General features: G+C 47.5%; 9 protein-coding genes, 2 long non-coding RNA genes and 1 other non-coding gene across 31 annotated transcripts in view; 5 read left to right on the top strand and 7 right to left on the bottom strand.

Annotated features, from left to right (window-relative positions):
• Cnnm2 (cyclin and CBS domain divalent metal cation transport mediator 2) overlaps nucleotides 1-2135 on the bottom strand; it is a 122233-nt gene extending 120098 nt beyond the window's left edge. Inside the window, exon 1 of one of the 3 annotated variants that reach the window (XR_015620071.1) lies at nucleotides 1-2135. This exon is cut by the window's left edge and continues 431 nt beyond it. Coding sequence is in view for 2 of the 3 variants with exons in the window: in XM_087551034.1 (XP_087407160.1) it covers nucleotides 391-2011 (1621 nt within the window). In the remaining variant the exon portion in view is untranslated. 3 annotated transcript variants of the gene reach the window in all.
• Nucleotides 1361-7874, top strand: LOC134484091 (uncharacterized). The gene is made up of 2 exons (XR_015653495.1): nucleotides 1361-1441; nucleotides 7625-7874. It is a non-coding gene; the product is annotated as an uncharacterized LOC134484091 (long non-coding RNA).
• Nucleotides 7875-18147: 10273 nt separating this feature from the next.
• On the bottom strand, nucleotides 18148-49973 carry As3mt (arsenite methyltransferase). 4 transcript variants are annotated; one of them, NM_080890.2, is given in 11 exon segments: nucleotides 18148-18716; nucleotides 32172-32288; nucleotides 38352-38494; nucleotides 38786-38917; nucleotides 42750-42831; nucleotides 45671-45740; nucleotides 47745-47881; nucleotides 48331-48481; nucleotides 49242-49369; nucleotides 49655-49695; nucleotides 49905-49967. In NM_080890.2, coding segments are annotated over 11 exon segments (1110 nt in total). In that variant the 5' UTR covers nucleotides 49906-49967; the 3' UTR covers nucleotides 18148-18608.
• A 3672-nt stretch (nucleotides 49974-53645) lies between these two features.
• Borcs7 (BLOC-1 related complex subunit 7) lies at nucleotides 53646-81230 on the bottom strand. 3 transcript variants are annotated; one of them, XR_015620068.1, is made up of 6 exons: nucleotides 81049-81203; nucleotides 70897-70959; nucleotides 70609-70652; nucleotides 69864-69884; nucleotides 66862-69233; nucleotides 53646-54108 (listed from the first exon to the last, which is right to left on the bottom strand). XR_015620068.1 is itself a non-coding variant. In NM_001134509.1 (5 exon segments), coding segments are annotated over 5 exon segments (321 nt in total). In that variant the 5' UTR covers nucleotides 81190-81230; the 3' UTR covers nucleotides 67401-69181.
• On the bottom strand, nucleotides 58605-64060 carry LOC134484081 (uncharacterized). Of its 5 annotated transcripts, XM_087609791.1 has the most exons (5): nucleotides 63948-64060; nucleotides 62579-62762; nucleotides 60747-61811; nucleotides 59954-60218; nucleotides 58605-59608 (listed from the first exon to the last, which is right to left on the bottom strand). In XM_087609791.1, the coding sequence occupies exons 3-5, from the start codon at nucleotides 61234-61236 to the stop codon at nucleotides 59434-59436; spliced, it is 930 nt and encodes a 309-aa protein (XP_087465917.1). In that variant the 5' UTR covers nucleotides 61237-61811; nucleotides 62579-62762; nucleotides 63948-64060; the 3' UTR covers nucleotides 58605-59433. The 5 variants fall into 5 exon arrangements, 4 of the variants coding, with proteins under 4 accessions (XP_087465917.1, XP_087465915.1, XP_087465918.1 ...); XM_087609789.1 differs by having other exon boundaries at nucleotides 58605-60218; XR_015653494.1 differs by lacking the exons at nucleotides 62579-62762; nucleotides 63948-64060 and having other exon boundaries at nucleotides 59954-60560; nucleotides 60747-61505.
• Nucleotides 81231-102408: 21178 nt separating the features above from the next.
• Cyp17a1 (cytochrome P450, family 17, subfamily a, polypeptide 1) lies at nucleotides 102409-110114 on the top strand. 3 transcript variants are annotated; one of them, XM_087627068.1, is made up of 9 exons: nucleotides 102409-102520; nucleotides 103806-104423; nucleotides 106009-106144; nucleotides 106300-106529; nucleotides 107398-107484; nucleotides 107809-108024; nucleotides 108333-108502; nucleotides 109147-109250; nucleotides 109653-110094. In XM_087627068.1, the coding sequence occupies exons 2-9, from the start codon at nucleotides 104127-104129 to the stop codon at nucleotides 109934-109936; spliced, it is 1524 nt and encodes a 507-aa protein (XP_087483194.1). In that variant the 5' UTR covers nucleotides 102409-102520; nucleotides 103806-104126; the 3' UTR covers nucleotides 109937-110094. The 3 variants fall into 3 exon arrangements, with proteins under 3 accessions (XP_087483194.1, NP_036885.2, XP_087483233.1); NM_012753.3 differs by having other exon boundaries at nucleotides 102425-102520; nucleotides 103999-104423; nucleotides 109653-110114; XM_087627107.1 differs by lacking the exon at nucleotides 102409-102520 and adding an exon at nucleotides 102777-103007 and having other exon boundaries at nucleotides 103999-104423.
• Nucleotides 110115-116945: 6831 nt separating this feature from the next.
• On the bottom strand, nucleotides 116946-173163 carry Wbp1l (WW domain binding protein 1-like). Of its 5 annotated transcripts, XM_087564570.1 has the most exons (5): nucleotides 151592-151810; nucleotides 150659-150866; nucleotides 130143-130357; nucleotides 122128-122289; nucleotides 116948-120289 (listed from the first exon to the last, which is right to left on the bottom strand). In XM_087564570.1, the coding sequence occupies exons 3-5, from the start codon at nucleotides 130264-130266 to the stop codon at nucleotides 119547-119549; spliced, it is 1029 nt and encodes a 342-aa protein (XP_087420696.1). In that variant the 5' UTR covers nucleotides 130267-130357; nucleotides 150659-150866; nucleotides 151592-151810; the 3' UTR covers nucleotides 116948-119546. The 5 variants fall into 5 exon arrangements, with proteins under 5 accessions (NP_001120956.1, NP_001300837.1, XP_087420696.1 ...); NM_001127484.1 differs by lacking the exons at nucleotides 150659-150866; nucleotides 151592-151810 and adding an exon at nucleotides 172976-173163 and having other exon boundaries at nucleotides 116946-120289; nucleotides 130255-130357; NM_001313908.1 differs by lacking the exon at nucleotides 150659-150866 and having other exon boundaries at nucleotides 116946-120289; nucleotides 151592-151912.
• LOC147997142 (uncharacterized) lies at nucleotides 145639-153435 on the top strand. Its single transcript, XR_015653491.1, has 2 exons — nucleotides 145639-146093; nucleotides 146766-153435. It is a non-coding gene; the product is annotated as an uncharacterized LOC147997142 (long non-coding RNA).
• Nucleotides 173164-176199: 3036 nt separating the features above from the next.
• On the bottom strand, nucleotides 176200-198186 carry Sfxn2 (sideroflexin 2). 2 transcript variants are annotated; one of them, NM_001428504.1, is given in 12 exon segments: nucleotides 176200-178242; nucleotides 180338-180385; nucleotides 181072-181121; nucleotides 181413-181462; nucleotides 182005-182071; nucleotides 182771-182831; nucleotides 185080-185165; nucleotides 185392-185467; nucleotides 187438-187536; nucleotides 189863-190033; nucleotides 190169-190353; nucleotides 198065-198186. In NM_001428504.1, coding segments are annotated over 11 exon segments (969 nt in total). In that variant the 5' UTR covers nucleotides 190330-190353; nucleotides 198065-198186; the 3' UTR covers nucleotides 176200-178142.
• A 303-nt stretch (nucleotides 198187-198489) lies between these two features.
• On the top strand, nucleotides 198490-246466 carry Arl3 (ARF like GTPase 3). Of its 2 annotated transcripts, none has more exons than NM_022700.2 (6): nucleotides 198490-198500; nucleotides 208736-208879; nucleotides 216692-216808; nucleotides 234024-234074; nucleotides 236098-236283; nucleotides 246197-246466. In NM_022700.2, the coding sequence occupies exons 1-6, from the start codon at nucleotides 198498-198500 to the stop codon at nucleotides 246242-246244; spliced, it is 549 nt and encodes a 182-aa protein (NP_073191.1). In that variant the 5' UTR covers nucleotides 198490-198497; the 3' UTR covers nucleotides 246245-246466. The 2 variants fall into 2 exon arrangements, with proteins under 2 accessions (NP_073191.1, XP_087443246.1); XM_087587120.1 differs by lacking the exon at nucleotides 198490-198500 and adding an exon at nucleotides 198578-199071.
• Nucleotides 215601-215675, top strand: Trnah-aug3 (transfer RNA histidine (anticodon AUG) 3). Its single transcript has one exon. It is a non-coding gene; the product is annotated as a tRNA-His (tRNA).
• Nucleotides 230438-233174, bottom strand: LOC148007920 (uncharacterized). Its single transcript, XM_087609739.1, has 2 exons — nucleotides 232757-233174; nucleotides 230438-232707 (listed from the first exon to the last, which is right to left on the bottom strand). The coding sequence occupies exons 1-2, from the start codon at nucleotides 232782-232784 to the stop codon at nucleotides 230780-230782; spliced, it is 1956 nt and encodes a 651-aa protein (XP_087465865.1). The 5' UTR covers nucleotides 232785-233174; the 3' UTR covers nucleotides 230438-230779.
• Nucleotides 246467-252447: the final 5981 nt, after the last annotated feature.

Raw genomic sequence — 252447 nt, 5'->3', positions numbered from 1 at the left:
ATATTTTCCAAACGTCTGTGATCAGATGTAACCCAAGGGCATCTAGGGAGCCCATCTGTACATTCACCTACCTATTCAGGACCCAGACAATGAATGAAGCAGATCCCTCAAGAGGCCCCTAGAGGGTCAAGTTTCAAGCACTGAAATTACAAAGCCTGTTTTTGGATGATGTGAAAAAGCAATGACAGTCTTGGGCTTTTAAACCTAGAAGTGCTCACTAGTTCAATCCGTCCCCAAGTCCATGCCATCCTTTCAACTTTGCAATTAAGGAAGGGAGAAATTCCGGTCAACTCTCCTTGGGGGGTTGGTCTGGGGGTAGAGGACTCAAGGAGGGAAGAGGATGGAGACAGAAAGAGCAAAGCCAATTAAAAAATTAGCAAAATTGCCCACCTTTCTTAAATTCTTCCAGCATAGCGTCCAACTTGGTGTCATTGAAAACAAAGTGCAAAGGGTGGTTGTAAAATTTGGTGATGGTTTTCAAGGGAGTACAGTCATCTGGATCCACGAAGGCCAAGTCTTTGACAAAGAGCAGGTCCACGATGTTGGACCGTTCTCCCTCGAACACTGGGATTCGAGTGTAGCCACTCTCCATGATCTCAGACATGGTGTTGAAGTCCAGGATAGCCTCGCCGGTGATCATGAAGCAGTCCCTGAGGGGAGTCATCACGTCCTCCACCGTCTTGGTGCGGAGCTCCAGCGCCCCTTGGATGATGTTCAGCTCCTCCTTAACGAGGTCGTTGTAGGGGTCAGTAACCCGGAGCATCTCTAGCAGTTTTTCCCGGTTATAGACAGTGCCTATCTCCTGGCCCAGGACGCAGTCCAGCAGTTTGCTAACCGGGTAAGAAGCGGGGAAGGTCATCATCATGAAAAACTTGGTGAGGAAGATGGTGTTGGCCCCTACCGCCAGGCCGTGTCGGGAGCAAATGGCTTGGGGCACGATTTCTCCGAAGATGACGATGCCAATGGTGGAGACCACCACCGCCACAAGGCCTGAGCCCGCAATGTCGTCGAGCAGGATGGTGAGCGTGGTGTTGACTAGTACGTTTCCCAGCAGCAGCGAGCACAGCAGGTAGTTGCCCTGCCTGCGCACCGGCTCGATGCGCTTGGCATAATTCTTCTCTTTCTCCGTGCCGCAGTTTTGCACGATGCGCAGCTCCATCGGGTCCAGAGCCATGAGCCCCAGGTTGAGGCCGCTGAACATGCCGGACAGGCACAGCAGCAGCGAGATGAAGATCACTTGCAGCCAGAAGGGCAGCAAGAACTTCTTCTCCTCGCCCACTATCATCTTGGTGTCCTCACCGTCGTGGTAAATCCAGGTGGTCTCGGCCCAGGGAGGAGGCGGGAGTCCAGCCACCCCCGCGCCACCCTTGCCCCCGACGGTGCCACTCGCAGACCCGGAGCCGCCGGCGCCCAATGCGGGCGTGGAGAGAGACGTGCACAGGTAATAAGACTTGCTCTTCTCCATCTTGCGCAGCGGTTTGATCTCGATCTCAATGATGCCCGATGTGCGGCGATTGAGAATGATGTGGGGCAAGATGATGATGTCTGAGGTGCGGATGCCGCAGCGCTGGGGGCCACTGTCCGGCTCCGGAGGCGCGGGGCCCCCCAGCCCACGCTCGCCGGGTGTGTGCCGGCGCCGCTCGTGCTCAGTGAAGGCGATGCGGGACCATGTCTCGTTGTTGATGTTCTGCCCGTACACCCGCAGCTTGACCCGGGTCCGCTCGCTCACCCGCAGAGCACCCCCTTCCATGAACGACACGTCGTTCGTATCCTCCAGCCGCAGTCCGATGATCACAGTCTCCTCGTTCTCGCCGGCCGCTGTGCAGCCGCCCGCGCTGCAGCAGCAGCTCAGCAGTAGCAGCGGCAGCAGCCGGCCCGCAGCTGCCTGCAGGACCCCCCGGCCGCGGGCACTGAGGCTGCGGCGCGCCGCCATCTTCCAAGTGGGCAGTGCGGCGGCTGCCTGCCCGCCCGCCATCTTTACTTCGGGTTCACAAGCTCCACAGCCAATCATAGGGTGGCTGCTCCAGCTGAGGCTTCATCCTTCCCACCCGGCGGCGCGAGCGCAGGCACCGGCGCCCGAGCGGGACTGCAACCGCGCGTTCGCGCCCAGCCCTCAGCTGTCCTTCTCTCTGAATGACACTGATTCGGACTGAGCCAGCTGAGGAACCCCCGGGCTCGAGGGAGGAGGGAGGGGAGGGAGGGGCGTGCTAGCCTCTCCCGCGAGAGGCAGGTCTGCCAACCAATCAAGAGCGGGTGCCCGCCTTCCCAGCCAGGGGGCTGGAATGGGGGCGTGGTCGCAGTCGGCGTGCCGCACCAATGGCACGGGAGGTGGGCGGGGAGAAGAGGGCCACTGTCCTCCTCAGCATGCCAAGTTTCCAACTGAAAGGCGCGTGACTCTTGTGTATGCGAGGGGAGGGGGCGTGGCCATCCCAGACGCAAGAGCCAGTCAAAGATGAGCACTGTAGGGATGGGGGCGTGGTCTTCCTCCAGGCAACCAATGAAAAGGAGCGGTCCGCGGGTGCGGCGCTCCCTGTGGGGTCTCTGTAGTAGATCCTCGCGCGCGGGCTTGGCAGCCCTGCAATACTGCCCTGAGGCGCGAGGCCTGAAGTCCTTGCTGCAGGGCCTTGCGGGCTCCACAGGGCTCCGTGTCAGCGCAGAAAGGGCTGAGCCCTCCTTCCCTGGGAGCACCAGAGCCGACTGGAGACAACTTACGGTGCACACAGCCTAAAACCAAATAGGGATACTAGTCAAGCCCCCAGCCCACTACTCCTGCATGCAACTCCTCTGGAGATTCGCGGTGACAGGGTGGCCCTAGCAACGCTGAGGACTTTCTGCGATCTCCGCGCCTCTGAGCACCCTCAACTGCTCACGATCATGTGGCGCCACCTGCCGGCCCTCACGGGCGACCTTTGATGTTTGCTAGCTCTCAGCAAACCCCTCAAAGTGTGTGTGGTCAGCTTCCCAAACTTTGTAATCACAGGAATTCTCCTGTAGTCGTGCTATAATCACAGAATGAGATGGGTCCTGTTTTTGGTTTGGTTTGGTTTGGTTTGGTTTAACGTGCACCCTGGCAATTTTGGGAAACAGGAAGGGGAGAGCTTCCTAAGAAGGCCCCTGAAAGCTTCCTCTGAAATGCACTGGCCAAATGCTGTTAGCTCCAGAGAAGATAGATTCTGGAGCACAGATTGCCAAGACTCTCAAATCTTCAGAGTAGATGCGGTAGCACAGCAGCTCCCAAATTGAACTTTCTGCCTCACAACTGAAGCGCGTTTTAAAAAAAAAAAATGTTTTCCTGGTCTTACTTTGTATTCCGTAATCACAATAGCCTTCCTCTTTGTCAATACCCTAAGTATTTTTTATAATTTCCAGGATGAGTAATTCCTGGGCTCAGTTCAGTGCTGTTCTTGCCATTCTCTCCTCTTTTATGCCTGTCCTCGTCCCTTCCCCCTGACCTTCTGGCTAGTGACTTACCAAACCAGGACCCGTAGCTCTCTTATTTGAGCCCTCCCCATAATCCTCATCTCCCTCTGACAAGGTTCTGTTAGCTCTGTCCCAACCAGAGTCTGTCATGTTCTCAGTCACTGCCAGGGGATCTTCCTGGGGTCTTTGCTGTTCCTGTGTGACTCAGCTTCTCCCAGATGCCAACATAGCCCTGTTTAAAGGCTTTGCTCAAAGCCCATTAGACTCCATCTCTCTCTCTCTCTTATTTTTCTTCCAAGCAAAGATCATTTACTAATATCATGTGTCAATTACTCATGTGGTTGATATCCACCCTCTCTCAAGAGTTGTTGTGCACTGTTAGTTCTATCACCTCAGCCTAGAACAACTACAGATACTCAAAATCATCATATAAAAAGTGCCAAAGAAAGAAAGGAGCTTTTGCTTTGACTATTTTAAGTAAATGGTCAACTCTAGTCCTAGCCCTCTGGTTTCTGGTGAGTTTTGTTTGTTTGTTTGTTTGTTTGTTTGTTTGTGGGGGTTTTCTTTTGCATTTTGGGAAAAATACTTTAAGTGAAGAAAATGGGATTCTTAGGCCTCTTATGCATTTACAAGAATGGTAATTACAGTTTATAAGTTGAGGTCTTTAGATGTCTGACAAAGATTCAGGACAGACCCAGTGCTTCTAAGCCAGCTGACTGAAAATGTGAGGACGAGGGTGTTCCAGGCTAAGAGGGAGACAGTTGGTGGTTCTCAAATCTCAAAGGCACCGTTTGGAATGGGAGTGCAGAGACAGGAAGAAGAACTTGCCAGACCTACAGACATTTCCTGTGCAGAGAAAGCAACGGTCAGGAAAGTGCGGTCTGAGCCATCTAGAAGCAGGCTAGAAGTTCAAGACTTAAGCAAAACAGAGCAGTACCTCCCGGCAGACACCAAAAAATAAGCCAGGCTTAGATTCACACAGGGTTGCTGAGCAATCTTTAACCCCTGTGGTGGATATGGGATGCTACTCTGCACGAATATTCAAGACACACAAAGCTGCCCAGACACCTGAGGCAAGCCGTTCTTCCTTCCATTAGAGTCATCCTTCAGTCTCAGAGGCTTTGAAGGTCAAAGGCTTACTCTTTCCTTAGAGAGAAGCTGCTGGTGCCCGTTTGCAGTGAGTAGCAGCTTCTGGGGCTTCGCAACCTACCTTCCAGGGAGAGAAGGTGGTGATGTTTGTAGGAAGCCTTTTCTGGAATTTTGGGCAGGGGAAGGGGAATAGCACCACAAAACCCTAATTTCTGACCATATTTCAATCCATAAAAGACTGCAGAGGGGCCAAGGTTCTAAAGGGGTAGCCACCGGTGTCTCACCCTCAATGTTTTCTCCTCGCCTGAACTTGAATGAGTCACTCAAGCTAAGCTAAAACCCCCTGCAAATATCCTCCACTAAACTTCCCCTCCCAGAATCCCTCCTTCCCTAGAAAATAAGGGAGAAGAATGACAGCTCAGTTTTCTTCCATCCAGAAGGAAAACCTCCAAATCTGCTGGTTCGGGAATTAATTCTGTAGCCAGACCCAACTGTGTCTCCAAGGACGATGCTCTGGGTTTTCTAAAAGACTGCAAGAAAAATGCAAGTGTTTCTCTATATACATTCTGTTAACACAAGGTCTGATTAGTAGAGAAGGTTTTAGTTCTGAGATTCCCTCTGAATGGGATTTGGGGGTATGGGATGGAACCCAGGGCCGTGAGCATATGCTCTGCCACTGAGTCCGTTCCAGGCAAGAGTGACATCTGAATGCCAACAGAACACAGTCTTCAGAGGAAAACCAGGAACTAAAAACAAGGGAGTTACACGAACTCACCCTTGAATCCACTCTGATGGCCCAGAGGGATTTCTCAGAAGCAATACTGTGCACTTGCTTTAAGTAATAGAACCCTTTTAGACTAAATGAAAAATTTTCACCGCAGTTCATAAAAGCAGTTAAGAGAAAGCCTGAGGCTTGCTTATTTTCCCCAGGAGGCCTTGCAGGCTTCTGTTAGGACTTCTGCATTCCCTTCCCTTTTCTAGATATTTTCTGGACATGGTTAATGAAAAGAAAAGGGAAAACGTGGCCTTTTGACGGTTGGGAAAAAAGGTTTCTTGCCAGGGGTTACTCTGGTGCTGTTATGCATTCAGTGATAACTACTAGCCCCCAAGACCTGGTTACCACCAATGAGCAGACCCTCATACATGCCAAGTAATGCTATGTAAACCTTGCCCCCACCCCCAGCTTAAAGTTATTGGTTAAATAAAAATGGCTACAGCCAATTACTGGGGAGAATAGAGGTAGGTGGGGTTTCAGTTACTGGGCTGGGGGTCAAAGGTAGGGACCACAGTGAGAATGAGGAGGAAGAGGGAAAAAGACAGAGAGAGCAGGAGGCCTCCATTAGATGTTATGAACCAGGAACACATGGCTGGGTGAAATGTCCTCTGTGGATGGACTGATGGAGCAGAAATAACCCAGGTGAGACTCAAACGGCTGGCTTGGAGAACACAGCTGGGAATTGACAGTCTAGAAAAACAGAGTAGGGTAATCCCTAGTAATTGTGCTAACGCTGATTTTTAAAATCCATAGGGCCTGCCTTGATTATTGGGGGGGGGGGCTGATCAGGTCATGTTAATAAGAGTTAGTATTTAATAAAAGTTACTAAATAACATTTTAAATTTTAAAATACCATTTACAGTTTCTCTTTGAAAAAAGTCTGGGGGTTGGGGATTTGGCTCAGTGGTAGAGCGCTTGCCTAACAAGCGCAAGGCCCTGGGTTCGGTCCCCAGCTCCGAAAAAAAAGAAAAGAAAAAGAAAAAAGTCTGAATTCTTCGCAACTAGCTTTTGTTGAAATCTAGTCTTCAGCTACCCAACAGGAAGTGAGTGTATGAGAAGCCACCCTAATGACGCCTAAAAATACCCCATTGCCTCGTCTTGCTCTGCCTTCTTCCTCCTGGCCACTGCTCACTCTGGTCTCTGAGCCCCAGAGTAAGGCCAGGCAGATGATCAGTCCCCACATCTTTTAAAATTACATTCCCAGGGGCTGGGGGTGTAGCTCAATTGGCAGTGTTCTTCTATTCTCTATGAATCTCTAGGTTTGGTTCTCAGCACCCCATAGAACCAGGCTTGGCCATACTCACGTCTAATCCTAACACTTGAAAGAGAGGCAGAAGCATCAGGAGTCCACAGTCATCTTTGGTTTTATAGCGAGTTCAGGGCCAGCCTGGACTACACCAAGACTCCCTGGACTCCCCAACCTCCATTTGGTGGGGTGAGGACAGAGCAGTTAAGATTGGGATGGACAGAAGAAAAATTAGACCGGGGCCTAAATGTTTGAGTCTGAAGCCTCCCATGAGAGTCATTCCTGTGTGCCTCAGATACCTGAGCTGGGACCTGTGTTTTCTCTCACGCTAGCTTAGCCTACTCCCACAGCCTTCGGTTCACCTCTTCTGAGGGTGAAGGTAAAATACACCTTCAGTCCACCTCTCTCCCCAGGCACTCACAAAATGCAAGCATAGACTTCCTCTCTTTCCAGTTTCTCTAAGGCACTGTTTATTTTAACTATTATTAAACTTAAGGGTTATCTCCTCCTCCTCCTCCTCCTCTTCCTCCTCCTCCTCCTCTTCCTCCTCCTCCTCCTCCTCTTCTTCTTCATCTTCTTCTTCTTCTTTTTCTTTTTCTTTTTCTTCTTCTTCTTCTTCTCCTCCTCCTCCTCCTCCTCCCCCCCGTTCTTTTTCGTCTTCTTCTTTTCTTCCTCCTCTTCCTCTTCTTTCTTCTCCTCTTCTTCCTTCTCTTCTTCCTTCTCTTCTTCCTCCTCTCTCCCTCATTAATTGCTTCCTTACATTGCTTTTAATATAATTTTTCTCTGTGTGTATCTGTGTGTGAGCCTTGGAATCCACTTTCTAATGAGTTTGGGGTCAGATGACAGCCTCTGGTGTCAGCTCTTACCTTTCTTTGAAGATCTCTTAGGTTCCAGTTTTTTTCCACTGTAGACGTCAGGCTAGTGTTCGTTTCTGGGGATTCTTCTGGCTTCCCCTTCTTTCTCATCATAGAAACACTGGGATGGCAGACGTGTGTTACTGTGTCACACCTGCCTAGCAAGCATTTTACCCACTAAGCATCTCCCTAGCCTTACATTTTATTGTCTCACTTATGTATTTATTTATTTATTTATAGGAGACCTGGGACCCAGTATTTCAGACCCAGGCTGCCTTTGAACCTGCTATGAGACTGAGGATGCCTTGACTTGCCGATCCTGTCATCCTCGTCTTCTGAGTGCTGCAATTCAAGGCAAGCACAACCAAGGCTGTGCTGCTAGAGATCAGATCCAGGGCTTCCTGTAAACTAAGCAAGCATTCTACCAGCTGAGCTACATTCCCCAGCCCTTGCTTCTTTAAATTTTAAATAAAAAAGGTTATGTTTCTTACCCCATTTCTTCTTTTTCATTTGTTTACAGACCTATTGGTCTGTGTATATTGTTTCTCTAGTGCATTCTAAACACAGCTCTAGGCACTGGGGAGCTACAATATGGAATCCTCAGTTGCCCCAAGATACACATCTATAATCCTAGCACTCAGGAGGCCGAGGAGGAAGATCCCAAGTTTAAGTTTGGGGCCATACTGGGCTATACAGTGAAATTCAACCAAATCCAACCCCACCTCCTCCTGAAAAACAAACAAACAAAAAACTTGCTGGTAAGAAAGCTAGCCACAAACACTACACAGCAAAGGATAGAACGCCTGAAAGGATACCCAGCTACCCAGGAGTCTGAGGCTGGAGAATCCAGACATCAGTGGCAATTTAGACACTTGTTTAAAAATTCGAGACCTTGTTTAAAAAACCAAAGAAGATACAGATAAACAAAGGCAAGCTGGAGAAACAGCTCAGTGGTTAAGAGCACTGGATGCTCTCCCAAAGCATCCCAAATCCAGTTGCCAGAATCCACACAGGGAGCTCACAACTACCTATAACTCCAGCTCCTTTTCCTGCCACCATAGGCACACATTCACACAGACACAGAGACACAAATAAAAATTCTAATTGTTTTAAAAACTGAGGAAAACATGGTAGTCTTCAGGTTGCTCCTGGAACAATGAGGGTTTTAGGTTGGGTATAGTGGAGTTCTCTATTCATCTCAGCACCTGTGAGGTGAGGCAGAAGGTTCACAAATTCAAGATCATTCTGAGCTACATAAGGAGACTCTATCATGAAAGGAAGAAAGAAAGAAAGGAAGAAAGAAAGAAAGGAAGGAAGGAAGGAAGGAAGGAAGGAAGGAAGGAAGGAAGGAAGGAAGGAAGAGGGAACAAAGCTAAGTAGTTGGACAAGATCATTCCCTCAGTAAAATGCTTGGCCTGCAAGCAGTGGGACACATGACAAATCTCTCTCTCTCTCTTTTTTTTTTTTTTTGGTTCTTTTTTTTTTTTTTCGGAGCTGGGGACCGAACCCAGGGCCTTGCGCTTCCTAGGCAAGCGCTCTACCACTGAGCTAAATCCCCAACCCCACATGCCAAATCTCTTAAGTACTCTCTTCCACACATACAGCATACACACATACACACAGTACTCACACACATACAGTACTCTCTTCTACACATACAGTACTCTTGCACATACATACAGTACTCTCACACATACAATACTCTTATACACGTGCACATATAGTACTCTCACATAAACATATAATACTCTCTCACACACACACATATAGTACTCTCTCAGACACATATAGTACTCACTCTCACACACATACATACAATACTCTATCACACACACAGTGCTCTCTCTCACATGCACACACATACAGTACTCTCACAATACATACAATACTTTCTCACACACATACAGTACTCCACATACTGTACTCTCACACACATGCACATACAGTACTCTCACATAAACATATAGTACTCTCTTACACACACATATATAAAATACTCTCTCACACACATACATTACTCTTATACACACACAGTACTCACCCACACATACACATATATACTCTTATATAAATATACAGTACTTTCTCACACATAGGCAGACACACACATTCACACACACTCGCATGCACATATACAAAGAGGTTTTGGATATGTAACAGAAGAGCTCTTCCAAGAAAGCCACACTTACTTGTGCTCCCTTAACTAAATGTGGTGAGCTGGCTTCACCAACAAGACTTACCTTTGTACTGTCCTGGAGGTTTGAAATCCTAGAGCAAGGTCTAGTGGGGCAGGTTTCTGATGAGGCTTACTTCTTGGCTTGCAAACAGACAGTCCTCACACATCTGTCCTGTGAAGCTTGCTTCGAGGAAGCCAGCTCTCCGGCACCCTCTCTTACAAGGACATTAATCACTGAATCAGGATCCAACCTTTCCCCATAACTTCTTCTAACCTTAATTTACTTCATTAGAAATTCTCCCCCTCCCTTTTTCCTTTCTCCCTCCCTTCTCCCCTCCCCCTCTTCCTCTCTTCTCCCTTCTCCCCTCCCCCTCTTCCTCTCTTCTTCCTTTTCCTCCTCCTCCTCTTCCTCCTTGGCCAGCCCTCCTCTTCCTCTTCTTTTTTAGTTTGGTGGGTTTTGAGACAGAGTCATACTATTTGACCCAAGCTAGTTTCAAGTCTCAATCCTCCTGCCTCAGCCACCCAAGTGCTGGGATTACAGGCATGTGCCACCATATCTGGTTAGTGTCCACTTTCAAATATAGCCGTACTAAAAGATATGACTAGAGAGAAGTGGTGTGAATATTAATACCTAACAAAGAGACAGAGAAAAGGATGAAATCCACAATAACCAGTGGGAAACCAGGAACAAGGCTAGAGAGACAACACTGAACAGCGTGTGCTCAGAAAGCCGGTGCCGTAGTCCATGACAAGGACCAGCAGGGATCTTGGGAATTGTTGAGACTGGTCTATAATGGGCTGAATACTAAGTTTCAGAGCTTATGTTTTACTGTATAAGGAGTCTGAGAAGTTCTAAGTGAAAGAACTGACATATTGGAAGATTAGTCCAGCAGTTACCAAGATGGTGGCATTAAGACCCCACTGATTTATTTAGGGAACTCCATCTTGTTTGTTTCCTGTGCGTGTGTGCATCTGATTACATATTGTATGGGAGTATGCACACATGAATAGCAGATATGTATGCCCTTAAAGGCCAGAGGCCAGCACTGGGTGTCTTCCTCTCTCACACTCCACTGAACCTAAAGTTCACTAACTCAGCAAGGCGGCTGACCAATGAACTCCAGGGGTCCACCACAAGGATTGCAGAGCTCAAGTGGATAGTTCTGGGGATTCGAACTTAGGTCCTCATGCTTGCAGGCAACAACTTTACTGACTCACCATACATCTGCCTGGTCCAAATTTGAGGAACTCGGGCCACTGAGCAGAAAACACCTTCGCGGTTTACAAAGCACTTTCTCATATACCATCCTGTGTCACTTAAGGCTGTGGATACATTCTGTGTATAGTAATGTGTCACAGGTAATTTTGTCACTTTGCAAATATCAAGTGCACTCACAGACCTAGGTAGTGAAGTTTGGTGACCCCATGTGGCCTTTTGTGGTCCACTGAAGATGTGTCAGTCCACCAGACTCACCCAGCATACTGTCTTCCAGTGGACTTCTTTTTAATGAATAAAAGAAGGAGATTTTATAATAACAACAAAAAGTATAGTAAAAAGGCATGGTGACACTCAAGAAGCTGATGCAGGAGGATGGTAAGTGGTAGGCCAGCCTAGGTGTCTTAGTTAGGGTTTCACTGCTGTGAACAGACACCATGACCAAGACAACTCTTTATAAAAGACAACATTTAATTGGGGCTGGCTTACAGATTCAGAGGTTCAGTCCATTATCATCAAGGGGGGAGCATGGCAGCATCCAGGCAGGCATGGTGCAGGAGGAGCTGAGAGTTCTACATCTTCATCCAAAGGCTGCTAGTGGAAGACTGACTTCCAGGTGGCTAGGGTGAGGGTCTTAAGCCCTCCAATGACACGCCTACTCCAACGAGGCCACACCTCCAAATAGTGCCACTCCCTGGGCCAAGCATATTCAAACCATGACACTAGGTAACAAAGCAAGAGCCTTCTTCAAACATATACAGATGGAAGACCAATGGGAGCCAGGACCAGAGCTATTATTCTCTCTATCAGACATCAGATACCATATGGGATTGTGTGCCCTCTGCTCATACGTGAGTGGCAGAGGGTAGGTTTGTTTATTCCAGTGGCATCACAAAGATGTAGATGGTATGTTGTCCTATGACATTTGACTGTCACTGTCACCTGTCACCAAGTGTCATCTGCCACCAAGCAGTGGGAATTTTTCAGCTCCACATTATCTTTTTTAGTGTGTGTGTGTGTGTGTGTGTGTGTGTGTGTGTGTGTGTGTGTGTACATGCCCTCAGGGGTTAGAGGCATTTGATTCCCAGGAAATGGAGTTACAAACATTTGTGAGCCACCTAATGTGGGTGCTAGGAACTGAACCCTGATCCTCTGGAGAAGAAGCACCTGTTCTTCAGCGCTGAGCCATCTCTCCAGCCTGTCTCTATTATAATCTTAGGGGCACCGTCGTATGTCTAATACATCCTTGGTTACACTGTCACTTTGGTGTTCAAAACTTTATCACTTTAACTGTCCCTCACAGTTGTGATATGCCACACCTCCAGTCACTGATGGGGCAGGAACAAAGATCACATGCCACAGGAGTCCCCAAAAGACTTGAGGGGACACCACATCTTCCATTCAGGAAGTCCATACTGGGATCACAAGCTACTACCCCCAAGTCTGAGTGGGAATTAGAAATTTTAGACCAAGCATTCAGTTTCCCGGGTTGGCCTAGACTCCTGATCATAGGTCAGACTTCCTGATATATTTCATTTAAGCTTCTAGAACTGTCTAAGCAGAGGCATCATACCCTAATCCCTACACTAGAGGCTGAGGCAGGAAGAACTTCTCATAGAGCAAGAACCTATCTTGAGAGATAAAATAGGGGCTGGAGACATGGCTCAGGGGTTTAGAGCACTTGCTGCTCTTGCAGAGGTTACAGGTCCAGTTCCCGGCACTCTCATGGTGGTTCATGACCATCTGTAATTCTAGTCCCTCTTGTGGCCTCCACAGACACCAGGCACATACATGCTGACAAGAACATTCATACATGTAAAAAATTTCAGATGTAGGGCTGGGGATTTAGCTCAGTGGTAGAGCGCTTACCTAGGAAGCGCAAGGCCCTGGGTTCGGTCCCCAGCTCTGAAAAAAAGAACCAAAAAAAAAAATTTTCAGATGTTTAAAAACCTCCCAAAACAGGACTTTTTGGAAGGAAAAGATATTATTAATCATTACTCCAGTTTAAAGCTTAAAGCAGAACAGTTCCAGACAAAGGCAAACAGTATGTTCACATAATAATTGTGGACAGGGATATGTAGTGTGCATGTGCATGTGTGTGTGTGTGTGTGTGTGTGTGTGTGTGTGTGTGTGTGTGCGCATCTGCATGCCTGGGGAGGGACAAAGGTCAACATTCTCAATCACTGAACCTGGAGCTCCTTGATTGGCTGGGCTGGCTGGCTGCAAGCCCCACCCACCCTTCTGTATCTCCACAGAGTGGGGAAGTGTGCCCCTGTTTATGTGGGGGATAGGGAGAGTGTTACAGGGCATACTGACATGCCTACCTTCATGGGGACTGGGCATGCAAACTCAGGTCCTCATGTTTGTATTACAAATGCTATACCGACTGGGCCACCTCCCTAGCCCTATCTTCTAGTCATGGAAAGAATTAGCACCACTGTTCCTGCCAACCAAAAAACCCTACACACACTTTCTACATCACACTCCCCTCCCCACCTCCACTCTAGCTGTAATCCTCGCTCTTACCTTGTCCTCTCCTACCCCACCCCTGCCACTCAAGCCCCCAGTCCCACCCCCAACCCTCAATGCAGACGATCAGGGCCCCTTGCGTGTCATTGGAACCAATAGCCCCAGCTCCTTTTACTTCTCAGACAAGGTCTCAGTCCAGTTGCCCGGGCTGGCTTTGAACTCGTGTTTTAGGTGCTCCTTGGACTTTCAACTCTCTTGCTCGGCCTCTCAAGTAACCAAGAACAGTAGCCCAAGCCACGAGGTCCAGCAGTTACTACACTGTTTAACTTAGGAAGGCCCTGGAGGAAGGCAAAGACAAAGCCTTCCATGCAATGGGTGAGGCACCAGGAGCCTTGGTTCTGGTCTTGGTGCCAAATCGGTGCTAAGCCTAGTCTGCAGTCCCAACATGCGGATCAGACGCACCTTTCGGCATCTTCTTCCATTAAATTTGAAAAGGCAGCACCGAGAAGGGGTGTAAGGGAGCTGTCCTCAGTAAAGACACAGCTTATTATGTGGCATGGTGGATCCATGCAGAATGAAGAACCTCCCTCTCTGCCACAAGAAAGCGGCATTTTTAAAGGGCCGCGCTGGCTTCGTGAGTTTCTGCTACATTATTTAAAAGGAAAAATAAAGACATCTCCTTCGTGGTGCTTCTGTAGGCACATCTGCTTGAAAGGAATATAATAAGGTTAATTGATAAAAAAAGAAAGCAAGGGCCGTTAATAAAAGATGAACGGGCAGGTCCAGAAGCCACACCAGGCGCCCTGTGCTGGCTGTGCAAACCTTCCATCCGCAGCACATGACATTTGAGGTGTTGCGTTCCAGAGGAAGCTCATTTAATATTCGCAAAGGAAGCTACATGGGAGAAGCTGGTTAATTCTAGGAACAGAGGCTGAACTGTGCAAGCCACTTCACCCAACACAGTTAAGCTCTGAGCTATATGCCAAATTACCATAAGCAGCCCCAGTCCTGTGGGTCCCTCCTGTGAGGCTCCCTGCCACGCTCCACAAGCCCGCTTGGCTGCTGCTTGTAATGAATTAAAGATATGTCACAGGTTATCCTAAGGATTGTATAATGCCAGCTTTGCATTGCAAATGAGCTCAGACTGAGAGCTAGGGAGATACCTCAATGAGAAGAATGCTTGCCCATAAGGGTGAAGCCTGAGCTGGATCCCCAGCACCTATATAAAGTAAGTTAATTATATGATGTACATATATATGCATGCATACATATATACATAATATTCATGTGCACAATATATATATTTCATAATATGCATAATATATATATAAGCCAGGCATGGTGGCATGGACTTGCAATCCCAGCACTGTGGTGGAGAAAGGCAGACAGATCCAGGAGCTCACTGGTTGGCCAGCCTAGCTTACTCAGCAAGCTCTAAACCAATAAGAGACCCTGTTTCAAAAGAACTAAGGTGGACAGTGCCTGAGGAACGACACCCAAAGTAGACACCTGACCAAAGTCAGAGTAGACCAAAGTAGACATACACAGAATTCATAAAAGAACCCTCTGTCCAACCCAAACTGTGGTAGGCAGTTGAAGATATCGATTCCTCACGGGAGGCAAGACATGTGGCCACCATGTTTCGAACTACACTGGGCTGTTTTGATCCTCTTGGCCTACTGGTTCATAATATTCCATTTTTGCAGCCAGTGACTAGGGCAACGCCTAGTACAAGAGGTTTATCAGGTTTTGTTTTTATTCAAGAGTATGTGTGTGGGCTGTTCACACACAATATGCATGCTGTGCCCGAGGAGACCAGAAGAGGGTGTCTGATCCCCCAGAACTGGAATTACAGGATTGGGAGCTGCCTAGGAAACCAATCTCTGGTTCTCCTCAAGGGCAGCAAGGGCCCAACCAGTGAGTCATCTCTGCGGCCCCCACGGTGGCCTTAATTACTGTGACAGAACAGTCAAGGAGCACAACCCCCATTTGAATGTGGCACTAGTGACAACCATGGTGGCTTTCTTGAGCCACCCAAGGCAAAGCAAGAGTCATGGGCAGAGGGAAGCTTTGGTGCTGCTCAGGACTGGGGTGGGGCCTCCTCTAGCTGGGTATCTCATCCATTCTGCTAGGCTGGATGGCCAGTGAGCTTCCCGGCTCTGCCTTTCTCTGCATCTCGGTCAGTGGGGTTAGCAACACATCCCTCTGTGCTCAGCTCAACATATGTGAGTCCTGGGGAGACAGACCTAGTCCTCATGCTTGCATGGCCCACACTTCACTGACCAGCTGAACTATCTCCCCATCAAGTATAATTCTTTTTTTTTTAAAGACACACCAGAAGAGGGCATCAGATCTCATTACAGATGGTTGTGAGCCACCATGTGGTTGCTGGGATTTGAACTCAGGACCTCTGGAAGAGAAGTCAATGCTCTTAACCACTGAGCCATCTCTCTAGTCCCCAAGCCTAATTCTTAAAATGTGTATTTTGTTGGAAAAAAAACCATATCAAATATGCTATTCTCAGAAAAAAGAATGTGGCTGGGTCGTGGTGGTGCACACCTCTGACCCCAGTACTTGAGAGGCAGAGGCAGGTGGGATCTCTGTGAGGCCCAGGCCAGCCTGGTCTACAGAGTGAGTTCCAGGACAGCCAAAGCTACACAGAGATACCCTGTCTTGAAAACAAAGCAAAACAAAAACCAAAGAACAGAAAAAGGATGTGAACTTCCAGCGTGATTTCTCCCTGAAGCACTAAGCATTCCGAATTACTGGGAGGAAGATGGCTCAGCGTGTAAGGCACTTGCTGCCCAAACATGAGGTTCTGGGTTCGAATCTCCAGTACTCGCATGAAACCTGGGCACAGCTCTCAAGTTTCTACAGCTCTAACACTAGTGGGTGGAAACCTGTAGCTGCTGGCCAGTCATCCTTGTCAAAACAGCAAGCTTTAGGCTCAGTGAGACACTGTCTTAAGGGGATAGAGCAGCAGAAAAGGACATCCTCCTTTGGCTTCGACAAGTACCCATGTGTATTGCATATGCACATGAGTAAACATACATACATACATGCATGCATGCATGCAAACATACATAATACATGCATACGCACATACATACACATACACATACAAACATACAAACATACATGCATACATACAAACATACATGCATACATACAAACATACATACATGCATATAAACACAAACATACATGCGTACATACAAACACGCATGCATGAATACATATATGCATACATACAAACACACATACATACATACATACATACATACATACATACCCTTTTTTCTTTTTTCTTTTTTTTTTTCGGAGCTGGGGACCGAACCCAGGGCCTTGCGCTTGCTAGGCAAGCGCTCTACCACTGAGCTAAATCCCCAACCCCACCACCCTTTTTTAATTAAGATGGTGGGCTGCAGAGACGCCTAAGCAGTTCAGAGTGCTTGCTGCTCTTGCAAAGGATCTGAGTTTGGTTCCCCACACCCACGTCAGGTGGCTCACAACCTCAGGAGCAGCTGCCCTTTTGGATGTCGCTAGCCTGCAACAAATACATTAATTTATATACAAATAAAGAAATGGCAGATGAGTCTAATCAACAGAGTGGTTGGCTCACCTTTCCTTTATCATGTCCCTCAGAAAGTGCTATCCTGTGCTCGGGGAGCCTGCAGCGTGCTCAACCAGGCCAGTCTCCCACTGCGGTGAGTTATAACTGGGCACATAAGCAACTCTACAGCCGGCAGCCTGAGAAGAATCAAGGTTCCTGGGACAAACAAGGAGGAACAAAACTGTCTGTCAAAGTCAGGGATGAGGACACTCAGAATTCTGGAATGTCCCGTTGGGGACCTATCTCTCTTTAAAAAGATGAGGGGCTGGGTATTTAGCTCAGTGGTAGAGCGCTTACCTAGGAAGCGCAAGGCCCTGGGTTCGGTCCCCAGCTCCGAAAAAAAGAACCAAAAAAAAAAAAAAAAAAAAAAAAAAAAGATGAATCTGCCCTTAGAATTCATCCCAGTGATCTATAGGCCTAAACATTCTCAAATTCCCAGTTGAAAACCTCTTGGGCCATTGCTAACCCTACCTCTTCCCCTACTGCCCAAGCTCTTTTTAACCAGGATCTCAGAACAATCAAGATTTTCTTATCAAGGGGCTGGGGATTTAGCTCAGTGGTAGAGCGCTTGCCTAGGAAGCACAAGGCCCTGGGTTCGGTCCCCAGCTCCGGAAAAAAAAAAAAAAAAGATTTTCTTATCAAGTCCTCCATTGTTCAAGGCTGTTCTTACTTGTCTTTGAGGCAGGGTCTCAGGTACCCCAGGCTGCCCTCAAACTCTCTGTGTAGCTAAGGAGAGAGATCCTCATGGCTCTACCTCCTGAGTGCTGGGACCTGAGGTGTGTGCTGCCCTCCTGGTTTCACCCGGTATTGGAGCACGAACCCAGAGCTTCCTACAGAGGAAACCAGGCAAGTTTTCTACCAGCTGAGCTGTGCCCCGTCCCTGGGCTTTAAGTCTGATCTATCAGCTCCTAATAAGGATCTGTGTCACTTCAACTTCTTATCATTGGTCCTGCCTTTAATCCTCAGAACTTCTTTAATATGGGACTAAGGAGGAAACCCAGCATTTCCCTATGAGTTTAATGAGAGCACCTTACAAGGGGAGAGAAATCTCTGTGTATCTCTTAGCTCTCCTTTTTCCAAAAACATCACTTAAGACAGATGACAGGGGCCCGGAGAGATGGCTCAGCGGTTAAGAGCACTGACTGCTCTTCCAGAGGTCCTGAGTTCAATTTCCGGCTGCCACATGGTGACTCACAGCCATCTGTAATGGGATCTGAGTCCCTCCTCTGGTGTGTCTGAAGACAGAGCACTCATAAAGACAGATTACAGACGTCCACTGTGGCATCAACTATCAGGATGAAGTCAAATTTATTTTTCATTTGTTTTCATTTTCATTCATTTACAGGGAAAAAAGTTTGAAGACAGCGACCTAAAGAGTACTCCTACCAAATTTGAGTTGGCAACCTTTTGTCATAGTCAGCATAAATTCAGTAAGTACTGTGCTTCCTGAATAACCACAGAGAAAAACCCAGAGGTGTCCTGTGGTAGGCCAGAAGGAAGATATTTGTAAACCTTAGACGTACAAGTTCTACTTCTGACCACTAGGTGGCGCCAGAACTCTGAAATAGTGAAATAGAAAAAGTTTGCTGTGAACCTTAAATTAACACCCTCTAAAAATCACTCTTTTTCTTAGCAGTGGCTTTGCCATCTTCCCATAGTCTGTGCTCTGGTGAAGAGCAGGCTCAGAAGACTTTGTGACTGCCCTTTAGCCACCCCCTCATGCTCGGTGGGCTCTACGCTGGCCCTAGGTCTAGCAGCTTTTCCTTTTGCCACAGCAGCCTCCAGTGCCTTCTGGTGCACATCTCGGCTTCATCTTGTCAGATTCCTCTGCAAGCTTGAATGGATCTCTGATTATAACCTGTCAAAAGACAAACCGGAGTGAAAGTACAGACGGGTTTGCATGTTTGATTTGGGCTGATTTACCAAGGAGGGAGATAAAATGTTACAGTGCTATCCAGCCCTCGGAGGAGCACTGATGCTCTAGGGTACAAATCACCTTTTAAGATAAATCTGCACACACACACACACACACACACACACACACACACACACACACACACACACCAGTGATGTAAAGGAGGCATAAGGATCTGGACTTTTGGTCATCTTTGACTGCAATGTGAGTTGGAGGCCAGCCTGGGCTACAAGCTAAGGAACAAAAGATGACCCTATGTTTTGGAAGCTCTAATTAGATTATCACTCTCCCAGGGTAACCTCTACTTTGTCCAAGAAATGGGGGGCACTAATTTCTGTTTGTTTTTGAGACAGGGTTCTATGTAGCCCAGGCTGGCCTCCAACTCAGTATGATACTAAGAGACCGTTGAGGGTGTGTGTGTGTGTGTGTGTGTGTGTGTGTGTGTGTGTGTGTGTGTGTGATCACCACCCCACGCACCCCAATTTATGTTGTGCTGGGGACTAAACCTGAGCACTTCGCATGCAGGTAAGAGCTTTACCGGCTGAACAAGACCTCTAGCCCCAAAGTGGCTTTTATTGTTGTTTTGAGAGAGTCTTAGACTGGGTTGGCCTGGAACTCGTGATGATCCTCCTGCCTCAGCTTCTTAAGTGCTGAAGCTACCATAGCCTGCTTTAAAGTCGTTTCTGCTGGACCAGGGGAGACGATTTCACCCAACTGATTCTGTTGTGAGCTTCTCATAAGCAAGTGCCTTTTACCTTTGGAACCAAAATCCTGAAACGCTAAAACGTCCTGTCCTGTGCCTTATCCTCCAGACATATGTGCATGAGGCAAGAGTGCTAAGTCCAGCTGTTGATGTCCAGATTAGAGATGGCCATCACCAGTACCTGACCTTAGAGCACAGAGTGCAATTGGCTCAGGAGAAACAGCTGCCCTCAGTTTTCCTCCTTTTATGGCTAAATGAGCTGCTTCTTACGGTGACACCAGCGGACCAGGGGCCAACTGGGGCCAAAGACAGGAAACCCAGGGCATGAACAAGTCACCTGACATCCTGCTGTCACCGATGGACATTCCAATAGGAGCCTGTCAGGTCACTGCATTCAAGAGACTGCAGGCTCGTTTGATGGAGGCTATGCTCTCGCTTGCCCTCGGTCCCTACCTTTCTTCTTTGTTGGAGATTTATTTATTTTTATTTCACATGTATGGGCGTTTTTCTTAAATGAATGTCTGGGTGCCACAGGTGTGCAGTGCCTCTGGAGGCCGGAAGAGGAGGCTGAATCCCCCAGAACCGGAGTTACAGATGGTTGTAAGCAGCCATGTGGGTGTCTCTCTGCAAGAGAGACAAGTGCTCTTAACCACTGAGCCAACTGTCCAGCCCATTTCCACCTTCCCAATGTCAAAAGGTCACCCTGGGCCTGGACTCCGGGTCAAGCAGGCTAGAACCTGTGTTCGATGCTGCCGTCACTCTAGGAGATGGCTCAGTGGGTGCTCACCACACAAGCATGAGGGCCTGAGTTCAGCTATCAGCATCTACATCAAAAGCCAGACATGACTGCACACTCCTGTGACCCCATCACTGGGGACGGTAGAGACCGGAGACTTCCTGGAGCTCGCTGGTCATCCAGTCGAGCTGAGACAGTGAGCTGTAAGTTCAGTGCCTGACCCTAGATAGATAATAGATAGATAGATAATAGATAGATAGATAGATAGATAGATAGATAGATAGATAGATAGACAGACAGACAGACAGACAGACAGACAGAGTTGGAGCTGTAGAACTGGCTCAGTGGTAAATAGCACTGGCTCCTCTTCCAGAGGACCAGGGTTCAATTCCCAGCACCCACATGAAAGCTCACAACTGTCTGCTACTTCAAGCAAGACCTGACAGACACCCTCACACACACACATACATGCAGGCAAAACACCAATGCACATAAAATAAAAAATTTAAAAATATATGGGATGGAGAGTGATAGAAGTAGACACTAGGCATTTACCTGTAGTCTCTGCATGTGCACCTGCGTGTGCGCACACATACACACATGCACACGCATACATACTCACATGCCAAATGTGCATTTCTAGTCCTGAAGGGCTAGGATGGGATGGAAGGGGAGGAGCCTAAACAAGCATTCTTCCCAGGGGTGCAGCGTGCTGCTTAGCCTGCCCACTCCAGAAGCAGGCGTGAGTTCTAATCCACTGTCCTGCAGTCTCCCTACACCTCAGCTTCTTCATCTATAGGTTGAGGGTCACAAAGGTCACTGTGAGGACCACACAGCATCTTTTTTTTTTTCTTTTTTCTTTTTTTCAGAGCTGGGGACCGAACCCAGGGCCTTGCGGTTGCTAGGCAAGCGCTCTACCACTGAGCTAAATCCCCAACCCCACACAGCATCTTAAACAGATGACTGCTCCATAAAACTCAGCGCTTCTAAACTATTCCACCTGTCGCTCAGGTCATGGCCCCCATAACTGCCACCATTGGCTGCAATGAGACATCCCTAGACATCCCTGCACCATCCCACTTGCATCACTACGGATGCTGCCATGTTTTAACAATGTAACTCGTTGACTGACTTGATTTGATACAGGGTGTTCTGTACTCCTGGCTGGCCTCCACATGTAACTGAGAACGGCCTTGGACTCCTATCCTCCGGCCTCCATCTCTCTCTCTCCTGCATGCCCTCACACCTGGCAATAATGTAACTCCTGTTGTAGCAAAACTTAGCAAAACTTGGCTTGGTCGGATTATAAAGAGGACAAAGAAGGCTAGAGGCCTAGCTCAATGGGAGTGTCCTTACCTTGTATGCACAACATGATGAGTTCAGTCTCCAGAAATGGGGGAGGGGGGAGATGGGGAAGGGGAGAAGGAAGAGGAGAAGGAGGAGAAAAGAGGAGGGGGAGGTGATGGTCTCAAGGCTTTCATCAGCCAATTTGGAGCAAACTGGCAACATCCACTATCCATGGAGGCAGCTGATGGAGGACAAACGCACACAATCACCCACGCTCTCTGAACACCGGGGTTTATCACCTTCCATATCTTCCATAAAACTGATACATGTCTGTGCCTCCAGAACTCGAGGCTGCATTTCTAGGTCACACAGCTGTTTCCTCCTGATGCTGAGCTGGCTGCCAACAGAACTGGAAGAACTACAACTTAAGAGATAGTGTGTCTCTACCCCTCTCTCAGCCTCTAACCTTACTTCGAGAGCGGGGAAACAAGATGCCAAGTGCGCCCTGCGTGCCGCTGGGTGGGTTAGGGGCGAAGAATGCGATAAGAAAGGATCCCAAGGTGTTATCTCACAGTTGAGTGGGATGCAGGTTAGAACACTGGCAAAAGAGGCCTGAGAGGGAAACTAAGGCTGCTGGTGGAGATCGGGGGCTCTTTGCCTATGAGCCTTGCTTTTTCCTTGACCTTATAGGAGTCAAGCATCCAGGGAGAGGCACAACATGTATCAGTGTGGGAGGGCTGCCCACTCCCTTGATACTGTAGAATCCATGGATCCTGCAGGCACTGCCATGGTGATGCTGATAAGTGAGAGCCTAGAACACGGCCGGTATGGCATCTCTCTGGTGGGGAATAACACTGAGAAAACGAGGAATTGTGCCAACTCATCAGGCCGTTAGGCAGCACCTATACAGCGCCCACCACAACCAAAGAAATCATTGTACTACAGAATGGATCACTGTGGGCATGAGAGAGGCGTGGCTGAATCAGGGGGAGCCTGACAGGACAAAAGCACCCTGAAATGCACGGAGGAAGCCCAGGATGCTGCAGGAGCCAAGCAGCCACAAACCACCTACGCCCAGTGTCTCAGGGACCCAGTGAAGACACGTTTGCAGACAGAACAGAAAACAGGCTGTCGAAAACCCCAGTCCTGGAGAACAAACAGCCTGGTTCTTGTTCTTCTCATCTGACAGGATGTTTCTGGGATGGCTGTTATTGCCAACTGGACACAGCCTGAAGACAGGGGGTGGTTTGTCACCAAGTCCGATAGGGAAGCAGGGCAAATCAAAGGGACAGAGATAAGAAATGGAGGTTGGGTTAAGATAACAAGGCAGCTCCTAAGAGACAGACACAAACTGCAGGAGCCTTGCCAGACTTTGAGAGGACTTTGAGCCTGAAGAAGAGGAAGGGCGTTTCCGAAGAGGGCTGCAAGTTCTATGATCTAGCATTAATGCCAAAGCAAGAAGGATCCCCAAGTACCTGGGACTACTAGGGGTGGGGCTGGAGATGCCTCAAAGCAAGGAACATAGAAGGTGAACCAAGCCTTGCGTGGAGCCGACTGTTTAATTAGTTCTCAAAGACAAACAAAACAAAAACCATTGCTCTGATGCATGGGTACCGAAAGTACAAATCTCTAAGGCAGCCCAGCCTGTCCTCTAGGGTTTGGGTCGCACTGAAGTTTATAGGGCACTGTCACCAGAGTAGTCAGTGATGTACTGACTTCTGAGAGGCTCCCCCATCCTGCAGGGTACTAAGGGGTGGTGGCTATTTTATTAGGAAAGGCATGCAGACTCCTGGGGGGGCGGGGGTTGGGTGGGGGATGGTATCAAGATTCAGGTAGCTAAGGAGATACTGAGAGGGGAAGCAAACGGGACCCTGTTCGCTCTTCTGCCCCTAGATGGAGAGCAGTAGATGACAGAGATGGCCTGCTGAGAGCAAAGGCCTCTTGTCCCACACTGCCTCCAACAAGGCCCACACGACTTGGAGAATGTTGGTGCATTATAGGGCGCTAAATACGGTAAGAACTAGTATCTATGCTGAGGCGCCTATATTGCCAGGGATCAGGGAAAGAGGCACCCCCCCCCCCTTGGCTCTGTGCTCTCTCTGTTCTCACAGCAATCCTGTGACACTAGACTGATGAGACCGTCCACCTTGCCTTTATTTAATTCTACCTGTCACAGAGCGGTGACTTAGGTCCCCATTCCAAACCGATATTATCTGCTCCCATTCTTGTAATAATAACCTGGGAAAAGAGGAAGCTTATAGTCTCAGAACACAGGACAATGACAGTGTTATCTCCTTCTAGATAGGAGGGGATAGGTCATCAACTCCAGCAAGATCCAAGGCCCCAGGCCACCCATGAGGTTCCTAGGAGTGGCCAAATCAGATAGGACCCATTTGTTTCCAGGCAGAGTATGAGATGAACCACAAGCCTCTTACATAGGAATCAACACACAGACATGCGTAGGGATAATCGAGGTGCAGACTCTAGGCACCCCCCTACCAGGTTTGCTAAAGCAACTAGACGTCACTCCGACAGACGGCATGAGCTGGACTCTCTCTGGCAAGAACAAGAGGCACCTGTCCTAAACTGTGGAGGGAGCTGAAACTGGACAGACTTCTTTAGACATCAGCACCACACCATGTACAATGCCACAGCACAAAAGTGGAGGGGAGACGGAGTCCTCACTGGTCACCGTGCAAAGCTCCCTACTAGAAAGCCCTAGGAGGGCCGACCCCCGCTGTTTCTAGGCAGCGGGAAGTATGGAGCCCAGTGACTTCCAGAGCTGCCTCCCCTCAGCTGGGTACAGTGTGGGATGGGGTTTAACTTACACCGGAAATGTGGGGTACGCAGTTGGGTCACGGTGAAACCGAAGCGTCTGCGCTGCGGCACAACCTGCCACAGACGTCACGTGACTTCTCCGACAGGAGAAAACCAGGGTGGCTGAGAGACAAAATTCTGGGTGCTATGTCTGCTAGCATGGGACGCCCATCAAGTGTACCGATGACTGGACACAGAGAACACAACATGGTGGATGGCACAGCATAGCGGTAAGCGAGGCAAGCACCCACTGGCTTCACCAAGTCCATCCTCTGAGGGAGACCGGCAAGGTCTTCAGAACCCGTGCCAGAATGATAGGACCCAGAGCATTAGCTTCCCAGGACATGCTGTGAGGGTAACACCCAAAAAACGTGGCAGCAGGCTTGGTGCAGAGAGAGCAGTTCATTAGAATAATGAGGCCCACCTGGCTAGGCCAAAGTCCCTGGAGAACGTGAGTAATTTAGACTACCTCTCGCTGCCATATCTGATCCTTGTGAGTGCTTGGGGGCTCAGAGTCCTGTTCCAGAGACCATCCACACCCAAGCTGTGCACATAGATTCCACAGAGTTGATACAGAGACAGGCCACCCTGCTATTCGTTCACAGCATGCATTAAATCCAAGAACCTGTAATCTCACACGTGGCCCAGTGAAGGCTGGAGGACGGCAAGTTCCAGATGGGATTGGGCTACATGGCAAGCCCCTGCTTCAAAAAGGAAAATGAAAAAGAATTCAAAATAAATAATAAATAAACGCAGAGACGGGGAACAATGCGGCAGCTTCCAGTGGCCTCTGCCACCTGGGGAACTGGCTACTTCTTGCTACAGTGTAAAATGTCTTCAGCTCTTCCAACTTGTCCATAGTAATCCCCCTAGACCATGAACTGTAGCCACTATTAGGAATCTCCATTACATTTTTTCTAAAGTCCACCTTTACCCAGCATCCCTTGTGTTACTTTCTATCTCTGACCTTCCTCTGCCACACTTGGTTGTTGGTGGCTTGATGTGTTACAGTTGTTATCATCTAGGGTGGTCGGCTGTTTTGTTTAACTATATTCTATATTGATAGAAATATAAGGGGTTTTTGTTTAATTATTCTATACTAATAAAAATTTAAAGGGGCTGGGGATTTAGCTCAGTGGTAGAGCGCTTACCTAGGAAGCGCAAGGCCCTGGGTTCGGTCCCCAGCTCCGAAAAAAAGAACCAAAAAAAAAAAAATTTAAGGTTTTTGTTTAATTATTATATATAATAAAGATTTAAGTATTTTTGTTATTTATTGATAATTTTTTCTTTATTGTATATTGATAGATTTAAGTTATTTTGTTACTTGACTAATATTTGACTATATTGTACATAAAACTATGATGGTTCTTATAATTCTTTCTATTATATATAGATTGTTAATGTTAGAGAAAAAGACAATTCTTAAACAGAAAGAGATATAAAATGAAGACTTAAGGGTTCTTTAGAAAATAGATGATGTTTTGCTGCGGCAAACATGTAAAGAAATGTTTTCCTAAAATAGATTCAGGTAAAAGACTTAGGCAAACTCATAAAAAACCATTTCACTAGAACAGACACAAGGGAGAAAATGCTCTGCTAAAGCAAACATATAAAAAGACACATGGTAAAAGATTCTTTGCTAACAACACACACGTATATTGGTCCACCTTACATTGCATAGTTGATCTACATTTGTTGGAACTCCATAGAGAAAAACACCAAAAAAAAAAAATTCTGATGATGTGCTACAGTTTTCCAACAAAAGATAGCAGGTCAGGACTATTAGAGCAGTACTGAGCACAGCATTGCAGGTCAGGGCCATTAGAGCAGTACTGAGCACAGCATTGCAGGTCAGGGCCATTAGAGCAGTACTGAGCACATCATTGCAGAAAAGGACTATTAGAGCAGTACTGAGCACAGCATTGCAGGAAAGGACCACTAGAGAAGTACTGAGCACAGCACTGCAGGTCAGGGCCATTAAAGCAGTACTGAGCACAGCACTGCAGGTAAAGGCCATTAGAGCAGTACTAAGCACAGCACTGCAGGTAAGGGCCATTAGAGCAGTACTAAGCACAGCACTGCAGGTAAGGACCATTAGAGCAGTACTGAGCACAGCATTGCAGGAAAGGACTATTAGAGCAGTACTGAGCACAGCATTGCAGGAAAGGACCATTAAAACAGTACTGAGCACAGCACTGCTGGTAAGGACCATTGAAGCAGTGCTGAGCAGGGCGCTGCAGAGCCAGCCCCAGGAATGCAGCAGCAACCTGCTTAATCTCTGAGAGAAACAGATACACTCTAGCTAGAATTCAGTCACTTAGGTCTTGCCCCTCTTTCTGGCCCAGGTTTGAGGCTCCAACCAGTATGGCTGCTGCCTAGAACTAGGCATCTGTCAGTAAGTCCGTCTGTACTGTGAGCAGACCTGGATCTGTCTGTGTCTCCCTCAGCACCTCGGACAGCCCTCAGACACGAGGACTGGGTGGTCTCACAGCCGGTCACTGATAAACTCAACTCTTTTAAAGTCTGTGAGGGGAAATTCTCCGAGGTTTACCTGCACATCCATGTATGCTCAGTGTGTAAACTACAGTTACGTACGAACAACAGAAAAGTGAAAATGTTTAGAGAAAGATCGTTTCTGAGACCAGAGTAAAAAAGGGCACCTAGAAGAACAATTATAAAATCCTGAAAAGAAAGCTGAGTGGCAGTGGCACACGCCTCTAATCCCAGCACTCGGGAGGCAGAGGCAGGTGGATGTGAATTCAAGGCCAGCCTGGTCTCCAAAACAAGTTTCAGGTTAGCCAAGCTTATACATAGAAACCCTGTCCTGAAAAAAGAAAAACAAACAAAAAGAAGAACCCTGAAGAGGGTGAGTGAGCCAAGACCTAGAGATTGTTCTCTAACCTCAAGGTGTACACATACAATAAATAAAAATGTAACAAAATACCACTGCTTTAAAAAATCAGAATGCGGGGGGGGGGGGGGGGGGGCTGGAGAGATGGCTCAGAGGTTAGAGCACTGACTGTTCTCCCAGAGGTCCTGAGTTCAATTCCCAGCAACCACATGGTGGCTCACAACCATCTGTAATGGGATCTGATGCCCTCTCCTGGTGCGTCTGAAAACAGCGACAGTGTACTCTTATGCATAAAATAAATAAATCTTTAAAAAAAAAAATCAGAATGCGGTCCAAGGCAGTTTTTTGAAACACCGGGGAAATGATGGTGAGATAATAAATGAAGTTAAACCACGACTAGGTGGTCTTTGGAACGAAACGTTACAGACTCTGTGGCATAAAAACTGGTACTCCTAAGCTGCTTCTACCAGAAAGTGGCTCGCCATGTCCTGGGCTCCTACAGGTTCACATGCCCAATACCGAAGTCCCTGAATGTTTTGAGGTTGGGCTTTTATACAGTTCTAGCTTGTCTCCCATAGATGGCGACACACATTTTCACGGGATGCTTTAAATTACCAGGCGGTGGGCTGGAATGAGAAGAGAGGAAGGAAGGGGCTACAGGAGAGAGTCAGTCAGTCTGCACACCATGGGACCTGGAGCTACAGAGCAACCCACATGTGCACACGCATAGACACGGATCAGACCACATGGCTGTTTCCTGGGCTTTGTTCCTGTTAGCCCTCCTCCCCCTAACCATTCGAAGCCAGCAATGGTGGTCTATGTCTGTAATCCTCAATATGGGAGATAGAGACAGGATGATCAGAAGATCATGCCAATCTGGGCAATATAAACTCTGCCTCAGAAGAACAAAAAGGTATGTGTCACACTACAGGAGTAGACGGTGCAGATCAAAACCCTACAACTCCCCCTTCTACACTCATGTTGGGTGGGTGGCTCACAACAATCTGTGACTCTATTCCAGGGGACCTGATGCCTTCTTCTGACCTCCTCGGGCACCAGGCACATAGGTGGCATCTGTCCATCCATATAGGCAAAGCACTCATATGCATAAAATAAAATAGGACAAAAGCTAACATTTAAAAACAAATGAAGGGTTGGGGATTTAGCTCAGTGGTAGAGCGCTTGCCTAGCAAGCGCAAGGCCCTGGGTTCAGTCCCCAGCTCCCAAAAAAAAGAATAAAAAAAAAAATCGTTCTTAGCACAACTGCCCACTGGTGCACAGGCTTTCGTAGTTTGCATTCCGAGGGCACATTTGTACCTCATATAATAAAAAGGAATCTGCATGGACGTGTTCTTGCTAGCTTAACAGCTACACCATGTTACTGGCTTGTTTGTTCATCCTCCACATGGCCCTGAGCAGACCATGATGATAAAGGGAGACACTGACTTAGACTTGGCCCAGATGTTCAGAGAACAAGGGGAGAGGGTAAGAGATGATTAAGGACAGAGGCACTGACGTCATAGATCCCAGGGACAAGGCTGGCCACCTGACAAGAGGGGCAAGAACACACTGGGAACTGATGGCCTTTGTCCTCCCAGTCTGCTAAAGCCTGCAGGCTGTAGGTAAGGGAAGGCAGTTTTTAGAGTATTGGTCCACGGCCATCTTGGATCACCTGCTTTCTGTATAGGCAGAGCTTAGAGATTACATTCTGTCCCTCTTGGCATGTGTGGTGACCAACAACAGGACTATTGTTCTGCGGTGACAGTACTAGGGATACAAAGTGGTGCAGCTACTGTGGAAGACAGGGTGGTTCTTCACAAGCTGGGGATATGGCCAAAAATGGTACCCTATGCCTTTTAATCTCAGGACGGGACAAGTGGAGCTCCGTGAGTTCAAGGCCAACCTGGTCTACATATTGACTTCCAGGCTGGCCAAGACTACACAGTGAGACCCTGTCTCAAAAGCAAATAATATCAAAGCCACCAAAAGTTAGAAATGCAAGAGAGAGAGAGAGAAAGAGAGAGAGATTCCATTCTTCAGTACAGATGCAAAATCTTTGAAAGCAGAAAAGTCAAATGAATATTTGCATATTTGTGTTCCTAATAGTACAGTTTATAATCTACAAGAAGCAGGACAACAGCCATCAAGTGTGGACAGATGAACCAATGCGGCCGTGCTCCAATAGGAGTGAGACAGCGGAGCATGCTCAGTGAAGCAGCTTTGAAAACACAGGGGAAAGGTCAGATACAAATGGCCATGTACATATAGATTTCATGTGAAATCTCCAAAAGAGGGGGAACTATGGAGTCCAGACAACCAGCCGCTGGTAAGAGCCAGTCAGTGGGGAAACTGGGAAACAGCTGCTCAATGGGGAGGAGTCTTGATGGCTGGACAACCGAAGGAGTCAATTATCAACCCTCTATTCTCACCCACCCTCCCCCGGACTTACCCAATCTGTCTCCGAGAGAGCTAGCTAGTCTCGGGGTAAAGCCCGGGTGATAAGAGACCCACCGTCTGTTGGAACTGCCCATTGCAGAGACTCAGACAAACTGAAGCAGAATGGTGATGATGAATCAGCCCCAGCCCTGACCCTTTATGCTAAAATTAGTTGTTTCTTTGTTTGTAAGCTTTATTTCTTTTTATTTTATGTGTGTGGGTGTTTTGCCTCAGACACAGGCCAGAATAGATTATCAAGTTTTAGATGATTGGTAGCTGCCATGAGGGTGCTGGGAATCAAACCCTGGAAGAGGGGCCAGTGTTCTTACCCACCAAGCCATCTCTCAATTGTTGTCCCCTAATTCCTAACATGTCAGTAATAACCTTTTGAGTTTTTGGAATATCTGTGAATTAACTGAAGGGATCTATAAGCCTTCTACAAACACACACACACACACACACACACACACACACACACACACACACACACCACACACACACACATATATGTGTATGTAAGTTTTCAAAACGGGGTTTGGGGATTTAGCTCAGTGGTAAAGTGCTTGCCTACCAAGCACAAGGCCCTGTGTTCAGTCTTCAACTCTGGGGGTGGGGAACAAAGAAAACAAGAATTACCAAAAGAAAGCTTTCAAAAGGGTCCCAAATATAAAACAGGTTAAGAGTTGCCACAAAAATGCCTTACATGCTGGACTCAGTATCACGCACTCATAATTCTAGTGACTGAGAATGAGTGGGGAGCAGTACTTGAATCCAGGAGTTCAAGACCCGTGTGGGCAATAAAACAAAACCTTGTCTCAAAACAAATCCTAACCCCAGGTGAACATTTTTTTTTAAAAAGATTTGTTTATTGTATGTATGTGAGTATACCAAAGCTGTCTTCAGACACACCAGAAGAGGGCATCAGATCTCATTACAGATGGTTGTGAGCCACCATGTGGTTGCTGGGAATTGAACTCAGGTCCTCTGGAAGAGCAGTCAGTGCTCTTAACCACTGAGCCATCTCTCCAGCCCCCAGGTGAACATTTTAAACCGACTACGTTTCCTTATGTTTCCACATGTTACCATAAGCTAAGATAAAAATACCAAAGCTAAGATAAAATTAATATCATTCTTATTACTTTAACATTTTTAAATGTAAAAAGGCTTTTTATTTATTATTTTATTTTATTTCTATGAGTGCTTTGTCTACACATATGTCTGCACCACATTTGTGCTTGGTCCCTTCAGAGGCTAGAAGAGGGCGTCCAATTCCCCTGGGATTGGAGTTAAGAGCTGCCATGTGGGTGCTGGGACTTGAACCTGTGTCCTCTGAAGCGCAGCTGTCACTGAGCCATCTGTCTAGCACTAAGAATGGTTTTTTTTTTTATTTTTTTTTTATTTATTATATATAAGTACACTGTAGCTGTCTTCAGATACACCAGAAGAGGGCATCGGATCTCTTTACAGATGGTTGTGAGCCACCATGTGGTTGCTGGGAATTGAACTCATGACCTCTGGAAGAGCAGTCGGGTGCTCTTAACCGCTGAGCCATCTCTCCAGCCCCTAAGAATGGGTTTTAACATTTCATTTACTTATCATTCATTTATTATGTATTTGTTTACTGTGTGTGTGTGTGTGTGTGCGCGCGCGCGTGTGCACGCGTGTGTGTGCGCGTGTGTGTGCGAGTGTGCGTGCGCGTGTGTGTATATGTGTGTGCGTGTGCGTGTGTGCGCGCGCGCGTGGGTTGGGATGCATGTCACAGTGCATGTGCAGAGGTTAGAGAGCAGCTGGGGAAGTTGGTTCTCTCTCTCCATCATATGGTGTTCAGGGATTAAACTCGGGTCTTCAACTTTGACAGCAAGCACCTTTACCTGCTGAGCCATTGTCCCCTCTGCATTTTAAGTTACACATTTAGAAATGTATAACTCATTGACATTTGGTTTCATTAATATTTTTAAAATCTTGGCTAATTTCACTATAAGATAGCTTAAACAGTCAAGAAATGTTGGGGCTGGAGAGATGGCTCAGTGGTTAAGAGCACTAACTCCTCTTCCAGAGGTCCTGAGTTCAATTCCCAGCAACCACATGGTGGCTCACAATCATCTGTGACGGGATCCGATGCCCTCTTCTGGTGAGTCTGGAGACAGCCACAGTGTACTCACATACATAAGATAAATACACAATTAAAAAAAAAAAAAAAAAAAAAAAAAGAAATGTTGGCTCTTGGAGTTAAGAGTCAGTTTTGCTCTTCCAGAGGATTTATGGGCTCAGTTCTCAGAACCCACATAGCAACTCTGTAAAACCAGTTCCCGGGCAGCTGGCTTCTGTGGGCACTGCAGAGAGTACACAGACATATATTTGGGGAAAACACCCATACACATAAAACAAAACTAAATCTTTAAATAAAAAGAATTTACAAAAGAAAATCAAATCATTTATCCACACAAATATTCTAGAAATGAGTTGTGGTAAATAGCCAACTGTGAAGAAAACTGTTGTCTTAGGAGGGCCTGTAGTTTGGTCTTTCAAGGGACCTGACTGAAGTAGGGAACTGAAAGTCCAACAAACCTTTGTTTGGGGAGCCAACAGGGAGGCCTCAACAGGTGTGAAGAGAAAATCGTGAGCAAACCGAGAGTTCCTCAAGATGGCTGCCGTCTCCTCATCCACTTCAACAGCTTCACCTTCCTAAGGGGAAGCAAAAGACGAGTATGAAAAGACGCCATCTTGGCCCTCTTTGTTGTTTTGGGGCTGGGGATGGGAAAGGTTGTATAATCTTGAGGTGTGAGTTCTCTCTTCCATGAATTCTGGGAATCAAACCCAGTTTGCCAGGCTTTCATAGGCAAGCACCCTCACCTGCTGAACCATCTTGCCAGACCAGCTCTTCAATCTTATTAGAAAGAAAATATCGTGAGCTGGGCAGTGGTGGAGCGTGCCCTTAGTCCCGGTGCTAAAAAGGACATGCTGGACCATCTCTGGTGGACGCGAGGAGTCCTGCTAGGCCAGGCTCTCCCTTGTTGGAAGGTCATCCATCTGTTTGTTCTGAGCCCAGGAGGCATTTGGTTTCTGGCTAGGGTTTGGTCTAATAATTTGTTGGGTGTCTTTTTGCCCTGACGCTCCTCCCGTATCTAATCTAATATAAACTGTTTAGAAGTATACATTACTTGGTAATCCAGCTAGTTAACTCCGGTATATTAATTAAGTTGCAGGAGCCAGCAGTTAAGGGTGGTTGTAAGACACAGTGTGGTGTTGGGAACCAAACTTAGGTCCTCTGCAGCAGCGACAGATGCTTTCAACCCCTGAGCCATCTCTCCAGACTCTCTGAATAAATCTCTAAATTTGGTTTATTTTTCACACTAACTTGAAGTTGTAGGTAATATTTTTTTTTCCTGTTTCTTATCTGAGAGCTTTTCTGTGATATCCTCCAACTCATAAAGATCCTCCTGCCTCTGCCTCCCAAGTACTGGGATTGAGGCATAGTCCACACAAAAGGAGCCTGCTTAAACTGGCATTTTAAATCATCTTAAAAAAAAAAAAGAAATAATATAACTGGTAACTTACAAAACTTATAAGATCTTATAATGAATAAAACATGTAATAAAAACTTGCAAAGCCTCTACAACTACATTTAAGTTAAAAGAAAATGTTGAAAACAAATGGTGAATTTGTTTAAAATTTTTCAGAGGTTGTTGCAAGACTAAAGATGGGGACTGAAGGGGTTGGGGATTTAGCTCAGTGGTAGAGCGCTTGCCTAGGAAGCGCAAGGCCCTGGGTTCGGTCCCCAGCTCCGAAAAAAAGAACCAAAAAAAAAAAAAAAAAAAAAAAGATGGGGACTGAAGTGATGGCTCAGCTGTCAGAAGAACGTGATGTTCTTCCTGGCGGTTCCCAGCCCCATAAGGTGGCTCAGAACTGTGTAAAACTCCAGTTCCAGAGGATCGAATGCCTTCTGCTCTCCTCAGGCACCAGGAACATATTTGGGGCACACATATGAAGGCAAAATACTCATAAACATAAAATAAAATACCATCACATAGATATATTCTAAGGAATCAATCGTCAACCTTCTAGTATCACCCACTGTCCCCTGGCTTTACCTATTCCTCCTCCTCTGAGAAAACAAAAGACTACATACAAAAAAAAAAAAAAAAAAAAAAAGGTCTGGCTAGTCTCGGGGTAAAGCCTGGGTGATAAGAGACCCACGGTCTGTTAGAACTGCCCATTGTAGAGACTCAGACACTAACTGAAGCAGAATGATCAGAATGATGGTGATGAATCAGTCCCAGCCCTGACCCTCTACGCTAAAATTAGTTGTTTCTTTGTCTTGCTGTGTTTGTAAGCTTTATTTCTTTTTATCTAGGCCAGAATAGATCGTCCGCTCGCTCCCCTGAAACTGGGTTTGTGGAGTTGTCACTTCCCATGTGGGTTCTGAGAACTGAGCCCATGAGTCCTCTGGAGGAGCAGAAATGATCTTAACCACTGAGCTATCTCTCCAATCCCAAGTGCCAACACGTCTTGAGTATTTAAGCTGTACTATGGTAAAGTTAGCCAGGATTTTTAAAATATCAATTAATAGTATTCATATTCTATTACAAAAAAGGAAATTATCATTGTGACTCCTATTAGGCCCTATCTCTCTTTCTATTTTACAAAGTAAGATCTGGCTCTGCCGACAGAGCCTAAAACTACTAATTTCTAGCAGGTTTGACCACTCATGTCTATCGCTGTCATTAGTATTTGCAACACAGAAAAGACAGTTTCTAAAAATTTAAAATACTATGTTATTATCCAATTTTTTTTCTCTGTAATGTAATTGTTCATTTATTTCTCCAAACTAAAATGTGGCATAATCCAAGATAATAAATCAAGTCAACACAGAAACATTAAGAGTCGTAATAACCTAGATATTAAAGACCAACCTTTCCTAAGATTAGAGCTAGCCATTCCACAGGAGGTTATAGATATTAGCTGAGCATTGTGGAGCATGCTAATTCCATCACGGAGGCAGAGACAGGGGGATCTCTGTGAGTTTGAGGCCAGCCTGGTCTGCAAAGTGATTTCCAGAACAGTCAGGGTTACAGAGAAACCCTGTCTCAAGAACTGTGATGCTTGGCCAACAGGGGGCACTGTGAAGACCCAGGAGGTTTTGCAGGAGGGGTGGGCGGAGCAAAGCCGCATCTGTGCGCCTGTGTTCCAGAGTCTGCAGGCCCGAATGACTGCACTGAAACACTGCAGAGAGCTAAAACGCTGCAGCCCATAGCCACCCTGTCTTGGCCTGTTTTTAGTCCCCTTGATTGACACCTGTTGACATCTTGGGACTGTGGAACTTTACAAAGTATTCTTGGCAGACCATCAGCTTCACCAATCCAAAAGACGAGGATGTCGTCACATAGCCTCAGAAACCTACAGCAGAGCATTCGCCCATTTTGCTATGACCCGCCTACCTGCGGCTCCCACGGATGTATTTGGCAAATATTTTGATTTATAGATGCCTTCCCTTTGTTACCTGTCCATGACGCAGTGTGATGTGATTTGAGGGAATCTGAATCACGTCCCCGGGGCTAGTGCCATCTTACTCCGTTCCAGAATAAACCAGCTCTTACCTCTTTGAAAGTGAGGACTACATTTTCGCATCAATAACATTCTAGTTCACCCAGAGCCAGAAAATGGGACTGGGTATTTGATTCCAAAGACTGACCTTTTCTACTTCGAAGAAATGAAGCCCTACTCTGTCTACTAAGAGTAGCATTAAATGCGAAGCCTCCTTAGTCATGTGACACTAACAATTGCAACACTGCTCCAATCCCAATCATCTCTCAGTATCATGTCTGAGCGAAGCTTTACCTACGTTCCTAGGTGTGATAACAGTATTGTGATTAGAAAAACATTAAATGCAATGAGATGCAGGCTGAAATATTTAAGGGGAAATATCGTGCTATCTATAAAATTGCATATATATGCCTATGTGTGTTATATGCATATTTACATTTTACAGTTTACACACACATATACACATACATATATGCATACAGATATACATATATAGTGTATCTTAGGCTATTTTGTCAGTACATGAACACCATAAATTGTACACCTAGGCTATGCAGTGTGTGTATATAGTATAACCCATTCCTCGATGGCTACAATAAACAAAACAACATAGATTAAGTCCAGCGAAAGATAAAGAAATAACACAACATACAGTTTTACAATAAGACACACACACACACACACACACACACACAAACATGAACACACACACATGCACACACACACACATGAACACACACACCACACACACATATACACATGAGCACATACACCACACACACACACATGAACACACACACCACGCACACACACACATGAACACACACATACCACACACACACATATGCACATGAGCACATACACCATACACACACACACACATATACACATGAACACACACACACAAGTAATAATATAAAAGAAGCTGGGCACTGGTGGCACATGCCTTTAATCCAGCATGACCTAGGAGACAGGGCATTTTCAACTCTATTATAACCCCTGACCCTGCCACTGTATATAGTCTTCTCTTGGCTGAAGTGTTATATGCTACATGACCATATATGTATACACGCATGTACACGTTTATACACAGATAAAGCAAACACAGCAAAATGTTCTCAGTTGCTTATTAGAATAGGTAATAGGTATTGAGAGCTATGTGAGTATTTATTGTACTTTTTTTAACCTTTCTGTAATCAGAAATATTTTTATAATACTGAGAAACATCTTTTCACTTAACAAATACACACAAGCAGGAAGTCATGCTGCTCCCACACATGGACCCTAGCTAGATCAGTTGTAGCTTTCTCAGCCCCTCCACCTCCTCACCATGAATCTCTACAGAGTGAGAGCTTCGAGCATTTGAGAAGTGTGTGAGTGTCCCACACACCAAGGAAAGTGGGAAAGATTGTGGTGGTGTGTGTGTGGTGTGTGTGGTGTGTGTGGTGTGTGTGTGTGTGTGTGTGTGTGTGTGTGTGTGTCTCTGTGTGTGTGTGAGTCTGTGTGTATGTCTGTGTGTGTGAGTCTGTGTGTGTCTGTGTGTGAGTCTGTGTGTGTGTGAGTCTGTGTGCGTGTGTGTGTCTGTATGTGTGCGTGTAAGTCTGTACGTGTGTGTGTGTTCATGTGTGTGTATGTTGTGTGAGTCTGTGTGTGTGTCTATGTGTGTGTGAGTCTGTGTGTGTGTCTATGTGTGTGTGAGTCTGTGTATGTGTGAGTCTGTGTGTGTGTGTGTGTGTGTGTGCGTGTGTGTTCATTCAAGTGCAATGATGTTAACTAATAATCTCAGCACTCGGGAGGCAAAGACAGACAGATTTTTCTGAGTTCAAGGGCAGCCTGATCTACATAGTAAGTTCTAGGCCAGCAAGAGCGATAGGGTAAGTGATGTATGTGTTTATAAAAAGATAAAGAGAGATGGATATGCTATATGGAGGTGTCCAAATGATAACAGTAAGACCCTGACTCAAGAGAGGTGGGGATGGGGGGGTTGGGATGGAATTATCCAAGGAGTTGATGGACCACAGGGTGAATGAAAAGAAAAGAGGCCACCACAAAAGCCCTAAAGGACAGTCATTCAGTGTCCCAAGAGAGCCAACCTACAAAAGCCAAATGCCTCCACGGAAGACAGTGACAAGAGCCAGTGGCATCAAACCCAAGTGTGCATTCTCACACCACTGGGAAGGAGAGCTGCACCCTGCCCTTGCCTGTGCACTGAAGATGAAGACCAGAGGAAATTCAGCTGATGGCCCAAAACACCTCAGAACACTGGATATGCAAGGTAAGAGTGGAAAGAAAGGAGAGGAAGGGTCAAGAAGGCTGGAGAACAGCCAGAGACAGCCTAGGGGGGTGGGGGGGAGCCAATAGACAATCAGAGCAGGAAGGCTCTCCCCAGGAGGCTCTTCAGGGAGTCTAGCATGCTTTCTGAAGGAATACACAGCTAATGGCTGGAACCACAAAAAGCCTGGACGCAGCAGGATTTTAAGTGACCCTGAGGGTCAGACAGCCATGCAGAATCTTGAAAGGTGGCCTTCCAGGATGTGGCCCAGAAGGAGTAAACATGTCAAAGTATCAGAGTAAACAAAAGCTGTGCATCTCAGGTAACGGACATTCTGCAAAGCCCTCGTGGAAGGAAAGACAACCCAGACAGCTAACGGAAGCCACAGGAATACAGAAGTGTGCCTCTGACTTTCTCTCCATTGCTGAGGGACTCTGAAGGTATTCCCGCCCCTCCAGCCCACCTGAAGCGTCTTACAGGGCTCACCACTGGGTGTCCGTTTAGATGGTTTGCTCTTACTAGGAATCCCAAACTCGAAGCGCTTATTACACCTAAAGTATTTTCAACTAATTTAATTAAAAGGGTGAGCTCGTTTCTATACCTTCGAATCACTGGGCAAGAGAAGACGGTATAAAAAAGTTTACTACTCTATTGTAAGTAAAACGAAAAAATACACAAACCACAAACAACATCAGAATAGTGAGAACCAGGTCAAGATCAAATTCAAGATCCAGGGAAGGCACTGGGGCTGAGGGGGGACACAGAAACAAGAGAAGAAAGAATGCTGCTGAGTCCTGGATACGGGCCCTGCTCAGTCCCAAAGCTGAAGATAGAACTGGGGGTCTTGCACATACTGGCAAGTGCTCTACCATTGGGCCATACTGCCAGCCCAGAGGGCAGCTTTTTTTTTTTTTTTTTTTTTTTTTTTTTACCTTGAATGTAAAATTTGCATCGAAAATTAGTTCCTTTTCGTGCCCCATGATTCCTCCATTGTAAACAACTTGGCATCTTCCGGCTGGCTCTGTCTTAGGGAGTTTGAAGAGGCGAAATGTGGCAGACACGAAGCGACAGTCACCTGGAAGCAGACACACACAGGGCTCCCTTGCAGCACCCAGCAGCACTCGACAGAGGAAGACAGAGCGGACTGTGAGCCATTCATTATCTCTCTGGGCACTGCAGTCCATTTCCTGATTGGCTTCCAGATACTTTATTCAATGCCACCCTGGGGAAGGGGCTGGAATTATTCAGGAGACAAGGTGGACACCGGGAGATGAACAGTTTCCCTGGATGAGACTCTCGGAGAAGCTAATCCCCCAGTTGAAACCATGCACACTGCGGTCACAGCACCTCTGCTGTGGTTTCTTACCAAGAACCCTTTCTAGTTCCTTGTTTCCAACCGTAATAATATTGGCAGTGACCAAACGTGGAGGGCAGAACCCAATCTTTTTGGCAATGACGGCGAGGTCCTTCCAGTACAGAGCGCCACCCAGGCATTCCCCTTAGGAGAGAAAAGGCCAGAGCAGTCACCATATAAAGCAGTCTGAGGGACACTTCCAGCCTGAACAGGTAACTAGGACACAGTGTTAAGATGTAGGACCTCATGCGCAAGGCCCTGGGTTCGGTCCCCAGCTCCAAAAATAAAGAAAAAGATGTAGGACCTCACTGGCCATGGCGGAGCACTTCACACAACTCACACCTGTCTGTACTGCCAGTGCTAGGTGGTCGGACACCCTTGTATGGCCGCCATAGGCTCCATGGCACACAGAGCTACATGCAGGCAAAATATTCATATGCATAAAATAAAAATTGTTCGGACTTAGGAAATACACTTTTTGTATTTTTAAACATCTTTTAATTATTTTGCTTATTCATTATCTTGCCTTTTCTTAAAAAGACGGACTCTCGCTATATAACCCTGGCTAGTCTGGAACTTTTTTTTTTTTTTCTTTTTTTCGGAGCTGGGGACTGAACCCAGGGCCTTGCGCTTGCTAGGCAGGCGCTCTACCACTGAGCTAAATCCCCAACCCCTTAGCCTGGAACTTTCTATGTCACACACATGCCACACACTTTGCAACCTTCCTAATTCGCAACCTTCCTAATGCTTCAATCCTTTGATAAAGCTCCTCACATCTGTGGTGACCCCCAAGGGTAAAATTATTTTTGTTGTTACTTCGTAACTGTGATTTTGCTACAGTGTTTTCTGATGGCCTCAGGTGACCCCTGTGAAGGGGGTCTTTCAACCCCCAGTGGGATCACAACCCACAGGTTGAGAACTACTGTTTTATGTAGACCGAGCCTTGGACTCGGAGATCTGCCTGACTCTGCTTCCCAAGTGCTGGGAGTAAAGGTGTGTGCCACCACACCTGGCTTGGCGGCTCGGGCTTTTATATGCTTGTTTGTTTTCTGTGCGTATGAGACTGTGCGTGCTACAGTGCATGAGGAAGTTAGATGACAACTTTCAGGAGTTTTCTCATTCTACCATGGGGACTCTGGGGATCAAACTCAGGTTGTCAGGCTTGGAAGCAAGTATCTTTTTTTTTAATATTTATTTACTATGTTATTATGTAGAAGTACACTGTAGCCGTCTTCAGACACACCAGAAGAGGGCATCAGATCTCATGACAGATGGTTGTGAGCCACCATGTGGTTGCTGGGATTTGAACTCAGGACCTCTGGAACAGCAATCAGTGCTCTTAACCGCTGAGCCATCTCTCCAGCCCCGGAAGCAAGTATCTTTACCCTTCTCTGCATATATATATATATATATATATATATATATATATATATATATATATATATATATATATACATATATATATATTTGTGTGTGTGTATAATACATTACCATTCTCTGTATATATAATATATTATGTATAATATATACATACTTCTCTGCATATATATATATATATATATCACGTATACATGTTCTTGGCTGAAGCACACATGGGATAATGCACATATGGAATAAGAGGTCAATCTTGTAGAGTCTGTTCCCTCCAGTCACTTTTATATGGGTTCTTGTAGAGGAAATTTATTCCAGCAGCATGGCTGCTTTGGCAAAGGATCATTTGCAAAGATCTAGGTCTGTGTGATCCAGCGAGAATGCACACATGCCACACACTTTTAATCTCTCTGGCTGGAATACAGAAATGCCCTTAGCACACACCTTTAAGGTAAAATTAGTTTGCAGAAGGAAGCAGCCAGGTCTGATATCTAATATCTAATTGATGGGCAAAATGATGAATCGGGGAAAGATCTGACAGAATGAGTCAGGGATAGGACATGCCCGACTCTCACGAGAACAGAGAGGATAGGGAGCAGGGGAGAGGAAGAGAGGGAGAAGAGGCATTTGTGCAGCAGAGGCAGCCGAAGCCAGAGAGTAAGAAGGAGCCAGAAGATTAGAACGAATTGCCAGAGTTAGCTTGAGGCCAAGCACAGCAATTCAGTGAGAAGTCAGGAGAAGCCAGATTGAATCAGTCAGCTTGCAGAGGAGTTTTGAGCCAGAAGAGCTGAGCTGAATCAATCAGCCAGAGTTGAGTAAAAATTAGAGCCTGTTCAGCAGTAAACCTCCAAGATGGCAATTACATTTGATGAATAAAACTTACTGATTCAGGTACTGGGGGTTGAACTCAGCTCGTCAGGCATGTAAGGCAAATGAATTACCTGTTGATGCCATCCCATAGGCCCTATTCTCCTGCTGTTTTGATTTGTTTTGTTTTGTTGTTGTTTTGAGACAAGGTTTCTCTCTGTAGCCCAGGCAGTCCTTCAACTTGCTTTGTAGACCAGGCTGGCCTTGAACTCACAAAGTTCCACTTGCCTCTGCCTCCCAAATGCTGGGATTAAAGGCGTGTGCCACCACACTTGTTCTATTTTCCTGCTTTTAACATTGCCCATTTATATTGTTGTTTAATGAGAAGGTTAACACTATTTGCTTTGAAAATAAGATTTACGTTTTTGAGACTATGTCTCACTGTGTAGCCCACACAAGCCTTGAATGAGCATTGGTCCTGTTGCTCCCATCTCCCAAGAGCTGAGATCACAGGCCGGCACCATTACTCACAGCTTAAATGTAAAAAGGTTTATTTACAGTCAGACGAATCATGAGCATGCATTCATCTCCTCCACTTCTAGAAACTCTTAATTGACAATAAAGGGATATTCTATCTCATTTATTCTTCGAAAAAGTCTTAAAAGTAGTCTGTGCTATTATTTTCATTGTACAGTTTAAAAAAAATAAATTAAATTGCCTAAGATCATATACCGTTTAAAAAGTTTATATATATATATATATGTATTGTGTGTGTGTGTTTGTGTGTGTGTGTACGTGTAGACACGTGTGCCACAGTGCACATGTACACATCAGAGAATAGGTCTATGGAATCTGTCCTCTCCTCCCACCTTTACATGAGTTCCAGGGATCAAACTCAGGTTGCCAGCCTGGGACCATGTGATGGTTTAAATATGCTTAGCCCAGGGAGCGGCACTATTAGTAGGTGTGGCCTTGTTGGGGTGGGTGTGTCACTGTGGGCGTGGGCTTTAAGACCCTCATCCTGGGGGCTGGAGAGATGGCTCAGTGGTTAAGAGCACCGACTGTTCTTCCAGAGGTCCTGAGTTCAAATCCCAGCAACCACATGGTGGCTCACAACCATCTGTAAAGAGATCCGATGCCCTCTTCTGGTGTGTCTGAAGACAGCTACAGTGTACTCGTATACAAAATAAATAAATAAATCTTAAAAAAAAAAAAAAAAAAAAAAGCACTGACTGCTCTTCCAGAGGCCCTGAGTTCAATTCCCAGTAACCACACGGTGGCTCACAACCATCTGTAATAGGATCTGATGCCCTCTTCTGGTGTGTCTGAAGACAGTGACAGTGTACTCATAGATAATAAATAAATCTTTAAAAAAAAAGATCCTCATCCTAGCTGCCTGGAAGCCAGTCTTCTCCTAGCAGCCTTCAGATGAAGATGTAGAACTCTCAGCTCCTCCTGCACCATGCCTGCCTGGACGCTGCCATGCTCCTGCCTTGATGATGATGGATGACCCTCTGATCCTGTAAACCAGCCCCAACTAGGTTTTGTCCTTTATAAGACTTGCCTTGGTCGTGGTGTCTGTTCACAGCAGTAAAACCCTAAATGACCACAAGTGCCTTTACCCACTCAGCCACCCCACCAGCCCTCATATTTTGCTTTCGAGTGGCAGGAAAAGAACAGAGCCTTCTGGCCTGGCATCGCTTGCTCTCCTATCCAAGTGGTCCCACCCCACCTTCCTTGCAGGGTGGAGTGCTGCGCTGGCTGACACTAACTGATAGGGATGAAACAGAACACATACCCCATAAAACCTTGTGTGACTTGATGTCTTCTGACACTTCAAGGCTAGCATAGACGTCACTGAAATAGAGCTCCCCGCCGTACTGAAAGAGAGCAGTGCACATCTGAGCAAGGTTAAAGATTACATTGGTCCTAGATAACAAAAACAAAACCAAAAAAAAACAAAACAAAAAAACAACCCCCCCCCAAAAATACAAAAACAAATAACGAACATAGGAGATCGGTTTCAAAATCCCAGTGTTTGAGCTGACACTGACCGAGCTGACCTTTGAGCAAACAACAGCTGCCTCCCTTGTTAAAACAAAACAGAGACAGACGTGTTTGTTTCTCCAGTGTCCTATCCAACATAAAAGTGTGCCCTATGATCCAGAAGGAAGAGAGTCAAAAGAACGTGGAGAGGGTGAAGAGAGGGTGAATGTCCTCTAAATGCATGGTCTGCGCTGAGGGGAATGCAGGGGTGAGGCTGGGGATAGATAGTTGGGTCAAGTGAGTATCTGCTGAGTTCCCGTTTCCAATATCCACAAAAGCCAGCATGGTTTGCATTCATAGCTCCGGCTCGGATGGGGCAGAGAGGTAAGTCCCCGGAGCTGATCAGCTGGCAATCCTACCTAATATGGTGAGTTGTAGGTTCAGTAAGGAACCATAACTCAAAATATAAAGTTGAGGGCTACAGAGCATGACACCTGACATCACCTTCTGATTGTGTACAATTGCACACCCGAGTGCACACAGACACACAGACACACACAGAGACACACACACACATACACACACACCACATTACCATCACCACCACCACCACCACACACAGGCCATGATGAAATTCATAAGCAAACCCTGGGCTGGAGAGATGGCTCAGAGATTACGAGCCCTTGCGGTTCTTGTAGACTCTAAGAATGTAGAGCAAAGCTTCCCATCCTTCCTAATGCTACAACCCTTTAAACAGTCCCTCGTGTTGTGACACTCAACCATAAAATCGTTTCATTGCTATTCCATAACTGTAATTTTGCTACTGATATGAATTGTAATATAAACAGTAGATCTGATATGTGGCTCAAAGCGAGAACCACTGGTGTATGGGAACCAAGCTGGTCTTCCACATCCACACTGTGTGGGTCCAGTTCTGATCTCTGTGGGCACCAGACACACGTGTGGTGCACATGCATGCATATACACAAAACATTTATGTAAAACATTGATGTAGAATAAAACAAGAAAATCTTTTTAAAAGGTTTTAAACAAGCAAGAACATAGGAGGGGAAAAAATGAGTATCTCTCCTAAATACATTCAGGTTGCCTAAATTTTTAGCCAGTCCAAGTGGAACACACCACTAGGTGCCCAGACAACTAACAGCAGATACCCATAGAATTAACAGTTTCATCCCTTGAAAATTATAGTAATAAAGCTAAGCACTAGTGGGGCCTCTTCTAATCCCAGGAGGCAGAGGCAAATGGATCTCTGTGATTTGAGGCCAGCCTGGTCTACAAATTGAGTTCCAGGACAGCCAGGGCTACAGAAAGAAACCCTGTTTCAGGGGATGGGGAGAAGAAAGACAGACAGACAGACAGACAGAGAGAAAGAGAGAAAGAAAGAAAATAAAATTACAGCGATGCACAGTGATATTATTACACATTAAAATTTTTTCTTTGTCCTTAACATCTAGGTCAAAGGAGTCAACAGGAATTGAAGGTGTTATTTATCTAATTTCCAAAGTGAGGAAGTCTGTGTTCTGCAGTGATGTTTAGCACCTGTCAGTTGATCTCAGTGAAGGTCATAAGCTGATCTATAAAATGGTATTCTAGCAAAGCTGTGATTACTCTTAGACAGATACCGTTACATTTTATTTTATTATTTTATGTGATCAAGTGTTTGCCTATATGTATGTCTTTTTTGCCCTGGTGCCCTTGGGAGCCAGAAGAGGGCATTAGAGCCCAGAACTGGAATAACAGATGGTTGTAAGCTACCAAGAAGGTGCTGGAATTTGAACCTGGGTGCTATGGGAGATCAGCCTGTGCTCTTAGCCACCGAGCTCCACCCCCAACCCTTTATAGATACTTCTATTTGAGCTATATGGTAGCTCCATAAGCCAAAAATCTCAGAAATCTTTTACAGTGCTAGAGTTTGAGCTTTATGTATGGGAAACCCATATCTACTACTGATCTATACCTACAGCCCTACAAATCCCAGAATTTTTTTTTTTCCTAGCACAAAGAGACAAATCCCTTTATCCACAGGAGGCTGTGAAGGTCCTGGAAATTCCCCCTTTAAAAAAGCATTCATATAAAAATTCCATGTTAGGTTTTCCAGAGATAAGATATCTTGGTATCGAGAAACAGTATCCATGAGATATAGGGTCTGTCCTAAGCAAGGTAATTTCATAGAAACCTTTCAGGGTGAGTCAGCAGGTTCTGGTGGTTTTGTAGGTATATTCTGAGAGTCCAGTCAAAATCAGGAGCAACAGGAAAGAAGGAAACTATTTTAACAGTCAATGACCTGTATATCCTGATCAAAAAATAAGCCTGTCTTGGGTCTTACTCTCACCCCACCTCATCCCAACCCCTGCCTTTTATGCAGTTTTTCTGTTTGTTTGTTTGTTTGTTTTTTGAAACAGCATCTTTCAAATCAGTCCATTTGAGATCAACTTTGAACTATCACGAGGCAAAGGTGATCCTCTACCATGACCAACTTAACTCTTTCTTTTCTTTTCTTTTTTTTTTTTTCTTTTTTTCGGGGCTGGGGATTGAACCCAGGGCCTTGCGCTTCCTAGGCAAGCGCTCTACCACTGAGCTAAATCCCCAGCCCCTAACTCTTTCTTAACTTGGTAGATAGATCAAGAATTTGAATTCTTAGCTCCAGAAGAGAGCACGAGCCTGTCAGCCCTCTCTGGGGTTTGATAGCCGTTTGTCTCCTCCCTTCCTCACCTTCAGGACTTGGTAGACCTCCCGAAGGACTTTTTGTTTGTCGGGAACAAGGTTGATCACACAATTGGATCTAAAAGAAACGTAAGAAGACAAAAAGAACACGTTAAATGGTTCACATCCTTTTAGTCCCCAAAGGAGCTTCCCCAGAATTTGCATTTGACGCTACGTGTGTGGCTGGCTCAAGGGTAAAAATGCTTCTTTAGGGTTCAATTCTCTGCATCAAAAGAAAAGAAGCCTAATACTGTCACCTGGGCACGATTTAACATTGACTCAGGATGACAAGAAACACGAGATACCATGATTTGCTATAAAAAAAAAAAAAAAAAACAAAAACAAAAAACCAGAAAAATGCAGGCATTGCACTGTGGTGGCTCATGCCTTCAATCAGAAAGCAATGGCAAGGAGATCTCTGGGTTCCAGGTCAGCCTGATGTACCTGGCAAGTTCCAGGCCAGCCAGAACTATACAATGAGACCCTGCCTGGAAATAAAGGGAAAAGAACACACCACATAAATGATGGTGGTCCCAAAAAATAAAGCCCTAGGGACGATTTTGGAATTTTGCTTTCTTTTAAAAAAAAAAACCACAAAAGTACCCCCGCTGGTCTCAGTTTGTTAAGTAGTCATGCACAAAGAAGAAACAACAGGAAATTAGATTTCTGGACAGCAAAGATCAAACTGGACCCAAGGAGCTCAACACCCCTAATCAGCAGGAGGTAGTCTAGCAATAACATGGCCCCCTTTCCCCTCTCTCTCTTTTTTCTCTCCTGTCCAGAGTTAGGGGATTGGAAAGGTGGAAACCGGTTGAAAAGGGTGGAAGAAAGAAGAACCCACAACATAGCCCAAGCCCAGATACATAACGCCTGCTATTGTCTCGTGGCACAGCAGCCAAAATAACTTGGTAGTAACCGAGTGTTTGTGTTGCTCCTGGAGTCAACGCCACACTGGCTGCCAGCTGTAGAAAACGAGCATTCGGCGACGCACAGCGCATCATAGGTACTGATAATGAACAGTAAAACTGTCCGCTAGAGCTGGGTGGTGGCAGCGCACACCTTTAAGTAACCAGGTCTTCCCGCCGCCCCCGCCGCCCCCGCCGCCCCCGCCGCCCCCGCCTGCTAGGCAAGAGCCCTACCACTGAGCTAAATCCCCAACCCCCTCACATCATTGTTTTATGGTGAACCCATTCTGCTTACTAGAAAAAGCACGGTAAAACTGTCCGCTAGAGCTGGGTGGTGGCAGCGCACACCTTTAGACCCAGCACTTGGGAGGCAGAGGGAGGCAAATCTCTATGAGTTCCTGTGGTCTTGTCTATATCCTGAGTTCGAGGGCAGCCAGGGCTACCCGAAGAAACGGTCTCCAAACCCAGAAAAAAAAAAAAATCTGCTAGGTTCTTTCAACAACAACCTCACACATCTTGAATGACTACATGACTACCACAAGTTCGGATATCATCACCTCCTGTGTCTAGATTCATCGGATGTTCCATCAGGCCCTGGTAGCCAGAGGTTGGCTATCTTGTGTGTATCACATGGCCTCAGTGTGTGGTAAGCTCTATCAACAAAGTCTAGGTAAACTCCTGTTGATGTTCATACAAGTAGGAAATCCTCCAGTACACATATCTTACCACGGGTCTCTGTAGTTTCAAAACTCACGATTACAGACAAGAGGTGAGTGTGTGACAGGAGCACATGCTGTGGTCTGGCTGGTTTGGGGAGCTCACTGGCTTTAGTTTGGCAGGCAAGCATGTTGACCCTGGAATGTGACGTTGTCTTCTACTAAACTCACACCAAGAAATGCTCAACTGAGTAACCAAAAAAAAAAAAAAAAAAAAAAAGACTCACAATATTTTAAGTTTACGCTTTTGTGTTGGGGTGTATCCATAACTATCCTTGGCCACGTGGTTGTGCCAGAGGCAAGACAAGCCTGACAATGTTGCTAGTAGACTACATTGACCTCATTACAGTTCCTTCCTTTATGAAGACAAGCTAAATTTAGTTTAATCCCCTAAAGTCAATTCATCAAAAAGTAGTAGCGTATAGGTGCTCGAAAGGAAACGGGCTTTACTCGTCACCCTACATAACGATATCATAGCTCTCCTTCTGGATCCCGGCCTCTGCCAACATCTCAATTTGGCCGTGAAGAAAAGTCACATTGGGTGTCTGGAAACCGAACTTTTCCATGTGGTACTCAAGATAGGCCTTAGCCACTTCCACCTAGAGAAAGAAAAATATGGGTGTGGTAATTGGCGTTTTAATTCTGAAAACTGTGCTGACGCTAGTGCCACGTGCTTTCCGGGCCCTGGGTTATTTTGGATAGGTATGCAAGATTCCCAAGGCACGTAAGATATGCAGGAGCCTGGGACAGAAGAAGCTCCCAACCATGTGATCTTGCTCGAGTCTTATCCAGTGACAAATCTTTCTGGACAGAGGATGGAGGAAGAAGAGAAAGTGCCACTCAGTTGTCACAAGCTCATCTACCAGGTTACACCTCTGACCAGGTTCTCTAGGACAGTCACTGATTGTCAATGTCCTCAACTTGTAGGTCACGGGAAGCAACAGAAACTCAGCTTCTCAAACTACCGTGAAGAAAAGCAGGAAGCGGTTTCAGGCCTCAAAGAATGACCTGCGGAAACCCCTCCTTTTCCTCCAAATCTTTGCCTTACCTGGACCTTAGTCATGTCTATCCCGGTGATGTGTCCCTTCTGGCCGACCAGCTGGCTAAGCACATAGCAATCTCTGCCACTCCCACTGCCCAGATCCAAAATCCGGCAGTTTTCCAGATGCTCAGGCACCACCAGACCGCAGCCATAATACCTGAGAGACAGAAACAACATCTTTTAAAAACAGAGGCTAGAAAACTCTCAAATACTAAATCTACACTTCCCTCCTTCCCCTTCTGCCTCAGCCTTCTATACTTCTGTCTTCTTTCTCTCAATAAACGGGGGCCATGCCTGCCCTAGCACCATTGCAAGTACGGTGCAAGGTAGCAAGACTTAAACCATCTAAACTATTGGTTGAATCGATACATCTAAGGCACTGACTGCTGAACAATTCAAACTCAGGAACTGAGGGAAAGTGTTCTGTAGCTTGAGAGGTAAAAACTACAGTTTGGAAAACCCTTTCCATGACTGACATTGACTGCCGCCAGGAGTAAGGGCCGTAGTGGATGGGGGAAGGTGGCTGCATGACACCAGTAGGACTTCAGTGAGGTGTTGGAGAGGCGAGGGGTAAGGTACCCTCTTTGATAACTGCTCTCTGGGTGGGCTGTACTGTGTCAGAGAATGGTAAGGTCAGAAGGAGCGGTGGCTGGTTAGAATGTGTGGGCCCATCTATTAGCAAATTTGAATGTCTATCAGGGCCCAGGGAACTTGAATGTCCCCTGCAATGGGCGGGGATGCAGAGCATCGTTGAGGGGTCCCCGGCGGAGGAGCGAGAAGTTCGGTGCCAAGCTTTGTGGGTATCACAGTAGTGAGGGCAAGCAGGATGACCAGCAGATTAGGGTTAAATACCCTAGTGACCACTATGGGGAAACTGGTAGCCTGAAGGCTTTGAGGGGACAGCACACACACTCTACCTGGAAATAACTTCTTCATGTACATTCTGCAGACTTTTCCGGATGTACTCAGGGACCCCCTTGGCTGGGGTGACACAAGCATTAGTCTGGAGGTCTGCAGATGTCTTCAGTACATTCCCATAGTAGTTCTGACTCAGCAGCGGGCCGCGGAAGTGAAGCCAGGAAGAAGAGGACTGACGTTACCGAGGGCTCCACCACACTCCTGATTACAGCTTAATTACAGCCCACTGGCCTTTGCTCAAGGCAAAACTCTAATCCCAGGTCCTGGCCTGCCCGGGGGGGGGGGGGGGGGGGGGCCGGCGGCGGCTAGTCTGGCCTGGCCTCTCCCAGTGCTCAGCGCCAGCAGAAGCTGCTTGCTGGCAGGACTTCTACAGGGCCAGCGAACCCACATAGCTATTCCCTAGGACCCTCACCTGAACGTCCTTGTGGATCTCTGCGTCTCGGGGAGCAGCCACTGACAAAAGGGAAAACAGAGGTTAAATGGGGTGACCCCACCGAGAACGACAGGGCTGAAGCCAAGATGGAGGGAGAGCAACACACAGGGCAGGACCGGCAGCCTGCTGGGCTACCCAGAGTTGGGGGTAGAGTGGGAAGCGCTGTGAGCCTGCGGGAAAGCAGAGGTCAGAGGGGACTGGCCAGAAGACAAAAGGGACAGGCACTCACTGACTCACGATCTCCACTTCCAGAACCAGGGATTCCCTCTAGCCGGCTCCGGAGAAGGTCGCCGAAGCCACGCCCCCTGGCCGACCTTCAACCCCACAACCCTGCAAGACCCTCCGGAAGCCGCCCAGCCCTATACCCCGCTAGGGCGTGTCACCTCGGTGGCCTTAAGTGTTTGCGTCCGGGAGAATGGTTTTTTTTTTTTTTTCTTTTTTCTTCTTTTTTCTTTTTTTCGGAGCTGGGGACCGAACCCAGGGCCTTGCGCTTGCTAGGCAAGTGCTCTACCACTGAGCTAAATCCCCAATCCCGGGAGAATGGTTTTATTAGTTAACATCTTCCTTTACTGACCCACTGAGTTTCATTTGTAAATTTTGTGTGTGCCTTAAGTGAATACCCACGTCTGTTTTTCTCCTGTGGAATGGGATCTTCTTTCCTCAGTCTGACTCATAAAGTTGTTCTTTGAGGTGTCACTTGCCAGTGCCATTCACCTTTCCTCAGCGCACAGCTCTGTGAATTCAGACAAACACACACACTGCAGCCACCAGGTGTTAATTCCACAGTCCAGGACACGGAGAGTTTACAGACAGAAGCTGGCAGAACATCCAGTTCCAGGCTGACCTGAGGGAGTTCAAAGTCAGCCAAGGTTTCACAGGGAAAGCCTATCTTGAAACAAACAAAACACCACCACCACCAAAAATCTCCCAAACCCCCCAAAGAAACAAAAATTATTTTTCCCACAATTATGTCTGTCTGTCTTTTTAAATTGTTTTGTGGGTGTATATGTGTGGAGACAGGTGACTTTCACAAGTTAATTCTGTCTTCCACCGTGGGTTCTGCGAATCCAGCATCAGGCTTGTGTGGTAAATGCTTTTGGCTTTTACGACTACCACCCTGCATTTCTTTGTGTGTCTTACTTGCTTTGTGGTTGAAATAAACATTGTCTCTCATCAAGATAAAGCTACCTTATCTTCGTCTAAATACAAGGATGTTAAATAGAAAAGTGAACTTTTATGAAATTATTGTTTTCAAGCCCATTGATCATCACAAAAAAAGTGCAAAAAAAAAAAAAAAGTGTTGAAATCCATTGGCGATTAAGAACACTGACTGCTCTCGCAGAGGTACTGAGTTCAATTCCCAGCTACCACACGGTGGCTCACAGCTATCTGAAATGGGATCCCGATGGCCTCTTCTGGTGTGTCTGAAGACAGCTACAGCATATATAAAAATACATAAGTATTTTTTAAAAAGGTTTCCAAATTTCCTGTTAATTATTATTTAAAGTTAATGAGGTGACAAAGAGCGCTCAGTGCGCAAAGGTGATTATCACCAAAGCTGAAGACTTGATTTCCATCCCTAAAATCCACGGGAAAGCGAACTCCTGCAGGCTGTCCTCTGATCTCCACGCGCAGACCACTGCATGAGCACATACATGCATAAATAAATGTAAAGTTTGCTTTTAAATGTTTAAAAACAAACCAGGGGCTTGAGTGATAGCTCAGTGGCTATCTGGCTGCTCTTCCAGAGCACTGGGTGTTAGCATTTTGTCTAGGCTCCGCCCCACAATTACCTGGCAACAGCCAGGTGTGCCAGACTCACTATAATAAGGGCTGCTTGGCACCTCCTACTATCTCTTACCTTCTTGCGCTCACACTGACCTCTATTCCCCTCCCCCCTCTCTCCACAGGCTCTCCTCCTCTCCCTTCCTTCCTCCCTCTCTCTGCCTTTCACTAAATAAACTCTGGTCCCTCAGGGGGAAGGGGTGCCTTAGCATGGGCCTGCAGAAGCACCCACTGCACCTCCACCAAACATATTCCTTCTCTCTCTTTATTTTTATAAAACACAACACCGGGGATCTGGCACCTTCACACAGGCACCCATGCAGGCAAAAGACCAACGCAGATAAAATAAATCATTTTTAAAATCACTGGCAATCCTTGTTGGAATATTTTAAAGATGGGGCATTTGGTTTTTTTTGGTTTACTTTTTAAATGATCATTTTTATCAGCAACACATACTTTTTAGACTCATAGAACAGCTCTCCAGAACACTTTTCAAAGCATTCTCCCCATAAAATGAGTCCTTTCAACCAAGCAGTTACTTTCTCCTTGTCCCGGGCAGAGGGCAGGCAGGGAGAGGATGCATCATTTCATCTTCACGGGTGCTGCTATCTTTAGCTGTGGTTTGTTCAGAAGAATCACTTGATAACCACATCCACACAAACGACAGTGAGCAAACCGCTATCAACTCTAGTGACAGCCACTCTGCCTCCATGGCGACTGCTACACTGAGCTGATTCTGAATGGGATGGTGACCAGCAATCATTCTGACTAGTTAGTACCAGCTTGTTTTATTTGGCTTTGGGATGCTTTCTAGTGTTCAAGATTGATCCTTGGGGATCTCCCTCTTCCTCTCGCTCTCCCTTCCCCTCCCCCTTCTTCTCCCTCTCACCCCCCACACACCTCCACAACTCCCCTCCTCATGCCCTAAATAAACTCTATACTACAAAAAAAAAAAAAAAAAAAAAAGATTGATCCTCGGGTCTCCTGTATGCTAGGGAGCCAGCACTAAGCCGCACACAAAGCTCCTGGTCTCATCTCTGCTGAAGGACAGGTTTTCTATTCGCGCTCTTCTATCAAACCGTATCTTAAACACTAGCAAAAGAATTTTTTTCGTCGTTCTTTTTGGTTTTTGAGAAGGGGGTTTCTCTTCAAAGCCCTGGCTGTCCTAGAACTCACTCTTTAGACTAGGCTAGCCTTGAACAGCACAGAGATCTGCCTTCCTCTACCTCCGGAGTGCTGGGATTAAAAGTATACATCACCACCACCCGACACAAAGTTATTTTTTTAAGGAGGTGGGAATTTAGCTCAGTGGTAGAGCGCTTACCTAGGAAGCGCAAGGCCCTGGGTTCGGACCCCAGCTCCGAAAAAAAGAACCAAAAAAAAAAAAAAAAAAAAAGGAGGTGGGAAAAGTTGAGAAAGGATCTTTATACTAAGCTGGTCTCAAACTCAAGATGTAGCCAAGGCTGACTTTAAAGTACAGGTCTTTCTGCCTCTACCTCCCAGGTGCTCGGATTACGGGTGCGCATGCGCACTGCCACTTCCTCTTTTTTCTTCTCTAACATTTAAAAAAAAAGATTATATACAGAAAATTTCCTGTTTTCTTCCCTTTTCTCCAAGGACGGTCTTAAAAACACTGACGTATTCTCGCCTAGAAAAGCACTGGGCTAGCAAGTGAGGGAACAGACCAGGAAGGCAGAGATTGGTTAAGCACACAACCATGTTTCAAAAAAGAGAGCTTGGGGTTGGGGATTTAGCTCAGTGGTAGAGCGCTTGCCTAGCAAGCGCAAGGCCCTGGGTTCCATCCCCAGCTCCGGAAAAAAAGAAAAAAAAAAAAAAAAAAAAAAGAGAGAGCTTTTGTCTGCTAAGAGGGCTCAGCAGGTAAGGGCCCTTCCAACCAAGGCTAATGAGCTGAGTTTGACCACCAGGACTGCATGGTGGCAGGAGAAAACTGATTTCCAGAAGTCATTCCTTCTCCAACCTCCACACGTGTGCCCCACCACCACACCACATACACAACAAAGAAATATAAGGGGGAAAAACTGAGATGTTTCACTATGTGGGCCTGGCTACTCTGATTTTTTTTTTTTTTTTTTTTTTTTTGTAATTGAAAGATCCCACACAAAGAGACCCTTACTCAAGTCTTGGGAAATCGCGGACCCCAGACACAGAGAGACCATTTTGGATGTAATAAGCAAAGGCGAGGTTTATTACGGAGACCTATTACAGAGATCTCCGGGCCGACACGTATCCCGCGCAGGAGACAGAGGTGTCGGCCCCGAAACTCAAAAGTCAGAGGGTTATATAGAGAAGGCTAGGGGGTTTTGGCGTGGTTACATACAATTGGCTCATTTAAACATAGCAGTGAGAACAAAGCAGAAAGAGTACGTGTTAGAAGTCAGGGGCTTATCAGGGTCTGGAGGATGGCCCTGAGTGAGCTGGGGGGAGATGTCTTTCTGTCAGACGTCCCATGAATCAGTCCCATTAACTCAGGCTGGTTCCTGCATTCCTTTTCTTTATGGCTTGTCAGTCCTGCCTGGACAGTGTTTCCTGTGCTCCTTTATCTTTATGGCCTGCTAGTCCTGGCTGTAGGGCTTAGCCCTGGGTCTGTGGCCTTTGGGGCTAACTCTTTTAATTTTATATTTCTAAACCTAGAATTTGTATAATTTTTTTTCATTCCCGTCTTCTCCTACTAAATAATTCTAATCTTAGAATTTTGATATCAAGTCTCATATTTGGTCTCACCAGTTGTCCTAACTGACTGGTACTGTTGTCTCAGAACCATCAACCGCACAGCACCCACTCGATTTTTAACAAAAGCAATTAACCTGTTTGTCACGCAGGGGCCAAAAACTAAAACCAAGAAAATTATTAATAATGGCCCAGCTGTAGCAGAGAGTAGGGTAGTCATCCAGGGAGATCTACTAAACTAGCTCTCGAACCATCTCTGATGTGTTTTTCTGTCTGTCTTTTGTCTAACCTTTTTCTAAGTTTATTTATGGAGTCTTTAATTACTCTTGAATGGTCTGTATAGAAACAACATTTTTCTTTCAGTATAGCACACAGACTCCTTCTTTAAGGAATATCAGGTCTAATCTTTTTCTATTTTGAAGGACTACCTCTGAGAGAGAGGTTAGGTATTCTTAGAGGTCAGATAAAAAGTCCTTTCCTCTTTTTATATCTGAGTCAATGGCAGTTCTGAATTTTTTATAAGCCTTGTATTGTAGGGCAACAGCAGATGTCCTTGTGTTGCCCTTGCAGCACCTAGATAGCCCTAGCCCTAAGTAATTCTCAACTCCTTTTTTTTTTGTGTGTGTCTTACTAAGTCTTTAGCATTAGGATTCTAATCTGGACACTATCAAAACCTATACACCAAGGTCATGACTAGCTTTTAGAACTTCTAAACTTATATAGATTGTGATCCCTGAGGCACAGTCCCAAGAAGTGTTAGGAGTATTAACATATGTAATGTTATATCATTTGTAATAGAAATCAAGCCTATCCCACACCTATCTTGATAGAACCCAGGACAAACATGACTGAATTTCCCTCTAGGTCCCAGCTTTCAGCCCTAACAGCTAGTACACGGCTGGTGAGGGCTGAGAATTGACGGCTGTCAGGGTGGTCAGCAGCACCAGGTACGGTCCTTTCCAGCGAGGCTCTGAGTGTCTGGGCTCAGTGTAGCTGCTTCCGACCTGGAACTGATGGGATGTCTCAGGGGTCTCCGGGGCATAGGCTGCTGTCAGCTGTGGGCAGATTTCTTTCTGTATCACCTGTAGGTCTTTTAGCCTGGCACACAAATCATTATTACTATGGCACTATGACATGTTGGTTCAGTAACATCATCTAATACAGTCAGGGGAGCTGAGGCCCCATATAAGATCTCAAAGGGGGTAAGGCTGAATCTGGAAGGGGTATTTCTTGCTCTGAAGAGAGCAAGAGGGAAGGAGTGTCACCCAGTCTGTGCCAGTCTCCATGGTCAATTTGTTCAGGATCTCTTTTAAAATTTTATTTATTTACTCTACCTGTCCTGAACTTTGAGGTCTGTAAATATAATGTAATTTCTAATCGACCTCTAAATACTTGGCCACACCCTGGCTTACCTTGGCAACGAAAGTAGGGCCGTTGTCTGACCAGATTACCTTGGGCATTCCAGACCTGGGGAAGATTTCTTTCAGTATCTTCTTGATGATTGTAGAGGCCGTCTCTCGTTTGGTGAGGAAAGCTTTTATCTATTCCTGAAAAAGTATCTACAAGCACTAGGAGATACTTGTGATTATATTTTTCTGGTTTTATCTCAGTGAAGTTCACTTCAACTTTTCGTTAAACTCTCTAGGTCTCTTTGTCCTGTTTGTTTGTTAAGCATTTGTTTACTAACGTATCTTATACTTTTTACTGTCTCTCTTGGCTAAAATCTTAAAGTCTATTATATATATTTTAACTATTTGGACAAACTTCTTATCTCTTAAATGAGTCTATTTCTTAATTTGGCAAAGTGAGTCTTTTGTTTGTTCTCTGGGGGGGGGGGGTACAGCTTTCTCCCCAAGTGTGCCATTGTCCTTTATCTTTTAAGCAATTTGGGCCTTTTCTAAGTGAGGTCATCCCTTAGTCTAATCCTAGTTCTCAGTGGCTGTCTCTTGCAGGCCTGTAACCAGGATAGGCTCCTGCATAGCCATTTCCCGAGCCACTTTATCTGCTTTGTCACTGCCCCATGTCACTGAATCTCTTCCCTCCTGTTTTCCTGAGCAATGAATAGTACTCACAGTTGTTGGCTTCATCAGGGCATCTAAGAGATGGCAAAGACATCTGTGGCGCTAATGTGCTGGGGGGGGGGTAGAGGTTCAGCCATCCCAGATGACATTGTGTTGTCCACCATGGCAGCACCCACTTATCTCTGACCTTTATTCATGAAGAGAACTGTTCCCGTCTGTGGACAAGGTCCTCGGCTTTCAGTAGGGGTCAATCAGCCAGTCGCACAGGTCTTTCCTCCACCCATGTGCTTCTGTCAGTGTTTGACACTCGTGCTGTGGTGGCTCCAGGTCCGGATTGGGCAGCAAGGTGACCAGATTGTCCCCAACCGGTGGAGAATCTAGTCCATGGCTGCTGACCAGTGGTCCCATCTTTTGGGACACTCTATCAGCCACTCTATCACAGTTTAAGTCCTGGATTGGGTGATAATTGTTAGTGCCCGGCTGGCAGGAGTGATGTGTTCCAAGCAGAAAAGCACTAAGCCATTCATCTCCCAGCATCAGTTACTGGTGTACTGAGACAGGTCTTAAGCTCCACATACACAGTCTATAGATATGTATACACATGGCCTCATCCAGCCATTTCAGCCCACGCAAGCCAATTTGGAGAGCAATTTTCTCATGAGCAAGGGATAGGGGCAGTCAGGGATGACCATGAATTAGTGGGTGGGTTACCCGGCCCACGCCAAGGTCCACTGTTCTTCGGGCAGTCCATAAGTATTGTTCGTTGCCAGTAGCTCCTTGCACTCAAGGTCTTTGGATATTGGCCCACTGGGGGGCATAGGAGCACAGAGCATTGGGTCCCTGTCCAGCACTCTAGGACCAAGAAGCTCTCCAGTGGCCCCTCTTGTTCTTTCTTGGGCAGTCCCTGACCCAGTGTCCTTTTTCTTTGTATTAGGCACACTGATCTTTAGCCAGGAATTCTCTTCTGTTGCCAGGTACTATCTTCCTAGGTTCCCTAACTACTGTGGCCAGTATATGTTCCTCTCTCGTCTTTTATCTCTCTTTAGCTCTCTAACTTCCTCTTCTTTTTGTCTCTTTTCTTCTCTAGTTTTCTGTTCTTTTTATCTCTTTCTTTTTTAACCTTATTTTCTCTGTAACTTATATTAACTCTCAGCAACTTAACCCTTTAAATTTCTGTAACATTCTCTTTATCCTTTTCTTATCTTAGCCAGATTGGTGGGGCATTTTTTAGCCCCTCAGAGACCCACCCTTGGAGCCTGGCGGCAGACCTGGCACTCCCTACCTTTAGGTGTTTTGAAGTCAACAGGCAGAAGTGAGGGCCTTCCATCCATCTCTGGAACACTTTTTCTGGCCTCTAGTAGGATTCTATCTTTCCTCGGTGGTAAAGAAGACCTGTAACAGTTACTAACAAGCATCTCAAATGGGATGGTGAGAAAACAAGGGAATCTTGAGAATAGAGGTCCACTGAAGAGGGCAAATAGCATTTAGTCACACAGCTAAGCCAGGAGGCTTTCTTGGGACAAAAAGACCTTGTGTCTGTGAAACAGAAAAGTGAGCAGAGGGGCAGTCTATCTGTTACCGGTTGTCTCTCTGGACTTAGATTTTCCCTTAAGGAGTACCTTCCTTTAGTGCCAGCTCAGTGGCTTTATCACTCAAGAGACCCATCCTCTAAATGACACTAGGCTTCCAGTAAGAACTAATAACAAAAGGATGGAGAGACGGTTAGAACCTGAGTGTTAGATACTAAGCAGCTGACAAAAGAATTGTAACCAGTTCACCTGGGGCTTTCAGGACCTCAGTAGCAGCCCTTTACCAAACTTTCTCAGTGGGCTAAAGGCCCATGGAAAAGAAAACATTAATCCTGACCTTGGCCACAGCCAAAGTCTGAATTCTAAATCTTGACTGGCAAAACAAAACAAAGTTCTTTACAGTTTGTTGTAGATTCTTTGAAACTATTTTAGGGGCTTCTCTGCCCCCCAACCTGGGACATTTCGACCACAGGGGCAGGAACTGGCTGCTGTGGGGATAAGATCAAAGGCATTCTCCATGCTAATGATGACCAGTGAGAAAAGTAATTTAATGCTGGAGACTGGCTCCTGTCTTGGAATAGGGCCAGCAGATAAGGCAGGCTCCTTAAAGAACTTCTAATGAGCACTCTCTTTCTGTGAGCAAGAGTTGAAGGTCTGGCCACTAAAAGCAGAAATTCTTTTCTTGTTCTTGTTTTCTTTAGAGTCCTCCCCCACCTCACTCTCAGCCTTTTTAGATCATTCTTCCTGTAGCATTTCTAACACAGCCTGTCCCTTTTTTATATCCTGTTGACAGCATTTCTGATCTTTTAGGCAGCTACGCACTAAGTGTTGAAAAGCTCTCAGGGAGAACTTTCCCTCGCGATGGAGATCCTCTAACTCCAAAGACCAGACCGAGACACCACAGGATGCAATCAGCAAGAGGATTTGGTTTATTGTCGGGATACACAGGCACAGGCACCTGCGGGCGCTTCAGTCACTCGGGGGACTGGCGCGCCCCACGGAACCAAGGATGGGCTTTTATAGGATTTTGGGGAGCAGAAGCAAGCATACAGAAGCAGATGCATGGTTACAGGGATATAATTGGTGGATTCTAATATGGCAAGGGTTTAGCCCGGGGGCAAGTTTCCTAGCTACCTTCCAGAAACATAACGGCTGACTCGGCCCCCCAAGGGTTCAGCCCGGGGGCAAGTTTCTTAGCTACCTTCTTGGAACATAACGACTGACTCGGCCCCCCACCAGGGTGTGGGACCTCTCCTGGGGCTTTTTTTCATTGTCAGGTGCTCAACCGAAGTCGTCCTGTTGCCAGGCCTTCAACCAAACATATCTTGCTTGGCAGCCGCTGTGTACTCAGTGTTCTAACCTTTCCCTGAACCAGTCATCTTAAGTACAGCCTTGCAAAATGGCGTTACTGCTGCTAAGCTAGGGTCTTTCATTCCCCCATTTTTTTGCTAACTTTGAGTGAAATCTTTCACTCGACTTGGTCAAGAAATTTCTGTCTGGTGGGGGCTTATTCCCCCACTGACTCTAGGCCACAAAAGGGCTAGGAGGAGCCACGTAGGAGTTTTAACTTTAAGGGGTTTGGAGTGCGCTGAACTCTCCATGTCTGGGGTGTAGTGTTGTGATTAGTCAATTCCTCAGACCGGACTGCCTTGACGTGTGGTGTGTGGATCTAAGCCGAGACTCCGTCTACCTTTAGGGCGGTCGGGGTAGTCAGGAGGACGGTGTAGGGTCCTTTTCACCGTGGCTCGAGATTCTTGGTCTGGTGTCTGTGCACCCACACGGTGTCTCCAATCTGGAACGGGTGTGGCACCACCGGATGCTCAAGCTTGTCCTGGTAGGCAGCGGCCAAAGGTCTCCAGACGTCTCTCTGCACAATCTGTAGGGCCTGTAAATGGGCCCTCAGAGAAGGGCTGTCAGCAAAATCAGCAATGTTTGAATCAAAGAAATGGACAAATGGGGGTGGTGTTCCATATATTATTTCAAAAGGAGTTAGACCATGGGGGCCCGGGGTATTCCGGGCCCGATATAGAACTAGGGGAAGGAGGGCCACCCAATCCTTTGAGCCAGTTGCAAGCGTAAGTTTGGATAAAGTCTCCTTAATTGTTCTATTCATGCGTTCTACCTGACCTGAACTCTGGGGTCTATAGGCACAATGTAATTTCCAATCAATCCCCAGCAATTTGGCCACCAACTGACTTACTTGGGAGACGAAAGCGGGCCCGTTGTCCGACCCCAACGCTTGAGGCATGTCATACCTGGGAAAGATTTCCTCAAGGAGCTTCTTGGTGACCATTTTTGTAGTCTCGTGCTTTGTGGGGAAGGCTTTGACCCATCCTGAGAAGGTGTCTATAAACACTAGGAGATACTTGTATCCATATATACCTGGTTTAATTTCAGTAAAATCAATTTCCCAATGGATGTCGGGACGGTGTCCCCTAGGATGAACTCCTTGTCCAATCATGGTCCTTCCCAGGTTAACCTGAGCGCACGCTTTGTAACTCTCAGTCACCTTTTGTATCGCTTTGTCCCAATTAAAAAAAAAGACACAGATTTATCTCTTCCCGATCTAGTAAGGTTTTCATCTTCTTAAACCCCAAATGGGTTAATTTATGTAAAAAGGAGATCAATTCAAAAGTCCTTTGTAGACCCACTGTTTTAGTTGAGGGTGGTAGATGGCCCCCATTTTTTCTAGGAGCTCTATGTCCTCATGGGCATAAACCCAACTGGTTTGTCCCACTGGTGGGGGCGTGGGTTGGTCTGGGCTATTTAAGGGCAAGATTTGTTTGTTCATGGCCGCTTCTCGCGCCGTGACATCGGCCAGCCGGTTTCTTCGTGCTTCTGGGTTGTGCCCTTTCTGGTGTCCTGGACAATGTATAATACTCAGTCTTTTGGGCAAGAATAGGGCTTCTAAGAGGGCCAGAATTTTAGCCTTATTTTTAATATCTTTACCCTCAGATGTGAGCAGCCCCCGCCTCCGATAGATCTCCCCGTGGATGTGTGCCATGGCAAAGGCATAACGGCTGTCTGTATATATATTTAGCCTCTTACCTTTTGCCATCTTGAGCGCCTGAGTCAAGGCGATGAGTTCAGCCCGTTGTGCGGAGGTACCAGCAGGCAGGGCTTTCGCCCAAATCACTTTGTCCTCCGTAGTGACCGCAGCTCCAGCCTTTTGCTCTCCCTCTGCCAAGAAGCTGTTGTCATCTGTGTACCATGTGTGGTCAGCATTCTGAAGAGGCTGGTCCGATAGGTCCGGCCTGGTTCTATGTACTTCTGTGAGGATTTGTAGGCAGTCATGCTGTTCTGCCTCCTCTGGTAGGGGAAGCAAGGTGGCAGGATTGAGGGCGACTACGGGTCCAAACTGAACCTGTTCTGCATCCAGTAACAAGGCTTGGTAGTGGGTCATGTGGGAATTAGAGAGCCAGCGGTCTGGGGGCTGCTTTACCAAGGCCTCCACTGTGTGGGGTGCTAGGATGGTGAGTGGCTGTCCCAAAGTCAATTTTCTAGCATCCTTGATCAGGACAGCAATAGCAGCCACCATCCTTAGGCACGGTGGCCAGCCGGAGGCCACAGGGTCCAATTTCTTAGACAGGTAGGCCACAGGGCGTTTCTAGGGTCCCAACCTTTGTGTTAGGACCCTTTAGCATACCCCTGTTTCTCATCGATGAACAGTTACTGAGCAAATTGTAAGGGTTTGGAACAGTCGGATGAATATCTTCTATCCTCTTGTTGACCTCTCTCAAGTCTTGTACTGGCCTATAATCTCTAGTGTCGGGTTTCTTAACAGGCAGAAGAGGCGTATTCCAAGGCAACCGGCAGGGGACTAGGATGCCTTGATCCAGAAGCCTCGTAATGTGAGGCCTTATACCTTGATAAGCTTCATGTGACAGGGGGTATTGTTTTATGGAGACTGGAGTTGTAATTAAGGGGGGCTGTTGGAGCGCCAACCCCATCCCACCAGTCTCTGTCCAAGCCAGTGTCCTGTCCAGGTTCATAGGGTTAGAACTTGAAGGGGAGTTCCGTGGGGGCCAGTTATTTGGGCCCCTCTTTCCTCAAAATGAATTTGTGCTTTTAGTTTGGTGAGCAGGTCACGGCCCAGCAGAGGGTACGGGCAGTCTGGAACATGTAAGAAGGAATGGGTCACCTTACCGGTAGCCAGCTGAGCCCGGCGGTCCGTAGTCCATCGGTATTGTTTCTCACCAGTAGCTCTTTGTACCCAGGCCGTCCGGTCCTGAAGCTCGGGTGAGGACTGAATGCTGGGCTCCTGTGTCTACCAGGAAAGTAACCGGCTGCCCCCCAACTTTAAGCGTTACCCTGGGCTCAGGGGGGGGCTCCTGGCCCTGACCTCCCTAATCTTTATCTAGAGCCAAGAGGGAGGTTCGTGGTCGAGGCTTTCGGGGTCCGCCAGGCTTCTTGGGGCACTCTCTGGCCCAGTGCCCTTTCTCTTTGTAATAGGCACATTGATCTTTATCCAGCTTCAGCCCCTTTCGAGCTCCCCCCTATCTCCCTTCTTTTCTTGGCCCTGAACTACGGCGGCCAAGATTCGACTCAATTCTCTCTCTTATTAAAAATCTTTTCAGCTTCTTTAAGTAAATTCTGTAATGTATAGCCCTGCAAATTTTCTAACCTCTGTAACTTAGTCCTGATATCTGGAGCAGCCTGCCAGATGAAGGACATAGAGACACTCATCATTTGTCCTGGGTCATCTGGGTCATAGGGAGTGTACATACGGTAGGCCTCCTTAAGTCTCTCTAGAAAGGCGGAGGGAGTTTCCCCTGCTTCCTGTAATACCTGTTTTACCTGAGCCAAATTAGTAGGGCGTCGTATAGCCCCTCGGAGACCCGCTAGAAGCAACTGGCGATAAAGGCGTAGGTGTCCCTTACCTTCAGCTGTATTAAAATCCCAGTTTGGTCTCTTAAGTGGGAATGCAGCATCAATTTTTTCAGGCAGCTGGGTGGGACGCCCATCATCTCCCAGAACATGCTTTCTGGCCTCTAGGAACACTCTTTGTTTTTTTTCTGAGGTTAAGAGGGCCTGTAAGAGCTGTTGGCAGTCATCCCAAGTAGGCTGGTGGGTAAGTAAAACAGATTCTATTAGGTCGGTGAGTGCCACCGGATCTTTGGAGAAAGAAGGGTTGTGTTGTTTCCAATTGTAAATGTCAGCTGCTGAAAACGGCCAGTATTGGGTCTGGCCACCGGTTCCCTGTCTAAGTGGGAAAGCCTGGGAGGTTGAATCTGGCATCACCTCGCGCTTATTGCGCAATCTCCCTGCGACAGGGGAGAAACCCTTATCAGACTGTGGCCCGGCAACTGATCTGGCCGGCGGCTCTGCCTCCTCCGTTTCAGCCGGGCCTGTCAGAGAGAAGATCTATGAGAGGGGAGTTTGGGTCTGCCGGGAGGACAGGTTTCTTAGAAGGCTCTGAATTCACAAAGGTAAAGAGAGGAAGACGTGGCCGGCGGACCGGGCGGGGCCGAGGGGACAGGCTGGGGGTTGAGGGGAGGCCAATTCGGGTCCATGAAGGGTTCCGCCCGGGGGGGGGGGTTAAGCCGAGACTCTCTCAAGTGATAATATAAGAAACCTGGTCAGGATGTCCGTGGACAACCCGATCTTTAACCTGTAAAATAATGATCTTATTAAATGTGCCATTCACTGGCCATCCTGCTCCGAAAGTGGGCCACTCGGATGTGTAGAGAGTCTGTCATTTTCCTTTTTTTTTTTTTTAACCTCGACGGACTGGTTGTGTGCCCGGTCGTGGACGTCTTTCTAATGATCAAGAGTGAGACTTAGGGGCGTTGTTAGGGACTGTCCCATGTTAGTTCTAAGGAAGATTAGAACACAGAGAAAACAAACAACACCAACAGTCAAACAAACAACAGACAGGCGTGCTGCACGGCTTTGGTACCAAACTGAAAGCAAAAGTCAGATGGAGGTGGCAAAGGTCCGGGGCCCTCTGAAAGCCAAAAATACAGACAGAGGTGCCGTTAGTCCGGATCTTTCTCCTCTCCCAGATTGGGCCCCGAAAAGTCGGGCCCCTAACACCCTTGGAACGTCTTCCAGGGCTGCGGGGCGAGAAGTCCGAGCTCGTCAGCTCCTTCTTCGTCCCGCCCAAATTCCAAACAACCTGGCTGAGCGCTCACAGAACAGACCTGGCTGAGCGCTCACAGAACAGACCCGGCTGAGCGCTCACAGAACAGACAGAATAAGGCAGAACGAGACAAAATCAGACAGACAGACAGACGCCGGCCGGCTTACCTCCCAGTGGGTGGTCAGTGGTCCCTGGGTGGAGGATCTCCTTTCCCGGCCAACGCACCAAATGAAAAGCTCTCAGGGAGAACTTTCCCTCGCGATGGAGATCCTCTAACTCCAAAGACCAGACCGAGACACCACAGGATGCAATCAGCAAGAGGATTTGGTTTATTGTCGGGATACACAGGCACAGGCACCTGCGGGCGCTTCAGTCACTCGGGGGACTGGCGCGCCCCACGGAACCAAGGATGGGCTTTTATAGGATTTTGGGGAGCAGAAGCAAGCATACAGAAGCAGATGCATGGTTACAGGGATATAATTGGTGGATTCTAATATGGCAAGGGTTTAGCCCGGGGGCAAGTTTCCTAGCTACCTTCCAGAAACATAACGGCTGACTCGGCCCCCCAAGGGTTCAGCCCGGGGGCAAGTTTCTTAGCTACCTTCTTGGAACATAACGACTGACTCGGCCCCCCACCAGGGTGTGGGACCTCTCCTGGGGCTTTTTTTCATTGTCAGGTGCTCAACCGAAGTCGTCCTGTTGCCAGGCCTTCAACCAAACATATCTTGCTTGGCAGCCGCTGTGTACTCAGTGTTCTAACCTTTCCCTGAACCAGTCATCTTAAGTACAGCCTTGCAAAATGGCGTTACTGCTGCTAAGCTAGGGTCTTTCAGTGTCATACCGGCTGAAACTCCGCCTTTAAGATTTCTTGTTCTCAAGCAAAATTTAAATCTTTTTTTAGCTTATCTCAGCTGTCCATCGTGAGATTCCCAGAGATCGAGAACCAAGGTGTAGTAATTCACTAAGAAATCTCTCTATAGTGTTTCTTTTTACCTTAAGCCTTTTCCTTTTAAACAGCTCCTGAAGAGCCAGAAAAATTGGGTGAGACTTGAGAAGTTCCCATGCTCGCTGCAGCAGCTCCGCAGCTAATTTCGCTCCCCCCTACTGTGTGTTGGGAGCACAAGCACAGATAAAACACTATGTTTTAAAAACTTAACGTTGGCTATCAACCAACACACCGCCACTAGAGCGGGGTCCATAAAATTAAGTTTCTTACTCACTATACTTGTTTCATACCGGAGGCCTAATCTGGGGAACTTTTTTATTTACGAGAGGTTTTGTCCTCAAGGTTTTTGTTAATGTCTGTTTACACAACTGTTAACAGCAGCTAGGCTGATCAAGGGGAGTAAAGGGAGGGGCCTCTCTCCTTGGGGAGGAGGCTCAAGAGAGAAAGACAAAACTCCCTGGCAGAAAACAATTTCTCTCAAGCAAATTATTTTTAACTTTTAACTTAAGCACCAAGAGGACCAAGTAAAACTCTATGACGAACAAAGCAAACAGTTTCATGATTTCAAACACAGTCGTCAGTCCAAGATTTCAAACACAGTCATCAATCCAAATTCAAACACAGTCGTCAGTCCAAAATTCAAAAACGAAACAAAAGCCAAAAAGACACTCGACAATACCACAGAAAACAAGCCAGACAAACAATATCAAGACAAAGCATCTTATAACCAACTTTCACAGATGCCTGGTACCTTCAGTACGTGGCCCAAACTGCAGCTTAACCTTAGCTGCTTTTGGGATGAGATGGACCATCTGATTCCACCTCCCAACAGGATTTCAGAGTGTCTTCTTGTCCTAACATCCGTACAATGGTCCACCATCAAAGACAAAGGGGTTATCACAGTCTGCCCCATGGCAAAGAAAAAGAACACCAAACACAGAAACAGAACACAGACAGCAGACACTAAGGAGCACTCTGTCTCCTTTGTTCCAGAAAACCACAGTCAGGTCCTCCTGACTGTCCACAGCCGGGCTCTCCCGACTGTTCTCCGCCCGTGGAACGTCTTCCAGGGGCTGCAGCCTTGCGGGCCCGGGGCGTCCCCCCTTCCGCAGCCAGGGGGTCCTCACGGACCACAAAGGCAGCTGTACTGAGTGGGGATACACATCCACTCTCCTACAGGGCAGGAATACACATCCACCCTCCTAGCACAGGGCAGGAATACACATCCACCCTCTTACCACAGGGCAGGAATACCCATCTGCCCTCTTAACACTGACCAGTACTAAGACACACATATATACACACACGGCGGAACCAAAACAGAGACAGACACAGACTGACAAATGCGGCGCCGCTCACACAGAAACACTCAGACAAACATCCAACTCACCTCCAAGGGGTCTTCAGAGTCTGCAGTGGTCTCGAAGATCCCGGACGAGCCCCCATTATTATGAAAGATCCCACGCAAAGAGACCCTTACTCAAGTCTTGGGAAATCGCGGACCCCAGACACAGAGAGACCATTTTGGATGTAATAAGCAAAGGCGAGGTTTATTACGGAGACCTATTACAGAGATCTCCGGGCCGACACGTATCCCAGGCAGGAGACAGAGGTGTCGGCCCCGAAACTCAAAAGTCAGAGGGTTATATAGAGAAGGCTAGGGGGTTTTGGCGTGGTTACATACAATTGGCTCATTTAAACATAGCAGTGAGAACAAAGCAGAAAGAGTACATGTTAGAAGTCAGGGGCTTGGGGGGAGGGGGATGTTTGCCCGGAAACCGGGAAAGGGAATAACACTCGAAATGTATATAAGAAATACTCAAGTTAATAAAAAAAAAAAAAAAAAGGAAGGAAACTGAGGTGGAAAAAAAAAAAAAAGAAGTCAGGGGCTTATCAGGGTCTGGAGGATGGCCCTGAGTGAGCTGGGGGGAGATGTCTTTCTGTCAGACGTCCCATGAATCAGTCCCATTAACTCAGGCTGGTTCCTGCATTCCTTTTCTTTATGGCTTGTCAGTCCTGCCTGGACAGTGTTTCCTGTGCTCCTTTATCTTTATGGCCTGCTAGTCCTGGCTGTAGGGCTTAGCCCTGGGTCTGTGGCCTTTGGGGCTAACTCTTTTAATTTTATATTTCTAAACCTAGAATTTGTATAATTTTTTTTTCAGTAATCAAAAGACAAAAATAGTAGAACTTTTAAAAGTAGTCAGGATCTCTAAGAGTCTTGGGGAGCTGAAGAGATGGCTCAGCAGTTAAGGGCACTTGCTGACCCTCCAGAGAATCAAAGTTCGATTCCCAGAACCACATCATGGCTCAGATGGTCTGTAGCTGCAGGAGACCTATTTCTAGCCTCCTCAGGTGCTGCACACATGTTGTACATAGACATACATTCAGAATGATGAATGTTAGCATACAAGCCGTCCAGCTGGTCTACCCCCAGGGACCTGGCAACTGCTTATGTCATCACCTGCCAAGGCCAGGCGTGCCGGGTGAGTGGTCTGTCTTGTCTCTCTGTCTGTCCTGGCGCTCTCGCTCCCTGTTTCTCTCTCTGCCCTCATGGCTTACTCACATGCCTCTACCTGTTCCCCAGGTCCTCACTCCTCTCCCCTTCCCCAATAAACCCCTTTTATGCCAAAACAAAAACAAATTTAAACTCAATATCCACAAATGACTGGATTTTGTTGTATCATCTTGTTTTTTATTTTAAATGAAAACTACATTTTTCTTAGCAGATGGATTTTTAATAATTTAGCAATATATATGTTTTTTGTCATATATATCAGCACGTGTCTGTGTTCAGGCATATGCATATGAATGCAGGTGTCCAAGGAGTCCAAGGAGTCAGATCCCTCGGAGCTACAGTCAGACAGCAGTGAGCTTCTGAAGCGACTGCTGGGAACTGGACCTGGGTCCTCTCCAAAAGCAGCAAGTGATTTTAACTGCTGAGCCATTTCACTGGCTTTTTGAAAATTAATTTATTTTATGTATATGAGTACACTGTAGCTGTCTTCAGACATACCAGAAGAGGGTATCGGATCCCATTGCAGATGGTTGTGAAACACCGTGTGGTTGCTGGGAACTGAACTCAGGACCTCTGGAAGAGCAGTCAGTGCTCTTAACCACTGAGCCATCTCTCTAGCCACTCACCAGTTTTAATGGTCATGTTTTATATGCTGGGAGTATAAGGAAAGGGTCTGTTCTTTAACAGTCTGTGGAAGTCACAGGAATGGGACCACAAGCAAATGCCATTTTAAGGGCTTTCTCTTTGGTCCTTTCAAATACTAATTTTGTGATGTCATATCTTTATAAGGAGACAGACATTTTCATATTGATCAAATTTTTAGCATCCAGCTGAGAGAGAACTCTTTTCAAATCTAATTCATTTTATACATGTCATGGTCAGTGATACATCTCTTTTTTTTTTTTTTTTTTTTTTCTTTTTTTCGGAGCTGGGGACCGAACCCAGGGCCTTGCGCTTGCTAGGCAAGCGCTCTACCACTGAGCTAAGTCCCCAACCCCAGTGATACATCTCTTAATTTACAGTTTAATGGTTGAGGTGACATTTTAACAAACAAATATGTAATAACTACTTACTGGTTTTCTATCTTTTTAGCCTTTTGGTCTTGTCTGAGATTGGGTCTATGCAGCTCATTCTGTAACGTTACTTAATCATCAGCAGATGCACTTGTGGGGCTTTACTGCCAGATGCGAAGGGAATGGAATGGCTACGAATGATTACAGAACGAGCCGAGGTCACTTAATCAAAGGTCACAGAGAGAGAGAGAAGCCAGAAACAAAGGTCAAGGAAGAGCTGCAGCTGCCAGAGAGGACCCACTCTCTGACTTTCATAAGAGAATTTGCAGAGAGAAAGGGAACGGCCATTACCCATGCTCTGCGTCCATTAAATGAAGACTCTCGAGTGAATGATAAACATCTTTTAAAGAGAAAGCACTCTCACGTGATCACAGTAGAAGCCCCTTCCCCTGCCCCTTCTTCTTCTTGGAGATAGGTTCTTTCTGTGTTGCCCTGGATGGACTCAACGTTTGGGGCTCACAGGATCCTCCTGCCTCAGCCTCCCAAGTATCTGCGACTATGTGTTACTCAGTGGCCAGGTATGGTGGTTTTTAATCTCACTACTTGAGAGGCTACGGCACGGGGATTATGAGTTCAAAAGCAGCGGGCTACACAGGAGGGAGAGAGAGAGAGACAGAGAGAGAGACAGAGAGAGAGACAGAGAGAGACAGAGAGAGGGATCTGATGCTAATGATTCAACCTATTAATTTTAATATAAAACCACTTGAAGATGAGTTACTCCAACTTAAGAAGTGCTTTCACGTTTGGTCACTTGGCTTCTTCTTTTCACAAGTCTTTTCTAGATGAATTTTTGGAGATGAAAATGGAAACCAAGGCCGCGTCCTTCTCAGCATCAGGCAAAGAAGTCAACTGCTGTTCTGGCGAGAGCTACTTCAGTAAATGACTCAGCTGGTCTTGCAGGTCAGGCGACTGTTCAACGCTGGAAACCAAAACAGAACGGGACTGTCTGAGAAGACCAGGAGAAGACATCTACCTGTTTGACCTGTCCTTTGATGCATTGATCTTGTCACGCCTGAGTCAGAATTTACCTCAGCCAAGTGTTTAAACTCAGAATCTGGCACTGTGGCCCAACTGTTCATCTGTTACTCGGGAGCTAAGGCAGAGGGAGGACGGTTTGAACCCAAGGGTTGGAGGTCACTGTGGAAACACGGTGAGATTCCATCTCAAGGTTGGGGGAAAGTAAACCGTGAAGGGTCTGTGCTGGTGGGCACAGGACACACACCTATACCCCACCACTCAGGAAGTGGAGGCAGGATTGTGACCCTCAGGTTAGACGGGCCTACATAGTGAGAGACCTTAAATTAAAAAGAAAAGGGCTTAGAAAAACTTCACGCGGTTAAGAAAATGAGACCATTTAGTGACGTCCTTATGTCTGCTCTATTTGTGAATGTTACCACTATAAGCAAACATGTCTGTTCCTAAGGGCAGCCTCTGTGCCCTGTAACTTCTAGAACTAAAGGGCAGTAAACCCAGTTCCTGCACACCCTTGACAGCAGTCACTCCCAGCATGCTTCAGTAGGCCCCACCCGTCATCTCTGAGGACACTTACTTCTTCTGAATAGCTTCTTGCCTAAATCAGGAGGGGAAGAAGGAGAGAAACAGGGAGAAATTACCATCAACAGATCGCACAGGTAGAAGGAATACACAGGGCTTAAACTTAGTGTAATTATGCAGGTCCAGGGCGCCAGGTATTTAATATGTACACATCTAAAACACAGCTTCGACATTCGTTATGGGGACTTGAATTCTCAGCCATACAATTCCAATAGGGAGGCAAGCATCTTATCAACTACGTAAAACAGAAGACAAGAAAAAGATATAATAAAAGGCAAATTCAACTACAGTTTCCTTCAAAGTCACGGTGAAGGCAATGTCTGTTTCTATGCTGCTGGTGCTGTGTCACAGGGAGGGTGCCAGCTACCACCCCACTCTGTCCTCCAGGGCAGGAACAACACTGGTGAAGAGTGGACAGACACTGAACCAGCCACAGGTTTCCCAGGTGCCACACAGTGGCAACACCGTCCTGGCAGGCTCTGTCCCTATGCCTTCTTCCCATGTAGAGCCCCGAGTTAACACAGGGAGGTTTAAAAACAGTGGCCCCGGCACCCACTCTCCCACATTCCAAACTTCCCCTGAAGCCTCATGTGTCTTTCCTGGAGGATTGCATCCTTCATCAACCCTACCCACCTCCACCCCCTCCCACCGCCTGAGGAAGATGTTCTGAGGCACAAAATGGGTGACCAGGATAAGGGTGAGGATGCTGCAGCCGGTGACTGCTGGCAGGGCAGACTCACTGGTACTGAAGGTGTGTTGTTATTATCGCCATCTTCCTTAAACTCTGCACAACAGAGAGAGAGAATAGTCCACTTCACTATGGCCATTCAAAACACACACACACACACAGACACACACACACACAGACACTCACACACAGACACAGACACACACAGACACACACACACAGACACACACACATACACAGACACACACACACACATACACACACACAGACACACACATAGACAGACAGACAGACAGACACACACACACACACACACCCCATGAAACGAACGGTTTCTTACATCTTCTGAGTGCAAGATGGCATCTTCCTGTAGCACCATGTTTCGAGCTGCCTGCCCCAGCAGCTAGAAAACAAAAATAAAACAGTAATGATCAAAATTCCCACCTCTGAGACGGGTCAGGTAGTGCAGGCCTCGAATACCAGATGTCAGGGAAGCTGAAGCTAGAGGGTCACAAGTTCAAGGCCTGTCTGAACTACACAGTAAGGATGGCTAATTTAGTAAGAAAAATACAAAAAGGGATGGCGGTTTAGCCTGGCAGGTCTGGTTCACTCCCCAGGTCCTAGAGAGAAAACCCATGTCACTGGCACAGTGGCAGTTCTGATACAGTCATGCTCCACACCTACACCTTTCTGAAGAACCAGGGCCAGAGCTGAGCTCTGTGGGACAGAGTTCTGATGAACACAGCCTGCTCAGCAGGTACTGAGAAGTCTGCAAACTGCGTTGGCCAGACCACTAACTTCTGATTCTTTAAAAACAAACTTGGGGGCACGGGAGCAATGGCTCAGTACCTAAGAACACTGTTGCTCTTGCAGAGGACAAGAGCTTCAGGTCCCAGCACCTACATTGTGCTTCCCAACCATCCATCGCTCTACTTACAAGGGATCCCATGCCTCTTCTCAGCTCTGCAGATGCCAGGCACACACATGATGTGCATACATGCACAGAGATAAAACATTCATACACAAAAGTCACATAAAGTTATATACATATGAAAACAAAGATAGACGTGGGCTGAGGGCATTGTTACACTGCTTGCCTAGGGATTGGGAGAAGCTGGGTTTTAATACTCAACACTGCATAAAGCACACTTGGTGGCACACACCTGTAATCCCAGCACTCTAGAGTAGAAGCAGAAGGACCACAAACACAAATGAATGTCATCTCCAGCTACACAACGAGCTCTGTGCTACCCTAGGCTCCAGGAGACCCTGTCCTAAAAGGAAAGGGGGGGGAGGGGCAGACTGCAGAGTCTGGGAGTGAAGTCAGGACTCACTGATACATGACTTTAATCTCAGCACTGGGAAGGCAAACTCTGAGTTTGAGGCCAGCCTGGTCTACAGAGTGAGTTCCAGGACAGCCAGGACTACACAGAGCAACTTTATGAAGGGGTGGGGGGTGAAAATGAGAATCAAAAGGTTCAGTGAGAGAAAAGGAGGAAGAAAAGAGGCATGAGAAGAAGCTCAAGGACTGAGGGTGTATTGGAGTGGTGGGCGACTGTCTGGTGTGACATAGCAAGATCCTGAGTTTGATCCCCAACACAAAAGAAAGGAGGAAAGAGAGAGGAGGAAAGAGGAGGAAGAGAAGAAGGAGGAGGAAAAGGAAGAGAAGGAAGAAGAGAAGGAGGAGAAGGGAGGGGAGGAAGAAGAGAGAGGAGGGAGCGGAGAAGAATGAAGAGGGAGAGGAGAAAGAGTAGGAAGAGAAAGAAGAGGAGAAGGAGGAGGGAGAGGAGGAGGGAGAGGAGAGGAGAGGAGGAAGAGGAGGAGGAAGAAGGAAAGGAGGAGGGAGGGGAGGAGGAAGAAGGAAATGAGGAGGGAGGGGAGGAAGAAGAAGGAAAGAAGGAGGGAGGGGAGGAGGAGGGAGAGGAGAGGAGGAAGAGGAGGAGGAAGAAGGAAAGGAGGAGGGAGGGGAGGAGGAAGAAGGAAAGGAGGAGGGAGGGGAGGAGGAAGAAGGAAAGGAGGAGGGAGGGGAGGAGGAGGGAGGGGAGGAAGAAGAGGGAAAGGAGGAGGGAGGGAGGAGGAGGGAGAGGAGGAGGAGGCAGCAGTTACCATTGTTGCCACCATTCAAGGCTTAGAGCAGGAAATCCTGTCATGAAAGATATCCAGATGGAGCTGAGCGAGAGAACAGGAACAGGAGGTGTGAAGGGCAACTTTTAGATTTGGTGTAAGCTGGGCCCTGAGACCAAAAGAGCAAAGGTGAGCTCAGATTCAGCACAGGGACCTGACCTGGAAGCAAAGCTCAGCTGTGTGAAGGCAAGTGAAGAACCAGTGAGATGCAGGCTCCCGCAGCTCCTGTGGCCCTGGCGCACGAGGTAACCCCACAGCAGCAGGTGTGTGCATCCCACACACAGGGAACTCTCCCTGTTCAACTCTAGCAGCCGATCGCTGCAAATCGGCCAGGAACATCAGCGTTCTCGTGGTTCACTTTGCTTTTTAAAATTTAAAACTGGTAAAGCTCACGTGCTTCTGAAGTTTGAACACTGAGAGAAGACTCCCCCACATCTCTCCTTCCTGCCCTGTTCTCTCCCCATGGGTAACAGTTTTATTTTTGTTTTCTTTCAGGTCGTGGTATCCATAGGTACTCACGTCCCTTATTTAAGATGGTACAGAGTTTGCTTGTGATTTAGACCATCTCTCGATTACCCTTTAAAATTCTGGGGTGGGCTTTTTTGTTTGTTTGTTTTGGTACCGGGTCTCGCTAGGAAGCTCTGGTTATCTTGGAATTCACTGTGCAGACCAGACTGCCCTCAAACTCAAAGAGACCTGCTTGCCTCTGCCTTCCAGGCCTCACTACCTCACTATTGCTTTTGGTGTGTCTGTCTGTCTGTCTGTCTGTCTGTCTGTCTGTCTGTCTGTCTGTCTGTGTTGTATGTACATGACTGTGCAGATTCACACACCCACATATACGTATAGGGAAGCCAGGGGAGGTTGAAGTGGAAAGTCGTGCTTTCTATGGAAATTCAGTTATGTCTTAGGATGTTTTGCTGTGGCAGACAGGTGAAAGGATGCTTTGATGAAGCAGACACTTGAGAGGAACTGTGATGTTTAGAGTGGATATAAATATGAGCCCAGAGGCAGTGGAAGGAGGCTCTGGCATCTGTTTGCCTTGCACGCATTACTGATCTTCACTTGCTCTGACTTCATAGAGAGTAACCTGCCGAAGAACTTCCCGTGATATTCCGGTGGCTTCTGTGGCCTCTGCAGACTCAGGAGGATTGGTGCAGCCCAGTGGCTCTGTCATTGCTGACTCATGAGCCGTGATTGCCGAATGGACTGGGCAGTGGCTGCTGATTCGTGGTGGTGTTTGAAATGCCCCCAGAGAACTGTTTCTAAACAGATCCACGGCCCCCATTTCCTATTAAGCTTTTCCCCATCACCTCTGGTGGGTGGTGGGCTAGAAGGGAGGTTGAAGCATTTAAATAAACCCTTACTAAAGTAGGTTTTGAAAAATGTAAGCCAACAGATGGTCTGCAAACGCCCCCTCTATCACTCTCTGCCTCATGGCCTTGAGACGGGATCGTTCAGGACTGGAAGCTAACTGCTTGGCTAGCACAGTCAGGACCTACCCGTCTACATTTCCTAATGCTGGGAGTGCAAGCACGCACTGCCACGCCAAGCTTTTGATATTGGTGCTGGGAACTAAGACTCGGCTCCCCATACTTGCAGAACGAGCACTGTTGGCCAACAAGCCGTCCCCCAGGTCTATGTCTCGTTTAATAAACAGGGTCTTGCATGCCTGAGGCTTGCTTCAGAGTCACTGTGCGACTCAGGATGATCTCGAACTCGTCTCCTGCCTCCATCTCGCAGGTGCTGGGATCACAAGTGTGAGGTGTAGGATACCGTGCCAAGCCTCTAGATTACATGCACTACCTAATACATACAACTGCTATACCGTATCCAGGGGGAAATGAAAAGCACTATACATGTTCTGTACAGAGGGAGATACTGACTACATCTTCAGGGTCTGCAACTGGCTGAATAGGTGACTATGAAGCTCAAGGATGTCAGAAGCCAGTGCACGCCCACTGTGGTGGTTTGGATAGGTGTAGCCCCCACAGTCTCGGACGCTTGAATGCTTGGCCCAGAGAGTGGCACTATTAGGAGGTGTGGCCTTGTTGGAGGAAGTGTGTCACTGTGGGAAGGGCCTTGGAGGTTGAACATGCTCAAGCTATGTCCAGTGTGACACACAGTCTCCTTCTGCTGCCTAAGGATCGAGTTGTGGCACTCTGAGCTCTTTCTGCGGTGCCATGCCAGCCCATATGTTGTCATGCTACCCCCATGGTGGTAACGGACTAAACCTCTAAAACTGTAAGCCAGACTCAAGTAAATGTTGCCCTTCATAAGAGTTACCATGGTCATGATGTCTCTTCACGGCAATAAAACCCTGAGACAGCTCACCCATCTTCTTACTTAGAACATATATAGATACGCTCCACATCCAGTAATTTTCCACTTTAAAATATAACCCTGAGGTAAATGGAATAGCAATATAATATATACATATATGTGTGTATATACACACATATACATATATACGTACATATATTACACACACACACACACACACACACACACACACACAAAGAGAGAAGGGGGGAGGGAGGGAGAGAGGGAGAGAGAAAGAAAGACTGCACAACTTTTCTGTTGCTGGGAAGAGACTTCATGACCAAGGCAGTTGATGAAGCATTTAATTGGGGGTCTGTCTGCTACAGAGTTGGAAGATAAGGCCATGCCATCATGGCAGAGCATGGCAGCAGGCAGGTGAACAGGCATGGAGCTGAGAGCTCACATCTGATCCACAGGTTGGAGGCAGAGAGACTGGGCCTGTGTGGGCTTTGAAACTTGAAAGTCCATCCCAGAGACACACCTCCTGCAACAATCCTTCCTAAACAGTCCATCAACTAAACATTCAAATATATGAGCCTATGGGGCCATTCTCATTCAAACCACCACAAAAGAGAATCCCCTCGACCATCCTTTTACAACTCCACATATTACAAATACTACATCACAGATAGATGTGCTACCCAACTCGGGCTTCACGAATCTACCACAGGGCTACATCCCCAGTACCTGTAGTCAGCTGTGTGTGGGAGTGAGTATGTGTGTGTTCCTGTGTGAATGAGCTGTATGAGTGTGTGCGCATTTGTGCTTGCAATGAGCTGTGTGAGGGTGTATGTGCTGTGAGTGGGGTGTGTGTGTGTGAGCTGTGTGAATGTGTATGGTATGTGTTGTGCGTAGGGAGAATTGACATCAAGTTAGCCTTCCTCACATGCTCTCTGATCTCTGTTTTGTTTTTAAAGACATATTTATCTTATGTATGTGAGTCCACTGTCGCTGTCTTCAGACACACCAGAAGAGGGCATCAGATCCCATTACAGATGGTTGTGAGCCACCATGTGGTTGCTGGGAATTGAACTCAGGACCTCTGGAAGAGCAGTCAGTGCTCTTAACCTTTGAGTCATCTCTCCAGTCCCTGCATTTGTTTTTGAAGATGAGGTCTCTTGCTAAATCTGAGCTCACCAGTCAGTCAGGCTGGCTGCCTGGGAGCTTTGGGAATCTACTTGTCTCTGCTCCCACCTCAGCTCCCAAGCTAGGGTCACAGGCATGCAGGCAAATACTGCCGTACCCAGCTTTCTTTCCCATGGGTTCTGGGGATCTGAACACAAATCCTTGTACTTGAGTGGTTTCACCAACTGAGTCGTTTCCCTAGCCCCTTCACCTACTTCTAAGTAGCAAATTCAAATTCATATGCATGAGAGATGGTGACCAACGAACCAACAGCAGAAAAGGACTCCATCTTGTCCACCCATTTACTCATCCAGCAAATGCTTACTGAGTGCTTATTTACGGCAAAAGTAAAAATGGGGCTGGGAGTGGTGGTGCACACCTTTGATCCCAGCACTCAGGAAGTGAAGGCAGGTGGATCTCTGTAGGTTTGAGGCCAGCCTGGTCCACATAGTAGGTTCCAGGACAGCCACTGCTACAGAGAGACCCTGTCTCAAAATAACAACGAGAAACAAACAAACAAAACAGAGAGAGGAAGGGATGGAGGGGAAATAATTCGGCTCACAATCTGGAGGTTACGCAGATATAGGCACTGAAATCCCTTAAGGCAAGTGCGGGAGGATGGAGAAGCCCCACTGTGGGGTCCTGGGGATAGAGGGAGTGAGAGTGGTTAATCTGCTCCAGGGGTAAGTGTTGGGGGTGGGCTTCCTGCAGAAGTGAATTCTGAGGACCTGGGGTTTAGAATTCATCTTACACACACAAGTGGAGTGATCAGATTTGCTGCTTCAGAGCTGTGGTCATTAGAATGGGCCACACAGGGGGTGGCTCAGAGACCAGTTAGGACACAGGTGATGAACACAGCTGGCAGTGGGGCATTTGAGAAACAGAAACAAAAGACTCGATGGGACTTATTCCTGCCTGGGACACACGGGTGTCACAATGCCAGATAACAGAGACCTTTCTCAGAATGACAGATGTACTCTCAGACACTTGGCACTGTTTTTCAGATAAGCCACATTCACACTTCCAGTTTTACCCTTTTAACATGGAATATCACAGAAACTGTCTTAGTACAGCATCTTTCTAGATCCCACAAACTTTCCTAAGTTTTCACCATTGACTTGCTCATAATTAACTCAGTGATTTCTCTCAACCACTTGCCTTTCTTATTCTCATAGCCACAGTGTGCTCCCCCACCCCCATTTCATCACTTCCCACATTATTTCGTTATACAGCTGAGGGGGGTAGGGATGTAGCTCAGTGAAGTGCTTGCAAGAACAAGGACCTGAGTTTGACCCTCACAACCCATGGGCTGGGGCAAAGCCAAGTGTGTTGCTCACACCATCAGGACAGACAGATCCCAGGGACTCAATGGTGAGCTTCCTTCACTTACTTAGTGAGTCCCAGGAGACCTAGTCTCCATTGTTTGTTTGTTTTTTTCAGACAGGGTTTCTCTGTGTAACAGCCGTGGCTGTCCGGAAACACACTCTGTACATCAAGCTGGCCTCGAACTCACAAAGATCTGCCTGCCTCTGCCTCCTAAGTGCTCAGGCTAAAGGTGTGCGCCACCACACCTGGCTATTTCAAAACCTTTTAAAGTGGATGACACCCGAGAAACTGCACTTGAGATTGTCTTCTAGCTACATGCCTACATATGTCCACACACACACATTTGCACACACAATAAATAATTATACAACTTCGGCAACAAGGACAAGGTCACACAGAGATTAAAAACAAAACAAAACAAAACCAAGTCCAACAAAGGGCTGTGAGGATAGCTCAGGGGTAGAATGATTGCCTACAATACTCTCTAGGTTCCACTCCAGTGTTGCAAAAATATAAACAATTCCACGACCACAATGACTCTCACTAGGTATGAGACTCAAACGGAGTAGCCGAGCATGGGTGTGCAAGGGACTAGGTAGGTAGAGCATTAAGGTGGAGGGCTGGCTGTGGATGCAAGCACGCTTGTCCTCACTTCCGCACCAGCCAGACTGATACCCAATCCTCATACACATCCTCATCTCAAGGCCTTTCCAGCCTACAGCTCTCCCTGCGACTCTGCTTGGCTCCAGAAACCCACACACACGGCTCACTATGCATTTCACTCTGCTCTCCGTGCAAGTGTCATTTTCCTGGAGACCTGCACCTGTTTAAAGTAAACCTCCCGGGGTTGGGGATTTAGCTCAGTGGTAGAGCGCTTGCCTAGCAAGCGCAAGGCCCTGGGTTCGGTCCCCAGCTCTGAAAAAAAAGAACCAAAAAAAAAAAAAAAAAAAAAAAAAGACCAACACCATTACCATCAAAAATACTAAGTGGCCTGAGTACCTGGATTTGCCCCTGGAAACTAGAGCAGTTCCTGGAACGTAACAGACATTTGAAAATTATTTGTTAAATGAAAGCTGTAAACAGAAAGTCACTATGACACCCAGCCACCTCACAACCTAGGACAGGAAACGGCTGAGGTGATCTGCTATATTTGCTATGGAAGAAATCCAGTAAGGCCCGGTCTGGAGGACGGTGAAATTGTGTGTTGAGCCTGTCTCAGAAATCGGGTTAACTTCAGCTTGATTGAATCCAGACTATTTAATGGGATCACACTCAAACTCCTACAGGAGAAGATGCTCCTGTGAGAGACACATTTAAGGATGAGGAAGGGGAAAGAATGGCTACTTCAGGAGCAACCAATGGTGGCAGTAATTTTTGGTAGCTTGATCCATTAGTACCATGTAAAGGTAAATTCTTTATGATGTTCAATACATACTAGAGTTAAATATAAAACCATCTCTTATAATTTGGAGGGGAGGAGGGTGTAGGGTCTCATTGGGCAGCCCTGCCTAAGCTAGAACACGCCTGTAGACCAAACCCACAGACACCCGCCTGCTTCTTCCTCCCAAACGCTGGGATTAAAGGCATGTGCTACTACGCTTGGCTTTAAAAAAAAAAAAGTTTAATTACATTTATCTATTTATTCTGTGTGTGTGGGGGGGGTGTATGTACCATGGCTTCCACACCTGTGATGGAACTTGTGATGGATGATAACTTTTGAAAGTTTGTTTCTTCTTTCCACCGTGTGGGTCCCAGCTTCAGATGCAACTTGGGTGGTCCAGCTTGGCTGCACACGCTTTTAGTTGCAGAGCCATCTCGCTGGCCCCAAACCCACCTTTTAAAAGTTTAGGTGTATTTATAGCGTTTCTTCCCCCAATTTGTTTATCTAGAAAAATGTGTGTGCGCATTTGTAGGATGGATGTGGCATTTTTCATAGACGTACATTTCCTACATAAGAAATAGAATCTAGGGGCTGGAGAGATGGCTCAGCGGTTAAGAGCACTGACTGCTCTTCTAGAGGTCCTGAGTTCAAATCCCAGCAACCACATGGTGGCTCACAACCATCTGTAATGGGATCTGATGCCCTCTTCTGGCGCATCTGAAGACAGCTACAGTGTACTCATCTATAATAAATAAATAAAAGCTTTAAAAAAAAGAAGAAAGAAATAGAATTCTATAGATCACAAAAAAGCAACGTCAACATGATTACCGACAAAAATGACCTAGGAACACTTGTGGGACCGTGATAAAGTGTCAAAAGGTGAAACCCTGGTTCACAGAGTCAATATTTGGAAAAAGCCACATAACAATTCTTTAATTTCTTCAAACTTTCCCCTGACATGGACTCCTAAAAGCAACCTGTCAGATGGGACCACACACAAAACCTGTCATCAGAGACCACCAGCTCAGCGACTTCAACAGCTGTGTCATATAGTAAAGGCAAGCACTTCCTTTTTTTTTTTTTTTTTTCCGGAGCTGGGGACCGAACCCAGGGCCTTGCGCTTCCTAGGTAAGCGCTCTACCACTGAGCTAAATCCCCAGCCCAAGGCAAGCACTTCCTGTATGGTGCGATTTTTTATTTTGTTTTGTAGCCACTGTCAGTGAAAGCTAGCTCTAGCTACACAGTAAGTTTAAACTAATGTAAGTCAGGTGCTGTGAACATCCACGCACAAATCCAAAGGTCTTTGTATAGGCTGGAAAACACAGTGTCATTATTGCGACTACACAGGAAAACAGGTTTGGAAACTGTAACCACTTGTTGTAGACGTGTGGCTGAGACAAAGTGTTACTAAACTAAGGAAGAAGTCTGAAGGGGAAATTCTCGGACATCTAAAAAGATTCTTGGTTCTTGGTTGTTTTACAGGTGTATTCAAGGCTTCCATTCTAAGGGAGGCGAAACCGGAAATTTATTCAGCACTCCCCTAAGTATTCTAGGCCTCTTGCTTTAGCCTCCGGAGAGCTCAGACTACGGTTTGCCCATTATGCACCACCATACGTTTAATTTTGCATTAGTAAACGCATACCAATGACGAGGTCACTGCATTTCACTTGTCCGGTTACCTGTCCATGAGCGTGTGAGCTGTTGTTTCATGAAGAAAAGCGTGTGACATGTATGTGTCTTTGTGTTTCTCTAGGGTAGAGACACCTACTTCAACTGGCAGAGTGTATATATCATCAAATCATTCCACTCATAGAACCGGATGGAGGATGGAGAAAGGCGGAGGATGGAGATGGTAGGGCAAAGGAAAAAGTTATTCCAGGAAACAGTGAAGAAATATAAAGAATAAACCCACAAAGAAAGAGATGAAAGGAATCTTGGACCAACGCCAAGCCGAGTTTGAAAGGCGACTGGTGTTCACTACAGAGGCCCATGAACACAAACAGGCACCGTGTAGGAGCGGCAGCTCATCTGCCTGTGTTTCTCCACTTCACACCATCTCTTCTAGCTACATGCATTCAACCTAAACTGAAGAAACGCACCCAGAATGCAACACGCGCCTGGGCCAAAAGCCTACACTTCCCAGGATGCAGTGCGCCGCCTCTCCCGGAGCGAGCGCTGGGAAGAGGACTGGGCCCGGGGATCCCACGCCCGGCTCACCTCAGAGCTTCGCGAGCCTTTCAGCACCTGCTTGGTGAGCGCGATTACGTCGGTGCCGCAGGTGTTCACCTTTTCCGTGAGAAGCCCCTTCACCGACTGACCAAATCGGGCTTGCGAATCCGGCGTCCCACTCGCCATCATCTCAACTAGCGAACGCCTCAGCCGGACGACGGCGAGTCCCTGGGGCCAAAAAGACGCACAGCGTCCAATCGTGCGAAGAGGAAGGATCGCATGCGCTTAGTTCAAACTGCTTACTAAAATTATTTAAAATGTTCAGTTGATAGGCATGGAAGAAAGACAAGGTCTAGGTAGGGCTAACCCTGGAGGGAATAGAATATAACTTAGGTGAATCCCTGGTTTAGATAGAGTCAGAAGATCTGGATGGCATCTTAAGCAGTGGTGTGGCTACAAATTGCTCAACCCCCGTGTCTTAGGTTTCTCATCTATTTTAGGGCCAGCACTGCGTTAACTAGGCATGTTAGTACAACTCTGTATAATCCTAGCTTTCTCGAGGTGGAGGCAGGAGGGTCAGAAGTTCAAGGTCGTTGTTGGCTGTTTGGCCAAGTGGAGGCCAACCTGTGATATGTGAGACCACATCTATAAAGGAAAACATCCATAAAATAAGTTCTGCTCAATTCTAACAGATGTCTTGTTAGAATTAGCAAAGGATACAGGCCAAAGAAAATGAAATTCAAGTGACTTAGGTGAAAAAAAAGTCAACATCACTAAATTGTGTGTGTGTGTGTTGTGTGTGTGTGTGTAGCCCTGACTGCCCTGAAACTCAGTCTGTAGACCAGGCTGGCCTCAAACTCACAGAGATCCACCTACGTGAATCACCACCACCCGGCTCATCACTAATATTTTTATCATTAGTAGTTTCTATTGATGAATAGCCTTTTAATTAAAACTCTGCTTATAATTACTTTGGAAGCAAGGCCTAATAGTAAGATGTTAGTCAGTGGGAGTACGCCCTCTGAAGGGATATTGAGATCCCGTTCCCATTTTGTCTCTATTCCAACCTTGACCTGAATAGCCACATGCTCCCACCTTGGTGCACTGTGGTGCCACAGCCCTAAGCAATGGGGCCGGATGATGTGTACTGGAGGCTCTGAAAGAAATGGATAGTGATAGAACTTGAGAATCCTAAACTGAGGGTCTATAGAGGCTTTTTGTAATAGTTCATCCAAGAAAATTCCTAAATGCCTAAAACCATTGAAACAAAATTCTACTCACAACCTGCAGATCAGCAGCAAACAGTAAGATGCTCTACTGATGGAGAATTAAAAGACCAGTGAAGTTGGCTAAGATATGAGAAGAAATTCCCACAAGACAAGGCTTTTATGGCTTTTAAAAAAGATTACTTTATTTATTATATATAAGTATACTGTAGCTGTCCTCAGACACACCAGAAGAGGGCATCAGATCCCATTACAGATGGTTGTGAGCCACCATGTGGTTGCTGGGATTGAACTCAGGACCTCTGGAAGAGCAGTCAGTGCTCTTAACTGCTGAGCCATCTCTCCAGCCCTTTAATTCTTTTTAAAAAACTAGACACAAGGTTAGATACTTATGAGTTGCCTCATTACTTACAGTCCCTTTCCTGGTATTACTAACTTGCTTAAATCTATCCCTTTCCTGGTCTTACTAACTTACTTAAATCTAGCCATTGCTGGCTTCAACTTCATAGCCTCTGGACAAGTCTATGAAGGATTATATTAGGTTAGCCTCTGGATGTGTGTATGAAGGGTTATCTAGATTAGGTTAATTTTCACAGGGACATGAGAAGACACACCTGGACTGTGGGTAGCTCCGTTCCATGGGCTAGGGGCCGGGACAGTATAAGAAGGAGAGAATAGTCGAATGTGAGCATTCATTGCTCTCTGCTTCCTGACTTGGGATAAACTGATTGGTTGCTTTAGATTCTGGCTGTCATAACTTCCACACTGTGATGGACACTCTCAAACTGTGAACCATAATAAACCCTTAGTTTTTCTTGTCAGGTATTTCGTCACAGCAGTGAGATCAGTAACTAAGACAGCAACCTCTCAAGATGCAATTTCAGAGACTATCAAGATCGTATATGCATTATTATAAGTATGCATGGCTATCGTGAAGACAGTAAGCTGTGACCTTCTCACATATATACATATTTTTATTGTACAATCAGTAGCATTAGGTGCATTATACAACTATAATCCCTATTTCCAGAACCTTTTTGTCATTGTAAACAGTGCATGTGTTAAACAATATCCTCTCATTCTCTCTCTCCCTATCTTCTAGAAAGTTCTGCTTAATTTTTTTTTATTTGCCCTTTTAAAAAGATTTATTCTTAGCTGGACGGTGGTGATGTATACCTTTGATCCCAGCATTCAGGAAGCAGAGGCAGGCAGATCTCTGAGTTCCAGGCTAGCCTGGTCTACAGATCAGGTTCCAGAACAGCCAGGGCTACACAAAGAAACCTGTTTCAAAACACATACACAAAATAAATAAACAAACAAACAAAACAATAGAAAAATTATTCTTTTAAAAAACTTTTACTTCATTTATTTTTATTTTTACTTGCTCACTTGTTAAATTCTTTTTAAATGTTTTTGTTAATTCTCTGTGAGTTCCTCAACATGCACCCAGATTCCACTCTTCTCCCCATCCCCTCACATCTGCCAGTCATCCTTGCAACTGCCCCCCAAAATAAAAAAATACACAAATAAACAAAAAAAGGCTTAGAAAACATCTCATCTCATTGTGGAAGCTGTAGCATGCCAGTGTGTCCCACAGTGAATCCCTCTGTCCTCACATCTTTACTTGCAGACGTTCATTGCATGAGTCATTTGTCTCTGAATCGGGACACCTCTAGTTTCTGTGAGAGCATCCATGTCGGATCCTCACTGGGTATCCTGGTTATCCTGCTGTTGGTCTGTGTCGTGGAAATTTTGCAGTTTTGGAACAGCAAGGCTGACCCTTTCACACATTTCAGCTGTCCGCAGATTATGATATTAGGGTGGGACAACTCTGAGCCCTGGGTCTGGACCTGGGTGGGAACTAAGGGAATGGGGGCTAAGTATCACACACACACACACACACACACACACACACACACACACACACACACACATGCATCGCCTCACAGCACACAAGTGGTGGGGGCCAGCTCTTGCCCTTGGGGCCAGTTCACCCATACCCCCTCCATCAGGGCCAGCTGTACTGTTCCGAAAGGTGCAGAGCCCTCTCTCCTAAATGCTGCTGACAGTGAGAGGTGAGGACAAGCTCTCTACAGTCAGTAAGGGTCGGATCAGTTCTACCTAATCCCTGGACATCCACGTAGCCCCCAGCAGCTACCTCGACAAGGGACATCTTCATGTTCTCTAGTGGTAACATGAGCCACGGACATCAACACTGATCCCTGCTGCTGCTTACCCATCGACCCAGACATAACCCTCAGCAACAGCTCAGGCTGGGACTTCACCATGACCCCAGGTAGCAGGGCTGACCACTCACTCAGTGGGATACTACTCCTCTCCACCTTCCAATCTCCGTTCCATCTCTCTTCAGAATGCTCAAGCTGCTCCACCTCTCTTTCTCTCCCTTCTGTCAACCACACACATGAACACTGTGGTGGCTCCTACTGCAGGCTGGCCATCTGGCTGTCGAGCCCTTGGGTGGCATCCTGCAGCAAGCAGATGTCTGTGGCCTGCCTGTGTCATGCACCCAAGGACGGGTATGTGGGTGGCATGGCAGTCTTCAGGTCTCTGTCTGTCTTCTGATGCTGCTCAGCAGGATGGCAGTGGGGGCTCTGTGTGTCTGTGATGGCAGAGAGCAGGTCTGTAGGTGTCTTTCCCCACCTGCACTCAGGACCTGGCAGAGTGTAGGTCTCTGTCTTCCTCTTCCCATGCTGCACTGAATATGAATTGATTTGATTTGATTTTTGTGTCCTAGGCATAAAACAACTTTAGCCACCAAGCCAGGCATCAAGCTAGGAGGAACAAAGGAAAGCCATCTGCTCTGCCCCTCACTGATGTAAGAACATTGAAAGAGTCAGAGTTGGATCTGGGGCCAGTGGGAAAATTCCCATCACAAACCTCTGAGTACAAGGACCCGTCCCATCCAGGAAGAAAAGGTTGGTTTAGTTCTTGGAACAGCTGCAAGCCAAACTGTTACATAAAGCTACCTGTGGCTTCCAACTGACTCCCACCTTGGGAAAGTCTTGAATGATACACTGAGTCTGACATGAAAGTTGTTTTGCTCCACCAAATATGCATAGCACTCTGCCTCGTTACCATTGTGCAAATCCTGCCCCAATTGTTTGAATTCTGCCCCAATAGTTTGCAACTCTTTGTTAGAGTCTGTCTGCTCAGGGTCATCTCCCCTTGAAGTGGGATGGCCCCAACAAGTCGGAATTAAACTCCTCTTCCTTTTGCATCGATCACTGCCTCCATGAGTCTCATTCAAGAGGTCCTAGAAGAGGTTCAACTCGGACCTCACAACACCACCACCAACAAGGTTTCTCTTTGCCTATTGAAGGCAGCAGGTAGGATGGGGTGGGGCAGGTATCATTTTATCTTATGTATGTTTTGCCTACATGTATGTATGTGTGCCACATGAGTGCCTAGTGCTGAGGGAGTCAGAAGAAGGCATTAATTTCCTGAACCTGGAGTTTTGGGTAGGAACCATCATGTGGGTGTTTGGAATTGAACTCAGGTCCTCTGTAAAAACATCAACAGCTCTTAACTGCCAAGCCATTGCTCTAGATCCTTTAAAGATTTATTCTTGTTGTAGGGCATTTGACCACACTGTGAACCCTGAGATTGTGGTGTTCACTGGGAAAAGTTGTTTCTAGTTGAGATGTAGCTCAGCCTTAGCACGTACCTTTAATCTTTCTGGTTGGAATACAAACACATCCTTAGTTGGAAATCAGACTGGGATCTTCTCCAGAAGAACAGTGCATGCTCTTAGCTTCTGAGTCACCTCCAGAGCCCTGGGAACTTCTCTTTGACTTTCTGTTTTAGAGACCACAGAAAAGTGGAGTCATGATAAATGTATACATGGCTTATTGCTTATTATGTTTCCAAGGTTCACCTATGATGTACTATATATCAGAAGCTCATTCCTCTTTGCAACTAAACAATACTCTAACATACATGCACATATGTGTGCATTTAACACACAGGTCATGCATGTGGTGGTGGTGGTGATTTTATTGGAGATTCATTCTTTTCTGTTTACTTTCTTTTTTTTAAAAGATTTATTTATTATATATAAGTACACTGTAGCTGTCTTCAGATACACCAGAAGAGGGCATCAGATCTCTTTACAGATGGTTGTGAGCCACCATGTGGTTGCTGGGAATTGAACTCATGACCTCTGGAAGAGCAGTCGGGTGCTCTTAACTGCTGAGCTCCAGCCCTTCTGTTTACTATTAATCGGTGTGTATATTTGTACTGTTGACAGTTCTGTACCACAACATCCATGTGGAGGTCGGAGGACAACAAGCAGGGGTCGGTTCTCTCTTATTGTGTGAGTTTCGGGGATCGAATTCAGGTTGCTAGACTTGGTGGCAAGTGCCTTTGCTCGCTTAGCCACTTTGCCATCCCTAAAAATGTTATCACCACACTCGGTGTTTATGGTAATGGTGATATTCACCAACATATTACTACCAGTCACACAAACATCCTGCGTACAATTCTGTATAGGTATGATATGGTGTGCTTTTGTTTTGTTTTGTGTGTGTGTTTTATTTGTGTTTTCTTTTTTTCAAGACAAGGTCTCTCTACATAGCTCTGGCTGCCCTGGAATTCAGTATGTAGACAAGGCTAGCCTAGAACTCACATCATCTGCTTTCCAGGAGGGACCACACCAACAAGACTGAGGCTGTGACAATTTTATTAAGAGTGATAAGATCTTTTTATACCTTTATCAGAAATGTATTATAATGGCAATTTCCAGGATCAATACAGATGTAGTCACCAGGATAACATTTGCAAGCTATACAGGGTACGCAAGATCAATATCTAAGAGCAATTGTCCTGTCAAGCCTCCACATTTCCTTGACAACTAAGGGGATATCAGAGATCCACAAAGAGGCCTGATACTTCACCGCCTGAGAGAGTGCCTCAGGCTCAGGAATGGGAACACAGTGCCCTGGGAGCCTCAGACTCTAACCTGACAAACCTGTGATGCACACCTCTCATGGCAGCTAGCCTAGACCACCTCCGCGGTTCCCTACAGCTTGTGCTTGTAGAGGATCCAGGTTTGATTCCAAGGACTTGCCTGGTGGCTCACAACCATAGCTAACTACAATTCCAAGGTTTTTTGAGACAGTATTTCACTCTGTAGCCCTGACTGTCCTGGAACTCACTCTGTAGACCAGGCTGGTCTCAAAACTCACAGAGATCCACCTGCCTCTGACTCCTCCTCCCCGGTGCTGGGATTAAAAGCATGGACCACCACTGCCCAGCCTATTTCCTTAAATAATTATAGTCACTCAGCATCATTTCCCTTAAATGTCCCCTTGGTATGATTCATCAGTGAAATCATTTGTGTAAGACTTTTTGTTGGGAATTTTTTTTTTCTTTTCTTTTTTTCGGAGCTGGGGACCAAACCCAGGGCCTTGTGCTTGCTAGGCAAGCGCTCTACCACTGAGCTAAATCCCCAACCCCTTGTTGGGAATTTTTATTTGGGGGGCATGAATTTGATTATTTTTGTTCATCTGTTGAGAAAGGACATCACTATTTAACTTAGCCTGGTCTCAAACTCATGATCCTTCTGCCTCAGTCTCCTAACTGCTGAGATTACAGGCTTGTCCCACCATCTCTGGTTTATTCTATTTTTCAATGTTATAACAAAATAGGATAGGATAACCTGTAAAGTTAAGAGGTTTCTTTAGCTTACAGTTCTGGAGGCCAAAAGTTCAAATAGAATTGTAAGGTTCTGATGTAGACATCTCAAAAGAGGAAGCCAGGGGTTGAGTGGAGTCCCATAATCCCTTCCAAACTCACTCCCCTGATAGACCTTAGGACCTTTCATCTCTGAAGACCAAATCTCCAACATACAAGACAAAAAGGGATGCAGAAAGCGGCTAGAGAGACGGCTCCGAGGTTAAAAGCACAAACTGCCTTCTCAGAGGACCTGAGTTGGATTCCCAGGGACCACATGAAGCAGCTCGCAAACGCCTGTACCTCCAGCTTCAGGAGCATCCAATGCCTCTGGCCCCTGATCTCACACACACACACACACACACACACACACACACACACACACACACTGTAACAGATACATAAGTTAAAATAAAATAAATATTTAAAACAATCAGACAACAGTATTCTTTGTCCCTGGTGCTTTCTGGCCGGGAGAATTATTGATTCGCCATCTTAGACAAACAAAGATCCACTTAAATTATCTTTTTCTTTCTATGTGGGCTTCCGTAAATAATGTTTTTAAGTGTGCAGGCATATAATGATTTATAGGATTCCTTTATTATCGCTTTAAAAGATCGTTTTACCTATTTAAGAAAGTAATTAGTGGCTGGGCTGTAAGCACATGCCTTTAATCCCAGCACTTGGGAGGCAGAAGCAGGCAGATCTCTGGGAGTTTGAGGACAGCCTGGTCTACAGAGAGTGTTCCAGGATAGCTGGGGCTACACAGAGAAAAACCAGAAGGAGGAAGAGGAGGAAGAGAAGGAGGAGGAAGAGGAGGGAAAAGGAGAAGGAGGAAGAGGAAGAGTAAGAAGAGGAGGAAAAACAAGGGGAGGAGAAAGAAGAGAAGGAGGAGAAACAAGAGAAGGAAGAAGAGGAAGAGGAGGCAGAAGAGGAGGAGAAAGAGGAGAAGGAAGAGGAAAGGGGAGAAGGAGGAAGAGGAGGAAGAGGAAGAAGAGAAAGAAGAGGAGGAGGAGGAAGAGGAGGAGGAGGAGCCTAGCTCGTACTTAATGACAAGAGTGCTAATTTCATTAGGGAATGTAAAGGGAAATGAAGAGGGGGCACCTGGGGTGAAATTTAGGATTGTCCAAAATCCAGCATGATGCTGTTGGAGGCTTTTTGGTTTGCTTTGCTTTTGCTCATATCTTGCTATAGCAACCTCTTTCTGAATAACAATTACAAAAAGATTGGAACATTTTTTTGTTCGTTATTGGGTGATAATATCTTGTGGGGGGTTAGTTTTTTGTGTTTGGGGTCAAGCTGGCTTTAAATTCACGTTATAGCAGAAGGTGGCCTTGAACTCCTAATCTTCCTGCCTCTATCTCCAGGACTACAGGCATGTGCCTCCATGTCCAGCCTTGTCTTGGAACTTATCACTCAAAAAGACTTTACAGTTTCACTCCCAGGTAGAAAGTGGCCAGGCTCATGAAGTGCGAGAGAGCTTCTCTGACCGAGCATGCTGCCCACTGCTTTGCAATAATGAAATTGTGCGAGCTCCACTCTGTTGCCCACAGGGGTATCTGTCTGACTATGTCTCTCCAGTGGTTTGAATGGATTCAGCTCATCCTGGTGCTGAAGGCACAGTGCCCTGGGAACCTGGACCAGCCCACAGCTGGTTTGCCCACAGCTCAGCCGACTAGAAAGCAGACAGCAGGGGGTATCTCACCCCCTGTTGTTTCAGGTTTTGTTTCGTCATCCTTGTTAAAAGAGGGAGATTAGCTACACAGTTAGCAGTTGCATCGGTCATTTAAAGAACCTGTTTTTGCTGGGAATGGTCTGCAGGTCTTTAATCCCAGCACTCAGGAGGCAGAGGCAGGCAGAGCTCTGTGAGTTCAAGGCCAACCTAGTCTACATAATGAGATCCAACCCAGCAAGGCCTACATACATAGTGAGACCCTGTCACAAAAACAAAGAACACCAATAATTTTTTTAAAATTCTGCTTTTGATTTTAAATATTTTATTTATTTATTATATATTATGATTACACTGTCACTATCTTCACACACACCAGAAGAGGGTATCAGATCTCATTTCAGATGGTTGTGAGCCACCATGTGGTTGCTGGGATTTGAACTCAGGACCTCGGGAAGAGCAGTCGGTGCTCTTAACCACTGAGCCATCTCTCCAGCCCCTGCTTTTGTTTTTAATGGAAATAAGTTTCTACTACACAAATCTATCAGCATCTGAGACGACTGCCTATATTTCTAATGACAGTCTAAGGTCAGGCTCTCAGAACGGAAAATTTGCCTAGCCTTACTCTTTGGTACACTTATTACACTTATATATTTAATGTGTGTGTGTGTATGTGTGTACATGTGTCATGGCACACGTCAGAGGACAGTTTTCAAGAGTCAGTTCCCTCCTTCAGAGTTCTGGGATCGAACTTAGGTTATCAAAGTTGGCAGCAGACACCTCTACCTGCTTCGCCATCTCACGGCCCCTCCTTCACTACTCTGAGTACTGATTCTCCTTCGGCTAAATTCTCCTGCTTCAGTCAGGCCAACAAGGCGCATGTGCAGAAGCTGTTGGTGAAGACGAGTGTTGAGAGGCAACAGCTGATATCTCTAGTATGAGGCTCTTCAACCTGGTGAAGGTCACTCGCAGACCCTATTGGTTAAGTGTTGAATATCGGTGCCAGTGAAGACCTTGATGGGGTAAGATCATCCAGAGAGGATGCTGATGGCGAAAGGCCAGAGGCCGACCGAGGAACCTTGACATACATTAGACAGCTGCGGGATGGAGAAGGTCAAAAGAATCCAAAGAACATGGTTCTGCGTGTCCCAGGAGAGGGTTGAAGAAAAGCAAACAATCGATGATGTTAGTAGAGAGTTTTATGAAGGGAGATCTGAAGGAGAGCCAAAGCACTTGGCAACCAGGAGGTCACTGTTGACCTTATTAACAGCAGATGCAATAGTGTGGCGGGGCTGAGAGGCCGAAATGCAGAGCACACAATGAAGGAGGAATAAAGAGAAGACGCCTTTATCGTATTGCCCTGCCAAGAGTTTGATCGAAGAGGATGGAGAAATGGCCCAGAGGTTAAAAGCACATAGCTCTTCCTGAGGACCCAAGATTGGTTCCCAGCACTCACACAGGGCAACTTACAACTTCCGGTAACTCCAGCTCCGGGGGTCTGATGCCCTCTTCTGACCTCCATGGGCGCTCACACACATGGATACACTCACTCATACGCATACGTGAAAAATAGGTCTAAAGTTTAAAAGTCTGGTGGGGCTAGAGAGATGGCATAGAGGACAAGAGCACTTGCTGCTCTTGCAGAAGGACCTGGACTTTGTTCCACCTACCAACATGGCAGCTTACAAATATCCCAGTTCCCGATCCAGGGGATCCAACTCTTTCTCCTGACCTCTGCAAGCACCAAGCTTGTACATGGTGCACATCCATACACTCAGATATATACCACGTTCTCTAAGTCACATGCCAAATAAAACAATCATCTGTCAGCGCCCCACGGGCTGGGACCCAGTGAGAAAACAAATCTTCTCATGCACCAGAAAATGTACACAGCCGAGAAACCCCGTGATGGTGATAACTGTTTCTTTTTTAATTTCTTTTTTATTTTATGAGCATTGGTGTTTTGCCTACACGTATGTCTGTAAGAGGGTGTCAGACCCTCTGGAACTGGAGTTACAGACAGTTGTGAGCTGCCATGTGGATGCTGGGAATTGAACCCTGGTCCTTCGGAAGAGTAATCCATGCTCTTAGTCACTGAGCCATCTCTCCAGCCCCTATAACCGTTTCTTTCAGAGCTCCATATTGACCAGTAAGACCGCACAGGATTGATGATGATGATGATGATGATTATGATGATGATGATGATGATGATAAACGTGATTGCTGTGGTAAAGATTTTTAAAACATAGCAGATATAAGCACACCATGGAGAAGCCCTAAAAAGGCTGAGTGTGACAAAGTCTTCGCCTGACCTTCTATCTCAGATCCTTAAGAGGGCTCACACTGGTGAGAAGCCCGTGTTTGTGGTAAAAGGCCCCAGAGTTTTAGCTCTTGGAATGTTGAGCCTTTACATGGGAGAGGAGCTTGAGATACAGTTCCAGAGAAACCACACCCGGGAGAAGACTCTTCTGAAGAGAGTGTGGAAAAGCCTTCATGTATGTCTCTAGCATCTGCATGAGTCAGAGAAGGCTGTGAGGAAGCCTACAGCTGGAGCTCCAGTCTTGCATCCACTGGAAAGCACACACCAAAAAGAGAAACATCTCAAAATATCAGCTCTGTTAAGCTGTTTTGCTAAGAGTTAAAAAAAAATCTTAAAACCATTTGTGCCACTAGGAAAAAAGCCTGCCATCTGCCTGCACTGACTTCAGGTCCCTTCTCAGCCTCTCTAGCAGGGCTTTCTCTCAAAAGAGACTTGGGTGAGGTTGTATTTCCATTCATCAATTCGGGTCAAGACTGTCCCACAACTTGATTCTGAGTATGGAATCCCTCGGTGTGCATGCCCAAGATGGGCCATCAGGTCCCAGCTACAGGTATGGTCTTCCTGGAATTCTAGCACCAGGGCTCAGTACTTGAAATGCCACTGAGAACCCAGGAGCTGTGCTCAGCCTTTGAGTCACTCGTCTGCGGTCTGTGTGTTGCAGACACTGGGGGAGGGGGCCTCTCTCCAGGGACAATTCCCAGGGCACTTATGACTGTCAATGACTTCGAGATCAGCTGAGTGAGTAGATAATTATGACTCCCCTAAAATAAGAGATGGTGTTCAGGGCTGTCTAGGAAGAGGTGAGAGTTTATGTGTACTCCGAGGACATGGTAAAGGGGAGTCAGTAATGACAAGACACGAGGAATGTTACGTCTGACTTGAATCAATAACCTCAGAAATCCCAGAACTTCATGGCAGCTATCTGGCTCCCAGGGGGTTTCATAAAAGGGTCCAGGAGGTTTCCATAAAAAGGATGGACCCCAAAAGGGAGCATCTTCTTTGGTTATGAAACACAGCACAGTTCCCCAAGAGCTGGGGAAAGGAGCCATGGAGATGAACCCCTCAGTCATCACCATATGTCACATACCTGTTCTTTCTGGGCATCAGCACGTATTGCTAAAATATCACACTCTTTTCGTCGTTAATGGGTACAGGAAAGGCAGCTGCCAGCAGGAGGAGGCGGGGGCACCTGCCACACAGCACAGTTGCTGGAGCTGTGGGAACAGGAGAGGGGTGTTCAGTGACGTAAGGTGCTAAGCCAGTCCACAGTCAACAGGACAAATCAGCAAACTACAGATTGGGGGAAAAAATCTTCACTAACCCCACATCCGACAGAGGGCTAATATCCAAAGTATATAAAGAACTTGACAAGCTAATTATCAAAAAAAAACAAACAACCCAATCAAAAAGTGGAGTATAGAGCTAAACAGAGAATTCAGAACAGAGGAATCTGGAGTGGCTGAGAAGCACTTAAAGAAATGGTCCAAGTCCTTAGTGATCAGAGGTACACAAATCAAAACGATCCTAAGATTCCACCTCAAACCAGTAAGAAAGGCTAAGATCAAAACTTCAGGTGACAGCACATGTCGGCGAGGATGTGGAGAAAGAGGAACACCACCATTGCTGGTGGGATTGCAAACTGGTACAACCACTTTGGAAATCAATCTGGAGGTTGATTTCCAAATCAGAAAATTGGAAATAGATCTACCTGAAGACCCAGCTATACCACTCTTGGGCATATACTCAAAAGATGCCCCACCAGGCTACAGGGGTACGTGTTCCACTATGTTCATAGCAGCCTTGTTCGTGATAGTCAGAAGCTAGAAACAACCCAGATGTCCCACAGCAGAAGAATGGATACAGAAAATGTGTTCATATACACAGCTACTCAGTATTAAGATCTGGGTCTGGGTTCAGTCAGAGAAGATCAACCTGACCTTCAAGAGACTGGAGGCCCCAGGGAGTTTAGAAGTCTGATGGGGAGGAGGAAAGATATCCTCGTGGAGATAGGGTGGTGGGGAGGAGGTATGGGATAGGGAACAGTCAGAGGGTAGACTGGGCTCAGCTATTAATACTACTCAACTATTAAGAACGAGGATATCCTGAGTTTTACAGGCAAATGGATGGAACTAGAAAATATCCTGAGTGAGGTAAGTCAGACCCAAAAGGACATGCATGATATGTACTCAGTAATAAGTGGATATTAGCCAAAAAAAAAAGTACAGAATACCCAGGATATAGTCCACAGAACTCAAAAAGGTCAACAAGCTGAAGTGCCGGTGAGAGACCCTCAGGACTCAAAGGGAGGGACCTTAGATGAAATGCTCTACAATGGGGAGAGAGAACTTGTTGAGCCCACCTGCAACAGAAAGACAGGGCACCAAGTGAAGGATGGGGTTGCCATCCCATAGTCAAAACTCTGACCCATAATTGTTCCTGTTTGAAAGAACTGCAGGGACAGAAATGGGGAGGAGAGGAAAAGGAAGTCCAGTGGCAGGCCCAACGTGGGATCCAGCTCAAGGGGAGCCCCCTAGCCCAACACCATTACTGAGGCTATGGAGTGTTCACAAAAAGGGACCTATCATGACTGCCCTCCAAAAGACCCAATAAGCAGCTGAGAGAGTCAGGTGCAGATATTTGCACCCAACCAGTGGACAGAAGCTGCTGACCCCTCTGTTATTAGGGAAAAGCTGGAGGAATCTTAGGAGGACATCAGTCTCAATTAACCTGAACCCCTGAGATCTCTTAGACACTGGATCACCAACCAGGCAGCATACACCAGCTGATATGAGGTCCCCAACACATACACAGCAGAGGACTCCCGGTTCTGGGTTCAGTCAGAGAAGATGCACCCAACCCTCAAGAGACTGGAGGCCCCAGGGAGTTTAGAATCTGATGGGGAAGGGGAGGTATATCCTCATGGAGACAGGGTGGTGAGGAGAAGGTATGGGATAGGGAACAGTCAGAGGGTAGAGTGGGAAGAAAATAAAAATCTGGAGATTAAATAAGATTTAAAAAAAAAAAGAAAAAAACTCACATGGAGGAAGTCTAGGGATGGTCAAAGACAAAAATCCCTAAAGGTGAGGACGGAAAGTCTCCATTCTCAGTCCTGTTTTCCAGGAGGCCTCACAAGCTGGCTTCTGTGGAGACGAAGCGGTGACAGGCTTGGTGGCTTCCTGAGGTGGGGTTTGGAGTGAGCCTGTCCTGAGTTTTAAGCAGAGACTGCATGAGAACCTCTGGGCTGACATCACTTCCCTCCCCATTTCCACAGAGGGACCTGACGAACACCTTAAGTCCCTCTAGAGCCTCACAGCCAATATGGCAACTCTCATTAGTGTCAGCACTGCCAAGGAAAAGGAAAGAGAAGAACTTGGACATTTTGTTAGCAGAGGGCCAGTGGGAAGATCATTGGTAGAATTATTATTTTAGGGAGAAAATGCTTTGGTTTCTCATAGCGAGAGTTTGGGTTGCTTTCAAAACCCAGTGATGTAACATGACTATGTTTTCGTTTTAATCCCACGTGTGGGATATGGGGGCTGCTTCAGACTGTCCACAGCTGCTAACCATGATTTGTCTCGTGCTCTAGGAGGGTGTGCTTTTTGCCAGATGAAGTTAGTTTACGTTTGGTGCTCTGGGGACCCTTCAGGGGGTCTCTCAGTGCCAGAGCCCCAAGAGAGCCCGAGGCTGCTGCTGCGGTTGGTCAGGTGATCATGAGCAAAGGGACCAGAAGAAGAAATTAGATATCTCAGCAACGAACAAAGATCAAACTGGTCCCAAGGAACTCGATGCCCCTAATCGGCAGGAAGTAGTCTAACGAGTTCTACGCCCTTTCCCCTCTAACCTTCTTTCTCTCCTACCTCGGATTGGGAGTTAGAAGGGATTAGGGTGGAGAAGGGTGGTAGATGAAAAAAAAAACAAAACAAAACAAAAACAAAACAATAAAGTAGCAAAAAATACACTAATTTCTAGCTTTATTGCTAGTAAGTTCATGCGGAGTGCTTGATCTTTGGGTCTACCGTTGTTTGATTTTTACAGAATGAGGGCGCTGGGCTAACCGGTTTCCAAGTTTTCAGCTGGTCTTGCAGTCTATGTTTCTGGGTGGAACACAGTGCCTCTGAAGCAAACAATTTAATGTTAAGATTGAGTCCAGGCTGGAGAGATGGCTCAGTGGTTAGGAGCATTGACTGCTCTTCCAGAGGTCCTGAGTTCAAATCCCAGCAACCACATGGTGGCTCATGACCATCTGTAATGGGATCCGACGCCCTCTTCTGGTGTGTCTGAAGTCAGCGACAGTGTACTCATATACATTAAATAAATGAATCTTTAAAAAAAAATATCATTTGAAGTCCATAATTGTTGTCCTCAGACAGTATCATTCGACTTAGAGTTTGTCCAAATCAATTGAACACATACGGGAGGAGGGACTTTTGAGTGTTTCTACCAGCTGAGGGGCAGAAAGCAGAGAGAGTTAAGTAGGAAGTGTCGGAGGAAAAAAAAAAACCGACAGACGAAACATTCTGGAAGAGACGTGAAGAGATAGGCTCAGATAGGCTCAAGGCTATGGGAGGTAGGGGGCTCAATTTTTATGGTGTGTGCGTTGGAAATATTTCATATAAGCAGATAAAGTATTTCTTTCCACTGATTCTGGCTGCACTATACTCCAGCTCCTTCAAGTGGGGAGTGTATTGCTGACAAAGGGCAGACACAGATTACCTAATTGAGGTTGCATGTATATCATTGTTTCAAAGGGCATATATAAAGAAGAAGAAAAATCCAGCATGTATTTTGAAATCAGAATTCTGTGGCAACGAAAAGCTAAGGGTTCCAGGGCTAGGAATAGAGCTCAGAAGCTGAGGACTTGCTTATCACGTGTAAGGACCGAAGTCCAAGGCCCCCCCAGGTTCAATGCCCAGTGCCAAAACCAGGCAAAAATGAAATGCAGAAGGAAGTAAAGAGGAAGGGAAGTGTGGAGGGAGGAAGGGAGGAAGGTAGGAAGGAAGGAAGGGAGGGAGGAAGAGAGGGAGGGAGGGAGGGAAGAAGGAAGGGAGGAAAGTGTGGAGGAAGGGAAAAAGGGAGGGAGGGAGGGAAGGGAGGAAGGGAAGGAGGGAGGAAAGAAGGGAGGGGAAAAGGGAGGGGAAAAGGAAGAGAGGGAGGGAGGACAGGCAATCCAGGAGTTTTATATTGTTGATCCGGCTGCATCATTAGCTAGTGCATGATCTTTGTGAAGGTTTCTCATCTCCATTTGTACCGAGGGATAGGATAGCTAGAACCTCCCCTCCAGCCTTTGTTAAGGATTAAACAGCAGGGGTTGGGGATTTAGCTCAGTGGTAGAGCGCTTGCCTAGGAAGCGCAAGGCCCTGGGTTCGGTCCCCAGCTCCGAAAAAAAGGACCAAAAAAAAAAAAAAAAAAAAGGATTAAACAGCAGAGTACTCATGATCCATAGAAAATACTCAATAACTTTGTCAAATTGTTAGAAGGGAGTGGTATCAGTCCCTTTCCTTACTCTTAGGGTCAAAGGAAAGTAAATGACGTCAGGGACATTGAGGGAGACTGAATTTGATACTCTCCGTTTCCTTACGTAAAAGATTACAATCTTTGAATCTAAGGAGACACAGGACAGGTTTTTTTTTTTGTTTGTTTGTTTGTTTTGTTTTTTTTTAACTTATGTGTAGGAGTGTTTGCCCAAAGGCAGGGGATGGTATCAGGTCGCCTGGAAAGGGAATTACAGAGGATTCTGAGCCACCCTGTGGGTGTCGGAAACTGAACCCAGGTCCTTTTAGCAAGCACTCCTTATCTTCAGCCATCTCTGAGCTGCTATGAGGACAGTCTTTGAACTGTGACTGTGGAATGTTGGCTGACTATTTCCACAGATCCTAAAGTCAATCAAGACGATCAGAATAGAAAGAATGCAGGCCTGGTGTCCGAATTTTACAGGCACATCTGCCTGTAGTCACAGAGACCCAGGAGGCCGAGGCTGGAGGATGACGAGCTCCGAAGTTTGAGGCTAGCTTGGACGATATAGTGAGTAAGGTTAGAACAGTGTGGGTGCTGGAGCTAGCCCTGACCTGAGATGACAAGGAGGCATGTTGGGGAGGGGTGTGTGTGAGACCCATGAACACAACGGCTACCCTGAACCGAGCTCAGGAGCCTGTAAAGCTTCCGGAAAGCAGGAAGTGATTGGCATTTAGCGGCAGAGGAAGACAAAATGGCAGTTGATCGGATCAGTGGCCTGCCTAGACCTGAAAGTTTGACCGTGGGACTGAAAAAACAGGGAGCGCAGGACTGGAGATTCTGACTGAATCTTTCTACTCCTAATGTGAAAACCAAGACGACTGCCGGAGCTCACCCCGAGTGTGAGCAAGAAATGAGAATCTTATAAAAAAAATAACCAAAGGCACTGTTCTCTTTATCACCAATGATGCGAGATGCTCGGGAAAAGTGCAGAAAACATGGAAGATTCAGAGAGCTGGAAATAAATGCCATTCAGTTACCTACAGGAGCCACACCCCATGCTTTGCATGAATATCATTTAATAGTATATTATATAGGTCAGGACAAGTCTATTAGTTGATGCTGGAAGTGGAACCCACGGCCTTGTACCTGCCAAGCTACATTTGCAACATGACTTCTCTATTGTTATTAATGGTTTTCTGAGAAGAGAAATGGTTATTGTGTAACCCTGGCTGTCCTGGGACTGAACCTAGCGCCCCATGCATGTAATGTTAGTTAGTGGTCTACCCTGAGCTATGTCCCATGGATGCATTCTGCTTGCTTGCCGGCTTAAGGACCCACCCTCTATGATGACTGACACTGGGAATCCCCATTCCTTTAGGGCTGGGAATTCTCTGATAATATTGAATTGTTGTTAGGTAGGTTGAATTGCAGTTTCCCAGCAGAAGCAGAGGAGTGTGTTTTAAGGAAGATCTGCCAGTAACATCCAAGGAGCCCACTGGGTAGAATATGACATGAAGAAATAGTGAATGTGCTCTTATTATAATTAATAAATGCCAAAGTACAGTAAAACATAATCCCAGTAACCTTGAGAAATAGATTCCACTGTTATTCCCATTTTACAGAGGAGAAAAAAAAACTTAAAATGTCTAGTGATCTGAATTCAGTTCCCAGCATCTGTGTTGGGTAGATGACAACTGTCTGTAACTTGATCCAGATCTAGGGAGTCCAAAGTTCCCTTTTGGCCTCTTCAGGCACCTGAACACAAATGACAAACCTTCTCTCTCTCTCTCTCTCTCTCTCTCTCTCTCTCTCTCTCTCTCACACACACACACACACACACACACACACACACACACACACACATGCACATGAATAAAATAAATAGTTTACATGTTAAGAGACCCTACGATTACTATCTTACCTGGGGGGGGGGGAATTCTACTGAGAGAACTGAACTGAAAACGGGTTCAAGCAGAAGTGTGTACACCCATGTTCACAGCAACGTTGCTCAAAACGAGCAAAAAGTGGAAATTCACCCCAAGGGTCTGCCATTTGATGCTTGGATAAAGAAAATATGGTATGCCTTGATAATAAAATATTCTTCAGCCATCAAAAATTAAAATTCTAAGGCATGCAATAAGCAGCAAACAAACAAAACAAAAACCCACACTTCCACCTGCAAGGCATAGACCTGGGGGCTCCAGAGGTGGCTGAGTGGTTAAGAGCACTGGCTTCTCTGCCACAGGATCCAGCACCCGCATAGCAGCTCACGACTGTCTGTAACTCCACTTCCAGGGGATCTGACACTCACACAGACACACATGCAGACAAAACACCAATGCACCTACAAAACAAAACAACCGAATTTCAGCACCGAGGATTCCAAGAACAGGACCATCTGGGATTTGATAGTCATAAAAAAATGGTCTTAGGCTGGAGAGCTGGCTCAGTGGCTAAGAAGACACACTGCTCTTTCAGGGGATCTGAGTTCTGAGGCATCTTTTGACAGACCCTTGAGTTGAATTTCTACCTTTGTACTGCCAGGTCAAGATTACAATGGGGCGGGTGGTCTCAGATGGTATAAGAAAGTAATATGGGGGCTGGAGAGATGGCTCAATGGTTAAGAACACTGACTGCTCTTCCAGAGGTCCTGAGTTCAATTCCCAGCAACCACATGATGGCTCACAACCATCTGAAATGAGATCTGATGCCCTCTTCTGGTGTGTCTGAAGACAGTGACAGTGTACTCATATAAATAATAAATAAATACACAAATAACCTTTTTTTTTTAAAAGATAAGATGATACTGGGAGGTGGCACATGCCTTTGATTTTCTTACTCTAGAGGCAGAGACAGGTGGATTTCTGAGTTCAAGGCCAGACTAGTCTACAAAGTGAATTTCAGGATAGTCAAAGCTATACAGGGAAACCCTCTCTTGAAAAACAAAAAAACAAAACAAATAAACAAACAAACAAACCAATGAGTAAGATTAGCCCGTCATGAAGAGCAAGCCAGTAAGCAACACTCCTCCAAGGTTTCTGCTTCAGGTCCTATCTCCAGGTTCTTATCTTGGCTCCCCTCAATGGCCTGTGACCTGGGATATGTACACTGGATAAAACCCTTCCTTCACACGTTTATTTTGGTCATGGTCTTTATCACAACAGTGAAAGCCAAATGGAGACGAAGGCCAGTACCAGGAGTGGGGTATTGGCGTGACAGTCTTGACCCTATATTTTTGGGAGGATTGTGATGGTGTTGAACGTTGGGCTAGAGTAGATGTTAAGTGCTTAGAACTCAATGTTCCGTTTAGCAGGAGAGCAATACAGTTGGTGGAGGCCTGGCTTGTGAAGTTTCCAAAGGAGGTAAAGACTCTAGAGGGCCCATTTATGTGATATCCTGAATTAAGACTATGTGATGTCTGGTCAACTAGAGCTGAAGAATCAGTTGGGCTTAACAGGAGATCCTTGGGGCTGGAGAGATGGCTCAGAAGTTAAAAATTCTTTCTGTTCTAACAGAGAACTAGTTTTAACTCTCAGAACCCACATAGCAACTTACAGCCATCTGTAAGTCCAGGTCCCTGGGGTCTGACACTCTACTTTTGCTTCTGCAGGCAGAAGTGCAATGCTACCTAACTCCTGAGCTTATGCTTAAGCTGGGAAATACTCATAATCATAAAATAAAAATAAATACATCTCTTCAAACCCCAAACAACAGAGAAAGGGAGAGAGAGAGAGAGAGAGAGAGAGAGAGAGAGAGAGAGAGAGAGAGAGAACCCAGTGTCACTAAAGCGACAACTTTGCTTTGCTGTGATCAAGAGACCAGCCAGCATCACGGATGTGAAATCTTCTGGGAATATCTCATCAGGGCCAACACAGAGAAACTATGGTCCAGAGAAGGCCAAGACTGCATGCATCTCATGCCAACAGCCAAACTTGAAAGTATGCACAAGTCCCCTACCTGGCACTGGTTTTGAAGTCATGGGGGAGTCATGAAGAACAGATGAGGTTTGGCACTCGCTATGTGGCAAGGATGGAGTCCCTAAAGAAAGGCTGGAAGAGGCTACCAGTGATGATGCTGCCTCAGGTCCAGTGGAGACCCCAACACAGAGAAGATGCCAGTACTGTGGCATGGTCACCAAGCACAACAGCGGCTGTGGAATGGGGCTGGCCTGAGTATAGGACACAAGCTGTGTGTGCTGTAAACCGCAGAACTGGAGAAATGGAGCCCTCTGGAGTCCAAAATATGGTACATGCCGGTGTCAGAGCTATTCACACTCCTGGACTTGGGTTTTGATTTGATTTGATTAGGACTGCCCTGTTTCTTCTCTCTTGGAGTAAGAAGAAAGTGTGTAACTTATTTCTGACTTTACAGATCTCACACTTAAAAGAAACAGTTAAAGAAAATCTGGGCTTTTCTTTTCTTTACTTGAGACAGTTTCACTGTGTAACCTTGGCACTGCCCCAGAACTCTCACTGTGTAAACCAGGCCGGCTTCAAACTCACAGACATCCTCTTGTCTCCACGTTCCTGAGTGCTGGGATTAAAGGTGTGCGCCACCATACCTGAGCTGACACTGTGGGATTTCCATGTCAATTTTTCTAAAGACTTTTGAACTTTTAAAGTTCCATCAATCAGCTTTCTACTATTTTGCAATGTTAAGATGAGATCTTGGAAGGGTTGGGGATTTAGCTCAGTGGTAGAGCGCTTGCCTAGCAAGCGCAAGGCCCTGGGTTAGGTCCCCAGCTCCGGAAAAAAAAAAAAGATGAGATCTTGGAGATAAGTCAGCAAGGGGAAAACTACATTTACATAGTGACGTATTTATGTGTCAATGTCAAGGGTTCAAAGTGCTTGTTGGCTCTTGCCAACTTGACACAAACTCGGACCTATCTGGGGAACAAGGACCCTGGGCTGAGAAATTGCCTCATCAGATTGGCCTGTGGGCAAGTGTGTGGAAGCATTTTCTTAATTAATAATTCTGTGGGAGGGCCTAGCTCACCCAGGTGTACCACCCATGGACAAGTGGTATGGGTTATATAAGAAGGAGGGGCGAGCCACAAGGAGCAAGCCATCGAGTGTCACTCACTGCTCAATGGTTTTCGCTTCAGCCGCTGCCTGCAGGTTCCTGCCTTGGCTTCTCAGTGACTGTGACCTGGGAAGTGTAAGTCAAAGAGCTCCTTCCTCTCCAGGTTGCTTTTGGTCATGGCCTTTATCACAGCAATAGCAACTGAACTAAAACAAGGAGTATTCATAGGCAGAAAAGTAGTGTAGAAGTGTCTGAATCTGGAGGGGGGGTGGATTGGAGAGTTGTTGCTTAATGTCTGCCTGAGGTGGAGAAGGCTTTGGAAGCGGCTCATGTTTATAGTGGTGTAACGTTGCCCACAAGATTTATACTCCTGGGGTTGGGGATTTAGCTCAGTGGTAGAGCGCTTGCCTAGGAAGCGCAAGGCCCTGGGTTCGGTCCCCAGCTCCGAAAAAAAGAACCAAAAAAAAAAAAAAAAAGATTTATACTCCTAAAATGTAAACGTTTTGCTGTTGATTTTGAGTGGGACATAGTCTTTTATAGTCCAGGGTATCTTTAAACTCCCTATGAAACTGAGGCTGGCCCCGCCCCTCCTGTACCTGCCTTCTGAGTGCCGGGATTGCAAGTGAGTACTGCTACACCGTGCCCAAAATGCACCTTTAAAAATGATTAAATAGGCAGAGAGATGGCACAAATGTGATAATTCTTCAAATGACAATTGAAATGCTACTCTGTGGGTTTTTTCTTTAAGATACTAGTTGGGTATTTTACATGACGTTTAACTGGTATTTTATTATTTTATATGCACGAGCCTTTTACCTGCATGTACGGAGGCACACTCTGTGTGTGTGTGTGTGTGTGTGTGTGTGTGTGTGTGTGTGTGTGTGTGTGTGCGCACACGCGCGCAGAGGCCAGAAGGCAGCACTGGACTCTGGAACCAGAGTTACAGAAAATCATGAGCTGCCGTGTGAGTGGTGGGAATCAAACTCGGGCCTTCTGGAAGAGTGACCAGCCATTTCACCTGCTGGGCCATCTCTCCAGCCCTTAGTCAAAGTGTTTAAATGACTGATTTTATGTTTTATATGCAGTAGCATAACAAAATGGTTTATTTCCAGAAAACATTATATAGCCTACTCAAGAGTGTGTACCTAGAAAGTGTCCAAGCTAGATTTTAAGTAAGATCTGAATGGCTCCTATGCTGATGTTCTGCATACCTGAACGGCCACAAAAACCTAGGACTTCGGGGTTCTTAGCACCACTGTCTTGTGTGACCTTATGCCGACTAACCTTTGAAGATCTCTTTCTCCTCAACTGTCAGATAGTAAGACTGCAGTCTCTGTAACCCGATGGCAGTAATTATTAACCATATAGCACTTTGACATTACAGCACACAGACTCTAAAACCTTGATCTCACTCTGATAGCATTTGCCTCTGGGAGGATCCATAGCGCAAAAGCCCCAGGGAAAGGACCAACTCTCTGCTCCTTTACCAGCTCCTCCTCTAGGAGTTCGTCCTGAATCTGAGCCAGCCCTTGAGGAGGTCACATTCCCTCTCCTTTCCCATTCCCTCCCCTCTGCCTTCTCTGGTTGAAGACTCAGGCTTGAATCCATTCCAGGATAAACTTCTTCAGGCCAAGAGATAACTCGACGTCAAGGTGACAATCAGAAACGCCCTTTAAAAGTCCTCCTTCTTGGTTGAAGTTGCTCCGCTCCACAGCTGGCCATCTGCCTACACCTGGCTGCCATGTGGGAACTTGTGGGTCTCTTGCTGCTCATCCTAGCCTATTTCTTTTGGGTCAAGTCAAAGACGCCCGGTGCCAAGCTCCCCAGGAGCCTTCCATCCCTGCCCCTGGTGGGCAGTCTGCCGTTTCTCCCCAGACGTGGTCATATGCATGTCAACTTCTTCAAGCTACAGGAAAAGTATGGTCCCATCTATTCTCTTCGCCTGGGTACCACAACTACAGTGATCATCGGCCACTATCAGCTGGCCAGGGAGGTGCTCATCAAGAAGGGAAAAGAATTCTCTGGTCGGCCCCAGATGGTAAGCAGTGCCAGCCCTCCTCTTCCTCAGTCCCTGGGGGTTGTACAGTTCTTAGTTCTTTCAAAATCAGACTTGCGGGACCACTCCCTGAAGACCCTACCAAGCCTGTAAAGTGGGAGGGAGGAAATAAAGGGAGACCTCTTGAATGGCTTGTCCAGCAAGATGGTGAGGGACCTGCAGAGCTGAGAAGCCTGCAAACCCCTCACCATCTCCCTTCCGATAATCATTCTAGAACATGCAGGCAAAGCCCTTCTTAGCCCAGACCCAGAGCTAAAGTCTGCCAACAGGGTGACTTTGTTGGGAAATCGGGCAGTGGCTGCATCTTCCACCAGAAGATAGGTGGAGAAGCAGCTGGCCTCACGGAGGGCTAAGACTGCAGTTTCTCTTATCATATGGCTTCAGCTCTCAGATAGCTGGGGGATATTACAGGGAGAGACGGGACAGGGACATACAGTAGTACCTCGGGGCGTCTGACCTCTTTGTGCTGACTATTGAGTGGCCATCCTACGAATACCACCTGTGCTCTGTCCCTGCTGCAAGTGTTTCTCTGAGCTCCCCAATAGAGGACCCCAATAGAGGACTACTGGCCTCAGCCTTGAACGGGCCAAAACCAATTCATTTTCTGCGGGCTAGTCAGCCAGACTGGCTGCCCGACTACCGGGTCTCCCAGATTTTGGGTGCCTCTCAGAAGCAAAGGAATAACTGGGCCAGGTGATGGTGATGCATGCCTTTAATGCCAGCACTTGGGAGGCAAAGGCAGGCAAACCTCTGTGGGTTTGAGGCCAGCCTGGTCTACAGAGTGAGTTCCTGGATAGCCAATGCTATACGGGGAGACCCCTGTCTCCAAAAACAAACAAACAAAAACCAGAAAGAGAGAGAGAGAGAGAGAGAGAGAGAGAGAGAGAGAGAGAGAGAGAGAGGCAGAGACAGAGACGGAGACAAAGACAGAGACAGGCAGAGAGAGACTAGCCAGGTGGGTTTTTTGGGGGAGCGGGATGTAGGAGGAGGACTTTACACGCTTGTGCTTTTGTGTCTTTTAGAGGAGACAGTCCAAGCTTAAGTCTAACCTGGGAAGATAAAACATATGCTGTCTCCAAATGAGGGTCTGAGGCTGGGTGCGCAGCCCAGCAGTGGAAAGAGATTCTGTGGCTTTAGCAGCCTAGGGAGTGAAGGCAAAAACAGAGCTGTCTTGGAAGTCCCTCTGTATCCTCCTCCTCCTCCTCCTCCCCCTCCTCCCCCTCCTCTTCCTCCTCCTCCTCCTCCCTCTCCTCCTCCTCTTCTTCCTCCTCCTCCTCCTCCCTAGGACAGGCTTGCCTAGCTCATCCCACCCACAACTACCCTCTAGGTCAAAAACCGAAGTCGAGAGGCCCAGGGGGCACTCTACTAATGATCTGAACCCCAGGGCTCTTGCGTTCAAACCCAGAGTTCTTTCTGTCTTCTCGATATACTGCCTTTCATGGAATTTTAGCAGGGACTTTAGGGCCGTCCTACTAAGTAAGAGAGGGACAGGGAGCTCACAGCGCTCAGGACTGCAGAGTCTGAGAGCTTGGGGAATTTGCCTACAGCCTTTGCCTGCTCTCCAAAGGTGACTCAAAGCCTCTTGTCGGACCAAGGGAAAGGCGTGGCCTTTGCAGATGCTGGTAGCTCCTGGCACCTGCACCGGAAGTTGGTGTTCAGCACCTTTTCCCTGTTCAAGGATGGCCAGAAACTGGAGAAGCTAAGTGAGTGAAAGGCTAACCTCACCCTAGGGCTAGGGGGCTGGAGGAAAAGGATGCTGGGTGGCTGCTGACGTCAAGTGACCATCGGCTCTTTAAGATCTCGGTGAGCGGAGACAGGGTTGATTGATCCCTCCACTCCACTTTCCCTCTCTTGTCAGTCTGTCAGGAAGCCAAGTCACTGTGTGATATGATGCTGGCACACGACAAGGAGTCCATAGACCTGTCCACGCCTATCTTCATGTCAGTAACCAACATCATCTGTGCTATCTGCTTCAACATCTCTTATGAGAAAAAGGATCCAAAACTGACCGCCATAAAGACCTTTACTGAGGGTATCGTGGATGCCACGGGCGACAGAAATCTGGTGGACATATTCCCATGGTTGACGGTGAGAATGAAGCCACCCCTCTACTTCCAGATCCCACTGGGACAGTGTCCTCAGTATTTTCAGTTTCCACGAATTTCTCTTCCAACTCATCCCACAGTCATCTGGTCTGCCTCATACAACTACAGATGCTTGGTCTTGGTCGGCATTTTTACCCTCCAGGCAGACGCTCACACTGGCCTCGGGATACACACACACACACACACACACACACACACACACACACAACTGAGAATGACTCTGACTATTTGATCCTCCTGCCTCCAAGTCCTAAGTGCTAGGACTACAAATGTGTACCATGGTGCCTTTCTGGATCTCTTTTTTTAATGTCCTGTATTCTTAAAACTCATGGCTGGGGGTTGGGGATTTGGCTCCTTGGTAGAGCGCTTGCCTAGCAAGCACAAGGCCCTGGGTTCGGTCCCCAGCCCCGAAAACAAAACAAAACAAAAACTCATGGACATTCTTTTCCAATTATCATTTGCCAACACTAAGCACCCTATATGTGTCAATCATTGGCTGCCCCCTGGAGGTTTGCCCAATGATCCTCACAGTGCTGATGAGAGACAGACACAGGCTTAACCCACTTGAGGAATTTGTCCAAGTCCTCAGTCGTCTCAAGTCTGATATAGGGTAAGGGAGGGCACAATGCTGTCAGGTCTTGAATCGAACTGAGGACACGAGGACTCCACCCTGTCCTCCATTGAGGATATTAAAGTTGTCCTTCCTGTCCATGGTAAACTCATTACGATGTGTTCCTTGATAAAGGTCCAGACAGGTGTGGGGACTTTCTCAAACAGAAAGCTAAAGGCTACCTCCCAGGAAGGATTCTCCTAACTGTATAGATGGATCTGACATTTCCTTCTGTTTCCAGATTTTTCCCAACAAAGGCTTGGAGGTGATAAAGGGTTATGCCAAAGTTCGAAATGAAGTACTGACTGGAATATTTGAAAAGTGCAGGGTAAGTGATCAAGCAGAGGCCACTATGAGGTGAGAGAACAAAACTGGGGTGTATTTTGGACACCGTGAGATCCCTAGAGTCTGTCAGGGGGCTGTCACATAATGGGCAACTGCTAGAAAGAGACCTATTAATAAATGGGAGAGGGGAGTGAGTAACTGAAATGGTTCTTAGGGAGACATAGAAGAAGGCCCAAGGCTATCCCAGACCCCTCCACTCTCAAGCACAAGAAGCCTTGCTGTGTCTCTGGTGCAGGTTGGAGTGTAGCAGGGATGTTGGAGGTGAGGCTCCCTCCTCATCCTCCTCTCTCACTGTCTCTCTCCATAGGAGAAGTTCGACAGTCAGTCTATCTCCAGCCTGACGGACATTCTGATTCAAGCCAAGATGAATTCAGACAACAACAACAGCTGTGAAGGCCGGGACCCAGATGTGTTTTCAGATAGGCACATCCTTGCCACGGTGGGAGACATCTTTGGGGCGGGCATAGAGACAACTACCACTGTGCTCAAGTGGATCCTGGCTTTCCTGGTGCACAATCCTGAGGTGAGTGTCTCCTACACTCTTGTCTTCCTGTAGAATCCAAATAGCCCCATTTGGGGGGGGGCAGGGGCAATGCCTGGATTCTTCTGTACAGAGATAACCAGAGCCCTCTCTAGCTCTCACACAAGCAGTGGCTGACTCTGGCTGTGGGTAAAAGTTGACCTATCCTCTAGAAACAAGGCCTAGGTTACAGAGCCGTCACTGGATAGAATCATTCCATGGTGTTCTGGGTATGACCACTGGGCTCTGCTAAGCCCATGTCTCTCTTAGACTTGAACAACCTGGTCATGTGACCTGGTTCTGGCCCACAGGTGAAGAAGAAGATCCAAAAGGAGATTGACCAGTACGTAGGCTTCAGCCGAACACCAACTTTCAATGACCGGTCTCACCTCCTCATGCTGGAGGCCACTATCCGAGAAGTGCTGCGTATCAGGCCGGTGGCTCCCATGCTCATCCCCCACAAGGCTAACGTTGACTCCAGGTACGCCTTTCTTCCCGAGATATCAGCCTAGGATGTAGCCACTGGCTAGCCCACTTTGCTCCTCAGACATGTTCCACCTGGCCTTAGTTGCTGGTCCACCTAGAGTCAAACAGTGACTACCACTGTCAATCACCCTGCCCTAGCTACTCTATCTACCTCCACTGATACCCACTGACTAAGTTGAATTGGCATCAGCATCTGGCTTCCCTCCAACTTCCTGCTACCCTGGGAGACACAGGTCTCGGCTGAAGGACTGGGTGATCAAAGTCCAACCTCATCAGGGGGCAGTAGTATATTCTCTCTCTCTCTCTCTCTCTCTCTCTCTCTCTCTCTCTCTCTCTCTCACACACACACACACACACACACACACACACCCCCATGCCTGCATGCACATGCACATACATGTGCACCAGCTTCTGAAACAGACACCCATGTGCTGACTAGCAGAAATGTCCACATACGTAGGGTTGATAGGCAATGGCTAAGGCTGGATCTAGATGCAATCCTGGCAGAAGCCAGAAGCTGAGGGAAAGGAGTGATTGAGAATGGGGGAGGGTTCTCCTCCCCCAACCCCCAAGTGGGGATGTGGAGCTGAGCAGAAAGGAGAGAACAATCTTCCTTTTTCGTCTCCTTGTCTGGGTTAGCATTGGAGAGTTTACTGTCCCCAAGGACACACATGTGGTCGTCAATCTCTGGGCACTGCATCACGATGAGAATGAATGGGACCAGCCAGATCAGTTCATGCCTGGTGAGTCCTCCTCTGCCCCATACTGACCCCTGGGCCACACAGCCAGCCTGGATTCTGCTCTTCCGGGGCAGCGCTCCTTCCTGACCACTAAGCTTGCTACTAGAAACCTCTTGGCTGCAACCCCATAGGCCTGTCACCATTTCCATCCTACTGGAGATTGCCCCAGACTCTTCACAGATGGGGCTTTCAACTCTCTCTTCAAATAACCTCTGTGGGAAGTCTGCAGGCATCTGTCTCCCAAGAGGCCTGTCCCTCTTCTCCTGGATGGGGCATTTTTCCCTGGGGACTCCTCTTCCTCCCTCGACATCCTTCCTGAATATTTGCTTCCTCATGCCCTAAAAGCAGGTCGAGCTTCCCTGGCCAAAAGCTTGGCCCCTGGCTGACACTTCCCTTTTTCTGTAGAACGCTTCTTAGATCCAACGGGAAGCCATCTCATTACACCCACGCAGAGTTACTTGCCCTTCGGAGCTGGTCCCCGATCCTGCATCGGAGAGGCTCTGGCCCGTCAGGAGCTCTTTGTCTTCACGGCCTTGCTACTGCAGAGGTTTGACTTGGATGTGTCAGATGATAAACAACTGCCCCGCCTGGAGGGTGATCCCAAGGTAGTCTTTCTGATCGACCCTTTCAAAGTAAAGATCACGGTGCGCCAGGCATGGATGGATGCACAGGCTGAGGTTAGCACCTAGAGGCCACAACTAACATCCCCGATCCATACCTCAACACCCACAGTACAATCTTAGAGGTGCTAGTCCCAGTGCCTCCTACGGTCCTCCTCCCTCCTACCCCATTTTCTAGTTGGCAGCAATGGGGGGTGATACACATAAATTAAAGTTTTTTCAATAAACATCTCTGAGCCGCCTTTCATTTACTCATTTGCTTGCTTATTCAGTAACATTGACTGAAAAAAAGGACTATTTATTTTGTGTAGTAGAGAAAGATGTGTGCACATATGTGTGTGTGCGTGTGTGTGTGTGTGTGTGTTTCATGTGTATGTGAGTGCAGGCAAATGCATGCTCTGTGGTGCATGTAACAGCCATCTTGTTTGAGGCAGGGTATCTTCTGCTATTGTTCACTCCTCTGTGGGTAACGCTACTTCAGGTGAGTTTCCCTACCTTCTATTTCTTGGTGGGGGTATGCTCTGATTACAGACACCTGTGCTACTGTTTCTGGCTTTTATGTGCATTCTAGAGATTCAAACTCGGGTTGTCAAGGTTTTGTACAGAAAGTACATTGACTCATCTCCCAGGCTGGAATCCAGCATCTTTAAACCTTCCCAGGGACCAGCCTACATGTGAAGTTCTAAACATCCTGGAAGAAACTGACCTTTGACTTTTAGCCTAGAAAGAGGCCAAATCCTAGTGCCAGCCAGACCAGCGTCAAATGGTCAACAATCAGGTCCTTCCCCTCTGATGAAATGAAACGCTCACAGGTCCCAAGGCAAGAGAGACTATGACCCTGCCTGGCTAAGTTTCCAAAGTGAAGTTGAAGGAGCTCCAACAAGAGACAAAGAGTCAGAATACAGTGCCATGTTCTTCCTTAAAAGAGTTTTTTTTTTTTTTTCCGGAGCTGGGGACCGAACCCAGGGCCTTGCGCTTCCTCTTAAAAGAGTTTTTAACCCAGAAGTAGTGGGCTGTCCCCTGTACTCAAATCAGCCTTGCTCTGCAAGAAACAGTGACCCCGTCTTGCTCAACAGCCCAGAGGAGAGGCTTGAGGGACAGACATGTTGAGACCACATCAAGCGGGAGAGAGAGGTTAAACTGGAGACCAGCCCTTCCCTCTCCAGCTCTCTCTGAGCCGGCTGCTGAGAACTAGCCCAACTTCACTCAGGCCTAGGGAGAGGGGGCAGGGCTGGATGGAGAAGTCAAGCCCTTCACATCTGCTCAGAATGTGAAAAACATTTTATGAACTAGCAATGAGCAGACAGATAAGCAGAAAGAAGTCGGACTTTGTCCATAATGGTAGAAAGGGAGTTTAACCCACCTCGAGGAAACTGATGACTATCAACTATCAAGGGGCAGGGTGAGGGCAGAGTGAGGACAGGGTGGGAAGGATTCTTCAAAGCACATAGTTACACAGCTTAAGGGCTGAGTCCAGACCCCAAGACTCAGGAACATGGAGGAGTCAGCATGCTCTCCCACTGGTCCACAGGAATCTCACAGGGGCTTGATCATTTCGGGATGATTGGTCATGGAGAGTTCCATTTGAAAACCTGTGTCCTTGGAGAAAATAATCTCATGAGCTCTGATTGCTGCCCAAACTTGCACTTGCCTGGAATGGTAGACAATTACCCACTGACATAAATCACCAAGTCTCCAGGCTTCTTTGAGGCTTGAAGTAAATGCTACCCTCCAAGACTTATATCAGACTCCTATAGTGGAATTCCTCCCTTCGGCTTTCAGACATTGAAATGATGGCTCCCAAGAAATTCAAATTTCCCTGAGAAATTTCTCAGGCTGGGAGAAAGTAAGGGATGGTTGGAGCCTGGTGCCACCAGAGGAACTTGTCTGGAGATTTCACACACTTCTGACTTGTTCGAACCTGGCAATGTGGGACTGAAACCAAGGCCGTGAAAGTAAGGGGGCGGGGGGAGGGGGAACTTGGCCAGGACAGCTTAGTTATACAGGTCTCTTGCTCTCTAAATCTAAACCTTGTGGGCTGGAGAGATGACTCAGCGGTTAAGAGCACTGACTGCTCTTCCAGAGGTCCTGAGTTCAATTCCCAGCAACCACATGGTGGCTCACAATCAATCTGCAATGGGATCCAATGCTCTCTTCTGGTGTGTCTGAAGACAACTACAGTGTACTTATATTCATAAAATAAATAAATGATAACAAAATAAAGAAATAAATAACATAGCATTAAATAAATCAATCTAAACCTCAGGACCCCAAAGATGAACTTGCTGGGAAGACATCATAGGATCTCTTTGTTGCTACAGAGGAATAGTTTCTTTTTTCTGTTTTGCACTATTTCTGGTCTATTTAAGTTGCCAGTTGAAGCCAGGTGGCTGAACCTGCTTCTTAGGGTTTCCAGGGTCCAGCATTTTGTCCCAACTGCTAATGGCTCAGGGGCATTGTTCTCTTCTCAGAGTGCAAGACCAAGCCTTCCCATTTCCTCGAGTATTAGGACAATGACAAAGAGCATACATGCACAAGAGGACGCTATGACATGCATGCCTTAAATCACCAAACCAGGTGTCTTAGGCCCACATCTCAGGTCCAGCGCTGACCATCAGGAAGCATGCGGAAAGAAGCATGCTTTTACTTCTTCATTTGTTTGTTTCGAGAGTCTCCTGTAACACAGGCTGGCCTCAAATTCTCCACCTAGCTGAGGATGCAGGAATTATAGGCATGCACCACCAGCCATCTTTCTTTTCTCCCTTCAGTGCTGGGTATCAGACCTGGGGGGCTTCATGCACTCGAGGTGTGCATTCTCCCACGGTGCTACATACTCAGCCCCTCCATCCTTACCTTTGGCTCTTTGGTCTGCTCTTAGCCAGCAGGGCAATGGTAAATCAATGTTTAACACTAGTTCTGGAGCAGCGTCCAATTTTTAGTGTTTGCCGATGCGACCTCTCGGAACTGTGAGGCGCAAATAACCCCGTCGTCACATTACACTTTCTTTTCTTTTTTTTTTTTTTTAAAGAGTTATTCATTTATTATATATAAGTACACTGTAGCTGTCTTCAGACACACCAGAAGAGGGCATCGGATCTCTTTACAGATGGTTGTGAGCCATCATGTGGTTGCTGGGAATTGAACTCATGACCTCTGGAAGAGCAGTCAGATGCTCTTAACCACTGAGCCATCTCTCCAGCCCCACATTACACTTTCTTATCATTACACGGGTAAAGGTATCGTTGAGGAACACATTACTGGGCAGTTTCCTCGTGTGTAAACATTAGTGTATTTGCCCAGCCTAATAGGTGGGATAGCCTACCGCACAGCAGGCCCACATGCCATTTAGCATGCTCCCTTGCTGGCTGAGCACTACAGGCAATTGCAATGTGGTGGCATCTGTCTATTCAAACGGGTTTGTTCCCGTGGGCATCTCCACAAGCACATGGGAAATGACAGCCACAGTGAGTGTCACTAGGAGACAGCAAGTTTCCAGCTCTACTGTAATCTCTGCTGTGAATGTTGTCTGCCATTGAAAGAGACGCCATTGTGGGTGTGTGACTCCAAGTAGTAAATGCCCTAGGTGTGTCCAGGGCCATTGATAATATTACCATGAAATACCAGGAAGAGATACACGCTGCATATTGCATAACCAATACCTGTTTTCAAAATATATTCAGTGGTGGTTCAAATTTTTTTTAATTGGCCACTTAATAAGCAGCTCATAAAATCTTTGAACTTTTAATAGTAATTAATCTTGTGAGCTAAAACAGCTACTACCCCCCACTACCCACCTCCCCCACGCGCCCCCGGTTCCTATCCTTCAGAAAAACAGCTCCCACAGGGCCCTCTGTAGGGAGAGGTGTTTCTCCAGAGAGGGTGTGTGGACTGTGCGAGTCCATGTTTCCTAAGGTCCCCCGGTGGTCATAAAACCCAAAGTAAGGGCTGCTCTCTGCAGACTCAGACACCTATGGATGGCTGGGGCCCAGAGATAGCAGAGTCTGGGACACTGGGTGAGGAAGACTGGGAATACTCAGGGGATAGTCCTTGGCCTCCCAGACCAAGTTCAGCATCACAGTCCCACTGCAGATTTCCTGAACTGCCATGTCCTCGTATGTAAAATAGGGTCACTCTACAAGAGCTGCCCATTCTGAGGTGGGGACAAAGCAGGAAAGCCCAGGTGGGCGGCAGAGCCCCTCGTATGTGACAAGGCCAGCCCATGGGGACAACTTCAGTGCTTTGTTTAGACACCAAGTGACCACAGACAACTTACTTGGCTTTCGTGTACCCCAGATTTCCCGTCTGTCATATACACAGGGGGACTGGGGAGGCTGAGGAGTGTGTAGAGTGAGTCTCCCCGATGCTGCTCTGTTTGAGTGTGGATGTATATAACATGTTTGGTCCCTCAACAAACATTGGCATTATGGATACTTCATTCAGAAGATTGTCTTTCCCCGAGAGTGTTACGCAGATTTCTCACAACTAGGCTGGGTTGGGAGGTTTGTCATGGAGTCTTCCAGAATCTACCTGCACATGAGGGCAGGCAGTGCTGATAGACAAAAAAAAGGAGGCAGAGGACACAGGGACAGACAGACTCCTATGGCCACACAGATGTTTTGCAACATTTTTCTAGTGTGAGTTACAGGCTTATGGAGAAGAGACATTTCCAATCGAATAAAATGTGTGTACCCCCACAGATAGTGAACATTTCTATTTTTAACTTCCCCGGAGGTACACACACACACAACTTTAACTCCTGAGATTCTGACCATTTCCAAGCGTCATCCCCCCAACCCCCAGGAAGCTAACTTTTTTTTTTTTTAAGATTTATTTATTTTATGTATGAGTACACTGTAGCTGTCTTCAGATACACCAGAAGAGGGTACCAGATTCCATTACAGATGGTTATGAGCCACCATGTGGTTGCTGGGAATTGAACTCAGGACCTCTGGAAGAGCAGTCAGTGCTCCTAACCACTGAGCCATCTCTCCAGCTCCAGGAAGCTAACTTTTGGTGTGGGTTTGTTTTGTCTTGTCTTGTTTTCTCCGTGTAGCCCTGGCTATCCTGGAAATTGCTCTGTAGATCAGGCTGGCCTCAAACTCACAGAGACCCACAGAATATTGGAATATTCACCACTGCCCAGCTGCTGTGGTTTTTTTTTTTTTTTTTTTTTTTTTTTTATTGTTGGTTGATTTGGTTTCTTGAGACAGGGTCTCACTGCAGAGCTTAGAACTATGTAGACCAGACTGGCCTGGAGCTCACTGACATCCACTTGCCTCTGAGTGCTGACTCAGCAGAAATGGGAGCTAATGTTGATCTGAAGACCTACAGAAGGCATCCGTGGGGTAGGTTGGAAGGTGAGGGGCCTGGATAGGCGACTGAGGGGATGCCATTTGCCCCATGTTTGTTTCAGCAAGTTTTACTCTGGGCACACCCTTCTCTGCTCTCCTCTCCCCTTTGGGAAGTTACCAGTTCTTCACATAACACATTTCGGTTCTTCATGGCCTGGCCTTCTGGTTAACTAAATAGCCCTTGGGATCAGCAGGTATGGCTTCAAATCCTAGCTCTGCTATTTATCAGCTATGTGACCTAGGGACAGGTTAGTTCCTTCCTGAGTGTCTCCTGCTCCTGACCACTGACAGCACCTTGAAGAGCTGTCTTAAGGTTAAGAAAATGTACCTGGGGTTGGGGATTTAGCTCAGTGGTAGAGTGCTTGCCTAGCAAGCACAAGGCCCTGGGTTCGGTCCCCAGCTCCGAAAAAATGAAAAAAAAAAAAGTCATGAATTTCTTGCCTGCCTTGTGTGTTGGGCTGCAGGCGTACACCAATGTGCTCAGTTTCTAAGGCTTTGGAACTGTCTTTACGTGCTGACATGGATCCAACAGCACTGCCCAGAGCCTGTCGGCTTAGCAGTAAGGAGACAGCGGCTTATCTCAATGGAGTTACCTAGAAGGCGGGACACAGTCCTTTGACCCAGGATCAATGAAGGGGACAAAGGCCATGAGTAGCTAACTTAAACTCTCCAATGTAATGGAGTTGACTACAGGCTTAGGACAACACTTGCAGCCACTACCCAGGGGACCTGGCCCATAGTGAGCATCCCTAGGAAGCAGGAACATGTTCTGTGGCAGCCATGCTGGGTACCACCATGCCTCGTCACTTGTAACTGCCTTATGGGAAGACGCAGCGGGCAAGGGCACCCTTCCTCAAGCAGCAAGGCTGTCTTTCTTCCGGGCCCTGCAGTTCAGCATTTAAGACCTCAGGTGAGTCCTGCGGTGTCTGAACCTGAGCCACTCACATTCACTTGGTGCTGCTGACCACTCTACACGGGTGTTCAGTCATCTTACCTCCAGGACCCAGAGGGCAGGATGCTTGGTTCTCCTTATGCCACATGCCCTTAACTTCTGGTGTATGCTGGGCACGAAACAGGCAATTCAGCGCATATTGTGAGTTTCAAATGTTAAGGCAGTGTGTGGTGGCTCATCCCCGTAACCCCAGCATTGGGAGGCTGAAACAGGAGGCTAGGGCTATGTATTAAGTTACTGGAAAGTCTGGGCTAGAGTGAGACCCTATCTCAAAAATACCCGAAACCAGGGCTAGAGAGATGGTTCAGGAGTTTAGAGTGCTTGTTCTTGCAGAGGCCCTGGGTCGGATTCCTAGCACCTACATGGTGGCTCATGACTATCTGTAGCTCCATTTCCAGATGATGCCCTCTTCTGGTCTCCATGAGTACTGCATGCATATATTACACTGGTCCTAGGTAGGCAAACACCCACACAAATAAAAGAATCTAAAAAAAAAAAAAATAAAGAGTTAAAAAGCTCTAAAACCAATCCAGTTTTGGGGAACCTTGGAGGAAAAAAAGAACAAACTTGTCTCTGCTTTCTGGGGTCGTTTTTCAACGTCTTTATGGAACGTCACACAGTATAGGTACGGAATTTGAGGGAAATTCCTCGGGACCAAGTGCTGACTCAGGAGCAGCCTCCTGCCTACTGGTGGCCCAGGACTCTGTCCCGAACCGTGACACCACTTGGTCTTGGTAGGGAGAAGGAAAAGGGAATGAGGAGCGGCAGGACACTGCGTACAACACTTGAGACGGATTTTATTGGGGTTTCTCACAGTGGTTGGAGCCACTCTGTCTTCCGGACAATCACAGCACAGGGTATCGTCGCGCAGACTGCCCAGGGCAGCCTGAATCTTATTGCTTAAGATACACATAGTCACGATGACTGACAGACGGTGGTGGGCCTCACGCAGGAATGTGTTAGCGGCTGCAAATCTGACCGTAGCACCAAGCCTTCTGCCTAACCCCTCCAACCTGGAAACCCAACTCAGTCAAGTCTCCCTGGCCCCTGACTCACTATTTCCTGTGCTCTCTCTGAGCATCAAGGTGGCTGAAACAGCAGGGGCCAGACTGGCTCCGTCATCATGGTGGGTGCTTCAGTAAAGCTTCAGCACTCGGGCCAGCTCCTCACTCTGCCAAGGGGAAGAGACTCGAGAGGGTCCCACCTCACCACCAGTTAACTAAAGAGGGGTTGGTTTTGGGAAAACTCACTCCTCCGACACACATCAGTGAGGTGTCTGGCATTTTACCAAGAAAGTAGCCGGAAAGGTGTGGGAGGGCCGTGGCTCGGGCCCCTCTGACCACCCACCAGCTCCCTCTCTTCTCTCTCTGGACCTTGGTGGATGAGGTGCGAACGTGGCGCCAAGGTCTCTGCCAGAGACTCCTGGTAATCCTAGGCAGGGCGATGTCTGGGCCACGACCCATCCATGCTTGTCACTCAAGACTCAATCGAACTTCTGTCTGAAAGCAGCAGAGGGAGGGAGACTGGTTCCCAATGTTTCCACGCACAGGGAACAGAATGTAGGCCTCTGAGTCCGTGGAGCAATGTGCAAACTGCAGTGGTGGGCTGAGTAAGAAGCCTCTCCCTGGAGGGCAGCGTCCCCGGCAAACACAGGCAATGCCGTCGACAAGACTGCCGAATACACCCGAGTACGGTCAGACGATTGTTCAGTAAACAGTAAATGTGTAAAATAAATTACCTTGAGAGGGCCATATGTGCTCCAGGCATGTGGTTAATGTGAGCAGAATGGCCATTCAAAGTATCTTCACAGGAACACAGGGCTCGGGGCCACATACCACACACACACACACACACACACACACACACACACACACACACGCCATCCAACATCACTGTGCAGACTTCACTTTTGTTCGACAAGGATTTTGGTTTGTGACATCCAAACGCAGACACGCATTCGCCTTGGATCTGTTTGTGTTTACATATGGACTTGGTTTTTCTTCCTTTTTTTTTTTTCTTTCTTACCATAATGGCAGTGCCAACTCTATGCCTCGTCATTCAAGAGCAGGGGAGAAACCCAACTCTTTGCATGAGCAGGGCTGGGTGGGGAATGTTCGTCTCAGTGGCTTCTGTGCTCCAGGGCCAGATGACAGTAAGCAGGCCCCGAGGTCTGCTGGAAGCGGATGTTGACTCCCACCCAGGTGACTCTGCACAGGCTGTACAGGAAAGTGAGTCATGCTTCTCCAACAGGCTAGGGGCAAGGCAGCCATGAGAACCACAGGTAACCAAGGTGTTCCTTCTAAGTGGTCAGTTTAAGACAAACAGGTACACAAGCAACAGACTTAGTCAAACGCAACAGGAAATACTGTGTGAGAGCCAGGCTAGGAGGCTGCTTCATCCTGAACACACAACTTCCTCAGTCCATCTGCTTACAGAGGACAGGGAGACAGAGACTACAGGCTGTGTTCAGGAGGGACCGGGGCCACTGATCAACTGTGGGCATGGACAAAGGGCAGAAGTGAAAGAGGCTATGATCTCTACCAGTCTTCAGGTCTCCACTCACAGAGAGGCCCCAGGATGGCCTGTTCAGACTCTCTCCTCCTGGCCCAGCAATAGTTAGACTCTTGGGAACTCAGCCTGGGGAGGAGCAGCAGAATTCCCTTGTGCAGACAAGAGTTCCTGCCTACCCACCAATCTGTTCTTGTGTCCAGCTAGCCTTTGTTACTTGTTTTTAAAGGAAAACACAGAGAACAATATAATCTTCTACACCTGAACCAGGCTGAAGCTGGCCAAAGCCTGCCGGGAAGGGTCCCCTCCACAATGCACAGATGTGTACTTTCCGCCTAGGGCTTGTCAAATCAACAAGTCCCTCACCACCCTGTCCACTAGCGCTCACCCTCCCACAGGATTAGACCAGTGCCAGCTCTGTAGCCAGTGGTGGCCACAATCCCCAGGCCCCAGAGGGTTTCCTTCTTCACCCAGGGCCAAGATAACTGTCTCTCCCAGACGGAGACAGTTCTCTTATGAATCCACTCCATCACCGAGAACCGTCTTAGGGCACAGTCCAGCCCCAGTCCTCGGGGATTTTCCAAACACACGTTTCTCAGCCAAGCAGGTAGGTGAGACACAGCTCTGGAAAGGGGGGGTGCGGAACAAGTCAGCTTCTCCATCTTCTAGAACACTGTGCTTTTGTGGGGAGAGGAGGCGTCCACACCCTGAATTTGTACCTGGAGATGTGGGCAAGGTGGGACAGGAGGGGAAGAAGAAAATAAAAGGACAAAGTGGCTGGACCACCCCTACAAATGACTTAATGCTTCTCTTGTGGGTGTCCCCAACCCTGGTTGCTGTCAAGCTCTGGGGTGCAGGCAGGCCTGTTCTAGCTGGGGGAGCTGCTGCGCTGCGAGTTTGGGGAGTCCTGTTCGTTGATGGTGTTTAGCAGCAGGCACGCAGGCGGCCGTGGCAGGTGGGGGTGCCCATGCTCTCGAGCCTGCCCCTCAGAGGACAGGCAGAGCCCTTCCTCTTCGTCAACAGGAGGCCGTACATGACAACTGTCACAGAAGTCCAGGGGCCCATCCAGAGCATCATCTATGAGTGTGTTAAACTCTTTGAGGTCATCATCGTGGTGGCCCCGGTTGCACACACACACCTCAATGCCCGAGTCACCTGTGAAGCGGCGATGCCTGCCCGGTGTCTTGTCCTTGCTGTCGGGGGGTGCACCGCCATGCTCAGAACTTGAATCTTTCAGGAGCTCCTCCTTACACTCTGAATCCCTGTCCAGGAAGGCCCCGGGGTCCAGCTCCCCATGGCTGGCCACAGAGCTACTGGACTCCATTCCAAGGGCTTTGGTGGCTGCCCGTTCAGTGGGCACTTCGAGGGACTGAGGATCTGCGACACTTGGGGGTCTAGTGCTGCTTCTGCTCGGTCCAGACAAAGGACTGCTCTGTGCTCCCTGGGAGCCCTGGGGCTGGTCAGCGCCTGGGGGGCTGCCGCCTGCAGGGCCACCCTGGGGAGGCAGCAGCTGCTGCTGTTGTAGCTGGAAGGCACTGTACGGTGGGGGAGGAGTCGGAGGTCGGTTCACCACTTCCTCATAAGGAGGTAGTAAATAGTTTGGCAAAAACCCTAAAACAGGGAGGTAGGGAGAAGAAGTTACTGTGCTGGCCAGCGTTCTAAACGAAGTTCATACTAAATAAAGATGGCATTGTCCCCTCCCACCCCAGAGCCATCAGGCCATAATGGCTTCGGCTCTTAGCTGTGGGCAGGTAAGCGGACTGCAACTGCCTAGAGCAGCGGTTCTCAGCCTTCCCTACGCGTTATTGTGATGAGCATTAAAACTATTTTTGTGACTACACAATTGTGTTCCGTGATATGTAGATGCTCTTGGGTGGTCCACAGGTTGAGACTCACTGGCCTAGGGGAAGAACGGTGTGCATGTGGCCTGGCTATGCTTCCTGGTATCTGAGACATACCTGGCTTCCTGCTGCTGTAGCCTGAGCAAAGACCTCCTCCCTACCTGAGGTGGAGGGATGAGGGGAGGCAGATGTGGTGAACTGGCTGGGAGACAATTCCAAGGACACACAAGCCCCACATTTCTTTCTTTTACAAAGATTCTAGTGTGTGTGTGTGTGTGTGTGTGTGTGTGTGTGTAGGAGGGAGAAAGGAAAGAATGGGTTTGCAGACTTTAAGTGCAGTACCCAAGAAAGCCAGAAGGGGGTTTGATACCGTGAATTCTGTGATCTAAAACCAAATTGGGACCATCAGCAAGACACACTCTCTCTCTTCCCCACTGAGCTCTCTGCAGTGCTGGCCACACATTCTCTCCTCTGTCTGTTAGGCCTCACTCAAGGATTTCCACAGCCTTCTCTCCCTACCCACAGATATCTCACGTTCCGGGGTTCTCCCTGAAGCTCAGAACTGTGTTGCCTCTCTCATTATCGTGTGGTTGAAAATGATCTGGGAGGTGCAAACAGCCTTCACCTTGACTCAGTTCAGGAGAGGTGGATCACCAGTCAAGGAGGAGTAAGGCACCAGCGACATCAAGGCTCATTAAGCGCAGGCCAGGGAGATCCCTTCTGAATGCGCTCAGTACCTTGATGCATATCACCTCGTTTAAAATTGAAACCGCAGCTGCTAACGTTTGCTGAGCATTTATATACAGAAGGCTCCAGGCTAAGCAACCAAGCCTTCCAGCTACGGAAGTGCAAAGTGCAAACTGACGTTGTAATTTGTAAGGTGTGACAGACGGTTTAAGACAGGATGCCTGCTGGGGAATCCCTGGATCTTGTGAGAGGACAGTGAAGGGAATGCCAGTATAGGGATTCCAGTTAAGTCACCAAGTTTCCTGGTTCTCAGAAAGTCCCAACACCACCCTTCTTGTCTGTCCCTTTCCTGAAGATTCTACAAGGAACAGAAGTGGCAGCAAGCCAAGTAGGAGGAATTCAGGTTGGTGAGTGCTAGATCCACCCAGTGCCAGACCCCAAGCCACTAACATACTTCCATTGACTGTGTGCCTTACAAAAATCTAGTTCAAGGCCATCTGCAGGCTCTATAATGAATGAGAGGCAAGTCTGGGCTACATGAGACTATGTATGTATGTATGTATGTATGTATGTATGTATGTAGTGTGTATGTTTGTATGTATATATGTATGCATATATATATATAAATATAAATATACATATATATATAAAATGTGTGTGTGTGTGTGTGTGTGTGTGTATATGCATGTGCCTATTAAAGGAGCAGACACCTGGCAGCTGTGAGCTTGGGAATGGCCCTGAGGGCTTGAGGACCACAACTGTAGCCTGATCCACTGTGTGATTCCCTACTTTAGGGGTGGAGGTTGGGCAATGGGGGCAACCCTCAGCAGGGATCCTAGCCACTGATAAACTCTTTGGGTCCAGGCTGTGTGACTGACTAAGCTCCTGAGGGTGGCCTGTGGTGACTGCTGGGGTACGCACTGAAGTAAAACGGCAATGCTGAGTAATTGTGGGCTTCCCGGTAGGCGATCAGGTTGATTTCATGTTGCCGCTGCTGGGCCTGAAGGCGGTGCTTGGCTCTGCGGTGGTGGCAGACACAGCAGCAGCTCAGGATGATGATGATGGTCCACACCAGCCAGAACCCTGGGGGACAGAGGCACATACACAGTGAGGACCGGTGAGATGGGGCAGCTCTCAGACAAGGTCTAGACAGCGCCCTCCACGCTGCAGCACACACAGGCCTCCCCCTGTGACTTTATGTCAAGCCAAATGTTCAAAATGTCTACTACGGGGGAAGATGGCTTGGGACAGAAGGAAGGAAGTGGCCAGGTGAGGAGGGCCAAGCTGTCACTTCAGCACACTGGCTGGCTCTGTAATTTAAATGTAGAGGGCATTAATAAGACATCTTGAACAAAATACTTCAGATTTTCTTGGTACTTATCTTTCCCCTTCCTACCCCAGCCTAGAAGAGAGGCCCCTCACATAAGAATTCTTAGGGTCCTCCTCACAAGGACCCTAGAGGCGGGCTATTCCCTATTCGTGCACCTCTGTAAAGTGCGATCCTTAAACAGAGAGATGGAAAAGTTTTAATTGCCTCAGGCCCCCGCTCTTCCCTAGAGAGTGTAAATGACCTCCGGGCTCTCTATAATCCGGTACAATTCCATCTGCCTGGGCAGTCCATCCCCACATCCCTTGAGCTTGTGCCTGCGGAGAAGCCTGGGCAGCCTCCCCTTTGTCCTCCGCCCCAGAGCACGCAGTCTCCTTTCCCACTTTCTTGGTGAGCCCCCACATGAGAACACCTCAATTTTGAAATGTAGATAGAAAAGGCTTTTAAACAACTTTTTAAAAGAAATATCAATGTGCCAGTTTTGCTTAAATATATTCAGGCATAAATGGTAGAAACACTGAAAGGAAAACATAAGATAATGACGTTTTAAGAATGTATGTCTGTGCTCAGAGGGCATTGGCCCTCCTGGAACTGCTGCTACACATGTTACCCTGGGAGAATCCATGTAGGTGTTAGGAAAGGAACGGAACCCAGGTTCTCCACAGGAGCAACAAATGCCCTTAACTCCTGAGCCATTTCTCCAGTCCCAAATAATGACATTTTAAAAAGACACGGCATTATAAGAAATTTAAGGTTTTTATTTTTCCCAATTGTTTTACCCTTTTAAATTATGAAACTAGAAAAAAAAATCAGTTTTAGTTTTACTGGCCTTTTCTTTTCTCTTTTCTTTGGTTTCCCTGTATAGCCCTGGCTGTCCTGGAACTCACTCTGCACACCAGGCTGCCCTCGAATTCAGAGACTCAGCTGCCTTTGCCTCCTGGTTGCTAGGATAAAGGTGTGGACCACCACCTCCCAGTTGTTTTTCTTTTTTCAAATGATAAATTTAAAATAGTAGCCTCTGTGTGTGTGTGTGTGTGTGTGTCTGTGTGTGTGTGTGTGTGTGTCTGTGTGTGTATGTGTGCTCGTGCATACCTATAATTCAAGCATCCAAGAAACTAGCCTGGGATACATAGTGAGATGCTGGAGATGGCGGTGGCAGTTGTGCTAGAGTGAGAATCCAGGAGTTAAAAGTGCTTGCTGCTCTTTTTTTTTTTTTTTTTTTGGTTCTTTTTTTCGGAGCTGGGGACCGAACCCAGGGCCTTGCGCTTCCTAGGTAAGCGCTCTACCACTGAGCTAAATCCCCAACCCCGCTTGCTGCTCTTTTAAAAGACCCAAGTTCAGTTCCCAGGACCCACATAGCATGTAACTCCACGACTGCCTGTAATTCTAGCTCCAGGAGAATCCACACTCATGTGCACATAACCACGAACGAACACACACACACACACACACACACACACACAGAGAGAGAGAGAGAGAGAGAGAGAGAGAGAGAGAGAGAGAGAGAGAGAAATAATAAAAACACATCTTTTCTAAAGCCGGCCATATAGGGGCTGGAGTGTAGTTTAGAGGTAGAACTCATGGGTCAGGTGACTTCTAGATCCCTAGCACCACAAACCTAGAAAAGAAGTGAGGGAATAAAATAGAGGCTCTATGAACAAAAATAAGGGGGGCAGGGGAGTGAGGGGGGACATCTGGAAGCTGCCCTGGCTGAAGCACAGTTTTCTGATCCTGGTTTTTTTTTTTTTTTTTTCTTTTCTTTTTTTTTCGGAGCTGGGGACCGAACCCAGGGCCTTGCGGTTGCTAGGCAAGCGCTCTACCACTTGAGCTAAATCCCCAACCCCTTTTTTTTTTCCTCAAAAAACGCATCTATCTGATAAGTAATTCTAAGGTTGAGCTGCTATTGAAGGAGAAGAGGTATTTTTGTTCTTTGTCTGTTTATTGTTGTTTTTGTTTTGAGAGAGGGTCTCATGTAGCCCAAGTTGGCCAGAGTTCTGTCTCCATATCCCAGATACTAGGATTACATCTGGGTCTTTAAATTATTATGTAAATATAGATACATTGACGGAGGTGTGTAGATTCTGTGTGTCTATGGGCACACTGGCGTGCATGCAAGTGTGTGTGGCTCGTGGGGGTTGGGGAACAACTTTGGGGTGTCAGTTCTTGGCCTCCAGTCTCGGAGCCTTGCACCTTTACCTCGTGAGTCAGGTCACTGACTTACATGGTGGTACTGGATGCCCTGGAGTTGAGTTACTGCTGTGACCTCAACCCCAGTACTGCAAGAGCAGACGGTGTTCTTAGCGGCCAAGCAATCTCTCTAGGCCATCATTCTGCCCCCGGGGACTGAACCTGGTACATCATAAATGTTAAGTGAGCGCTCTGCTCCCCTCATCTCACCCCCACCTCACAGCTCAACATTGGAAGTATATTCGTTCTCTCTCTCTCTAGAAAAACCGACACTGAGGTTATTTTTTTTTCCCTCGAGTCACTTCCCCAGTATTTCCTCATTCTCTACATTTTCTGTGCTTACAATATGTGACATCAGAGGCATCAGTGTCAGCTTTTGCTTTAAACGTAACTGTTAAGTAAAGAAAATCCCAGCAAGGTATGTGACGCACGCCTGCAGGATTGAGGCAAGATCTCCAGTTCAGGGTCAACCTGGGCTATCTAGGGAAACCTGTCATGACAGACAAGGGAAATGCTTTTCCTGTTCACCAAAAATTCCTGATTCTCTTGCTTTGGGTGCATGGGTAGGCCTGAGCTTCCTGGCCTCTACGCGCTTGGGGGAGGCTGACTAAATCTACCTATTGACAGAAACTATGAGCAGTGTGTCATTTAGAGACAGGAACGCTTCTTGTATAAAACCCTCCATCAGCCCCCATTGGTATTCCAGTCATTCCTGGCTCTACGCTGTAAGACATGCCCAGGTGGGAACAGAGCCCCCATTCCACCTTCAATAGACACACAGCAAGAGTGAGAAAGAACCCTGTTGGTTTCAGCCACTAGGATTTGGGACATGTTTGTTCCTGCGGCAAAGCCGGCTGCCACACAGTGCTACAGGGTTTTCCATGTGAGCTCTAAGGATTTATCAGGAATCCTTTAAAAGAACCCAATCTCACTTTTGCCTATTCTGGGCTCACTCACAATACATGTATAAGGTCCGAGGACAACTTAGTGGACCAGGACAGTCCTGGACCAGCAGTTATCAGCTGAACCACCTCCTTGACCTCAGGAGAGATCAATCTAAAGGATAGTCTTGATCTAAAGCAAGACTGAGGTCCGCTTCACTGAAAGGCTTCCTATTTTTCGAAAACCACAGAATGGAAAAATGAGGAAGAGCGGCAGGCAGCAGAATCCAGGGCCCGGTGCATGCTGGGACACACGCGCTACCCATGAGACACTCGTGCCTTGGCCCACCTTTTCCCGCTTGATGTTATGAGAAGGAAAACTATCTCTGCCCTGCACCTGCTGTGTGATGTCACACTTGTCTCAAACTGGGTAAGCGCCTCTCAGTTTCAAATATATGACCACAGGAGAGTTACCTGTGTGGATCCACACAAGGGAAAGCACAAGGTCTTGTAGCACATTGGGTGTCAATCTAGGGACAGAAAAATGGACAAGCTGGTCCCATCTGGTGGGAAGGCAGACAGAGCACAGTCCGATGTGGGTTATACAAACTAGACTGTCCTGAGAATCACATTAGGAAAGGCTGTAAATTAACTGCATGCAGGGGTGGGATGTTAGATTAGTCCCAGTGGGGTTGGACTAAATTTTAATATTTTAGCTAGATTTCAGAAATACAGAGGTAGGTTTTATTGCTATTGTTTTTGAGACAAGGGTTGCTATACAACTGGGGTTGCTATACAACTGTGGCTGACCTCAAACTTGGGGCAATTCTCTACCCTATGTTCCCCAAACACACACCAATCTATATGGCCCCCTCCCACCTCCCGCCCAAGTTATGACCTTGCTGTGTGGAGCATTTGTCATGCTAAACGAAATGGAGAGCATGTTTTTAAAAACAATCACAGTCCCGTGTAGGAACTGAGTCATGTGCCCTAGAGTTTGGGACAGACTTGGGAAAACGCACTTCTCAGCTGGCAGGAAATTCCCCACCAGTGAGCGGCTCACACTGGAGAACTAACTCCCCTTCTTCTCATACTCTAGGGTGACTCCCTTGGCCCTGACAGTTCTTATCAGGATCTCCTGAGTGCTTAAGAATCCCTGAATTTGGAAAATGAATATTCCCACAGGGTTACAGTGTCTTGTCTGAACTATCGGGCAACTGACAGTCCTGTAGGGTGACCACAGCTACACAGGTTCAAAGTCCAGAAAACCCGTGATCTTTGGGATTCTGTTTCTACTCCCCTTGTGTGTAAAATGGGGAGAACGATGGTCTCACCCAAATTAACACACAAGTGGGACACTCCCCGCCGCTCCCCACCGTGCCCGTGTCACTGTGTCACTGTGCCATCTCAGGCTTATTGTTATAGCTGGTGCTCTTACAGGCATAAGCACAGATGGGACGGATTTCCTTGAAACCCTCCTTTGACCCCTCCTCTAAAAACAACATGGATTAGGAACAAGTCCAAAGTCTGCCTCTAGGTTCTGCTCTTGGCAAAATTCTGTGGAAAAAGAAATCAGGCAACTCCTATTTATTGAGCCCTTGCCATGAACAAGATGCTGTGTCCACTGACACTAGCTGCCTGGCTGACTATGCTGCCCCCGTCCAGGGGCTTGGAACACTAGGGAGCTGTGCTCAACAAGGACTTGGAAGGAGGCGTCCTGCCAGCCAGTGTGCTCAAGAGCTAAGACTCAAGCGTGTTGAAACATCAATCGCAGAGTGTCCCCTAAGTATGGGCAGTGTCTCAAATCGTAATTAAAATAACAAAGTGGATAAGTATCAGTGGTTGGCGTTCAGTGGATTGGCTACATCTCTTTCACGTCATCTCTCGAAATCCCACTGTGGCCTTTCCTCTCAGCTGAAACTCAAACCAGGGAAACCTGACGCTTGAGTAAAGTTCCTCCAGATTATCTCAGGGACAGAAAATCCAACTATGACTTCTCCCTGGGAAATGCGGTCTGGAGAAAGAAAAAGAGCCTCAGACAAGAATTGGGAACCCCGACCGCAGGCTTTTTGGTACCCCTGGATTTCTGGGGTCTCCTTGCTCCCTCTGTTTCGGGGAAGTTAGACATGCACGGAAGCCCCACCTCCTTCCAGCTTAGCCTCAGAGCCCCCAAGCAGGGAGATGCAGGCCACTCTACTACGTCTTAGCTACAAACAACAGAGTGTTCTTAAGGTGTGGATGACACCAGCAGCTGGCAGGTACAGAAGACCCTACTTAGCCAGCCACAAAACATCCTCTACCCCAACTCTCTCAGGGTGCCCTGTAGTCTCCGGATAGTAGCTCTTCGCTACGGGGCCATAGCTAACAGCAGTCTCCTGTCTGAGAGTGAATCCTATCCTCTGAACGTACACTCCATGCTTGCATGCCTGCGAGCTCACACTGCATCTCCTCTCTGCCTGATCGCTGCCCGATGGAGGAACTGCACCCTCGTGCCGATTCTGAAACAGAAGAGGCCATGGCATCGATTAAGAGCTTGCCGGAACTGCAAACGCTCAGGTCTATCTCAGCCCTGAAGGGAGCAGAGCCTGGAAATCTGTGTTTAAATCGGTCTCTGCTAAGGCACTGAGGTCTAAGACTGGAGGAATTGGCTTTGCTGAATGACTGACAGAATGGTGACTCCAGGCACAGAGGCAGGTTTCTTGGTCTCAGCTACTGCCCTGGTAAACAGGAGCATCCGGTCTCACCTCGCACAGGCCCAGGGACTGGTTCAAGTTACAGCACACTGAAAACTTGCTGAGGAGAACTCAAGGTCAGCGTGTGCCTGTGGGTCTGTACACTGTGCATAGGTCAGTCCGAGGGTCACAGGTAAATTTAGTTCAGTACAGGTAAAAGGGCTAGTGGGAACAGCATTTCCCCCAGGGCCTTTCTTGTGAAATGAAGGCTAACCCTGCCAATGATCCCTGGCTTGGTTCTTTCTCCAAAGAAAGGGGGGCAGGAGATGGGAAACCACGCAAAGCCAGTTACTTTTGCATTGCTGGCAAAACTGAAAGGCGGTTAGAGGGAAAAACCACGAGAAGTGTATTTTTCAGCTCTTGGGAGGCAGAGGTAGCAGAATTTAGAGCTCATGGCCAGCCTGGGCTACACTGCAATTTTCAGATCAAACTATATACGAAGAATGTGTCTTTAAAAAACAACTAAAACCAAAAGAAAAAAATAAACCAGCAAGTGTAGTTTGCTAAGAACTTCACAGCTCATTCCAATCCTCAAGTCCCCTCCAACACACTTCTTATAGAGGGATTTCCTGAGGGGGACACAAAGACACGCACTGGGTACCTCCAAACGTCTCAGTCTGTGTGTCTCCCTCTCCCCCAGAGCTCAGGAAGCCTGAGCCTTGTATGATGTGAGTTTGGGCCTCCTCCCTTCTCCAGCTGGCTGTAACAGGAAGGTGAGGAAGCAGAAGCTCCTCTTCTCAGACAATCTCCCCGCCATTTGCTTCCCCAGTCCTTGCCACTGGCCTAACTCTTGGCTCTGGCTTCAGTGACCCAATTCTGGTGTCTACTGACTGAGTCTGTCTGCTCTCCCCCACGACCCAGGAGGCCCTGTCAATCTGAGATGGGACCATCAGCAACTCCACAACTTTCCATAAGCGATGCCAGCTGGGCCCAGCCCCAGAAAAACAAACCGGAGCTCTGTGGCTTTTTGGCAGCCTGACATCGCCTTTTGTTTTGACAAGGGGTGGGAGGGAGAATTTGAACCCTGTGGTTATCTGCATTTAAACACATTTAAACACATCCAGTCCACCTGCTTGGCACTCGGTGTTCCCTAATCAGTTTCTCAGCCCCGACCTGGCTGAAATAGCAGTTCCGTACCCTCCTCCTGCTTCTGTACATGGAGGACTGGTGGGGGTCTCAGGGCCCTGGCCTTTCCTGCACTGGATTCCTGTAGATTGGTGGCCTCAGTCCTGGAAGGGTGAGGGTGAGGAAGAGGCCCTGTTTGAAGGACCCACCCATGCTGGCTTTAAAAGAGCGTTGCACATCACAGGGAGAGAGACTTCCCAGCCAGGAGTCCAACTTCCTTGCCAGATTAAATACTGGTTCTAGCTGTTTTCCTGCCATATCACTGACTGGGGGAGGGGTGCAGAGAGGGGGGGGGGAGGGGGCCTAGAGGTCGGTTGAGAGTAAGAACCATCATAGTCTGACAAGCCAGTCCAACACCTGATTTTACGTAAAGACTGGGTAGGGGATCAGAATTATCTGGGAAACAGCTGTGGGAAGCACTCCAGAGTCAGTCACCTGGGACTGCTCTGCCCGCAGGACCGCCATCCACCCACTCTGTCTGGAGCTCAACACCTCGGTTCATCTGAGTTCTAAGAAGATCAAGGCACAGAGTGTGTTAGGCAGAAGCACTGCCTAAGGACCCTGACCTGCAAAGAGGCGTGGACTACATCCCCCAGTCCTCAGCCCGCTGTGCCCAGAGCGGGCCCAAGCCCTCCTCCTCTAGAAAGCAATCACTTCTGGGACCCGGAACCAGATTCTACTCACCAACACTGTCCCCAAGAGAATCAGAAAAGGCTGGCCAGCCCGCGGTTTCCCAAGGAGCAGAGGCAGTAACCGGGACCCTGGGATGCCAAGAACCCCCTGGACAAGGACTTACACCAGAGTTCATAGTAGTGGCTGCAGCACTGAGCCTGTCCACAGCAGTGTCCCGTGTCACAGATGTAGCTTTGATTGTTGGTGCCCACACAGGCTTCCTTATCCTGCAAAGTCAAGAGGCAACGGAGCTCGTTACACCACAGCTCACGCCCATGCCCATCCGTCCTCACCTGCCTCCAGCTGGTCACTGCCTGCCTGCCCCCCACCCACCCGCACCTGGTCGCCTGTCTGTTCCCCAAACAGCACCAGCGTTTATCCCAGGTAACAGGGTTAACACAAACACCCTAACACAGATGAATTTAAAAACAAGCAGACAAGTTTTTTGTTTGTTTGTTTGCTTGCTTTTTAAGGGAAGGGTTATAACACACAGAGCACGTGGTAAAAAGCGAGGCTCCCCTCAGACAAGGGGTGCCGTACTCTATGTATGTCCTAGGAGAAATACTTCATGTGCAGTGTAAAACTCAGTTGCTAGGATGGTGATGGTTCTCCTGTGGCTAACAGCAGATGACATCCCATTTCCGTGAGATTTTCTAGAACGCTGAATGCAAACAGGACTCAAGAATTACCCTCCAGTCAGTCATTCCGGTCTCCCTTCCAAACCCCGTCCCAAACTGTTAACAATACGATTCAAAAGATGGTTTGAAAGCAGAATGCAGGTTGGGAATGCAGCTTGCTTGCCTAGAATGCGTGAAAACATGTGTACAATCCCATCGCCGTAGAAACTAACTGCACAATGGTGCACACCTATCATCCCAGCACTTAGAGGGTGGAGGCAGGAGGATCGGAAGTCAAGATCACCCTGAGCTACAGGAGACCCTGTCACAAACAAACAAAGCCCAGAATAAACAGATAAACCACAAAACCTTCTTCTTGGAGTCTCCCCTCTTTAGAAAAGGATGGCAAACCTATTCAGCTGGCCTAGTTCAATTTCAGTATAGTAGATCATTTTACTGATTATTCTCCGGAGTCTCATACTTATTATGACTTGATTCTGGACTCACATTGTCCCTCCTCAGGGCACCCACGTAAAGGACACTGCTGAGTAACCACATAGCACTTTGCCAAATTCTATTCATAGCATTGGTGGAAGATGGGTGTGTTATGTGTGTGGACATTTTAAAAACACATTTCACACATAAGATGTGGACTACCAACCAGGCATGGTGGCTACACATGTAAGCCTAAAACTCGGGAGGATGAGGCAGGAGGACTCCTTTGAGTTCAAGACCAGCCGGAGTCCAAGCCATCCTAGAATACAAGGTAAGGATGTGTCTCAAAGAGGAGGCAAGGGCTGGAGAAAGCTCGTTGGAAGTGTGCCTGCTGTGTAAGCATTAGGGACTATGTTGGGACCCCTAGGACCCACATACAAAGCTGGGTACAGTGGGGGCCATCTGTAATTCCAGCAACACAGTAGGGAGTGGAGGGTGAGGGAGGGTCGTATCAAAACATCAAGGACCTGAGACTGGAGGCCTAGGGCCTGCTGCCCAGTCAGCCTAGCTGGAACTAGCTGGAACTCCAGGTTCAGAGAAGTGCACATGCACGCATGTGCATAGACACGCTAGCACGTGAACACACACAAAGTCATCTGTTGTATCTGGCTTTCTACGTTTCATTTACTACGATCCATCTGTGCCAAGCACCATCTTGGGTAAATGGAACACAAAGATAGAGAAAACACTGTTCCAGGCTCAACAAACCTCAGACTTATGAAGGAAAACCCTGCTCAGACAAAGAAACTCATCCTGAAGGATGCCATCTGCAACTACTGCCCCTGCCTGTGGATGACACCCCAGCGGAGACCTAAGTCACATGGTCGGCTCCAGCTTTACTGCACCGGCCACAACCATAAACCAAGCACGCTGGTGAGTGTCTACGGTGGGAGGCCGGGCAGTTACAGGATGTGCCAGTAGCTACAGAGGGAAGGCAGAAGACAGGACAGAGCTTATACCAAATCTCCCCTTCAACATCTACCTTCAGGGCTTCCATGGCTCCCGCAGTCTTTTTTTTTTTTTTTTTTTGGTTCTTTTTTTTCGGAGCTGGGGACCGAACCCAGGGCCTTGCGCTTCCTAGGTAAGCAAGCGCTCTACCACTGAGCTAAATCCCCAGCCCCGGCTCGGCTTGTGCAGTCTTATATTCACTAAGGCCAGCAGGATGACTCAGTGGGAAAAGGATGCTTGTCACGCAAACCTGACACCTGAGTTTGAGCCCCAGAGCCATGAGGGAAGGAGAACAGCAGTTCCCCGGTGTCAGAGGACACCTTGACCTTTGTGTGTATGCTGTGGTGTGACCATAACTGCACTCACACACACAATAGTGAAACATAAAATTGATCTAAGGGCTGGAGAGGTGGCTCAGTGGTTAAGAGCGCTGACTGCTCTTTCAGAGGTTCTGAGTTCAAATCCCAGCAACCAATGGTGGCTCACAACCATCTGTAATGGGATCTGATGCCCTCGTCTGGTGTGTCTGGAGACAGCCACAGTGTACTTCTATATAAATAAATCTTTAAAAAAGTAATCATTAAAATTCATTTATAAAAACAAGCTCTTATAGCCCAGGATAAACCAGTTCAGGGGGAACACAGCAAAGGGCAGTAAAAGTTTACAGTGGGTGTCTCACAATCCTGAAGAGTTCTTTGTTCTTGCTTTCCCCAGCCCACTGAAAACAAAGAGCTATCTAGCAGGTGACTGTCTGGCTGGGGGCCCCTTCAGAGACAAGGTGGGAGTGGAGAAAGCAGAGCTGTGACAGCCACACTGGTGTCAGAGAAAAACATTCCTTTCCTTGGTACATCGAAGTCTCTGAGCTCACCAGGCCTGCCAGCATCGCTCTCTCTCGGCTTCTCTTGGCGCTGGTTTGCAAAAGCAAGTTCAAAGTATTCATGTAGCCTTAAAACACTCCATGCTTCCTCTACCTCAGGAAAACGAACCCAGTGATCCTTCTGCCTGGGGAAAATCCACCAGAGGGTGGCCTAGGCAGCCAACTGGTCCTACGTGCGGCATGCAGCGAACGCACTTCAAATCTAAACCAGTATCAGCTTTGCTCCTGGTAAGGGGCCTGTTATAAACAGAACCCCACTCCAACTTGCTGCCCTGCCTCCAGGCGGACATGTCCTGGCAGCCTTTAACCCAGCTCCTCAAACCCACTTTGACCGGGACTGTCCAGCTGCCCACCCTTTCTCCCTCTGCCTCCCTGCATGCAGGATCCCTGTGGTCTGTCCTGGTCTTGGTGTTGGGAACTGCCACTCTGTAGCATGGGAAAGGAAAGGGGGCGGGCAGTGATGGAGCCTGGGAGAGGGCTCTGACTGTTGGCAGAAACCATGTGAAGGAGGATTAGGGGATAGGAAAGTAACCTGGCAGGCTCAGGGTCCATCTCAGCTCTGCCACTTCAGAAGAACAAGACTACGGGCAAGTGACAGTGATGGCCCTGGGGCTAGTGAATGCAATGTGTAAGGTCTTCCATCTGTAGGGTTTTTGGTGGGTGGGTGGGTGGGTTTTGGTGCTCAAGGTCTTGCACATGCTAAGTGCAGGCTGTCTAGGGTTTTCACCTAACCCACTGCTTCATCCCAGCTCTGACACAGCATCCTCGAGCCAACGTAAGGGCTCATACAACCCATGACTCCTCTCTCAAGCCAACAGCTGAGGTGTGGTTGCTGCCAGAGAAAGGAGTCCAAGGCCTTTCTGTAACGTTTACTGACAGCCTTGAGCTGCGGTGGAAAACACAATGGGCATCTGAGCGCAGCCCTCGTACAGCATTCAGTCTGAGGAGAGGCAACAGACTAACCACACAGGTGTAACGGCAGGGACACACCCATGCACAAACCCACACATACCCGGAGGCAAGGTCAAATCAAGACCACCAAAGGGGCTTCTGGGAGGACGCTCACTTGGGAGGAAGGGGATGGTTAGAAAGTCTGTAACTGCAGGGAAGGCACAGAAAGAATGTTCCTGTACAAAAATGAAGGTGTTAGCCACCTTCCTTGGCTAGGAGCTGACTGGAGAAGCAGAGAGGTTAGTTGAGCCAGGCCCTGACAATACAGGGAGAAGACAGACCAGGGTGGTGACATTTTTAAAGTTACCCTTGACTCCTCAGGCGCTGCAGACATGTAGTGCACAGGCATACATTAAAAAAAACAAAACAAAACAAAAAAAACCCTGGGGTTGGGGATTTGGCTCAGTGGTAGAGCGCTTGCCTAGGAAGCGCAAGGCCCTGGGTTCGGTCCCCACCTCCGAAAAAAAGAAAAGAAAAAAATAAAATAAAATCTAAAAAAAGGAAAAGAATATGCAGTTACTCTGTCTTGGAAAAGCATCTAAAAGTCTATACAGAAAAGAAGAAAAGAAAGAGAGACAGAGAGAGACAAAGAGAGACAGAGAGAGATAGAGAGAGAAAGAGAGAGGGGGGAAGGGAGGGAGGGAAGGAAAGAAAGAGTAAGAGACAAAGAACATTTCACAAAGGAACTGTAAACTCTAAGTGCTCTCGGAACTGAAGAGAGACATGGAGCTGTGGTTAAGAGCACTGGCTGCTCTTTCAGAGGTCAGAGTTTCCATTCCCAGCATCCATATGGTGCCTCACAACCATCTGTAACTCCAGTGCCAGGAGATCCAACACCCTCCTCTGGCCTTAACTCACACTACACACACGCACACACACACACACACACACACACACACACACACACACGCACGCACGCACACGCACAGACGATGCACAAGCAGGCATGTAAGAGAACACCCACACATATTTTTTAAAAGTGCTGTTACACCAAGACCTTCACCTTAAGAACGGCAGTGTTGGGGGTTGGGGATTTAGCTCAGTGGTAGAGCGCTTGCCTAGCAAGCACAAGGCCCTGGGTTCAGTCCCCAGCTCCGGAAAAAAAAAAAAAAGAACGGCAGTGGTGGCTAACGGATCTGTTACAGGGACACTGCACAGCCCTGGTACCCCCCACGGGTGACACAAGCTCCAAGAGACACCAAATAAAACAGTGGCACAGAGAAGAAAGAGTCAAGGTCGACACGGGACTGCTGAGACCACAAAAGACTGAGGAGTGGAGCATCTTTTACGCAGATGTGAAACATTATCTCACTTCTTTGGTGGAGGCGAAGGCTCTGGGCTGGACGTGCCCTCTAATGGTTTCCACATCTTGTATTTGCTATTCTTAGCTGAGCCACTGGAAAGGTCAATTTCATCAACACGAGAACTTTCTCAGCGCCGGCCTAGAGACACTGGGAGGTAATGGTTCTTCGGGCATGGTTTTAATTTTGCCAATTTATGGGGCTGGAAAACCCTGGGAGCAGCTGGCTGGAGCCAACGTCATCCTCACGTCCTTAGGCAGGCGCTCAAGTTTTAAAGGTTAAGAGTGAAAAACAAGAAAACCGAAGTCCGTGCTGAAGCACGCAGGACACCGGCTCTCCGCTGCTTGCTGTGAACGGCACGGGGAGCATCCGCTTCTGGCTCTCTCTGCAGAGAGAACAAGTTTCTAGTGGAGGCCGCTGCCCTCACCACCTTCGCTGAACTTCCCTTACACCAGGCAACATGTAGGATGCTACAGCCGTGAGCAGGCAATGGGCGAAGGGGGCAGGTTTTCCACTGCTCTCGGTAAGGACAGACAGGCGCAGGTTGTGCTGTGAAATACTGGCTACCTAACAAGTGTTTTAATTAGAGAGCTTGGCTTGCAAGGAATCGTCCCCAGGAAACAAAAACTACCGTTGGGGGGGGGGGGGTCCTCGGGACTAGAAACCACACTCAGAAACGCCTGTTCCAGACCTTTCCAGATGCCACACAGAGTTACATGGCTAGTTACAGTTACATGACTTGGGGTCAGTCTGAAACAGGAGGGGTGGAGCTGAGACCCAGTACACAGAGATGGGACCCTCTGAGTGTGGTGCCTTCGGGCGGGACAAGCAGGTGAATCTCTGTGGGTTCAAAGCTGGTCTGGTCGGCACAGCAGGTTCTAGGACAGGCAAGGCTACATAGTAAGACTCTGTTTCAAACAAAACAAAAGAAGATAAACATGCAAAAAATATGGGACCCTCAAAGGAAAAATACAGATTAAAAAAAAAAAAAAAGCTCATAGTACAAAGTGGTAATGAAAAAAAGATCTGAATGGAGTGGAGATGGGGAAATTCTCTCTAAAAATCCATCCCAGGGCTTTCCCTCATACTAACATGAGACTTGACTGCAACACCCACTGTGGTGGTTTGAATATGTTTGGCCCATGGGAAGTGGCACTATCAGGATGTGTGGCCTCGTTGGAGGAAGTGCATCACTGTGGGTAGGGGCTTTGAGGTCTCCTAGTGCTCAAGTCCTACCCAGTGCTGACTCTACCCTCCTCCTGGCTGCCTTCAGCTCAAGGAGAGCTCTCAGCTTCTTTTCGGGCACCATGTCTGCCTGGATGTTGCCCTGCTTTCCACCATGATGATAATGGACTGAAACTCTGAAACTGTAAGTCAGCCCCAATTAAAAGTCATCCTTTATAAGAGTTGCCTTGGTGGCTGGAGAATGGCTCAGTGGTTAGGAGCACTGACTACTCTTCCAGAGGTCCTGAGTTCAAATCCCAGCAACCACATGGCTCACAACCATCTGTAATGAGACCTGATGGCCTTTTCTGGTGTGTCTGCAGACAGCTACAGTGTACTCATATATAATAAATAAACCTTTTTTAATAAAAGGAGTCGCTTTGGTCATTGTGGTGGTTTGAGTACACTTACCCCAAGGAGTCACACTATTAGGAGACATGGCCTTGTTGGAGCAGGTATGGAGGAAGTGTGTCACTGTGGGAGTAGGCTTTGAGACCCTTGTCCTAACTGCCTGGAAGTCAGTCTTCTCCTAGCTGCCTTCTGAACAAGATGTAGAACTCTCCTCCTGCACCATGCCTTCCTGAATGCTGCTATGCTCCCGCCTTGACGACAATGGACTGAACCTCTGAACCTGTAAGCCAGCCCCAATTAAATGCTCTCTTTTTAAGAGTTGCCTTGGTCATGGTGTCTCTTCACAGCAATGAAATCCTAAGGCATCTACACAGCCTGAAAATCTTCAAGCTAAAAGTGGAATAAAAAAATGGTTGGAGAGCAGAGCATGGGGTGTTTGCCTGATCCCAGAAGTCAGGTGTGTACAGAAGGAGGGTCCTGAGGCTTGCTACAGAGCAAGACCTTGTCTCTGAGAAAGAAGTAGTACGCATGGGCCTGGGAGATTCTGGCTGAATGGATATAGGTACCCGAAAACCTGAGCTAGCCCCAAGAACCTACCTGGTAGAAGGAGAAAACTGACTTCTGAAGAATTGGGGGTGGGGGTGGAGGTGGGGACAGTTCCAAGGCTAGCAACAGTCCTGTGACATCTTGCAAAACAAATATAAAATGCCAAAGAAAATCTAGCCAGAAGCCCCGTGTTTTACAGTGTGATGTTAACATGACTTCTTGGGACAAATGAGAAATACAGGTTCTGGATGAACAGGGATGTTTTATGTGTCAGGCTGACAAAGGGTCAATGTTGCTGGCTAGTTTTATGTCAGCTTGACATGAGCTAGAGTCATTCTGCAAGTCAATTCAGAAAATGTCACCACCAGATTGGCCCATCAGCAAGACTGTAGTGCATTCTCTTCCTTTCTTTCTTTTTTTAAAGATCTATTTATTTTATGTATATGAGTTCATTGTCTCTGTCTTCAGATACACCAGAAGAGGGCATCGGATCCCATTTCAGATGGCTGTGAGCCACCACGTGGTTGTTGGAATTGAACTCAGGACCTCTGGAAGAGCAGTCAGTGCTCCTAACCACTGAGCCATCTCTCCAGTCCTGTGGTGCATTTCCTTAACTGAGACTGATGTGTCCAACTCACTGTGAGCCCGACCTCTGGGCAGGTCGTCCTGGGCGCTATAAGGAAGCAGGCTAAGTAACCCATGGGAGCAAGCCGGTGAGCGAGCGGCACACTCCACAGCACCCGCATCAGCTCCTGCCTGGACTCCTGTCCTCATGGGGGACTGTGATGTGGAATTGTAAGCTTGAATAAACCCTTTCCTCCCCAGGTTGCTTTTGGTGATGGTGTTTTAATCACAGCAACAGAAACACTAAGACACGCAGTGAGGAGCCCCACAAACGAAGCTCTACTGGAGGCAAGTTTGCACATAAAATACAAAATATATAAAAACGTGACCTATCATAAACAAGACCTGGAAAATTCAACAAATAGGCTAATGGCAGCTGGAAGGAAAACGGACTTAGGAGAAGTGGCCAGAGAAGGCATAAACGGTTTCAGCCAGGCGCGGCCACTTATATATAACTCAAGCACTCAGGAGGCTCAGGCGGGACAGCAGGATTTCAAGGCTAGCCTGAGGTACAGAGTAAGACCCCATCCAGGAAAAAGACATAAAGAGAACATGAAGAAGGGAGGGAACGAACAAGGAAGGGAGGAAAGGAAGAAGGAAGGGGGAGGCAGGACGGTGGAAAGAAAAGCGTCCAGGGAGATGGCTCGCTGGTAAAGCACTTGCCTTGCAAGAATGAAGTTTAGTGCAGTCCCAGAACCCGGGTACAGCGCACCAGGTCTGAGCCAGGGTAAGATATGCAAGGTCTGCGTGGCATGCACTGAAATCCCAGTGCTGGGGATCTAGAGACGAGTGGGTTCCTCAGGCTCATGCAGCTTAGCCTACCTGGGGGTTCAAGGCTAGAGAGACTATCGCAAACAGGAGGGGACGATGGCCTCTAAAGAAGACTATCCAAGGTTGTCCTCTGGCTGACACACACACACACACACACACACACACACACACACACACACACACACACACACTTACCCATGAACACACATAAACAAAAGAAGAGGTTTCAAATAATTAAAGCCCAAAAGAAAGAACAGACTGAGAGGAAAAGATGTTAGCAAAGGAGAGATAGTGGCCAACATTTGCTTCTGCAGTACAAAGTAGAAAGTGGAGAGATCAGAGTGGCCCTTGAGCACATGGCATTCCATGTCTTCTGTGGGGATGGTGGGGCAGACTGGGTGGGGGAGGGCGAGAGAGGGAGAAGACAGATTTGGAAAAATCAGCTATGAAAGCAAAAATGCAGCAGAGACAATGGCTCCATGGGTAAGGTGCCTGCCATTAAGCCTGACAACCCCAGTCCCATCCCCAGGACCCACAGGGCAGAGGGCAAGAACACCTGCCAGCTGACCTCTGACTTCTACATGCAGACTTCCTACCCACATAAAATAAATCAAATTTTAATACAGAGATTTGACACAGTAAAGGAGAAGTAATAAGCCAGAGGGCAGATCTGAGGAAGTTAACTAGCAAACTGTGCTGTTCTCAGTTAGGAAAACACAGGGAAATGGGAAATTCTCAAGGAGAGAGGAGAGTGGGAGAAAGGCAGTATTCAGAGGTAACTGGTAAAGAAATCCAGAGCAGAAATCCAGAAGTGTAGGATTGGGGTAGGAATGAATACACCCAGGTACACTTTATGAAACGGAACTATGAGGAATTCAGATACATCCTCATTATCAAATAAATTTAGAATTTAAAGTGTAACTATCTGTCTACAAGGACGACACAACCGAAGAGGACCAAGGTTTCGATGGACGCAGAGAACACATGAGAGGTGGCATCAGGATTAAGCTCTGAAGGACAAGAAGATGCCGGGTACTGCTCCAGGCTGGGGACACAGAGAGACCTCCTTGGTATTCTCAAGGACCAGAGGGAGGGCCAGTGTGTGTCGTCGGTACAGTAGATCTGAAAGGCTCAGCAAGATCCCTCTAACACACCCAGAGTGTGGCTTCAGCAGTCTCCCTTAGATCATGAGGACTTCAACAGATTTAAGGATGGTTTTGAAACTCTCACAGTTACTTTCCAACTGCGGGGTAAACAATCAAATAATTTTCTTCCATTCTTGAACCTAGGTACGGCCCTCCAGAAAGCAGACAAGTTCTTGTACCGCACGCCCACTGGTAGAGTTTCCCTGATTTAGGAGCTGCAGCCAAAGGAGAGCAAGGCTTTCACGAGACAGATGTGTGACTGGAGGAGAGGCAGCGAGCAGGATCTCCAAGTCCTGGACAGTCAGGACCCTCTCAAGGCCTGAGAGGTCTTTAGGTCCTCAAAAAAAGATCCATAGGTGGTTAGAAAAATATTCTCCAGACTATATGGCTTTTCTTAGTGGGCTTTTTTTTTTTTTTTGGAAGGGGGGTAGTGAGACAGTCTCTCTCTCTCTGTGTCTCACTATCTGTCTCTGTCTGTCTCTGTCTCTGTCTCTCCAGTACTGGGACTCACTATGTAGAACAGGCTGGCCTTGAACTCACAGCAACCCATTTGCCTCTGCCTCCCAGTTGCTAGGATTAAAGATGAGAGCCATCATGCCCCGCCATCTGTGTTTTTAACAATGTCATCGTCCCTAATATTACTGATTTTTAAGGCTACGCAAAAGCTAAGGGAGAGTGAGAATCTGCTCAGGGGACACTCCTGAGAGGGTAGGGAGAAGAGCCGAGCGGGTCTCCTGGCCTGTTGCTAGACATTAGTCTAATCCTCCTTTCTCCCGCAGTGAGGCTACCATATACTGACTTTGTATCCTCCACAATGTATACTGTGCCTGACCATTACTCTTTCAGCGTTGCTAGCAAAAAAGTTGAATTTCATCCTTTCTGAAAGAGCAGGCTACTGCTAAGATGTTAACCAAGATTCAGACACATGTGTACAGAGGAACTGGGAGCGGCTTTTTAAGCTGTTTGGTAGAATTCAGCAGTTTCCCAAAAGAACAGTCTGAGCTCAATCTGCAAGTTCTGCTGACAGAGGCAGCACAGCAGTCTGATGAGACTCCGTCTCACAGCTCATGGCTGACTGTGTGTTTCCCCCTTAAGGGCTCTGCCCCCTCTCCCACTCTCTAGATTCAAAGGGGATGTCGTGGTGGGTCGTGGTGGGGGGTGAGGGTGGGGTGGGGATAAAGCCAAAGCTTGGAGCCAGCAATGTTCCAGGAAGCACAGGTAACAGGTTTATGCTAACCTTTCCACAAGGGCTGTGGACTAGACCTACCCCAGTCCTCTTGGGTGTTTATTAAGGTACAGCCAGAACCTTTGGGGTCAGTGACTGAAAATCCTCCCTTCAAAAACATTCCGTGAGCAAGCACGGTGGCACTGGAGCGCCATCCTAACACTTAGGAGAGGGTGAGGAGCTCTAAGCCATCCTTAGCTACTAAGCTAACTTGAGGCCAGCAGCCTGGGCTACACGAAACTGTACACACACACACACACACACACACACACACACACACACACACACACACACTTAAAAATGAAAACTAGTGGCTGGAGAGATGGCTCAGCTGTAAATAGCATTTGTTGTTCTAGAAGAGGGGACCTGGGTTCAACTCTCTGCACCTACATGACAGCTCACACTGTGTGCTGTCCAGTCCCACAGATTGGGTGCCCTCTTCCAACCTGAAAGGGTCCTAGGCATGTATGTGATGATCAAATACACATGTAGGCAACCCACTTATACACACAAAATTAAAAACTCAAGGTTGGGATTCGCTCTCTTGGATGTACAATATGCATGAAAGCAACATTTTACGCTTTCCAAACCAGATGAAAGCTAATGTTCTTCTAGAATCCCAAGTGTCCTAACTCGCAAAAGCACCGACTTAGAACCAGGGCACATTAAATTATTTGCCCCCTGTCCCATTCCATGAAAAACAAAACAACACAATAAATTATAAACAAGCATCTTAAAAGTAAGTGTCTAAGTGACACACTCGTCAGGCAGCTCCACTGACAGTGTTGCTACTGCTGAAGCCACCTCATAACTAGGACCTCATTAAACAGAGCAGCAAGCAGAGAGATTAAAACCCATTTCCTGTGTTGCTATTAGGAACCCGGACAACAGCCTCACGAAGAGCCACCTGACCCTAGAGGAAAATCCCAGAGCCAAAATCTGAAGCTGCAACACACCCCAAGATTTTCCTAAAGCCCGCCTGGTAACGCCCTGGTGCTGCAGCCCTGTGGGGTCTGGCTGGCCTCGGGGGTCTACGACGCCATAAGATCATTCTTCCCTCCCTGGACACCCCCACCAAGGCAGGGCAGCCCCAGTCATCCCACCTCACTAGCCTCTTCTTCCACAGGCCACTAAGTGTGACTCCTTTTAATAAGAACTGATTTGGAGAGCAGAGGACGGAAACAGGCCCGGCTCAGGCCGGGCAGCCACTCGCTGAGTACTGAGACGGGGCATGTCTGCACCCGTGTGGCAACTTTATAAGTTGCTTATATTTTATGTGTGTGAGTGTCCTGCCAACAAGTATGTATGTGCACCATGAGCCTGGTGCCCGCTGAGGTCAGAGGAAGTTGTCTGATCTCCTGGAACTAGAGTTGTGAGCCGCCATGTAGGTGCTGAGAACATTACTTGGGTCCTGTGGAAGAGCAGCCATCTCTCCAGCCCTGCTCCAGCTTTTTACATGGGTGCTAGGGGTCTTTACTGACTGAGCCACTGTCCTAGCCCTTATTTTTCATTTAAAGGAGAAGGAAAGGGAGGGAAGGGCAGGAGGCAGGGAGGAAAACACCAACATATAAGAACATAAGAACATAAATAAAGGGGTTAGAGAGATGTTTCAGCAGGTAAGAAAGAGGGCTTGCTGCTCTTCTAGGAGGACCAGGTTTCAGTTCTCAGCCCCCTCATCGAGTGGCCCACAACCACCAGAGTAACCGATTCAATCCCTTCATGTGGTCTCCACAGGCACCTGTACACACATGCACAGACTTACACATATAAATAATAAAGATAAAAGTCACTCTTAAAAATCTATTTATTTTCTTTTTTTTTTTTTTTTTTTTTTTCCGGAGCTGGGGACCGAACCCAGGGCCTTGCGCTTCCTAGGCAAGCGCTCTACCACTGAGCTAAATCCCCAACCCCTTATTTATTTTCTAAATTCTGCATCTCCTGTTACTCTAGAAAAACCAAGAGCACAGACATGCCTGGCTTGGTCCTCACCTATGGTCCACCCATCTCCTTGTTTGACTTAGTCCTGCTGGGCTGGTCCCTGTGTGCAGCTCATGGTCTCCTCTTGCTTCTCGGTCACTGAGGGTAAGGCAGGCTGGGGAGGCCGGAGTATCAGCAGTGCCCCTCAGTTTTCTACAGTGAACCTCAAAGCAGTGTCTCAGGTGTACTGCTTCAGACAGGGCCCCTGACCAAGGCTCCTCTCTGCTGCATGAAGGCCATTCCTCTTGGTACCTGGGAATCCCTATGACCTCAGCAAATGGGAAGAGAACCAGACTGCCTGTGTCAGGTACTGAAGGGCCTTTCTTTCTTCCTTTTAAAAATTTTGTTTAATTTCTTTATGTGCATTGGTGTTTTGCCTACACGTCTGTCTGCATGTGAGGTTGTCAGGTCCCCTGGAACTGTAGTTACAGACAGTTGTGAGCTACCATGTGGGTGCTGGGATTGAACCTGGGTCCTTTGGAAAAGGGCTTTTTAACCACTGAGCCATCTCTCCAGCCCCACTGAAGAGTTCTTCACCTGTTATTCTCCTTTTTATGTGCTGGGAATCCCAAGTCATCTGAAAGAATAGCCAGGGCCCATAACCACGGAGCTGTCCTTCTCAGCCTCAAAATACCCATTTCTTTGTCCAGAAAGAAAAGGTAATAGTTTTCAGAGGGACCTGAGCTGTGGAGGCTGTGTTGACGTCACTGGCATGCTTTAAGAGAGATCCACCAGTTTCACTAGCAGTGACCCACACAAGCTTCGTTCCCCTGGAGCCATAGCACGGCACGTGGCTCTCCCTTCCAATCCAGGGCTGGAGATTTACGCATCAAAAAATTAATTCAACACTGTCCAAGACAACTGTTTACTCCTACCTTGGATAAAGAGTAACATTAAAACTGGTCTCTTCATAAACAGATAAAGATGCTCTGGGTCACAGAGGAGCTGTCTCCAGGACTGAAAAACTTCAAAGAATCGGGGGCTTTCTAAAATGTGACACATACATTTAGAGGTCAAAACAGACTTGATGGTTTATGAAGGGGTGGAGGGTTAGTCTGTTATGAGAATCAGACTACAATGGATCTAAGATATCATAACAGGTATGGGGCTTGAGATACAGACTGTTAATAAAGTCATTACTGCTTGGCTGTGTAAGCTGTGTTGAGTTATCCGGATACGATCGGGATCCCTCCTGGTGGGTAGATACCCAGATCACACAGGATAAGAAGTAAGACTTCACGTCTAGAAGGGTTTGGTATTATTTCGTCTGCACACACAGAGAATAGCTTGTCTGTCCTTGAATTGACATAGTCCTTGCTGACCAAGGGACAACTGGATGTAAAGGCCCAATTCTTTGGGAAGGTGACAAATGCAGGAGGCTTAGGGAGACACGGAAAAGGTGCATCTGCTTTCCCTTTGCAACATCAGCCATTCCAGGCATACTGACACACGCCTACAATCCCAGCTCTGGGAAGACTGAGGCAGGAGAGTTATAAGTTCAAAGCCAGCCCTCCTAAGACCCATGACTCCCACTCTCAGAACAGCAACAGGCTGGTGTCAGGAGTGGCTGCTGTCAGGAGTTTCTAGCCTGGGGCTCTGTGTTTAGTCATCCATGAGCCCAGAATCAGCCTATTGTGTTTAGACATTGCCAAATGCCATGGGGGTGGGGTGTGCATGAAACTGCCCCTGATTTTAAAGCACTAGACAAAAATCATGTAACTGTGTTCTGTGAAGTCTCATCCTCTGATTGGTTTATGGATTCTGTGCTGTGAACTCCCAAAGGGCAAGATGGGGGTCAGTATCACTCCCACATCTACGCTAACAAAAACCCCTGAAAGCCCTAGGCTCGAGGACTATGGGGCTAAGATGCCCTCAGAGCCAGACACACTGCGCCCCAGCACTCTTGGCCCCTCATTCGGTAGCCTGCAGAGAATCCCCCAAGGTCAAAGCCTAAAGATATCTCACTTCCCAGATGGGTGAGAAGTGAGTCCCAGCTCCCCAGGTTTACAGTAACCCACCACACGCACAGCCTGGTTCCAAATTTCAGACCCTCACTCAGAGGCAGGAGAACGACTGCACATACATTCTGAGTCTGCTGGAGTCCGTCCCAGCTTACCCCAGGGCTTCCTATTATACTGCAGAGCCATACTCAGGGGAGGGATGTCATGAGTGTTTGTGGTTGGCGGGTAACCACGATGTCCAAACCCTTGACTGAAAACCACGTGGTAAGTTAGGCACTTGTCTGAAACCAAAATTGAGATCTTGCGTCACAGCTCGGCGGTGGAAGCCCCCGAAATCCTGTCTGTTGAGCAAAGGAGCCAAACAATAATAAATACAAAGCCAAGGGGAAACCAAAGCCCGGGATAGAACACAGTACCAGGAAACCCTATGCTACTTCCAGGAAGAGAAGCCAGAGTGTCATGCCCCAGCCCCAGCCGTCTGCAGAGCAAACATCCTTTTTTTTTTTTTTTTTTTTTTTTTTTTTTTTTTTTTGTTGTTGTTGTTCTTTTTTTCGGAGCTGGGGACCGAACCCAGGGCCTTGCGCTTCCTAGGCAAGCGCTCTAACCACTGAGCTAAATCCCCAAACGCAAACATCCTTTTCTGGAGCTGCCTCAGGATGCACTCTTCTCTTAGAGTTGAACGAATGGCTTAGAACTAAGTCACTGGCCGAAATTTACGTTTTAACCCTTAAATATGTTTTTAGTCTCTATTTCTATTTGAGGCTTCGCCGCTCAAAACTTCCTGTAATGGACCCAGAATGCAAAGGCTGCGGATTTACTCTTGTATTTATAAGTGTAGTACAGAATACAGTTCGATATACTGATGTACACATTAGCCTACAAAGAAATGTCGAAGAGAACACTGATTAAAGATGGCTCAGCAGCTAAGAGCACTGACCGCTCTTCCAGAGGTCCTGAGTTCAACTCCCAGCAGCCACATGGCTGCTCACAACCATCTAGATGCCCTCTTCTGGTGTGTCTGAAAACAGCTACAGTGTACTTATATATAATAAATAAATAAATCTTAAAAAAAAAAGAAATATAAAGATATGGCATTATTTCTTCTCTCCCCAACCCCCCTTTTTCTGAATCAGAGTAAGGCTAATTTCAACTTCCAACTCTCCTCAGCCCTCTGAGATCGCATGCCCAGCCATCACCTCGAAGAACTGAATCACTATTTCCACAAACAGGAGCCTTCTTTGAGGTCCAGGGTTCGAATTCTGCCCAAAGAAACAGTGGCCATAGATGACACAGAAGCTAAGGCGGGTCACCACTTAGGCTTGTTTCAGCTTACACCCTGCAGATCAGCAGCAAACAGCAAGATGTGCTGCTGACAGAGAACGAAAAGACCAGTGAAGTCGGCTAAGATGAGAGGAAATTCCCGCAAGACAAGGACTTTTAGGGCTTTAAAGAAAAAAAGATTTATTTATTATAACTATAAATACACTGTCACTGTCTTCAGATACACACCAGAAGAGGGCATCAGATCCCAGTACAGATGGTGGTGAGCCACCATGTGGTTGCTGGGATTTGAACTCAGGACCTCTGGAAGAGCAGTCTTAACCACCGAGTCATCTCTCCAGCCAATTTTTATGGTTTTTTAATATAACTAAATTAAGGGTTTTTTTTAAGATTTATTTATGTATGAGTGCTCTATTTGGATGCATGCCAGAAGAGGGCATAGATCTCATTACAGATGGTTGTGAACCACCATGTGGTTGCTGGGAATTGAACTTAGGACCTACCGGAAGTAGCCTTAACCACTAACCCATCTCTCCTGCCCCCAAATTAGTTTTTTTTTTTCAATGACCAAATTACTGTTTTCATGGAGTAAAATTTACCTCTTCAAGGAAAAGAGGTGGGTCAAACTCAAAGGCTATCCATTACTGGAGGAAGCGACTGTTGTCTTTGGCTCTGTCCTAGAGAAAAGGCCCAGTCAGCAGATAGGGTCCTTTTGCTACCAGGTCCTGGCCTTTCTACTGCTTTCTCATCAGAGATGTTACAAAGAACAAGTCACACCCTCCAAAAGTGGAGCATCTTTCTACAGAGTCGGTGAGGCTTCAAACACTAGCCTAGGCGGGCTTGGGAAAACAGATCTCCCTGGCCTCCCATCGCAGGGCAGAGCAGGGGCGTTCCCCTGCCTGTCGCTAAGTTTGTATGATCAGTCCAGATAAGGATTCTGGCTCAGCTTCTGACAGTATAAGCAAGTGTCACCTTGGTGGCTGCTGCTTTATACATAGCTAGTTCCCTTCCCAGCTGAATCTTGCTTAATTTGCCCTGATCCTGGTGGAGTAGAGGCTAAGCTCAATAGGGTCAGGGTGACTAGGAGCCAGAGCCTGGTCTTCTATCAGAGCAGGCAACAGGACACAGCACCGAGCCAGAGAGCTAGAGGACGAGTCACGACCATTACACTCACCTGTATGCTGGAGCACAGACCTCCTGAATCCCTTTCTCCTTTTTTGGCAATATGGAGATAAGACCCCTCACCTGCGGTGGTGGTCCTGAAGTGAGCAATCCCAAAGCCAGAGGCTGACGAATTACCTCTTCCTTATCCCCAGTTGGAGCTCTCCCCCTGTAGCTTGGCCTCCTCTCAGGCCTGTGTGACTCTCAGGTCACCTGCTCTATGTTTATGAGGCTGGGGACAAAGCCCAGGCAGGTGTGCAGCAGTTGCTTAAGCTCTAAATGGTGGGCACATCCCAGCCACTTACTTTCACACCTGAGGGGGAACTGGTCCAGCACTCTGCCCATCTGGTCTATACCAAGAAGGGCATGCGGCCACCAGTCACTCCAGGATGCAAACAGCAGCTGGGGACAATGGTTGGCCTATGCAGTCCTGCCCCAAAAGAGGCCATGGCAGGAAGATTAAAGGTTCAAGGCACTACAACAAAACTCCCTCCCCCACCTCAATTTTTCAAAAGGCTACAAATATCTCCTCAGACCAGGAGTTGGCCTCCTTATGCATGCCTCTTGTCCTGACCAATTTCAACGTGGACAAAAGACTTCAAGAAGGTCGAAGACGCATTTCCATTTCCACTGGAGACCACGTATTTTTGGTGTTATAAACCACCCCTACCTCCACCTCACTCCTGGTGGACAGTGGACAATTTGGGGCACAGTAGGCCTCCCCCATAGAAAACAGCATTTTAATGTAAACTATTGTCTCCAAGGGTCTAGCTTGTGTCCCACTGACTGGAACAACTGTGCGACAACTGGACTGTCACCTGCACAGGATCGTCTTGTCTCTGAACTCCTGAGCCACCCGTCCCCTTTAATGTCACGTGAGGAAGATCTGCACCTAGCTCGTCTCTCCATTACCCATGCACTGAGTCTAGTGGAGACTACGGCCTTCCCAGGGCTGGGCGAGCACAGATCCTTCTTTGTATACCGACCATAAGAATCTTCCAGTATTACCAACCCAACACCTCCTAAGACAGTCAGAACTAGAATTCACTTCTCTAGGCTGGCCTAGCCCCTGCTGCTGTATTGTTCTCTGAAAAACAACCTCTACCTTCCCAGACTTGTGCTAGACTTTCACTTGGCCAGAAAACCACAACAGGGTTGTGGAAAATTTCTACACCTCGGCTCTTCCACACACCGTGGGCTGCTCTCAGGTCAACACTGTAGCTTCTACTGAGCTGTCCTCACTGTCCCAAGAATTCAAACGTTCTGAGGCGCATTTGCCCTTCAAACACACTGAAGTCAGGCCATGCTCTCATCTACCTATCTATCTATCTACCTATCTGTCTGTCTGTCCGTCTATCCATCCATTCATCCTTCTATCCATTTATCCTTCCTTCCATCTATCCATCCATCCATCCGTCCGTCCGTCCGTCCATCCATCCTTCCATCCATCCAATGGTGAAGGGCCTTACTGGGTCCCTCTTACTCTATAAAGATACAATACCTGGTAAGCCTAGTTGTTCTTGTTTTGCATCAGGCAAACTCAATCCCAAGATTCACAGAGAAAAGGCAGTTTCTCTTCTCATCTGCATGAGAAGACACACACACTCGCCTCACCTGATCTTTCTGGACTGCTCCTTCCAGCTCGGTGTCTGGTAAACTAGTCATCCATCAGGCTCCGGTCAGAGAACATCTCAGGAAAGCCTGCCATGTCCCCCTCCACTGGTCTGACTCAGTGGCTTCACTACCTCATTACCTCATCACTAAGTGTTCTCCTTTCACAGACCTATACACTGTCTTGTCTCTAAACCCGAGAGGCCAAAATATCTCAGAATATATCTGAAGTTATCTGGACCATGAACACCTGCGACAACTGACAGAACTACTTATTCCCGGGCCCCACAAGAATCTACAAAAACCACACTTAAACAAACCCCACTTCGGGCTACTTTCATGACATTCGAGGACAGGGAATTGGGGATAAGGTCCTCACTGGGCGTAAGGTATGAGACAGGGCCTTGTATCTTCATGTCTTCGAGTCAGGCTGCCCTTACACAGGAAGCGCTTGCTGTGCTAACCTGGAGCCCGAGGTCAATCCCAGAGCCCATGGGTTATCACTGAGGAATCACTACTTTAGAAGGCTGGTTTTACATGACTCCAATCAGGACTGTCACATACAGGGATGCTAGAAATACCACAACTATGTGAGCTACAGATCAGCAGGCAGGGGTTGAACTGCAGAAGCCGGAGGGTGCTAAGGGTCTCCGTCTCCAGGAAACTGCTCAGAACCAGCCTAGAAAACCAGTGCTGGTCCTTCAGGATGCTCTGAGGCTTTCAATCCAATGCTCCCCACCACCTCATTCTTTCAGCTGGGTTGGGGCTCTGGGACACAGGACCTGAGTTTGATTCCCAGCACCCACAATGGGGGACTCAAAAGCACCTGCACCTCCAGCTCCAGGACCCAATTCATCTGGCCTGTATGAGCCCCCATACTCACACACACACACCCACACAAAGGCACACAAGTGTGCAAATTAGAAATAAAAGTCATAGTTCAGGGGCTCGAGCTGGAGCTCAGTGATTCACTTACCTACCCAGTGCCAGGCCCTAGGCTCCACCCTGGCCCCAGACACACATACGAGTTCTGAGCTCGCTGAATGCTAGCCAAGGTGTTAGTGCTTCACACACAGTCTTTCTGACATCCTCTTCAAGAAAATATTATTATCTGCATTCCAAGGATGGGTCTGCAGCCAGGGGGGACTGTGGAGGAGTCTGAGAGAGCACAGATTTTCCTGTCTTCCCAGCCCTGTTCTTTCCACTGTACCCCAGCTGCTGACGGAAGGGGATGTTTCATTCATTCATCGTCTAGCAAGGCTCAACATCCTCCAGATTTTACCGTGCTTGCAGGTTAAAGGCAACTCTTCTTAGGGAAGGGCGCAAAGTGTTCACATGGGGCTGTCAAGTATCAACTGCATCAGAGGACGACCACTCTGAAGCTTGGCAGTGACAGAATGCTTCAGGCATTTCCCCAACCACTTTTAAGGAACTCCGGGCGACCCGTGGGAGATCCGCTCACCTTGTACTCTGCTCAGAGAGTAACCAGCTGGCCCTCTGGGCTCCCTTCTGACTTGGGGTCTGAGCTCACCATGGCTCTGCCTCTTCTGGAGGCTGGTGGCGGAGGCTGCGTGCCTCCTGCAGCCCTGCTGCTGGGTACAGTTTCACATTTCGATATAGACATGCCTCTCAGACCAAGGAGGGGGTGGGGTGTCAGGCTCTCAGAAGCCCTGGAACAAATGCTTGGCTCAGTGTCCATGCTCAGGGACAGCAGCCCGGTCCCTGGCTACTGTTTTCTCATTCCACACTGGGTTACCGGCAGGAATCGAACCCCACCCCACCCCCACCCCCCACACAGTGGCCAACAAAGCATCAAGCCTCTGCCACAGAGGTCTGTTTGCCTTGCAAATCAGTCAGCAGGGCCAAAACAAGCATTTCCAACACCAGCCCCCAAAGGGTACAGGCTACCTCAGCCCCACAGCCACAATGTTAAAAGAGAGAGAGCTGCCTTCCTGTGCTGGGAGGCTTAGAGCCGCTGCTCACCCCTCCCCCAGTCCCTTCAGAGCCAATGGACTAGGAAGAAATCTCTCTTGCCTCACCAAATCAAAATGGAGAAGGAAGGGGGGGGGGTGGCTAGCAAGAACCCCACTATGCCTCACTCTTCAACAGTCTCCTCCACAGAACTGTACGCACAGCTTTTCGATTACTAATGGAAAGTCAGAAATGGACAGCCTTAGGGTCACCTCAGGGACACAGGGGTTAGGAATACAAAGGCTCTGGAGTCTAGGAGCAACCAGCACGCAAAGGCTAGAAATGTCTGTGTGGGAGCTGACCTGTCCAGACCAAGATACTTTCTAAAATATGCCTTCTACTTAAAACAGTGGTACAACAGCGGGCCCCACCCTTCCTCCCTTCCTCCCTTCCCCGGCCAGACCAATGATCAACAATCAATTACCTGTCTAAGCCCCCAAAGGAAAGGCATCCTGCAGGAGCATCGTCCTCTAACGCTAGCAACAAAGGGCTCTTGAAAGTTAAGGTCTTTAAGGTCTTCGAGTGAGCATGGCCCGTGGAGGGCCAGCTGCTCAGCTCGGTGCTCTCAGTTCCCTGGTCTTCCAGAGCAAAGAAGAGAAAAGTAAACAGAGTCCTGGGACCCAGCAGGCCGCCGGCTCTCCTCACTACTCCCCCCGCCTGGCCCCGACCCACCCCCACCTTCTCGTGACATAGCTCAGACGCAGCACAGCCCAAGCTGTCTGCCAAGGGGGAAATGACATCAGTTCAGGCATAGCAGAGAAAACTTCAGACAGCTGCTGAGGAACACGGAGGATGTGCAGTGAGTGAAGCCATGATGCCAGCACCAACCTAGAGCGGGGCTTGAAGGCTCTCCCTGCTCGGACCGACAAAATCAAGTCTGGGGAAACTAAAGGGAGCTGAGCTTCTCTGCCTAAGGACTAGATCCCGAGGTACTGTTTCTCCTCAGGAAAGAAATTCGAGCCTGGCGACTGTCAGGTTTCGAAGAAACTTTTCTTCACCCTGGCAATCAGTGGCAATGCTCAAGAAACAATAGCTGGGTGCCCCCAACTTCTCGGGGAAGAGGCAAATGCAGAAGGGGCCTGGAGAGGCGTCTCTCCCAGCTCAGGTAGTAAGCTTGGCTGCCGCTCTGGGCTCCCTGCTGCACAGGGGACTTTATGTTTCATAAACAAACTGGGTGCCTACGTCCAGGCGCCAGCATCTTTCCTCACTTGCCTTACAAAGGGTACGGCAGGTCCCGCCACGCCCTCCAGTCGACCACTACTTCACAGCAGCTATATTTAAACCAACTCGGTTCAGAAAAGCTTCGCTCCCTTAGATTTGACCTAAGTTTGGTTCTCAGAGACAACCAGCAAACTTTGCCAAAGAAACACAGCCCCTGGGGTAGGAGGGGGGTCAGTGTCCTGATCGTCCTGCGGAGCACCATCAGGAGCACTCCCCCGATCTGAATCCCACACCAAAGCCAGCTCACGAGCTCCACATTTGGGTGTGGATTTGCAGAAATAACTCCACTGGGTGTGTGTGTGATCTGAGATTGAACTCATGCTGCCCCCACCATCCTTGACAAGGGCTCTCCGGCTGGGCTACACCACATCCCCAGCTCAGCACCGACTCTACCACAGTTTTAAAAGGGAACAAAGTCACTTTTTAGTAACTTGGACTTCAAATCCACTATGTCTCCCTCAAGAGTCCACATGGTTCATCTTTGTCTAATTTCCTGCGATTCTTCTCCCTCAGTGATCCTTACCAAAGGCCTCCAAGACAGTGACACTGCTGGGCATGACCCCTGTAAGCCAAAAAGGATTTCTGCAAATGGCCATCTCCAACCCACCTAGGAGGAAAATCAGCAGTGCACAGCACCGAGCACAGTAAGGTGCCACACTTGCTCCCTGACCGTTAGACTCCAACCAGACACCGTGTGCCTGCTGTAGATCATAGCTGATGGTCAAGGTCACATCGACTTTCCTGACAAGAAAATGAATAGGGCCAAGCAGGCTGAGCCATTACTGGAGGCTCACGTAATGGCAGAGCCCAACTTTATTGCTGAGAAAACAAAAGGCTGATGCAGCGTGGTGGTCTCCACGGGGGTCTGGACCCACGCCCTCACAAAACAGGCTGAGCTACCAGACAGATGGGACTGGACATCAGGGCTCCGAGGCCACAAAAGACCAGTGAGCTGGCTCTCAACCCCTTCCCCTCATTTCCTCAGTTTCCTGGCAACCACTGGGAACCAGAAAACACATGAAATACAATTTAACTTTGGCAAGCAAACTGTAGGAAATATGTCTCTGGTCTCTCCTGGGCAACTCTAGTCTGTACTGATCTAACAGGGCAGACAGGCACCTGCAGCTCTCAGGAAGGAGTGCCAAGATGTAAATGTTCCCTGTTATCTCTCACACCCACTGACCACCCACAGTGTGCCAGACACCGTTCCCAGCGCCAGGGATGCCATTACGTAACCCCCTGCCTTGCTTTGATGGGCTACAGAATTACTGCATTCTTCTGCTTGTTGGACAGGAGTGGGGTTGAGGCAGGATATCAAATAATCCATACTGGCTTTCAACTCACTACTTAGCAAGGATGTCCTGCCTCTACCTCCCAAATGCTGGGATTACAGGTTTGAGCCAGCATGCCTGGCCACATCTCCCCCCCCCCCCCCCGACTCCACCCCAGCCCTCTGTGAGACAGGGTCTCATATAGCCAGACCACGGTGGCCACAAACTCACTCAACTCAGCTAAAAAGAACCTGCCTCCACCTTCCTGGCTCTAGGCTCAGAAGAGTACGCCACATCAATGGTGATTTGGGAAGGAGTAAAACTGCCACTGTCTGTATCACAGACTGACTTCTCCCTCAGGAATCATCCCTCTGTGAATACCGCTCCAGAAGGGGCTTCCAGTCAGCCGCTGTCTGTCGGGGCGCATCCCCATGTAAGATTATACATGTCTGAGCACAAGGCGGCGTTTCACCAGGAGGCATCACTGCTAGAACATCGTCAAATGCTCTGAAAAAAGTGCTGACGAGTTTTCACACTAACCTACTTCTCAGCCCGCTGGTGACTAACCTCCCCTAAACACTGAGATCCGGGGGTGAGGACAGAAAAGACGGGGGAGGGGGTTAGCTAATCCGGGCACTCTCGGGAAGCTGAGCTCACTTTCTGCCATGCCCTAGAAATACCACTGCAACCCAGCGGCAAATATCATCACCATAACCCAGTCCTTTGGGGTTTAAGAAGCAAAAAGGCCGTGGCTGCTGGCCTTGGGGTGGGGCTGGGAGATTCTTTTCTTCAAGTGATCCAGGCTCATAGTGGAAAATGAGCCAAAAATAAAGCCCTCCCCCAAGTAATCTCCAACATCTTCCTGTCAATGCAGAATTAAAACTGAGTGCTGAGTTTACCAACTTAAAAAAGGAAGCCAGGCTAAACTACAATTAAGCAGGATCGGCTGTCACAATGCTCCAAGCTAGCACTGCTTGCTGCCCCCGGAGTGCTGTTAGGTGTCCTTCTATTGGCTCAGCCCTCTCCTCCCCAGAGAACCCTCCAGGATAACATTGCCAAAAAACATTACCCCTTGGGTTCTGGTTAACTTTCTATTTTAAGACACACTGTGACCGCACATATATCCAGAGACTTTACTCTTTGATGTGGTCTGCGTCTTTTGACAGCATTTTCCCAGGCAATCTATATGTCTGCATTTACACTTCTGGAGGAGGAGCGGGGAGCCTCACTTTAGCCAGGCTCAGGAACTCTACCTCACCAACACCTCATCTCTATAACCCAGGATGTAGTGAGTGTCCCTATGTGGTGGTAGTAGCTGAGGCATACAGCACTAAGCTAGCTGTTGGAGACTAAGATTTCAAGAGAAGACTCTGGCTTCAAGGGTGTTTGTTTTTATGACACAAGAGTCAAGATGCCAGAAGACCTGAGCTACCAAGAGGGAGAAAAATGAATCCAAGAAGTAGCTGTGAGGATCAGGTGACTGCCGGGCACACAGAGCATACAGAGCACACAGAGCGCCTGCTGTAGGTGTTGTAGAAAACCTTACAAGACTCACTCGGGCTGGGCCGACTGCCGTGTGTGCCACAGGCAGGACCTTGGCACCCGGTTTGTGAACTGAGTTCTACGAGGCGAGTGACTGGCAAAGTCTAGGGTTCTCCTAGACTTTGTTCTCAGGGACCAAGCTGGAGACCTTCCTGGGCCTAGGCTCTCTGGACCAGAGGTCATGGGACCCACTGAGGTTAGACAGGAGTGTGGAGGTCTAGGGGTGTCTATTTTGCAGTAAGGATGTGAAGAGAGAATCGTGTTGTCAGAACAGGCCAACTGCCAGGCTGCAAGGTTAGCAGGTGCTGCTCTTGCAGGCCCAAGATGGCCTCCGTTCCAGGAGCTGCAGCACAGACCAACCAAAACTTTATCTTCCTTGGTGCTGGGCATAGACCCATCTATTTGCCTGAGGAAGAAAAAGAGTACCACGAAAGTTGGGGGGTGGAGTGCAGGGAGATCTTTTTTTTTTTTTTTTGATAAGCATAAAGAAAGCTATGCACCAACAAAATGGCCCTGAAGTGATTATCGTGGGAGATGCCAGGGGTCGGATTCCACCCCAGACAAACATTCACACAGCTGCCAAGCAGCCACGCAGATTGCTCAGCTGCCAGAAACCACGAATCCTGGCTTATCTGTCCAGGAGCTGGACAAGGGCAGACGCACAGCATACCTGCCGAGGCAAGAAACATACGCCTCTCACATGTTCTGTGAGTCACTCAGCTTGTTCCTTCCTCAGAGCATCCCAAAAGCCCCAGCCTCCTCTCCTCTTGAGGGACTTCCATGGAAGGCGGCTGGGGAAACAGTCCTTAGCCGCGATAGGTAACCACCTGCTCCACATCAAATTATATCCAGAAAAAGAAGACTCCAGCAGATATTGAGAGTTCCGGTGTCTCTGGAGGGAAAGCCTAAGCTGTAGTACACCTTCTCACAGGAGGGAGTGAGCACTTCACCCAGGCCTGTGTGGCTCCGACGTGGTTTTGGGCACACAGAAATAGTATTCTGCTATAAATCAGAAATGTTGCCCAGTCTCATTTGGGATCTCAAACTCATGGTTGCCTCCAGCCACCAGGAGGAACTGTGGTGAGGAACCCAGTCTAGTTCTGGGGGGATTGATACTTTTAGTGTATGTCCTGGCAAAGCAGGCAGAACGTTTCGTTACCCGGGTTTGGACAAAGACAAGCGCACACTGAAACAAATGCAGGCGCTGCGTAATAAATAAAAGGGCTGGGCAGAGACGTCAGCCTAAGAGCTCCTGGGGGATAGAGCGGCACACGGGGCAGCTGCAAGAACGTAAGAGAAGCTCATGGAAGTCAGGGGGAGCACACAGAGCAGAGCCCTGCAAGATGGACACACTGAACAGGCGAGGGAGGAAGGAAGGAAGGGAGGCAAGGATCAAAGCATGGTGGGGCATGTTTGCAAGCCCAGTATTCAGGAGGCAGAGGCAGAAGGATTACCACAAGTTTGAGGTCCACTTGGCATATACAGTGAGGTCTAGGCTAGAGTCTGATTTTGTAGTGCAGGCTGACCTAGAAGTCACTGTGTAGCTCAGGATGCCCTTCCGTGGTTCTACTGCCTCAGCCTCCCCCTCGTGCTGGGATTACAGGCATGGGCCACAGACCCTGCTTTCATCTCTTTAATCTCCATGTTTTAAAGAGAGAGGGAAGTCAAAGCTGCACAAGCTATACCTCACCGACAACAGTGCCCACTTCTGCAACCCAGTGAGAGAATGCTCCTGGACTGGAGTGGCCCAGTCAGACACTCACGTCAGGAGGGGCGTTCGCTACCGTGGGGTAGAGCTTGCTGCAGCTCCCGGTGAGTCTCGGCATCACTGACGATGAACAGACACCTCCAGGAGCTGCCACTTGAGCCTCAGGAGGGACAGAAGGGTCTACTTTTGGGCCAAAATATGGGTGTTTTTCTGACCTTATAAGTACTTCAAAGAAGCACATAGCCAAGAATTACATGGAAGTCAGCAAGCTGTCTGCAGACACTTCTCACGTATCCTAAACCACACTGAGCTAAGAGGGCCAGGGTTGTCACTTGGGATCGAGTGCTTGCCTCGAGCATGAGATGTGAGGCCCCAGTTCCAACTGTAGCACTAGAGGAAAAATCATCGGAGGACTGTGACAGAACACAAGCAAAAGAGACCGGGTCACAGAGACTGGGTCACATCACCTATGCGAGTCACACCCAGAAGCTACAGGAAACAGAACTCCCTCCAGGTGGCTGGGACTTCCTGGGCTCCACCAAAGCTGACTTCTTTCACTTTTATGTAAACTTTGAGCAAGGGAGAAATAATGCGGTCCATTCTTGGGTGGGAAAGCAATTGCACTGGTGGCTGATGCAAGGCAAGGGCTTACGCATATTAGCCCAGGATGATGGATGACGGGTCCCACAAACTTGATGGGTTGTTATTTGAGGAAGCATCCTAGCAGTGCTCCACCCCATCCTGTGACTCCTCCTGATCGCCCTCCCAGCTCCTCCCTCCCAGCCTACCTCTTCTTCTAAGGTCTGAGCAGCTTGATAAAGTCCCACATAATCTAGGTTCCGTAGTCTCCTGGACCTAGGCTTGGTAAGATTCTTCTTCCCAACCAAATAAGGTAGAGAGAAAGGGAGGGAGACACACACACTCAACCTGTGGTCTCATGCAAATGTATACATGTGTGTGCGCACATACACACACACACACACACACACACACACACACACACACACACACACGGGGGAAAAATGGAGGAAGGACTTGCTAAACAGGAGTGCTAGTAACATTTTCCTGGCCACAAAAACCCGACAGACCAGTACAAGATCAGGAGAGTTCCTGAATCTGACCCCGGGTTCAGGTTTGAGAAGTTTGGTCAAGGGGTTAGAAAATCCTCCATGTGTGTGCCTTTTGTTGTTGTTATTTGAGACAGTCTTGGGTAGCCAAGGCTGGCCTCAAACTTGTTACTTAACGGAAAATGACCTTTAATGGATGACCTTTATCTCCAGCCGCCTCCCAAGTACTACGACTACTGACTAGTGCGGCTGACTACTGATTAGTACGGCCGTATGGCCTGATGTCTCACTATCTGTTCATCTTCAATTCTCAGCTGAGGAATTACAAGTACCCGACCTCGTCTTCTTTGTCGTCATCCTCATCCTTATCATCTTCCCTCACGGCCCGGGTGTGCACCCTCAGCTTCCCCTCTTTGTCCTTTGGTCCCAGCTCCCTCTCGTGGTCTAGGTCATCCAGCAGAACCACGAGCCTCCGCTGCCAAAGTCCCAGGGGCAAAACTCCCTTTGTCCCAGTAGGAACTGCACACTAGCCAACAACCTTCCTCGCATGGTTTTTTGATTATGGGAGATAGGGGGAATCTACTCAGTCTGTCTCCTAGTCCTGGTTGATAACTATCAATCGGCAATGCCCAGGGGCAGCACGAAGGAGTGAGACTAAACAGGGTCTAACTGGAAGCACGGCTTCCTGGCACTGACCCCCTCCCTTCCTGGATCTTACACGAACCATCCATTCCGCAAGCCTTCCTTTACCACCCTCCTTCCTTTGCCTAGGAGGAAACCAAATCTATTCCAGATCTACGATTATATGGTCAAAAAACGGCAGGACAGAGCATTCAGGAAATGAACCTGGGTCCTCTCCAAGAACAGCAAGTGCTCTTAACACTCAGGCACCTCTCCAGCCCTGAACTTCATGCTTTTGATGAGAAGTACTTGGCACACACGTTGCTACTGATGCTCTGGGTGAAGTATAGCAGGGTGGGAGGGTCCACGTAAGCCTTTTCCATGAAGTAGGACACCTCGATCCAGCCAAGAGCACCTGCGGGTCACGTAAGGAGCTTTGCTGTTGTAGATCACAGGGACTCGAGACACAAAGCGGAGTCTAGAGACGGACTGGGAAGTGGGTCTGAGTGTTCTCAACTTGATTAGGGCGGCTGGGTTCTCCTGAACGGACGGATCCGGCCATGATCCATCATCTGAGGCCCCAAACTTTAACCTCGCTAAAGATGATGATACTTACCAATATAATGTCAGAAGTCCTGAAGCAAAGCCCAGGACAGTCACACACAGCATACACACCACCACCAACCAAAACAGTGTCAACAATGGGGCTGGAGATGGCCTGCAGGCTAAGAGCACTGACTGTCCTTCCAGGGGACCTGGTTTTGATTTCCGGCATGGTGGCTCACAACTGTGTGTGTATCTGACCCTTTCACGTGGCCTCTGCAGGTACAAGGCACACACTTGGTATACAAACACAGACAAAGGCAAATACTCACACACATAAAATAAGAATAAATAAAAATAAATAATAAGAATAAATAAGGAAAAAAAAGCAGCACAGGTCCCCTAGAACCCCTTTCTGAACCTGCGCTCACAGCATTGTCATCTCTGCTGTCTTTTTGTCCCATCTGTCTTTCAGCGGCCCATGTGGCCCACGTACTGGGAAATGTCCCAACATGGTACCGTGAAGGCAGACACAGCTAGGGAAGCAAGGGACCAGGAGGCCCAATCCAAAGAGCAGAAAAGCTGCTGACGGGGCCTCGCTGGTTTCCCACATCTCTCTGAACAGTGTAAAAATCCCAGATAAGGGTATGGTTCTACAGGAAATCCTTTCTACACCAGCACTGGAAGGGAAAGCCCAGCGTTCATTGTTCACACCGTACAGTAAGCAAAGGGTGGGAAAAGGTGTCTGTGGCAGAGGAAAGAGCAAAGCAAGGTGTTTGTGGGGGGAAGCTTGCTATGGTGAAAATGCTCCTAGACCTGAAGGTGGAACTGAACCACTGTAATCCCGTCAGGACCGGAAGGGCCAAAGCACTTGGCTCTCTAGAGCTCTGGGCCACACGGTGAGACCCCCGCCTCAAAACAAAACAAAGACCAAACGGATGAACTGAAGTTAGAAGAGCATTTTTGATACCCGTAGGATCGAGACGTTTCCAAGTCATTACTTACGAGAGCTGAAAAATTCTTACGACAGGCTCAATTTTGTAATACAATTTTTACTCCCAGCTCTTAAATTCTCACATCCGAGATCCTCTCAGACAACTGTCCATTTCCTAGGATGGGAGGGGTGCCACGGCTGTACAGAGTACAAAGCTCTTATCTTTCTAGGACAGGACAGAGTTGTTTTGCGGTGGGTGACACTCACCTTTAATTCTAGAACTCAGGCGGCAGAGGCAGGTGGATCTCTGTGAGTTCAAGGGCAGCCTGGTCTACAGAGTGAGTTCCAGGAAAGCCAAGGCTACATAGTGAAACCCTGTCATTAAAAAAAAACAAACCAAAACAAAAAACCAACTAAAAGAAAACAAAACAAAGCGAGAACAGAGGACAACAACAACAAAACAACCCACCCTCTGTCAGATAAAGGACCTTAAGGCTGGACGTTTTCCTCAAAAAGACTTAAACTAAGAACAGGAAATGGCAGAGCACTTGCCCAGCATGAATGAAGTCGTAGGTTTGATTCTCGGCACTGGAGAAATGAAACTGGTAAGGCCTAGCTCTGCCCCCAGAAACAGTCAACCAAAGCTAACAACAAAAGTCAACACCGGGTTGGGGGATTTAGCTCAGCGGTAGAGCACTTGCCTAGCAAGCGCAAGGCCCTGGGTTCGGTCCCCAGCTCCAAAAAAAAAAAGTCAACACCACTAGTCATAGCTGACACCGTCTTACCCTCTCTGCCATGGTAAAGCGAAACAAAACAAAAGGCACCCCCCACCCCTTAGTAAGTCGGGGCAGTAATGAGAGACATCAGAACTTGTCTACAGCTGCTCCGGGTGTGAAGAGATGCAGCTGCCTCACAAGCCGTCTGTCCTGCTCTCAGAAGTTAAACATAGTTACCTCAACAACATCCGACCCAGCAACTCAGATGGTATGCCAGGGCCTTGGAGAATTTACATAAACACTTATGTATCAACGTTTGTTGCAACACTGCTCAAAACAGCTCTGACAACCATCAGCTGGGGGACGCAAAACAAACCCAGGGTATGGGGGAACTGAGAGGGGGAGATGGGAGTTGACACTGCATTTCTTTGAGTGGGAAGTTCTCAAAGAATAAAAATATATATCATTTTAAATTAAATAATAGCTGGGGGGAGGGGTGGCAAGCCTATGATCCCAGCATTCTTTCTGAGGCAGAAGCAGGTGGATCTCTATGAGTTCAAGGCCAGCCTGGTCTACATACTGAGTTCTAAGCCAGCCAAGGCTGAACAGTCAGACCCTGAAAGACAGACAGACAGACAGACACAAACACACACACACACACACACACACATAGAAGAGAAGAAACATGAACTGAATATGTACTGCCAATGTTCCTATCAGTGACCAAAGGACACAGGCGTCATTAAGTTATTAGTCAAGACATACAATCAATGAAAGAGACCGTGTACATAAAACAAAAGATATTAAATCATTTTTTTTAAAATGCTGAAAATCACAGAATCACATCCCTGAAAAATCAGTCCCCAAAAAGGGTAAATTCAGTCTATGAATCTATGAATGACACCTGAATAAAGCTGTTCTCCAGAGACAGCCCTCACCTCACCTCTGTTTTACAGAGTACAAGTCGAGAGCTGACAGGTTCACATGGTTCAGCACCCCAGCCAAACTGGACCACAGACCATGCCCCAACCTGTCACACGGTGCCCATCCCCACGGGGGTGACCTGGTCATTCTTGTCCCCACTCAAGAAGGGTTACCAGGTACCCTTCTAGAAAGAATAGCATATATTGTGACAGTGGTGTGTGTTATAGTTTGTTGGGCCCAAGAATATAAATAATTCCCCTTTTACCACTAGAAAACAATTGTCTGTGAGCCAGCTGTGGTGGTGCACACCTACACTTCAGACAGGATGCTGAAGCAGGAGGACTGCAGAGGCCAACCTAGGATACAGGGCAAGCTCCAGGCTGGCCTAGGCTATAGAGTAAGACCCTATCTCTAAGAAATAAAGCAAGCAGACGAATGCTGGGGAGATGGCAGACGCTTCTCATGGGCTATGCCAGCTGATGCACCAGCCTTGGGGACCAGGAGTTCAAACATTCATTCCTCCACTGTGGAGGGTGCTGAGGTCCCTGTGCTAGGATAAGCACTAAGGGGATGAGGGATGTTGACACACAGTTGTCCCTTTGATATAAGACCTGTTAACAGCCCAGAGGCTGGGAGTGGGCTAATAGCCTAGTGACCTCTGCAGTATCTGTGGGGCCACAACTGACCCTGATCGTGACCTTGTCAATCTATGGAACCTATCTTATGGAAGGTGTCATGAGTAGTCAATCTATAGAACCAACCCATCTTTATGGGAGAGGTCACAGGTTCGACAGTTCCGATGCAGCCATGTCTTAAGCCCTATTGTGCACGTGGGGTTGAGTTAATTGTCATCAGGAAAGTTTGCCGTTCTGTGCTTAAATATCCCCAAAATAAACTACTTGGGGTCAGGCTCCCCAGGTCTGAATCACACTGGCTACTGGGTTGTACTGAACTACCTTGCCTCTTGTGGATCATTTACTGGTCACAAGCTCAAAGAGACAACCTCCCCATCCCATCCCACCCCACCCCACCCCACCCCACCTCCAGGGACTCTGCAGAAATCAAAAGCTCCTGGGTCCAAAAACAGCTTAGTCTCAAGGCCTCCCCAAGGTAAGGCTAACACTGAGCACTTACTCTGTGGCAGGAGCTCCCACCATAACTATAGGCAACCTGCTTATTATCCCATTTCACAGATGAAGAAACCAAGTTAACTAAGCAGCTCAAAGTTCTACAGAAGGTGAGGAAGAGCTGCTTTCCAAGGCAGGTAACGGGCTCCCGAACTTGCTCTCTTAGCCACGGGGAAGTGCCCCCATAACTTAGATGAACACACAAACAAATGCCTGGAGCTGGGCAAGGTGGCTCACACCTATAATCCCAGGACTTGGAAGGTTGAGGTTGCAGGATCCTTTCAAGTTCGAGGCCAGCCTGGGCCAAGACTGAGACTCTGAAGGAAGAAGGGGAAGAAGGGAAAAAGAGAGGGGGTCAGAGAGGGCTTTTCGGACATACTGGACGGAGGGAAACACACAGGCACACGACTGACTTGGGGCAAGTGGAGACGACCTCCACTCTCTTCCCACTACTGCCTCACATCATCCAAGGACCGCAAGTGGAGACGACCTCCACTCTCTTCCCACTACTGCCTCACATCATCCAAGGACCGCAAACTGCTCGCTCCCCAGCACCTAGACCAGCTTGTCCAGCCTTCAGGTACAAGCTTGCTGTCCTTGAGTGACCCTGATCCTTGTTCATGGGAACTGGGAACTGTAGACAGGAAGGCGGCTGGAGCTACGCAAACAAGATACGACAGACGGGCCTCTGAGCAAGTCGGCTGAAACTGCCCCAAGCTGCCAGCACGGGGGTCAGAGGCTTGTCCACAAGGGCCCATGAAGACAAAGGCGAAGAAGTGGGCCTTCCTCCTGCACACGGGGGTAATGACCCCATGTTTACCCTGCTGGTGGAAACAGACAGGGCCACTTGGGAGAGCACTGTGGCCCTAAACCCCATGTTTTAAATGTGCCGTATAGCTAACCCTACTGTTCTCAACTCTAGTCCAAGAATCCAAAAACACAGAAATAAACGTGTTACGCTATAGAAAAGTTAAATAAAGCAACAGCATACAGGCATTCTAAAAGACCGGAGGGCAGGAGAGATGGCTCCCAGTGGGTCAAGCACTTGCTCTGTAAGCAGACAAGACCAGAGTTTGGATCCCCAACCACACCACTAACCTTGTTACATCAATGATTTACATATATAAATTACTATTTATGTAAATTACTTTACATGTGGTCCTTGAAAGAAGTATGAGGTATGTGACATGGAGGCTGGCTCCAACTACGACGGCTGAGTCGCTAACTCCCGCCCTCCTCCCTCAGCAAGGCCTTCTCTGGTCCTTCCTTTCTTCCTCACACAAACTTATCAATATGCGGCAGAGGCAGAAAGGGCACCAGAGAGATGCCAAACCGCACTCCCCCACTTTTTGCTTTAAATAGTCTTGGATTTCTGTGTTATCTGCCATTGTTACGAGCATGTGCTATTTTGCGGAATCAAAATCATCAGTATGAGGGAAAAGGTCTGTCAAAGCTCACAGAGTTAGGAGAAGGACAGCCGCAGCCGACCGGCATGGACAGCGAGATAGATGACCTGAACTCTCACGAACAAGAGAGGAGCAGGCAGGCTGACTCCTGCTCAGCTCCACACTCCAGCCGAAGAGCTACGGCGGCCCCGCATCCTGGTGCAGAAAGCCACGGGGTAGCTGCTCTCCCAAATGAACCACAGATCGCTTTAAGTCCTAGGCCAGCCTGGCCTACACAGTGAGCTCCAGGACAGCCAGGGCTACGTAGAGAGAGACTTCAACTCAAACAAAAATTTTAGGTGAACAAGAAACCCCGGAGGATGGTGACCCCAGACTAATGTGTGGCAATGTACCCAGTGTGGTCACTTTCTCCGGGACCACAGGCTTCCAAGCCGAAAGAGCCTGTAATAAGAGACAACACAAGACGCCTCTCGCTGGGCACTGGAAAATCAAAGTAGACGTGTTTTTGTAACTTTACTCTGGGACCCGCCCTTCCAAACCACAAGATTCTTGTGCTGGTTCACACTCTACTTTCACCTTTTCCAAAACAACTTGTGAAAGTTCAAGTCTATAAAATTCTTGAGTTTCTGAATCAAAACAGCTGGGGCGCCGTGCCTGCGCCAGCGTGAGGCGCTCACCCAGCTGGCCTGCTGTGGTGGCGCAGACTTTTAATGCCAGCATTCGAGAGGCAGAGGCAAGAGGATCTCTCTCCAGTCTGATGATGCCCACCTGGTCTACATAGTTACACAGTGAGTTCCAGGATAGCCAGGGATACACATTTGTTTTGATACCTTGTCTCAAAACAAAACCACACACACACACACACACACACACACACACACACACACACACACACACCATCTATTTTCCCACAGAAAAAAGTGTAGTGTGGATAATCAAAAGTAAACGAAACTGAGCTGAGCATGTCACCGAGTGACCAGAGTCCCGCGGGACTGGCTGTCAGAAGGCTGAAGGTGACCTACTTTAACCCCACGTTAGGAATAGCCAAAAGCAGCTCATCGGCCACAGGTGACAGCATGGATCTTCTTCCCCTTCCTCGCCTCCCAAGTGGCAGTGTTCCGGATTTATCTGTGTTTGTGGTTTCCACACCCCACGGACGGCTCAGGCCAGACTCAGCTCCACCTAGTGGAACTGAAAGGCACCCTACAGTGAAGCTTCAAGTCCTCAGCTAGCACAGCTCCTGTCACTCTGATAGACATGGAATCGGGCCCCTGTGGTCTGCAAGACAGAAAATGCAGGTCACACATGGCTCTCCAACGAACAAAGGCAGGCGATGGAGACATCCTCTCAGGGGTATGGATGGCCAGACGCTCCAAGAGTAGTTGGGATTCTGAACCCAAAGCCATCCAGGGTGCCCGGAGCACCCATAGACACTTGCCTGCAGGTCTGCAAACACAGACCAGCTGCATCCCCAGACCTGACCGCAGCCTCGCCTTTAGGCTTAAGCCTAAACCCAGGAGACTTGGTCTCCCTTGAAGCAGAAGCCAAGACCACTCAGTGGTTTCCACAGGCAAAATGTGCGTGAGAATAAATCAAGAGATCTTATGGCCAAAGACAAGGCAAGCCTTGGAGTGGGGAAAGGAAAAAGCTGTAAAAACACGACTCAGTTTAGACTTGGTTATGAGACCATAGAGGACACAGAGAGAAGGAAGTAACTGGCCATCGGGCTTTCACTGGGGTAAAACCAAATTATGCTCTGGAACCGAAACCACAGAGGTAGATCAAAGTAAGAGGGAAGAAGTTCAAGACTGGGAGAGTGAGGGGGTGGGGTGGGGGCATCACCTGCTCACTGAAGCAGAAACCAGAGACTCTTTCATCCAGTCTGATGCTAACTGACCAAACAAAGCTGACCAGTGAAGGTCGTCACTGGGAGCCCCGATTGTGAACATATTAGTGCTTTAAATTGCCCCCATTTAAAACCTGCTCTCCGGGGGCTGAGGATTTAGCTCAGTGGTAGAGCGCTTACCTAGGAAGCGCAAGGCCCTGGGTTCGGTCCCCAGCTCCGAAAAAAAGAACCAAAAAAAAAAAAAAAAAAAAAAAAACCTGCTCTCCGGCTGCTTGGCAAGGAGGACTCATCTGGTAGGATCGAACCAAGTCCCATTGTCTTCTGACTTCTCCAAGTGCGCCTGTGTGAGCATGCACGTACGCATGCAAAACGAATAAACAACTCCATACGTCAGTCAGTAAAACCTGCCTGTAGTCATGCAATCCACACGCTGCTCCTCTTGGCCTAACCTCAAACTCTGCAAACAGCAGATGCTGGAAACCAGAAGGCTTCCTACCTCAGGCCAGACAATCCCTGATCATGAGGCTATCCTGAACCGTGTGGGATAGCCAGGGCACTCCTGGGTTTCACATGTGGCATGGCAGCTACACTTTCAGCATATCTCCAGACACTGACAGATACCCGCTGGGGGAGGCAAAAACGACCCTGGGTTGGGAATCCCTGTTTTAAACTCAGACTCACCATGAACAGTGGTCTACACAGATAACCAAGAGGAAACCCTAGCTCTAGATACACAATAGACTCAAGCAAGTCAAGTTAAACTCCAGACCTCAGTCCCTCAAGACAGTTGCCACTAACGTGCCAAACACAAGGGCCACCGATAATAACATAGTGATTACTATGTTTAACCACTAAGTGTATTCTGAAAGTCTTCTCTTTATTGTATTTTTTTCCTCCATATATCTGTAAGGTTTATGCTAAAGCTCTTCTCATTTTGAAGAGGAAGAAACCAAGGCACAAGAAATTAAATAACTCACTCAATAGTGTCATATTTGGATCTCAGACAGTCTGACCACAGAGCCCATGACCCCATGACCTTACCACACGGCGGATGCTCTCAGGTCTGCGCTGCTCATGATGCACTCAATAACCTCACGGGCTTTTTATTTACATTTTTGTAAACATAAATACATTTTACATTCCATGTAAACAGCAAACCACTTTGGAAAGCAGTCTGGCAGCTTCTTGAAAAGTTAATCCGGAGTTACCAATTGACCCAGTAGTTAGGTATCTACACAGAACTGAAAATATAAGCCAGCGCAGTTTGTAACTCCAGCACTGGGGAGACTGAGGCAGGAGGAATGCCATGAAATGCAGGCATTTCAGTCACAAAGTGAGACCCTGTATCAAAGAGAAAAAAAAAAAAATCAAGGGGCTAGCAAGAAGGCTGAGAGGGCTCACCCACCACTGAGCCCAGCGATCAGGATTTCGCCAGTGGGACTAACCCGTGGGACAACGCCTGCAGGTTGCCCTCTGACCTCCACACCACTGTGCCCATGTACACAGTAAAGGAATAGATGTGGGAGAAAGTCAAAATGTTGTTGCATTTATGAAAACACCGCTGTTCCCAGTGACATGACCCCCTCACTAGCTTCAAAGTGGAAACAGTCCAAAGGACTGGTTGATAAATAGACAAATATGGGGCTATCCGTGCCATAAAGAGAAGTGGGGCCGGGGAGATGGCTCGCTGAGGAGGAACACTTTTCTGTAGCCTGAGTCAGAACCCCAGCACCAATTTAATATCCTGGGCAAAGTGTGAGCCTAACAGCCCAGCACGAGCTGGAGGGGACAGGCAGGTCTCTCTCAAGGCCACAAGATGGGGGTGACAGCCCAGCTCTGGGTCCCACATGGGTGTGCATGGGCATGAGACCAATCTACTCACATATATGCACCACACATACACCACACAAAAAGAAATCAAGAACTGATACATGCTACAACACAGGGCAACCATAAAGACATTACGTTCAGTAAGATATGCCAGTCAGGGTCCGCGCTTGATAGGAAACATGCAAAGCTGGCAAATCCAGGGACAGAGAGACCTGTAGTCACCAAGGAGTGGTGGTGGGATGGGTCATGACTGCTAATGGCTTCCTTTTTGAGGGCAATGAAATATTCTAAAACGTTAGAGAGCAGTAGTAATGGCCACATGATTCTGTGGCCACGTGAAAATGGACAATTTATAGAAGGCTTCCGTTATTTCTGAGACAGGGTCTCACTGTACAGCCTTGGCTGGCCTGAAACTCACGATGCAAACCAGGCTGGCTTTGTATTTTGTGGAAGTTTTAAAAGAAGACATGAAAATATCCTGATAAAAATGATATGTAAAAATTAAAGGGGCTGGGGATTTGGCTCAGTGGTAGAGCGCTCGCCTAGCAAGCGCAAGGCCCTGGGTTCGGTCCCCAGCTCTGAAAAAAAGAAAAGAAAAAAAAAATTAAAGATTCAGCTTCTCCGTTACCTTAGCCAAAATCCAAGCGCTAACAGGCATAGGTGTGAACAGTCACTGACCTGCCCAGCCTGGGCAGAGGTCACTTTCAACACCACAGAAAGTGCTCCTGGACAATACAGCCTTAGACGACAGAGCTTCATCACACTTCGGCCTGAGGTCTAGCCCATTGTGCTCTCTGCACACCTACACTCAAAGCTTCCGCATATGACAGTCGCTCTCCAGTTTCCCTCCCTCCGACCCAAGTCCCCTCCTGTACAGCAAACTTCACAGCACTCCAAAGGCCTATGTCGCCACAGAACTTCCCTCGGCTGCTCAGCCTCCACCTGCCCCAGCAGAGTCAAATGCCCCCTCTTCCTAGGTTTGCACCTCCACTTCAGAACAATCCCTCTGGGTTATAATTCATGTGCGTCACACACACACCCCAATTCCCAGATCCTCGAGGTAAGTGGTTTTGTTCCACCTTTGATGGTTCCCAGAACCTGCTTGGGTCCAGAAATGTCCGTTAGACTGAATTCCAACAGAAAAGAACGTTACAAGAACTCGGGAAATGATTTTTTGATAAAAATGCTCACTTTGGAATACCAGTCTAAGAAAATCGGGAAGCGGGCTAGGTTCTGAGGTCCTACTGTTCCACAAGAGGTTATGGCAGTGACTGCACTGAAATACTATGTATAGTGGTCAGAGTTCAAGGTCATCCTTGGCTACATGGCAAGTTCAAGACTGGCCTGGGCTACCTGAGCCCCCGCCTCAAAATAACAGGAGGAGCAGGGCATGTGGTACTTCCTGTGCCCTAGGAATCAGAGGCGCAGGCGTGGGGGTCCCAAGTGTGCAGCCTGGGGATGGAGAAGTGGTTCTAAACTAAAACCTAAGGCACAGGAAGGAAGAAAGGAAGGAAGAAAAGGCGACGTGAAATTGAGGGGCGTGGCCAGAAAAGCGGGAACAGGGCGCCCAATCAGACTCAGTGTTGAAGCTGACACAGAATTCTATGCACGGCATCCTTAGGTTGCACCCAGATCACTGGCTGGATCACCTCATGGTCAAAGACAACTGTAATAAGTTTATTCTTAACAACACAGTCAAGTATTCTGGTTAGATCTACATAGCACCAGAAAGAAAGCAAGGCTATGTTATCTCAGGCATAAATTAACCAGAGGGAACAAATGCCAAGGCCTTCCTGTTTGCAAACTGCAGCTTTTTTATGCTTCTCGGATTCAAGGAGTCCCGTCTGTTGAATCACAATGCCTTGTGAGAGAGTTACACAGAAGTTCCTATCTATAGGAGTCCTAGGCTAATGAACTTTCCTGGTCTACATGGCAAAAGGTGACTGTTCAATGAAGTGCTGGTAAGAGGAAAAGCCATTTTATATATATATATATATAATTTATATATTAAATGTTCATGTACAATAAATGTGCATGGTGGTATACACCTGTAGTCCCAGCACTTACAAGCTGATGCAGGAGGATCACAGGGAGTTCAAGGTCAGCCTGGTCAATATATTGAGTTCTAACCAGGAGCATGGCTAACAAGACCCTGTCTAAACTACACCCCCCCACACCCCCTCCCTCCAAAACAGATAGATCCCTGCAAAACAAAACAAAAAAAAAAAATAATAAGTAAATAAACAGAAATTAGATGGTATTTGACAGATTCATTTCAGGGAGGGAGACACAGCAAGGTACCCACACCACTTTCTACACAGAATGCAAGGTGCCACCTTAGTGATCTGGGCACTATAGAACTAAAGGCCTGAGGCTGCTCCCTGACAGGCGTTCTCTTCATCTGTTCCCTTTCTGATCTGTAGGAACCAAAACCCCAACAAAAAAACCTAAATTGACCAAGCTACGGTAGATTCAAAGTTAATAATTATATTGCTATTTCCATTCCAAAGGTTAAAAAACAAAACACAAATTTCACCATAGCGATCTGGTATGATTGATTGGACCGGAGGACTCGGAGGGTACGGGTGTCATGAGAGTGTAAAGGGTGTCGGGGTGACGTAGGGAGAGGCCAGGGAGCAGTGGGCAGCTCATAACGCAAACTTTCCCTCTTTGCAGGAACTGTATGTAACCAGACAACAGCTGTGGTCAAGTACTAGCACCCAACCAAACAGAACGAGGTACAAAAGCTACCCTGTCCCCAAAATAAGCATTGGAAGTACCAGAACTATGGTAAGAAAACAGTCCATGATTGATGAGCTGTAAGCAGAGCCTTACACTGAAGACCCTCACCGCCCCCAGGCTGCAGGACCATTTTCCAATCCTCTTCCTGAAAGAAGTGGGTCTGGTTCCTACTAGCAACCAGCCCACCCCCAAAGGTTCCACCCTCCTAAATCAAGCCCCCTAACAAGGTGATGGAAGGGCTATAGGGTCAGCCCTCAGAGAGGTCCACAGAAACAGAAAAGCATCTTCATTCTGTATTCTGTTCTGTCAACACCTACGTTTAACCTTGCCAGTCCTGAGAGCTGTAACTTCTCTAGGAGACAAATGTATTTCTCCTGGTACCTTATGGCTTTAACTAAGAACCCAGACAAGGGCAAAAACTAAAGGGTTTCGTCCCTAAGAAGGAATACATGAAAGGTCATAAAACCAACTCATTCGTTCACATCCTATTTCCCAGATATTACATCCCCCTGCCCTGTTAAGATACAGTGACACAGGGGCTGGGGATTTAGCTCAGTGGTAGAGTGCTTGCCTAGGAAGCGCAAGGCCCTGGGTTCGGTCCCCAGCTCCGAAAAAAAGAACCAAAAAAAAAAAAAAAAAAAAAAAAAAGATACAGTGACAGATAGGATGATAAATTGTAGCATATACATTAAGGGGAATATTATTTGGTCACGATGCAGATGAACCTTAAACACATGACAGAATATGAACGACGCCACACATGCTACAGCCATGCCGTTACGCAGGATGTGCAGGACAGGTAAATCCACACAGACACAGGCAGACTCACTAGTTGTCAAGGGTCAGGGTTGGGGGGCAGGGGGAGGTGTGTGGGAGGGGTGGAAACAGGGAGTAACTGGTTAAGAGGGACGATTCTTTGGGATGATTCAACTGTTTTGGAAGTAGATAGGGTGGTGGTTGCACAACACCGAATGCCACAGTGATTCACTTTAAAACTGTTGATTTTGGTATGTGAACTTCAAGGCACTTAAAAATCCTCCAAATCCCAGAGCTTGGGTGGCTGAAGGAAGAAGATCTTGAGTTCAAGCCCAGCCTGACCTACATTGCAAGAACTTGTCTCAAACAAAACAAAACTCAATTATTTTCAGGTTTTGTTCTGTTGGTTTTTTGTTTGTTTGTTTTAGGAAGAGGATACTCAGGAGCAAAATAAGATTGGTGTGTGAAAGGGCCACCCTTAAGCTCTAGGAGGAAAGGTAAAAGTTCTGCTAGCAATTTCTGCTCTTCTGCGTGACGTGAAGTGCTGTATAGACTGTCCCTGTGCTGTGTCTGTGCCTGTGAATGCTTTTCTGAAAAACAGACAATGATGGGAAGAAAGGGAAGAACCCAAAAACGATAGAAGCTTTGCCAAACTTAACAGGGGAGGGATGATTCCCCCTACAGCACCCCACCCAATCTGGCACCAAGACTAACGCTTCAATTAGGGTTTCGAAACACCAGCCCAAGCTAGAATCAGCACAAGCGAGCTTCTCGGGCTTGGACCAGGAAAGACCAAGCCACCCAGCAAGAAAAGCTAGGGCGCTCCACTTGCTGCCGATATTGGCTTCGGAACCACTCTTTGCTCAAAAGCCCTGATCAGCTCGTATCAGCAACAGTGACTTCTTCCCAGGACAGCCAGCCTAACAGCACGGCCTTCTCACAGCTCAGATGTGCCCCTCCTCCTGAGAGGTTCCACTCTACTTCATCTCTCCTATCTTCCAAGAACCTTACCTCCAACAACAGGCCACCAACGTGCTATGCCTTACAGCATTAAAATTAAAAAATTAAAAATAAATAAATAAAAGGAGCTAGGATGCCCTCAGAACTTCTCCTTTGTCCAGTCTGAAATAAATATCCTGCTGGGCTCTCCTCCCTCTGGGGCCAGTTCAGTAACCTGTGATCGGTGTGCACACAGTCTCTGGCTCCTGACTCTACTGCGGAGAAGAAATAAGGCCCACAAGCACACAGTGTGCATCGATATCCAGAAAGGGTCCTTCAGAGCACCTACCATACCTACCCTCTCAAAGGACCCCCAAGTCGCCTGGCACCATTGCCTCTGCCATCTTCTTGACATCCAACTCGTCACAGGTGTCCCTCGGCTAAACACCAACACCGCCACCCCCCCAAACCCCTTCACCCTGCCCACGTTAGCCATGGGCTTCCCTCCCGAAAACACTCAACTCTCTGCAAACAAACCTCTTTAAGACCCCCCTCCAGCCAGGCCTCGACCTCCCCGGACCCCCCCCCCAAGCTAGCCCAGACGCCCTCCCTTACCTGCGGGGGCTCAGCCCTCACTGACAGGGGGCTGGGCAGCGCCTGGAGGAGCAGGAGCGCCATGCCACCCAGGAGCCTTCTCCTCTCCATCCCCCTCCTGCTCCTGCTCCTCCGCCACGGCGCCGCCACCCCTCCTCCTCCCTCTCTTCTTCCCTCTGCTTCCTTCTTCCCTTCTTTTCCTGTTTCGCTCTCCCCTCCCGCTTCCGGCTCGGCTCCACCCCGCCCCGGGGAAAATGCCCTCCCAGATGCAGAGGAGGGTCTCCAACTCCCGCGCCTCATTGGTTTCTACTTTCCGTCCATTGGCCAAAATAGCTGTGTGTCAAATATCAGTCCCAGCCCCCCTCGTGCTAGGTGATTTGGCCAATGAAAAGTGGGAGGAAGCCGGGCCATCTTGAATGCTGCGAGATGTCTAAAAGTGCAGAGCGCCCGCCCCGCAGAGAGTGGCGGAAGTAACAGGAGCCAGGGACACGACCACCCGGATGCATTGAGAAAGTTGACCGTATTCAGCCATTTTGAGTGTGGCGGAAGTGTTATGTTCCCACAGTTAAGGGGAGGTAAAAGAAAAAAAGAAGTAGTGAGGTATGCTGGTTCTAAAGCGTACTTCCAAAGAGTAAAACAATTGCAGTCTATAAACCTTTGGTGCTTTTTGTATTAAAGTACAGAACGCCCTATTATCAGGATCCCCTCTCCAAGCTCGCTACCCAAGCAGCTGCTTAGGTTCATTTGCGTCCCCTATTAAGGTGTTCTGACACCCCGAGTTTCAAGGACAAAACCCTTATAATCTTACTCAGAAACAGCTCTGATACCCACCAATCATTGCTTCAGCCAGGTTATCTTCCGGCTAAATGAAAAAGTCTTCCCTATGCACCATTTCCCCACCCCCAACCCCTCAAATCCCATCCACGAGTCGCAAAGACCCACACATCACTATGTAGGAGCTTCACCTTTGAGAATACTTGGCCAACTGGGCAGGAGGATGCATCACTCTGGTAAAATGGCTTGCATGGGCAAGGCCCTGAATTCAGACCCCAGTATTTGCCATAAGGAACGGAGAATGGGAAGAGATACAGGGAGGAAGAGAGGGAAGAAGAAAGAAAAGATTAGGCTCCAATTATTCACAGGATGTATTAGGTTAGCTTTTTGATATAGGGTCTCCCCATGTTGTCCATGCAAGCCAAGAACTATGTAACTCAGGCTGCCCTCACAGTTACGAGTTAGTAGTTCCCATACAAAGCCCTGCTGTTCATTCTAACTGCCTTTCAACATCCCACAGGCCAATTCAAAGAAGGCAGAGGTGTTAGAAAATGACTGGACTGGGGATGGCAGGGCTCAAAGGTAGAACACTTACCTAACAGAAAGAGGACCTTGGGTTCCATGCTGGAACCTCAAAAGAAAATCAAATCATCTCAAAGTCCTCCTAACCTTGACATACTCTAAACTTGACATACTCTAGACTATTCCAAAAGATGACAACTGAGTTTGAAGTCACCCTGGTCTACAGAGTGAGCTCCAGAACAGCCAGGGCTACATTAAAAATAACCTGCCTCAGAAAACAAAAGCAAAAATAATCCTGTGAGGACAGACATGTCTCCGATAGAGAAAGCTAAGCAAAAGCTGTTCTTTACAGAGAACACAGTGAGGAAAAACTTCCCAGGTTCTGATGTTTCTTTTCCGGTTTGTTTTTGGAAGGGAAAAGCCAAAGTCAAGTTTCCCATCTTTAAAAGCCTGGCTGAAAAACGAACAGACTTTTCTTGCAACTACCAGCCAGCATCGTGTTTTCCATGTTAGTTATAACGTTCTTAAAGAACCCTGCAAACACACTTAGCAAGAGAAGCCAGAGACAAAAGGCCCACAGTGTGATCTGACAACAAATGTGGAAAGCAGACAAATCTGAAGACGGTAATGGCTGAGGGGCGGGAGGAAGGTGGGGTGTGGATGCTGATGTCCTTGGGTTTCCTAGGAGGGATAGGCTAAGTGTCCAGATTACAGGAGTACCACGGTGTGACTGGCCTGAAAGTTACTAAATCACACGATTTAAAGGGCTGGATTTGCGCTTACCTAGGAAGCGCAAGGCCCTGGGTTCGGTCCCCAGCTCCGAAAAAAAGAACCAAATAAATAAATAAATAAATAAATAAATAAATAAATAAATAAATGGCTGGATTTGGCTGGGCACAGAGATGCACAGCTGTAATCTCAGCACTCATGAATCCGGAGTGAGGCAATGAGAGGCTAGCCTGGACTCCATCAAAAAGAAAACAATTAGGGGTTGGGGATTTGGCTCAGTGGTAGAGCGCTTGCCTAGGAAGCGCAAGGCCCTGGGTTCTGTCCCCAGCTCCGAAAAAAAGAAATTTAAAAAAAAAAAAGGGGGGGGGGTTGGGGATTTAGCTCAGTGGTAGAGCGCTTGCCTAGGAAGCGCAAGGCCCTGGGTTCGGTCCCCAGCTCTGAAAAAAAGAACCAAAAAAAAAAAAAAAAGAAAAGAAAAGAAAACAATTTCATGGTTTCTGAGTTCCATTTTCCTTTTTAAGTGGGTGTGGGGCTAAATCGCAGCTGGGGTCTTAGCATGCAGTCTCCTTTAGTTCAACCACGTGGTGTCGGATGGATCCCAGCAGCGTTACCTCCTCAGGTTCCACCTCCGACCTACAGAGCCAGGAGCTGGTTACGGATAAGCCTTTCCACCTATTTTCACAACAGCTTCAGGTGACTGACTCTGGGATACATTTTTCCCCTTTGAGGCAGGGCTGGAATGTGCTATGTAGAGCAGGGTAGACTCAAACTCATGAAGATCCACCTGCCTCTGCTCCCCAAGTGCTGGAATTAAAGAAGTGCACCACGGGCTTAGTACACACTTTTAAGTCACAATTGTGGGGTAGGGGAAACATGTTAAAGTCTACATGCTGCATATACAGTGCCTATCACATATTCTAGTTTTTTTCTTTTTTATAACCCACTAAGAAATGTAAAAAGTATTTTTAGTTCCAAAATGCACAAGAAGATAACAGATAACAGGTGAATTTGAGTATGTTACGGCTGACCAAGTCCAGCCCTGAGGCAATATGTATTCCACTCTGGTAGACCTGTGGAGCACCAGCAAGGGCTGCCGGTGGATTCTTCCCCATTGTTAAGGACATCAGACAACTTGTGATAGGCTCTGGCATGCCAAGGCCAAAGTTAGGCCACAGATCCTGCTTTCCATCTGGAGTTAGTAGCTTAGTTTACAGACAGTGTTTCGTGTTCTCTCAAATCATTTATTCAGTTCATAATGGCGCATTTGAACAGGATCAGCAATCTTGGCAGACAAAACACATATACCCACTGACCCCAGGTAAGCCAGCCCCCCAAGGGTTTGTTGGTCCCGGGGGACTTCCTCTCTGAGGTGACCAAGTGAAGCCCCGTACCATTGGCACTGGCATTCTCTTTGGTGTGTGACCTAAAGGCTGAGGGAGGAAAGCCAGCAGGAAACTGAATATGTGGCAGGTGCCTTCCCTCACAGTGAGGGGCTTGGCTTGTAAAATAGAGCAGGCCACAAGAAGAGACCTCTCAGCTAAAGGTCCCGGAAGTAGATTTGGACATCATTTTAAGACAGAATGGTCATTTTCAAAGGGGTAGAACTTGATGTCCCACATAACTTTGGTAAAATGACTGTTTGACTGTACATTTTTTCCTGTTTTTTTGTTTTTGTTTTTGTTTTTTTAAGACAGGGTTTCTCTGGCTGTCCTGGAACTCATTGTGTAGACCAGGCTGCCCTTGAACTCAGAGGTTCACCTGTCTCTGCCTCCTGAATGCAGGATTAAAGGTGGATGCTGCCCTGAACACCCCCCCACCCGACCCCAAATACACACACACTTTTAAGGCTGTGGTCCTGGTGGATTCCCACTCAGAGGTCTCTGTCCTCTTATCAATACACGCCAGTCTCTTTGGTGTGAGACCCAGTGGGCTGAGGAAAGGAACTCATTGTCCATGATTTTTTGACTTTTTTTGTTTCGTTTTGTTGCTTGTTTGTCCTTTTTTTTGTACAAATAACTCCAAGAGCCTGAAAAACTCAAATCTAGCAGCTTTCCCAATGAGACAGCCCAGTCAGGGCACAATGGGGAAGGGTAGAGAGGAGTTCCCAAGAGGATTCCCATGGCTCCTTCTTCTCTTCCTGAATAGGGAGCTGGAGAAATGGCTCAGTGGTTAAGAGCAGTGGCTGCTCTCCCAGAGGACCTGGGTTTGATTTCCAGCAACCACACGATGGCTCACAGTGGTAACTCCAGTTTCAGAGGGTCTGACATGCTCTTTGACCTCTGTGTGCAGAGACATACATGAAGGCAAGACACCCATACCCATAAAATATTAAAAAAAATAAAATAAAAAGCCTTTTATAAGAATAATGCAGGTAAACGTTTCCCTTGCTTAGGAAGGAGGAAGTGGAGAAGAGGAAGGGATTGGTGTATCCTCTGTCCTGACTGGACAAGAATCACACGCTTCCTAATTACTCTGTGTGTGCATCTCAACACCAACAACCTCTGCTGAGAAGGCCTCAGCTTCTGGTCCCCAGGGACAAGGGTCAAGAACAAAGCAGACTTTGTTCTTGTTTGGGGGGAGGGGGGTGCTGTTTATTTTTTGGTTTTTTTTTTTGGTAGTTGTTTTTGTTTTTTGTGGTTGGGTTTTTTGTTTGTTTGTTTGTTTGTTTGTTTTTTTTTTTGAGACAAAGTTTCTCTGTGTAGCCCTGGCTGTCCTGGAATTAGGTCTGTAGACCAGGCTGGCCTCAACTCAGAGATCTGCCTGCCTCTGCCTCCTGAGGTTAAAGGTGTGTGCCACCACTTCCTGACCTTGAACTTCGAATCCTCTTGCATCCACCTCTCAAGTACAGGGATCACGAGCATAGAAAACTATGCCTGAATCATACCGGTGCAAAGATCTGAATCCAAAGCTTTGTGAACGCTAGGCAGACACTCCCAACCATGCTATATCCCCAGCCACCATGATCCCCTTTTGAATTTTGTCCTCTGGAATCCAATAAGTTAGGTGCTTACATAGAAAACAGGAGCCACCTCCCCACCCACCATTTCCCAGCCTGGCTTTCAGACCTTATCTCAAAGAGGAATGTAGACACAGGTATGTACAGTTGCCAGGGAAAAAGCTGGTCCACACGGCGTGTGAACTGGTCCTTGCAGGCACGGAGCACTTAGAGACCCTTATTAAAGTAGGCAAAAAGGACTTGTTCTCCATACTTGGCCTTGATGGTGTTCTGTAGCTCTGGCTCTAGATAGGAAACTGGTAATTCACTGAAAGGAAAACCAGAAGGGGGTTATGAGGATGCTACTAAGACAGTCAGCAGTTTACCCTGAGAAAAAAGCCCACCCATATGTCACCTCTAAGAAGTCCGTCCTACTTAGCATTAACTGTCAACTCGACATGGCCTACAGTCATCTGAAAAGAGTCTCAACTGAGTAAGTGTCTTCATCAAGGTGATCTGTGGGCATGTCTGTGAGGAATTGTCTTGGTTATTGGCTGATGTGGGAATACCCAGGCTAGGCAGCACCATTCCCTAGACAGGTCCCTTGGACTCTCTGAGAAAGCTAAGTCACTAAGCACCATGCCTCCGTGGCTTCTGCCTCAAGTTCCCATTTGAGTTCCTGCCTTGCTGCCCTGCCCTGCCCTACTCCCTGGAAGATTTTACTCAGTCTGCTTAGAGGTCCTTGGCCCTCTAAACTTCGTTGTCACTTCAGGACTCTTGAGTCTGTCTCTCTTTGTCTCTCTTTCCAGTGTAGCCACACTGAATAAAGTCTCTTCTGCTTTCCGTAAACAAAACAACAAGAACGACGAGAACGGGGTTGGAGAGATGGCTTCTAGAGGATTTTAATCCAAATCCCAGCAACCACGTCAGGAAGCTCAAGCCTGCCCTTACCTCCAGCTTCAAGGGATCCAAGGCCCTCTTCTGGCTCTTGCAAAGGCCAGCCAGCACGCAGAGACACACACATGGATAAAACAAACCCTTCTTCCCCCGAGTAGCTGTCAGTCACAGTGTTTGCCCAAGCAACAGAATGAAACTAGAAGAGTCCATTCTAATTTTTTAAAATATCACCCACCCCATTTTGCATGTGTATGTATGTGCACATGTGCACGGAGGCCAGAGATTGACATCAGCTGCCTTTCTCAGTTGTCCTCCATTTTATTTTGGGGACAAGGTCTCTTACTGAACCTGGAACTCACCAATCTAGCTAGGCTGGGCAGTCAATGAGCTTGGGGGGCATCCTGCCCCTGCCTCCCTAACACTGGGGTCAGAGGCACACACTACTACACCCAGCTCTTTTACATAGACTCTGGGCAATCTAACCCAGGTTCCAGAGTCTGCATGGCAAGTACTGTGCTAACTGAGCCAGTTCCCTACCTTTCCTTAAGTTTTTTTGAGACAGGGTTGTAAAGAAAGAAGAATGTTTTTAACTGTGTTTGTTTGCTAGGGTCCCGGACTGGCCTTGAACTCTCTTTTTTCCTTTTTTTTTTTTTTTAAGATTTATTTATTTATTATGTATACAGCATTCTGCATGCATGTATGCCTGCAGCCAGAAGAGGGCATTGGATCCCATTACAGATGGTTATGAGCCACCATGTGGTTGCTGGGAATTGAATTGAATTCAGGACCTCTGGAAGAGAAGTCAGTGCTCTTAACCGCTGAATCATCTCTCCAGCTCCTAGTCTTGAACTTTTGATCCTCCTACTTTAAACCCATGTCCTAACCGCAGTGTGGGATTACAAGTTCAATTCATGATCTTTACAGCCAAAATTATTACTGGAATTAAATGTCACATTTGACCTCCACCTCATCTACCTGGAGGTGGAGTTCTTGGCTTTAACATCTGCCTTCTCCACGAGTCTGTAAGCTCAGGACTCAGCAGGTGACCGGCAGATGGCCACAAGCCTGCACAGACAGCAGGTGACTGCTACTATCTCAGATCATGCACAGCTACACCTGTATCCTGGAGCCAGTCCCCAGCTAGGCCCAGGCTGACGTCCCCCCTCAATCTCTCCCACCCTCCCCTCCAGGAAGCACAGAGGCAGAAAAAGCACAGACCCGAAGAAGCAGAATAAATGCCTTTAAAGGCCAGATCCAGGCAGATGTGGCCTGGCTAACACTCAGTTGGCAGGACAAGAAGCCTCCTGTCACCCCCCGCCATGTCTCTAAGGCATTGAGTAAGATCAACACTTACTCCTGGCTTCTCCCCCAGTCCCTCAGAGTCCTGGCTGGTGTGCCATCCCCTCCCAACCCCCAAGTTAGAAGGCCAGAACTTAGGCAGATGCCCACTCCTCCCTCCTAGCAGGTCAGTTGAGAGCAGTAGCAGAGTGTTTGATAAAACAAAGCAGGCGACAAATGGCTGATACCATTCCTGAGGGAAGAGCCCGCACGCCACTGGCACCATGAAGAGGAGGCTGTAATAAGAAAGGAGAGAAGTGTTAGGGACGTGTCCCAGAGGCCTGGCCACACACTGTCCCTGAGCTCACACACCTGACCTGCCTTCCCTCCAGCCCTTCTCTGCTCCATTTTGAGACAGGGTCATGGTGTAGACCAGGGGGAGGAGCTGGCTGAGGGTGATCCTGAACTACTGATCCTCCTGCTCCTGCCTCCGCTGGGAGGACACGCACCTGTGTGCCACCGCCCTGACTGGGAATTGAACCCAGGGTCAGGTGCATACTAGGCAAGCAAGCCCTCTTACCCCTGAGCTCATCAGGACTTGGTGATGGAAATCGGTGTCCCTCCCCCTCCCTCCAACCTCCACTTCACAGGGCAGTAACAGGAGGGGAGAGAATGGTGTATCTAGGGAGAGTAAACAGAAGACTTCAAGGTCACAGGCACCTGTGCCTGTGCCACGAAGGGAAAGGAACCACTGCCAGCAGGGAATAATCAAAGACATCCCGGTCAATGGCAAGTTACTAAGAACATGGTGTGCCATTTTTTCTGTCTGTGACAGCCTCAACCAACCTCTGCCTCTTCTAAGAAATTCTTCTTCTCTAAAACCGCTCCAGACCTGAGGGAGCAGGGACCCGGGAAGAACCCCAGCTCACACGTCTGGGTGCCATGGCCGGCAAAGAGCCCATGCCATCGAGGACATACTCACAAGCAGCCACACAGCAAGACCTGCAGCGGGGCGTGAAGCACTTTCAACTTCTGCAGGAGGAAAAGAAAAAGAGAAGCAGAGGAAGTGTCCCAAGAAGGACTTAGACGCCGCAAACCACCTCCTGTGCCTACCCCACCAGAAGCTAGAGGCTGGGACCTGCTACCCTGATGGGGAAAAGGTGTGCCCCTGGCTCTCTGCAGATAAGGTCAGGAAGCCTGTTCTCATATCTGAAATAGAGGCCGGTAAAGGCTGGCACAGGCCCTGCTTGAGTAAAACAGGGTGGTGGTTCCCGGAAAGGCGCGGAGGGCCAGTTTCTGGGGTAGGCAGGGAGAGTGACCTACCTTCATCAGGTGTAGTCTCTCCAGCCTCTCCATGACGACTGGCAACAGGACTGGAAGAGACAAGCAGCTGAGAAGGAAGACAGACAGACTCACCAAGCCCACGGCTGCAGGCAGATCACAGTCTGAGGGGGCTGCTGTCGCCCCAAGACTTTCCAGAAAATACTTGCCATTGGGAGAAAAGCAGACTGCATAGGCACCACTAGACAGACTCCCCCCAAGTCCCAGAGTAAGTCTGCTTCCCGAAAATGCATTCACACACCCCTGGACCCGAAAAGTGTTTCACAGGCTCAAGCAAACACATTTGCATCTTATTCTGCAATACGCCCCGCTGGGATCAAGGGGGGCCATTGCTCTATCACTGTCTCCCAGATACCGCCCACCATTGCCCAGCATTATTAGCCAAATGAAGTTAACTTGCTCCCCCAAATCAGATGACGTGATAGAAACTGGAAGAGCATGTGTGGGTCCCCTGGGCTATCAGCTCTCACAGAAAGATTGAGAAGGTATGCCACCTCCCACCTGAAAGCTGAGGTGACCAAGGCATTGACCAGATATTCAAGGGTCCCCCCAACACAGGCATTCCCCATCTTACTCATGCCAGGGGCTGCCATGGTGATCCGAGAAATAACCACTTGTGTGATGCCCACAGCCGCAGCTCTCTGGGGGGCAGAGAAGGGCTATCAGGGGTCACTTATCAAGTGTTCATGGGCTACACTACAGAGGTGAGGGGGAACATGGCCAGGTTTGAGCAGGTGGAGGGGATGGATGGACCCACTAGGAGCCAAGTGTCTTACCCAACCCACCCACCTGAAATGATGGGGAGCCTGTCTGAAAAAATAAATGTGTGTGTGTGTGTGTGTGTGTGTGTGTCTGTGTGTGTATGTAGTGTGCCTGTTTATGTGTGTGTGTGTGTCTGTGTGTGTATGTGTCTGTGTGTCTCTGTGTGTGTATGTAGAGTGTGTGTGTCTCTCTGTGTGTGTGTGTGTGTGTGTGTGTGTCTGTGTCTGTGTGTGTATGTAGTATGCCTGTTTATGTGTGTGTGTGTGTCTGTGTGTGTGTGTCTGTGTGTCTCTGTGTGTGTATGTAGAGTATGTGTGTGTGTGTCTCTGTGTGTGTGTGTGTCTGTGTGTCTCTGTGTGTGTATGTAGAGTGTGTGTGTGTGTGTCTGTGTGTGTATGTGTCTGTGTGTCTCTGTGTGTGTATGTAGAGTGTGTGTGTCTCTGTGTGTGTGTGTGTGTGTGTGTGTGTGTCTCTGTGTGTGTGTGTGTGTGTAACCCATAATGGCACCCAGGGCATGTATGAGTATGAAGCCTTCTAGGAGGGAAGGGGGTCTGAGGGAAAGTCTCTCCTTTGCTTACCCGAGAATGGCCAAGCTCATTTTGGTTCCTGTCCTTCACACAGATGCCCTGGATGAGTTCCCTAAACAACAGAAGTTTCTGGACGTTAGGAAGTAGGTGCAAGGAACCTGCCTGGCAGGTGACACATCGGGTTACCAGCTCCAAGGACGGATGCAGGAGGAAGCCCCCTCTTGCAACCTGGCCCGTCAGTCTCCCTTCTTCATCCCAGAGTGGATGGTATCTCAGAAGTAACCCTGAACCGTGGCCAAGAAAGCCAGCCCTGGATCCACACTGTCTCACTGGACTCCTGAAGCTGTAGGTATATGTGTGACCTTGAGAATGGTCTTCAACCCTTCTAAACCTCAGTTTTCCTCATGTGGAGAATGGGGACAATTCTGGCACCTACTTCATGGAACCTAATGAGAGTTAAATGAGCTACTGGCCAAGTTCTGAGACCAGTGTCTGACTTGTATCCATTCCCCAAACAGTAGCTATTCTGTTCTTAGACAAGCTCTTGGCATCCCTCAGTTGGAAACCAGGGAGATAGCCACACTCGCTCATCTGCTTGGGAGGCTAGGCAGAGAAAGGAGTTGGGTAGAGTGGAGAGATGTCCACGCACGACGCTCTGCAAGCTCTTTCTACAGGGGTTGCTGTGGTAAGCTTCCATCTACCAACAAAATATGGCTGTAGTTATGGACAATGGTGGCAATGGCATCTAAGATACCCAGTCCTTATGCCACCTGTGTTCTAGGAAAATGCAAAAGGGAAAAGGAAGAAAACAGAAACTAGGCTGGGGACGCAGCTCGGTAGTCACCCTTGGCTAGCATTCAAGTTAAGCCTCCAGGATCAATACCAGCATGTCAGAGAGAAAAAAAAACAAGATGGGGGAGGGGGAGAGGAGGGGGAGGGGGAGAGGAAGAGGGAAGGGGGAAAGGGGAAGGAGGGGGAGGGGGAAGAGGGAAGGAGGAGGAGGGGGAAGGGAGAGAAGGGGAAGGGGGAAGGAGGGGGAGGGGGAGAGGGAGAAGGAGGAGGAAGAGGGAGAAGAAGAAAAAGAGGAGGAGGAGGAGGAGGAAGAAGAGGAGGGGGAGGAAGAAGAAGAAGAAGAAGAAGAAGAAGAAGAAGAAGAGGAGGAGGAGGAGGAGGAGGAGGAGGAGGAGGAGGAGGAGGAAGAGGAGGAGGAGGAGGAGGAGGAGGAGAAGCAGAAGCCGCCGCCGCCACCATTATTCCATTATTTCTGGTAGTACACAACTATAATCCCAGCACTCCAGAAGCAGAAGCAGAAGCAGATCAGTGCATGCTCTAGGCCAGCCAGGTCTACACAGTGCGACACAGTCCAGAGGCTAAGAGTACACACTGCTTTTGCAGAGGACCTGAGTTCAGTGCCCAGCACCCACATCAGTTTCACAGCTGCCTGCAACTTCAGCTCCATGGAGATCCACTGAGTCCAGTCTCTGGGCACCTGCATCACATACGCGTACGTACCCAGACATACATACACATGATTAAAAATAAAATCTTGGGGCTGGGGATTTGGCTCAGTGGTAGAGCGCTTACCTAGGAAGCGCAAGGCCCTGGGTTCGGTCCCCAGCTCCGAAAAAAAAAAAAAAAAAAAAAAAAAAGAACCAAAAAAAAAAAAATAAAATCTTTAGTCAGGCATGGTGGCGCATGCCTTTAATCCTAGAACTCAGATGGCAGAGGCAAAGTGGATCTCTGTAAATTCAAGGCCAGCCTGGTCTACATAGTAAACTCCCATGTCAGCTAAGGACACAAAGTAAGTCCCTCTCTCTAAAAAGAAGACAAGAAGCAAAACCGGCAAGATGCGGTTTCTGCTTTACCTTTTGCTAAAATCTTAGTTGGGCTCTGGGGGCATCCACCCCCTCCGCTGGCTTCTCAGAGCATCTGGATACTGTGCTAGCATCAGGGGCTCAGCGCTGCCGCATCTCCTCCCCTAAGCTAAGAGTTTGGGACACAGGCAGAGTCTGCAGCTCTGACTTTCTTTCACTTGAACAGGATCTAAGCTAAGGATATACCTTTAGGGATAGAGCACAAGGCATTGAGTTCGATCCCCAGCATGAACAAGAAGAAAATGACTGGTCCACAGGTCCATGCTTAATCAACCTCACTCCACACCCAGTACACTAAATTTAAGCCACCCACCATTCTTTGGGCCATGACAGAGGAATGGCGGCCCTCGGGGACCTTTCAAAACTGGGCCTATTGGTCTTCCCTGTACTGCCCAGTCCCAGAAAGCTACCGGCTCAGCGTCTTGCCTCCTTCCCATCCCTGCTAACCCTGTGATGGAGAAGGAGCACAAGGCCCCCTGTACTCACTGCTGTCGCATCATTGGGATATTGACACAGTTAGCAGCAGCTACAGCAGCAAAAGGCACCCATCGGCCCACCAAGGGTGGAGCTCTCTGTTGAAGGTAGGGAACAAAGGAAGTTATTCAAGCTCATACGAAGAGGGGGATAGAAAGGCTTTGGATTATACAGGAAGAGAGGCAATTAAACTCTGCCAGTGTCCTGTGTCCAGACAAACACTCTGGAATCCTCAAACTCCTATGAGCAAAGAAAAGCTGTTTTCTCTGGAACTCTGCTGCCCTCTGGTGGCCACTCTTCTCACAGCACCCCAGCCGTACATACCTTTGTCCATAAGTTCATGCCCACTGCAGTGGCCACGGCAGTGGAAGTAGCTATGAAGTAGGAGAGGGCCATCTGCCTAGTGAAAGAGAAATGCCAGATGGATGAGTGTGTAGGTGCTGGGAGTAGTGTCACAGTGGCTCAGGCAAGGCCAGGGGCTTTAGTGAGTAACTCAGGGCTCGTGAGACCGGTCTCTAGAACCATCTCACACACACACACACACACACACACACACACACACACACACGCACACACACACACACCCAATTCCCACCACTCCGTGCCAAGCACCCTTGGTCCTCTTTTAGTGCATTAAACACACCACACGGTTTTCTGTCAGAACCAATGTATATTGCTGCTGCTCCCTGTTTAGAGAACCCTCCTGGCCTCCTACATGTTTGTATCCTTTTGCTGGCTAGAGTTTTATCTCAACTTGACACAAGCTAAAGTCTTAAGGTCAGGCTTTAGGGAAGCCATTGGGGCTTTTTTTTTTTTTTTTTTTTTTTTTTTTTTTTTTTTTTTTGGAGGTGGGGACTGAATCCAGGGCCTTGTGCTTGCTAGGCAAGCGCTCTACCACTGAGCTAAATCCCCAACCCCGGGGCATTTTCTTGATTAGTGGTTGATGGGGCAGGGGACGGCCCAGCCCATTGTGGGTGCTGCCATCCCTGGGCTGGTGGTCCTGGGTTCTATGAGAAAGCACACTGAGCAAACCAGAGGGAGCAAGCCAGTAAGCAGCGCCCCTCTATGGCTTCTGCATCAGCTCCTGTCTACTGTCCTGCTTGAGTTCCTGCTCTCCCTGCTTTGGGTGATGAACTGTGAGTGAAACAAACCCTTTCCTCCACAGGTTATTTTTCATGATGGTTTCACTGCATGGACTTCCCCAGGGGCCAGTCTGAACAGATCTCCAGTCCAACCACTCGTCTCCATGACCACAGCAAAGTCAAGCTGAGGTCACTGTAGACTTTTTCATGTGTTTGGTTTGGTTTGGTTACTGAGCAGGATCTCAGCACATAGTCCTGGCTGGCCTAGAACTGCTATACAGAACAAGCTGGCCTTGAACTCACAGAGATCTGCCTGCCAGCCTGTTGGAAGATCTTTAAACAGAGCCTGCTATGTCTTACTCATCAGGGACTCTCAAGCCTCTGGGACCTTGCCTGGCATATAATTAACACTCAGCAAAATTCTGGGACTAGAGAGATGGCTCAGTGGTTAAGAGGACCCAGGTTCAATTCCCAGCTCCCACACCCAATGACTTATAACACCTGCAACTCCAACTGGAGGGTATCTAACTCCTTCTTCTGGCTTCTGCGCACACATGTGGTGATCAGTAACAAAACACACACACAAACAAAAGTAATCTTGGGGCAGGAGAGATGGTTCAGTGGTCAGGAGTACTGTTTTAATTTTGGTTTTAAGACAGGGTCTCACTGTGTAGCCCAGGCCGGACTGAAACTCACAGAGATCCTGCCTCTACCCCGTGAGTGCTGAGATTGAAAGTGTGAGCCACCATGCCCAGCTTGGTTTTTGTTTTCAGTTCTTATTTTTAAATTATGTGTGTGTGCATGTGTGCACATAGAGGTCAGGTCCCCCTGGAGCTGAGCACCGACCGGATCTGGGTGCTAGGAAGCTCTGGAAATGCAGGGCATGCCCTTAACTCCTGAGCCATCTCTAGGGCTCAAGAGCATTGGCTGCCCTTGCAGAGGACCCAGGTTGTGTTCCCAGCTCACATAGTGAGCTCACATCCACCCATAACTCCAGTTCCAGGGGATCCAATGCCCTCTTCTGATTTCTGCAGGCACCGGGTATGAATGAAGTGCACAAACAATAACACAAAATAAATAAATCTAAAAAGTAGAAATAAATATTTTTTTAAAAAAAGAAAAGAATACATTAGTCAAATGAATGGCTATCTTGACATAGTCTGGGGAAAAGACACTCTAAGTTGGTCTTACTATTTCAAACCCTGGGCACCTGCCCAGCGTGGGCCCCACTTCGAAAGAAAAGACAGAAGGGTTGCTCTGGGGAGGCGGAGGATAGCAGGTCTCCTACCTGACTGATGTGGGGGACACTGCATTCCGGTTGGTGTAGTTGACCAAGGCATTAAAGGATTGGTTCACCCACTGCCAGAAGACGACGGCAGGCATGGTCCTACAAACAAGGGAGGCAGGAGAGATAAAGAGGGGCCTAGGGTCTACTAGGCAACATAGCATCTGCAGCTTTCTAAGCTCTTCCTCTCACACGGGGTAAAATCCTGCTTTGTTTTTTCTTGGAATTTTTCTGCCCTTCCTGAGATAATCACTGTGTGTCCTGTTCCCATGACTCAAAATTCTTTCTCCCCAAACTGCTTCCCAATCTCCATCATGCTGCATCTCCAAAACGGCAGACCCTAAATTATTTAATCCCTGGCACCTGGACCAACAACTAACTAAATGAACACAGAGGAGTAGAGGACTTGGAGAAGGCAGGGAGGGGAGAGTCAAAGGTTGAAAGCTTATCCCCTTCCCAGCCGAGAAGAGCAAGAAAAGGCCTTCCCTTTTTCATTTGGGTGTCAAACATTTAAAACATAAATCAACTGTGGAAACTATACTTTAAGAATTTAGGGAGCTGGAGAGATGGCTCAGCTGGTTAAGAGCACTAACTGCTCTTCCATTGGTCCTGAGTTCAATTCCCAGCAACCACATGGTGGCTCATAACCATCTCTAATGGGATCCAATGCCTCTTCTGCTGTGTCTGAAGGCAGCTACAGTGTACTAGTATACATACAACAAATAATTTTTTTAAAAGAAAAAATTTAGGAGGAGCTGAGCACAGTGGCATGTGCCTTTAGTTCCAGCACAGGGGAGGTGGAGGCAGAAGGCAGAAGGCAGAAGGCAGAAGGCAGAAGGCAGAGGCAGAGGCAGAGGCAGAGGCAGAGGCAGAGGCAGAGGCAGAGGCAGAGGCAGAGGCAGAGGCAGGGGCAGAGACAGGGGCAGAGGCAGGGGCAGAGACAGAGGCAGAGGCAGAGGCAGAGGCAGGGGCAGAGGCAGAGGCAGGGGCAGAGGCAGGGGCAGGGGCAGAGGCAGGGGCAGAGGCAGAGGCAGAGAGGCAGAGGCAGAGAGGCAGAGGCAGAGAGGCAGAGGCAGAGAGGCAGAGGCAGAGAGACAGAGGCAGAGAGGCAGAGGCAGAGAGACAGAGGCAGAGGCAGAGGCAGAGGCAGAGGCAGAAGCAGAGGCAGAGGCAGAGGCAGAGGCAGAGGCAGAGGCAGAGGCAGAAGCAGAGGCAGGGGCAGGGGAAGAGGCAGGTGGTTCTCTCTGAGTTTGAGGTTTAGCCAGTTCCAGGCCATCCAGAGTTACATTGTGATACTCTGTCTCAAAAATAAAGCAATATCAACAAACAAGAAAGAACTTCGGAGGCTGGTAAACTGCTAGATGAGGAAAGACCCTGAGTTCTAGCCCCAGGTCCTAGGTCTCACCGAAAGAGAAACTTTGGCTGTTAAATTGCCCTTTGACCTCAAACTTAAGAGATCTACCTGCCTCTGCCTCCAAGTGCTGGGATTAAGAAGCAAACCACCACCACCTGGCAAAAGTTTTGTTGTTTAAAAAAAAAAAACACGGGGCTGGAGATTTAGCTCAGTGGTAGAGCACTTACCTAGGAAGCGCAAGGCCCTGGGTTCGGTTCCAGAAAAAAAAAGAACCAAAAAAAAAAAAAAAAAAAAAAAAAAAGAAGGAAAGAAAGAAAGAAAGAAAAAACACTTATTTGGGCTGGAGAGCTGGCTCAGTGGTTAAGAGCATTGACTCTGTTCCAGAGGTCCTGAGTTCCATTCCCAGCAACCACATGGTGGCTCACAACCATCTGTAATGGGATCTGATGCCCTCTTCTGGTGTGTCTGAAGACAATGTATTCACATATATACAATAAATATTTTTTTAAGTGTATCTTCCCACTTCAAATTATTAAAAAAAAAAAAGACTTACTCCTTTAATTCAATTACTATAGGGGCAGGGGCAGAGGGGCAGAGGGGCAGAGGGGCAGAGGGGCAGAGGGGCAGAGGGGCAGAGGGGCAGAGGGGCAGAGGAGCAGAGGGGCAGAGGGGCAGAGGGGCAGAGGGGCAGAGGGGCAGAGGCAGGTTGAATTTCCTTGAGTTCAAAGTCAACCTAATCTACATAGAGTTCTAGGTCAGCCAAGGCTACACAGTGAGACTCTCAAAACAGTAAACTAGTAATACCCCTCAGGATGCCTAGCGGACTGAGCACTCAGGCCTGACTGCATCACCATGAGGCCCCTGCAGTAGTTCTGAGTGAGGTCATGAACAGTCACTTCGCTTCGCTTCAGGAGTCCCACCTAGCAAAGGCGGATGACAGAGCACCTGTGTGTGTGATTGAGAGGGGAAAGGCCATTCCCACGAAGAGCTTACTTAGCATGGTGCCCGGGATCTGGGAAGTGACTGATGGAGGACTGTCATTACAGCTTAGCCCTCCTCCATCTTGGGACTCACCTGTAGAACTGGAGCATGAAACCTGTGATGATCATGCCACCAGGGACCTGGAAGGACATCCGCCCGATGACATTCATCTTCTCCCCAGTGTCAGGGTGGAAGGCGGAGTCATAAAGCTTCTTAGCATACAGGAGCTGCTCCACCTGAGTGCCAGGGGGCATTAGTCCCATCCTGTCACCCAAGGACAACATCAGTGACACCCTGACCTGATGCCTGCCTCCTGCCTCCCCGTGCTTCTCCTGACTTCCTGAGACCTTTGCCAGCTCCCCCAGCCCCAGCTTCTCCCTCCCCTGACCACGTCCTCACCTGCTCTTCTCCACCACCGACTTGGCCCAGTCCAGCTCCTGCTCTGACACAAACACAGTTCGAGGATCTGTGATGTTAAAAAAGTGCTTCACGCGCCCCAGGAAAGTGCACTGGTCCCAGCGGGGAGCATCGATGTTAAAGCCAGACAGATCGACTTCCATATTGTTCAAACACAAACTACAGACCTAAGAAACAAAGAAAGAGTGAGAGTTGATCCCTCAATCAGTTTTCCTGAGGCCCCGGCAGTCAGGGACCCTAAGCATCCCCTGTGATGATCTAGGGGCCCGATGAATGGTGATGAAACTAAGCAACTGCCAACAAGGTTTCCTGGTCCACGTCACTAGCCAGCCTTGTGCGTGATCACACTAAGGGAGACGGTGTCTGCCACAGAGGAGCTCAGTCTGACTCAGCAATAAGAATTCATCAGAACTAGCGTAATATCCCCTGTACTAGCAGGGAAACAGGAAGCAGGTATTCTGAAATAGAAGCCCTCTGCTTTCACCAACTGCCTGCATTGAAACTCTTTACCAGTCTAACCACCACAGCAGCAAGAGTGCGAGGTGGCTAGACACATTGTCTGTAGTCAGGAAGCAGAGGATCCAGTCTCCCACAGCTCCCCACCTCACCTAAGGGGGCTGGGGAGTGGGCCCCAGAAGCATCTGTGGAAAGGACAGGACACGGGTTCAGACTTGTCTGATCTCAGCAGCGTTCTAAGGCCTTGGCATACCAGTTGGATGCCTGTTACTTTTACATGTTGGACGCCTGGAAATGCAAAAGGGCAGTTCTAATTCTACTGCGTGTTCAAGAAGTAGTCTGGCTCCTTCCATCCATAGCTGTGGTGGTCCCTGTGCACCAGGGTAGCCAAACTTGGGAAAACAGTTCCCGAGTGGCTGGCTGTCTTACACTGCAGGGGCTCTCTCCTCTCAACTGGATCTGCATTTCCACAAAGAGGAGCCTTGGGTGGCTACATGGTCCACAGGACCTCTTTCTCATTACCCATCCCAGTGAAAAAGCGTGGGGGTTCTCTCTAATGGTACTGTCCCTTTCACAACTGTAGGTGCTTTCTCGAGTCTGGCCAGTGACCCTCTGCTTCCCATCTCTCCGCCAATGTAGGTCTAAAGTCAGTGAGCAGGAACCACGAGGCAGCCTAGATGTTATGCTGTGTTCAAACCTCCAGACTTCCCAGGTATGAGCTGAACACCTATTACCGGCCAGGATGGAACACAGATGACCTCTGTGACCTCTGATCCTGTTCCCAGTAGGGTCCTTGCTTCCTTCCGGAAGCTCCAGAGTCAGGTTTCCGCCATCTGCATTTCTCTTTTTTTTTTTTTTCCGGAGCTGGGGACCGAACCCAGGGCCTTGCGCTTCCTAGGTAAGCGCTCTACCACTGAGCTAAATCCCCAGCCCCTCTCTTAACTTTTTCTCGTTTCAAATTCCAACCAAAACGGCCCACTGGGTTCTGCTGACAACACTGGAGAGCTTTCATAGCCCATGGCTCCAAACTCACCCATCCACAGTACTCCTGAAGGCCTAAAGCCTGCAAGCCCTGTGATCAGGTGGAACACGGCAAGAGCCCCTCTCCTTACAGTTCTGGGGTTACTTCCTTGTGGCAGCAACAAGACAACGTATGAACGTTGGGAGGGAGATGGGGGTATTTGGGCTCATGGTTCATATGAATGCATCCCTTGGAGGTGAGGAAGGCCCGGTGTTAGAATGAGGCGACCGGGAACACTGTGTCTGCATCAGGAAGCAGTGAGAGACAAAGCTGGTGCCCACCTAGTTTCACTCTAGGACCTAAGCCCATGGGTTGGTATTTAAAGTGGGTCCTACCCAGTCAATCCTCTCTGGAAATCCTCTCCGCCCCCCACAGGCACGCTCAGCAATGTTTCTCCTAAGTGGTTTTAAATGCAGGGCGACCTGCTGCGGATATGGGTAGCCACCCTGCGAGAGTTATACCTTCTGCCCTGGATTTTCAAGGGCCAGCAAGAGCTCATGTAGCGCCATACCGCTTCCAAAGGCACGGCCCCTCTCTCAGGGTAAACCCATCCCAGGGCGCCCTGCTCTTCACAAAGAAAAGAGAACTCTCCCCCGTGGCTCCTGCAGGCAAGCTGAGAGTGAAGATTTGCCATCACGGAGGACAGCTTGACTGAGCTCAAGAGAGCAAATTGCCACGCTCCCAATACACCCACAGGTACATGTAGGATGATGTCATTATGCAGCAAGGCGGGTCCAGGGTAGGCAAGGCGTATCATTGGATGACAAGGAAAAATAGGCGGGGAAAAGTGGAGGGAGGAGGAGCGAAGTGAAAGTTGGAGATCACGAGGAAGATGATTCCGATCCAGGTGGTCTAGGTCAATTTTATCTTGTCTAGGTGGGCGGTTTCTATCTTTATTAATTGGCAGTGAGTTTATTTTGTGGATGTATTGAAGATTGAGAATTTAACACATAAATGTGATTGTTAGGTTACAGTTTGTTGAGTCGTGATTTTACCGGGTTGGGAGTTTTTAACTACCAGGGGGCGGTTGCTAGGAGTGTGGGCATCGTCCATGGCAGGAAACTGAGATAGGCCAGCTGCTGCTGGATTTCTAGAGCCTAGCTGGAACCAGAGAGTTCGCGGCTAGCAGAGAGCTGGCAGGAGAGATACTAATCTGAGATAAACTAGCACTAGTTCAAATGGCCCGCCAGAGCCAGAACTGGCCAGAGAATGCGACCACCAGGGTATACACGGGAACAGGTTCCGCCCCCTTTTTATTTTTACTGCAAAATGTACACATGCCACCAATACTCCTACATGTGCAATGCACATCTACAGAGTGAACCCTCTCTGGTATCTCCTCCCACCTTCAACTTAACATTACAAAGTCCTCTGCCTTTCATACAAAAGCCCCTCCACCAGGATGTGGCAGTCACATGCTGAAGTATGCAGGTGGCTTTGGCTAAAGTATGCTGATGGCTTTTGCTTTCCGTACTATTTATTTGCATGTCTGTTTTTTTTTTATTTGGAGAGGGGGAGGTGCATGCCGTGTGGAGGTTCAGGGAGCAGCTTGTGGGAATCAAGTCTTTTCCTTCCCCTCTGTGGGTCTTGGGAATTGGGCTGAGGTTATCACTTTTGCTTCCTTTACAGAGGTCAGGAGAGAATGCACACAGTGCTTGGTTTTTTTAAATATGTTTATTTATCATATGTATATGAGTACACTGTAGCTGTCTTCTGACACACCAGAAGAGGGCATCAGATCCCATTACAGATGGTTGTGAGCCACCACGTGGTTGCTGGGATTTGACCTCTGGAGGAGCAGTCAGTGCTCTTAACTACTGAGCCATCTCTCCAGCCAGTGCTTGGTTTTTAAAAGTAAATCATAAGGTTCCTCCCAAAATTTACATCATGTATCTGAAACATCTCCCCACAAAGGGCATTGTTGGCTGACTCCTTCAGGGATAACTCAGGTCTTCGATTCTGAGCCCTCACACAGCGTCCTGCCCTTCCTCACAGCATCATGGGCTTTTGTCATTCAAAAATGTATGTAACATCTGCTTCCCCCAGACTGTGAAGTTCATTAGTACTGTAACCACGTCTGTATCACACATATGCCCTCCAAAAACGTACTATGGGATAGATGTTACAATTTATCTTGGGTCCTCTTGATCTCAAGGATGGCACTTCTAAGTCAAACTCAGGCTTGCCTTGGTCACACAGTAAGAGTATGTCTGCTTCCCTGAAGCTACACACTGTCAATCCCACCAGTACCAAGCCATATGAGGTCTCTTGGTTTTGTCCACAGTTACGCTCCCACACAAGCTACAAGTAGTCCTTCTTACAGTAGCCACTGTATACAAGCATGGCCCACACCAAACACTTCTGGCAGAGAAAGGTGAACATCAAGCCAACCCAGGCTGAAAAATCTAACGCAAGGTCACAAGGCTGTGACTCTAACTCACCCGGAGAGGTCCTCTGCCTGCTACAATCTATTTCCCACCTTAAAAAAGAAAAAGAAGGAGCTGGAGCGATGTCATCTGTAACATGTCATCAGGTAGAGATGTGCATCAGTAATCCCCATGCTGGGGTAGGAAAGTGGGGGGGCCAAGAAGAAGATTCTAGGACTCCACCATCCAGCCAGTCTAACTGAACAAGCTCGAGGTTCAGTGAGAGACCCTGACTCGAGACTGGATCTATCTGATGTTCATTTTTATAGCAGCAGGAGCTCTGGTTGTGGGGAAAGGGATTGAAGAAGACACCCACTGTCTCCACATGCACACACTCACACAAACACATGCATAACTCACTAAATAAACAAAGAAATCCAGAAATGGAAGCACATGTCAGAAACCCCCATGTTTGAGAGGCAAAGACATGAGGATCAAGAGTTCAGAACTGGGCTCGAGAGACAGTATCTTAGTTATTATGATCTAATGCTATGAAAAGACGCCATGCAGGAGTTTTTGTCTGTCTTTGGTTTTTGAAGACAGGGTCTCTTTATGAAGCCCTGGATGTTCTGGAACTCACTCTATAGACCAGGCGTGGCCTCAAACTCACAGAGATTTGCCTTCCTTTGCCTCTCTCTCATGAGCACTGGAATTAAAGGCATGTGCCACCACCACCCAGCTGACTATAGCATCTTTTAAAAGAAAGCATTTAATAGGAGGCTTGCTTACAGTCTCAGAAGTTTAGTCCATGACCACCAAGTAGGAAGGCTGGCAGGCATGGTGCTAGATCAGTAGCTAAGAGCTTACATCCCGATCCACAGGGAGCTGGTGAGAGGAGACTGAGCCTGGCATGGGGTTTTTGAAACCTCAAAGGCCATCCCAATGACACACCTCCTCCAACAAGGCCACGCCTCCTAATCCTTCCTAAACAGTTCCACCAACTGAGAACTAAACATTCAAATATATGAGCCTATGGGGGTCATTCTCACTCATACCACCACAGATGACTCAGGTAATGCCCTTGCAGAGGGCCCCAAGAGTTCAGTTCCCAGCATCCACGTGATGGTTCCTGCAAACATCTGACTCCAATACCAGGGGATCTAAAACCTCTTGACCTCTGTGAACACCAGACACTCAGGCAGTACACAAAGAGGCAGGCAAATACTTATATACAAGTCAAAGAAGGCTGAGCACAGCGGCACACCCCCCTAGTAATCTGAAAACTTGGGAGGCAGAGTCAGCTGGATCTCTGTGAGTTCAAGGAGAGCCAAAGCTACATATTGAGACTCTGTCTCAAACAAACCAAAACCAACCAACCAAATAAATAAAATAAAATGTTTCTTTGTTTTAAAACAAGTTCAGACAAATCTGGGTGATACATTGAAACAACCTGGGGGTGGGGGGGGGGGAGCCTGTTCACTCTCCAGAAATACAGTGGTGAAAGGAGGAAACAGACTCCAGCAAGTAGTCCTCTGACCCCACTCACAGGGTGTCAATCAACTCAGCCGCCCCGATGTCTATTAGCATACCAAAGTGTCTGCTGGCCTTCACCTCACTCATTCCCTGTGGCTCCTCCCAGCTCTTCTCACCCCACCCCTATCCTCAGCTCACTAGAAACAGCTTTCTTTCCTCTAGCTTCTCAGTCCTATAGAACACCACTCCTCACCCAGGCCCCCACCGCACCCCACCTCCCTCACCACAGAGAGAGAAGAAAAAAATAATAAAGCAGACTAGTAGTAGTCTTTGCAGAGAAAGCTCATCTCCTCTAGCAAGCGGTACCAAAGCTCAAAACAGAACCATAGGCATAGTTCTAAGATAGAATACTTGTCCTGTAGGCACTAGGCCTTGGGAGATCCAGGCAGCTCAAAACTCTGCAAGACCAGACCAAAGACCACTGACACAGTAGCCTACTCTCTGTCAGGTTGCCTAGAGCAAGCAGGAGAATGACAGTAATAATTAAACCAGTAGGATCAGGCCCATGTTTCCAGACACTCATCTGACTCCAAGGTGACAGTGAAAACGGATACCATACCACCAGAGAGGAATCTGAATGTGACCTTTCCCATAAAAGAGCCCCACTGTGGAGACCAATAGATTAGTAGATAAATGGGAGGGGGCTCTCTAATCTAACCACGCACCTTGGGCCTCTGCTTTCTCTTTCTTTTCATTTTTTTTTTTTTTTGTTTTTTTTTTTTGAGACAGGGTTTCTCCATGTAACCCTGCCTGTCCTAGTAGACCAGGCTGGCCTCAAACTCAGAAACCTAGATGCCTCTGCCTCCCAAGTGCTGGGATTCAAGGCATGCATCACCACCACCTGTCTAGATTAGTCAAGATTCGGGATTGGCATTTTTTTTTCTCCAAGGATCTGATACAAGTATGCAGGCAGCAGATGTTCTGATAGTTTTAAAAACTTTGAGGGAGAAATGGCTCGGCAGTTAAGAGCAATTGCTGCTCTCACAGAGGACCTGGGTTCAATTTTCAGCACCCACATGATGACTGACAGCCATCCATAATTCCAGTTCCAGGGTACCAAAGACACATGTGGAGCATTACATACATGTAGACAAAACACTCATATACATAAAGCAAAAAAAAATTTAAAGGTTTTATAAAAAGTACTTTACTTGATTGTAAAAAGACCTGAAAACTAGCAGGGCATAGTGATTCACACTATGTACCAAGTACCCATGAGTACCCAGGAAGGAGGCAGATCTATGTAAATTTCAGGCTAGTGTGGTCTACATAGTGAGTTTCAGGCCAGCCAGAGTTACATAGTAAGAATCTGTCACAGGGGCTGGAGACATGGCTCAGAGGTTGAGAGCACTGACTGCTCTTCCAGAGGTCCTGAGTTCAAATCCCAGCAACCACATGGTGGCTCACAACCATCTGTAATGGGATCTGATGCTCTCTTCTGGTGTGTACTCACATACATAAAATAAACAAACTAAAAAAAAAAAAAAAAAAAAAAGAATCTGTCTCAGAACAATGACGACAATAAGCCTGAAAACCCATACTGGAAAAATCTGCTTTTGTTTCAGTAATCTTAACTAGGTTGGTGGAAGAGGTGAAGCCTGAAACCCGGATTAAACTATTAATAATATGTAGCCCTTTCTTTGCGACAGGAATTGCTCTATGTACTTGACATGCTCGGAAAGATAGGTAACTGGTACACGTGCATCAGCAGACATCCAGAGATACCACTTCTACCTAAACTATCAGCTGTTAGAAGAGTTCTCTGTTTACTAACAGATATAAACAGCTCTGAGGAGAGGGACGTAGTGTAGCTCAGTGGCAGAGAAGGCTTGCCTGCCCAGTACAAATCTCTGCCTCCTGAGTTCAGTCCTGGAGGGCAAACGGCATTCCTACCTGAGCCACAGTGTTTACAAGCAACACTATAAAATAAAGGGTTTACAAGTTAGTTCAAGTCCGGACTCTATCATCTACACCTAGGGCTGCAAGGAAATTAAACCTCGTATAAGAAACATTCCACTAGGAAGAATGCAATTTCCACGACGGCAGGTTGTACTCCAGTGTCAAGAACCCGACCTGCCACAAAGGTAAGGGTAACTTTCCAGTGGTCCCGCTTGCAGTCCAACATGGCTTTACCAAAATCCAGAGGATCCCAGACAATTTAACACTCCCGATGCCGGCTAACCTCAATGCTAGGGACTGGTTCCTAACCTGCCTATCGCCCTCTCTCAGGGGACCTCCCCCAACCCAGCAGAAATCACCTATCCTGGAGATAGACACTCAGCCCACAACTTCTGAGCCCTAAATCCTGACACCCGAAGACAACGAGGTTCAGAAGAGAGGAATCCACTGGAGCCCTGGTCCGTCCCTCCCGCCACGCGGCTTCTACAGATGCAAGTCCAGCACGCAGTGCCTGGCAGCCACCACAGAAGGGAGCCAGGCTCCCTTCGGAGGCGCGGGGAATAGGAGTAGCTGTGCTTTTGGCTTGCACTTGAGGACTCTTACCTGGTCCCAGAGGGGATGCAGCCCGCGACAGCCACCAGACGAAGCTGACTAGGAAAGCAGAACTGAAGTGTCGCGGCTAGGCCCGGGAACCACCCCCTCGCCCTACGCCCACCTTTCCGACCAATCACAGGCCACAGGCTCCGGCCAGCCACGTGGGCGGTTTTGCACCTCCCGCAGGCCCGCTCGCCAGCTCGCCCCGCCCTCCCGCCACTCCCGAGACCGCCTGCGCAATGGGCGGGTGCTTTGGCGCGCTTGCGCACTTTGGGTAGAGAGGAGCAGAACCCCGCCCCATCCCGCTGCTCTGCTCCTTCGCTGTGCGTGCGAGGGACGTCAGGGGCGGCGCCGCAGCAGTTACCCCTGGTAACGGGGGAGGCAGGAGGAGGAGGCGGAGGAGGAGGAGGAGGAGGAGGAGGAGGAGGGACTCGGCTTGAGGATGGTGAGTGTGGGGGCCCCGGCCCTTCAGAGCTGACCAGTCACCCCCCCCTCCTGTCCCCAGGCCCAGGGCGGGGCGCTGCTCTTAAAGCGGAGGAGGACGTGGGATGGAGCTCGCCTTGCTCTTTCGGGTTCTAGATCGGTTTCAGGGGCGAAGGAGGAGCCCCTAAAGTGGGCCTGGAGGGAGGCCTAGGCCTAGGGAGAAAGGAGGGGTTTGCGATGGATCCGAGGCGTGGAGAGGGTACTTTAGTGCTTCTCTGGCGGGGATGAAGCCTAGCACCATCATCTTTCTGGGATGAAGGCGGCTCTGGAACTGCGGAGATCAGGCCGGGCTCACAGGCTTAGATCATACTGCAGAGCCGACCTCTCGGAGCCTCGGGACTGTGGGGTCCATCTGAGACCCGGCCAAAAGTGGGAGAGGCGCAGCGCTACGGTCTTTGAGATCACCCTCGTGGCACCAGGGAGCTGTAACCTAGTTTTCCTTTCCTAGATGCTCGCGTCTCTGAGTGAGAGAGGTGTGTAGGGAGTAAGTCCCAGGACAATAAGAGGTACCGCTGGAGATGAATGTCCCTGTGGTAGGTGCGCTCCTGCAGTCCCAACTTAGTCGCTGAAAGTTCTGCGAAGGTCTAATGGTTGTTGACGACCGATTTTTCGTTCCGTATTTATTCCATGTTGATAGAAGCAAATGGTCTTCGCCTCAAATGAGAAATAGAGAGTGAGCATCAATTTGAAACAAGCCTGTTCTCCGTTAGCCATAATTAAGGCCTTTCCAAAGTGTAAGTTAGGGTGTGTGACAGATTTGACGGGAGACACTCAGTTCCTTGTTGATTTTTTTTAAATTATTATTTTATTTACATGTGTACCAGTGTTTACCCTGTGTGTATGTTTGTGCACCACGTGTGTGCCTGGTTCCTGCAGAGGCCAGAAGAGGGCTTTGATGGAGCTGGAGTTATGGATGTCTGGGAACCGTCATGTGGGGACTGAACATCATGAGCGTTACTGAACATCTATCTGCCCTCCTTGTTAATTTTATACGCGGTAGATGGAGTAAAAACGAAGTTACGGGGAAATTAATATTTTTAGAGCTAGTCAAAGAAAACTTGATTTTAAAGCACTTAGTTTTTTTTTGTTTGTTTGTTTGTTTGTTTTTCGGAGCTGGGGACCGAACCCAGGACCTTGCACTTGCTAGGCAAGCGCTCTACCGCTGAGCCAAATCCCCAACCCCGATTTTAAAACACTTAGAACAGGTTGGTTGGCTTACTAAAGCTCAGAGCCAGTTACTGTTGCTTCTCTCATACACCACATTATTTTTGTAAAAATTTGGGGCCGCTTCTGTTGACTTAAGCCTAGTACTAGGGGTATAGCTTACTGGGTAGAGGTTTGCTTAGCAAGCATGAAGTCCTGAGTAAAACCATAGATGGGCAGGGGCTAAATTACACATCTGTTTTGGTATAATTATTGAGCGAGTAAATTTTGACCAAAAAAATTTACAATGTCAAATTATTTAGTAGAATTATTTAATCTTAGGTTGTCAATCACACTTCATGCTTGTTACATTTACAGTTATTTCTAACCTCAGGCTAAACAGATTTTAACAAGCATTTTCTTTTTATTATTTACATATGAGCTGCCCATTTAAAGGCTGGGATTGTCTTAACAAATGAGTGCAGATATAAATATTTACACAGAAAATAAACAGATTTGAGAAAGGGGCCCTGCAACCCCTGTAACCTCAGCACTTGGGAGGTAGAAGGAGGAGCAGGAATTCAAGACCAGCCTGGGCTACATAAGACTCTGTTTCGTAATGAGTAGGTAATTTTTAAATTAATGGAAATAATTAGAACTGCAATTAAAAGACCTTGCCAGGATGTGTGTGGTGGCTCCTGCCTGTAATCCCAGTCCTCTCCATGTTAAATTAAGAGGATCACCATGAGTTAAGAGGCCAACCTGGACTACAGTTTCAGGTCGGCCTCAGCTAGATGGAGACCCTGCCCCAACAGCCATCCCCTTAAAAGAAAGAAACACATGCCAAACCAGGAGAAAATAAATGAGAAACAGTTTACTAACTTTCTTCAGTTTTTCAATTAAGTAGAGTACATAATTTTATGACTGCTTAATTTATAATTATAGGTCACAGTAAATGAACCACTGCTTGTGTTTCTAGGTGCAAATTGGCACTGTATTTAAGTATATAACAAATTGACCGTGTATATACAGATAAATATATATATATATACACATATATATATATATATATATATCTTAGTGTTTTGACTGCAAACATGTATGTACACCGTAGGCATGTCTTGTGTCCAAGGAGGCCAGAAGAGGGCATTGCATCCACTGAAGCTACAGTCAGTTTTGAGCCACGGTGTGGGTGTTGAGAACTGAACTCCAGTTCTCTACAAGAGCAGTGAGTGCTTTTTTTTTTTTTCTATGTTGAATATTTTGTCTACCTGTACATATATATACCACATGAATCCCTCATGCCTTCAGAAATTAGGAGAGGGCTTCGAATCCTTTGGAACTAGAGTTACAGGCAGTTGTGAGCCACCTTGTAGAGGCTGGGAATAAGACCTGGGTCCTCTGTAAAAGCAACAAGTGCTCTTAACCACTGAGCCTTCTCTCCAGTCCAAAACAATTTTTTAAAAAAACTATTGGATTTATTAATTTTATTTGATCTGTCTTTTGCCTGCCTGTATGTGTGTGCACCACATAATACTTGCCGCCTTCAGAGGAGAACACCAGAACCCTGGGCGCTGGGTTACTGCTGTGTGGGTGCTAGGAACTGAAGCACGGTCCTCTACGAGAGTAAATGGACTCTTTATTTTATGTATATGAGTACAGTGTAGCTGTCTTCAGACACTCCAGAAGAGGGTATCGGATCCCATTACAACATGTAGTTGCTGGGAATTTAACTCAGGACCTCTGGAAGAGCAGTCAGTGCTCTTAACCGCTGAGCCATCTCTCCAGCCCCCAAAACAAATGTGGTGGCACACACCTTTGATCCCTTCACTCATAAGACAGAAGCAGGTAGTTATCTGAACTAGAGGCCAGCCTGGTCTGCCAGGGTTATATTACGAAGACTACCCTCTCAATATCAGAGAGAGAGAGAGAGAGAGAGAGAGAGAGAGAGAGAGAGAGAGAGAGAGAGAGGCGCGCTAGGCAATACCTTTAGTTCCAGAACTTGGGGAGGGAGAAGCATGTGGATAGGGATCTCTGTGAGTTTTTAGGCCAGCCTAAAGAGATGGCTCAGTGGTTAAGAGCTACAGTGTTTCCAGGACAGCCAAGGCTATGCGGAGAAAAATCCTGTCTCAAAAAATCAAAACCATAAGGTAGGTGGTGGTGGCGCTGGCCTTTAATCTCAGCACTTGGGAGGCAGAGGCAGGGAAATCTGTGAGTTGGAGGCCAGCCTGGTCTATAGAGAGTTCCAGGACAGCAGGGGCTGCACAGAGAAAAACCAACAACAATAACAAACCCAAACAGAAAGAAGGAAGGAAGGAAGGAAGGAAGGAAGGAAGGAAGGAAGGAAGGAAAAGAAGGAAGGAGAAAAAAAGAAAGTAGGGCAAATTAGTTGAGATTATCTGATTTTACAAATTCATTTTTTCTTCAAACATATAAGTTATTTTTAGAACTGGAAATAGAACACTGGGTTTAAACAGTCAGTGTCATGTTTAAGTGTGTCATGTCTAGTATCCCATGAGCTCCTATGGTTAACTGTACAATTGAAAGTGAGTGATGGGCTGGAGAGATGGCTCAGAGGGTAAGAGCACTGACTGCTCTTCCAGAGGTCCTGAGTTCAATTCCCAGCAACCACATGGTGGCTCACAACCATCTGTAATGGGATCCGATGCCCTCTTCTGGTGTGTCTGAAGACAGCGACAGTGGACTCACATACATGACAAATAGATTTAAAAAAAAAAAAAGTGAGCGATGACAGACATAGTGGTACATGCCTTTAACCCAAGCATTTGAGAGGCAGGCACATCTCTGTGAGTTCAAAGCCAACCTGGTCTACATAGCAAGTTCCAGGACAGCCAGGGCTACATAGGGAAATCCTGTCTCAAAAAAATAAAAATGAAAAGAAGAAAGAAATAGACAAAGAGGAACTGGAGAGATGGCTCAGCAGTTAAGAGCACTGACTGCTCTTCCCGAGGTCCTGAGTTCAATTCCCAGCAACCACATGGTGGCTCACAACCATCTGTTATGGGATCTGATGTCCTCTTTTTTTCTTTCCTCAAAAGGAAAGAAAAGAAACACGGGACTGGGGGCTGGGGATTTAGCTCAGTGCTAGAGCGCTTACCTAGGAAGCGCAAGGCCCTGGGTTCGGTCCCCAGCTCCGAAAAAAAAGAACCAAAAAAAAAAAAAAAAGAAAAAGAAAAAAAAGAAACACGGGACTGGCAGAGGGGTTCTCTCCAGCTCTATACTTTAAAAACTTAACAGTGTTCTGAGCGGCTTCCGTGTGTTCTTCCTCACAGTGTCACCTTATTCAGTCCTCTCCCTGTTCCTCGTCAGAGTTCATCCTTCTCCCTTTCTGCGTGGAGTCAGGGCAGCTGAGCACAGTCTGAAGGTCGGAGCAACCTCCCGGTCATCAGGCTGATGTCAGCTGAGAGGGTCCCCACTCTTCCCGTCTTTATGTCCTCAGGAACAATCTTTGTCTTTATTTAGTAGAAAGATGATAAGAAAGAGAACAAAGTTTGACTGCAGTTGAGGCGTCTCAGTGGGTGAGGGGCTTGCCTCCAAGCCGATGGCCTGTGTTTATGGGATCCCCAGGATTCACATGCTGACTCAGGAGAACTAGCAGCCGACTTCCACAAGCACTGTGTACACTCACACACGAAATAAGTAAATAAGTATCATTTTAAAAAATAATTACAGGCTGGAGAGATGGCTCAGAGGTTAAAAGGCACTGACTGCTCTTCTAGAGGTCCTGAGTTCAATTCCCAGCGACCTCATGGTGGCTCACAACCATCTGTAATGGGATCTAATGCCCTCTTCTGGCTGCAGGCATACATGCAGGCAGAAGGCTGTATACATAATAAATACATCTTTAATAATAATAGTAATGATAATAATTACAAAAAAAGAAAACAATTTGAAGTTCTTTGTTTGAGGCCGATAGGAGCCTATTCAGAGGTAAAGTGAAATAGAAATCTGTCAGGTGTTTGTTTAAACTGGTTAGGGAAAGCTTGACAGTTTAGGGTTATAGTACTTAAAATGTAGCCGTTTGAGGCCACACACTGTTTTCATATTCCAGCACATTCCTCTACCCACACCCAGCCCCTCCACTTTGGTTTCTCTGTATGACCTAGTTTGTGTCTTTTGGGGTCAGAGCACCATGCCTCTGCCATGAATTGAGTATAATGGACTTTGAGGCAGATAAATTTCTGCAGTCCAAGCCAAGTGTGGAGGCACACGTCTTTAATCCCAGCACTCTGCAGATAGGAGCAAGCATATTTCTGAGTTCCAGGCTAGCCTGGTCTACACAGATGTTCCAAGATGGCTAGGGCTATGTAGAGAGAGACCTGTCAGTCAATCAATCAATCAATCAATCAATCAATCAATCAATCAACAAGCAATAAGTAAGCAAGCAAGCAAGCGTTGTTGTCCATACATAGCACATCTCTTCGAGATCTGGTTGTAGCAAAGCTTGTTTAAATGTTTTGTGACTGAGTGCAGGTGCCTCTGCCCAGCACAGACGACCTATACCTGCTGATGAGTATCAACCTGCACAAAGACCACATCTGTTTTGCTCACTCTTCTGCTCTGAGCACATTGTGGGTGTTAATGACAGTTGAATGGTTGTTTGGGTCAAAATTACACTGTAAAAATTAACTTCATTGTCTTTATGCAGTAAAACTTAACCCCATCATGAATTCAGCTATTACTGAATGCTTCCTTTCACCTGACATTTAAAATGAGGCATGGCGTGGAGACGCACACAAGCTCAGGGTGGAGTACCCTGCTCTCTTTCATGTAGCCTCTTAAATCAGCTTACCTTGTACCTTTCAAGCAGAACCCCCTAGCTATAAATATCCTCTTCCCTATTTAGCGAGCCCTGGTAATCCTGTGATCCTGTCCTGGATGCCGGGTTGACACAGTGCGAGGTGGCATCAGCACTTGTGTCCTGGGTTGGGCTGGAGATGCCATTTTCATTTCACTGGAAGGGAGAAAATATTAGCTAACTTTCCCTTTCTGTGTCATTTCACTTAGGTGAAGTATCTGATGTTACTGCCTAATAAGGAAGAGTGCTCATTAGAAATGAAAAGTAGTGTATTCTGTACTATTCGGTTACAAAAGGTGTCTATAGTTAGAACAGCTTTTGTCTTCTCTCAGCTGAACTCTACTCCGTTAATGAGTAGGAATTGGCGGGGGCAGGGGGGCGGGTGAGCTGGTGCAAACCTTTAATCCCAGCTCCTGGGAAGCCCAGGCAGGATCGCTGTTGAGGCAGCCTGGTCTATATACTGAATTCCAGGCCAGCCAGGGCTACCTGGTGAACCCACTCTCAAAACAAAACAGAGATAAAGCAAGGGCTCAGGACGAAGCTTGGCGGTAGCACACCCACTGTGTGTGCAAAGCCCTGGTTCAGTTCCTCACGTGAGGAGAAAAGTTTGCTCACCTCAGCAGGACACCACAACAAAGTGTTTTTTCCTTAATTGTTCAGTTTCAGTGGTTATAAGTGTGTGAGAAAAACTTGGTCTCCAGGCAACAGTACATGTATCCTGTTATTTCTTTTTTAAGGTTTAACTTTTGCTTTTTAAATTATGTGTGTGTGGGTTAGTGCATCGTGCAGGTGCCCTAGGAGGCCAGAGGCATCAGATCCTGCTGGTGCTGGAGTTACAAGCAGTTGGAAGCCAATCCACATTGGTGCAAGACTCGAACCTGGGTCTTCTGCAAGAGCAGCATGCTCTCTTCCCAGCTGACTCACCTCTCAACCCTATTAAGTAGTTTCTTAGTGAGGAAGCACCTGAAACACCAAAAATGCAGACTGGAGACATGGCTCACAGTTAAGAGCACCGGCTGCCCTTCCGGACAGAGGCCCTGACAACCACATGGTGGCTCACAGCCATCCAGAATGGGACCTGATGCCCTCTGCTGGCACGAAGGTATATGTGCACATATGCACTCATGCGTAAAATACAAAAGAAAAACTGAAAATGCTGACTTTAAACTTTGTAAATAATAAAATATTTTCTGTAAAATGACAACAGGGTTTCCTTGACAATTTCTACACTAGGAGATAATTCATGAGTTTTACCCATGTCATTTAATGTGTTAATTTGATAAATTCCTATATTTTAGTGTATTTTAGAAGCTAAGATGACACTTTCTGTATGCAGTCAGGGCCTCAGGATGATTAGTTAAATGTTTTTTCTTGTTCTTGGTCATTTTAGATCCCAATCCTCATGGGGCCTGAAAGGATGTGCTATTAACGAACGAGTTCAATATAGCTAATAAGAATTGAAAACAGGGGTTGGGGATTTAGCTCAGTGGTAGAGCGCTTGCCTAGGAAGCTCAAGGCCCTGGGTTCGGTCCCCAGCTCTGAAAAAAAAGAACCAAAAAAAAAAAAAAGAATTGAAAACAGCCTTATTCCGGTGTTGACTGTGAACGTCTTGTATGTTCAGGGCTTGACTGAATGCCTGGGACAGTGTCTGAACCTGTTTCTTGTCTGCTTTCTTCTGCAACAGCTAATCTATGCTCTGTGATTCTCCTGTTGGGTTCCTATAAAGTTAGGTGGAGGTCAAGTGTTTGGGCCAATAGTAACTCAGGAGACTGCTCATAAACATGGCTTGAAAGAGGAATTGAATCAAGCCAGCCAGAGTTAAATGAGATGGAAATAAAAGCAAAAATATGCCCTTCCTTAAACAACAACAGCATCGTGCCCATCTTTTGTTAGCTTCGGACGTAGCCTAAACTTAATCCTTTATCCTAACCCTTAGGCATACATTTGTGTGTCTTACACGCATTTTCCTTTCTGCTGCTGGAAAAGGCTGAGGCATCGAGAAGTCACTGTGGTCCTCAGCAGCCCGGGGCAGGGATGGTGGGTGGGATCCAGAACCAGCATGGGGGCCACATCTGCCTGCACATTTCCACGTCATTGTCCAAAGACCTAATTGCTGAGAATTATTTCACAGAAATAGTGTTTGATCTTCACCAACAGACTGGCTCGAATCCTTGCCTAGTGCGGTGTGAATGAGAAACGCACAGTTTTGTGTAATTCTAAATTCTAAGACTCAGCTTGAAGGTTTCTGCTCTGGCTGGGAGAGTAAAGTATATGACCTTAAAACATCTTTCCATTCTTCTGTGTGTTTGTTGTGGGTTTCTCACTGTGTAGCCCTGGCTATCCTAGAACTCACTTGTAAACCAGACTGGCCTTGAATTCAAAGATCTGCCTGTCTCTGCTCCCTGAATGCTGAAACTAAAGGTATGCACCTGGTTTTGTTTTAAATTAATTTATTTATCTCTACATGGGCCTTGCTATTCTAGAACTCACCATGTAGACCACGCTGGCCCTGACTCATAGAGATCGTCCTGCCTCTACCTCCCAAGTATTGAGATCATTATATGTGAGCAGCACCGCTCCTGGCCCTTGATTCTTTTTGAGCCTCATTGGCCTGGGGTTGTCAGCGGTGGGACAGAATGGTAGCGTATAAACATCCTCTTACCCGTTTAATAAGAAAGAAAGCAGGGGGGCTGGAGAGATGGCTCAGCAGTTAAGAGCACCCGACTGCTCTTCCAGAGGTCATGAGTTCAATTCCCAGCAACCACATGGTGGCTCACAACCTAATCCCCAACCCTAAATAAATCTTTTTTAAAAATAATATTTTTAAAAAAATTATGTGTTCGCTTGCCTAGGAAGCGCAAGGCCCCCGCTCCGAAAAAAAAAAATTATGTGTAGTACGTACCTTTAATCTCAGCACTTGGAAGGCAGAGGCATGCACATCTTGGAGTTAGAGGTTAGCCTGGTCTATGAAGGGATTCTCAGAACAGCCAGGGCTACCCAGAAAAATCCTATCTCAAAAACAAAACAAAACAACAACAACAACCAACCAAATCCAATAATAATAATAATACTGGTTATAATAATACTGGTTAGGTGGTGCTCAATAACGCCTTTCCTGATTACCTGGTTGTCCCACCTGATTACAGGGCTTGTCTGCGTCACATCCACAGAGCCTGTAAAGATGGTGAGGAGCATAAATGGAAGCACATAGAGCCTCACTGTAGAGCCCAGCTGCCGTTTCATACGGCCTATTCATGCCTTTGTTCAGCACCTTAAAATCCCATCCATCCCTCAGACGCGGTCTCTCTGTGTAGCCCTGGCTGTCCTGGAACTCACTCTAGACCAGGCTGGCCTTGAACTCATAGAGATCACCTGCCTCTGCCTCCCAAGTGCTGGGACTAAAGGTGTGCACCACCACCACTGGCTAAAAATGTTTTTCTTTTTTTAAGTGACTAAACGTTTGAGACTTACCATCATCCCACACTGAACTTCGTTACTTGGCCCCTCCTCTTGTTGTCACTTCCCAGGTCACCATCTTTATTCTGTTAGTAGCCTGCATACTCTTGGATCTCCCGTGAGCCTCACTCAGCGCACTCAAGCCTCAGCACAACGTCTTTGTGTTTGAGCCTTTTGCTGAGAATAGGCTTGGTCTGCCCACCTTAGCAGCTCTGTTTCCTGTCATAATGCCACTTTCCCCAGTGTACACAGAGTCCTTGCCATTCCTATTCTATGTCACTTAGGAACATTTCCAGTGTTTGCATGAGGGCTCTCTGCACAGAAAAAACAAAAACAAAAAACCCACCACCTTAGGATCCCACATTAGTTAGCCAGGGTGGATAATTCTGGTATCTGTCTCGTGCAGTGGCAAGAAGCTTTATTCTGGAAGTGGGGAAGTGTGAGTACTGACTAGGCTGACACGCTAAGCGTTCTGGTTGAAGTGTATGTCGAGGGCTTTAGGAACACGGGTGGGTAGCACTTCACAGCTGGGATGGCAGCCAAGCATGAGTTATGGGATGGGCAGGGACAAACCACGCTGCTTACCTCGTTGCTGCATTCCCCACACCACTAACGCCAAAGTTTGGAAGGCAGAAGCTTTGGAACCAGTGGCTGTGGAGTGGGTGGAGTTAAGCTGGTCATCCATAACCGAGACCAGAAGTCACAGCAGAAGTCATCCTGATGTCTGCTAATACCAGTCCCTGCCACCAAGTAACCTGTCTCTCTTGTGATTATTCCAGGGCTTGCTCTCTATTTTGCGCAAATTGAAAAGTGCACCAGACCAGGAGGTGCGAATCCTCCTCCTGGGCTTGGACAACGCTGGCAAGACGACCCTGCTGAAGCAGCTTGCATCTGAAGACATCAGCCACATCACACCTACACAGGTGAGCGCCCCTGGCTCCGGTGCTCTGTCACCAAGGAAGGTGAAAATAGCTGGCCCAGTTTGGTGTCTGTCACTGTGATAAAATGCTCTGACAAAAAGCAAGCTGGGGGCTGGAGAGATGGCTCAGTGGTTAAGAACACTGACTGCTCTTCCAGAGGTCCTAGTTCAGTTCCCAGCAACCACATGGTGGCTCACAACCACCTGTAATGGGATCTGATGCCCTCTTCTGGTGTGTCTGAAGACAGCTGCAGTGGACTCATATATAATAAATGAGTAAATCTTTTATTAAAAAAAAGCAACCTGGAGGAAAGAGTTTGAGCTCATTCCAGATTATAGTCCATCATCCTGGGGAAGTGAAGGCAGGAGCATGAGGCAGAGTCACATCCGGCCAAAAGCAGAGAGAGCAAGTGCATGAGAGGGCCAACTTCTGCTGAGCCCTTCCCTGTACCACACCCAGGACTCATGCTCAGGAAGCACAGCAGGCCTTCCACCTCAGTTAACCATGACAGATCCCACAGGTATGCTGGTGGGCCAGCCTGATCCAGACAGTCCCTGACTGAGACTCTTCCCAGGTGGTTCTAGAAGGTGTTAAGGTGGCTATTAAAACTGACCAGCACAGTGCTGTGGGAGATAGAAATCTAGACGCTTCACTTGTGAGAAAAGCCTATATGGTCTAAGAATAATTAGATTTGAAATACACATCCAAGAAAGTCTTGCATAGGGGCTGGGGATTTAGCTCAGTGGTAGAGCACTTGCCTAGCAAGCGCAAGGCCCTGGGTTCGGTCCCCAGCTCCGAAAAAAAGAACCAAAAAAAAAAAAAAAAAAAAAAAAATATATATATATATATATATATATATATATATATATATATATGTGAGAAAGAGAGAGAGAGAGTGTGAGTGTGTGTGTGAGAGATTATATATATATTGAAATGATTGAGTAACCCAAGGTGGCACATGCCTTTAATCTGAGCACTCAGGAAGCAGAGTCAGGTAAATTTATTTTTGTGAGTTTGAGGCAGCCTGGTCTAGAGTGAATTCTAGGATGGCCAAGACTTAATAGAGACCTTGTCTAAAAAAACAAAGGGTAAGTAAGTATATTTATGCCATGAATATCCTACCACAATTTTAAGTGTATGTACACACATTTCAATCCTCTTTCTTAGGCTAAATGATTATGCCTAGCCCTCCTCCCCCATCACGCTAAGGATGGAGCAGAGCAGGTGCACACCATGGAGCTTAGGGAGGGTGGCGCACACTTGTAACCGCACATCTGGAAGGTAGAGGACAGAGGAGCAGGAGTTGAAAGCACTCCCTGGCTCCATTGTAAAGTCTAGGTCAGCCTGGGCTCCAGAGAGTGGCTCAAAGGAAAAACAGTCTGTGGCCAGGCATGGTGGCAGACACCAGTAACTCGGAGGCAAGAGGAGGATGAGACGTTTGGAGCACTGTGATCTACATAGTGAGCACCAGGGCTAGAGAGAGGGCTCAGTGGTTAGATCTTACAGAAGCACTTAGGATCTTACTGCAGACCTGGATTCAGTTCCCAGCACCCACAGGGCAGTTCTCTCACAACTGCCCGTAGCTCCAGTTCCAGGGCACCCAGCTTCTCCTTCCTGCATAGCAGATATTTACAATTCAAACAGTAGTAAAACTACAGTTACCAAGTAGCAATGAAATAATTTCATGGTTGGGGTTATTTCAACATGAGGAAATATATTTAAGGGTTGCAGCATTAGGAAGTGTGAAAACCACTGCTTTAAAACATGTAAGCATTTGTGCAGACCAGCCTTAGTTAGCATTTTCTGTCCATGGTCATGAGACCCTGGCGTCAGGTTACCGGCTGTGCGGGTGTGAGTTCGTCATGGCCTGTGAGTCTTAGCAATTCGCAACTCTTTGCAGAAAAGTCATTTCAGCTGCTACCAAATGAGCAATTTTACAGCTTCTGAGCAAATGTAATGTATAGCCCAAGGAGGAGCAAATTACAGCAGTCTAGCCTACAAGGCTGAAAACACATATCAGTGTGTCAGGATCTCTGCCAGAAAGAGAAGGGCTGTGGGTTAGTATTAGCAGTAGACGGCATTTTCCAGAACCCTGAAATGGAGGCGTCCAAAGTGCAGACAGAGTGGGTCTCCGGTTATAACGCACTGTTCCAGTGCCTCGCTTCAGGCTGCGTTTGCTGTGTTTACACGGTCGACTCTATATTGTGAGGTTTTATCCTTATTCTGTAAAACACACTCTTAGTGCATTGTTTAATATTTGAAAAGACATTAGATGTTCACTTACTGTAGTCAGTTTAGAAAGCAGAAATAAGTAAAATTGAGACACTGGAGAAGAGCTGGGGACATGGCTCAGCGGAAAAGGGGGCTTGCTGCCAAATCAGATAGCACATGTTCAATCCCCGGGAACTTCATGTCGAAAAGAGGGACCATTTCCTCACACTTAGCCGTGGTGCACACCCACACTCAAAAAACATAGTAAGGAGGAAGAATTTTTTTTTTTTGTTTAGAATTTAAAAAGAAAATATGTATAGTGCCTGTGGTAGTTTGAGTAAAGTGGCCCCCATAGGCTCATGGATGAGAAAGACTAGGGATGTGGCCTTGTTGAAGGGGATGGGCTTTGGAGTTTCAAAATCCCAGGCTCTCTTTTCTCAGCCCTCAGGCCAGGCTGTATGAGGCTCTGAATTACAACTCCAGCACCGTGTCTGACTGTGCACCTTGCTCTCCACCATGATAAAGGATTACACCTCTGAAAGTGTAAGCCAGCCCCAATTAAATGCTTTTTCTGATAGAGTTTCCTTGGTCATAGTGTCTCTTCACAGCAACACAACAGTGACTAAAACAAAGTCAATTAGAGCCACCGCTAGCATTTAGGAATGTCACCATTCAGGTGACATAGATGGGCATAAGTGATAGGTATGTTTAAGATAAAAACATCTCAGCATGGTTGTGCATACCCTCAAACCTAGTATTTGAGAGGCACAGACAGGAGGATCTCTGTGAGTTCCAGGCCAGCCTGGTCTACATAATGAGTTCCAGGCTACAGAGTGAGACTTACCTCAAAAATAAAATAAAATGTAATAGCAGATTCTATAGAATATAGCATTTTGCCAGAAAGGATGAGGGGACAATGGCACACACCTTTAATCCAGTAGTCAGGAGGCAGAGGTAAGCTGATATGAGTTCGAGGCCAGCCTGCTCTGTTGAGTGAGTTCCAGACAGCTACGAAACCCTGTCTCAAGAAGGAAAACAAGGGCAGGAGAGATGGCTTCAGCCTTGACAATGGACTCTTCTATCTTATTAACCTCATATACTAACTTTTTAACCTATGTGTCACATATAACATAATCACCTAGGGGGTCTGTTAAAAGAGATTCCCAGGGCTGAAGAGATGGCTCAGTGGTTAGGAGCACTGACTACTCTTCCAGAGGACCTGAGTTCAATTCCCAGCAACCACATGGTGGCTCACAACCATCTGTAATAGGATCTAGATGCCCTTCTCTGGTGTGTCTGAAGACAGCTACAGTGTACTCATATATATTAAATGAATAATACTTTTTTAAAAAGAAGGAAAGGCATCTCCATCAAGCTGCAGGAAGAAGAGAGGGAGAGGAGAGATAACGATGTTCCTGAGGTCTCAGCCCTACATCAGGAGATCACTGAGGTAGATCCTGACACCAAGGAAATGCTGAAGCTTCTGGACTTTGGCAGTCTCTCCAACCTCCAGGTCACTCAGCCTACGGTTGGAATGAATTTCAAAACACCACGTGGAGCTGTTTAATCCATTATGCCATATTTTCAATAAACCTGAAAACAAGAAAAAAAAAGAAGGAAAACACAAAGAATATAGCATTTTATATCATCTTTTTTACTCAAAGTGTTGGGATTAAAGACATGTACCACCACACTTGGCATGATTTACAGAAGTTTGATAAATTACCTTTTTAAAATTATATTTGTTTACTTTGGGTTAGGCTGCAAACAGGGGCCACAGCAGATCAGGTCACGTGGAAATCAGGGGACAACTCTAAGGACTAGTTCTTCCCTTCCACCCTCTGGGTCCCGGGGCTGAACTCAGTTGCCCTGCTTGGCAGGAAACACCTTTACCCACTCAGCCAACACTGGCTTGAGTTTAAGGTTTGGTTGTTTTTTTGTTTTTTGTTTTTAAGATTTATTTATGTATTTTATGTATATGAGTACACTAACACCAGAAGAGGGCATCAGATCCCATTACAGATGGTTGTGAGCCACCACGTGGTTGCTGGGAATTGAACTCAGGACCTCTGGAAGAGCAGTCAGTGCTCTTAACCTCTGAGCCATCTCTCCAGGCCTTGAGTTTAAGATATTGTCTAGTTTGTGCAAGGCCCTGGCTTCAATCCCTAGCACAGTAGAAACAAAACCAGAAAAGCCAGAAGTTTAGGAGTTGATACATCTGGTCACATGATAGCACTTACAACTGTTTAGTCTGTTTCGGTCCAGAAAGGGTCAACAGTACTCGACTCTATATTTAATAGCGTTGTTGAGGAGCAGAATTTTCAAATTACAACATGGCATCGTGACACAGTCCTATAGTGGCAGCAACTAAGAGGTGGAGGCAAGAGAATCGGAAGTTGATGGTCTTCTCAGCCACCACATAGTGAGTTCAAGGCCACCCTGGACTGCATAGATCCTATCTCAAAAAAGGAGGAAGAGTAGGAAGAAGGGAGAGGTGGAGGAGGAGGAGGAGGAAGGAAAAAGAAGAAGAAGAGAAGCAGCAGCAGCAACAGCAACAGAAGAAAGGAAAGAGAATATTTCAGAATGTACAACTTGTCAGCAAGTAGCCATGAAGCAGCCACTGTCACTTTCGTGATAAGTTGAAGCCATTTCCCTTCAGAGTTCTTGAACCGATACTTTATTTGGTCCTGGGTGATTTAGAAGAGTCCTACTCAGCAGTTCTCCTCTGTAAGTTCCTCTGTGGAACGAGCAACAGTGTTGCCTGTACCAGTGCGCTGGGCCAGGCCTGGTGCGCTAGGCAGCGGTGTTGGCGAGCAGCCAGGAGCAGCAGATGGTTTGGAGGCATCCCCAGACCCACGTAATTCCAGTTACTCTGGATGAAATGTCACGGATGTTGTGGCAAAGTATTGATTGGATATTCAAATCCTGGATTCTCTTCATCATTCTTGCCAAAGAATATTTTTCCCTCTTTCTCATGCAGTGCCTTCCTCCTGAACCCCAAAGGTCTTGTTAGTTTGTTTCTCTCTACACTAATTCCCAGTTGCCATGACTTGCTTTCCCTGAGTTTTACTCTGAATGCTAAAACAAAGATTTTTTTCCCTTCCTTTTCTTCCTTCTTTCCTTTCTTTCTTTTATTCTTACTCATTTTTATCCATTTTATTTTTTGCGATAGGGTCTTAGTCTGAGCCCTGGCTAGCCTGAAATTCACCAAGTTGCCCACCACACTGGTTTTGAACTTGTAGCAATATTCCTGCATCAGCTCTCTAAGTACTGGGATTAAAAACATGTATTCCGGGCTGGAGAGATGGCTCAGCGGTTAAGTGCACTGACTGCTCTTCCAGAGGTCCTGAGTTCAATTCCCAGCAACCACATGGTGGCTCACAACCGTCTGTAATGGGATTCAATGCCCTTTTCTGGTGTGTCTGAGGACAGTGTACTCACATATATAAAATAATTGGGTTCGGTCCCCAGCTCCGAAAAAAAGAACCAAAAAAAAAAAATAATAATAATAATAAATAAATAAATCTTTAAAACAAAACAAAACAAAAAAACCCCCAACTCTTTAAAAAACAAAAAACAAAAAACATGTATTCCTTGCCTGGTAGAAGTTTTTCTTTTCAAGTTCATCCAAGGTGCCTCCTAAAGCAGTTTCAAATGAGCCCTTGTTGGCTCGCATCATGGTCTGTGACTAAGGCCATCACTTCTGAGACTGAATGTGTGCTCCAGCAGACACCGCCTCCTCACTCCTCTTACAGTCCAACCCCATCTGCCCTACAGTTGCCTCAGCTCAGCTCCTTTCTCCTGTTGACCCATGAGACGTTTCTGTAGAGCCCCCAGATTTGCTTGTCTCTCCTTAAACTTAGCATCCGTTCTTTGTTCTTGTCTTTAACTTCAGCTTCTGCTTTCTGTCACACATAATATCCTGAAGACCTCATGAGGAGAGAGGTCTGTGTTGACCACAGGTAACCCATGTACCAATATCCTTAGCAACATACAGGTTTACAAATACATAATATGGATTTTTCCATGGCTTTTGAAAGGTGGAACCTGGGGCCCTGTGAATGTTAGGCAAGCTCCCTGCCTCCATGCTACGCCTCAGTCATACTTTGTGTGTGTGTGTGTGTGTGTGTGTGTGTGTGTGTGTGTGTGTGTGTGTGTGTGTGTGCTAGGTATGTAGCACACACCTCTAACCCCGGTATTGGAGAAGGAAAGCAGGAGTACAGGGGTCCATTCTCTGCTACTAGCAACTTCCAGCCTAGCCTGGGCTACATGAAAGCTTAACTCAGGGGGAAAAAAAAACAAGGAAGGAAAGAAAGAAAGTAACCTTCTTGCCTTGACATTATTAACAAACATTTATAAGTATTTTCTTTACTATCCAGGTAAGCCATTTGCAGTATTAAGAGAATCACATTGTATCATATCTGGCAGAGTACTTCAGAACTAATATAAAAAGTAGCTATTAAGATTTGGGAGTGTGGGGGCTGGAGAGATGGCTTAAGAGTTAGATAGAGGGGTTGGGGATTTAGCTCAGTGGTAGAGCGCTTGCCTATGAAGCGCAAGGCCCTGGGTTCGATCCCCAGCTCCGAAAAATAGAAAAAGGAAAAAAAAAAAAGAGTTAGATAGAGCCTTTGTTACTCTTATTTTTGGGGCTGGGGAGGTGAGACAGGTCTCTGTGTAGCCCTGTCTGTCTGTCTTGGAACTTGCTCTGTAGACCGGGATGGCCTCAAACTCACAGAGATCTCCCTGCCCTGTCCTCCTTTGGAGTGCGGGGGTTAAAGGTGTGCACCACCCTGGACAGGCACAGCCGGTTGCTCTTGCAAAGAAGTCAGGTTCAGTTCCTACCACCCAAGTGTTATCTCACAGTTCTCTGTAACTTCAGTTCCATGCAATCCAATTGCCTCTTCTGACCTACATATCAGCCATGTGCACGACATGCACACATACATGCTGACAAAATACTCATATACATTAAATAAATGGAAAAAGTAAAAAATAATACCAATAATATCTGGAATAGAGGCATGGTGTGGTTCACCATTAGTCTTGGCACTGGACAGGCAGATGCAGGTGTGTCTTTATAATGTCACGGGTAGCATGATCTGCAGAGTGAATTACATTTCAAAAAGGGTCTGGAGAGATAGCTCAGCCAGTAAAGATAGCAACTGCTCTTCAGAGGGCCTAGGTTCAGTTCCCAGCACACGCTGACTCAGAAGCTTCTGTTGCTCCAATCCCAGGGAACCAATGCTCTCTCTTCTGATCCCCATGGGCACTGCATCTGTGTCCATTCACAGATACATAAAGTAAAAAAAAATAGCCAAGTATGGTGTCACACGCCTTTAATCCTAGCACTCAAGAGGCAGAGGGAGGCAGATCTTTGTTAGTTTAAGACGAGCATGGTCTACATAGTGAGTTCCAGGACAGCCAGAGCTGTATAGTGGCATTCTGTCTCAAAAATAGAGAGAGAGAGAGAGAGAGAGAGACAGAGAGAGGCTTGCAATACAGCTTGCTGGTGTAGCATGTGTGTTGTACCTGAAGCTTTCCTGTACCATCAAATGTAACTTTGTAAGAGTTAATTGGTCTTTTTGTTGTTGTTGTTTCTTTCAGGGATTTAACATCAAAAGTGTACAGTCACAAGGTTTTAAACTGAATGTATGGGACATTGGCGGACAGAGGAAAATCAGACCATACTGGAGAAGCTATTTTGAAAACACTGATATTCTTGTAAGTAATGGTGATGTACCTACCTGTCATTGCTAACATCGATCCGAGTGAGCAGGGCCAACAGAAGACTGCAGCTTGTGAAGGAACCAGATGTTGGGTTGTCTCTCAGTGACAGTGTTGTGCCCATACCACACCAGCAAAGTGTTTAGTAATCACCACAAAATGAATAAATAGCAAAGGAGGTCAGAGGCTCTGTCTCCCTACTAGTCAGCACATTATGTCTCCATAAGAGCAGTAGTTAAGGGGCCATGATCAGGTTCGTTTTTCTGTTAGCTAAAGAATTAAAAGTCAAGAAAAAGCTTCAGCGGCACAGGCGGCCTGAGAGAATCTCACTCCACAGAGTGAGACAGAGGCTGTGGCTGAAGAAAGACTGATGAGGAAGCAGACTCAGAAAGACACCACACACACACGCACACACACGCACACTCCACATGCACACACACACACACACTTACTCCACATACACACACACATACACACACATACACGCATACTCCACATGCACACACATACACACACACATACATACACACACACACTCCACATGCACACACATACACACACACTCCACATGCACACACACACACTCCACATGCACACACACACACTCCACATGCACACACACACACTTACTCCACATGCACACACATACACACACACATACTCCATATGCACACACATACACACACACATACTCCACATGCACACACATACACACACACATACTCCACATGCACACACATACACACACACATACTCCACATGCACACACACATACACACATACACGCATACTTCACATGCACACACATACACACACACACTCCACATGCACACACATACACATACACACACATACACACACATATACACACATACATACACACACATACTCCACATGCGCACACACATACACACACATATACACACATACTCCACATACACACACATACACACACACATACGTATACACACACACACTCTCCACATGTGCACACACACATACACACACATATGCAAACATATACACATACACACATACTCCACATGCACACACACACACATACACACACTCCATATGCACATACACATACACACACACATACACACACACTCCACATGCACACACATACACACACTCCACATGCACATACACACACACATACACACATACTCCACATGCACACATATACACATACACACACACACTCCATATGCACAACATAGACATACACACACATACACACACACTCCACATGCACATACACACACACATACACACATACTCCACATGCACACACATACACATACACACACACACATACTCCACATGCACACACATACACACACACATACTCCACATGCACACACACATACACACATACACGCATACTTCACATGCACACACATACACACACACACTCCACATGCACACACATACACATACACACACATACACACACATATACACACATACATACACACACATACTCCACATGCGCACACACATACACACACATATACACACATACTCCACATACACACACATACACACACACATACGTATACACACACACACTCTCCACATGTGCACACACACATACACACACATATGCAAACATATACACATACACACATACTCCACATGCACACACACACACATACACACACTCCATATGCACATACACATACACACACACATACACACACACTCCACATGCACACACATACACACACTCCACATGCACATACACACACACATACACACATACTCCACATGCACACATATACACATACACACACACACTCCATATGCACAACATAGACATACACACACATACACACACACTCCACATGCACATACACACACACATACACACATACTCCACATGCACACACATACATATACACACACACATACTCCACATGCACACACATACACACACACACCCCACATGCACACACATACACACACACATACTCCACATGCACACACATACACACACACACCCCACATGCACACACATACACACACACATACTCCACATGCACACACATACACACACACATACATATACACACACATATTCCACATGCACACACACACATATACACACATACTCCACATGCACACATATACACATACACACACACATACTCCACATGCACACATATACACACACACACACTCCACATGCACAACATAGACATACACACACATACACACACACTCCACATGCGCATACACACACACATACACACATACTCCACATGCACACACATACACATACACACACACATACTCCACATGCACACACATACACACACACTCCACATGCACATACACACACATACACACATACTCCACATGCACACACATACACATACACACACACACATACTCCACATGCACACACATACACACACACCCCACATGCACACACATACACACACACATACATATACACACACATATTCCACATGCACACACACACATATACACACATACTCCACATGCACACATATACACATACACACACACATACTCCACATGCACACATATACACATACACACACACACACTCCACATGCACAACATAGACATACACACACATACACACACACTCCACATGCACATACACACACACACATACACACATACTCCACATGCACACACATACACATACACACACACACATACTCCACATGCACACACATACACACTCCACATGCACATACACACACACACACATACTCCACATGCACACACATACACATACACACACACATACTCCACATGCACACATATACACATACACACACACACTCCACATGCACATACACACACACATACACACATACTCCACATGCACACACATACACATACACACACACATACTCCACATGCACACACATACACACACACTCCACATGCACATACACACACACATACACACATACTCCACATGCACACACATACACATACACACACATACTCCACATGCACACACATACACACACACACCCCACATGCACACACACATACTCCACATGCACACACACACACACCCCACATACACACCCCACATGCACACACACCCCACATGCACACACACATATTACACATGCACAACATACACATACACACACACATACACACACACACACACATACTCCACATGCACACACACACATACTCCACATGCACAGCATAGACATACAAACACACATACACATACACACTTACTCCACATGCACACACACACACCCCACATGCACACACACACATACTCCACATGCACACACACACACATACCCCACATACACACCCCACATGCACACACACACACATGCACACACACATATGCACCGATACTGCCAAGGTTCTCCCCTGAGATAGACAAGATTTGCTAATGGGTCAGAGGTGAGGGATCAGAAGAGAGAAGCCAAGGAGATCTCCATGTGGATTTGTTTTGGTGTTTCTTGTTTTGTTTTATGACAAGGTCTCATGTGTCCCAAGCTGGCCTCAAACTTACTGTTTAATTGATGACCTTGAACTCCTGATCTTCCTCCTCCCAGCACCCTATTACTGTGATTACAGATGTGTGCCACCAGACCCAGTTGGTGTTTTGGGGTTTTCTTTCCCTTGAATCAGGGTCTCACTGTGTAATTTAGGCTGGCCTGAAACTCACGGAAATCATCCTGCTTAGCTTCCTGAATGTTAGGATATAGGAGTAGCTGTCTTGTCTGCCACATCATTGTTCTGGTGAAAGGAAGTCTATTAACATGGTTGAAAGCATGTGCCTGGGCAGCAGTGGGTGAAGGAAGGAACGTGGTTGGGACATGTTAGACTTAAGGAGCTTCCACTCACAAGGGAGACTTCAGAGAGCCAGCCGGCTGTGTATGAAGCTCACGTGAGAGTTCCAGGCTAGAAATAACTTGGGAGTCATCAGTATGTGCATTGTAACTAACGCCTTGAAATTAGATGAGGCCACAAAAGCTGTGACTTAGAGGGAAGGAAAGTCAGGGTGGGACTTTGAGGCATCCTGACTCTCACAGGTTAGATGAGCTAAGAGCCTTCCATCACTGTAGCACATCACCAGCACAATCAGCTTAGGAAAGGTTTCATTTGCCACTCCATGGCCTGCTAACCTGTTGTTCGGGGCCTTTGGTAAGGCTGCACTGTAGCAGGCAGTGTAAAGGAAGCCTGCTCCCCGAGTAGCCAGGGTCTCACAGTTGCCCTAAGCCATGCTCTCGGTGGCCCAGCCCACCCCCACCCCGCCACAGGCCTCACACACTTCAATGTCCCCCTTTCCTAAGGCCTGGCACCAGTGGCCTCAGCCTCGTAAGCTCTCAGCTCCTTGTTCTTTGCTCCCTGCCTTCAGCTGTGTCACCCTGACCATTCATGTGCTTTGCACACATCTGCCTTTGTCACTACCAGTTTTCTTTGCCTTTAATTATTCTTCCTCTTCATCCTCCTCTTCCTCTTCCCCCTCTTCTTTTCCTCTTCCGTCTTCTCCTTCTCTCCCTCTCTTCCTCCTCCTCCTCCCGGTCCAGCCCAGGGTCTCCCATGTGCTTGGTGTCAGGCACTCTGCCCCTGAGCTGTGTCTCTGGCTCACTTCATTCATGTTTTCATTTATTTAATGCCTGTTCCTCTCACAAGAGAAATTCCATCATAATAGAGACTTTTATATTTTTTAAATTTCTATTTCTTATTTGCGTGTTTATGTCTGTGTGTGCATGCACATGTGCATGAGTACATGCATGTATGTATGTGATGTGTATGTGTGCTTAGGTACATGTGGAGACCAAAAGACGGCCTCATGGGTCATTTCTCTCCTTCCCTATCCTGCGGTTTCCAGGGATCAAGTTTGGGCCCTGCTCAGCCATCTTGCAGGACCTGTTTTTGTTTTGTTTTGTTTTCTCCTGTGTTATTGGTTCCTGGGAAAGTACCTCAGAGAATAAAAGGAAAACAGTTGAAGATGGTTTTTTACATGAGAGAGAGTGTGATTTAAATTACCTTCCAGATCCAAGACTGTGTATTCTTGAGGTCAAGTCCAGGCCTGCTAAGTCCCTGTCTGAAATGAGACCTGTGGTACAGAGGAGGAGCTGTCTGAAGAACTGAGCACATCCACTCACTAGCATTCTGTTTTGTTCCATTGTTTTTCAAGAGAAAGTTTCTCTGTGTGGCCCTGGCTGTCCTGGAGCTAGCTCTATAGACCAGGCTGGCCTCAAACTCACAGATCTCACTGCCTCCACCTCCCCAGTGCTGGAATTAAAGGCGTGCACCACTACTCTGGCCTCACTAACATTCTTAAATTGAGAATGTAAAAGTGTGCTCCCCTTAGCAAACGCACTGCTGCATGGCATCCTACAAGCTCATCACATTTCTGGCCCTCTGAAGTACGGTTTCAGCCTGTTCTTCACGCTGGATTAGCAGCTCAAGTGGATGAGAACAAACAGGATGCCGTCAGTCAGTTCATCCATCTTCACCCAGCTATTTATTCCTGCTGTATGTATAAGACAGGCTCCCAGCCTGGCCTTACTCTGCCTCTGTGCTAAGGATGACCTGTTCTCCTGGTTACCCTGACTCCAGCTCCTAGATGATCCAGGTGTGTGTCAAACCCAACCTTTGCAGTCAGTGCTGTAGGTCATACCCGAGCTTTGAGCAGACTGGGTGTCTTGGTTAGGACTTCTGTTCCTGTGATAAAACACCATGATCAAAAGCAACTTGGGAAGGAAAGGGTTTATTTCAGCTTACACAGTCCAACACCGATGGAAGTCAGGGCAGGAACCTGGAGACAGGAGCTGATGCAGAAGCCATGGAGGGGCGCTGCTTGCTGGCTTGCTCCTTGTGGATGTTCGTTCTGTTTTCTTATACCTTCCAAGACTACCAACCCAGGGATGGTACCACCCACGGTGGGCTGGGCCCTCCCACATCAATCATCAGCCAAGAAAATGCCCTGTAGGCTTGCACAGAGGCCAGTCTGTTCAGGGGAATTTCTCAGTAAGGTTCCCTCTTTCCAGATGATTCTACTTTGTGTCAAGTTGACATAAACCTAGACAAGCTCTGTTCCAATGGAGTTACATTCCTGGCCCCAACCCCCCACCCCAAGCTGAGGACCGAACCCAGGACCTTGCGCTTTCTAGGCAAGTGCTCTACCACTGAGCTAAATCCCCAACCCCTCCCTACTCTTTTTAGTTTAAAAATTTCAGATTTACACAAGCTCCAAAACAAAATAGTATAATGAAACCCCAACTACAAATACAAATACAAATACAAATACAAATACAAATACAAATACAAATACAAATACAAATACAAATACAAATAGAAAACCACCGCTCAGCTTCATGCCGTCATCTTGGGCAGTCTTGGTCTGCTGTGCTTCTGGGTACTTTAAGACAATCTTGGGCATTACGGGTTTTTTTTTTCATTCATAAATACCTAAAATATGCAAAAAAAAGTATGTCTAAATTGGGAGTGTTGTTTTGATCTCAAAATTAAAAACAAAGTAGGTCTTAGCATCCAAATATCAACTACTCAGACACAAACTTAGGCATGAGCATATGTGTTGAAAGCTTCAGAGTTAATTAAAGAGAATTTTTTTCTAATAAAATGAGGCCCTGGGTTCACTCCCCCATCTTTGCCAAACTATATAATTACATATAAATCAGATTTTACTAAACAGATATTTTATGTTCATAAATGAGAAACCTCATTATTGCTATTAGCTATATTTAACCTACCTAATGATTCAGTGTCGTCTCAATCAAATCCTGGGTGGTCACTTTGTAGTTATTGCCAAAGTGGCTCTGGTGTTCTGTGTAGAAAGACAAATAGTCTAAAGAATTAGCTTCGGTCCCCAGCTCTGAAAAAAAGAACCAAAAAAAAAAAAAAAAAAAAAGAATTAGCTTGACTGCCAAAACTCCCAACTTCAAGGTTAGCCTTGAACCTTGGTAGCAGAGACAGGTGGATCCCTGTGGGTTTGAGGCCAGCCTGGTCTACATAGTAAATTCTGAGACAGAAAGACCCTATCTCCGAAAACCAAAAGGAAAAAAAAAGATTTACTCTAAAGCTAAGGCATAGTCAAGACAGCATCTATAATGGAAAAAACCCTAAGAATTGACCAGTGCTGTGAATGGGGCCACAGACACTACCCCATGAATATAAGTGGGCCAGCTAAGAGAGGGCCAAAGGAAGGCTTTACAGCATGATGCTGGCCCACATTGCAGCCACACAGTTAAAAACAAAACCACGGGCTGGAGAGACGGCTCAGCGGTTAAGAGCACCCGACTGCTCTTCCAGAGGTCATGAGTTCAATTCCCAGCAACCACATGGTGGCTCACAACCATCTGTAAGGAGATCCGATGCCCTCTTCTGGTGTATCTGAAGACAGCTACAGTGTACTTATATATATAATAAATAAAATAAATCTTAAAAAAAAAAAAACCATATGAACATAGACCTTATCCCTTTCATAAAAAACTCAAAATCAAACTTGGGGGATAGCGGAGGAGGTGAGACAGGGTCTCTATAGAGGCCTGACTAGCCTAGAACTCACTATATAAACCAGGCTGGCCTTGAACCACAGAGATCCGCCTGCATCTACCTTCTGAATGCTGGGATTAAAGGTATGCACCACCACACATGGCCTCTCAAAATCAAATCTTAGACATACATAGAAACCCCAAACTACACACCTTCTAGAAGATACTATAGGGTGACATCTAGAGGACTGTGGGCTTGGTGATGAGGACTTCAGAAACAATGTCTATGAAAGGGAAAAACGCTGGACTTCCAAGAATTTAAGCGAAAGGCACTATTAAGAGAACGGAGAGGACCAGTGGGACAAACTTTCGGTGGAGATGCAGCATACAGATCTAGGAAGCCCATGACAGACCAAAGTATGGAAGCTACCAGCATCCAATTTGGTGACCAATGTGTTTTATTAGGGTTGCTTACAGGAATGTGGCTGAGGGGTCACTTACAGGAGCAGAACTGACTCAAAGACAACTGCATCACCAAAGCCCACCCCAGCATGGGTGGCAGCTCACAAAGGTGGGAACCTGGAGCCCAGTGCACAGTCTCAGGCAGCTCAACAGGTTGGACAGTCTGTTATGCTCTGTGGCAACAATGCGCAGGGAAGTCGCCCACTTGGCACTGATTTTCATTCAATAACCTTATGGCCTCGGAGAATGTCCTTTTCAACCCAAGTAGAAGACTTTGGATTTTTTTTCTTTCCTTTTGACTACCTCAGCCCAGTAGGGTTGTAAGGAAGGGGTTGGAAGTGCCCCTTCCCCTGCTCTCTCTCTCTCTCCAGTGCCTTTTCAAATGTGTAGAGCACTCAGGTAAGCATTATGTCATCTATATAACAAAGCCTTCCCCAGAGGATGGGCAGGACAAGGGACACCCAGTCTCCCTTGTCTGTGGTCATCTGCTCTCATGGGTGTCAGGTGAGCCCAGAGGGTCAGAAGACGACACTAAAGTCAGAGATACTCAAGGTCTGGACACAGCATGGAAAGGTCTGTCCATTTGTATCTCTTGCTTCCTCCTCAGATCAAGGTTGGGTGCACAGCACAGATAGGAGGGAGGCGCTAACAGTTAGATCCCTGCACTCCTCAGCTGTCCTCTCAGAGCCTTTACAGGTCCATGGCCTGGAGCCATACCGCCCTCTGGGACCCGCCTGATCAACCTCTTCTGTAATTCCTCTCTTAGGTTCTGTCTGGCCCAGGGAACTGGGGTTCACACCCAGCTCCTCTTATTCCTTGTTCCCTCAACAGCAGCTGTTTCCCTCTGTGGCCCTCCAGATCTAGCTATTTGTGGGGACCTCAGACAGAAAACCAAGTGTTTGTAATGGCTTCCCTCATGCTATCTCAGGTCTTGCCGCCTTTACCTTAGGAGGGATGGGAAGTTACATTACTCAGTTTCCCTGCCTCACAGAAGTCAGATCCCGTCCACCCCCATGTCCCAAGCCTCACAAGCCAGAAACAGACTCTTTCCTTTCGTTGCTTGTTTAAACTTCTCAAATTCCAGCAATCAACTGCTGAGTGTTTCCTGATCACCCTAGTTTCTTGTACTGGACCATTGTTAGGCCCTCAATTACGCAATGGATCACAGACACCCCCCACCCCATCCCCCACTCCTCCCTCTCCCCCCTTCCCCTGACTCAAGATTGGCCCCTTGGTGTCTTTTATTGCTTTTACCACAGGCTTTGTTTTTTTCATTCTCTGACTCTTACTCTGGGTTCCCAGGTCTCAAATCCCAGGAAGGGCTTCTGAGGACAAATCTAACTTACACCTCTTTTCTTTCTGGCCCCCAAACCTTAAGCAGCAGGCCAGCACCCCATCTCATTCTCTTGGTTACCTTGTCACTTGCCAGGTCAGAGGCTAACATGACTGCGTCTCCCTTTCTTGTTGCAACTGCCCCTGGACATGAACAAGCTCCTGTTTGGTAGCCATCTTGTCCTCTGGTATATTTCTAAATATGTACAACCGTGACCAGGCAGCCTCTGCTGCTGGTCAACAGTCTCTACCTTGTGCATTAATCTCCAAGACTGTAAAAGTTCCTCTAAACTGTTAACTGTTTTTAGGGCATCTCTGTATTCACATGGTGGACCCCACTTATCAAACAGGCATGCAGCCCCATACATAGAGATGAGGACTGCCATCCGGGATTCCCCTACACACACTCCTACTCCTGATGGCTCAGTCTTAGCTGCACATCTCACTACCCAAAGCCAGAACCATGCAACTGCCAGCATGGTACAAAGGCACACTAACACATATTTAACACATACCGTACAAGAAAGCGCAACTCCATCGGAATTCCTGCACAGATTTCTCCAATTGGGCTTCACTCACAACCTCAGTAGCAGCATGTCTTATGACACAAAGGTAGGGCCAGCACTGCCCCCTTTGGTCCTGTCCCTGTTCGGGTGCCAATTGTGTTATGTGACAAACCTTTTCCCAGGAAGGTGCATCTCCTCACTCCAGATAGGGAGCCCGCAACAGACACCACCAAGGCAAATTTGGTGAGCCAGTGAGGTTTATTGAAGCTACTTATAGGAGTATGGGTGAGGAACTGCTTTACAGGAGCAGAAATGGCTGAAAAACTTCTGGTTTCTGCTTCTTTCACACAGCTGGCCTGGTCCAAGCCTTCTGTGCACCGTGGCTGTTTGGAGTCTTCCTTGTAATGAGGATTCTGAGCCATTTGTAACTCAGCTCCCCTCCAGTAAGACAGACCCTCAGCTTTTATCGTTTATTCTGGCAGGGGTGGCCTGGTGAATCCGGTCAGGTTCAGGGGCTTCTACAAGCCATTTTGAATTGTTTACCTTGACAGGCATGGTGCCACACACCTTTACTCCCAGTGCTTGGAAGCAGAGGCAAATGGATCTCTTGAGTGTGAGCCCAGCCTGGTCTACAGAGTGAGTTCCAGGACAGCCAGGGCTACACAGAGAAACCCTGTCTCAGAGAGAGAGAGAAAGAGGAGGGTGGGGAAGGAGAGAGGAGAGGAGAGACGGGGTTGGGGGAGGCTCTCTAAATATAATAATTCACTCTGGGAGGTGTGAGTTCCAAGTTCAAGACCAGCCTGGGTTACTTGCCAAGTCCCGGGTCTGCCAGAGTGATATAGTCTTTTAAAAATAAAATAAAATGAGGGAAAGCCAGTGAAGTCAGTTGCGTTAGTGCAGTGCTCAGAGAAGAGCTGCATGAAAGGATGTTCGTGACTGAAGCTCCAGACCAGCATCCTGGTCTGCACACAAGGGGGATCTGAGCCCTCAGCTCTACCCTCTTGCTGCAAGGTAAATGAGACATCACCCTGGGTCCCACATCCTCAGTAGCTGTAAGTGCCCGGGATAACAGGCTGCCCAGAGCATCAGAGCAGCCTTTCACCAGTAGCATGTCCTGGTACAAGGTAATATTAGGGCTGAGTCAGCCTCTTATTTCCCAGTGCCATTGGAGATTAAGCAGGTTTTGGAAAGGGCTGAGTATACAGCCTTGGGACTCAGCTCTGCTCGCCTGCCCGCTGCATAGCAGCCTAGCAGGTTGATGGATTCTGTGTTTGTCTGGATTTAATAGTCTTCCATTGTTAGTTGAAAAAGACCTATTACGCTGGACGCCGTACGCTGCAGGAGTGGGATTGAGGCTTGACACATTTCATTGCCTGGTTAAATCTTTTCAATTCTCTCTGGAGTGCCGTGGTAAAATCTAGCTTTCGAGCAGAGGTGGACAGATTGATCCAGTCTGCCCCCTGTTTTTGTGTATCCTGTGAGCTAGAATGGTTTTTATATTTTTTTTAAAGGTTTGAAAAAAAAAAGGAAAATACAGTTTTGTGACATTGTAAAATTGATGTGAAATTTAAATTTTGGTGTCCATAATGAGGTTCTGTTGGAACCTGGCCACCTCCATTTGTTCCTGGGGTTCCCACAGTTGCTTTCTTTCTGTAGTGGCCTGGCTCTGTGTGTGTGAATGAGACTCCATGGGCCACAGAGAGCGTTTACTACCGACTACTTCAGAAGTCTGCTTGCCCTCGCTCTAGAGCAAGCAGTGACTCTAAGGTTTGGTGGTCAGGGTTACTCTCTGGAACAGTGATGCTGAGAATGTCTGACTTCAGCTGAGTAATTTCGAGAAGCAACTGTAAAAGAAGAACTGAAGTATGTGGAAGGGAGGGACATGGATGTCTCCCTGTTCTCTGTGAGGGACAGGTGTGGTCGTGCACGCCTTTAGTCACAGCTCTCCAGGAAGCAGGCAGGTGGAAGGCCAGCCAGGGTTATGGAGTGAGACCCTGCCTCAGAGAGGAAGAGAGAGGGAAAGAGAGACAGAAGATCTCAAGAGGAATGTATGTCAAATGCTTTAAACTGGCCGTCTCTTTCCTCCTTCCATAGCGGTGCCACCAGAGACAGAAAGCACCAGCAACTGAAAGTCCAAGTTACACAGACACCTAGTTTATCAGTTCTGTTGTCCTCTTAGATGTCAGCTCCAGCTATGAGGAAAGCCACACTCTTCCCTTGTCACCTCTTGCCACCTACCCTCTTGTGAAGAACTGAGAGGCAATAAAAGGGCCAAAAGGTGGCAGCAGGAAGGAGGAGGACAGGGATGAGGAGAGACTCTGTCTCCTGAAGCCAGGACTGCCCTAACTGTAAGAAGGGAGTTTTCTCAGGTCCTCCCACAACCAAATAAGAATTCAAAAGCATGTGAGGTTGGCTAAGCCTTCTGGGTGCTGTAGCATAGGTTTTTACACCTTGATATTTGAAGGACTCTACCTTGGTAAAGACCAGAAAAAACTTATTAACTATCAGTTTGTTCTGAATTAAAACAAAAAACTAAGAGAGAGGGAGGGGGAGGAGGAAGAGAGGGAGGAGGAGGAAGGAACTCCTACATGGCTATACAGGCTCGTACGGAGGGCACTGAACAAACAAAAGAGCCAGGTCTTGGGGTCACATGGAGAGGGGATGGGAGGAACATGTGGGAGGTCTTGGGGGACAGTTTATGCCCATTATGTTTTTTCTAATGACTCTTAAAAAATAAATGGGGGTGGGGCTGGAGAGATGGTTCAGTGGTTAAGAGCACTGACTGCTCTTCCAGAGGTCCTGAGTTCAATTCCCAGCAACCACATGATGACTCACGACCATCTGTAATGGGATCTGATGCCCTCTTACGGTGTGTGTGAAAACAGCTACAGTGTACGCATATACATAAAATAAATAATTCTTTAAATAAATAAATGGGGTAGTTACTTTCTAGACTTGATCCTAGGATTTTTGTGTAGCACTGTTGAGATTCTATACAGACAAAAGCTGAACAAGAGAAAGAGTTGGTATGTGGTTGGAGCTGTCCTTTGGAGCATGTAGTGAAAACACTAAGTGAAACTTCCTGTCCAGTAAAGAGTAGCAAATGTTTGACCAGCAGACGGCTGGTTTTTTTGTTTTTTTTTTGTTTTGTTTTGTTTTGTTTTGTTTTTTTGGGGGGGGCTCAACTCTGGACTCATTGGTGCTTGGCTGGGTGGCTCTTTCAAAACCTTCTTAGTCCTTGCTTTTCTGTCTCAGCCATCTCTGTTCTTCTTCCCTTTGTGTTTATTTCTCATGAGGGACATGCTTGCCACGACACCTGTGAAGTCAGTCAGAAGACACTGTGCAGGTCCTTCCTCTCCCGGGTCACATGTAGATCGAGCTCTGTCACGAGCTCCGTCACGCTACTCTGCCTTTCTTTCTGTCATACCAAATGGTCCTCGTATTTCCCCTCAGCTTTATTCCAGCCAGTGGCCCTAGCATACCGTCCTCCTTGTCGAGATCTTCCTAAATAAACTGTAGACTCATAGAAGATAATTCTATTTAGGCTTCTCCCATTGCATTCATTCTTTCTAAATCTCTTTGTGTATTGTGCGTGAGCTGCAGGCTGGAGAGTTGGCCCCAGGGTTGAGAGCATGTATTATTCTTCCTGAAGGACCAGAGTTCAATTCCCAGCACCCACGTCAGCAGCTCACCAACTGCCTCTAACTCCAGCTCCAGGGGACATGACACCTCTGGCCTCCTCAGGCACCCACACACATGGCCTACACACACACATACACATGATTAACATTTTTTGTAATAACAAAAACCTGATGGAACCTGGTGGTGCACACCTTTAATCTCAGCACCTGGGAGGTAAAGACAGACAGATCTCTGTGAGTTTGAGGTCAGACTGGTCTACAGAGTGAGTTCCAGGACATTCAGGGCTGTGTAGAGAAACCCTGTCTCAAAAACAAAAAAAAAACCAAAAAACAAAAACAAACAAACAAAACCAACAGCAACAACAACAAAAGGTCTGCATCCCAACATACTTAACTAGATGAATTTAAATATTATTAGATATAAGTCAATAAGCAAAATGAGCGTGCTTCCCATGGTGACTTATTTTCAGTATCAGATGTAGAATGTCTGTGGCATGTACCCAATACACTGATTGTTCACTAACACTGAGCCTGTATTCACTAACACTGAGCCTGTATGGTTGTATGGTTCACTAACACTGAGCCTGAATGGTTCACTAACACTGAGCCTGAATGGTTCACTAACACTGAGCCTGTATGGTTCACTAACACTGAGCCTGTATTCACTAACACTGAGCCTGTATGGTTCACTAACACTGAGCCTGTATGGTTCACTAACACTGAGCCTGTATGGTTCACTAACACTGAGTCTGTATTCACTAACACTGAGCCTGTATGGTTCACTAACACTGAGCCTGTATGGTTCACTAACACTGAGTCTGTATGGTTCACTAACACTGAGCCTGTATGGTTCACTAACACTGAGCCTGTATGGTTCACTAACACTGAGCCTGTATGGTTCACTAACACTGAGCCTGTATGGTTCACTAACACTGAGCCTGTATGGTTCACTAACACTGAGCCTGTATTCACTAACACTGAGCCTGTATGGTTCACTAACACTGAACCTGTATGGTTCACTAACACTGAGCCTGTATTCACTAACACTGAGCCTGTATGGTTCACTAACACTGAGTCTGTATTCACTAACACTGAGCCTGTATGGTTCACTAACACTGAGTCTGTATGGTTCACTAACACTGAGCCTGTATGGTTCACTAACACTGAGCCTGTATGGTTCACTAACACTGAGCCTGTATGGTTCACTAACACTGAGCCTGTATGGTTCACTAACACTGAGTCTGTATTCACTAACACTGAGCCTGTATGGTTCACTAACACTGAGCCTGTATGGTTCACTAACACTGAGTCTGTATGGTTCACTAACACTGAGCCTGTATGGTTCACTAACACTGAGCCTGTATTCACTAACACTGAGCCTGTATGGTTCACTAACACTGAGTCTGTATTCACTAACACTGAGCCTGTATGGTTCACTAACACTGAGCCTGTATTCACTAACACTGAGCCTGTATGGTTCACTAACACTGAGTCTGTATTCACTAACACTGAGCCTGTATGGTTCACTAACACTGAGCCTGTATGGTTCACTAACACTGAGCCTGTATGGTTCACTAACACTAAGCCTGTATTCACTAACACTGAGCCTGTATGGTTCACTAACACTGAGCCTGTATTCACTAACACTGAGCCTGTATTCACTAACACTGAGCCTGTATTCACTAACACTGAGCCTGTATTCACTAACACTGAGCCTGTATTCACTAACACTGAGCCTGTATGGTTCACTAACACTGAGCCTGTATGGTTCACTAACACTGAGCCTGTATGGTTCACTAACACTGAGTCTGTATTCACTAACACTGAGCCTGTATTCACTAACACTGAGCCTGTATGGTTCACTAACACTGAGCCTGTATTCACTAACACTGAGTCTGTATTCACTAACACTGAGCCTGTATTCACTAACACTGAGCCTGTATGATTCACTAACACTGAGCCTGTATGGTTCACTAACACTGAGCCTGTATGGTTCACTAACACTGAGCCTGTATGGTTCACTAACACTGAGTCTGTATTCACTAACACTGAGCCTGTATGGTTCACTAACACTGAGCCTGTATGGTTCACTAACACTGAGCCTGTATGGTTCACTAACACTGAGCCTGTATGGTTCACTAACACTGAGTCTGTATTCACTAACACTGAGCCTGTATGGTTCACTAACACTGAGCCTGTATGGTTCACTAACACTGAGCCTGTATGGTTCACTAACACTGAGCCTGTATGGTTCACTAACACTGAGCCTGTATGGTTCACTAACACTGAGCCTGTATTCACTAACACTGAGCCTGTATTCACTAACACTGAGCCTGTATGGTTCACTAACACTGAGCCTGTATGGTTCACTAACACTGAGCCTGTATGGTTCACTAACACTGAGCCTGTATTCACTAACACTGAGCCTGTATGGTTCACTAACACTGAGCCTGTATGGTTCACTAACACTGAGCCTGTATGGTTCACTAACACTGAGCCTGTATGGTTCACTAACACTGAGCCTGTATGGACACCAAAAGAACATTGAAATCCCATACCCCACCCCTGCCCCACCACACCCCTTCCCCCTACCAAGTGGAAGCACCGGCCATTATTGAGAGAAAATGTAAACTTGGATTCTGGATAATAGTGAGCACTGGTGACTAAATGAAGGAACGTTGCACAAAAAGATCATCGCTTTCTTTTCCGAAAGAACAGATTTCAGCGTGGTGGGGGTTTGAGGCCACAGCAGTGCGCATGTGCATTGCAGAATCAACCTGCTGTTGAAATTTATGGAAAGTAATGGCGTGAAGTTTGGTTTCTGTTTTTAACTGAATGTGCTTTTAAAAAGAGAGTTCCGGGGTTTGGGGATTTAGCTCAGTGGTAGAGCGCTTGCCTAGCAAGCGCAAGGCCCTGGGTTCGGTCCCCAGCTCCGAAAAAAAGAAAAAAAAAAAAGAGAGTTCCACTATACTATTAATTCAATAATAATGTTAACTTTATTTTCCTTACTGTTATGCAATGTTATTTATTTGTAACTAAAACTCATGGGTAGAGGAGGGGTAGCTTCAAATTTATAATTTACAATGAGTCTCAGATTTTTTTTCTGCTGGGGATGTAGCTGAGATGGTAGAGTACTGACCTAGCATTCATGAAAGGCTATGAGTTCAACCCCCAGCACCCCTTAAAACATGTCCACAGCCAGTAAGCAGAGGGAAGATCAAAATTTCAGGGTCATCCTAGACTACAAAGCCAGTTCAAGGCCAGCCTGGACTACATGATACCCTGTCTCAAAACAAACAAACAAAGCAACAATGTTATCTCCCAGCCTAGCTTGTCCATCAATTTCTAGACTTCCCTTGACATCACAGTAGCCTGGGATGATACAATGAACAGATAATGAACGGCCCCTTGTCTTGGCCCCAGTGTCAGCCCAGAAGTAATGCTGAAGCCGTACTTTCAGAGAAATGCTGTCCCAGAAGTATAGATTGCAGATGTCTCCAAGCACCATCCCCATGGATTCCTTCCATCCATCCTGTCATGAGGACATGAAGTTTACCCACTTGGTTTCTGGGTGTGCGCGCCTCCCTGAATGTGTTTTCCCAGCATCCTTTGTTCATTTGTGGGGTTTTCTTGCTCCATGGGTGGGGTGAGCGAGGCCAGGCTGTTTCTGTTTGTTGGGTTAATCTGAACTCTACTGACTGAGGACCTTCAGTTCTTTGTAAAAGTTGCCCCCTTCTCTTTCTGTCTCTGTTTATTGAAGTAACGTTCTTGTTTTCTATCGCAGATATACGTAATTGACAGTGCAGACAGAAAAAGATTTGAAGAGACGGGTCAGGTAAATGATTCTTATGTTGAACTCTTTCCCAAAACACCAGGTATTCATTAATTTTCCTGGAAATGTGTTAGGGTAAAAAGTGCTTTTGTTAACTATTAAATCCAAGAAGAGGGTCAGTCATTCGGTGAGTAGGCAAAAATACTAGTTGTCCAAAAAGAAATTAGTTGGGAGTCTTTTACACTGTCTTTTGGTGAAATCGTTTTAGCTTAATCAAACTGAACATATAAGATTTAAACAAAAGGAACTTTGCACCGTCCCCAAAGCCCTTCTTGTTTGTCTTCCCAGACCATGTAGGAAAGAACTCACGCACACCACACCAAGCTTTCTGTTTACACTTCTCCACACTTAATTGACAAACACTGGCAAATTCATTTTTAAGCCAGAAAACAAAATCAACCTTGAACTCACACATGGCTTTAACTGAGGGTGCATGTCAATATGTTTAGATGATTCGTTCGGTCTATGTATACGTCATACACAGAGCAGCACTGGGCCTCGACCATGAACCCAGACTGAGGTCACCCCCAGGAGCAGCAAGGGTGGAGGGAACCTCTGTAGAGAGCCATGTTTGAAGCTCAGTACAGAAAGTTTTCCCTGTAGCTAATGGCAGAAGTCCCCATGTTTCTGTTCCTCTTGTCTTGGAAGGTGGGCTGAGGGTCTGCAGACTGCTGGACACAGTGCTAAGCCCTTGGGATAAGGTTGCTGGAAGCTTGCTGTCCAGTTCCTTTTTGGGTTTTTTTTGGTTTTGTTTTTTGAAACAGTCTCACTCTGTAGCTCTAGGTATCTTGGAACTTGAGACCAGGCTGGCCTCAAACTGAGATGCTCCTTCCTCTGCCTCCCGAGTGCTTGGATCGAAGGCATGTGCCACGGCCGGCAGCTGTCCAGTTCTTTTTCTTTTTTTTTAAAGATTTATTATTATATATAAGTACACTGTAGCTATCTTCAGATACACCAGAAGAGGGCATCGGATCTCTTTACAGATGGTTGTGAGCCACCATGTGGTTGCTGGGAATTGAACCCAGGACCTCTGGAAGAGCAGTCAGTGCTCTTAACCACTGAGCTATCTCTCCAGCCCCAGCTGTCCAGTTCTTTTTGAAAGCTGAATGTTTAAAGTAGCTAAAATGTGAGCTTAGTAGGAAAAGGCAGAGTCTGTCCCTAGGGTAAGTGTATGTACTCATTTGAAATTACTATAGACAGAATTAACACACAGCTTAGAGTTCTTCCTGTGACCCAGGGGGCCAGTAACACTCTGGTTTCTTCCAGATCTTTCAGGATGTGAAGTCAATGAACACTGATGATTGGGTGCATGTTTTGGAGATAGAGATCAATGGATACAATTATCTCTAATTGTCATTTCCATTTTGTGTGTGTGTGTGTGTGTGTGTTTGCGCGCGCGCGTGCGTGTGTGCGCACATAGACGTATAAGGTCCTTGGTTCAATCCCCAGCACCAGAAGAAAAATAAAAAAAGGTATTTGTAGGTACTAACCTTGAATAAGTCTGAAATCTCTAACTGCTATTTATGCTCTTTCTTACACAGTGGCTCTCAGGGCATTTCTTAGTGACTCATGTGTCACATATAACATAATCACTGAGGAGGTCTGTTAAAAGTGATTCCTAGGGCTGGAGAGCTGGCTCAGAGGCTAAGAGCATTGACTGCTTTCCAGAGGTCCTGAGTTCAATTCCCAGCAACCACACGGTGGCTCACAGCCATCTGTAATGGGATCTGATGCCGTCTTCCAGTGTGTCTGAAGACAGCGACAGTGTACTCACATAAAATAAATAAATTAAAAAAAAAAAAAAAAAAAAGGAAAGGAAGAAAAGAAGCGACTCCTGGGCTGGCTCCAACCTTCTGTAGTCAGAATCCCTCATTTGAGCCCAGACATGTGCTCGGGAACCTCCAAAGGCACAAGCCTTAGGATCTCCACCCTGAAAGTCGCTGCTGATCGACCTAACTGCTTAGCATGTTGTAATGTGTGGTGTGCGCTTAAGCACACGTTGCCAGCTTCTCCCCTTTTCGTCCAGGAGCTAACGGAATTGCTGGAGGAAGAAAAGCTGAGCTGTGTGCCAGTGCTCGTCTTTGCTAACAAGCAGGATCTGCTCACGGCGGCCCCAGCCGCAGAGATCGCAGAAGGGCTAAACCTACACACCATTCGGGACCGCGTCTGGCAGATCCAGTCCTGCTCAGCGCTCACAGGCGAGGGCGTCCAGGTGAGGCGACGTCGGGTGGGCCACAAGTCTTCCTGTCACATGACAGCTCAGTAAGGCACCTGTCTCCCTGGTAGGGTTGATCTAGACCGGTGGCTCTCTACCTGTGGGTCATGACCCCTGTGGGGTTTTAAGACCATCAGAAAACAGGGATGCCTTCATTACTGTTCATAACAGTAGCAAAGTTATCATTATGAAGTAACAATGAAATACTTTTATGGTTGGGGGGCAGCACAGCATGAAGAACTGTGTTAAAGAGTTGCAGCTTTAGGAAGGTTGAGAACCACTGCTCTACACAGAAAAAGATAAGAAGCAAATGGCCTCTGACTGGCAGATGAACCATTCTAGGAAGTGAGGCTCTTTTCTGCGTACAAGCCAAGTAGATACCATGAAGTGCCTGCTCCTCAAGAGGAGCAGCCCTGTGCCTTCCTCAGCTCCTGTCCTACCTGGGGGGGGCCCGAGGAAATGACTCAAGAGTTGCTTGATAGTTGTGCTCTCATCCTGTGTTGGGTCTACAACTATGGATGCCACAAGCCTGTCGTCCTAGTGACCACCATCAGCAACCATACAAACGCTGGCTGGCCTAGAAACATCTCTGTTCTCCTCAGAGTTCTCTCCCCTGCCCTCGGGCTTGGTGTCTGTTTCTAGCTACTGGTATTGATTTCCCACTGGAGGACTTCTGTGGACACAAAGCCCTGGGCTTTATGCTGAGGAACCATATACCAGGAGATTGAACATCTCCTTGTGTAATATTAATTTAGGGCAAATCATAGCCCTGTCCCAGACATCCAAGAAGCTGTATTCTCCAAAAGAAATGCACTTCTAACTCAGATGATTCCTAACGAGCTTCCTCAACTCAGTGACATACCGTGATCAGCCCTTTAAGGAGACTGAATCTTCCATGTTCCTCACTGTGAGCATGTGGTTTACCTGCTAGGACGTGTCACAGTGCTGTGAGGACCAGTCTGTCCCACTGTAGGTCTTCTCTTCCCTCTCTGCCATATGCTATGTTGACCATGGCATGACGGTTTGGTTTTCTCTCAACATGGCTTGTTCGATTGCAGACCTGAGATTTGATTCTTCGCCACCGCCTGTAGCCTCTTCCCATTTGCTTTTCCTTTCTAATGTTCTCCCTCCCGCAGTCGCTTGACTCTGACTTGTTTTTAAATGGGCTGATTGCTTTTGTCTCAAGCAATAATCGCATGCCAGACTTGTGTTGGTCCTGACATGTTAGCTGCTGGTTTGCTTTAGTTTTCCTTTATTACAAAAGCAGCCACAGCTGGCTTCTTTGTGTGGCCTCTAGACCCCGAGTGCAGTCAGCACTGGACAGGGGTCCCCTCCTCACCCTGCTGACACTTGCACCCAGAAGTTGCACCTATGTGTATGCTGGAGTTCTGTGGAACCCAGGGATTGGCACAGTTAAATCCTCAAGTGTATCCTGGAGCACCCTGTGAGGTTCAAGTTTGGGAGAGTTAGTGTTTTGGAGTTTTTGAGATAGTTTCTCTTCTTATAAATTTTATCTTATGGGTATGGGTGTTTTGCCTGTACATGTGTGTGCACCCTTTGCACGCTGAGCACATGGAGGCCAGAAGAGGGTGTTAAATTTCTTGGAACTAGAGTTACAGATGGTTGTGAGCCACCATATAGGGGCTGGGAATCAAACCTCAATCCTCTAGAAAAGCAGCCAGTGCTCTTAAGTACAGAGTCGTCTCTCCAGCCCCAAGACTGAGTGTTTGGTAGACAAGCTGAACCTTGAACTCTCTACGTAGCTGAGTCCGACCTTCTGACCTTTCTACCTCAGCACCCAAAGTGTTGAGATCACAGGAGTTGGCCTCCACACTCAGCTGCAAGCCCGCCCTCCCTCCCTCCCTCCCTCCCCCCTCTCTCCCCCCTCCCTCCCTCCTTCCTTCCTTCCTTCCTAGATTCTGGTTCTAAAAGTCATAGTCTAAATTGGGCATTATGGCACACATCCATACTTTGGAAGATCAGTTGAACCCAGGAGTTCTAATCTAGCCCCACAAGATCCTATCTCAAATATGATTTTTTTCTCTCTTTTTGATCATATAAAAGTTTATAAAGTTGAAAAAATGTGGACTAAGAGCATTTTTCAGTGGTAGAGTGTTTGTCTTACATGACAGGTTCCAGGTTCATCACAGCAGTCAAAAATACACAGAAAAATGGGCTTGACAGTAGAGCCCTGTAATCCTCATCCCGTGGGGGTAAAGTCAGCAGGACCCGGAAGTCATCCCCAGCCAGGAAAAGAATCTTTCTCTCCTAAGTCCTACTACTATACAAAGGGACTAAATACATTCTTCTAGACTCTCCCTTATAGAATTGCTACCACATAGTGATTGTGTAGCCTGGCTCGTCTCCAAGCCTTCGATTTACCTATACAACCTAGTCCAAGTGTGGTACAACATGGACTGTTGGTTATAGTTAATACGGATCAGTATTTAGTCTTGTTCAATTACAATCCTCTTTAAAACAAGAAGATCTGCCAGGTGGTGGCGCACGCCTTTAGTTTAGATCTCTGTGAATTCAAGGCCAGCCTGGTCTACATAGTTAGTTCTAGGATAGCCAGGGCTACACAGAGAAACCCTGTCTAGAAAGAAAAAATGAAAGAAAGAAAGAAAGAAAGAAAGAAAGAAAGAGAGAGAGAGAGGGGGGGGAGGAATAAAAGGAAGGAAGGGAGGGAGGGAGGAAGGAGGGAGGAAGAAAGGAAAGGAGGGAGGGAAAGATCTTACTCTGTGCCCTTCCAGCTGTGCACAGGGTAATTTGGTAAGACACAGGCACAGGTAGGGAAGAGAGGTGACAGGTGGCCTCTTGTTTTCTATTGAAACTAAGGACTATGGAACCCAGTCCTTATGCATAGCAGGCAATCACTCTATCCACTGAACTGCAGCCCCAGCCCAGAAGACGCTTTCCTGTGTTGTAAAGCTTTTCAGCATGAGGACCCTGCCCTGCTAAGTGACTCAGAACACAAATGTTAAAAAGTCACGGGCGGAAGGGGTTGGGGATTTAGCTCAGTGGTAGAGCGCTTGCCTAGGAAGCGCAAGGCCCTGGGTTCGGTCCCCAGCTCCGAAAAAAAGAACAAAAAAAAAAAAAAAAAAAAAAAGTCATGGGCGGGGTTGGGGATTTAGCTCAGTGGTAGAGAGCTTGCCTAGCAAGTGCAAGGCCCTGGGTTCGGTCCCCAACTCCGAAAAAAAGAAAAAAAGAAAAAAAAAAAGTCACGGGCATCCTCGTGTTGGGAGCTGTAAGAGGTGGGCTGAGGAGAACAGATAGGTTGTGTGGACACTCATCAGAATGTGGGCTTGTGGTACTGCCATCTCCACTCTTGGCCAGGGTGAAGGCAATGTGAAAAGGCAAAGCCAGAATTAAAGTGAGGTTATTGCTTCTTCAACCTGCCCAAGGACATGGAAGAGGGGCCTGGGCCAGAGTGAATGATCTGGAGTCAGTCCTGAGTGCCTTAAAGCCAAAGGCACACGATACCATGGGAACCACTTCTGTCTGGGTACAGCTGTGGGCTTCTGGCAGTGTAACCACCATGGGTACACAGCGCCCCCTGCAGTTGGCAGTGTAACCACCACAGGGACACAGCCCCCTACAATCTGGCCTTGAACATGATAGGCAAGTACTGAACCTGTGAGCTTCATTCCCAGGCTCCATTGTAGAGAAAACCCTTACACAGCAAGCTACTAGGCAGTTAGACCGTGAGAGCAGCAAGGCACGTCTGTAAATCGTAAGCAGTTTGAATAGAGTGAGGAACTACAACCATTCGGTTATCTGCTAAAAAAAAAAAAAAAAGCTTTGCTTTTTTAATCGGGGACCTGCAGCAACCAGGGGCACAGGATGTGACATCAAAAGAGGTCCAGAGTCAGCAAGATGTCTCAGTGGATAAAGGTGATTGCTGCCAAAGTTGATGGATGACCTGAGTTTGATCCCAGAACCACAGGGCAGGAAAGAGCTGTCTCCCAAAAGTTGTCCACTGACTTAAACTCACAGATAAATTAATTAATTAATCAAAATGCAATCGTATGAATGAGACATCCAGCAAAGAACTGAGAGCAAAGAAAATGATTTTATACAGAGGACAAATAGTTTGAAGGTCACTTAATTAGTTTGTAGAGAGTACCAGGGTGTGTAGAATTGGATAGTTAAGACTGGGATTTCAAGGTTAATGAGATTAGATTATGGTTAATAGAATGATATAAATTTAGAGAATTTAACTATTATTTGAAATAGGTTATTTAATAAAAATGTTAATTAAGAAGGGAATCTTCTATTGTCCTTTCGTGGTAACCTTTGGGGAGCAAAGAAAGGTCATGGAGCCTCCTGTGAGCGCTTTTCTGTCAGCCAGTTACTGACCATGCTCCTCCCTCAGGTGATGCTGCCAGCTTCTTGTTTTTACCTTTAAAAGAATCACTTCAGGGGTTGGGGATTTAGCTCAGTGGTAGAGCGCTTGCCTAGGAAGTGCAAGGCCCTGGGTTCGGTCCCCAGCTCCGGAAAAAAAAAGAACCAAAAAAAAAAGAATCACTTCAGTGTAATTCCTTTTTAGGAGTACATGGCTGAAGTATAGGCCTTCCATGGCTCTTAATTAAGGATTAAAATATCCCTAAGAATTAAGAACTTTGTTAGAAAAATGACTATGATTCAGTGATGTGGGGTTCACTTTCAGATATAAATTCATAAGGATTAAAACTCCCTAAATTCCATTTTGTTCTCCTTACCCCACCTCCCCAGAGGCTGCCCAGCTGGTTGAGCTGCCTTTGGTGCTGCCTCTGTGACAACTCAGAAAGAAACTGTACAAAAGTCTGAGAGAAGGAGAAGGTGCTGAGAGCCAGCTCTGCTGTCTGCACTGTGGGGTGTGTGTGTGTGTGTGTGTGTGTGTGTGTGTGTGTGTGTGCGCGCGCGCGCGCGCACGCATGTCCAATCAAAACACATCTGGCGGCCTACATAGAGGTTCAGCACACTTACTCTGAACCCAGGTTCACTCCCTGGAACCCACGTGTGTCAGAGAGAAACAACTCCAGCAAGTTATCCTCTGTGCTCCCCAGGTGCCGTTGCACCCCCACTTCCACACACACACACACAGTTGCTGGATGAATGACTGAAACGTAAAACATTTATAAACACACAAAAAAACAGATCTAGGAGAGCTGTGGCACGGTAAGGAACAGCGAGGCCCTTCAAATGGTGCAGTCCAGAGACCAGCTCTGTGGCCAAGCAGGCCCGCTAACTACTTCCCACCAGTTAGGCGGCTTGAACAGTCCTTTGAGATGGTGGGATTCCTTGGGCGGAGTTCCTGGGAGGGAGTTTGCACCCGATATTCTCAAGGGCACTTGGGTGGTCTTTACAAGACAATGCCATGCATTCAGCCGTGTGTGTGGTATAGACTGTTGAGGACATCAAGAGAGTTTGGAACAGCTCTTTCCTCACCTGATTGATGGTGACGAGGAGGCCAACTCATCACCTAATTACAGCGGGTTTTCATGAGAGACTGTCAGAAGCAAAGAACAGGTAAAGGGCACAGTCGGACACTTCATCCTGCTGAGAGGCCTTTAGTCCAAAGGCAGGGTCAGAAGAGACCCAGTTATGTCAAGCAGGTGATGGCAGAAAAGAGGGGATGTGAAAAATGTATGGGCTGGATTACCTAAAGGTTGCTCAGCCAGACACCCCTCCCCCACCTCCATGTTGCTAGGCCTGGTTGCTAGGCCTTCCTGGGATCTATGACTTAGCACCAGGCCCCTTGTCCTTTCCAATGGGCATCTAGAAAATGTACAATGGATCTGGATTCCATCTTTTAAAATTAAACAACCACCATCCCGCTTCTGCCCGCAGCCATGAATTTTACCTCAGACCATGTTTGTCCTTCCCACTGTAGCGTCAGGCGTTTGGAGACACTTTTTGTAAAACACAGTGTGTGATTATTCTGACTTTAGATGTCCTTTGAAAGCAGTTTAACCTGGCCTCGACTTCATCATCACCAGTCACTTGCCTACACTGACACTGATGGCTTTGACCAGGCAGAATGACCTTGTCCTCCAGGCCACCGAGTTAGACTAGCTTCTCACATGGCATCTCCCCCATTCCTCCCCTCGTCCTCCAAACAGAAGGATAGTCAGATCACAGCATCTTCTGCTGCCTCCATTCCTTAGGAGAGTCAACTGGAGTCTGCCATGCTGAGGTGTGGACTAAGCCTCTGTCAGAGGAGCTCCCAGCCAGCCTCACCTCTGCTTCACTTGAACTACAGGACTTTCCTCTCTGCTAACAAAATTTGACTTGGTTTTCTTTGCAGGGATAGAAGTTGAACCCAGTATCTTGTTTATGCTGAGCCTTTATTCTATTTCAGAGCTTGCTATACTGCCCAGTCCCAGATTTTAGCATTTAAAAAGGATGTCCAGGACTTTTTTCTAGGCCTGAGATCATTGGTACTTAGTCCAGGTATGTGTGGAACTGCTTATGTATCAGTTGGCCCTCAGGTTGATTTTTGTATTTGCAGACCTCTCTGTGGACTAAGAGCAAGCCTGGGACATGTGATTTGCTTCCTCCCTGGTACACTGCCCTTTGTCACCAGAAAAATATGAACAGCAAGCGATATTTTATGTATGCTGTGTTCAGCTGCTCCTTGACCTCAGGGGCCTAAAGGCACAATGGGACAGGCTGCATTGTTCAGCAAGGGTCTGAGCGCCTTGTCATCCTAAAGCAATTACTGAAGTGGCCACATAGTCACCCTGGCTTTAAAACCCAGCCCTTGCAGCCATCCAACACTCATGGATGCACCAGAGTGAGATCAAGTTAAAAGAGCAGAACAGGCAGAGACTAGCCCTGCCCATAGGCAGGCAGCCCACCTTGACTCTCAGGCTGGGGGATGATTAGTAGGGGCAGCTTTTCACCACATCGCCACCGCCCCCTGCACTCCATGGATATGGTAGGAATACTCCTGCAACATGGAGACATTTATTTCCTCTCCAGGAAACTGCTCGAGGCCCAGTGTCTGAGGCCCCGTCTATTGATAAATTGAAGCTGATCAATTCAAATTCAGTTTCAGCGAGATCGGTAGGGAAAGGAAAGGAGAGGCTGTTCCCGCCAAAGACTCAGGAAATCAGCCAAACCAGTTTTTAACAATAAAAGGTTCAACCATTAAACAAACCCATGGATTCATTTCCTTCTTCAGGGACACCACAATCACCTCCTTCACACAAGCAATCACTTTTCTCCAGAAAAGCAAAGCCCACCGCCCACTTGCACACAGAAGCAGAGGCTCCTCTGCGTAGTTCTGTTGTCTCTAAATGTCGAGTATCCACTGAAGGAGGTGGCCCAGGTCACAAATGCCCAGTCTTGCACAGGCCTAGGTCCCAGCAGGTTAGGAATCCTCTGGTTCTTTTGAGAGCTGTGACAAAGTGGGCAGGGTTCCTTGACAGTCTTTACCCTATGTTCACCTGAAGGAAGGGGGGGGGGGGGGGGAACAACCCAGCAGAATGGTCTTTCCCAACTTCCTTCAAAGGGACTCCCAGACCTCTTATAAATGAGATGCAGAGCACTTCCTGTCATCCTCAGACCATAAAAACGGTGGCCTGTGTATGGTTCTCAGTGGGAAGAAAGGCGCACTTCAAGGCCCACCTCTGCCTCAAATTTTTCTGTTCTTCATTTCCTTGTTTGCAATCTGGAAATAATAATACATTTCACTGAGTGGTTATGAGAATTATTTAAGAGACAATAAATTAAGTACGGACTGCACACCAGACTGCATGCCGGTCCTTTGCTTAAGCCTTCCCATCCTGGTTTTTGGATAACACTGTTAATCTTTCCTTTCCAGTGGGCTACTTGATAGAGCTTGCCCTTACTGATTTATGAGGTTCTGTCACAGAGGATTGTGGCCCTCTCCTCCCTCTGCCTCTCACCTCCAGCTCCCAAATGCTATGACTCAAAGGAGCTTCCCCAAGCCTAGCAGAGAAGCCCAGGGCTTTGCCCAAGACAGAGGCTGAGGACAGCCTTAGGTGCTGGCCTCTGAGCGCCCTCTGTCAACAAGACCATGATGGGCAAGCCTCCACTGTAGCCCTCAGACATCTGCGAGGCAGTGCCCCTCAGCAGGCCATGCATGCCCTTTAAGCCCCTTCCGCCTCCACAGAATATGGCCCCCTCCACCTTCCGCTCTGAGTGCCTGCAGCTGAGTAAATATTTTCCCTATCTCTCTGCCTACACTTATGTTTGGTGAAATATAATAAGGCACCCCCACCACCACCAGTCATAAACCAAGAAAAAAGACAGAATGGTACTGGCGCTGTGTGGAGACCCCTCTTGGTGTCCCGGAGAAGCTGGTCTGATAAAATGTGTCTGTGGGAAAGGGAACTCGAGAGCCACCTTTGGATGTTTGTGCTGCCCTTGACCATGGCAGTGCCAGTGCCGCCGGGTTCTGAGCCCTTACGCTTCGGAGCCAGAGAAGAATGTTACCATCAGAGCCATCCCTCTTGTATGTGTAAAAATCTTTTTTGTCTCCTGGCAGGTGATCTTTTTTTTTCCTAGAAACCAATTAGCTACTAAAATTAAACATGCTCTCTTTAAATGAATCCTTTTCATAAAACGGTTTTAAAATGGCTCAGCTTTTCAGAGTGTGTGGCTGACCCCGTTGTAATCAGATGCTTCGGGGGCCCCCTCACCTGGTCCCCCACTGCCCAGCTGCAGCCAGGTGCTTCCCACCTGAAGGCTGTGTGCAAGGCTGGGCCTCATCTTGGCAACGCAGAAAGTTCCCTCAGATCGTCCGGTTCTCCTGCCTGAGTGCCCTGATGGCAGCTGGCGGAGCTTTGCCCACTGTGCATGCAGGTGACTGTCAGATTAGCCAGGAGAAGGGGGAGCTGGTTGTTTTGAAGTGATGTATTGTTTACGGGATTAATGTCCCAGTGGCCAAGGGCGTCAGCTGATATTTATTGCTGTAAGCTGTCTTAGGTGTTCAGGTCCAGCGGCCAGATCCACAGCTACCAGAAATTCGGGGTTTGGAGTATGGTTGTCACGTGTGTCCAATAAGCACACATTGGTGAGCCCTGGACTCTGGGCAAGATACCCTGCAGGGCCCACTTGAGTTCCACTGTGTGGTTCTAAGGGAACTTGACTTGCCTGAAGGTCAGGAGTCCAGGGGAGGGGGTGTGTCCAGGTATGCTCCAGAGGGGGTTGAGAGGGAGGTCACGTTTGACAGGCCTGGCATCTGTGAGGAATCCTGCTGCCTGCCAGGAGGCTGTAGGCATTGTGTGGGGGTTTTTTTTCTTTCTTTCCTTTCTTTCTTTTTTCCTTTTTTTTTTTTTTTTTTTTTTTTTTTACCTCAGTCCCTCTCTAACCTTCTAAAAAAAAAAGGACACTTTCAAGGTCGCTGTGCCTTTAAGAAAAGCTCTCCTTCCCTCTTTCCTTCTGCTTAGTGCTTAAAGCGACAAGAAGCCACTTTGAAACCTCTCTATAGAAGCATGCATGTATTGCCCCTGTATGTGTGGAGGAACACCCACTAGAGAGGGTTGTTTTTCCAAAATGAAATTTAATTTAACCCAAGTGTACACTGTCACACTGTAAACACGCTAGGGAACCAGAAGGGTAGCTCATTGAATTAATGCCCTAGCAAAGGTCAGCTTTTAGAAAAAGCCAAAAATGGCTGGAATCTTTCCTGATCCGTTCCTCAGCCAAGCCCTGGACCCGGGTAGATGTGTTTATTTTTTCAGAGGGAGTTCCTGAGGACGCATCTCAAGTTCAGGTGTTGACTGGGTCTGTCTCCCTCCTGTGCTCAGGGACCTCCCTCTGCCTTCCCAAAGGTCGCCCACCCTGGTCAGCCAGGTGGACCCTGAGGCAGCAAGCTCCCTAGAGTGGGTGTCCCAGTCCCCTGCAGGCTGAGCTCTTGGGACACTTGCAACTAACACTGCCCTTTTCTCCCTCAAAGGACGGCATGAACTGGGTCTGCAAGAATGTCAACGCAAAGAAGAAGTAAGATGCCGAGGGAGGCGCGGAGCTGCGGGAGCTGGTCCCGCCCTGAGAAAGAAACACTGGCTTGCGCTTTCTGACCAAAGGCTTTCCCATCTGCACGGCCACAGCTGTGTGGTGGGAGGGGACAGCAGCTTAAGAGGAACCCCCATTCCAGCAGTAGATTTTAACTGATCTCAGAGGTTCAGTATCGTTTTTCAAATAAAGGAATTATATTGTTTCCTCTGCATAACTGAAATAGTGTTAGATGTCTTAGAGCACAGGATTAGAAAGGAACAAGGCCTTGCACTGCAGTTAGAGGATTCCAGGGGGCTTTCGTGGAAAGGGAGGAAGCCACTCGCCTGCTCTTGCCGGTCTCTTTCTTTCCTGCCCTGTCCCTCACTCCCCGGGTGGTTGGAAGCTGCATGTTTGGTGGTGCTGTGCAGACACTTTTTTCCTCATGGGCACCTGAGCCAGGGCTTTGGTCTGTCCGGCAGCTGCCGCCACTTGGGAAGTAAAGGACGGCTGATGACTAAACCGTCTTGTCAGGCAGGTAAGAGACTGTGTGTAATCCTCACTTTTTGACAGAAAGGAAAAAAAAGAAAAGAATCTTTGCGAACAAGTCACTACAGAACCAGCCTCACTCCAGCCCCTGCTCCCTACCCCGTGCCCCCATCTCTTCATCCCTGCCAGCCACAGAGGGAAACAGATTCTTATGACTTTTGACTGTAATGACATCTGGAATGTAGGGAGAGGTGGGAGGTTTAATTCCAGAAAAATTACAAGGTCCTTAGAAAGCCCTCACATCGAGGGCTCAGGCTAGTGCAAACAGGCTTTCTCCAGCTCAGTGGAGCAGGGAGCAGGCGGCTCTGAGATTAGCTGACTCCTCCACTGTGGCCCTATACAGGGGATTTCTAAAGCTCGAAGAATTCTGGGTTTAAACGATCACAATAGGCCAGGCCGATGCTATCAGATTTTAAAAATAAACGCAGTTCTGCCATGAACCTGCTCCACTGAGAGAAGCCAGGGGATCGATCTGAGAAGAGATCAATTCTTACAGAGCTGGCAACTAAATGGTGTGGGAATGAACATGGATGCTGCGGGGTGAACATGGGTGTGATCTGGGGGCTGGGCCCAGGAAAGACTCTTACCCCATGCTGGGCTCTTCTGCTCCTTCCCAGCAAACATGCTGTTGGCCGACTGGGCAGGGTGGTAAGCACCCTATCCTCCCCCACTGCCAGAGGAAAGGAGCGGAGCGCGTTTGCCTGAACCCTCAGAAATCCCAGCCTCAAACCCCGAAAGCAGACCAGAGGATCGCCTGCTCCTGAATTAAACTCTGTTCTGGGCATGAGCTCAGAGCTTTTCAGAGAGTAAATAAGGAGCTCTCCAGTGCCCGGCAGGGCCAGGGAGGCCAGCTGCCTTCTCATCTGGGAAGGGGTCCTTTCCAAGCCCACCATGGTGTGCGAGCAAACAGGAAGTGCTTCAGAAACCCCTGCTCTGTGGACCCAGCTTATTCTGGTCTCTGGAGAGGGAGAAGCTTGGACAGTTTGAAAGGTGACCAGGATAAAAGCTATCAGCAATGGCTGGGGGAGAGGTGTGGGGTTGTAGTACACAGGCCTGTAAGGACTTGCAGGACAAAAGAAGGTGAGGTTTTTAAACCGCTCAGCTAGTTAGCCCTGCTGCCTCTCCCATTGACTTGTCTAGCTCACCCAAATCCCTCCAGCTTTGAAGGGTGGCAAATGGCTATAAGGGATCGGAAGTGTCCCTTCTGCAGCCACCAGATGTAGCTTTGGCCCTGGAGACTGGCTTTTCCTTCCAGTGCTTCAGGGTGTTATCTGGGGGCCGGAAGTCTACTTTGAAGCCAGTTTTGGAATGCTGTAGCAGGGACTCGGACTCTGGAAGAGCATGAGCTGTAGTGCATTTCTGCTCTCTCACCGCTGACTAAAGGAACTATTTATTCTAAAGACCCCCCACCCCCACCCCGGCCCCAGCTAGCAGGCAGAGTGCCTTGTCCTGCTCTGATCGCTGCTTCTCTAAATGTCCACATTTGCTTCCCAGCCAGAGACACCAGAGACAACTGTGGCTGTCACAGGCTTTTATCTTCCCTGTGAGCCCTGTTGAACCCTCTAGGGGCTCCGGGGGATAAATGAGTGGAGCCTGAAAAATGCAGTTTGAAAGCTCCCATTTGTAAAAACAAAATGCTTGTAAAGTCCTGTTTCCTTTCCACCGTGCCACCCCTGCCCCCTGTGGCCATGGCCAGAGAACAGAGTCTGAAGCTAGAAAGGGGATGCCCCGCCCCCGTGCCTCCCCCCATCCCAGTGAGCCCTGGTAAGACTTTTGCTCTGCGCACCATTGCATCTGAATGTTCAGGGGGCGAGGGCCGAGGCCAGAGGGCAGGCAAAGTCCACAGTGTATCCTCCAGCCAGTTGTGGGAAAAACCGAGCCCTGCTCTCACCCTCCCTGTGTGGCTCCTTTTGGCTGGATTCCCTTCGCCCAGTGCAGTACACCCTTTCCCCTTAGCTCTCCCTTGGTTACTATGGAAACAAGGGTGTCATTGATGTGGGCTGAGCTGGGGAACATGTCGTCGCACAGCTGAAAGTCAGCGATTATGCCGGTGGTTAGCTCTGACCGGTAGAAAAGTCCACAGCCTGAGATGCTACAGAGGGACAGCCTTGCCGACGTCCTCCCCCCTCCTCCCTCCCTCCCCCCTCCCCGCTGTCGGACGATTTCTTTATTCCCCTCCGGACTAAAGTGGTGGCTATTTTTATGCCAGTTTGAGCCCCACCCTCACTGTTGGCCGCTCCTTATCCGGCCTGGCCTGGAGGGTGACACCATGTCACCCTCACCAGGACCAATGTCTCCGTTCCCTTCTACAGCGCGCTTTGATTTCTCCTTCCTCTCGTTTTCAGGACGCTTCGCTTCTTCCTTTATTTTTAGCTCGGCTCTCCATGTGGTTTCGGGGTTCGGTGTGATCCATCGGAAGGTTTTTTTTTTTTTTTTTTGGTCCCTTTTGAAAATGATAATCAAAGGAAGGGACGCGGTGTTTGGTCACGTGGAAAGCTCAATGTATAATTTAGACGTCTGTCAAAAATGCAACAAATAAAATGTAGCTGCAACGAAGGCAGTCTGGAGCGAATTGTGGTCTCTGCTGGGGCTCGGAGAGGGCCCAAGCAGCTTTGCCCTTTTAGAGGTTAGGTTTCCTTAAGGGAGGTTAGGCTTTTTGTTTCGTTTCGTTTTGTTTTGTTTTTTTCAGAAGAAAACACATGAATACCACCACCAGGTAATGTGAAAACCACCAGCACCATTGCAGCAGCGGCAACCACAGCATCTCACCCTCCCCCTAATCCCAGCATCTCCTGCAGAACTAAGCAGTATTAACCCCACTTTGCAGTTGAAGAAACAGAGGCCTTTAGGATTTAGCCAGGATCACAGCAGCCTGTAAGGACTGGAGGAGCCTGAAACCTGGGTGCCCTGCTGTTTCTGAAAGACAAAAAAAAGAAGAAAAAAAGGAGGAGGAGGAGGGGGGAGGAGGAGGAGGGGGGAGAGGAAGAGGAGGAGAGGGAAGAGGGGGAGGAGGAGGGGGGAGGAAGAAGAGGAGGGGGGAGGAGGAGAAGAAGAAGAGGAAGAAGAAGAAGAGGAGGAAGAAGAAGAAAGAAGAAGAGGAAGAGGAAGAGGAAGAGGAAGAAGAAGAAGAAGAAGAAGAAGAAGAAGAAGAAGAAGAAGAAGAAGAAGAAGAAGAAGAAGAAGAAGAAGAAGAAGAAGAAGAAAAGTGCCACAGCCGACCTCGACCCCCTGGCAGTTTCGACCTCACCTCCTGCTTGTTCAGCAGCTGCCTCACCACAGCCCTCTCTCTGCACCAGGTGTCTCCTAGGCTAGCACTGCCTGCCCTTCCGGACTCCCAGTCCCCAGGGCCTCAGGTCCTCTCATCACAAAAGCACAGCAGCAGATCTCTTTCCTTCCGTTGCACAGGTTCAGCCCCATGGACAGCAGAAAGGAGGGAGATATCAAGAACATTAGCGCTACCAGGGACATTTGCAGTCACCTATTGCCTACCACTGAGTCCTCTCGCCTGCAGCCCCTGAGAGAAAAATGCTAGCCTTTGAAAGGTGGACTTAAAGGCAGCCTGGACTACTTGAAACTCCATCTCAAAAACTCAGAAGTCTGATGGGGACGTTCATGAAAGGTCACACGGTAGCTGGCAGAGGTTCAGAGGTCTATGATCATCCCTTCATCCATTTCCTCCTAGAATTCTTCCTACCCCAATGAAGGGAGGGTGAGTTACTGGCAGGAGAGGGGAGCCAGAGGTGGGAGGAGCAAAGGCACAAGGTGTCAGATGTGTTACAGGACAGTCAGTTCATATTGAATCTCTAATAAAGACTAGTTTTTACTTCAGCTATACTCCATGCAATATGGGACCTCGTTATAATACTCAGGAAAACGCTGTTTATCTGAAATTAAAATGTTACTGCCATTTTGTTTTGTTTTTTCTCTTTTGATAAATCTGATGTTCCTACCAAGGCCTAATAGAGGATATGTGGTGAGTGCACTTGTGTCCTCAGACGGGCAGAGTGGCACAGGCCGCTGATCCCAGCACTCGGGGTCTGTGTGCCTGTGATCCCAGCGCCTCAGGGCTGGCAGGTTCAAGACCAGCCTAGGCTCCATAGTAAATTACTTGAAAAACAACACAAAACGTCCAGCTATGGTAGCACACAACTTCAATCTCAATATTTGGGAGGCAGAAGTAGGAAGATCTCCGTGGGTTCAAGAGCAGCAGCCTGGATTACATAGACAGCAGAGAGGGGGGCTCACCATCCATGCCTGGAAACCTGAGTTCAATTCGCAGAACCCACAGAGTTAGACAGAAAGAACCCACTCTGCAAACAGTAGACCCTTCTTCATGCCTCAGTCTCTCGTGTGTAAAACAGTGACCAGGAGGAGCAGAGAGTAGTTCTGTGTGGTGTGTGATATATATATGAAAGCTCTGAAGCTATTACCAAAGGAAAAAAAAGCATGGCACTTTCCCAGGCTCCCAATATGTCTGCTTCCACCTCCATTCCTAATCCTGTGTGACTCTGTGACTCTCAAAACAACATACAAGCAGTCTGCCGGCAGCCGTCCCCGAGGGGCTGGCAGACCCCTCTCTGAGGCTCCCAGGACCACCCCAACCACACCTCCTGCAATTAGATTTGTAAGTGGGAACAGGCTCTCGTCAGAGGCTCCTGATTGGCTCCAGGCAAAAACACAGTTTAGCGCTCAGTCAAGCTGCATTTTTAGGGCCTCTGTGCCCCCCCATCCCCCTTAATTGCAATCTGCTCTGTAATTTCTTTTTCCAACACTGCAGAATGCAGAGAAGCTGCAGCCGCCACCAGCAGGGCAGGGAGGAGGGAAAGGGCTCCTGTTCCCTGCAGAGCATCTGCTGGTCCAGCACTTGGTGGATAGAGATATGTGAATATGCGTGTGTGTGTGTGTGTGTGTGTGTGTGTGTGTGTGTGTGTGTGTGTTCTCAGTGTGTGTGTTCAGTGTGTGTGTTCAGTGTGTGTGTGTGTGTTCAGTGTGTGTGTGTGTTTGCAGTGTGTACAGTGTGTGTGTTCAGTGTGTGTGTGTGTTTGCAGTGTGTGTACAGTGTGTGTGTGTGAGTGTGTGTGTGTGAGCATGTGTGAGAGTGTGTGTATAGTGTGTGCAGTATATGTATGTGTGTGAATGTGTGTGTGTGAGTGTGTGTATGTGTTTGTGTGTATGAGTGTGTGTATGTGTGAGTGTGTGTGTGTGAGAGTGTGTGTATATGTGTGTGTGAGTGTGTGTGTATGTGTGTGAGTGTGTGTATGTGTATGTGTGTATACGAGTGTGTGTGCGAGTGTGTATGTGTGAGTATGTGTATGTGTGAGTGTGTGTATGTGTATGTGTGTTTATGAGTGTGTGTGAGTGTGTGTGTATGTGTAAGTGTGTGTATGTGTATGTGTGTATATGAGTGTGTGTGAGTGTGTGTATGTGTATGTGTGTTTATGAGTGTGTGTGAGTGTGTGTGTATGTGTAAGTGTGTGTATGTGTATGTGTGTATATGAGTGTGTGTGTGAGTGTGTGTGTGTGTGTGTACCAGCCACTGGCATGGACATGTGGAGTTAAAGTCTGCAACCAGTAACCAGACCTCCCCGCATCAGAGTCAGCTGAGAAAAAACAGTTAAGTCAGTATCCTCTTGCCCCAGAAACATCTTATTTATTAATCTTACTTAA

This window comes from Rattus norvegicus, chromosome 1, assembly GCF_021556685.1.
Source record: "Rattus norvegicus strain SHRSP/BbbUtx chromosome 1, alternate assembly SHRSP_T2T, whole genome shotgun sequence".
In the NCBI taxonomy this organism is placed as follows: domain Eukaryota; kingdom Metazoa; phylum Chordata; class Mammalia; order Rodentia; family Muridae; genus Rattus; species Rattus norvegicus.
This window is presented reverse-complemented; position numbering and strand designations above follow the sequence as displayed.

What these genes read in the sequence shown, in the direction of transcription:
- LOC134484081 (XM_087609789.1), bottom strand. Translation starts at nt 61,236, where the DNA reads ATGGTGGCTGCTATTGCTGTCCTGATCAAGGATGCTAGAAAATTGACT. An exon ending in GGCGCTCAAGATGGCAAAAG is followed by an intron (nt 60,219 to 60,746) that starts GTAAGAGGCTAA and finishes ATTGGGACAAAG; the next exon opens with CGATACAAAAGGTGACTGAG.
- Wbp1l (NM_001127484.1), bottom strand. Translation starts at nt 173,065, where the DNA reads ATGGAGAGGAGAAGGCTCCTGGGTGGCATGGCGCTCCTGCTCCTCCAG. An exon ending in TGAGGGCTGAGCCCCCGCAG is followed by an intron (nt 130,358 to 172,975) that starts GTAAGGGAGGGC and finishes TTGACTTTGCAG; the next exon opens with GATAAGGAAGCCTGTGTGGG. An exon ending in AGCATTGCCGTTTTACTTCA is followed by an intron (nt 120,290 to 122,127) that starts GTGCGTACCCCA and finishes TCCCTGTTTTAG; the next exon opens with GGTTTTTGCCAAACTATTTA.
- LOC148007920 (XM_087609739.1), bottom strand. Translation starts at nt 232,784, where the DNA reads ATGTTCTTTTGGTGTCCATACAGGCTCA. An exon ending in TTGGTGTCCATACAGGCTCA is followed by an intron (nt 232,708 to 232,756) that starts GTGTTAGTGAAC and finishes ATACAGGCTCAG; the next exon opens with TGTTAGTGAACCATACAGGC.
- As3mt (XM_087599226.1), bottom strand. An exon ending in ATGCAAATTTTACATTCAAG is followed by an intron (nt 32,289 to 38,351) that starts GTAAAAAAAAAA and finishes GCTTCCCCTTAG; the next exon opens with GAAGGTGAAGCTGTTGAAGT. An exon ending in TGTTGGCTCCCCAAACAAAG is followed by an intron (nt 18,717 to 32,171) that starts GTTTGTTGGACT and finishes GTCTTTTGACAG; the next exon opens with GTTATAATCAGAGATCCATT.
- Arl3 (XM_087587120.1), top strand. An exon ending in TTGAAAACACTGATATTCTT is followed by an intron (nt 216,809 to 234,023) that starts GTAAGTAATGGT and finishes TTTCTATCGCAG; the next exon opens with ATATACGTAATTGACAGTGC. An exon ending in GATTTGAAGAGACGGGTCAG is followed by an intron (nt 234,075 to 236,097) that starts GTAAATGATTCT and finishes CTTTTCGTCCAG; the next exon opens with GAGCTAACGGAATTGCTGGA.
- Cyp17a1 (NM_012753.3), top strand. Translation starts at nt 104,127, where the DNA reads ATGTGGGAACTTGTGGGTCTCTTGCTGCTCATCCTAGCCTATTTCTTT. An exon ending in TCTCTGGTCGGCCCCAGATG is followed by an intron (nt 104,424 to 106,008) that starts GTAAGCAGTGCC and finishes TGCTCTCCAAAG; the next exon opens with GTGACTCAAAGCCTCTTGTC. An exon ending in TCCTGGTGCACAATCCTGAG is followed by an intron (nt 108,025 to 108,332) that starts GTGAGTGTCTCC and finishes TCTGGCCCACAG; the next exon opens with GTGAAGAAGAAGATCCAAAA.